The following is a 254,215-nucleotide window of genomic DNA, read 5'->3' on the forward strand; positions in this document are numbered from 1 at the left end:
GAAAGAACAACAACTTGAAGCTGAACAGCACCCTCCACAACTGAGATCGAAAGGACAATAACTTGACTTGGAAAAAAGGCCTGGAAGTACACACTGTTCCCCAATAAAGTCCTGTTCCCCTTCCCCAATAAAATCTAAAAGAAAAAAAAAAGTACTAAGAATTTTAACATAACTACAACAGCATTAAACCAATCTTGGGGCAGGTCTGAGCATGTGGGCCCCGTACAGCTGCCCAGATTGCAGGCGCATAAAGCCTGCCCTACTGCGTGCAGGACACTGCCCTACAAGCCTGGCCAGAAGCCCTCATGGAACCCTCACAAGAACCTGTGCAGTGAGTGGTGTTATCCCATTTTTTCTGTTGTGGTAAAATACATGTAACATAAAATTTACCGTCTTAACCATTTTTACGTGTGCAGTTCAGTAGTGTTAAGTACATTCACTTTGTTGTGTGACGCCCACCATCCATCTCCAGAGTTCTTTTCATCTTGCAAAACTGAAACTCGACCCATTAAACCCTGACTCCCCACTCCCCCTCCCCCAACCCCCAGCAACCACCATTCTACTTTCTGTCTCTATGAATTTGACTACTCCAGGGACCTCGCATAAGTGGAATCATACAACATCTGTCTTTTGGGGATTGGCTTATTTCACTTAGCATGATGTCCTCAAGGTTCATCCATGTTGTAGAATGTGAAAGGATTGCATTCCTTTTTATGACTGAAAAATAGGCCATTGTATGTATAGACCACCTTTTGCTTATCCATTCATCATTCAGTGGAGGTTAGAGTTGTTTCTACCTGTTAAAGAACAAAAGGATTATTTTAGACCAGGACATCTTTGGGGGAAGGGACCAGCAAGTGTGTTTGTCATGCAGATTGCCTCTTCTTTCTAGGGTGGGGGTGGGAGGAAATGGAGAAGGCCCGCGTAAGTGACAGGTTACCTCTTTGGTGCTGACCAGACAGTTCCAGACTGGTTGATTAAGATTATGTTTCTGGGAGAGGTTAAAACAGCTTATAGGTCAGGATTTAAATCTAAGTTTGGTACCATGGGCTCTTAGCACAAGTGACAGACACTATTTTGGGTCTATCGTTCTCTCTTTAACACATCTTCTGGCTATTGCAAATAACGCTGCTGTGAACATGAGTGTTTAAATGTCTATTCAAAACGCTGCTTTCAATTCTTTGGGATCTATACCCAAAAGTGGGATTGCTGGGTCACATGCTAATTCTGTTTAATATTTTCAGGACCTGCCATCCTGTTTCCCACAGTGGCTACACTATTCTCCGTTCCCACCTATGGGGCCCAAGGGCTCCAATTTCTCCACATCCTTGCCCATACTTATTATTTTCTGTTTTGTCTTGTTTTGGATAGCAGCCCTGCTAATGGGTATGGTATCTCCACTTTTCAAATATGGAATCTGAGGCTTAAAGATGGTGCAGCCCATTAATACGGTCAATTCATCTGTGACCTACTGAATGTCCCGCCCGACCCATGCTGCCACCAAGGAGGCCTGGTAGCCATTGTCAAGGTGCCAGCCAAAAGTACACTCAAGGACTTTGATGGAGCCCCAGCCCATTGCTCCCTGAGGCTGTCATGACCCCCCAGTGGTGCCCCATGCTACTATGGGACCCTGCGCCCAGCCCACCCTGGCCCATGCTCTGCCCTCTGGTGGCCAGCAGGCCCTGCCCTGCAGTGTACACTGACCCTGTGCTCCACCCAGGAGCTGCCCCACGGTCAAACCCTCCAGCAGCCTCAGGGCTACCCTCGGGCCATGGCTCACCAGGGTCTCTAGCAGCCCCCGCCTGCCCCCTGCTGTGTGGAGGCCTGAAGGTCGGTTCCAGTGAGAGAGCCAGGATTCAGACTGGGAGCATACTGTGAGGACCAGGGAGGGGCTGGACACTGGGACCCAGCTCTGGCTGTGTCAGGCCCTTTTCTGGCTGGGGAGGTGCAGAGTGGGGGGATGGGGCCTGAGGCCCAGAGTGCAGGTTGCCTGGCTTGGGGCCAAAGGAGTAGAGTCCTTGTCGGCTCAGAAATGGCTGAACATGGAGGGTGGGGAAGAAATTGAAAGCCGGACCCCCGCAGGAAAGAGCCCTCTCAGGAATAGCATCTTTCTCCATAGCCTGGTTGCCCAAGAGTAGGAGACAGGCCCCCTGCTGGGTTGTGAGCTCTGTTTAGAGGGTAGTGACCAGTATTATAAACAAACAATTCATTCAACAAATAATTACTGAGCGTCTGTCCCATGCTTGGCTCCAGTGGACAAACACACATTCCTAAGTACCTATGTACTAACTGTATCGTGTATAACAGAGCACACACCAGCCCCGTGGGGGCGGCCATTTCCGACCCCCCCAAGCCCGCTACTGGCTCCCTTCATTTCACTCCTTTTTTTCTACAAGTTTCTTCTATCATGTCCATCCTCCTCCCTTCCTCCCTTTTCTTCAAAATCGGTTGTGTGTCTTCCCAGGCCAGGCCCTTTGAGACCTGTCCTTTCCCCAGGGTCCTCCTCTGCCATGCTGCTCCCCCAGAGACACATCCTCCTCACCTTCAACATGGTCGAGCAGGAAAGAGCACTGAATTACGAGTCCCACGGGCCTTGGTTCGAATCTCAGTCCTGCTACTTGCTGGCTCTGCGACCCTGGGGAGAAAACGCAACCCCTGAGCACCTTGGTTTCTGTCATGTCCCGCGTCCCAGGCCTGGCATACAGGAGGAAACCTAGCCCAGGGGTAGCAGGAGGGGCCCTGGGTGCCATGTGGTCCTGGCCAGGAGCCTGGGCTGCTAGGCTTGGGGCACAGCCTCCTCCTCCGGTCCCCAAGTCAAGGCTGGCACACAGCTGAAAGAGGACTAAACACACAGGCTCTGGGGACACCCAGGTCACATTTCCCTTTCAGTGTCTACCCTCTGCTACCTGTTCCAGCAGGTTGTGAGGCTGAGAGGGCAGTTCAGACATGAAAATGCCTGTCACCACCCAGAGCTAGGCACGCGTAGCACTCGTGTGTGACTGTGTGGAAAGAATCCTCAACGCCCACAGCTGGTGGGAAGCAGGGGGCCTCCTCACCTGTTGTTGCTCAAAGAGCAACCAGCTGGCTGGCTGAACCGCTTCAACCCCCTCCCCCTTCTCCCCATTTCTGTGCCCACAGTGCCCTGCCCCCACACCCCACCCCCATGCTGGGCTGCCCCACACCACCCCCTGATGTCCCCCAGCCCGGGGGCGAGGGCGGGGTTGGGGGAGGGGTCCCAGGGGTTCAGGTAAAGCTGAGTAGGTGTTCAGTCAGCGGTGGAGGAAGGACGATGACAAAAGGATGGATTTCTATCCCAGAGAGCTGCCCACCTGCTGTGGCTTTGAATCCTTAACCTCTCTGTGCCGGGTTCCTGCTCTTTAAAATGGAGTTCATAATAGAACCGGCTTCCAGGAGGGGTGAGAATCAATGAGGTGATGCTGGGAACAGTTTAGCAGGGAGCCAGGCACTGGGCAGCTTCTCAGAGGAGCAGTAGTATTGTTGTTGTTACACATTATTAATGAGAATCCTCAGATGAGGCCACATGCCCTGTGTGTGTATATGTGCATGTGTGAGGGTGTGTAGTGTGTGTGAGAGTGAGTGAGACTGTGAGAATGCATTAGTGTATGTGAGAGGGTGTGAATGTGTGTGTGTGCGTGTGTATGTGTGTGTGAGTGTGAGTGTGTGTGTTTACCAGGACCGAGGTCGGATGGGTTGGGCTGATGGGTTGGAAAGGGAGGGACTAGAGTCCAGGTAGATCTCAGATTCATGGGAAATCTGCCCTCCCTGCCTCTTTCCCTCCTCCTGCTAAAGACTCCCAGCACAGACACACATGTCAGCAGGGGACACTTGTCTGAACTTCCCAAGAGCCAGCATCCTGCACTCCCCCCCAACCTCTGCAATGCCCAGTGGGGTTCAGGAATGGAGCCCTTGAACCAACTGCCTACACTTTTGTCCCAGCCTCCTCAGTATCGCCTGAACTAGGACCACTGCAGGACGGAGCGAGCCGCAGGTGCCTGAGGGGATTTGAGCCCAGGTGTGGGGGGCTCTGCGTGTGATGCTTTCTTCTGTACAGGCTGGAGGCAAGCTGGCTGTGAACTGTCAGTGGGTGAAGGGGGGGGCGGCGGGGTGGTGAAGGGAGGCTCAGGGAGCCCATCTTATGTGACTAGTCATTCACCTGTCTACCTCCTTTACCTGCTTGGGTCTGCTCATCTCTGGGTCCCAGAGGCCAGCATGGACCTGGCCATGGACAGGGAGGGACCAAACAGAGACCAGCTCCCTGTGTAAGTTCCGATGCCAAGACACCTCCCAGCCCCGGGGCGTGTCTCTCTCTCTCTCTCTCTCTCTCTCTCTCTCTCTCTCTCAGAAGAAAAGGTCTGAATCCCTGATCCTCTCTTCCTGTTTCCCAGACCTGGGCTGGGCCCCCCAGGTTCTCCATCACAAAGGGTCCATGCACCTCACGCTGCAGCACTGCTGAAGGAAGAGATGGAATTTAACAAAACTGACTGCAAGGCGAAGGACCCTAATTTAACAAGTCCACATCCCTCCCTCCAGCCCGTACACACTTTACACCTCACTCCCCGAAACTCTACCTGATGCAGCAGTTTATAGACTGAGGGATGGGGGAGAAAAACATAGGGGGTGGCTAGCAGGGCATGTGATGTTGCTAAAGAGACGGCAGGAAATGTCCTGCCACCAAACTAAGCTACCGGGCCGAGGGAGGAAAATGAGAACCGCGGCCTGGTTCACAGCACCGTCTCTGCATTGTCCCACAGTGGCCGCCCGAGGTGGACACCCTTATCCCCCCTGTTCAGCACAAAAGGAAACTGAGGCTCAGAGGGGGAAGGAGGCTGGCCTAGGTCCCACAGTTTGTCTGGGGTCAACACAGACCTGGCCCAGGCCCCGTAGAAATTTGCCTGGGCAGACTCCCCTGAGTGGGCTGCACTGGATTTCATTTCTTCCCTCAGAACCTCCAATATCACCCCCGATCGAAGAGGCATGTATGAAAGGACTCAGGCCTCTATACAGTGTGCTGGATACTTTTTCCCAATTCAAACTGCCCCCTAGATGGTGATTCCCCTGAGGATTTTAGACACCCTGTGTTATTCCGAGTCACACTGCTCAGGGGAGACGCCATGGGGCGATTTGGGAATGAACAAATGAATGACCCTGAAGTCGGTCGGACACACCTGAGTTCAAACGGTGTTTTATGGCGTGACTTTGGGCCTCAGCCTCTTTGGTCAGCTTCCTCATCTGCGAAATGGGCACTTAAATGTGCTTCACCTGAGTATAGAGAAGGAGAAAACAGAACCAGTGCATTTCAGAGCAGATTTCAAAGCAGGTGCTGAGCCCCACCAGCTTCCAGGGCCTACCAGTGTCCAGGCGTGTAAGGTTCTAAGTCCCACCAGGTTCCAAGTCCCACCAGGTTCCAGGGCCCCGCCAGGTTCCAGGCCCCTCCAGCTTCCAGGCGTGTCAGGTTCCAAGTCCCACCAGGTTCCAGGGCCCCGCCAGGTTCCAGGCCCCTCCAGCTTCCAGGCGTGTCAGGTTCCAAGTCCCACCAGGTTCCAGGGCCCCGCCAGGTTCCAGGCCCCTCCAGCTTCCAGGCGTGTCAGGTTCCAAGTCCCGCCAGGTTCCAGGGCCCCTCCAGGTTCCAAGTCCCGTCAGGTTCTAAGCCCAAGACTCCATTCCCAAATTCTCCTCCTGCAGCTCATTTGGCTCACTGAGCCCTCAGCCCAATCCTTGTGGGGACAGTCATGTCCTGCTACCTGACTTGGCCAGCAGCTCCCTTCCTTCCGAGGCAAAGAGCCAGACTAGCTTTTTTTGTCAAATGCCCACAACTTGGCTTTCCGACCTCCATACCGTTGTTCACACTATTCCCTCTCCCCAGAATGTCCCGAAGTGAAGTACCTGGGTCAGAGAAGACGTATGTTTGGCGTGTTTGAGATACTCACCAGGCTGCACTCCTCACAGGCTGCATCTATGCGCAGTCCCAGCGCAGGAACCCAAGAAGATGGGGTTCCCTCCACTTTGCACAGCTGTGTATTATCAAGGGCTCAAATGTTGGGCAGTGTCATTGTTGCTTTAATTTGTATTTCTTTCATTATTAGTGGAAACATATTAATATATACACATTCTCGGGGAAAAGGACACAACTGCAAAGCTTTAAATAAAAAAGTTTCCTAAGAGAGAAAAAAGTCCAAAAATGGTGATGTCTCCCGGGTCCTCATTCTTTAAGGCTGGAGAAGGGGAGTTGGGGCAGCTGTCATGAGACAGGGAAGCCCATGCCTTGGAATGAGAAGCCGGGTCCTGCCTCCGTGAACCACTTTGCCTGCCTGGCCTCAGTTTACTCCTCTATAAAGTGGGCACTGCAGTGCTTACCCCATAGGCTATTGGGAGGACGAAAGTGATGGTGAAAGGGAAACTCATTCATCTGGGAAAATATCTACTGAGGGTCTACCAGGCAGGGTACAGGGGAGTGAAATCTAACAGGGGCCCTGTCCTCATGGGCCTTCTGGCCCAGGTTTTCCTGGGGTGCCTCCTTCCCCGGAGCAGAGGTGTGGACAGCAGTGGCCGCTGACACCACAGCCTGCCCTCCTTGTTGGGTCGGTAGGACTGCTGTTATTGTTTTTGAAAAAAATCTGCTATCACACTGATAAACTCAGTTGTCAGAAGGGATGTTATTTCTGGGTGAAAGGAGATTCTGCAGGACTGGGGCTCCTTCCTGCCCGCACCCACGTGGCTCTGGTCCCTCCCGCTAGACTTGACTTGAACGATAACCTGGGGCCTTGAGCCTGCTCCTGGCGGGGGACTGTGGTGGCCATCATGGCAGGATATTCACGGCCTGTTGCCCTGGGCCTCCACAATGCTTCAGGAGCAGATATCACGTCCTCTCTGACCCGGATTCCTGGAATTGTCTGATGGAGTGGAGGCCTGTTCTCCATCCCTCTGACAGGTTGCTCGAGATTAGGTTATTTCGGTCACACGGGCCATTTGGTTTTTTGGCCCAAACGCGTGTCTATTAAATTGTTGTGGCACTGAGCTGAGTGGCCTGGCTGGTTAAGCCTCCGTAATCTGCTCTGAAATGCACTGGTTCTGTTTTCAATTGTGATACTATCCTTGTCACCAGCAAAGCTGGCCTCTCGGGTTCCACCACGGATTCAGCCTGCCAACTACCCCTGGCAGCTGTAAATCCTGCTCTGAAATGTGCTGGTTCTGTTTTCAATTGTGATACTATCCTTGTCACCAGCAAAGCTGGCCTCTTGGGTTCCACCATGGACTCAGCCTGCCAACTACCCCTGGCAGCTGTAAATCTGGGTCTTAATTAAAATCCTCGCTCCTGGCTGTTTCTAGTCTGATCCATTCTGCTTTGTTTTGCTTACTTTTATTTTGTAGTATTGAGTTTAGTTTTAATTTACGTGCCCCAAAATGCACAGATCTTAAGCATTCTGCTCAATGCATATTTTCATATGTACGAACCCCCTATGATTACCATCCATATCACCCTAGAAAGTCCCCCCATGCTCTTTCTCAGCCAATAACTACCCCCACCTCAAGAGGTAGCCACTAGTCTCACCACTGTCACCATAGATTAGTTTTGCCTGTTCTTGAAATTCATATAAATGGAATCATACAGTATGTTCTCTTCTGGTGTCTGGCTTCTTTCACTCAACATAATGTCTATAAAAAAAGGTTACTGTTTTATGACCAGAAACATAATACATGTTCATTGCAAATATTGCAAATAATGTAAAGAGAAAGGAAAGACCACTTAATAATATCCATACCTGTTAACCACTCTTGACCGTCTAGTGTGTTCCTTACAGACCTTTCAAGGCAAATTAAAATATTTTTCAACTTAAGTCAACTGATACAGTACTTGCTATTCTACAGCTGTTTTTCTCATTTAACACGGCGTGGGTACAGATGTGTTTTTGTGTCACGTGTACATCTTCCTTAGACTTTTACTGACTGCGTAGTATGGCATTGTTTATCCCCTGCTGATGACAGTTAGGTTGTTTCTCACATTTGATTTTCTCTTGTTTATCCATCCCTCTTGGTCCTTAGACAATACGCTTCAGAACAGAAAACTTGACCATCCACTGCTGTCTCCCCAGCACTCGGGGCACGTGAGTGGGTGAATGGACAAATTGCAATGGACACTCTTGTATATACATCTGTGCAAATTTAATTATATTTGCAAAAAAATTCCTAACACCTGGATTGTTGGCCAAAAAGGAAAGCACATTCTTAAGTGTTTTGTTTGAAATTGCCAAACTGCCTACCAGACTCATTTGTTCAGATGTTCATTCTATAATACCAATTTTTATTGAACACCTACTCCGTGCCAGGCACTGTCCCAGGTGCTGGGGATACAGTGGTGAAAAGATTGTCTGTGTTCTTCCGGAGCCCATGTGCACGCATACATATCAGGAAGGTCCCAGGCAACTTCCCTACTGCCCGCCCTTACTCTGTTACCAGGAGCTTTTGAACTGTTCCCATTGGGGAAAAAGGAACAGCTCATCAATGTTTTCAGTTACATTTCTGTAATTACTCCTGAAGGTGAATATCATTTTATTCATTTTCTTCAGCACATCTTTTTATTACTTTCTTCAGTACATCTTTTGAATGCCTACTACGGTATAGATCAGATATTGTTCTAGGCTTTAAGCGGTACAGCAGCGAAAAATGGGGAAAAAGAGAGACAAAGATCCCTGCCCTTGTGGAGCTTATATGCCAGGTGGGGAGACAGACAATCACCAAAATTAAGAAATAAACTATAGGGTATATAAGAGGTAATAAATGCAGGAGAGGGTAATAAAGAACTCCTGGGGGCATGTGTTACAGTGTTAAATGGGGTTGTCAGGGAAGGCCTTCCGGGAAAGGTGACATTTGAGCCAAGACTTAAGGAGATGAGAAAATAAACTTGCAGCTATCTGCGGGAAGAGCAATCAGGCAGAGAGAACAGGAGGTGCAAAGGCCCTGAGGCAGCCCTGAACCTGGATTCGAGGAATAGCAAGGAGGCCAGTGTGGCTGGAATGGAATGAGCAATGCGGAGAGTTACAGAAAATGAGGCCAAAAGGTAAAGTTAGGCTGGATTAGGTAGGGCCTTCAGGACTTTGGCTTTTACTCTGTGTAAGACAGAGCGCCCTGGGAGGAAATGAGCAATGGAGGAACACAGTCAGTTTTATTTTAACCTGATTGACTCGGGCTGCAGTGTTGAGTCTGGACTGCAGAGGGGTAGGAATGGAAGCTGGTAGACGGGTGAGAAGACTTGTAATAACCCAAGTGAGAGATGACCGGGAAGTGGTCAGATTCTGGATCTGTTTTACAGAAAATGCCGACAGGATCTGCTGGAGAATCAACATGGGGTTTATTAGTTTTCTGTCACTGCATAACAAATGACAGCAAAATCTAATGAGTTAAAACAACCATAAACACTTACTACCTCTCACAGTTGAGGTGAGTCAGGCATGGAGGAATAGCTTAGCGGGGTAGTTTTGGCGCAGGACCTCCATGTGTCTGCAGTCCAGGCACGGGTAGGGCTGGAATCCTCTGAAGGCTTTATCGGGGCTGGGGGACCCATTTCCTGGAGCACACTCACGTGGAGCCGGCTGTTCTCCCCATGTGGGGTTCCCCAGAAGCCTGCTCGAGTGTCCTCAGGACATGGCACTAGTTTCCCTCAGAGTGAGTGATCCCAGAGGGTAAGAGCCAGGCCAGAGCCCTCCGTTTCAGCATCCGGCTTTGGAAAGGCCATGTGTCCCTTCTGCCACGTTATATTCATGAGAAACAAGTCCCCAAACCTGGGCCCCCCTCGGCTGCATGGGTCACACCACCCTGCTCCGACCTGTGTAGTCAGTCGGTCTACACCGGACCCGCAGCAATTCCAGGCAGGGCTGGCCTGATCAGGTCTCTGAACCGACCTCCCCCACCCCGGTCCAAGGGGGAACAACCCCCGTAGGTGTCTTGTTAATGTCTCCACCTCCCCCCACAGCTCCACAGACAAGAGCAGTGCCACCTCCCCACCTGCTGCTCCATAAAGAAATGGAAGCTGTGAGCCGCCAGGGAGCTATTTTAAAATGTCATTCAAGGGGGAGAACTGTCTGGGTGTTGGAGAAAAGAAGGAGGCAATCGCCCTCACATATTTGTTTGCTCTCAGGTATTGAGGGAACACCTACTGAGGGAGCAGTAAACAAGCCAAGTCTGGCTTAGTCTCAGCGGGGAGCGGGCAGTCAGACAATAGACAAGTAAACAGGTCAGTAGGTGCTGTGGAGAAAGATACAGAAGTGAGGGAAGAAGGGACACAGTGGCCCCCAACTCCTGCATGACCTCGGACAGGAATGATGATTGTCAGGCACTGCCTGCCATCCTCACAACAACCGTTTGGGTTGGGTGTTGCCCTCCCCATTTCCCAGAAAGTGAGGGAAACTGCGGCTCCGATGTGTTAGGCCGTGCTGCAGCTCACACAGCTGGGAAGGGAAGCCCTTACCCCGCATCCCCCAGCATGCATGCCCCTCTACCCTGCAGCTCAGCTGGCCTCTCCAGTCTCAGTCTCCTTGCCTGTACAATGCGAATGTAATAAGGCTTCCCAACAGTTCTGCCCACAGAGGGCCCCGCTAACTGTGGAGTCATATGGGCCGGATGTGCAGACCACAAAGTGAAGGAGGTGCTGCTAGCCAGCTGCAGGGGGAGAGGGCAGCCTGGGCACTTCTGCTAGGTGCACGGAGGTTGGGATGCTCCGTTCAGGAGCCCTGGGCACTCTCAGAGACTCTGGGCATCATTTACCCACCAGTCCGCAGCACAGGGCTTCCAGATTCCAATTCCTGAAGATCTAGTCCCTTTCCTGCTCAAAGCCCTTCCATGGCTCCCAGTACCCACAGGACAGTAGGGCCAAACCCACCTTTCTATACCTGTTCTCCAAGGTGCCCTCAAGTACCTCCTCTTCCAGGAAGCCTTTCCGGATATGTTTGCGGCCTCTATAGGAGCTGGCTCTTAGTTTTCCCTCTCCTGAGGCACTTTCTGTCTGAGACCCACTATGTCCTCATGTCCCAATTTTGTCTCACTGGGGGCTCGGCATTTTCCGTTGTCTTTGGCTCAGCTCTAGCCTGGGACAATACCAAACATAGTTTTCCTCCTCTTCTTTAAAAATAGGAAGCGATGTTTTCCTGATTACCAAGTTAATACACGTCTATACGGAAAATCCGGAAAATACAGAAAAACGCAAGGCGGAAACCTCACCCACCTATCATCCTGATGCTCAGAGATGACACTATTCCCAATTTGCAGTGCTACGTGCCCTTCCAGACTTTCAGATGTGGATGTGTTAAAAAATGGGGGATGGTACTGGACACACTGATTTGCAAGGTGTGTTATTTCATTTAATAGAGGATGCATCTCTAAGATACAGTTTCTTTTGTAAAAATGTTAAACTCTTCACCAGTTCCTACAGGCTCCTTCAATAACAGCCTCTGGTTTTATTGACCACCTACTGTCTGCCAGGCACCATGCTGAGGACTTCATAGACTTTCATCCTGACAGCAGGCCTGGGATGTGGGGAATTTCACAGGGGATGGGACTGAGGCAGACAGGATTCAAAACTCAGGGCTGAGTGACTCGTGGCGTCCTGGCTCTCACCCACCAGGCTGCAGGTTCCCTTCCCGGAAAAGGCTTATACCCCAACCACAATTTCGCTTCACTTTAGGGGGTTCACAGACTTCCTGAAGCCCAGCTACAGACCCCCAAGTGAGATGGGCCAGAGAGACCTAGGTTGGAGCCCCAGGCCTTCAATCTCTTGTTTGTGTGGCCTTGGACCCGCTAGGATCGCTCTCCGAGGCTCAGTTTCCTCATCTGTGCAATGGGGAGACCTACCCTGCAGGGGGCCAGCAGGGGCATGGAATCACCCAGGCAACACCAGGCTCTTGATGGCCTTCCTCCTGCAAAGGTATCCCTGTGAGGCGTCCATGGGGGGGGGGGGGGTTTGCAGGTGAAATGGCCGTTAGGCTGCTCTAGCTCCCAGTAGGGAGCTCAGGCCCAACTGTGGAGAGAACTGCAAAGCCTTTGATGGGTCCCTCCTGATATTACAAAGCCTCACTCAAAGCTGGAGGATTTTCCAGATAAGGTGTCCCAAAGCTGGGGACAAAAGTCTGGGATGGCAAGTGGAAAAACAGGGTCATTGAAAACCTGCGCTGGCGCCTGGCTTCCCCAGGTGGGCCCTGGATGCTGAGGCCAGCACTTGGCAAACACGCTTGGCCAGCCACTGCTGCTCCCCCACCCCCCAACCCCTCCCTGGACTTGGGTAGGGACTGTTCTCCACTCTGGAAGTCCCGCATCCTCACCTCTCTCAAGTCTTTGTACTAATGTCACATCCTCAAGAGGCTCCCCTTGACCACCCTGGCTGAAAGCTTCCCTGCCCCCACTCTCCATTCATCATCTGGCTTTGCTCTCCCTCGAGTGTGGGCTGTGTGCCAAGCTGCCCAGAGTCCCATCTCCACTGTCTCCCCCACTAGGATGTGGGCTTCTTACTAGAATGCGTCATCTCTAGATCCCCGTCATCTATCACGCTACCTGACATTTTGTAGGTGCCAATCAATATCTGTTATATGAATGATAAAAAAAAAAAAAGTCGTACTAAGGACAAAACTGAACCCTAAATTGGTGTCAGAGGGCCTGCTGGGCAGCACGTCCCTAAACCACAGAAAACTGGTCATGGCCTCAACAGGAGAGGTTTGGCTGGCAGGATGGAGGCCTCCAGGGGAGAAAGGGGCTGCCCCACTGGGTCATGGTCTTCTCTTAGAGAGCAGGGTCCACACCTAGCCTGATAGCCCTGGGACACACCAGCAAATCCCAATGGAGAATGGGAAACTGAAGACCAGGAGGAAGGGTGGAAAGGGCACTGCAGGAGGTGTAGGGAGACCCGGGCTTGAATTATCCTCTGCTTCCCACAGGCTAGGTGCCAAGTGGCCTCCTTTTACAGAGCCTCAGTTTCCTCATCTGTAAAATGGGGCCACAAGTTCTCTCTTACATGTGCACAGACCCTTTGTGGGTGTTCTGTAGTCTGTGACACGAGATGGCCAGCCCCATGGGGCAATTTTAAAGATTAGAAGAGACAGAAAGTGCTTAGCTCTGAGATTAGGGGAACTGAACAAGTGGTAGGGCTGCCATCATTATTGTTACTGCTATTATCATGCACAATCTAACCCAGGGCCCGTTTTGGATGATAAGAAGCCAGGGTCTTTACAGGCCCAATTCTTATTCAAAAGGTGTTTTCCTCCTCCTGTCCATTTGATCAGCATATTATCTTGGGACCTTGCAAAGCAAACATTCTTACCCACCCCTGCCTTGAGCCTTTCCATCCCCCACCTATCCCCAAACTATTCCCCTTCCTCCATCAGTTTTGCTGTTTACTGACCACCTGCTGTGTGCTTGGCACTGTGACTTCAGCCTGAGACCCCTCTGGAGGCATTTTCACACACATCAGGTCTTTTTGTCTCAGGAGACCCTGTGTCATTGCTTTCCCTCCAAGTCTGTTTTTTCATTTGCAGAACGCATTTGGAGAGCAGCCTCTATTTTGCAAAGGTCTCCCTTCTGCCTGCAAGGCACCCTGCGGCTACTAGCCAGGGTCAAGACATCCATGCTTTGTGGGGCTCAAGATGATGTGATTTGGGAGGCCTCAAAGAAAGGATTATAATATCAGAAGATGCCAGAGGCACCCCGACTGGAGGGAGGGGCCTTAAAATTTAAATTATTCTGCAGAGTTTACTAAACATTTTAGGATTATTTCCTCCAGAGCCCCCCTACAGCCCAGCTGGGTAATGGTGGTTGGGGGTGTTGTGTGTGTGTGTGTGTGTGTGTGTGTGTGTGTGTGTGTGTGTGTGAGGTCAGTGCTGTCAACCCATTTCACAGATGAGAACACTAAGGGAAAAGTAGGTAACACTGCCTTCACTCCAGAGGTGGGAAGAAGGGGTGTGGGGGGCTCCACCAGGTAGAAAATGGCAGAACTAGGAGAAGGGGAGCCCCTCTTGACCCTGCTGCTCCCCTGCCCTCAGAGGCTGCAGGACTGAGGTAAACAAGCCTTGTTGTTGTGTTCCTGGGACAATGGTCACTTTGTAATTCCAGACTGCCTCCCTCCACCTCCAACACAGACGCTATCCCACCCCTCCCTAACCAGCCCCAGGGCTAGGTCCCACCCCACCTGGAAACTTTCTGATTTCACCTCCTTCTCTGGGAGCTTTGGGGGCCTCACTGCCCACCCAACTCCTGCGTTTCCCTTGAGCCCAGGAGCCCCCAAGCAGGGCATCTGGCCCCTCTACTGGAGGCAGGGAAATGGGGGTGCGATGAGTTGGTGCAGCTGGAAGGATGCAGTGGGGGAGGAGTGGGGCGGGAAGACCCCAGGTTTGGGTAGGATGCTGCTGATGCTGTTTGTAACAAAGCTTGAGTCTCAGTTTTCACATTTGTGAAATAGACTTAAAACAGACTTAAAAATACCTAAGTCCCAGGAAAGGGGAACAGGGAAGGGTGAATGGGAGTTATTATTTAATGGGTATAGGGTTTATTTTACAAGACGGAAAGCTCTGGAGATGATGGTGATGGTTGTAAACATTATGAATGTGTTTAATGCCACTGAACAGTGCACTTAAAAATGGTTAACATGGTAAATTTTATGTGTATTTTTATCACAATAAAAAAAATGGAAAAAACGAAACCAAACCTAACTCCTGAGGCTGCCAGCACAAAGAGTACGAATCCTGGAGCGTTTGAATTCACGCTGTTATTTATTAAGTAATTTTCTCCTCTTTGAGCCTCCGTTTCCCCATCGGTAAAACGGGCGTGAAAAAAGCACCAAGCCCTAGGACTGCTTTGAAGAAGTAAGGAGGTAGGTAACCCACGTAAAGATCCTGGGTTACATACCCAAATTCGGCCAGTGGATTCAACCACCTGTATACCTCGGAGCCTACTGTGTGCAGCCCGGGCTGGGAAAGCAGTGCACAGGGCAAAACAAACTTTGCAAGTAGTAGGAGGCAGAGAGAAGTAAACAAGTAAACAGATCACACTTGTAGCAGTTCTGTTGCTACTCGTACCTACCTGGGTCTCGGATTCAGCGTGCTGGGACTGGAAAGGCGGCCCCGGGGGCGGGCAGGGGCGGGGCCGGCGGTTTATACGGTTGCGCGCGGACTGCCAGCTGCACACAAGACGCCTCCTTGCTGGAGTTCTCCGGGCACCGCGGCCAACAGCATTGCTACCCCGACGCGAGGTGAGTACAAGGCCTGCCTCCCCTGCAGGGACCTTAACCCTGCTGCCGCCCGCCCCCTCCGCCCAGCCCGAGTCCGGCAGGTAAGCGCCCAGGGTGCTATCCTGGGAGCAGAGCAGCTGAAAGGTTGGGGACCCGTGACCAGGTTTTTCTGTCCAGGGCAGCTGTCGGGTGTGTCACTTGCGGACGATGTCTCAAAACCCTGGCTCCGAAACGTCCCCTCTCTGGCGGGGGCTCCAGCCGCGGCCGCGCGGGCCTCAGTCTCAGCATCAGTGCGATGGGCGGCCTTCCCGCGCCCCGCCCGGAGGGCCGGATGCCCGGTTGCCCTGCTCGTTTCTCCTGCGCGGCTTCTTGGGGCCGGGCTCCCATGTCCTCCCGGGCGGTGCACCGGGCCAGAGCGCGGGACTGTCAGCCTCGGGCTGCGACGACCCAGCTCGGTGTCCACTAAAAAAGAGAAGATGGCGTCGGACACTGTCCCCGCCGGGACCCGAGTCGCCGCGTACCTGTGAAGGGCTGGAGACTGCGGGGCGCGGGGGGAAGTCCGGAGCAGGAACTTGCGCTACCCGGGCGCGGCCGCCACCCCACCTGCCCGCGACCTGCACAGGTGCGCCTTTCACAGGTGCGCCTGCGGGCGGCCGCGCACGGACCAGCCGGGGCTCCGCGGCCTGGTCTCGTGAACCGGGAGCCGGCCGGCCGGCGCTCGGCTCTTGGGGGGAGCCGCAGAGCGCGTTCCATCCGGTGACCGGCAGGGCCTGCCCCACTCGGCCCAAGTAAGCTCCTGGGGAGCTCGGGGCTCGGACTTGTGTGACGCGCTTAGGCCTCCTGGCTGCAAATCACTTTGTAAACCGTTAATTGTTACTGTAATTTTTGCTACAATGTCCCACCCCGGGCGGTGGGACGTTGTTGTTTTTGCTGCTGCTGCTGCTGTAACATTTTTCTTTGGAGCACCTGCTGCGGCTGGGCCCATGAAAGGGTTTTCCTGGTCAGCTTCGCTCCACCTTCCCAGGAAGGGAGGTGCTCAGTCTTATCCTTCCCCCATTAGGAAGGGGATAGACGATTGAGCTCTATGCTGGCCGGACTCCCAGGACGGAACCTCATTTTACGGATGGAGAAACTGTGACTTAAGTTCCAGGAGGCAATTTAAATGCTGTCTAGCTTGTAAAGTCTAGAGCTGTGTTCTGGAAGCCATGCCAAAACCCTCCTCCATTCAGCCACTTTTCACCTGTGTTGTCTTACACGGGTTACCCACTTCTGAGCCTCAGTTTGCTCATTCTGTAAAATGGGTCCATGAGGTTTCCTAGCAGGTGTAGAGAACACCCACCCAAGTATTGGCTGTTTTTGCCTGGAATTAACACTTTAAACTTATTTCTACTTATTTTGGGCATGCCTTAGGAACAAGTCCTTAGGAGTGGCACATTTTTGTACTTATTGGTGCTGTTTTTGCACATATTCCCTAACTGGTCTGTGTGAGGCAGTGGTTGGGCCTGGGTCCCAGTGTTGGCATCTGATTGTTGTGTGGTGCTCTTCACCACTGTCTTATCTCTTCTCCACTCTTCTCCTCCCTTTTCACTCCGGGATTTGGGGATTTCCCCATTTTTTGAACCTCAAGGTCACAGGGTTGTCACTGATTGATTTAGCTGTGGCTTTTCCAGCCTTGCCAACATTAGGTTGTACAAGTTTATTTTTGCTTGTTTTGGGTTTTAAACGTCTGAAATGTTTGGGGAGACTGGCTTCCAAGCTCTGGACTTGCAGCCAGTGCCTCAGAATGTCCTCCTGGGCAGGGAGAACACATTTAATCAACCTTGTAAGTTGGCCGCCAGTTGATTTTTTTTTTGTTTGTTTTTTTTTTGGTGGGAACTATCTTAGCAGGGATATTTATTTCTCCAAGCACCAGGGATCCTGTGACACTTTCCATGGGATGGTGTGAGGCCTAAAACAAATGGAGTGATACGCTCAGCATGGTCCCTGTGGGTGTCACACTAATCATCCTTCTTTGTTAGCTCAATTGCTGCCTCCTCCGAGAAGTCTTCCCTGACTGTCTCATCTGCAGGTGCAGCCCTCCCTCTCCTCCCACCAGTTCCTTTGTCCTAGGACCTTATTTTATTATCTGGAGGACACCAAAGACAGTGTGAAATGGCCCGTTTGGGCTCACTTGGTGTGAGTTACGTCCAAGAGAACAGGAGCCCCAAATGTCATAGCCAAGAGTTGGGGCACACTGGGAAGAGAAGCGGGACAGAAGCTTGTAAGCATGTTAATTATTGTCAGTTTCAGGTGGTTAGTAGGTGTAAAAGCTGGGTTTGCTGAGCTGCAAAGAAAGCAGAGAGCACTGTTAGCACATTTTTTTCACTTCTGATTGTCTCTCTCTAATAAACGGAAGGGTTTTGGGGAAAGGTTCCATTCAGCAGTGTCTTGAAGCTGACCTCAAAGGCATTTTCAATCCTCTCCCTGGAAAGCATCCTGTTTGTAGTGAAGCTATTAAGTTTGTAGACAATTAATGGCTTCTTGCTTCCCCTGCCTCGGACATAGTGGCTCCCACAAGAGTCGGCTGTTTTTCTCTCTGCCCAGAACAATTCCAAGAGGTTTCAAGGAAGTTCCCGGCACGCTCGGGTTTTGTTGTTGGCGGCCACCAGGAAGCCTGCAGCAGTCCAAAGTGGACATGTGCAGCCACCCCCGCGTCCCTTTGTCCTACTGTGGTTGGTTGGGGCTGGGCCCTGGGAGAAATACTGAACCTAAGCAGATAAGGCAGGAGTGAGGCCAGGCCTGGTGTCCGTGGCACTGGGCGGGCTCAGGGAGGGCAGCTGCTTTTCCTAGTGTCAATATTAGGATGTGACAACACAAAACATCCACCGTGCCTCGCTGGGCACTGCATGGTAAACCTGTTTTTCTGGAGGTGGGAGAAGATACCCGTCACTGAGACTGAGAGGAAGTGCAAGCTCTAGAGTGAAGAGAAGCCTGCCTGGCTCCTTGGGGAGGGTCACTGTGACTTGGAGATGTAAGATTGAGTGTTCTTGACTGAAAATTTTCCCCAAGAAATGACCTGTGTGTGCCTGTGACTTGGAGCGCAGCCTCTCTATAGAAAAGGCTCTATCAAGGCAAGGCCAAAAGAGATCGGACTTCCCACGTACAGATGTACAGACTGTGATGTGGCAGGGACATCCCAGGTCTGAACCAGGGTGCTCAGCACCAGGTGCCCCTCTTTGGAGCTCCCGGCTCAGTGAATAATAGCTTCCCGTTAGGGAGCTGTGTGCCATGCATGCAGCGGCTGCCCCCTTCCCACAGCTACCTTGCCCGCTGGGCTCTCAAGCCTGCCCTTTTACAAAAGGGGAGGCTGTGTCCAGTCCAGGGGAGGCTGTGTCCAGTCCAGGGGAGGCTGTGTCCGGTCCAGGGTCCCCCAGCCAGGACTTGGCTGTCACCGTGAGCCCTGCTCCCTCATTCTGGTTTACAGTGTACTGTCTGGCTCCCCTCGAGCTGTCCCTGTTCACTGGGTCCCTGCACTGAGCTGGGGCAGACAGACAGGTAAACATTTAATGAGACCATAATGGGCTAAGTGCCCAATCCAGGTCTGTTTACCTAAGGTGCTGGGACAACTGCAGATGAGCAATTAATTCTGTCCTGGGGAGATGGGGAGGAGCTGCATTCTGGGCCCTGCGCCTGGAGGAGGGAGCAGGTCCCCAGGCCAGCCTGCGGAGGCAGAGGGCGTGTGTAAAGGTGGGGGTGAGGGTTCAAAAGTACTGGTGGGGGCGGTTTGGCCCCATGGGACAGACAGCCTTGTCCCAGGGAGGAAATGAGAGCCGCCCCCCCATCCCCAGGCTGCTGAGTGTGCATGTGTGTGTGTGTGTGTGTGTGTGTGTATCCGGTGAGTGATGGAAAGCCCTCAGAAGGCACTGAGGGGAGCCCCCAAACTGGAAGGAAGGGGAACCCTGAGGGTTGTGTCTGCCTCACTGAGCCCGTCAGCATCTGGGCCCCTCCAGGCATAGTCCTTCACTTACTTAAATACTTCTTGAGGAGTTATTTTAAGTACATGCTTTTTAAACTTAAACTGCAGACCTGGTGGTGTCTTGGCACCCTGACTTTCTAATGATGACAGAAAAGCACAGGGGTCCCCTTTCTGGTGTCCAGGAAGACGTGGTTGCCTGGACCACTTTATGACTTGCAGGACGGGGCCCCCAGGTTTTTCTTGCCTTGTTCCCCCCCGTTTTCTGTTCATCTCATTGAACTGTGTGTTATAATAATACCACAGATTAGGTGGCCCATAAGCATTGAAAATTATTTCTCACAGTTCTGGGTGCCGGAAGTCCAAGGTCAGGGTGCCGCAGACTTCCTGTATGCTGGTGCTGGCACGGAGACTCACATGGAGGACCGGTCAGGAGCTCTCCTGGACTCTGTCAGAAAAGCACTAATCCTATTGGGGGAGCCTCCCAAAGGCCCCGCCTCCTACGGCCATCCCCCGTGGCCATCAGGTTTGCAACATGGGAATTTGGAGGGGACACAGACATTCGGAGCACAGCAGACCGATTTAAAATTACCTTCCAAATCAGTCTTTCAGAGAATTATTAACCTGTTACACTTCCTCTACAGTTCAGAGTATTTCTATATTCAAGAAGGAAAAGACATAAACTCCCCAACATGTGTTTTACAAATGAGGAATTAGGGGCTCAGAGGGGCTAAGGAACTTGTGTGAAGTCACACAGCCATGCTGGACTAGAACCCAGGCGTCCCCCAAGCCGAGTGCCCCTTGGCACCGCCAGTTTCCTCCAGGCAGGGCTGTTGACACGGCCCCTCTCCACCAGACCAGGGGCCACGCTGGCCTGTGATGAGGCAGAAGCTGACATGGGCTCTTTGGGCCACCCACCCCTCTGTGATATACCTGACACAAACTAAAGGGAAACAGCTTTCTCACGCTGGGCTGGCGTAAAGGCAGGACAAGCTCAGGCACACCTGTTTCTTTCCGCCTTCCTGAGGGCTTACGACGAAATCTGAAACGCGCAGAGGTACAATTGGAAATAGGAAAGGATTCACTTCAGTCCTGTCTCTGTACCGCTCTGAGGGTTTCAGGGTTGGAACTCGAATCCTCTCCCCAGCCCCGAGGGTTAGCTCCTTGTTATTATTCCTGTGCAGTTGAGGCGATGGCGAAGAGAGAGGGGTCACGTGCCCAGCGTCATACAGTACAAGGTCCACAAATGTGTTGCTGGGGTTTGGGATGCGGGAGGGTCCATTTAATTATAGAAGTAATTACGTACTCATTGGAGATAAAACTCCTCAAGTGTGTTCCTCCACCCCCATGAATTCCATTGGCCCGTTCAGAGGTAAGAACCACTATGTATGTACACATTTCTTTCCGGACCTTCCATGCGTTTCCACTCACGCATTATGTACGTAACCAGTGAAACATACACATTTGCATAAATGGCGTCACAACTGGTTCCTCGTCTTGTTTGTGTCACTCTGCAGTTAACCTTGACTTCTTTCCATCTTCCTACACACAGACCCACCTCCTTCCATTTTTGCGGTGGCCACCCTGCCCACCAGGTGTGGATTCGGGGAGGAAAAGGGCATAGGTTTTGCGCCGGGGGGCTAGCGTTCCCTGGTGCTGAGGGCGACCCTCGCACCTGGAACCAAATCGGACCTGAGCAGCTCCCGCCAAACTTGGACCTAAACTGTGGTTATGAAGAAAGTGTGTCTTGGCGTCGGAGGCCTCATTTAACGAAGCTCATCCCTCGGGTGTGTGACAAGCCCTTCACTGCAAAAGCTCAGTTTCCTCATCTGTACATAAGGAATAACGTTCCTTCCTCCCATAGGGTTAACACTGGAACATGCCCGATGCTGTATGTGCACATGTACATTTTGCCTTCGTTTTCATGCAGCCTCACCCGTCATGTGCTCAGAGGACAGGATGCCGAGAGGAATAATGCCTAGTGTTTTCCGGAGAGCATTGACCCACACTGCTGGGTCAGTGAGTATTTTTGGAGCCCGGATGTGGGTAGTATGATTGTATGGCCGAGAGGCTCTGAAATCCCATTCTCAATTCTCTCAGGCCTCCCTCTGTGAAATGGGGCAGAGTCCCCTCCTTCTGAGGGAGGTTGGACGCAGTAGATGCAACCAAAAACAATGTGGGGTCACCAGAAGCATAGCATGCGGCCCAGGCCCACAGAGGGCAGCCCTTGCGTGAGGGCACAGAAGCCGAGACTGGACTTCTCGCCCCGGCCTCTCACCCCAGTGGATGGCCGTGCCTGCACCTGGGTTCAAGGAGGATCAGGCCTGCACCTGCGCTGCCATTCAAGGAGGAGGGCTGCACTGCAGGAGGGGTAGCAGGACTGAGTGGCCAGGCTCCAGGGGTCCTTTCCAAGCCATCAAGTTCCAAATTAGTGAGCAGTGCCCACCGCCCAGGTGAATTTCCAACTTTCCTTTTTGCTTCAAATACCTCTCTCTCCCTCTCCCTCCCTGTCTTTTTTCTCTTGGTATTTCTCTGTCACTTGAGGGAAGTGAACCTTGCCCACCTCAATCAAACACGCTGTCTTGGGCATCTGCAGATTCATAGTGGAGGCCGGAGTCTGGACTTCCCCTGCCAGGTGGGGAGGGAGTGGGAGGAGGTGGGTGGGAGGACGTGGGTGCTTGGTTCCTGAAATAGACCTTTGGGACAAACATTTCCATTTCAGACCAACTCAAGGTATTAACTCAAAACAGTGACGTTTGCTTTAGTTTTCAGTAGGTGTCCAGCGTGGTCGTACAATTCAAGAGCACAAAAGCATATATAGTAAAAATGAAGCCTCCCGCCCGCCTCTGTCCCAGAGCCACTCCCTCCCCTCTCTCCTTCAGGAGATCCGTGCAGATAGAAGTGTTTGTTTATGTCTTTGTTTTTACACACTGGCAGCAGCACCGTTTACAGTTACAAGCCTGGCTCCCTGCTGTGTTCATGTAGTGGTGCCTTCAGGATCTTGGCACAGTACCTACTGATTCACTGCCCATCTTTTTCAGGGCTGCTGGGTATGGGCTGGGTTTACGTAGGATCCTTTTCTAGAAATCAAAGTGTATGTGCATTTGTGACTTTCATAGACGGTGATTGTCAAGCTGGCCTCCAACGAGCGGGAACTAGCTGGTCCACGTGGGGGTGAGGGGACCCTGGCTGCTGCCCTCCCTAGGGGGTTGTTTATTCCTAACCAGCTTCCGAGCCCCTGCAAGGCAGCAGCAAAGGGGCAACTGTGGTAGTTTTTTTAATCCTCTTAGCAGCCTAGAGGTTGTGCTGTTTCCATGCAGGAATCCCTCTAGCCTCAGGCTCATGTGGCTGGTCCTGGCCTCACAGCCGTGGCAGAGCTGGGACTGCAACCTAGGTCTGTCCTGATGAGGTCAGGCCTGGTCTGCCCGAGTGTGCACCTGACGCTTTGAGCACTGGGTGCTCTGTCACACAGCATCACCCCGCTCATGGATGGGGGCAGGGTGGGGACTGAGATGAGTGTGGGTGGGGAGCCCCGTGGAAAAGATTAGGGATTGGCGTGTGCCAGCTGGGTCTACCCACTTGCCTGGCATCTAGGACTCCAATGACCAGGTGGCATTGATGGGTCCCCAAATGTATCATCACCTGTTCCTGCTTTGCTGACACATGGCAGGGCTGGGCTTGGGGAGACTGAGGGTCCACCCTCCAAGGAGGGGCCAACTGTGTGTGGGGGAGGGGCACAGGCTATGAACCCTCCACTGCCCCTGCCTGTGACCCACCTAGTCCCTTCCACCGTCTACACCTTGGTTTGCCCGTTTATGAAGTAGAAAGTGTCAAGAGTCTTGCCTGGGTGTGAGGGTCCCGTACCAGGAGGTTGATCCCCCTCCCCCGTTCCTGCAGTCTTGGCCTTGCTGTCTTTTGTGGAACACCTACTATGTGCTACGCGGGACAGATCTCTACTCACTCAGCTTTGCTGCAATCCTGGGAGAGAGATGGCATTTCCCAGATTTGGAAACTGAGGCTTGGCCAGGAGCTGGTAGTCTAAGGGCAGAGATGTCTTTCACCAAAAGCAGACTGGCCAGCCCAGAGCCTGTCACCCTCTGTCTTCTAAGTCCTGCAGGTGTCCTCTTGGCCGTGGGGGTAGGTGTCGTCTACACAGAGGTTAGATTTGCATCTCTTCTGTGGGCAAAATAGGGTTCCTGGCTGGTTTTTCCACTGAGTATATAGAAGGGTTAAGTGTGGGGGCTGTGGCCTGGGTGGGGACCCATGGGTAGGTGCCTTCCTTTCACCAAAGAAGCGCTTTAATCCGCTCGTTTGCAAATCTGCTGGGAAAAAATAGATGCTTACAAGCAGGCCGGGCTCCTGGAGCTGCAGCTGCCGCGGCCTCAGTGCTCGGCTTTGTTTAGTCATTTGACCAATAACGTTGCTCTGCTCTGTGCTGTGTGCAGGGAACCAGAGAGGAAGCATAAAGGCAGCTCCTGTCTTGTTCCCCACTTCCTCTGCGGCAGGCGTGCATTCTGTCCGTTTGTCCTGTGAAGTAGGTGCTGGTAGTATCAGGGAAGACACTGGAGGAGCAGAATACCCAGCAGCCTGGCTCCAGAGCCGCACTTTAAACCACCACAGCTGAAGAAACTGCGACGGCTGGTGTGCTTGTGTGCTTGGCGGTGGAGATAGAAGGGAGCAGAGACCCGTCTGCAGGAGCCTCTGAGGTCCCCAACCTGACTCCAGGCTCCGGGAAGGGGCTGCTAGAGCCGTTCTTTAGGGACTGTTAGGAATGAGCCAGCCACAGCAGACTGAGGACGGCTGCCAGCAGGCATTGCACGTGCAAAGGCTTGGAGGCTTGACCTGTTGGGGCCCAAGATGACGGTGGCAGGGCTGAGGCTGGCGAGGCATCCCGGGGGAGAAGAGGGCAGAAGAGGGCACTGAGAGCAGTGTGGCATAACTCCAAAGAGGACTGGGAGCCGAGTGGAGCGGTGACGGGGTCCGAGCTGAGGCTGCCGCGATTGGAGAGAGCCCAGCTGCAGACTAGAGACAAGCAAGGTAGCTGGAGCAGGGCCAGGCAGGAGGTGACCAGCACTGGGCCACCGCCAGGGGACTGGGGCAGCTGGAGGAACCGGAACTGAGAGGCTGCTGCGGGGACCCTGCCCCCAATTTCCAGCCACACTTGAGTTCTCCCTCACTGACCTAGAGCCACAGGGCCGGCCCAGGCCGGCCTGGCCGGTGAGCATTGATGAGAATCCACTCACACGGCTTAAATCAGGGCGACAATATAGATGCTTAAACAGAACGTGCTGGTGTGTGCCTGGAAAAGGAACCCCATTGGTGTGGGGCCATTATCCCCATGTAACAGATGAGGAAACAGTGCCCTGACCGAGATCTCATCGCCAACGAGTGGTTGCATGAGGATGTAACTCAAGGTTCTCCTGCCCCCTCAGAGTGTAGGTGCTTGAAACCCAGCTCAGTGTGACTCGAGCCGGGAGGGGAGTCTGGTGTCTGTTCCAGGCCAGCGCAGTTCGAGAGGTCCAGCAGGCTCTGGGGACCCGCAGAAAGGTGTGGACGGGGGGCCCTGCCCCAAAACAGTTCAGTGTGTTGGGAGGTACCACCCCACCATTCACCCACCCCCTGGAGCCGGACAGACACGCTCAGGCCGCAACCCCAGCCTGACCAAGCTGCCAGTGGTCACTGTCCCTGGTCAGGCACCTGCCCCTGTAGGACTTGTGTCCCTTGTCCCATTTGATGCTGAAGGACTCTGGGAATGTCTGCTGGGGGGCCGATGGATGATAGGACACTGGGTCAAGGTGAGGCTCAGAGGCCACATGCCCAGTGAAGCCCCTTTGCCTGCGGGGCAGCAGGGGTTGTCCCAGGAGCCTCCTGCGGAGTGGGTGGGGGGTAGAGGGAAAGAAAGGGGGGATCTGGGAGGCAGATGCAAACGAGTCTGGGGCTGCTTTCCCTGGGAAATGATCATTTGCATAGCCACTGAGTCTCGGGGGCCTGCAGGGCCTGCTTCTGTGTGAGGTCACTCTTCCTTAGCCTGCCGACCACCCTAACAAGCTCAAGAGCACGTCACGCACACCGCCTACAGTCCGCAGTGTTGAAACACGTCTGACACGAAAGTTGTCTCCATTTATCTGGGTCTTTTATATCCTTTAATGGGGGGTTTTAAATTTTCTCCATACAGATTGTAAGCATCCTTTATTAGATTTCTAACCCAAACCCTTACATTTCTGTAAATATGTATTTCTTTTCTACTGTATTTTCTGGTTGTCTTGTAGGAGTGCAATTGATTTCTTTTTATGTTGATCTTAGATCTGGTAACCTTGAAACTCTTGGTAGTTCCAGTAAGTAGTTCTCTACATAAATCTTCATAATTGCTCAAAAGCTTCCCTTTTCTATCTTTTATTAAAATGATCAGATTTTCTTCTGCCGGTTTGAATGTTAAAATCTTTGATTCTTGTAGAGGTCTCCTGTAACTTGCTAAGACTCATTTACAATTTTTTCAATTTAAGTCGTAAGTCAATTTAAGTCATCTTGCCTTTTGTATTAGTGCCCCCTTCCCCCATCACACGTTTCCCTTTTTCTGTTTAAATAGACAAAATTGCCAGAATGGGTCAAAATGGGTTGCATGGATGCCCCAAGGATGCCTGGGGACCAGGTTTGCCACTTTCAGCAGCCCCCATTAAAAGTTATCTTTGGCTACAGAGGCAGCTTCAAACCGTACTAGTTTTGTTATTTACTTTTTTCTAAAGCGTTATCAAACAGCTCTCCCTTGAAGATGGATGTAGATGCATCTCGTAGTTTCTCACTGCCACCAAGCATTCTCTGGAACTAATGTGTGAAGAATATATACCCAGAATGATTCCTGTGCTGGGTGTCTAAATTGCTGATGGCATTTTAGGGCTCTTGGAAATGTCACTGTGACCTTCTGTGTACCTGTGTGTTGGCTTGATGGTTTGGGGGAGTCCCTGGGTCTCAGGCCTACATACTTTTAACACTTTGTCTGCAGGTGCCCTCAGCAGGTGGCAGCACCCCTCCCCTCTTTGGGTGCTGGGGGCCACCCTTCCCCCACCCTCCAGGTCTGACCTGACAGCTCCTTTCAGCGGGAGGGGAAAGGTGCTGTCCTGACAGGTGTGGGTGGCATATGTCATGCTGCGGGCTCTTTGTGGCCTTCGTGGCTGTGTTTACCCGTCTGATTTCTCCAGCCCCAGCTCCGGCTTCTGTTGAGCTGCCTTTCCTGTTCGGCTTTCATCTGGAACAGATGTAAAACTCTGTTTCCCTCTTAGGAAACTCAAACAGCGTCTCTTTGAGACAGACTCTGGGCATTTGTTCTGTCCAGAACAATGCTGTCCTTATGTTTCCTTCTCAAAGGCCAGACTGCCCAGACCCCAGACTTGTCTGCACCCTTGATGACGTCACGACACGTCCATCTCTTTGCATGCGTGTTGGGTGCTTTGTTGAGACTAACCTGTCTAGACTCGCCCGAGACACCTGTGGGATCCCCAGCTTCCCTGTGTGTTCCCGTGAGCCCCAGCCCTGCCTTCGCAGTCCCAGCTGTCACCCGTGAATGCATCCACTTGTGTAGCCTCGGTGTACCCGCATGTCCTGCCTGCACGACAGGGGTGGACATTGGCCCACCCTAGCCTGGGCAGCGGGGAGACTTGGGGCTCTGTCCCTTCTTGGTTCAGTGCAAGCAAATGTGAGGAGCTCAACATTTTTAAAAACCTAGGACATGAATGTAAGAAAATCGTGGGTTGAAGTACAAGGTCATAACGGTTAGCACCAACTCCAGCGCTGTAAGAAAATTGCTTTATTTCATCCTCCAGCAGCCAAGGGAGGGGCTCCTCATACCTCACAGATGAGAAAACAGTGGCTCACACAGCTAAGGGGCAGAGCTGGGATTTGAACTGAGGCCCTTTGGGTCCAGAACCATGTTCTTTATCAGTCTATTCTGGACGTTGGGCGGTCTGGCACAGTGTGGGGTCAGTGATGGTGGCCAGGTCACAGAATCCTGCCCAGCCAGCATAAGTGACAATGGAGACATTTGTCGGTGTGGGAATTCACAGTTGTCATAGTTAGGCAGACCGCTGGCTGCCAGGAACAGGAAAGTCAATGAATTATGATTTGAACAAACTGGGTTTTATTTTTTTTACATGTTAGGCAGTCAGTGAGTAGCTTGTATGTTTTCTGTGGTCCCAACGACGCTATCAGAGAGCCAACTCTCTACCCCTCTGCCCTGTTCTTAGCATGTTGTTGTACTTACACCTCAGTGTTCTAGAATGGCTGTGCGGCTCCAGCCTTCACTCCTGTGTGGAAGGCAGCAAGTGGGGAGAAGCGTTGACCAGGCTGTGTCTGTTCCCTTTCAACCCCCACATCAGACTTCTGAGACGTCGTGCCCACCCCAGCTAGCTGCAAGGCATGCTGGGAGAGTGAGGAACAGGAGAGACATGATTGGCTTAGATGAACAAGGATCCAGGGCCATCCTTCTGAGTCAGCTTCAGATCGCTGACGTTTAGAGATGTATGGTGGAGAACAGAGAGGCTCCCTGGCTTGCCCCGAGGCACACAGCCAGCGCGGGGCAGGATTCATGCCTGGGGAAGCTGGGTAGGGGGAGGCTGATGACGGTTTTCCCACAGAAAGAGGGGGCCGGGGAAGAGGTAAGGTGACTAAGGGAAAGCCCAGGCTGCATAGCTTTGTGCATTGGTCAGTCTGTGTATGTCTTTCTCCCCCAGAGAAGAAATGTCTCAAGCAGGATCCCTCTCCAGGACCCTCATTTTGTGCACCTTCCTGCAGGAGCATGACCTGCCAGCTGTGGACCAGACTCCCCCCGGCGTGACCAATCTCCTCCAGTACTACGATCCCAATCCCTACCCTTACCCCCAGGGGTAGGTCCCAGTAGCCCTCTGGGCCCCACCCACCCCTATTCCTGGTCAGGTACCTTTGGGGGCGTGGTTAGAAGAGCAGGCCTTCTGGGCTCCTGGGCAGGGCTGCAGAGTGGAATTTCCCCAGGTGTGGTCGTGGAGGCAGGTACCCTGGGCAGGGAAGCTTTGCTCTGAGACCAGCTCACCAGGGCCCCTCAGAGCAACCAGCATGTCCACAGTCCCGGGATGGACCTTGGGCAGCAGCCATCAAAATGGCTCAAGCTTGTGGCCTTAGGACAGGTGCCTCCTGGCCCCAGGGACCAAGATCCCCTGATCGAGCCTTCTAAGTAGCCTGACGCCACTTCAGACGTAGCTCCTGGCCCTGACTGTCAGGGCAGCGAAGAGAATCAGCTCCAGGGCTCTAGGTTTTCCCCTTTTGCTTTTGGCCTCAGGACTCTCTTAGTCATTAGGTCCTAGACTTGGGGATCAGCGCTGGTCGGGATTTTAGGGCTGGAGGGACCCAAAAATCTGCCTCTTCCCTCTACACTGCTCCATTTGTAGATGACAACAGGGGATGTTCAGCCCGGGGCAGCTTTCCTGAGGTCCCACAGGGTATCAGCATACAGGTGGGACCTCAACCTGCCTCCTTGATTGCCAGCCAGCCCTCCCTAGCCCTGGCTGGCCCCCCATTGCCCCTGGAGTAGTGAGAGCACGACCCCGGGAGACTGGGCAGGTGACCGGGGCTGTGTGGGAATTCCCAGGCAGCTGCCTAGTCACCGGGATGGAATGTGTGGGCAAACCCCCCAGAGCAGGACCGAAACCTCCCAGAAACCCAAAGGGGAGGGGAGAGTGTCACACTCTGAGGTGGGGTGGGAGTGTGCCCCTCATTTCCATCTAGGACCTGGTTCAGTGAGAGTGGGCGGGGCTCAGATGGGCCAGTGTGCCCCTCCTTTCTGAAAAGGGTGATGCCACAGAGGTGGTTTCAGGATTGGGGACCAGGAAGCAGGTCCCAGAGCCCCACTCACGAGGAGGAGGAGAAGTTCAGACCCTGTGGGAAGCCAACCTCCGTGATCCGAGGGGTCTCAGCGCCCCCAGCTACCAGCCCCACTGCCCCAATTACCTTCCTGCTCTCTCACCCGGCTGAGTGCTCAGATCAGACCAGAAGCCCCCTGTACTCCCACAGAGGGGCAGGCACAGGCTCTACCTGGGACCCGCACTTCTGGGGGTCCACTTGCGGATGGGACCTCGAGGGCTGTTTGCAGCAAAGTGGGAGCCAGAGGAGGGCGTGTAAAGTTCCCTGCCCCTCGCTCTGCCATGAACCCGTGGCCCAGTTGGCTGGGTGGGTCTGGGTGTGAGGGTCACCAGCATAACCCACCCCTAATTTCCTGCACCCTCCCCACAGTGACATCCCCCATGAGATGGCCATGCGGCTGGCCTTCATCGGGGACGAGATGGAAGTGAGATGGACGCTGCCCCGCATTGCCGAGCTGCCCTGGATGGCCATGCACAGGTGACCAGCTCCTGCCCAGCCCAGGGCTGGCCTCCCGGAGGCCCCCAGGAGTCACCAGCTCCTGGAGCTGGCATGCTGCCACCTCCTCCTTCCTGCCTTGGCAGCAGACAGAGCTGAACCTAAGCCCCTGGTCAAGCCAAAGGGTCTTGACTTAAAATGACAGGCCGTGCTCAGTGTGCTCAGACGGAGCTGAGGACAGAGCTGTCCACGTCCTCGTCCTCAGTCCTCGGCAGAGCCTTCGGCACCAGGCGTCTGGCCTGATGATATTCAGTGTCCAGGATTTGCTGGGTCCAATCCAGACCTCACAGAATTGCTTAAGATGGGGACATAGAAACCTTACTCTTCAAGAGCAGGACTAAAGTTGACGTGGTCTCTTGGTCCCCAGGGAGGCAGCCTTCTTTTGGGGCGCCTGGGATTCTATCAAAGCTCCACTGGAGGGACGACCTGTGCCCCTGGACCCACTTTTTGGACCTGTGGACAGTGAGCGTTTTCTGTGTGGCCAGCTCTAGAACACAAGGCCAAACCCCAGTGAGCTGGCAGGCAGGCAGGTGGGGAAAAACAGGAAATCAGATGAATTTAGGACCAGAAACGGCCCATGGAGAGAGGCCCCTACTGGTAGAGCAACCCAGGGAAGGGGGAGAGGAGAAGAGGAGACGGAGATAGATAGGCTGTCATCTCCCCATGGCTGTCACCTAAAATAAAGGCCATCTCTACCCCCGTTCCCTACAGTAACGGCCTGCTCCCTCCCATTTATGTTACAGCTTGGCAACCATCTACAACCAGGCGGGCCTGAGGGGCGTTCTGAGAAGTTTTATGGATGGTCTCACTAACCTCAGGGGGAACAGAAGGTTCTGGAGTGTCCGGACCCTCAGGGACAGGGTAAGCCTTGACGACAGCCCGGGGCTCTGGAGCAGCTGCTCTGGAGGACATTCCCTCTCTGGCTGCCCCAGGCCCCACCACTCCCTATTGTTTTGCCCACGGGTCCCAGAGGTCTTGGGATTTGGGACGCCTGGTTTCTTGACTGGGTGCGCGAGTTCTCCAGGGCCTTGTCTGCTTCACGCCTGTGCTCAGGCTTTGCCCGGCAGACATGTCTGCTCGCTCACACATCTGCCCAGGGCAGCTGCCTCTTCTCCTGAGCAGCTTTCCTGACCACTCCTAGTCGTCCCACCAGCACAGCGGATTGCCATTGCACGCCTTCCTCCCGTCATCCCGGTTCCCAGCAGACGGGCAGCCCCTGGTGGGCTGGCCTCCCCTCCTCTGCTGTGTCCTCAGGGCCACCACGTTCCTCTCCTACGCCTCCTGCCCCCGTCTTTGTGGTCCTCTTGTCCTGTGTCCCTATGGGACCTGACTCCCTCTTCACCTCAGTCTCACACACAGAGCGGGCTCGGTGGCGAGTTGTAGAATGAGCAAGCCCCGTCCAGGCCGGCGGGCCTCACTTCTCCCCACCTTCATCCTACAGGGGTCCCCGAATGGGGGGCGCAAGCTGTCTGTGCTGCTGCTGGCGCTGCTCCTGGACTGGGGCCTCCACTTCCTCCAGTGACGCTGCTGGCAGTGTGGGACGGGGCTGGCCCCCTCCCTCTGGACCACCACCCTGGAGGTGGCCTTGTTGGTTTTGTTGTCTTTTTAACTGTTTTCTTATGATCCCTTTTTTATATTTAAACTTGTGAGTGCTGGGACACTCATGAGGTTTCATACTTTTTTCTTGTTTTTGTAAGACAAATGAATTCGTTATACCTCTGGGGTCTCTGGTTAACTGCTCTCCGGGCCCCAGCCCACTCTGCGTGGCCTTCCTCCAATGGGTTGGTCCAGTAGCGGGCAGCGGGGGGAGTGCTGGTCACACCCCCGGGTTTGTGATGCCCACGGCAAAGAGAAAATCTGCTGGAATAGATTTCTGAGGGGTGAGGAGAGCTCAATAAAATGTTGGTTTCCAGCGGTCTCTGGTCCTTTCTGGAGGTTTGCAGTGTGGGCTCCATCTTGCCCCTTGGAGGGGGTCAAAGTGAAAGGGAGGGAGGCGCGGGCGCGCTCTAGCCACCTGTACACGTCATGGCCTCCCATCTCGTCCCTGCACTGAAGTGCTGCCGTGCAGTTTGGCCCACAGGGTAGGTCTGCCCCTCCCTTCCTGTCATCCTTGGTGCCTGAAATCCACCCTTAGGGGTTATTTCCTCTGGGCTGCCAGGGTTTCTTCTAATGCCTGCTGTCCCCATGTTGGCGCGTCCAGCACTCTGATGGCGTAGTGCAGCCTATGGGGCTACTCACATGAGTGTGGGGGAGAAGGAGGTGGGCCTGGGCCCCAGGGGCAGTTTCCAAGGCGCTCAGCCCTTAGTTCACACCAGCTTCAATCTGAGTCAGCAGCGATACAAGAAATCACTCTTCAACCCCCAAAGGATCGATCAGAGGCCTGTCCCTCCCAGAAAGGGGCAGGGGTGACGTGGTGACCCAGTGGCCTCAGGATTCCTAAGGAAGTTCCACGTAATACCCCCCCATCCCCCACTGTCTCCCACAGTGGCGGGCACTGCTGCAGGATAGACACACGGACCCGTACGCCCTGGGTATCTGAGGTCTAGGCTGCTGGGGGGCAGTGAGGCACCTCCCAGAGGAGCTGACAGGGCTGGGTGGGCAGGCCCCATCCTGTCTGTCCATTTCAGGGCTTTTTGAACAAGACTCCTGGTCTGGTCAGGATTTCTGGAGATAAGGCAAGACCTGAGTCTTAAAAGGTGCCCGGGCAGACCAGGGAGTCAAGCTGCTGGAAATAGACCAAGATTCTCCACTGACATGGGACCAAAGATGGCATCTTACGTTCCCTAAGGGAGCAGGAACCAGTCAAGACCCTGTCAAGGGACAGGATGTAGCATCCACCAGGGCCCTGTACCCCTCGTCCAGTCAGTCTGCAGGGGCTCGGGATGTGGAATGCATCTGCCCACACCTTTGAGTTTCTGCCTAGCAATGCACCTGCCCTTCACTTGCTATTCCTTCAGCCTGGAGCATGGATGGACCCAGTGCACCATCCCAGGCAGAAAAGGGCAGGCCCAGGGTCGGGCCCGCCCAGCCCCGCCCACTGCCACTCCAGCCCCTCAGCTGAATATGCCTCTGCGACACCATCGCCCCCCCCTCACCCCCACTGGAGGAGAGCTGGGTCTCCCGAAGCTGCCCACGCTGCCCACTCGGGGAAGGGGGTTGAAACAACCAGGAATTACTTTAAAATAAATTTCTTTGTGAATGTTTGAAAATTTCTACAGCAAGTTTTTAAACCTTCATTGTGCTGAATTCAAGGAGTGCTCCAAGTTAGGCCTGGAGAAAGTCGGGTCCTACGGTGGTATCTGCAGTGGTTCTCGGCTAGGGCTGTGGACACGCTGGGCATGTTTGGGGCCACAATGCCTGGAAGTGCCCCTGGCATGTGGTGGCCAGGAGCCAGGACAGCCGCCCACGAGCATGGGAGCCCCACACTGAAGACCAGCTCAGCCCAGAGGCCAAAGCCCCTTGAGAAACACTGGTGTTAAAAATGAGACATTGTCCAGGATTTGATGAGTCTGTATCATCAGTGAAATGCAGGCTTCATTCCCAGTAAGATCTGCCCACACTCTGAATGGAAAAATCACCAAAGCGCGGAATTACTCATTTAATATCAACGCAAGGAGCTGCGTTTGCCGAGCGCCTGCACTTGGCTCTGGTGTGGTGCAGACAGGATAAGCGCTGAGGGACAGGTCTCTGCCAGGCTAGGTTGGGGGCACACAGTAATCTCTGTCCCAAGGGATAATTTGGGGGTGGGGAGGAAACGCCCTTAGTGGTGTGGCCCTGCCCATGCCCCACCTACCTTGCTAAAGGACACTCATCTCCATCAGGGCAGAGGCCACCCACGCCCTGGCACACAGCAGACACTCAGTACTACCTGTTGGGTAAGGAAAGGGGACTGGGTCTCCGAACAGTTGATAGGGTGGGCAGGAGGGCTGCCAAGGCCGGCTGGGTCCTAAAGTCCTTTGGATTCAGTGACAAAGATCCTGGGGGTGGGTGTCTGCAGGCTTCAGGGCAGCAGAGCCCCTGGCACTGGCCTGCCTTATGGCCATGCTAGGGTGCCACATGGCAACAGACCAAGCCTTCCCCCTGCTCAGAAGGCACTTGTTTACCAGGCTGTTAACAGTCCCTGTTAGAGGCAGCCTGAGCCCGAGGGGAATGTGGGCTGCCCACATGGTAGGACTGGGAGACGCAGAGCAAGAACTCAGTCTCCACAGAACCATCACTCTGCATCTCTTCCCAGCACGCAGATGAGTTTCAAGGAGGAGAAATGGACTGTCGTGTAAAGAAATACTCTTTTATGTGGCATTAAAAGCCCTCTACAAACAGTCCCTCCCAATTCCTCGGAGAAGGAGGAGGCCCCATCGGAAGGCAGGGCAGGCTCAGGGCCGCTCCTGGGAGACAGGCCAGCCGGCCCCCTGGAGCACCCTCCTCCCTACGGGTCCGGGTCCTCACCCGCCTCCAGCACGTCCACGTGGCTGTAGGACTTCCAGGCCTGCAGGTTACAGCTCTTCAGGATGCTTCCCAGCTGCTTCCCAGGTCCCACCTCAAAAGTTCTGGGGAACTCGGTGCCCTTCTTCCTCTCGTACATGGCGTGCATCGTCTGCTCCCACTTCACCGGGGACACCACCTGCTGCACCAGCCGCTTCTGGATGTACTTTGGATGCGTGTACCGATTCCCGTCGACATTGGAGTGGACGGACACCAGAGGCTTCTTGACGTCTATTGCCTTTAAAACCTGTGCCAGGGGCTCCACAGCTGGCTCCATGAGGCGGGTGTGGAACCCGCCGCTAACCGGCAGCATCTTGGTGCGTCTGAAGTGATACTTAGAGGAGTTCCGCTGGAGAAACTGCAGAGCCTGGAAGAAGAAGGGAGGGTTAAGCCAAGCAAATCCGAGGGGAAGACAGGCAGGTCACTGCTGGCACCACTGCTCCTGTGCACAGCATTTCATCCTGTAAACAATGTCAGCGTCCCATAGGGGATCTGATCATTCACATGTTCCCTGGGGCAGGTGACCAGTGTGGCTGGAAGACATGAGGCTGGAAACAGAGGTGTGTGGTGGTGGGTTCTGGGTCCCACCTGTCATTCACTAGCTTGGTGGCCCCAGGCAAATCACTCAACCTCTGAACTATTAAAAGAGCACAATGTCATCTACTTCACAAGGTTGCTGGGAGGTGATCAGATAGGAGGTGTAAGGAGGTGTGAAAGCGTCTGTGTCTAATGAGTGTTAGTTTTCAATCAGTCCTGTTACCCTCAATTTTTTTTTTTTTTTAATTGGGGAAGGGGAACAGGACCTTATTGGGGAACAGTGTGTACTTCCAGGACTTTTCCAAGTCAAGTTGTTGTCCTTTCAATCTTAGTTGTGGAGGGCGCAGCTCAGCTCCAGGTCCAGTTGCTGCTGTTAGTTGCAGGGGGCACAGCCCACCATCCCTTGTGGGAGTTGAGGAGTCCAACCTGCAACCTTGTGGTTGAGAGCCCGCGCTGCAACCAACTGAGCCATCTGGCCACCCGGAGCTGAGCGGCAGCTCATTAACTTCATTCTAGTTGCTGAGGGCGCAGCTCGCTGGCCCATATGGGAATCGAACGGGCAGCGCCGTTGCCCAGAGCTCGCACTCTAACCAACTGAGCCACCGGCCCACCCCTCAATTTTTAGTAAGCCTGTTTTCATGTTACTATTTACATAACCTTCAACATGAAAATTCAGGGGACTCCAAGCCTCGTTTCACAGTACAGGGTCTTCCCCATCAGAACCCCCTCATCTGGGGTTTCTCCAGGGAACAGCTCTCTCCCCGAAGCCAAAGCCTTCCCCTGAAGGGCCTCTGGGGCTAACAGGCCCAAACGGGGAACTGCAAACGACATCATTTGTAAGTATCTTTAAAATAGTAGATATTCTTAGGGGACCCTGTGCCCTCAGGACACAACCCGGGGCCTGCCACCACTGGGACCTGCTGAAGGGCTACCTGTGCCCTAAACTGCCTGCCCTGTCCTGTAACCTGACACCATCCACAGCCTCCTCAGAGGCTGGCCCAGCTGCTCCCTGGAAGACTTAAGCCTTAGAGGTCACAGCAGCTGCACAACCTCAGGCAGTGTTACTTCACCTCTCATGCCCCAGCTTCCTCATCTATAAAATGGGCTAACAATAGTCACAAAGCTATGGTACAGAGAACTATGCTTGGCATACAAGTGCTATATGAGGGTTAGCAATTATCTGACATGCTAAGCCCATCCGTGTCCACTGGAAAAAATATCACAAGGTAGCCATCTGCCCCCACAGTGCAGGAGGGATGTTTCTGGTGGCATGGTGCTGCTTCGTCCATCTCAGGGAGCCCCACCCTGCAGGTGGTGACCCTGCTGCCCAGGCAGGCCGTGGTTCCTCCTGTCTGTCCTCGGCCCTGGGTCCCAGTGTTCCACACGGAGGCTGCTCCAGCAGCCTGAACCTTGGGACAAAAGCCAAGTGGAACAGAGCCCAGCACAGCGAACCCTACCAGGAATGGGGACCTCACTCATGAACCACGCCTGTGGGAGCCCCTGAGGGGTCCTGATGGGCCTGGCGCCTCATTCACATCCATGCCCATCTCACGGAGCGACATGCCCCAGCAGCCTCTCTGAAGAGGCCTGTTGGGCCGCACAGCCCAAGCCCTCCCCACTGTGCCGGGACACTTGTGATTGCCGGCCTCTACGTGAATGGCTTCTCGGTGGCACTTCTGCATCATTTCAGCGGTCTCCAAGTGCTCCCGTGTCGTCTCCAGACTCAGCCCACTCAACCCCAGCTTGGCCACTGCCTGAGGCAGGGTCCAGCCACCTCCTCTGGCCCTCAGCTCACGCACTGGTCTAGCAGAGCCCAAGGAGTCTCTCACATCAGTTGTTGGAATGGGGCTCCCCTGCTCACGGGGACCCCTGCCCTCATTGAGCTCTTTGCTGTGGCACTTCCAACAGCACCAAACGGCCAAACCTGGGTGCCGGGGACTCATCATCCGGACCGGATGCCCACCTGTTTGGGAGCCTGAGGGAGATTCCTGCCGTGGATGGGGGCCCTCCTGGCCCACTTCTGGGCTTTGTTCCAAGGCTGTTAGTGGGAATGAGCAGCCAGCTGCACGGTGAACTTGGGGGACACCGTAACTGAGCCTCTCATCATCTCAGGACTGTCCCTGGCGGGACCCGTCGGCTGTCACTCACTCCAAGGAGACTGACAAGGTCACCTGGCACACCAGCACGGCCTTAAAGGGAGGATAAACTGAGTGCAGTGGAGCGGAGGACACGGACAGACATTCCAAAGGGGGACAGACTTGAGTTCCAATTCTGCCTCCACCGTCTTAAGTATCTGCCTCTCGGCCCATGTGTGAGATATGAAGACTCCTTTCAGAGCACAGGACTGGCTGTGCAGACTAGATGAGACGAGGCGTGTGGCAGTGCCGGCAGCCAGCCCCTCGCTCAGGTTCCTGTCTGCCCTCAGCACGCCCTGAGCCAGGCACAGCACAGAGCTGCCCTTTCCATTGGGCACTCCCTGCCTCTCTGCTGGGGACGCCCCGCCCTTGGTGCCACTTCCTCACGTCCACTGGTAGTCAGCCCAACCCTGACTGTGCCCCGAAACCGGGGCTCATCGGTTCACAGCTGGCCTTCCTTTGATGGCAGGAACCCTGGCTTGTCAGTCACATGTGCCCTCGGACCCTCGTAGGCGCTGCTCAAGAAATGATGTCTGGGGAAGCGTGAATGGAAGGAAGGCCAGAAGGAAAGGAGATTAACTCAGTGCAGAAACAGACATCTCAGAACAAGCAGGGTGGAATAACCCCGTAGGAAATGGCTCTCCTCACTCTAAGGAAGCAACCAGATCAGAGGCTGCCCAGAATGTTCTACAGGAAGGCCCTGGAGATCACCTGATCCAGCCCTTTGCGTTCCAGGTGGGTGGGGCGATTTGCCCCAGGTCCCTGCCTGTACGTGGTAAAGTGGGGACAGTACCCTAGCCTCCTGCCTCCCTCTGCAGTACTCGCTCCACCACACACTCCCCAAAGACCGCGGCTCGGCAGAGCACCCATGACACTCCTGGGGCTCACAGGTGTGGAACAATCCCAACTTCCGTACAGGCCTGGGGCCCGGGAAGGCTGTTCCGGCAACACCAACCTCCAGGTGGCCTGAGATCACCCTGCAATCTGGGAAGAGGTAGTTGGCCACTTCACACACGGGCTGCTCTATGCCCAAGGTCTTGCAGTGCTCCCGGGCTTCCAAACAGGCAAGGGTGAACCTGGACTGAGGCCGGCCGAGGACAGACAACATCCCACTGGGCACAGCTTCCGAGGCTTCCTGCATGGCCTCTGCTCGGATCTTCACCGCATACAAACCTATCCAGAGAGAAGTGCATTTGGAACAATCAGGACACAGAATGGAGGGATGCCCAGACCTGAAAGACAAAGCATAAATTCCATGCTGCGTGCTGGAGACACTGGTACTGGCACGCATCACCAGGCCACACGCCAGGGTTCTGTGTCTGACCCACCACCACCACGCAGGGTGCTGTCCTTGGCACAACACGAATGAACCCACGGAGCTTCCTGCCTTAAGCTGGCTTGGTGTAGCGCTGGGCCAGGGGTGATTTTTGCCCCCAGGGCACTGGGACATTTTCTGATTGTCACACCTGGGGTGGGGGGGTGCCATACTAGCATCTGGTGGGTAGAGGCCAGGGATGCTATTAACATGCAAAACACCCTATAAACAAAGAATTAGCTGGTCCAAAATGTTCACAGCGCCGCTGTTGAGAAACCTTGGTGTAGGGTAAAAAAAACAGACTTTTGGGCTACATTGCTCTGGGCAAGTCTTGACTTCCTTCCAGGTCAAATTTTTAATTAGTAAAATGAGGATAACAGTATCTAATCTGCTTGGATTGTTTCGGAAAGTGGGAGTTATAGTAATTCATTATTTAAGAGAAATCATGCTGAAGAGGGAAAACAAGAGCCTTCAGTATTTGGAATGACATACAAACTACAAACAATTACATGAATTTCAATAACATAATTATAAATCAAGCATTACCGCCCTCCCTTAGAGCTGGAGAACCTGACACTACCAAGGCAGGTGAACTAAAATGCAGGGATCCTGTGTTCAGTGTGGCTCAAGTGCAAGGTGAGAGGACAGGGCTGCACCCAGGTAAGCAGCGCCAATGATGATGGTGTAAGAATGGCCTGAAACCACTGGACACCCACCATCCTGGGCTTCATCTTGTCCCTGGGAGGGTGGGGGACGACCAGACCAAGGAGAGGTGAGGGGGCCAGTCCTGGGTTTGATGGGATAACAAAGAAGGTCTGAGGAACAAATACTGCACCTTTCTCTCAAACGCACCTTCACTCACTTGGCACGTTTCTATACGTGTTTGTAGTGGACTCTTAGCTCCCTCACACAAGCAGGAAATACATTAAGAGCCCGTGGAAGGAAGTAGAACACACAGGAATGTGGAGAGAGCATGTGGAGATCCTTCCATGCAGGCATTTGGTAAATAACTATGCAACATGTCAAGTGAAAAAACCAAACAGAATATATACATGCTATAATTCTGTGAATTATTTACACATAAAACTATGCATATAAAATAGTTTTATTAGGACGTGGAAATAACGAAACTTTTTTCACTTCCTTAATAGTGCTATAATGTTTTCTTTAAAACACTGAGGTGAAATTCACATGAAATATAACTAGTTTCTAGTACATATTTCGGTGGCATTTGTTGTATTCACGATGTTGTGTGACCACCAGCTCTCTCTAGTTTTAAACTTTCTGCCATAAAGCACCCCATACCCGCTAAGTGCAGTCAATCCCCATTTCTCCCTCCCTCCACCCCCAGTAACCACTGAGCTGTCGTTGCTATGGATTTGCATATTCTGGACATTTTATATAAAAGAGATCACACAAAATGTGACCTCTGTGTCTGGCTTCTTTCACTGAGAGTGTTTCTGGGGTTCATCCATGTTACAGAATGTGCCAGGACTTCATTCCTGAATGATATTCCATTACCTAGAGCCACATTTATTTATTCAGTCATCTCGTGATGGACATCTGGACTGTTTCCATCTTTTGGTTATTATGAATAACGCTGTTATAAACATTTGTGTACGAGTTTTTCGGTTTGGGCATATTTTTCATCTTCGGTAACCTCCAAGTACAACTTTTGGCTCATGTGGTAATTCTGTATTTCACTTTTTAAGGAACCACCAGTTTTCCACAGTGGCTGCACCATTTTACATTCTTACCAGCAATGTGTGAGGTTCGTTTTTCCACATCCTCACCAACACTTTATTTTTCTTTTTGTTGTTGTTTTAAACTAAAGTCACCCTGGTGGATGTGAAGTGCTATCTCATTGTGGTTTTGAGTAGCATTTCCCTAATCTTTAGTGATGTTGAACATCTTTTCATGTGCTTATTGGCCATTTGTGTATCTTTGGAGAAATAGCTATTCAAGTCCTTTGCCTTTATTTAACTATAAGCAAAAATGTTTAACTTTTAACTATGAATCAAACTTTTGAGAAGTGAAACTGATATGGCTCAATCAAACATTCATTTACTCTTTTTCATTCAATGAATATCTATCGGGCATCTACCAGGTGATGAAGGATGCACAGGATAGTGGGAAAGATGGTGAAGCAAACAGATTCCATGCGATTACACAAAGAAACCCCTGAGGAACCCTTCAGGCTTAAAAGGGAATCAAGGTGAAGTCTAGTCCTTGGGTTCCAATGTCATCCCCATCCATATGCTCTTCTCTAGCTCCCCTGAGTGGGTCCAGAACTTTTTTACCCCCCTCTTCTCCCCCCCCCCCCCGCCCAACTCCGGTTCAAGCCGTTGTTTCTCAGTCTAGTTGCGTAGGACACAGCTCCCTGGCCCATGCTGGTGTTATGAGCCTTGCACTCCCCCCACTGAGACAGTTAGTCGCTGGTCATCGGTCGGCCGCTCACAACAGCTCACGGCAGCTCTCACCAGCTGCCAGACGCTGGCCGCTGGCCACCAGCCACTCATGGTAGCCCATGACAGCACACAGCAGCCGGTGGCAGCTCACACTGACCTCTAGCTGCTCACGGCAGCCCAGCTCCAGGGAGAGCCGTTGTTCACAATCTTAGCTGTAGAGGGTGCAGCTCACTGGTCCATATGGGAATCGAACCAGCGACCTCGGCTTCGGAGCACTGCACTCCAACCACCTGAGCCATCGGGGCCGGCCCCAGAATTATTTTTGGCAGTGTCCCTTATCCCCAGTGAGCCCAGCAAGTCAACACCCCTGTACAAAACAAAACAAAGCCCCTTTCTGTGTACCTTCAGAAAACTCCATGGCTCCGGCAAACACTAGGGCTGCAAATTCTCCCACACTGAATCCAGCAGCAGCAACACAGTTCTCAATAACCTGTGGTGACAGATGTAGAACGTGAGGCCATGTTCGCAGGAGAGCTCAGTCTGGGACTCAGCACTTGAGCGCGGGCAGCGGCTCAGTGTTCAATGGCTCAGGGAGCCAGTTTCGGCTGGCCTGGTGCTCCAGCTACAGGAGGACACAGAGAAGTGGCCTTGACAATCACTGATCCAGCCCCTCTACTGGCAAGGCAAGTGAAAGCCTGCTGACTGACGAGAGCAAAAGCTGTGACTCCATCTCAGGCCCCTGGATTCTCCTGCCTCTGCCCTGGAGCCGCCTCTCAGGCCCATGAGGAGCCAGAGGGAGGAGCTAAGCATAGAAGCTAAAAGTATGACTTTCAGAGTCACAGAGTTGGACTTGACCCTAACCTCTTTGAGCCTCAGTTATCTCATCTGTGAAATGGGGAAAGAGCAGGACCTACCTCACAGGGCTGCTGAGAGAATTACATGAAAAGTGTCTCTAAAGTGCTCAGCACAAACCTGGCCCAGGGCAAGCACTCAATGAATGTTGTTATCACAACTCCACCGGACCACTTTCTCTGAGTCTCCTTTCCTCGTCCACAAAATGAGAGTATTTACCTCACAAGGCTGTTGTGAGGATGAAATGGAGTAAAGGGTTTAAAGTACTAGCTTAACACTGTCTTGATATTATTAAATAATAACAGCAATAGATTCACACCTTCAAGTGAAGTGACATTCTCAGATGTCATCTTCTCGATGATCATTTAAGGATATTTAATCCTTCTAAAGTCATTTAGTAATTAATTATATTATTAAGGATCATTAAAATCGCAACCCGGCCCTTGACTCCTCGGCCTCTTCCCCTGCTCTCTTCCTTCCTCCAACACGTCTCATCTTTAACAGACTACGGAAATTACCTAGTGCATTTATTCTTTCTTATCTGTCTCCCTCCCCGAGGGCAGGGGTCCTCGGTTTGTTCATGGCTGTAAGCCCCGCGCCTAGAACAGTGCCTGACAGTGGGGCCTCGGCAAGACTCAGAGCAATGGGTCACGTGGGCGCACCGCGTCCTGGCAGGTAGGAGCCTCGGGCAGGGCCCGTCTTCCCGGCCTGTAAGGGTCCTCGGGCCTCACCGCGGGTTGCAGGTGATGCAGTTTCTCGACGGCGGCCAGCGAAGCCACGAAGACGGCCGGCTGGCAGTGCGCGGTGCGGTCCAGGGCCTCCTGCGGCCCGTGCAGGCTCAGCTCCAGCAGGTCATAGCCCAGCACGCGCCGGGCGGCGGCGTAGAGCTCGCGGACGCGCGGGTAGCGGAGCAGACCGCGGCCCATGCCCACCACCTGGCTGCCCTGGCCCGGGAAGAGCAGCACCGAGGACTGACTAGGCAGCCGCCGGGCCGCCGCTTCCCGAGGCCCTTCCTCCGTCGCCGCTGCATCTCGCAGCAGCTCCGCCACGTCCACTGCGCCTGGCGGAGGTACCCGGAAGTTCGAGGCGCCGCGGCAGCCGCTCGCACCCCATCCCCAGGCCCTTACCGCCCGCGCGACCCGGACGCTCATGGTGAGGAACCTGCCCCGCGCGCGATACCGGGGCGACCGAGGCCCGACTGCGGCGGCGCGGTCCTTGACGCATTTCCTCCCGGGCGGGCCCGGGCACCCGGGGGTGGGAAGAAAGGTTCCGCCGTTAGGATCCGTCCGGCCTCCAGGATCTTTCACTGCTGCATGCTGAGGGTCCACGGTGACACAGGGGGTTACTTAAACCTCCACAGGGAAGAATAAAACACGACACCGCACCACAATGAGCCCTCAAACACATATATTGAATAAACAGTGCAACGCAATGTAATAGTCACTCTATATCTAGCACGTGAAAAGTCCTTGAAACGCTTCCACATTCTCGTAGGACACTTGATTATACCGACCACACTGGGTGGTAAGCAAGATAACAGCTCTCTTCAATAATGTTTCCTACAAACCAGGCCCGATGCACGGCACATAATAAACACCCACTAATAAATATTTGTTCCGTTGAACGAAGCCCTGGATCTCTTTCAGACATTAGCTTATTTAATTCCTCGCAGCAACACTATGATGGATAGGTGCTATTATTATCCTTCTGGGTAAGCAGACAAAGGCTCTAAGATTGAGTTGACAGGCGGTTAACGACAGAAGGGGGGTTAGAAATTGGGGTTCTCCGTCTTTTGAGCAGAGGTGTGAGGCTGGGTTAGAGTCTAACTCTGACCTTACCCCTAACCAACACCCCCTTCCCTTCTGCTCCTCTCTCATTTCCTACCAGCCTCTTCTAAGGAGCCCAGGACAGACAGACAGACAGACAGACAGACACACACACACACTTTTTCTCTTACTACACATCTCATAATGAGAAAGATCAAGGTAGAATCACATCAGCAAATCTACTTCAGTGAGCTTTTCATAAGAAAAGAATTAAACGAGCAAACACCTTATTCTCAGGACATCATAGCAGCCTTGCTTTTGACAAGGAAAAAGTGGAAATAAACTGCCTGTGCAACTAGAGGAGATTAGTTAAATGAATTATGACAAATCTCCACAGTGCTGTGGTCATAAAAGATATGGAGGCGAGTTTCCGGTTAAGACATGAATGGAGCACGCTGCCTCCAGAAGCCCATTAATCCACAGTAAAGGGGTATTTTAAAGACATAAATCCACCAGGACAGGGAGAACAGGAAAGGGGGACCCAGCAATAGAACCTCTGGAAGCTGGAAAGCAGGTAGACTGGTATTACCTGACTAGCAGACCCCAGACAGCCAGATCCCTCCCAGCATTGGGGAAAGCTGAGAACCAACCCTTATTCATACAACAGAATCCTCAAAAGCTTAGGAAGTGGCAGCATTAGCTGCTTCTAGATCTAAGGGTGCAAGAGAGCTGAAATAAAGAGAACTAGTTCAAGGTGCCTTTGAGGACCAGTTAGATCTTTAGATCTCCTCCCTGTCTCTAGCTTGTGGGTGATGCCCCTTTGCCATTCTGGCCAACATCTGTGGTTTAGCTTTGGGAAGGGCTGAACAGACTAGGGACAGCGGTGCATGTGGGTGTGCTGCCAAACATGTGGATACTGAATGCTGAATGCAGAGACTTCCTCCAGGGCTCTCCTCTACTGAGCTCCCAGACAACTCGTGCCTGACCCCTACCCTTCAGGTAAGTGACTAGAGGACCTTCCGGAATCTGACTAGTCCAAGAGGAAAATCCTAAAGATGTTGACAGTCCAGGAAGTTCCCATATGGCCCATCAAGTTCAACTTACAGTGAAGCTAAACCAACAATACCATCCACAGACTTATTTTCTTCTTTTCTTCTAACCATGAGCAGCCAGCCAAAGATTCCCCAAGGCACCCGAGGAAAGCCTCCTACAAGCAGAAACAAACAAACAAACAAACAAAACCGCATAGGATTCAGAGACTATAGAAAACTAACACTGATAGTTGAAAAGAGAAGACACTGCATTCATGAAAAAGGAACAGGAAGTTATATACGTTGAAGAAACCTCACAGAAGGTAAAGCAAAAAGGCAAAACATGAGGAGGAGAGAAAAGGAACATGAGAAGGAGAAAAAAGAAAATTAGAAAACCAGCCCAGGAGGTCCAGGATTCTGAGTAATAGGGTTTCCAGAAAGAGAAGTGAGAAAATGGAGGGAAGGAAATCATTAAAAAAAAATTTAATTTTTGGAAAATGAAGCATATGAGTTTGCTGTATGGAAGGGCCCCTACATGCTGGCACGATGGATGAAATTAAACCCCCTTAAAGGAATATCAGTGTGACATTTCAGGACTCTGGGGACAAACATCTTAAAATCTTCCAGGAAGAACAAAATAGGTTGCATACAACAGCTCAAAACACAGAATAGCTTCAACCTGCTCATGTCTTCATGACACCGAGGGACAAATGTCTCCAACTTTGAATTCCCACTCAGCCAAGCATCAATCAACCATGGGGGAGAATGTAAGATTTCAAAGTGATAGCTCCTGTGCAATCTTTCTAAAAAACTCCTGGAGTATGGGCTCACCACAAACATGGGGGGACCAAGAAAGGCATAGAGGTGTCATCCTGAAAATAAGTTAGCCAGCAGAGGGGTAAAGGGCATCCCCTGGCCAGTGTTGAAGAGGGATCCAGGATGACGTGTGCACAGGCGTGCAAGTAGTCAGCCCAGCTGGGAGCAGTGTGACTCCAGGGATGTCCTGAGGGCTGTCATCCCCGAGATGCCGGCTGTCACTGTGCTGCCTGTTTAAGAACCGAATCCCTGGTGAGCCCAGTCCAGATTCTTGCCCACACTTGGCCGGTCTTGATTGCGGGCTGATGAGATCCTGTTCTCCCCTCCATTGCTTGCTGCCTGGCTCAGCTGAGGACACTGGTTCCACCTCACAGAACTGTCCCCCCACTCCTGAGGTCTGAACACAGATGCAAGATGGTCTGAGCTCAGAAGCAAGAAGACAGAACAACTCACGCCTCTCACCATTTCCTGTCCAATGCCCCTGAAACAGCCCTGCCAGACATGCCTCCCCCTCAACCCTGCCCTCCTCCGACTGCCCCAGCAAGAGCTCTCCTTGTCAATGCTCAGGGAGGCTGAGGTCAGTGTGTACCCCCGAGGCTCAGTTCAGTTTTACCTGGTCTGGCCTTCATGCCCACTCTCTCCAGCCAGTGTGCTGCCCTTTCACCTCTCTGAGCACGTGAAGTGGTGTCAATCTGGGGAGTGGGAGGGTGTTTTCCCTGCCTCCCTGCTAATGAACTGAGGCTAGGGGCGGGGTTTGCTTGTGTTGTATTCTCCAGGATTCAGACCCGAGCTGGGCCCCCACGTACTCAATATACATATGTTCCTCGAGGTTGGTACATGCCAAATGCCCGAGAGGCTCCCATGCTTAGTGCTGTGGAGTTCAGAGGTCACTTCCACTTACAGTGGGGGAGACACAGAGTTAGGGTTATGGAAGAGCTTCCTGGGGTGACACTGGAGAGCTGTCAGACTTTGACACGGGGAGATGCCCAGGATGGGAATGAAGGGTGCTCTAGGAAGGGGGAACAGTGTGTGAAAAGGCACAGAGGTGAGAAAGGGTGGGGTAGTCGGCTTGACCCCAGCTTGGCAGGGCCTCAAGTGCCAGGTACAAGGCGTGGACTGGATCCTAAGGCAGTGGAAGCGATGGACGGTCCTGAGCACAGCAAAGGCATGGAAGGGACAGTGGGGAGCTGGGGGCCAGCTAGGGCCTGTGGCTGCTGCCCAGCAGAGGGTCAATCACTGCTGCCCAGGCTCAGGTGGGGGTGATGGTTTGAGAGGAGGGAGGCGGAAGTCATGGGAGGTGTGTAGGTAGAGAGGGATGGGCACCCACATCTGCACCCGGACCTGTGGGCTGAGTCCCTAGGGCACCAACTCCCCCACCAACTCCCCCTCTGAGCAGCAGGGTTGCCTGCAGGGACTCACCTGTGAATGGGTGTGAACTTCAGGAGGGCAGAGCCTTGTATGTTTGTATTCAGCCCCTCCCTTTGGCCCTGGCATATAGCAAGTATTTGGGGACAGCAATTTCTTCCTCCCAGGGTGCCCCGGGGTCCTGGAGTCGTGTGCAGTAGGGATGAGGCCGGGTGGAAGCTGAGTTGCTTCTTTCCCACATGTCTTCCGGGGGAGTCAAGTGTACCACTCAGCCAAAGCCACTGGGCACCTCCGTACAGGAAGAAGATGAGGGCTGGCAGCGCTAGGGAGGCGTGGCCAGACTGCTTTCATTAGGAACAGAGGCACAGTGCCTGGGGCCACCATATTTTGAGGGACCTGGGAAAATGTTTTAATTTCTTTTAAAATCAGAAGAAAAAGATGGTTAGAAACCAGGCTGGATTATACTTCTCCTTATACCAATGCGGTTAAAGGTGGAAGGGGCCCATGGGGGCAAAAATGCCAGGGCCTAGGGACAGGAGACAGTCCTGGAGGCTCCAGACCACTGTGCCTGGGGAAAAGTAGTTGCAGTTCACGTTGCCCCCAGAGGACAGTCTGGGCAATTATGGCTCCTGTAGGTTAAGCGCCCTGCCAGATCAAGTCCTCCGAAGATGGCAGGGACAGGCCCTGGGCTGCAGTAATAAAGCAGCAAATAGATGAGGAGGGGAGGAGCTTAAGGCCTGCGGCTGGGCACGCCGGTCCCATGAGGCACCTCTTGGCTGTGATCGTTGCAGCCTCCACTCACTGAGCGCCACGTTCTGCCTGTATTACCGTGGGGCATCCTAATTAGTCCCACGATGATGTGCCCATTTTATAGATGAGATGGAGACGGAAAAACCAGCCACGGAGTGGCAGAAGCAGGGCAAAGAGTGCAGTGCTGCCTCGGTGCCCTGGGGCAACAGCTAAAGGAACTAGGGTGCTCTTCTGGAGATGGGGGGGGGGCAGGCTGTTGTGTCTGATGATGTTCAGGGCTTTGCCATCACGTAATTTCTCTCTCTGAGCTCGCTCTCTGTTGACCCATTTTACAGATGGGAAAAGTGAAGCTCAAGAAGAGAAGCAACCTGCCTGCGGACACAACTGGAACGCGGCGTGGGGTCTGCTCTGAGCGCGAAGGTCACGGTGGGGAGAAGTGGCGGAGGGGGACACGGGCTTGCGCGGGGAAGGCAGAGCGTGTCTCGCTGGAGGCGTGAAGGAGCGAAGTGAACTCCCAGTCCCGCGGGCAAGCGCGGCCCGGGCTTCCAGCCAAGCCGGGCGGGGCCGTGGCCTGGGCGGCGGCCGGGCGGGGCTTTGCTGTCGGGGCGGGGCGGGGTGGGCCTGGGACTTCGGCTGCCACCTCCCGCCGCGTAGAGCCCTTCCCGGAGTGAGTCCTCTTTGCTGGTGAGTGGGGACGGGGCGCCGAGGGGGCAGCGAACAAGGGCCTCCGCGCGGGTAGAACCGCCAACAGTGCCTGCCCGCTGGCGCAGGGCCCGAGGGGAAACTGAGGCCGGAGGTGGCAGGCTGGAGCCGCGGGGCGGGGACCCGAAGGGCGGCCGCGAGGCTGTACTAGGCTGCCGGGTCAGCCAAAGGGGGTGGCGGGCGGCCCGGGTCCAGAGCTCCCAGGTCCGCGTTCCTGCGCGGCCGGATTCCCGCCGCAGAGAGAAAGACCGCAGGCGGAGGCGGAGGCGGAGGCGGGGGTGGGGGTGGGAGTGGGGGGGTGGGAGTGGGAAGGAGGGGACTTGGGCAGCCCTGCCCCGCCCCGCCCCGCCCCACCTCCGCCCTGTCCCTCCTCGCTCCTCTGCTGGGCGCCGCGGGAAGCGGAGCCGCCTGGGCGGGGCTGGGGCCGACCCCCCCCTCTCCTGCCCATTCCTGCTTAGAAGCAAGCCGAGGCAGGGGAGGGCGGGAGTGGCCGAGCCGGGTACTTTGAGGATCCTAAAATGCCCGGGAGACCTCGGTCTCCTGATCCACTTGAAACACCTCATTTCTAGGGGAGGAAACTCAGGCCAGATTGGGGAGGTTATTTGCCCAAAGTCAGGTACGGCCCCCACGGGCTTTAGGGCCGCGTCCCTGCTTCCCAGGCCAGTCAGTGCTCAGGTGAGCTGTGGCCTGGACAGGAGCCTGGTGTGGGACCTGTCTGTCCCCTGCCTCTCCTGCAAAGGATCCGAGATCCCAGGAGGGAAGGGTCGTGGGGCTTCCAGTGTACACACTGCTGAGTGCTGGGGTCAGCCTGGCAGATGCCCGGGGGCCTGTTATTGGCCGGGAGCCTCTCTGGCTGGCCTGCTAAGGTATGGTGATACCTGGTACCAGCTGCTCTAGGATGACAGCAGGAGGAGCAGAACTTGAGCTCAGAGATAAGGGCCTGAGACTGTTCCTTGGGTCATGGGTAAGGAGAGGATGTCAGAGAAGGCAGTGTACAAGAGCACCTGCCCAGAGCTGCTGGCACACTGGGCGGAGGGCCGGGTGTCTCTGTGGGGTGGAGTGTGGCCCCCGCAGGGGCAGGAGGCAGGCGCAGCTCCTTGGGGGCAACAGCGCTTGTCCACTGGCCGTGAAAGGCACTGAGGAGGGTGGAGGGTAGCAGGCCTCTTCCTCAGTCCCCCGAAGGCTCCCAGAGGAAACCTCATAGGTAGTCCTGGGCCCCCAAGGGAGCCCTTTGAACTGGGGGAAACAGCCTCATCCAGGAACCATTGTCCAGGGTTTGAATGAGTGGGGTCTGATCCCAAAGCCTCACAGTGGGCCGCTGCGGGGGCAGGGCCTGGGCTGATAGGGAGGGAGCCACTTTTTACTATGTACATTTTTGCTTTTTCATTATTTTATTTTTGAATCTAAATTTCTTTTGTTTGCATTTTATTTTACTTACTTTTGATTGTGCAAGCAATGCCTGGATGTGCTCTCCCTTTAAAAAGGTCATGCTTGATAAAGCAGATTCCCCCTTGTCACCCCAGCCCGACCTCCTGGGTGACCCATTGGATGTGGATCCTTCCAGACCGGTTGTCTGTTATATTGGACACTTGCATAGTAAAGAAGTTTCACAAAGTTTATGACGAAGAATTGCTGTGAGTCAGTAAACAGGCTTCCAGGGATAAGGCCCAAAGGACTGGGTACAGCTGGGACAGGAGTGAGCAGAGAAAGGGCAAAACCCTTTGTGCTGTTTCTGGGCAGCAATTTGTCACCTTCTATATGGAGGGTCACCCGTAGGGAGGCCTCAGAGAACTGAAGGATCCCCCAGAGACCCATGGCTCAGCCCCACTTGAACAGATGGGGACACAGAGGCAGGGAGGTGAGGTCCTAAGGCCAGGAGTGAAGCAGCATCACTAGCTTGGGAGGTCCTACCCCCTTCTCCCCTCTTTTTTCCCCTCCCCCCACAGGGAGGGCTCAGATCCTATAACTGCACTGCTGCCCTGTAGAGGCTGGAATATTGGCCCTGGGGCTTGAAAGAGTGAGGCTGTTGGCCCTGAGAGAACCTTCTGGCACTGGGCAGAGGGTGGAAAGGCCAAGGCGGGGTGGGAGCAGCCTGTGGCCCAAGCCCACCCTCCGCCCTGCAAACTTCTGGGGCAGGCTCTAAGTGCCATGTTGGGATGCGAAGTTGGCTGAGAGAGGGGAGGTGACACAGCCCTGGTGAGTGGCTGTGTGGCCCAGATCTGAGGCCGGCAGACCCCCTCCTCAGGGGGCAGGGGTGGTGGTGTGGGCTGCAGAGCTACACAGACCTGGGAGTTCTGTGACTCCCAGTGTTCAGTTTCCTCGTCTGGACAGTGGGAATAGTACCGCGTCTACTGGGGAGGCCAAGGCCACGTGGCTCAGGGCCCGGAGAGAAGCAGCTGATCCCCTCCCCTGCAGCCGCTGTGAAGAGTAAGTGAAGTAAGGACCATTAGGACGCCCAACCTGGCCTGCAGCATGCCCTGCACTCAGCACCCCCTGCCGCTCATTCCCTGGATCCCTAGAACCTTCTCCTGACCCCAGGCCCTCAGCCCTGTACGTTGCTCTGTGAGTGGCCCCCGGCCTTGAGGGCAGGGCCTTCTCTGAATATCTTCACCCACTCAGTGCCCAGTTGACCTTTGACATTTCCTCAGCCTGGGATCTGTGCCACTGGGCCACTTCTTTCCCTGGAGGAAATGGGGTGAGTGGCCCTCACAACTCACACCCACAGCCCCTCACTCATCTGGTCCTCACTGGAGCCTCCTCACGGCCCCATGAAGCAGGCAGGGCAGGTTATAACCACCTGATAGGGAAACTGAGGCCCCGAGAAGAGCGTTGGCCTGGGGTCACCAAGCAAATTGGAGGCAAGCCAAAGTTTGGGTTCTTAGTCACTTTCTGACAGAGATAGAAATAAAGGGCAGGTGGGTGGCTTTGTCCCTCTGCCTGAGTCCTGAGACCCTTCTTGACCATGGGTACCACCTGGCCCTCCCGGACCCTCCCGGTGCTCCCTTCCAGAGTGGGTCTGTGTCAGGCTTGCCTGGGCCAGCCGCCCTGCCCAGCCCGGCCCAGCATGACTCAGCTTGGTGGGTTCCCCCCTAGAGTGAGTCAGGAGCTGGGCAGTCCCCAAGAGGCCACAGGAAGTTCCTTGCCTGGCTCTCTCCACATGGGGCATCTGGCCTCCCTGTTTTCTGACCCTCTGATCCTCCAGGCCCAGTGGCACATAAACACAGCCAGGCCCTCAAAGGGGCAGCCTGGGTGGGGACAGGAGCGTGGGGCTCAGATCCCGCTCTGTCACTGAGGCCCACCACCCCCTGGAGGGCCTCTGTTCTGCACCGCCGAGGACCTGGACTGTGGGCTCTAGAGCCTGGTCAGCTGGCGCGTCAGGTTAGTACTATGTGAGGGTTGCCTGAGCGCTGGCCGGGTGCTGTGGCAGGGTGACATGAACACCCCTGCTCAAAAAGCCTTGGGGAGAAGTATAGACACATAGTGTGACGTGGTGAACCTCAAACACATGGTCAGTGAAAGAAGCCAGGATGCCATTCACATGAAACATCCAGAAAAGGTAAATCTGTACAGGCCGATAGCAGAGGGGGGTCCCTGGGGCTGGGGGAGGAGGAGGGAGAAGGGGCTGCTCTTGGGTACAGAGGCTCTCTTGGGGGGATGAAATGTTTTAGAACTTGATATCGGTGATTGTCCAACATGGGGACAGCACTAAATGCCACTGAATTGTGCACTTTAAAATGGTTAATTTCACATTCTGTGAATTTCACCTCAATTAAAAAAAATAGAACAAAACTGGACAGGAGCCACTGAGGGTCTTTAGCAGGAGTGAGGTGGAGGAAGTGGAGGCCCCGGGGGAAGGGAGAGCAGGGTCTGGGCCTGGGGGTTCCCGTGTGGACGCTGTAACAAATACTGAGCGTAAGCAGGCGACTGTGCAAGCTCTTGTGCAAACTGGGATACTTCTTTTTTAATGTTGAAGTTTGAACTAGTTTTAGACTTACAGAAAAGTTCCAGAAGTATACAGCGAGCTCCCACATACCCTTCATGGTCAAAACCAGGAAATGGACACAGTTCCTGTAACCACAGACCTCGCTGGAGTTCTCTGTTTCCGCCCTAGTGTGTCTCGTCTGCTCCAGGACCGGACCCGGGATGTCATAGTGTGTTTAGTTATTTCTCTTTCGTCTTCTGCAGTTGGTGATATTTCCCTTGGTCCTTCCTTGTCTTTCATGACCTTGACACGTTTGAAGTGGGCTAGAGTACCGGTCAGTTATTTTGAAAAATGTTCCTCCACCTGGGATTGTCTGAGGATTTTCTCATGGTGAGGCTGGGATTTGCATTTCGGGCAAGAATACCATAGCAGGTGTGTCCACTTCCGTGAATTGTATCGGGTTCACGATGCCCACGTGTCTTAAGCTGGTGGCATTAACCTTGACCACTTGAAAAAGGGACACTTCTGAGAGTGAGAAGGGCCATAAGTTTGAGACTAAATGGGCGTGAACTGGGGCTGTCCTAGGAAAGGGCTCGTAGGGTCACCTGAGAAGACCTGAGGTCTGGCCCAGCTCAGTGCCTAACTCCGTAGCCCCTGACCTCAGTTTTCAGGCCTCGGTTTTCCTATTTATGTGGGGTCAGCAGGGTGTGAAGGCCTTCCACCTGCCTAGCCCATGTCATGTTCCAGGGGAGGCCTAGCAAGCTGAACACAGCTCGTTATGGTTGCCTGAATACTGTTACTTTGCTGTGGGTTCGCCACATTTATTAAACAGGCCCAGCAGGGGTTATGTCCCCCATTGCATAGATTGAAAATCAGGATGAGGTGGCATAGGCTCACCCGAGGTGACACGGTAGTGGCCAGGTCCCTGGTCTCTGGGTCCAGAGCTCATATCCACCTGACAGCAGCCCAAGGCCAGTGCTGTCCTGGCCCTGGGGCAGGTGGTACTCTGGCCCCTGGAAGCCAGAAGGAGGGAGGGAGGGAGGAGAAAAGGGAGGGGAGAGAGAGGCACAGGGACATTTACTGCTCGGGCCCTGTTTCATATGCCCAGCCCCCAGCAATGTTCATTGTCACAGTTCATCTGTGCAGGGTCGTGGGGGATGGGGTAACTATCCCCACTCAACAGGTGGGAAAACTGAGGCCCAGGGATGGAGGAATGAGGCACTAGATGGCAGAGCCAGAATCTGCTGGATGCCCAACACTCTGATTTTTTTCTTTTAAAATGTTCATCAGAGACATTCTGGAAAATGATAGAGGCGTAATGAATGTAGCCATTATACACCGTGCCCTGAGTAGAATCCCCAGCTACCAGTTTGCAGAGGGGCCCTAGGCAAATGCCTCCAGTGCTGTGCTCCGGCAGGTGGGAGAAAATGTGCAGCTCCCTTGCAGGGGAGGATGTTCAGGCTGGGGCCCTGCCTGGGCGGGGTTTACAGCGTTCTCCGCAAATGTTGGCTTTATGATTGTGACGACTGCTAACATCTTCCTGCATTTGTTACAGTATTTACAGTGCATGTTATGTTACCTATTTTTTTTGTTAACATTAGGATTATTCTCTATTATTCAATTTGATATTCCACTTTCTTCACTTCACGTTAGTTGAGAACAATTGTCACATTATTTAAGAGCCCTCACCAGCTGGATTTGGGGCTTGTTCAGCCTCAAACAGTCCGGTGTGGACACTGTTTGTTTCTGCATTTCAGGGGGCTCCATGGAGCCCCGGGGCAGGCTTTGCCCTGTGCTCTGAAGCCCCAATGGCTCCCCAGGGCCTCCAGATGGAGCAGGACCTCTCCCCTGCACCTGCTCCCCCCACCGCACTTGCCTGCCTTGTCATTCTCTCCACCCCACTGTGTCCCCCTCCTGTGTCCCTGTGGAGAAAGTGTTCCCTGTTCTGCCAGCACCATCTTCTCCCATGTCCCAGGGCACGGTGCCCTTTCTGAGGTCTGTGCCCTTCTATGGGCCTCTCCCGCTCCGTCCACCCTGCATCCCCAGCCCCTGCTCTAGCAGGTTGTGCTGCAAATTTGCTGAACGGAATCCTATGTGTGGCTTCTTAACTCAGGCAAACAGATACCCCCAGATTTTCCAACTAAGATCAGTGTGTCAGTGGGAGCTCAGCCGCTCATTTTGTGTCGGGGAAGCTGAAGCCCAGTCAAGGATGCTGACAGGCTTCGGGTCTCACAGCAGGTCCAGGCCGAGCTGGCTACAGATGCCCAGCCTGGGGCCCCCTCGCTGTCTCTCTGGACTCTTAGCTCCAATGAGCAACTCAGCTTGCCAGGAGCCTGCCATGCTGCTGGGCACCTAGTAGGTCCTCAGCGCAGACCTTGAGGCTGCTGGGCCAGGGGACATAGCTGACGAGCATAATGGAGAAGCCTGAGCCTGGGTCCCCAGCTCTGGAGGTGGCAGGTACCAGACCTGAGATGGGTTTTCCTTGCCCTGAGCCCTGCCACCCTCTCAGTGCTGCTAAGGGGACCTCACCTGCCTTGAACAGTTGCTAACTCCTGTCCCTTTCCACCCACCACCTCAGTGGTCCTGGGTGTCAGTGTGGGGGCAGCTTTTTGACCCAGACAAAGCCTGGCCCCAGAGAGTTGTGTGACCCCAGGCAGGCTGCTTTCCCTTTCTGGAACACAGAGGAAGGGAAGGTGATTTTAGGGTGGGCCTGTGTGTGGGTGGGCGGTGTAACACCTGTATGCAGAGACATTCCCCACACTGGGCTGGGCCGAGGTCTGCAACACTGATAACCCATTTTATAGAAGTGGGAACAGGCCGGCCCAGAGATTTGAAGTATTTGCCTGAGGCCACAGTGGGGAGCTCTGTCTACCACCAGCTGTCTACGGAATGAATGAATGAGAAGTTCTAGAACATAAAGCGCAGGGTGTGGACTAATACAGGCCTCGCAGAGCCCCCAGCCAGCACTTGGCCTGGGGAGGAAGGGCTGGGAAGCCTGCTTGGTGGAGGGGACCCAAACTGGCCTGGAGTGAGGTGGCAGAGAGGAGTCACTTGCCAGGAAACCCAAGGTCATCTGTGAGGGTGAGAGCACAGGACCCTGGTAGCTGCGGCAGGAGCTGAAGTGGAACCAACAGTGGGGCAAGGGCACCTGAGAGGCTCCTGCAGTCAGGGCCTTCTGGGTGGGAGCGGGAGTTTGAATGGAAGTGTGTTCACTGGAGCCCTGGGGCCGGGATGGCAGGGGCTGCCGGTGTGGACCCAGCCCCCTGCCTGCCTCACTCATCTTTTCCGCCCCTCCTGGTCCTTCGGTCAATTGACTGACCAGTGAGTGATGAGGGACTGGTAACAGATCCGCCCCAGGACTTGTGTGACAGGACACAGTAGGCCTAACCGCAGGTCTGCCCACAGTGGGTCCTTGGAAAATGCTCTGTGAGGCCTGGCCCTGCCCTGGAGTGCCCGCCTCCCACCCCAGCACTGTCTTCTCTTTCAGAAGCTTCCTGGAACAGCAGCAGCAGTGATGGCCCCGCCCTGGGTGCCCGCCGTGGGCTTCACACTGGCTCCCAGCCTGGGGGCCTACCTGGCCTCCTACCATGTCCGCGGAGAGGGCCTCCGCTGGTATGCCAGCCTTCAGAAGCCCTCGTGGCATCCACCCCGCTGGACGCTGGGCCCCATCTGGGGCACCCTCTACTCGGCCATGGGGTAGGTGGGCCTGGGCACTGGCCTCAACGCTGTGCCTGTCCTCGAGTTGGAGCAGGCGGGGTGGGGCCAGGCAGAGCTTCTCCTCCAGGGTTTTAACAGTTCAGTGCCCCCTGGGTAGCCACCTTTTCTGGGCTTGTTTGTCAAGTAAGGGTGGAGAAAGCTGTAGGACCTGTTGATTGCACCACCAAACTTTCTCCTCCAGGGCCTCCTGGGAGGGGCGGGCCGGATGGCTCAACCCCATCCTGGCATCCTGGCTGTTTTCACAACTCCAGGGTGAGACTGGCTCAGTGTGCAAAGTTCAGACGTGGGCCTCATGGATGCTTCCAAGATCAACAGCAGTGACAACAGCAGCAATACTAGTAGCTGCCATTTGTTGAGCACCTGCTCAGTGCCAGGCTGTATCGGGGTAATCTTCATGGCCCCACTTTTAGCAAGAGACCTCCCAAGGACACAGGGCTAGAGAGTAGGAACCCTGCAGGAGCCCCTGGACTAGACCCGGGCATTGCTATGGTGAAAGAAGTACTGCATGGGGGCGCGCCCCCTGGTGGCGCCAGTGGGAAGCGCACTCAGGAGGTGAGGTCAGCTTCCTGCCCTCCTTCTGGAATGTTCTCTGCATCCTGGTTCTGTGCCAGCCCCGTGCAGGGTGGGGCCAGAGGTGCCAGACACCTGAGGGGCAGGTGGCAGAGGCCAGGCCGGTGCCCTGGGGTTCGGATGGGAGGTGGTCTGTGAGACCTGGGTGTCACCTGGGCCCCACCCCCGGCCAGGCCCAGCCCCTGCCCAGTTAGGCTCCCAGCACTTCTTGCATCCTGCTTTCTCCTCCCCCATTCTGGCCCAGACACCTGTTTCTGTTACAATTTGCATCAGACCCCAGGCTTCCCCACTAACGCTTGGCGTTGTACCATCAAGGTCCTGATAAGGCACAAATGTGGCCCCAGCTTCTTTCCTGGAGGCTCCTTTTGGCCCTGATAAAGTCAAACCTCTCACAGAGTAAGGAGTCCGGGGCTCTGGCCCTGGTCACTTGGGTTGAAATCCTGACTTGACCTGACAATTGCCTGTCAGGGATCTTAGACAGTCACTTTACGTCTCTGTGCCTCAGTTTCCTCATCTGTAAAATGGGGGTGATAATTCTGCCCATCTCAGCATTATCATGAGGATGAAATGAGTTAATGCTTGCCAGGCTAGAGCACTGCCTGGGTGTGTATGTGTTAAAGGGCATTAGCTGTTAGGATTGCTGGTATTATTGTATCACTTGTAGATCTAAGAGTCCCCATGACCAGGTCCCCATCTGCCTCTTCAGCTTCACCTCTCCGGTGCCCCGGAGACCTCAACTTGCAGTCACATAGGCTGACTCGGGGTCTCACACCTGCCTTTAAGCCTTGGCATATCCTTGTTCCCCTGCCCCCAGCAAACTCCCACTCATCCTGTAAGGCCCAGCCCTTGGCTAGGTTAGCGCCTCATGTGTTTCCCTCTTCACAGCACTGATGATGATGATGATAATGGTAAATATTTATTGAGTGTCCCATGTGCCAGGCACCATCCTAAGCACTGCCAGTGTGTTAACTTGAATCCCCATAGCAACCCTGTGAGAAATGAAGGCCCAGAGAGGTCCAGCAAATTCCCTGAGGTCACACAGCAGTCAGTGGCAGGGCATGCCTGAGCCATCACTATGTCATCCCAGAGGTGAGCATGGAGGCTCCTGGTATCCTCCCTGCTGGTGCCCTGACAGGTGGCCTCTGTTTCAGGTACGGGTCCTACATGGTTTGGAAAGAACTGGGGGGCTTCTCGGAGGAGGCTGTGGTTCCCTTGGGCCTCTACGCTGGGCAGCTGACCCTGAACTGGGCATGGCCTCCTATCTTCTTTGGCACCCGACAAATGGGTTTGGTAAGTGTGGACTTGGCCTGTCTCCGTGGTTCATGGACATGGTTTGTGGAAGGGTGGGCCTCCCTTGGGGGACATGGAACATCACATACAGGATGGGGTCAGGATGTAAAGGTGGGGGCAGGGCTAACAAACAGCTCGTGGTCAGCGTCTCTTCAGAAGCACTTAGGGGACCAGTGCCCTCCTATGGAGCCTCCCACAGCTGCTTTTCCTGCAGGGCAGGGCTCTGATTGAAGCAGATGAAATTGTTGGCTTGGGTTTAGGTGCACTTTGTAGGAAATCCCATATTACACCTGGTACCATGGCATGGGCCAGGCAGGGGTGATTGTTCCCATTTTGTATAGTGGGAAACTGAGGCAGAGAACTGGGGAGGGGCTTGGGTGGGTCACTTAGGGGTGGAGTGAAGCCCTCCCTCGAGTGCAGTGGCTGGATGCATAGCTGGGACACACCTGAGTGGGTACCTCCAGCCTCAGGCCTCCCGTCCTCCCTCCCCCATGTCTCTACAGGCCTTGGTGGACCTCCTGCTGACGGGTGGGGTAGCAGCAGCCACGGCCGTGGCCTGGCACCGGGTGAGCCCTTCGGCTGCCCGCTTGCTCTACCCATACCTGGCCTGGCTGGCCTTTGCGGCCACGCTCAACTACTGTGTCTGGCGGGACAACGATGGCCGGCGTGGTGGCCGAAGGCTTGTGGAGTGAGGTGCCCCGCCCTCCGAGGACCGTGGCTGCTGCCAGGCAGGCGTTGCTGGTGGTGGGGGCCCTCATGAGTTCCTGGGCACCAGACCTGTGCGTCTGTCTGGGTCACATTCCAGGGGGTCGCCATCAGCTTTAGAAGTGCTTCAGGCTGCGCCCCCACCCAGAAACAGCGTCCTGTGCTTTCTGCGCCGCTCGGGGCACGCTCTCGGAACGTGGGATTTTATAAGCCTAATAAAGTTTTTAAACCTTCTGGCGGTGGCCTTTTTCTTGGGTGGGACTCCAGTCTTGGGGGGGAGGGGCTCATCCTCCGGCTGGATCTGTCTGGGCTGCGTCATCCAGAAGAGGCTGGACCTGGTCATGGCTGCTGCACATTTCTGGGGACCCTTCCCAAGGCCCCATAAGAGGTGAGGTGGGCTGCGCAGGGTGGAGCGGCCCAGCTTTGCCCCGGAGCCCACAGTAGCTCGTGGTGCTGCCTGGCCGGCATAGGTCAGAGGGCCTTGGGTTTCAGCAGATGGAGGAGGGCCTGCCTGTCTCCCACATCTCCAAGAGGCTCAGCCCAGGCTCTCGAAGGGTGTGGGCCCACAGTCTGCCTGGGCCCGAGGCGGGGCGCTCAGCTGGCCTCCACCAGAATGGGGTTGGGCACAGAGCTGGGGACACTGACTAGCCTGCTTTTTGGGTGCTGGGACTTGTGCCAAACTCGCCTCACCCCACCTGGGGCAGCGCCATAATCACCCAGTCAGCAAGAGATGTCAGAGGCAGTAAGGGCCATGTCCTAGCTCAGTAGACAGCAGCCCCTTGCTGCCCCAGGCCAGCCCAGGTTTGCAGGTGTCACCCCTGGCTTCGAATAGGGTGACCCACGACCTTTCCAGGCGGCTGTTTGGAGTACGTGAGGCTGGGCAGAGGCCTCGCCCACAGGCAGGCTCCTGCTGGAATGACGCCCTCCTTTCCTGCTCTCAGTCCCCATCCTGTGCTGTGTTCTGTGCCACAGCCTCCTAGGACCACCGCGGGTCCGACCTGCGGGGCTTTTTGTTGCTTGTTTTACTTTCGGCTGTTGAATAAGTTCATTTGAATTGACGTGATTTTCATATTTAGAGCTGTCAGTCATTTCCGTGGCTGAGTTTTGCTGCCTCTCTACTCTCACCCTGCTTTTTCCTCTTCCAGCCTCACATTCAATTATGACCCCAAATTACAAAACGCACAGGGTGACGATGAGCAGAGACAGCTGACTGCATTCTTCTGAGAATGTTCAGGGGCTGTCATTGCACCTGCCCGCCCTGGAATTTGATGCCCAGATCGTGCTCTGTAGGAAACTAGCAGCTTTGCAGCCCTGAGCATCTAGCTGAGCCCTCGGCCAGCTCCCCACTTTTTCCGGGGATCATCAGAACAGAGGAGCCAGACGGGGGCCTCTGCACTATTTCTAAAGTTCTCCAAGATGGCCGGGGTGTCACGGGTGTATCTGCCAGACAGATGCCTTATGTAGCACTTCAGTGCGTGTGCGACTTCTGGGATCTGAATGACGTTCAGGCAGCAGGCTGGTTTTTGTCCACCCCACACCTGTGGGTTTGTCCATCTCTAGCAACATGCCACAGACTTCGTACTGGCCCCAAAACACTCATGGCCACAGAAACGCCTGGAAAAATGGGTGAGAGGAGGAGGTATTTTGCCATTTTGTTTGCTGGCTTTCTCGCGATGCTTTCCCCGTTCTGCAGTCAGCATTCTCGCCTTTTCTGAGCTGTCACCATGCACTAGGGACTCCAGGGAGCTGACAATTTCCACGTTGGTGTAATAGGCACATCTGTACCTCAGGTTTACCCAGTCCTTCTGGGCCACACTTTCTCCTGGAGCTGCGTCATGCAGTGGAGGTCTTAAATGTGAGCGTTTGCCTCCCTCTCCAGCCCACTGGCCACAGTGGATGCAAGAGCAGGCCACTCACACAGCCAGAGGACTCGGCTGGTGGGTCGTCGTCACGGAAGCCATGTTGACTCTCAGGGGTTTGCTGAGCACTTTCAGGTTGTGGTTGGCCACTTGGGACGTGGCAGGTGGAAGGAAGCCCTGTGTAATGCAGGGTCTCAGCTCCCGCTCCTGGCCGGTGAACGCAGGGCTCCTGGCCGGTGAACGCAGGGGACGTGGAGGCTGAAAAAGAACAACGGAGCCGCGGATAGGGGGTTCACACCACTGTATTCTTGCTGGCAGCCAGGCAAGACACAGGAAGTGGGATTCACACCTCATGCGCCATCGGCAACCCGCTAACCGGCTTGCTGACTGCAATCTGCCCTTGCTAACGCTACAGGCAGTTACTATATACAAAACAATAGTGGCTAATGGCCAACTAGTTACAGCTGATGGTCATCAAATAACCAAGCCAGCACCTTTCCACGTGAGGCCCAGAGCCTGGAAACTACTCTCCTGGCCCTGTCTCTACACCTCCAGGCTCTTGCCTCACATTCTACGCGAAAGTGTCTTCTGCAAGAGGCCCTGTGCGAGGAACCTGGAGGTGGATGAAATATCCTGGGCACAGCCAGGCTTTCTGGGCACAGCCAGTGTTCTCAGGGTACTGCCAGTCTTTCTGGGCATAACCAGACTTCCTGGGCACAGCCAGTGTTCTCAGGGTACTGCCAGTCTTTCTGGGCATAACCAGACTTCCTGGGCACAGCCAGTGTTCTCAGGGTACCGCCAGTCTTTCTGGGCTCAGCCAGACTTCCTGGGCACAGCCAGGGTTCTCAGGGCACCGCCAGTCTTTCTGGGCACAACCAGACTTCCTGGGCACAGCCAGGGTTTCTCAGGGTACCCCCAGTCTTTCTGGGCACAACCAGACTTCCTGGGCACAGCCAGGGTTCTCAGGGCACTGCCAGTCTTTCTGGGCACAACCAGACTTCCTGGGCACAGCCAGGGTTCTCAGGGCACCGCCAGTCTTTCTGGGCACAACCAGACTTCCTGGGCACAGCCAGGGTTCTCAGGGCACCGCCAGTCTTTCTGGGCACAACCAGACTTCCTGGGCACAGCCAGGGTTTCTCAGGGTACCGCCAGTCTTTCTGGGCTCAGCCAGACTTCCTGGGCACAGCCAGGGTTTCTCAGGGTACCGCCAGTCTTTCTGGGCACAACCAGACTTCCTGGGCACAGCCAGGGTTCTCAGGGCACCGCCAGTCTTTCTGGGCACAACCAGACTTCCTGGGCACAGCCAGGGTTTCTCAGGGTACCCCCAGTCTTTCTGGGCACAACCAGACTTCCTGGGCACAGCCAGTGTTCTCAGGGTACCGCCAGTCTTTCTGGGCTCAGCCAGACTTCCTGGGCACAGCCAGGGTTCTCAGGGCACCGTGCTAGAACAATAGTGGCTCACAGTCAAGGTGCTTACATATCCTCGATGGCAGCTGGTCGAGATACAAAAAGCAAACATCCACCAGTATCCCCACAATGGGTCTTTCTGCATCGTAGTCTCGATGGCGGCCAGTCAAGACACGGGAAGCAAATAGCCGCCAGTTCCACTACATGGTGGTACGTTCCCAAGCAAACAGTCAAGCGGTCCATCAAAGCAGGGATGGAAGGCACCGCAGCGTGCACAGGTGGCATCGCCTTATTCAATTCCCCATAGTCCACAGTCATTCCCCAGGGCTGTGCGTTGGCCTCACAGTGTGTGCCCTCTCCGCAGGGCAAGGGCTCCAAGTCCTCCCCAACCAGGGGGTGAGGGACGACCTTAACCTCACTGGCGTCCTCCACCGAGGACTCCGCAAGCGTTTCCTCTTGGGACAAGTCCCACATCTGGGCTGCCTCAGCAAGCAATTCCCAGCCCACAGGCCACAATGACCTTCGCTTTCCCTGGCCTGTGCTGGTTGGAGAACCATCTACGTCTTCTCACCCCTCCACGGGGCTCCAGCTCTCTGGCAGCTGCACGGTTTTTCCTATGCTGGTCTGAGAACCGTCCACGTCTTCCCATCCCTCCAAGGGCGTCTAGCTCAAGAGAACATCAGCCACCGGGCAACGACAGACACACTGTGCGGGAGACACATGTCCTCCTGCCCAGGGGAGACGACTCCGTTACCTGACCGGGAGAACCCTGCTTGCTGCGCCAAGTGTAATCCAGGGTCTCAGCTCCCGCTCCTGGCAGGTGAACGCAGGATACGGTGAGGCCGAAAAGGAACAACGGAGCCATGGATGGGGGTTCATACCACTATATTCTTGCTGGCGGCTGGGCAAGACACAGAAGTAGGATCCACACGAGCTGCACCGTCTGCAATCTGCAATCCAGGCTTGCTGACCTCGCTAGCTATGGCAGTTATATGCGAAACAATAGTGGCTAATGGCCAATTAGTTACAGCTGACGGCCAACTGGTTACAGCTGACGGTCATCAAATAACCAAGCCAGCACCTTTCCACGTGAAGCTGAGCCTGGAAACTGCTCCCCTGGCCTGTCCCTACACCCTGCCTCCCCTGTACCGAGATTCTACTACGACTACACCTCGCCGTGAAAGAGCCGCCATGTTTGGGCGTGTTGGTGTGGCCACAGATCCTCACTGAAGACGTTTTCTCATTTCACCGTCAGCATCTCAAGCTTTATCTTTTGGATTTCTTCTGTCACCCTGTAGAACTTTGGTACAGTTAATACTGCTGCTGGGACGCTCCAGTCGACTCTCAATGTCTGACACAAATTCTGGCTTCTGATGAATTCTTAACACGGAGACAGCGACTCGGGTGAAATGAGTATGACAAAGACGGATCTCGAGGGTAAGAACCGTCTCTACTGCAACGGGCCACCCGGTCTGCTGGGACGGTGGAGGCCGACTGCAATGGCCTTCCTTGGGGTTTGTCTGATTTTCACTGACCAGATGCAAGAGCATCTAGAATTGGGGAAAGCACGTTTACCTATAATCCAGGGATCGTGGGTTTCTCTGACCCGTGACTGCACTGTGCCCACTTGGACTATCCTGGGCAGTCAGGTGTCAAGTGAGCTGGGAGCAGGCTGAATGACCTGGGGTGTGCATCGTCCTCAGGGGCCCAGGAAAACCCCTTGCTGGGCAGCTCCTGCGAGAAGCTGCGTGTGGTCCAGGGCCGCTGTGGTGTCGGGGGGCCTCAACCTTCCTGTTGTAACGTCTAAACCCACCAGGGGGCATCACTGTGCTGGCCGGTAGAGCCCCCGCACCTCGCCTGCACCAGCCTGCTGGGCCTGCCAGGAGCCCCCCAGAGCGGTTAGGGTCTGATTGTCCCTATGAAGGATGAAGAAATAGGCATGGTGGTAAGTCCAGTCCCTGAGGCCCCATCAAAGTATTGCAGCCGATTCAGGGCTTGCCTGACGGCTGAGGCTCCCAGGCGTTGGTTTTAACATTAGGATGGGCCTCGGCTCCCCATCTTCACCACGTCCTGCTCTGAAATGGAACCAACGCTGGGAAATCAAACTTTGGGTTAGGAATTGCTATGGCCTGATCTGAGTGTTTGTCCCCGCAAATCGGTAAATTGAAATCCTATCCCCAACGTGATGGTATAAGGTGGGGCCTTTGTGGGGTGATTGGGTCATGATGGAAACCTCATAAATGGGATCAGTGCCCTTATGAGACCCCACAGAACTCCGTCACCCCTTCTGCCACGTGAGGACACAGGGAGAAGACGGCTGTGAACCAGGAAGAGGGCCCTCATGACACCAAAGCTGCCGGCCCTATGACCTTGGGACACTCCAGCCTCTAGGGCCGTGAAAAAGAAATGTCTGCTGTTTAAGCCAGTTTATTGCCTTTTGTTACAGCAGACTGAACAAAGATGGGGGCTTAGAGGACTAAACGCTATCTTATTTCCTCTCCCGTTTCTCTAAGTGCACATTTTGACGTTTTGGTTTTCTTCAACAACCAGCAAAGCAAGCAGCTGACACCCCATGCCAGGCCTGTGGTCCCAGGGCCCCCACAGAATAAGGGAGGCCAACGTACAGAAGACATACTTTATTGCGGTACAAACCCCATTAGGTAGGGAATAAGATGCCAGCAGCATTCCCAGGGAGAAAACCAGAGACGAGGTTTCCCACCTGCTATCGGGCTGGAGGAAGGGCTGAGGTTCTGGGTAACAGCGGGATGGACAGACACAGCCACAGAGATGGGAGGGACCACCAAGTCGTTTCACGACAGGGATTGTTCTTGGCTTCAGCGTGAAACAAGCACCCCCACCACACACACACACACACACACACACACACACACACACACACACACACATACTCACACTCACACCCACCCACCCACCGACAGCTGTTCCGCAGGCAGCCGCCCCACACCCCTGGGGTCACCTGCCCACCTGGGACTGGACACACTGTGGTGACACATATGCTGGCATCTGCCCCCACAATTCAGAAACATTAAGAACGAGAATTTTATGTTTTCTTCCCATAAATGAAAGTAACAAAATTCCAACATTCTGACTCGAGACTGGTGGGAAGATGGCATCTAACGTGAAGTTGTTGGTGGAGTCGTCTTTCGACGCCGTCCACTGTCTGGCGCTCCGCTGCCCATGCTCGTCCCTTGCCCCAAATCCCTGTCTCCAAACCCAAACCCAAGGGCGGAACCAGTGCAGTGCCAGGCAGGCCACTGGGTCCACAGGGACCAGGAGGACGGGCCGGCCCCTGACAAACGGAAAGGCAACGGCAACACAAGGTGGAGGAGAGCTGGTGCAGGTTCCGGGAGACTGGGGTGGGGGGCGGGGGCGAGACGGCGGGGGCTGGCTGGCAGGTTCCCCACGGTGTTCTGGGGGTGCCTGTCACGCAGGGAACCCGGGGGAGGAGGGTGGGACCCTGGCCCTGCTCTGGGAGCCACAGGGCACAAGCAGACTCAGGAGAAGAGTCAGAATGGCCATGTTAACTTTTGGGCCCCCACAGGCACTCCTGGGGAACCCTGTTTCTGAGGACACCTCGTCATGCTCCCCAGAACCTCCCTGTCGCCAACACCCCAGGAACCAGACTTTCAGCAATAAATGCCTGGGCTGAGCTGAGGCTAATCACAGCACAGATGGTGCCGAGGACAGAGTAGACAGCAGCCTGGCACTCAGCCCTGGGGACCCTGGCTGACCCTGAGCCCCCGGACTGTGATACTGGGACATGGCCTGCCTGTGCCCAGAGGGGCAGAGGAGGGGGGACTTTGCAGAAGCACCTCAGAGACCGAGGCTGGAATCCGCCCACGGCAAGCACAAGCAGAGGGGCCAGCGGCCACCTAGACGACGCGGGTGACGTGGCAGTTGCTGGGCTCGTCCAGGTACAGGGTGCAGAAGACATCGTTGAAGAAGGTGGGGTGGTACCTGCAGGCTCGCTCACAGTCCGGGTTGAAGTTCACCTCCAGGATCTGTGGCTGCATCACTCGCTTCCCTGAGGGCACAGGGCACAGAGCGGCTCACTCTTTGGAGCATGGGCTGGGGGCCAGGGAGGCCTGAACTTGGGGTCTCCTGGCTTCTTGGGGCGGGGGGTCTGGCCCAAAGCCTGCTCCCCCCGGGGAAAGGCTGGAGCTGCCTCGGGCCCTAGGAGTCACGTGAGCCACCACGTCCAGCTCAGACGTTAAGTCCAAAAGAGGGGTGGAGCCGCAGGCCCGGCGTGGGGTGGGCTCGGCCCCTGGGGACTCTGGAGCCGAGGGCGGCCGCCTGGGGCTGCCCGCTCCCTCTGCCCCTCTGCCTTGTGCACAGGATTCCTTTTCCTTGTGGGTTCTCTCCGACGCCACTGCAGCCCACCTGCCCTTCCCGTTCCCACTCTGCCCTGCAGGCCATCGCCCTTCAACAGGGGGCCTCCCCAGACTCACATCTCCTGGCTAACGAGGGGCAGAGGACAACCTGGGCAGCACTGACCAGTGATGCCCTCCCTGCCCCTGGGGGGTGGGAGGGGGTACTGGTGTGGGGAGGGCTGGACAATGGGCTTCGGGTGCGTGTGGGTGGGTTATGGGGAGCCCCCCTCACCATCTGGATGGTCGTCCCACTTCAGCATGAGGTCGATGGCATACACGGCCCGGGACGAGGGGTAGTCGCAGAGGCCCAGAGGGGGTGGCTTGGCACATGCCACTTGGAACAGCTCAGTGAAGGCCTGGAAGATTTCAGCCTGGGGACCAAGTGAGGCAGGATCAGGGAGCCTATGCGGCTATGATGCTGGGATCAGCCCCCCAGGTCAGCCTCTCAATATGAGGTTCACTGCCTCTTCCCGAGCCCCAAGCCCCAAATGGCTACAGTCACCTCCCCCTACATCCTTCATGTCTCCCTACCTGGCCACAGCCACCTCTGCCTGACACATGTCCCTTCTCACTCCTGGCGTCCACATACTGCAAACCTGCCTGTCTGCTGCCCTGGAGCCCCCATGCTCCCCTCTGCACTGGCAACTCCCACTCCAGACTGTGGAGGCTGGCCCGTGGATGTGTGTGTCCCAAGCATACCCTGACTGCCCCTCCAGGTCACCCCACACCGTCTCGTCACCAGTCTGGGTGGGAGGAGCAGGACCATCCAGAGATGGCAGACCGACACCACCTGAGGCCAGCCCAGGCCCCTCCAGCTTTGCTCAGGACTCACCTGGACGCTCTTCCACGGAAATTCTGGGTATTGCTTCTCAAACTCAGGGATGAACTCGTCACAATGCACCTGCGACATAGGGCCCGTCATACTTTGCCCCACCTTGACGTGGAGCCTCTGACATTCGCTGGGGCCACAGGTCAGCGCCAGCAGCTTGTCCAGCCCCCCTCAGGGCACAGATGGGAGGCAGAAGATTGGGTCTGAGCTCTGGATCTCACTGTGACGCTGGACAAGCAGATTTATTTCTCGGAGCCTCAGTGTCTCCATCTGTAAGATGGGACAACACTCCCTGCCCCACAAGCTTACTTTGCAGGACTGTTGTGAGCCTCAGGGACACACCACTGTTTGACATAAAGCAGGTGCCAGCAGGCAGCTCCTCTGTCTACACAGCCTGCCCGGAAGACAAGCTGCGGGGGGTGGGGTCTGGGTCTGCAGGTCCCACCAGGCCCCTACCTGCTTCAGCACCACTTCCGGGTCATAGTTCATGACAGTGAAATGCTTCTCATAGTCGTCCAGGTCATTGAGTGCAAAGGGCCTGCAGGATGGGCAGACAAACCCCCAAGTGGGTCCCGAGCACGGCCACATCTGAGAAGAGGGGGTGCTCAGAGCCCCCCAACTGGGCACCAGCTCCCCCACGGCCCCCTCACGACTAACTGTGGGGACTCCCTGGAGGCCCATACACATCATCGCAACCCACAGGTGTTGGTGCCCGTTTTACGAGGCTCGCTCCCACCCCTATGGTGGTTGGCGTGGGCAGGGCAAGCATTCCGGCCATTTAACAGAACCGGGCTTGGCGGGGTGCCCTGCTGGGTGCATGGCGAAGGAGCTCCAGTGCAGGCTTTCTGATCCTGTTCAAGAGGGGCCCTGCCCCCCTGGCCCCGCCCCGGGCCAGTCTCCCCAGTTACCGGTTGGAGAATCGCAGCCAGAACACGTCATATACGAACAACCTCAGGGGCTTCACCGACCGCAGAAGCACAATGTAGCGGATGTCGAACTTCACCCTCCCCACGTCTTCTCGAAGGAACAAGACAGGACTTTCAATGTACTTGGACACAACCTGGAGGACAGATGCAGGCTCAAGGCAGCTCTCACTTCACCTGGGCCAGGACAGAGCACCCCAGAGGCACCCCGACCTGCTGGCTGTGCACTCACGCTCGTGGTACGTTCACATGCCGTCCCCACATCCCGGAGGAACAGGCCCGCTCTCGCAGCCCCTTTCGCCCCAGTCCCAGGGCATCCGTGGAGGGACCCACACCTGAGCTTCTCTGCTTCCTCTGCCCTTCCACACCCGTCTAAGCTGGGACACGTTCTTTATCTCCTTTACTTTAACTGAAGGAAAAGATCCCACCAGTTTTTAGGGTTTGGAAGCTGAATACACACTCTCAGCCCAAATCCACTGGCTCCCCACCCCACCCTGCCAGTGTCCAGTGACCATCCTGTGGCACATTTCCCCGGGACTCTGCCACATGCATGATCCTGTGTCCCTGACACTGCCTCTAACGTGCCCCATGTCACTATGGCACCTTTGCCCAGGGCCCCGAGGGGCTCCCTGTCCTGGCGGGGCCATCTCCTTGCTGCTGTGCGGTCACTTGTGCAACGTGTGGGGACTCAAGTCAGACACACGTAGGGTCACCCTGATTGAGGCTCTCTCCTCTCCCCTGGATGTCACACAGCCCCCCTGCAGGCAGGGCAGTGAAGGAGTGGGGTGGGGGCTTCAGAGACTCCCATGAGCCGATGACCATCACTGCGGACACCAGGCCCCCCCGCACAGGCCCTTGACACCAGTCCCCAGGCTCCCCCCATGGCTGGCCTGTGTACCCAGCACCCCTCAAACACGGGGCCAGGGCCCACCTTGGGGGTGCTCTCGCGGTGCCGGATGACGCTGTGGAGACTCTTAGTGACGTGTGTGTCCAGGCTGCGGGCCAGGTTCCAGGGCTTACAGATCCAGTGGTTGTCCTCGCCCCTGGGAGCAGAGGGGCCAGCTAGGCTGCGTGCTGGGCCCACTCTCCCAGGCAACACTCCCCAGGATGTGACAGGAGAGGGACACGCGGCCTCCCCAGGGGATGGAGGGAGGTGTCACATCAGAGAGGTCAGAGGCTGGGCCTTGGGTACTAAGAAGGCATTCGCTGGAGCCAAGGGGGCTGCGCTCTGGTGGACGACCGGCTCTAGCAGAGGCCTGGACCCCATGGCAGCTGTGGGTGGCTGCAGCGCTCAGCGGCTATGGCTCCCAGCATCGGGGCCTGCACATAGTAGGTGCTCAGCTAAGGAGCAGGCTGGGCAGTGTAAGGACGGGTACAGGGCTGGTGGGGGCTGCACGGGTCCATGGAGGGGCGGGGGCAAGGTGGGGGTGCCTACCGCCTCTCCCGCTGTTGGAAGTAGCTGACAAACTGGGGCAGCTCTGTGCGCAGGTTGAAGGTGCGGGGCAGCCAGGCCGGGCCCTCGGGGCCCCCTGCCCGGCGCGCGATGGAGGCCAGGCAGTCCTTCACAGTCAGCAGGTTCTCGCAGGGGAACTGGTTCAGCAGCACGTGGGGCCTCTCTTGGCTGAGCCTCCTGTGGGGCCGAGCAGGTGCGACTGGCTCAGGGGGCCGCGAGGGGCTCTGGGGCCAGTGGCCGGAGCCTGGCGGGGGGGTGCCTCACCTGTAGTCCTTGAAGTGAGAGAAGCTATAGAGGATGTCGGCATCCGCCTCACTCTGGGTAAAGGTGAAGCGTGGGTGGGTGAGGTGGCTGAGCACCTGCTGCACGTCCGTGTAGACCCTGCAGGGAGAGGTGGGCTGGGGCCACACAGCCAGGCCTAGACCCGCCTGTCTGCCTGTCTGCTGAACAGTGGGGCAACTCGGACCCTCCCGACCCCAGGTTCCCCCCTGTAAGACGGGCTCACACTTATTGTTATGATGAGACGGGATAACCTGAGTGTGTAACAAATGTGGGTTCTTTCCTCCCAAGTGGAAAGAGGTCAACACTAGCAATTTCCCATGGAAACACTAAGAACTTGATATGTGAGAAGGGAGCTGGTGCCCCAGGTGCCTATAGGTGAGTGTGTGGCCAAGGTAAGTGCCCCGGACGAGGCCTCCATCCACACTGGTGCTCGTTGGTGCCGACCCCGTGCAGAGTTGAGGACAGGGCCTGAGAGCCTGTCTGCTGGCAGTGGGGAGACAGCTACCCTTTTAAAGCAATGGGGCCGAGTGTGGAGGCAGGAGGGAGCCGAGCTCGGACCGTGTTGTTTCAGGGGAGGAACAGAAGGAAGGAGCTAGGCTGCTCGGGCAGGGCTGGAGCTTGGAGCAGGAACTGAGCAGGCCTTAGGGAGGCCTCTGGCCCTGAGGAGGTGCCGTGACGCTGGGCAGTGGGCCTTGGGAAGAGCCCGTGGGCTGCGTGGGCTGGGGCAATGGCCTCAGGGAAGGAGAGGAAAACTCCCAGGACCCACTGGAAGGGGTAGAGTGCAGCGTGCTGCGGTTTGTGGCTGGACCAGGTTTGGGCAGCCAGAGAGAGGGGTCCCACTGGAGGCAGAGGCTAGTCTGCCTGCCGAGCTGGACCGGCCCCAGCCTGCTCTCCACTGCTGGGGGTGGGGGGCTCTGCACCTCCACTTCCTCCCATGCAGAATGGAGCGTCTGCTTCAACGGGGGGCAGCCTGGGCTTGCCTGCCTGGCCACGGCCCCTCCTGGCAGCCCAGGTGCCTTTCCCAGGCGCCCCGCGTGCACAGGCCCGGCGGCGTTTAGGACCAGATGAACACACTCTCGGTCACCCTCACTTTTCACAGCACCGTCTCTGTGATCCTAAGAACTCCACCCCTGGCATCTGTCACTATCGTGCTGCAGCACAGAGCAGACCTGAGTGCCTCCCTCAGCCATGGGCACTGTGGGAGTGTGTGAGCGAAGTGAGTGAGGCAAAGTCCCAACGCAAGCTGAGGGGCTACGCACCTGAAGATGTGGGCGTGGGGAAATGTCACCGGATCAATGGCGAGTGGCAGCTTCTCTTTGTTTTCCTCCAAAATGGCCTGCAAGGAAAGACAGTGGAGGTAGAAACAGACCTTTGAGAAAGGGAGCAAGGGAACACACACTTCCCCCACCCTGGCACAGCAGGGCTTTAGGACTCGGAGGTGCCCCCAGACCGCAGGTGCAGCCTTTCCCAGGTGCCCCGGCACCACCCTCACCCTGCGATTCTGGGGCTCAAGGCCCCTCAGGTGCTGAACAGCCTGTTCTGTGTCAAAAGAACCTTCTCTCCGGCTACCTCCAAACCCCAGGAGGGGGCTGCCTGGCCCCCGGGAGCCCCCAAGGCTATTCTGAGCTTAAGCAGTGTGGTGGCTTCCAACATGCCCAGCAGCTCTTTGGCATTCCCTTCGGAGGACCTTAATTCATCGCCCCTTGCATGTGGACTGAATGAGTTGCTTCTAACAAACAGAAAGACAGTGGAACTACCATGGCATTTCACCAAAGGCACTGTGGCTTCCTCCTCGGATCGCTGCTCTGAGACAAGTTAGCTGCCACGTCGTGAGACGCGCAAGCAGCCCCGTGGAGAGGCCCACGTGGGGAGGAACCGAGGCCACCCGCCAAGAGCCAGCACCACCTTGCCAGGCATGTGAGGAACCACGTGGAAGCAGGTCCTCGGCCCCATCACGGCTCAGATGTCATGGCCAGGCTGACAGCGCCTCAGAGAGACCCCCAGACAGAAGCGCCCGCTGAGCCACTCCCCGACTCCTGGCCACAGAAAGTGTGTGAGAAAGTAAGTGTTTGCTGTTTGAAGCTGGAGTTACTTGTTACCTGGCGACAGGTACCTAATACAGGCAACCCCAGGGCCCTGAGCACAGGTCCAACCCAGATGGTCAAATGGGGACAAAGCCAGGACACTTTAGACAACCGGTGTTTGGCCTCTTATCTCCCAAGGAAAAAAAGACTAATTTTAACTCATGTTCCTTTAACAACCTCAAGATCAGGAAGTCTTGGTCTCTAAGCCATTCTTAAGCTGCACCCCTTGGTATTCACTCACTTTTCCTAAAGTTTCCTAAGAAACTAGTAGGCACACGTCTTCTACGAGCCTCTGAAACACAGCTCGGAGCCAAGATGGTGATCACGGGTCTTCAGCACGGTTAGTTCACCCCCACTGGCTTAGAGGAATTCGAGGTGAAAGGTGCCCTAGGACCCCCGTAAGCCAGCCTCTCCCCGTCAGCAGCACGCACAGAACAGCCAGCACCACACGCTTCCCACCCAGTTACTCTGTTTCCTCCTTCCCATGATCCTTTGAGGCATTCAGTCCGTGGCTGACGTGCCAGTGGGGGCAGGGCAGCCTCAACATAGTGGGGAGTGGGGGGCCTGGCGGGGAGGCGTGTGGCTTCAGCTTACAAGCTATCAGGTCTCTCTCAGTTTGGACTCGTTCTCCCACCAGCTGTGTGACCTTTGGCAAGTTATTTAACCTCCTTGTGCCTCAGTTTCCTCACCCTCAGTAAAATGAAGATAAAAACGGGCCTGTAAGTCGTATTCTGTAAGGATTACAGTAGAGTGCCCGTAGAGTGCTCGGCACAGGCTCTCTCGTTGCCTGGTTTCCATCGGGGACCAGCCGATAAGCAGCAGCGGCGGGACACTGCAGGGCCGGGGACGGAGAGGGGCCCGGGTCTGAACCCCTGTGCAGCCCTGCCGCTCCTGGCAGTGGCTGTGTACCTTAGGCTCCACGTCCTCTCTGCCCTCAGCCTCCCTAACCCTGGCCGGCTAACATGGCCCACCCCACCCCAGGTACCAGGCCCTGCATTAACTCTCACCCTCATACTTGTGAGGGGGCCGCCTGGATCCTGGCTGGGCCCTGACTGAGAAGCTGCCCAGGGACTGAAACCTTTCTTACCCATAACAATGACAACTTGCTGAGGGCCTACTGTGTGCTGGAAACTGTACCACATAGTGTTTGAGTACAGTGTCTTCCCATCCCTGGGGAGGGAAGTGTCAGGAGAGGAGGAAACAAAAATGAGAAGAACAGCACTGACCACCAAAAGCCAGCTTCACCCGACCTTCTGGAAATACGGTTCCCAGCATCAGGGCCCCTGGTGTTCACTCCTGAGCTCCCAAGCTCTTCCCCACCTCCCACAGTAGCCAGGTGGTGTTCACTAATATTTGGTGACTGGAGAAGGTTCCAGAAACCACCAGGCAAACAGGCGCGGGGGTTGGAGGGGAAGGGGTGCAGGGTCCTACCTGGTAGTGCTCGGCGGGCGGCTCGGGCGTGCAGGAGCTGAGGTCCAGCATGTCAGCGGGGGCCCAGGGCAACAGCATGCACCTCCGGATCAGAGGGTCTGCCTCTCCATAAGCAAAGTCCCGGGTCACCTCCTCTGCACGGAGACACACGCGCCCGTCAGAGGCCGGCAGGAGGCCGGGCCGGGCCGTTCTCCCACGTGGGGTGGGCCCTGACTCACCGCCCGTGTCCAGGTCCCTCAGGGGCCACAGCAGCGTGTACGCCACCTGCTGTGGCATGTAGAAGAAGGGCGCAGTGGCAAAGCTGGGTGCGTCCGAGTGCTGGATGCGCGAGCCGAACTCGTCCATGATGTACCACACAGGCACCTTCTCCTCGGCCGTCTGGGGGCAGAGCACACACCCGGGCCCTGTCCATCGGCCTGCCCGCCCACACCCAACACCAGCTGCCCACTCGTCTGCGCCCAACTCTGGGCCTGCAGCTTTAACACAAACCCCTGAGCCCTTTAACCCGAGGCCTCTGTGACAATGGCCCTGCCCTGACAAACCAGGCACAGGCCAGGGACTGCAGGGTGACCACCAGCATGCTAACGGCACATGGAAATAAGCCACTTAACCCAGTAGCCACATGGATGTGTTTGGTCAGGGAAGAATGAGGGGAGACTTGCAGTTTGGGGAAGGCTCCCTGGAGGAGGCAACATCTAAGCTGAGATCATGAGAAACAACTTTTGTCTCCCAACCTAAAAGTTGTGGGGTGCTGGAGCCTAAGGTGAGTCCGGGGATTCTGGGAGTGGGGTGACAAAAGCCCGAGGACATGTGCTAATAGGACTCAACTCTTCTACTGAAGGCAGTGAGGACCACTGAGGCCTTTTTAGAGGGTGACAAAACCAGAAGACCCCAGGAAAGAGGCAGCCGAGTCACTGGGTCCAAATCCAGGAGTCTGAGGGCTGTGTCCTGTGACCTTAGAGGCTGCACAGACCCCTGGGGACCTGGCATTGGCTGGTCCAAGGACGAGAGTAACACGCCCACAACGAAGTCATGGGACGACGGTGTTTCAAGGGGCCACAGGGGAAGGTGGCTTTGCTCACTCGTGGGGTAACGGCCCCCGGGCTGGGTCGGGGCTCCCCGGCCGCGCCTGCCAGCCCTGGCCTCTGCCCGCCCTGGGGCCCGGCTGCCGCTCACCCCGTGGGACAGCTGGTAGGTCTGGTTGAACTTCCACATCTGCTCCAGCACCTGGTCCACGGCCTCGGAGGTGGGCAGCTCCCCGTGGAACTCGATGCCCATCAGGTTGGCCATGCGGTGCAGCAGCCCGGGGACCTGCTGCAGCTGCCGGCGGGCATGCTCCACACGGCACGTCCAGGCGTGGTCAATGAGGAAGATGCTGCAGGCACAGGCGACAGGAGGTGAGGCTGCCGCGCGGGCACAGCGAGGGCGGAAGAGGCGGCAGACGAGGATGAAGAGGCCTGGGGGCTGCGGCCCGGACCCTGCCCCTGAGACTCGGTCTCTCCGGCACGTGTGGGCCTGGGTGGGAGTCGGGGCTCTGCTGACCGCTTACTGTGGGGCCCTCTCTCCCTGTCCTAGTTTCTAAAGCAGGACAACAGGGTCTCTACGTCCTATCACCAGGCTGCTACCAGGATCAAACGAGACAGAACACACTACGTGCTGACTACACCAAGTACTGCGTATGTCATGATTATTCCAGCACTCACTGGAACAGCGAGTGTCCCCCACTGGGCTCAGAACTGCCAGAGGACAGGCCCAGGCCCACGCTCCCCCCCCACACCGCTACCTGCAGCCTGGCCCACGGCCGGTGCTCAGCAAAGGCTGCACCACTGGGAGGCCAGCAGCAGGCAGATGCCCAAAGGAGCTGCCAGGCGGAGCTCACGCATGCCCGTCCAAGACTTCTGGGCACTTCCCGGGGAGCAGCAGGCCTTTTTTTGGGAGAGGCTTCAAGTTCCATGTATGGACACCTGCAGCCCACACACTCCGGTTTCCGTGGAGGAACCCGGGTGGGCCAGCTGTACAGCTTGCGCACAACCGCCGGGGGCTGTGGCAGAGGACGAGGCCATGCCCACGCCCTGCCTCACAGGACACGGCTGCCTGGACACGACCAGGAGGCTCCACACAAACAGGTGGGCAAAGGGGCCCTCACCCGCCCCTCGCGGAAAGGAAAGGAGCAGCAGCTGTTCCAGGTCCCAGGCTGGGCAGCACGTCCGGCCGTAATTATTGTGCTTACGCAGTCGGCCCTCCTGTAGATCCACAGGTCCCACATTCGCGGACCCAACCAACCTCACAGAACAAATATTTGCAAATAAAAACCTTCCATTGTTGCTGACGTGGGTACTACATCGTTAGGCCTACGATGGGTGTCTGTACTGAACAGGTACAGACTGTTTTCTGGTCACTGTTCTTTAAACAATACAGCATAACCCCCATTTACGTGACAATAACACTGTATTAGGTATTATAAGTAACCTAGAGATGATTTAAAGTACACGGGAGGGTGTGCCTAGGTGATACGCAAATACTACTGCGTTCTACACGAGGGACTTGAGCACCTGTGGATTTGCACACTGAGGGACAATTGTATCACTTTGCATATCCTCAAACAAATGAATATTTCTGCCTGCTTTCCTGCTTAGTTTATGGCCGCGCGAGGAAGCAGAGCCAGGCCTTCAAAGTGGACACCTGGGCGTGACCCTGGGCAAATACACACGAGAGGTGCTGTACACGGCAGGTGTGGGAGAGACCGTGGAGGTTGGGGCCTGGCAATTGGGGAGACTCAGAGGCCTGGGGGGAGAAAGGCCCAGGGACAGGGAGAGCTCCAGCCCAGGAGTCCATCCCACCTCCTCCCAAACCTGCCTGGTGGTGGCATGTGAAGGGCGTTGAGTGGCAGTGAGCCACTCGAGGTGGCTGCTGTGTCTGATTTGCCTGGGCCTGGGCCCTGGAGCCAGCACAGGTGGCAACGGAGCAGGCGCACGTGGAGGTTGGCTGCACTGAACCTAATGACAAAGGCCAGCCTGCCAGCTTCTGAGTCAGAGAGCATGTGGGTGGAGGTGCCTGGCTGCTATAATTACCTGTGTGGCCACTCCCCCCCATCATGGGCTGGTGAAGGCAGACAGACTCTTCCCTGAAGAGCAATGGACGCAGGGCCCCAGGATCCTGAGCCCAGAAAGTTAGTTCTTCTGCAAGGTTCTAACAGTTTGGCAGAGGCTTGGAGGCCTGTCCTGGCCGTGGGAGGCAGGAAGCCCAGGGCCCGGCTTTAGCTCTGCCCTGTCTATGACATGGCCCTGGGTGAGGCCCAGGCCTGCACTGGGCCTTAGCACCCTCACCAGGGGGCTGAGACCATACCCCTCACGTTCCTGCAAAGCCCTGGTGAACACGGTAAGTGCGGCTTCCCAGACTCCACTCAGGGACAGACTCAGCAGGACTGGGAGAAGCCCAGGGGGCTTGGAAAAGCTGGCTCATGAGTAAGACTGTCCTGGGTCCGATACCCACACTCAGTCAGCTGTGTGACCTTGGGCGAGTCCTTCTGTTTCATCAACAAAATCAGCACTTATCACACCTCCGTTGCAAAACCACTGTGACAGGTGTGACGTGAAGAGGCTGCTCCCAGGACGGTCTGAAACACGGCTAACATGGGGGCACCACCGGCACTGGAGCCAACGATGACCCTAACGTCTAGCTGGAAGCCCGGGGACCACGCGTGCCCGGCACACGGCTGGTGAAGAGGCTGGTGCTTGGCGCACAGGAAGCACGAGTGCCTACAGTTACGGTTCTTCCCCAGTGGCGACGGCCTTGGGGAAACCTCCCTAAAAGGGAGCCTGGCTGAGAGCCACGGTGCGGGTGCCGGGGTCCCGCTAGGCTCCTACCTGTTGGGGTCGGCCGCCTGGAGCCCGTTCTCGTTGGTCACGATGACCTTGTAGAAGAGCTCGATGCCCGGGTTGGGCTTCTTCGCGCGCACTTCCCGGGCGGCCTCATCCTCACTCTCCTCCTCCACTTCTTCCACTTGCATTATCCCAAACATCTCCCCTGCGTCGAAAACCTGGGGGCCATAGCAGGGCGTGTCGGCAGGGTACCCCACCCCGAACCCTCGCCTCAGGGACAAACTGAAGCCCTTAGGAGAAGGCCCTATTTACTGCCCAACTACCCATTTCACAGGTGGGGAAACAAGCTCCTGGAGAAATCGGACAGAACTGGGACCTAACCTACCCCACTATCACTGGCGCTATCGTCCAAGGCCCCTCACTCCACGGGACCCATCCTTGGAAGTGGGCCTGCACGCATGTGTCCAAATTATATCGAGTCTGGCCCCATTTTCCAGAGAAAATGAGGCCCCAAAGGCATAGGGGTGGCTCTAGTCACACTAGAAGTACAGGATCTTGGTGGCCAGGGATCACACCCCAATTTCGCTTGTACCAGAGGAACCCATCCAACACCAGGGCGGCTGAGGCAAGCCAGAGGAAAGCAAGTCTCTGTGGCCTCAGTGCCAGCCCAGCCAAGTAGTCCAGGCCTGCACAAAGCATGGCCGGGGACTAATCTCCTGAGGACCTGGGCCAGGAAGATAAGGGCCTTGGTCCTTGAGCTTCCCTGGCAAAGGACAACTGTCAGCCACGTGCAGTGGATAAAGAGGATGAGTCAGCCACTTGTGTGCTCTGGAGCCAGGCTGTGTGACCTTGAACAAGTCACTGAACCACGCTGTGCCTCTGTTCGCCCATCCATACAATGGGCACAGTAGGATCTACCTCAGAGAACTGCTGGGAAGATTAATGATTAACACACATAAAGAGCTAGAACCTAAGCTGGCTCTGTAAGCACTTGCTGCCACCCTTCCACTTTTGAGGCTGGTCTCTCCCCTGGGAAGGGGGTATCCCCCACCCTCCAGGAGAGCGCAGGGACTCAACAAAGGCCAGTCCCCCCACCCCAAAAACCTATTTCTCACAACTCTATTAAAACTAAAGAGAAGGAAAAATCACCCCCGCAGCTGAAGGCAGCTAGCTAGCCTGGCACGAGCAGCTTTGTGTGCTAGGCGGCATAGGCACCCTGGGGGTGTGAGGGTGAAACATGCATAATCTCGCCCAGGGAGCTCACGGCTGAGTGGCAGAGCGAAGTAGAGAGGACCAGGTAAATGGTGTGAGAACTGGACAGCCGGGAAGATTTTATGGAGGAGACATAATCAGAGGTGAGCGCTGGAAGGGGGAGATTTAAACCCATGGCTGCGGGTGGTGGTGAAAGGGCTCCAGGCAGGGAGCTGTGAGAGCCAAGGCCCAGAGGCAGACAGAGGGCTGTGGAGACCAGGTTCATCCAAAGACAAGGGAGCTCAGGCACTTTCTGGGTTCTCCGCTAACCTCACAGAGCCCGGGGAGGCCACCACCGTACCTCCAGCTTACAGATTAGGAAAGCAGCTCACAGGGCTGGAGTTTACACTCTGAGCTTCAACCCAGAACCCCAAATCCCCAGCCCTCAAGCCCAGACCTGACGGGAAGGGAGGCAGCCTGGGGACAGAGGGCCTGTCTCACGTCTGGCTTCTTCCCAGTTCTGAGTGGGAGTGACCACAATCCCTTCATGGTGGGACCGGGAGGGTCATGCAGACAGGAAAAGAGTTGGAATTTACTTTATAACACGTTCCCCATCCTTTCCAAGGGAACCGGAATTTTTTAGGCAAGGTTCCAAGGTCATTGGCCAGCCTTGCTGGGGGTTGGGCCTTGCCCACTCCTTTGTGGGCAGGTACCTGTTCTGCTAGTGTGTGCCCTCCCCCACACCTGTTTCACTCAGAACAATGACTGCAGGTTTGGGTCTAGCAAAGTGGTGACTCACAGCTCTGCCCGTAACCCATAATGGCAGGGAGGGTCATGGAAAAACACCCGCTGACCCTCAGCAGAGCAACAGCGAACAGGGCAGAGGGGACTGCCCACTATGTGCTGGGCACTGGCGGAAACGTAGCTCAAGCCTCCCCACTGAGACAGTGGGAGCCGGGGCCGTGTTTCACTGTCCCCACTTTCTAGATGGAGGCTAAGGTGGGCGACTGAGGGTTTGCTGCCCCTGGAGGCTGGCTGGGCTGGAGCCAGGTGTTCCCACATCAAACTCCTTTCTCCCAGGTACACGAGGACTTCTTATCCTCACTGACAAACTGCTAGAGCCTTCTCCCAACCCCAGCACAGGCCGGGGACCAGGGCAAGTGCTCAGGAAATGCTGGCGGAAGACAAGTCATTAAGGGAAGGAAACCACTGTTAGAAAATATAAGTATGTACAGTTTGTCTGCCACTGACACTGTCTCTTTTTTACAGCAACTACCTGTGTTTTGAGCAGGAAGGTACCTGATCCAACCCAGATTTTACAGACAGAGTAACTGGGTGAGAGGGAGGGGTTTGTCCAGTAGCCAGGCTCAGGGGACACCCTTTTCCTGGCGCTGGAATTCCACCTCGTCACCTGCTGCTTCGTCTGTGTTGGCCCCAGGAGGCAGCCCCCTGGAGGGGAGCCTCATTCCCGCTAAGGAGAAGGCCCAACCAGCTGGCCTGTGAATGTGTTCTGGTTTAAGCACCTGGACAAACTACCAAAAACCAGGGTCCACACCCCCTTAGCCAGGACCTGCCGGGAGACCCTTTGGAGGCCTACAGCAGATGGTCAGCAGAACGGAGCCACTGCCACAAAGAAGGAGAGAAACTAGAAGCACCTAAGACCTTTTCATTTTTCTTTAGATTCCTTCTCCGTCTCCCACAGTCAGTTTTCTTTAACCTGCAAAATGAGGGTGAGCCGGGCTCACAACAAATGAGGAAACATGGAAGGCTTCTATAACTGCAACAGTCAAAGCCACACAAATTCATGGGGCTCCTGCTCTCCCAGAGGCAGTGGCTGAAAGAGAGCTTCCAGTTCTGACGTTTGACAGATCTTGGGGGAGTCACTTCCTCTCCCCCAGCCTCTGTTTTCTGAGCTGTACAATGGGGATGGCTGACTTGCCCTTCTCACAGCTGTGGGGAACCTGCAGAGGCCTGGCACACAACAGGAACCCCAGTTCATTTTAGCTCCAGGTTCCAAGGCAGCCCTGGCCCAGCCCCATAGGTACAGGCCTCTGGCGGCCACTGTTAGGTCCCAAACTTTAGATGGCTCCTCAACTGCCAAGGAGGCAAAGTCTAAGCCGGTCATCGCAGCACTCCTGGCTCTTCATCATCAAGCCTCTACGGCTTCTGCCGCCTGGCCCACCCAGGCTGCCCCCAACTCTCCGGGGGACATACGCCCGTGGGGCTCACCGAGGCCTGCCCCGCTGGGCACAAGCGCCGTGAAAACGCGCTTTCACACGGCGAGTCCCGGGACGGCCTCCCAACCTCGTCGGCACGTGGTCCCCAGGCGGCCTCCCTGCCTCCCCCAGGTGGGCCCAGGCCGGCCTCCCCGCAGTTGTTGGCACGGGCCCGCCCGCAGACCACACCCTTCCCGGTGCGAGGGTCCAGAGCGGCCCACCCCCGAGGTGCCCAGGGGCCGCTCTGCACCCGGTCCTCCCGGCCCGGCGCCTTGCTCTCCCCGCGTCGCCCCGGCCCGCACCTCGTGTTCCAGCTTGTGCAGGAGGCGTCCCCAGTACCGCTCCGGGACCCCCGACGCGCGCAGCGCCGGGCCGTGCAGCGCCGCGAACTCGGCCAGGGCCAGCGCGTCCTCCTCCGGGTCCGGGCCCTGCTCCGAGCTTGGTGCCGACTCCGGCGTCAAGACCAGCCCGCCGTTCGCGTCCATGGCGCCTCCACCAGCACCAAGTCCAGTGCGGCCGCAGCCTGCAGGCCCAACCTCCACACTCGGCCCGCCCGCCAGCGCCGCCGCTCCGCCCTCCTCCGGGCTCCCCGCGCCCCCGCCCACCGCCCGCACGCAGGCGCGCACGCCCAGCCGGCGGGCCGCGGGGCGGCGGGGGCGCGAGGCTGGGGGCGGGGCCCTGGGAGCCCGGAGGCCGTCCGTGCGAGGGGCGCGTGCGCGAGTGCGCGTGCGTGGGCGCGCGAGCCTGCGCGGGAGGGGGCGCGTTTGTGGCTTGCGCTGCTGGCGTGTGCGCACGCGCGCTTGGTGGGGGCTTTCTCTTTCCTCCTCGGCTGCCCTGCTGGATGCCGGGAGGAAGCTTTATAGCGTCTCCTATGGTCAGACTCGGAACAGACGCCAGTGACTGTCCAGAAGGGGAAACTGAGGCCCAGAGATAGTGGTATGGCTGAGCTGCAGCCCTGGCATCGAGCGGACTTGTAGGCGCCTGGAGATGGGAGGGGGCTGTCTGATTCTTTTGAATGCTTCACCAGATGTAGGTGCTGCAAAGTAAGAGGCCTTTTCAAATTCCTTAAATTTGGATTGGGGAGTTAAATTTATGCAATTAAAACTGGGAGGTTTTTCTTACAAGTTCACCTGTAGCTCAGAATGTCATACATACCCATGTTCCTTTTCTGTCCCTGACTCTCATGCGTGCGGGGTTCCCATGTGTAGGAGCACGTGTATTAAATGTGGTTGTCCTGTCTCATGTCTGTTTGATTATTAGACCAGCAGAAAGAACCTTGAGGATAGAGGAACGTTCCTTCCTCTTCCACGCTTCCACAAGGGATGTGTTTCATTGGCTTCTCGTTTGCAACGTTGCAATACTTTTATTTTGCTAAAAGGCTCAAAGGCTGAAGGTTTCTGTGGGGTTTTTGGTGCTTCAGTTGCTGAATATTTTGATTAAAAGTTTAAAATTGAATTTGAACAAAATGTGCCAGTTTAGAGGACTTGTTCAGGTTAGCTAGCACACCACGTTGGTATGCAAAGGCTCAAACCTCCAAACTCTAGTTGGTGAGGGGCGCAGAGAAACGTTACTGCCGTGATGAAGTATATTTTGTATCTAACAAGAGCTTTGTCACAAAAAATTTGTAGTTCAATTACTATGACTACTTGTAAAACTTTGACAACTGTGGCTTTTAATTTGATTCGTATAATTTTACAGCTTGTTTGGATGAAATTATTAGCCTCATCCAGTTCCAAGTGCATTTCTACTCTGTGGGGTTATTAATTTACTAAGAATTTTAGTCCCTCAACACTATGACCCATCCAATTTCATATGAGTATTATAATCGCAAAAAAAGGACTTCAGTGTTCAACTTCTTAACTGAATTTAACTGAGCAGCAGTCACGATAATGCTAGTTCTTCATTTTGGACAGAACGAACTTCCAAAAGCTTAATTCTGATTCCGTGAACTGGATGAAAAAAAGGGAACTACCTGATGACTGATACACATTGGCACCAACTGGGGAGTAATTCCTCAGCCAATGGAGCCAACACATTTACAGTGATGGTTTTGCCTTTCATACGAGCACAAGAACTATTTCTTCTGGACTCTGCTTTCAATTCTTTTGGGTATATTCCCAGAAGTTTCCTTAGACTTTTAAATCACTGTGTTAAACAAACCCAGAAAAACCTGGTGTTTACCATACCTTATTTGGAATATCAATATTTATAAAATTGTTTTTTCTCCTGTTGAGAGCAGTAAGGTTCTCCACCTTATTGAGGAGAATAGTGGCTATTAGCCTTTTTGGAGTTCTAGATTTCTTTGAGAATCTGATGAAAGCTATGGGCTGTATTCCCAGAGAAATGTACACACACACACACACACACACACACACACACACACTGAATTTGAGGGATCCTGGATCCCCTGAAACTCACTGTGGCTGTGACTCCCAGATTAAAATCCTGGCGTAGAGGAAAATCTCTCATTTCATGATGCCCGTCATGAGGAGAAATGGGATTTGAAACACAGAAGTTTTACCTTCTGGCAGCTCATTTAGGAACACGTCTGTTCCCTAACTTTGGGTGCCCTCCCCTGCAGATCTCAAACTCACTGCTTTGCCTTCCAGAAGTTACTGTAGCTCCTTTACTTTCAGCCCTCAATACATCCAGGACATTTCTGAAAGAATTCTTTTCTAATTTCAGTTGCCTTTTCCCCCCCATCATGACCTCTGATGAATGAGAGAAAGGAGCCATATTTACGTTCTTTTTCTGTTTATTATTAAAGTGATTTTCACAAATGTTTAATTACATGCATATGTGTGAACATAAAGGAGAAAACAAAACTTTGAATATTTGAGGCAACTAAAAGAAAAAGGTGGTTACACTGATACGTGTCACTCTGTGGGCAGTGATTGCCAAAGCGCCAGGATAGGACAGTGCCTACAGAGAAGCCCAAGGTGAAGGCGGCAGGCACGAGCGTTCAGCTCTCCGGTCCCCACCCCTCCAGGGGTGTGCAGATATCCTATGTAAGAGCAAATGGACTGGGTCTGCTCAGACGGTCTGACGGTTCTAAACTCAACGGCGTAAGTTTCCACAAAGATCTACGTGGCCTCTGGACCGAACGACAAAATACTTGACATTACCTAGCTTTCTCTTCCCGCCCTACTTTTCACCACTGTCAGGTGAGGGACACCCACATTCTCTAATGAGCTTGTGCTGGGGCCTGCAGGGCAAAAATGGGGGAGGGGACACTTGGCATGTATCCAGGGCTGTGCTCCGGGCCTGGGCTGGAAGCAGTGGGGACTGCCAAACTGCAGCCTAGCTCACAGAGCGGGCTCAAGTTGGAACGGAAGTGACATGTCCGCCAGGGGAGAAGGCAGAGGCCCATTTCTCTTGGAATGAGTTTTCTTTGCTTGTTCCAGAGGGAGGGACCCTCACTAAGTCCCCAGCCCCCCACCCCTCCTTGCCCTCTCCTCTCCCTGTCCTTCATCTCCCCGCCCCTGGACACTCCACCGCCAGGGCTGAGCCATCTGTTAAATTCAGTGTCAACATTACAGAGATGTTTCCTACTTTGGGACCAGATGGGCTTGGTTTTCTCATTTCCGTGGATTACTAACTATTCGCCTTGGGAAGATCACTGGGCCTCCCAGAATCTCAAGCCCTGCATCTGAAGATCAAGGTTAGCCCCTCCCACCTCACAGGGACGGTGGATTTTGTGTGCAGGTGGTAAAGGGTTGAGCCCAGAGCCTGGCCCTTCCTTTTGAGACTTGGGGTGTACGGAGAATTTCAGAGGGTCCGTTCAGGAGGCCTCAGGGAAACAAAGCATCCTGTTCTTTGGGGGCCATCTGTGCAGGATGCTGGGAGGGAGTGTGTGGCCCTGCACCCCTGCTGGTACCTGCTCCAAGAAGCAAAGCCGGCTGGGTAAGGCTGACTCCAGCTTGTACTGGGCCTATGTCTGGCTTAGGTCTTACTCTTGGCGGGGCTGGTGATCCGCACGTGCTGCAGGGGCAGAGGCAGCCGTGGGAGAATAGGAGCTATTTGCAGTGTCTCACAAATTTCAAGTCCTTCTGTCTTTGGCCTGAACAACGTTGGCTGGGCACTGTCCCTTGGTCAGAAGGGCCGGGCTGCCGCCACCATGTGTATCTTTGGTGAAGAAGACGAACCTCGATATAAGATGCAGTTGACCAGGTTGACTAACTTGCAAGCATGCAGGAGGCAGGTGAAAACAGCCGGTGTCCCTGGGAGCCAAGAAAGATACTTCCCTTCTGGAGCACTGGCTGTACAGGCCCAGGCAGCAGGCACAGTGTGTGGGCCGAGCCCACTGTCCTGGGCGTGGTGGCCGGGCTCCCAAGGTCAGCAGTTTTGGCCAGTGTGGAGGAGGGCGGCCGCATCGGGAGGCTGGACTGGCTGCATCTTCTCCTTCGGACACTCTTGAAATGTACATCTTTGTCCCCAGCTCTGCTCTGCCCCTTCTGCGGACACCCTCCATCCTTACCGGGGGTCCTGGGTGGCACCGCGGGTAGGGTCTCCTTGTTCTGAGAAGAGTGCTGGACTCTGCCACGCCCAGCTCAGCCTCAATCACTTTTATCTGTGAGCAGAGGGGCTTCCCACAGGATCCCATCAACCCTCTGCCTTTCCAGGAGCCTAACACACAGTAGGTGCTCAGCAAATGTTTACTAAATGATCCAACTTAGTTCAGTGTCTTATTTTTCTGCTGGGGGTGGTGGAGGTGCTGGTATAAGTATTAACCCCCCCACCCCTCCCCCTGTCCCCCCCCACCAAATGTGACTTAGGCACATGCTGTAGTTCCGGCAGCTCACGGGCCTCTTGTTGTGGAAAATGGGTAACCTTGGCTGTGTCTCTGGGAGAACGAGGGTTCAGATAGGAAACACGGTGTTTGTAAGAGGTGAGGGAGAAAGGTTCTCTCTTCAGGCTTTCCAAGTCGGCCTCCTTTGGCCATTGCGATTTAGAGACTTTATAGCCCGGGTTTCAGTTTTACTTTATCTGTGCATCTAAAACAAAAGGAAGACGGTAGCTTGGGCCTCATGGCCTCCTCAAACCTGTCAGCACAGAGGTGGGAAGGAGCTGGGAAGGGCTGCCCCGGGGAGCCAGATCTGGGAAGAATGGTGGCCCTCACTGGCAGATGCGACCTGGGGCCGAGGCTGATTCTGCCTTTTGAGAGACTAGATGGAGAGCTGCAGGGGGAGGAAGAAGCCAGCATAAAGCTGCAGCTGCAAGGTTCTGGTTCAGGTAAGAGAGTAATTGGGGAAAAACAAGCTGAATTGGGGGAAGCAGGTGAGACGACCTTAACACTCTCTCACTGAGGGCTTGGTCAGCCACCAAACCTTGAGGCAGATTCTCTTTCCTTAGCATGTTTCTATGAAAGCAGAGAGTTCCAGGAGAGGCAGGGATGTGGGGCAATGGGACTTCTTCCAGGCCTGCTGTCCCCAGTGATGGGGTGCAGAGTCACCTGGGTCTTCCACTGCCATCTCCGCAGTTTCTGCAGAACCAAACTCATTGGCGCATCCAGGTCTTGGCACGTGCTTTTGGTCCTTGGCCAACTGGGCAAGTTTTGCTCCCAGAAGTGTGTTCCTTAGCTCCTTTCCTTGGAGTTCATCAATTGGCCAGCTACTGAGTGTCCTCACCAGGCAAGGGGTAGGCCCAAGACGGGATGAGTCTGTGGCTGCTCAAGGCCAACGTCCATCCAGAAGTGGGGTGTCCTGCCCTGGCTTATCCCTTCACGTCTTGCTTCCCCCTCGGGCAGCATGGGACTCCTGTGCCCTGGTCCTCCGCTTCCATCCTTCTGGACTCATCGTGGGGACCCACCCTACCTGGGCCCAGGCCTTGCCCACCTTCTCTTTTCTCTCCCCTTCACCTGGAACCAGGTGGAATGGCCGCCTTGCATCAGCCAAGCTACCACTGGCGCTCACAACATGGAAACGTGGAGAAGCATTCTTTGTTGCCCAGGGAGATCCCCCAGGCCACCCTGGCCCTGAGGACTGGGAACAGCTCTGGGTTTAACAGGTGGGACCCCCAAGTTCCCCAGCACGGGGCTGAGAGCTGACGTGGAGATTCGAGACAGACTTCATCCTCGGCCGTGGAAGCCCCTTGGTAGAGCGGGAGGCGGTTTCACTGGGAAGGGAGGCCTGGATGGTGACTGAGTGGGTTGCTGGCTGCCTGGTGTTCATGAAGGGTGACGGCTCCGTGTCCGAGTCAGGGGACACTGGGCAGGGTCAGAGCACAGTGCTGTGAGGCTATGGACCGTGGGCAGACTCCCACTAAAAGGGTGGGTGGATTAGTGGGGACAGGAAGAGGTCAGCGTGGTAAGATATCTGTCTGGTCCTCTCTGAGTTTTTTGCGAGGATTGTAACAAAACCCTCCTAAGTCCCTCCCTTGGAGCTGTTGTTGGGGGCTCATTCTGGAGAACACTTGTCTACTTTCTGGGGGTGAGCAATGGCTTGACAAGGGAAGACAGGTCTCTCTCTGGAAACCAAGGCTGGCTTTCACGGCTGTGACTGGGGGAAGGGCAGTGTGGCCCCCACAGGGCTTCCCAGCTGACACTGACCTACCCAGGTGCTGCGCCTTCCAACGTGAGTTGGACTTTGGCAGAGAAGGCACTGATGCCAGCCAGGCTGGGGACGCGCCACTGCCGAGACAGGTAACGGCCGTGAAGATTCCTGAGCTCCAAGCTCTTTTCTGTAAAAGACTGTGAAGTTCTTCATGAGCTGCCTGTCCCCCAGCCCTGAATCTCCAGCGACCTGGAGATTTAGTCTTCGCCATCCTTGGCGTGCCACAGACAGACGGTCGTCACACTGGGCTCATCTGTAGCCGGTCAGCCTGGCTCGAGCGGGAGGAAGAAACGACCTGGAGTGGGAATCGGGCTTCATTTGAAGATTCCTCCGTGTTCCTTGGAGTTTGGGATATTTGTTAGCCCTAAACATACAGACCGCTTGCTGTGCATGTCCCACAGCCGGTGGCCAACTGTCCCCAGCAGGCAGGCCGCAGCATGTCCCGTCCTCACGGGCCCCATCCCAGGCGCTGGCTTCCTGGCAGTGTGGGACACCAGGCAGCCTGGTAGAGCTCCAGACTTGTCCTTTTTAGAGAAAGACTCCAAGAGAGAGGCAGCATGGCACCGCAGAAAGATGCCCGCCCTGGGAGTGAGGCCTTCTGACAGCTGGACCGCCTCTGCCTGGGGGCGGCCCTCCTCATGAGTAAATGAAAGGGGTGGGCCACTGCACTCTGAGGCCCCTCGCAGTGGCACAGCCTGTGCTCACGTGGGAAAGGCCTTGCCTCTGGTGGCATTCGGGCACAGCATGGACCTCAAGGTCATGGCCTCAGGGTCAGACACCGGGCTCCTCCGAAGTTGACCCCAGGAAGGAAACTGCCTTCCGCCATGTTCCATGTGAGGGTAACACTCCAGCAAAGCTTCAGAGCTCAGTTCCCAAACAACTTGTACTCCACAGTGTATCCAGGGCCAGCCTGCCTTCTCCCGGTCCGACAGGCTCTGGGCCTCACGTAACCGGAGGCAACAGGTACCTGGAGAAGCAGTTTCGTCAGCCAGGGACGCCGGCAACAGCTGGGGCTTGCACTGGCTGCTGGGAGGTGAGGTGGGGTCGCAATATTTACAGTCACGTAAGAGGATTTTCCTAAAGTACCCACAAATAGAAGTATATTTATATATATATTTATATTTATATATATATAATACTTAATTAGATGCTCTATCAAGGGAAAGCACAAATCTACAGTTTCCTCCCCTAGCAGCTCTTTCCTGTCCTCTCACAGAATCCTTAGAACCTAACCACAGGGCAACTGGGTTCTGGGCCTGTGGCCGGAGGCGTCTGTGGGTGTGGGTGCCCCAGCAGGCATCCATACGGGCTTATCAAAGCCCTCCAGATGTGCCTTCACACACCCTTCCTTCCAAGGCCTGGCTTCTTGTCTCCCTGGAGACAGCGGCAGCCACGTTCCTCTCTCTCCTGAAATGTCATGCGGGGGGCACATTCAATCTCCAAATGTGTACTCTGCCAGGACCCGCCCGGGGGGTGGCACTGTGTCAGTGGCCCAGAACAGGGCACTCTTGGTGTCCTGGAAATGAGTGAGCAGAGGGAGAGGGGAGAAAGCTGCCTTAAGCAATGTTTTCCCACTGGGGCAGCGACCCGAGGAGTGGAGCTGGGCTGGGGGTTCTGCCTGGGTGTAGTCTCGCCCTCCACAGGCTGGTCAGTGTTTCCAGAAGGGCAGCCACCACAGTGATTTCCCCAGGTAACGTGGCAACATGGAGGCCGTGGAGCCGCGTCTCGGCTTCTGCAGTGGAGGGCAGGGAGGCTCCCCTTCCCCTCCCCCGGGACACCGGCCGTCCCCAAGCAGGGCGGCTACCCCAGCGCTATTTGTAAGGCCGCAGGAACCGGGACACTTTGGAGCGCAGCAGTTTGATGAAGGACCGTGGGAACATCTCCTTGGACTCCTGGGCTGTGTACTTGAAGTAGTTCTGGGGATGGGCCAACACGTCGAAGAGAGCCTTGATCAGCTTCTTGTCCTGCAAGGCAAGGCTGGTGTGGTGAGGCCGAGGCCTGAGGCCAGGCTGGCCTGGAGGGCCCCTGCGCCCTATCAGTGCTTGTGGGGGGGTCTGTAAGGACGGGAGAGGGGGAGGAGTTTGGGCCGGCTGGTGGGTTTCAAGACCCCACAGACTCTCTTCGCCATAAACAGTTTTTTGGTTTTAATTATCTAATAGGGTTTTAAATAGTCTATTGGTTTTAACTCTCGGGGTTCCAATAAAACTTTATCTAATAATGTTCTGCTGCAAAAACAAAACAAAACAAAACAAAACAGCAGGTTGGATGCTGGAACACGGAGCAGAGCACAGGCTTTGGAGCCAACGGCCCTGGGTTTGGAGTTGTAGCCCCAGAACCTACTCCGTAGCTCCTCAGCCTGGGAAATGGCTCTGCCTCTCTGAAGTTCAAGTTCATCTGGGTGATGGGGTGTGATCCCTCTGTTCAGGGCTGCGAGCAAGATGAATGCAGCAATGACAGTGGCAAAGGCAGCCCAGTGCTGTGCTTGCCAAGCGGCCTCTGGATGCACAGACGCGGCCCACACTCTGACACCGTGACTTACCAGCTGGGCCCTCTCTCTGAGCCCAGGGTTGTCATTTCTAAAGTGGGGTGATACAATGCTTGAGGAGACCCTCAGGAATAGTGTGAGACCCGGCTGTGTTCTCCCCGAGGGCTCTGGCAGAGCTCTCAAGCTGGGCCCGGGGAAGGTGCTCAGTGGAGGGCCACCACCATGCCATGGACTCATTGTCTCACTGTGACTTTGGCAACACTGGCCATCTCCGGGTTGGACCTGTCCCATGGGGGCAGCGCCTCCCCTACAAGGAGGGCGGGGTGGCGACCAAGTAGTCACAGGACAAACCTAAACTGCAGTGCTCACAGATACCAAGAAGGAGGGCCTCGTGGGACTCTAAGTGTCTGTCATCTGGCCAGAGAGGTCTGGGTGACGGTCCAGGGGATGGGATGCCTGAGCTCAGAGCAGGACGGGTGGAGGGTCCCTGAGGACAGAGGTGGGGGAAGAATGTTCCCAAGAGGCCTTGGCAATCGAGTGTGGAGGTCCAAGAGCCCCTGCAGAGGCCGGCGGTGGCCATGCCCGGCTGGGCCTGCTGGCCAAGGTTTTCATCCTAAGAGATGGAACTCTTTTACATAGTTCTGAAGAGCTGTTCCAGCTATAGGGTGGAGCTGGGGGCAGAGGGCAGGGCCGGGGTGGCAGAGGAGGAGTGAGGCAGAGATAGTTGGGTACTGTCTGCAGGACCACCCTCTGGTTCCTGGGAGGGGCAGGTGAAGCAGGCGAGCCTGTCACAAACTGTGTAGGAGCGCCAGGCCTGGGGCTGGAGGAGCCCAGCTCTGTGAGCCACCTGCCCGTTTCTCAGCCAGGAGGCCAGGGCGCAGAGGGCTTGCCCGGGGCTACCCAGCTGGAAGTGACAGCTGGAGCAGGAGCCGGCCAGCAGACCAGCCCAGCCCAGCTCTTGCTCCTATGCCACCCTCGGCTCCCAGGCTGGGGACACTGTCTGCCCAGAGGCTGAGCCCAAGCGCATCCCTGGGTCGGCCTCTCATGGTGAGAAAGCAAGGTCCTGACCCATCCAGTGTCTGCTGCGTGATGGCCACAGCCTCCCTCAGTGACAAGGTGGCTTTGCTTCTCAGGCCATGGACGGGATGAGGAGGGAGTCAGTCCAAGGACGGCGCTGGATTCCACTGATTTTAAGATGCCACCCTGTCAAAGTACTCCCGCTTCATAGATGAGGAAAATGAGGCTGACAACTACTGACCAAGGAACACGTCACCAGGTCCTGGGCTGACCCCACCAGAGAGCTTGTCTCAGACCTCCTGTTCTGGAAGGACAGATGTGCTGTCCCCTGTCCCCCGGGCCCCCCAACCCCCTTTCACCTTCTCCTCTCCTGCCACCACCCTCCTCCCCTCACCCTTTGGGGGTGGGGGTGGGGGCAGGGGTGGCCTGGATTGTCACAGGCCCCTATTTCAGGCTTACACGGGGATTCCCTTCCATAAAGAAGCTCACTCACTTTCAAAATTTCCTGGTGATTCTCCGAGGCGTAGAGCCGTCCATCGCGAACGATATCTTCTATTAACTGCTGGTAGTCCTCTGCCAACCCCGCCAGGAAGGAAGGAAGGTAGAGGCTCCAGACCTACCTGCTGCCCCCTCCGTCAGCCTCTGCCCTCCCCTGCTCCAGCCACGGGCCGCTCTGCCTCTGTGCCCTCCACCCAAATGGCTCTCCTCGGGGTTTGGCCAGCAAGAAAATCCTAACCGAACCCTCAGAACCCTGCAGGCAGGACCTCATGCTGAAGCCTGCAGACCCCACCCCACTGCTCCCTCATCTGTACCTCGTAGCTCTGTGGGTCTGTCTGCCCCTGCCCCCCAGGCTGGAACTTTTATCTCTGTGTACCCAGGGCCAGCCTGGGCTGGGCACACAGTGTGGCTGCACTCACCATCATAGGTGACATAGGGCACTTGGAAGCCTTTGTCGCTGTTGCCTTCATTGGATTTGAACTGGATCCAGAGCTTCCGGGAGCGGGAGGTGAAGGCAATGGGCCTCTCGTAGGTCTGGCAGGTCTCGTAGGTGGTGATAGACGTGGGCGAGGCTGGGGGCAGAGGTGCCATTGCTCCTCAGCCGGCCTGTCTTCGGGCTGCTCGCCTCCCCACCCACCCAGCCACCCAGCACCCACAGCGCCCAGTGCCCCAAACACTCCAGCTCTCTAGTCTCTGCACTGTTCCCTCTGCCTCAGACGCCCTTCCCCTCCCTCAACCCCAGGTCCTACTGGGCCTCATTTCCTGCCCCCTCTTCCAGGAAACCCCCTGACTGCTCCATCGCCACCCTGCCACATTCCCACTCTGCTCTAGTGAACCCTCTATGACAGGCCCTCTCTACAGGGCTGTCACTGTCTCCTCAAGGACAGGGCTCATGCTTTCACCCAGCACAGAATCTGGGTCACACTTGGAAAGTGCCTTCTCCCTGTGAGCAGTGAAAAAGGTGAGCCCCCGACCCCTGGGGCTCCTGGGGCTGGCCAAAGGTTGCCCCACCGCCTCACTCTCCCTGGGGAGCCTTCTGAGCTACCCTCGAGGTGGCAGAAGGTGGTGTCCCTACAGCTCAGCCCTGTGGGTGGACAGTGGAGGGGAGGGTGCTGGAGGCTGTGGGGCTGGTGTTGGGCGTGGGCGGGAGGTGTTTCCAGGCTGGACTCTGACTGGCCGAGGGACCCTGGCAGCTCCTGGCCCTCTCTGGCCTCAGCCCTCCCATTCGCACACAGGTGCTTTGCTGCTCATCAGCCACACTGACTGGGAGACCGAGCAGAACAAAGGGCCACAGCCTCCCACTCCTTGGGCCGGTCTCTCTGTATCAAGGACAGTCTAGGCCCAGGTGGGCAGGTGCGCTTTGGTGTCTACCTGTGTCCTCCTCGTGCCTTCACCTCTGACGGGGAGCTTGCACCCTGTGGGCACCACTGCCCTACAGCAGCATGCAGTCCCTGGCCTAGGCACACACTGTAAGGGATTTAAAGGCACTTCTGCCTTTCTTGCTGCTGTGGCCTTCTGGGCATACATTTGTCCTCACCCACGGCTGAGGGGCCGACCCTGCTCATTGCCTGAAGTCTCACCATGAGCCCTGACGAGGGTGACCAGCCAGGAGGCCAGGGCTCACAGAGGGGTAGGGACAGGCTGTCTGAGCCTGGGGCGTCGTGTGCGAGCACAGATTGGCTCTTCGCCCGCCCAAGCTTCAGAGGGGGAGGAGGCCCTGTGGAGTAGGGGTCGCTCCCCGGTCTCACTCTGGGTGGCGTGGCAGGACGTGGTGGGACCACTGGGCTGAGAGACTGGCTTGTGATCAGCGCTGAGGCCAGACTGACCGGGTTCTGATTCTCATGCTTAAAGCACACCCGAAGCTTTCCAGACCTTTCCACGGAGCTCTGTAAAGCCCAGCTCTTAGAGTCAAACAGAGGTGGATTTAAACCCTGGGCAACCTCCTCCCGGCCCAGAGGAGCTATGCCCGGGGGTGAGGGGCGTGGGCACACACGGCTGAGGCCCTGCCCCCACTGGCACGTACCACTCTTCCGCATGACCAGGACGTCGCCACACTCGTCCTCAATGGGCAGGAAAATCTCCGGGACCACGATGAGGATCCTGCGCTTGGGGGGTGGCGAGATGTGCCAGACGCACTCTGCGTTGGCTGGGTAGTCGCCAGGGTAGTTGGGGGACTCGATGTAGCCCGTGTAATCGCCAAGCTCGCCACCGCAGTGCTGGTCTGGGGGCACCGTGGCCAGTGGGCCTGGTCAGGCCTGGCTGGATGGGTGCCCCGGCCAGCTGGGCCCTCAACAGCCGGGCTGGTAGGAGCTCTGTGCCCCCCGTTGGCCCACCTCCGCGCAGCCCACCCCGCCAGCCAGCCAGGCCCTGAGCCATTCTTCCCTTGGGGACCCCACGCCCCACAGGCTGCCCTCAGCTGGAAGGCAGGTCCCCGTTTTGTGTTGGTTCTCTGAGGCCCAGCCCAATTCTCCTTTTTATTGGGCACCCTTGGCTGCCTCGCCTCAAACTCTGGGGCTGGGCCTTGTCTGGCCGCCTGCCTGGAGCCGCTCACCCCTCTGGCATGCCCCCTCAGGGCCCCTGTAGGTTGTAGGAGCCCAAGCGAACTCCAACTGCCCCTTTCTCTCCATTCCCTCATTTGTCCATTCCTTTACTCAACACTTTGAGTGCTCGCCAGGTACCAAGGTGTCCCTCCCGCCCCCCACACCCCTCCGGCCCCTGAATGCTCAGGGACAAGCAGGCAACACAGCAAGGAAAAGGAGACACGTTTCCTTTCTTTCCTTTTTTGGCTCAGCTGTGTATCTTTGAAGAGGCCAAACGTGACATTTTTTATGAGCTAAATGGTCCCTAGCCTTAACCTTACACAGGAAGTCACCTTTGTTATGCAAAGAGAATGGAATGTAAGTATTGGATATATATAACTTTCTCATATATTTTCATCTAAAAAATCTTCTCACATCAGAATTTCTGGGAGATATTTCATTTGCGAATTATTTTTCCAGAAGATTCCCTCCCACTAGATTTTCCTGTTTACTCATCAGAACCCTGTCTGTGTGAGCTCCATCACGGAGCCCCAGGAGGCCATGAGGCCAGCCTGGGAAAGCCCTGGGCAGAGAGGACGGCTGGCACCTCCAGGATTAAATCCCCTTCATGGGCCTTCAGGCTGTTCCAAACATGACCAGCAGCCCAGGAAAGAGACAGCTGGCTGTAAATTGAGCGGGGAAAGGGTAAAATACCCAAAAACATGCCCAAAAGACTCTGAAAAGTGCATTAAAAAGACCTACAAGGAAGATAGAATATTCGTTAGGCCCAAAAGACTTGCTCAGTGAGGGCCTGGGATCTGGGCTAACCGACTCCCAGGCTGCCCGACGCTGCCCACATGTTCTTGGCTAAACTGCGTCCTGCAGACACAAGAAGGCCGCTGGGCCCTCCTCTTCTCCCACCCACCCACTGCACCCTCAGCATCCTGCTTCCCGCCGCTCAGGTGGTCTGGTTCCAGTCCACTTGGCGGTCTCACGTGTGTGCCTTCTGCGCTGTAGGGCCTGGCCCTTGGCAGCCGTCCCATAGGCCGCCCTGACCCGGGCCTGGCTATTCTCTCCACAGACCCAGAGCCCCGAGAACAGGGCCTGGCCTGGTGAACAACGGGAGCTGATGAAGGGCGGGCACGCTGTCCACACCTTGGGGCCCCCAGAGGAGGTGATGAAGCAGAGAGGAATCTCTGGGTCCCCCCTACCCCCCGCCCCAGTCCCTCCCGGTGCACCCAATCCCCAGCCCTGGGAAGGTCAGCACCCACTTTTGCAATGTGTGACGTTAGTGGACCCGTCGAAGTCGGTGCTGGTGTCGCCTGGACAGGTGATGCAGTGGTTCTGGCCAAACTCGGGCTGGTAGGTGCCAACGGGGCAGCGGATGCACCGGTGCGTGGTGGTGTTGTAGTGGTGGCCAGGGGAGCAGTGCACTGTGGGGGAGGGGTGCACTGTGGGAAAGGGCCGGAGCGGGGCCTTCTCCCCAGGGCCTCCCTGCCCGCGGGGTCTCAGCACAGAGTTCACTTAGGGCCCTTCCCCACTGCCCAGTACCTCCCACCACCCGCCCCCAGTCCCTGAACAGGCCGACGCCCCTGTTCCCAGATCCTGTCCACACCGTGCAGGGTGCACTGTGGACCTCTGGGGTCTGAGCAGTGGCCAACGAGTCCCCCCGCCACCCCCGAGGCTAACGTCCTGCTCACACTATGACGGGTGCAGGGTACATCTGGGGGCACTAAACAGGGAGGACATGTCAGGAGTTGTCACAAAGGAGGCCAGGGAAGGCAGCACGGAGGGCATTCTGCCTGCACACCTGGTGGGAGTGGTGTGGAGCTGGCTGTGAGACTGGGGGAGTGGAGCTGGCTGTGAGACTATGGGGGGGAAGCTGGCTGTGAGACTGTGGGGGGGGAGCTAGCTGTGAGACTATGGGGGAGCTGGCTGTGAGACTATGGGGGAGCTGGCTGTGAGACTGGGGGAGCTGGCTGTGAGACTATGGGGGAGCTGGCTGTGAGACTGTGGGGGAGCTGGCTGTGAGACTATGGGGGAGCTGGCTGTGAGACTATGGGGGAGCTGGCTGTGAGACTGGGGGGAGCTGGCTGTGAGACTATGGGGGGGGGAGCTGGCTGAGACTGGGGGGGTGGAGCTGGCTGTGAGACTATGGGGGTGGAGCTGGCTGTGAGACTATGGGGGGGAGCTGGCTGTGAGACTATGGGGGTGGAGCTGGCTGTGAGACTATGGGGGGGAGCTGGCTGTGAGACTGTGGGGGGGAAGCGGGGAAGCACAGGCCAAGGTCAGGTGTGGCTGGAGTGGAGGGAGGAGGAGGGGCTGGCCCGTGGGGAGGTCAGAGCCCCCGGGGGAGAGCTCCTGGGGTCTCAGGGGCCATGGGGAGGATGAGGCTTCCTCTGAGCGAGGAAGGCCACCTGGAGCCACTGCACGTTCTCGGCTGCTGTCCTGGGAGTGAGCAGCGCATGTCAGGGTGACGGGGAGAGGTGGCAGCGGCCTGGATCAGGGTGGCAGCAGTGGGCTTGGGAGAAGCCACTGAAGCCTGGGTGTTTAGAAGGTGGAGCTGGTAGGGGCTGGGACAGCCTGGATGTGAGGTGAGAGGGAAGGAGGACTTGGGGTGGCTCCAAGTTCCCTGAGCACCTGGCAGGACGGAACTGTCCTGCACTGGAGAGACAAGCCTGAGGGGGTCCTGGATGGGTAGCACTTGAGGGGCTTATTAGATGGTGGAGCGCTCCCCGGGCAGGAGGGTGTGGAGTCGGGTTCAGGGAGAGGCTGGACTGGTCAGAAGCTGAGGTCACCACGCAGAGATGCTGTTTAGAATGAGCAGATGAGTTTTTCCGGACTCACGAATGAGTGTGCTGGGCCTGGGACGGGCCTGGGACGTCCAGCTCTGCCAGGGGGAGGCTGAGCTGGCACCTGGGCCACAGTCACGGTCACGGAGATGGGGACTAAGAACAGACTCGGGCTCCAGCAAGGCAGGGACCCTGTAGGCTTGCCTTGATGGGAGCAATTCTCGGGGAGCAGTGGGGATGACAGGGGTTCAGGAGAGAATGGGGGAAGGAAGTGGTCCAGACACTCGTTGTGCAAGGCTAACAGTTAAGGGGGGGTAACCTGGCAGGAGCTGGAGGGGAGGTGGGCTAGAGCTGGGGTTCACTTCTTAAAAATGGGAGGGCTCTGAGCGGTCTGTATGTCCACTGGCATATTGGGGGTCAGCAGTGGGGAGAGCGGCCCCAAAGCCATGTCTGAGAGGGAGCAGGGTCATCAGTGGACAGTGAGGCCAGGGATGGGAGGAGGCCTGGTGAACATGGGGGGGGGAGGAGTGGCTGGACGGCAGGGCCCCGCAGCCCTGGAGGGAGGGTCTCCAGTTAAGGTGAGACCTCTGACCTCACCCCCACGCCGCTGCTGCTGCCTGCTGCACTTCACCTCCCTCCCACATCCAGCCTTCCTCTAGATGCATCTCAAAGTCCTCTCCAGCGTCCGGGGGAGCTGGTGCCTCCCATTTGTTGCTCCCGGGGGCTCAAAGCTCCAGGTTGTAACTACTGTGCCTGCCTGGCTTTCTCATCTGGTACCCGCGGGCAGGCCTGAGGTGGACCCTCTGTTGTCGCCTCCTAGTGTATGGCACGGTGCTGGGCACCAATGTCACTGCCTGAGAGCTCCGGTCTCCTCCTCTGACCTCGGAGGTTTGCCAGCAGGACATGAGACACATGGAGGGAAAAGGTTCTGAGGAGCCCAGTCTGGCCCCGCAGGGTGGGTGGGACGCCCTCACCTTTGGCCTCACAGTCTTGGAAGGAGGCAGTGCCCTCGTGCTTGGTGAGCAGTCCCCCTCCGCAGGGGAAGCAGCCGGTGCGTCCGGGCTCGGGCTGGTACGTGCCCACCGGGCATGCCTGGCAGGGTCTGAAGCCGTCGGCGGAGAAGGAGCCTGGAGAACACTGGCCTAGAAATCAGAGGTTATGGCTCAGGCGGTGGGAGGGGCTCCTCGGTCCAGGCCCTGGTCTCAGCCCTCACCTGCCTCTGGGAAGGGCACCAAGGCTCCAGGCTGGCCTGGGTGGGGGGAGGAGCCTGGGGAGGAAGCGTGGGCTGCGCCAGGCCTGGTCCCCAGCTGGCGTGCCACCGGCGGCTCCGCACTGCGTGGCCTTGGCCAGATCTAGCTTTACTCCCACCAGCAAGAAGGGCTGTGGGCTGAAGAGCGAGTGGCCTTGTTGCTGAACTGAGAAGGGCGGACCTCAGGTCGTGGGAGGTCATTTATTTCAGGCTGAGGCTGCCTTGTCTACCTGCAGGGCTGGGCCAGAGCAGAGGGAGGAGGGTACAGCTGGGACAAAGGGAAGGAACAACACCTTCTAGCAGGAAGTCAGGATGTAGTGTGCATGCAGGCGTTGAGTGAGGGGGTGGGTCTCATGCCCTCTCAGCCCAGAACCTGGAATTCTCTGCCCCCACCAGTGGCCACTCTGTGCTGTCTAACAGTCACCGTCTCCCTGGGGGCAGAGACCACACTCCTGGAGGGTGCAGTGGGCCAGCCTGTAGACCTCAGGGCTGGGCTCTGATCTCTCTGTTCCCCAGAGGAGGCTGGAGGGCTCTACCACCCTAAGGATCCCACTCACCCACCCTTGCAGGCAGACCTTTCCCCACCCATTCCCTTGAGTGATCCCCACAACGGCCCTGGGAAGAAGGCTAACGGGGAGGAACCATGAGCCCATTTCGCAAGAGCTTAAGTGGGGGTAGTAAATGGAAAAGCTCTTTGCAAACCAAGCTGTGCAAGCACAACTGACAAAGGGCTTTCCAAGCCATCTGTCTATAGTGCAAACTGTAAAGTTCTCTGTGTCAAGCAGTTCTGGCCCAAGTACATGGCACCCTCCATAACGAGTGTACACAAAACGTGACATGTTTGGTCAACTATAAAATGCCACGTGCCTCCATCACAGACGCAGGTTGACCTGTAAATGATCACGTGTTTGCAAACTGTAAAGTCCTTTGCAAAGTGCACGCCGCATGAGAGCAGCCCTGTGCTTGCTAACTGGTGCTCTCCGACACGTGGACACTGGGGGTCTGCAGTGTGCTCTGTAAGAGCAGCTGCAGGGAAGTGAGGACAGGCTCTGGAGACTGCATGGAACTTTGCAATACATCACCTGGCTCCTGGCCTTTGCTTTGGGGTCTCCGTGGAGACAGGAGGCGCCCCGTCCCCACCCCGTCCCCACCCCACCCCTGTCCCTGCTGGGCCTCTCCCCAGCTGAGCCCACACTCGCCTCCACATTCAGACACGTTGCGGGCACCAGCCAGGCCGAGCCCATCGCTGCTGGGGCACGGTGTACAGCTGAGCTGGCCTTCTCCATCCTGGTAGGACCCAGGCGTGCACGGCACACACTGGCTGGACTCTCCGCTGAAGTAGGTGCCAGGCTCACAGGCCACTGCAGAGGCAAAGAGGGGAGATGCTCATGGCGCAGGTTGGGGGCAGTGGTCGGGCTCCTGGTGCCTCAAGCCCAGGCTCTGTCCTATCAGTGTCCCTGTGGCTCAAAGGGCACAGAGAGGCCCTGACCCATCCCTGAAGGGCTGGGGGTAGGAGCCAGGGGGAGACACCTGTGAGGACCTTCCTGGAGGCCTGACCCTGGTCTCGTGCGTCCTCCTGGCTGCTCCTGTTCCGGGTCGTCTGCAGACTCTTCTCTGTCCACACTCTCGTAAACGCTGTGCTCTCAGGCTCCATTGAGACCGCTGTGCTTTCTGCTCCACAACCTGTCCTCTAGCTCTGAGCCCTTGGCCTGTGTACCAACTGCCTCCTGGATGGGCCACAGTCATTTAATTCAAACCAAGTGCCCTGTCCCCCCTTCCCTTCCCCGTGTGGAGGAGTTGACACCTGAGGACAGGGGCAGGCAGAGGCTATGGGGAGTGACAGAGGCATGAGCAGGAAGGCTGTGGGTGGTGTAGAGAAGACAGGCTGAAGGTAGAGCCAGTGCCCTTGGCTGCACTGAGCAAATGGGCAGACTGCTGAGCAAAGAAGCAATCCGAGACGGCAACTAAACATGACATGCATTCCTGGAGAGGAAGGGACGGCGTTGGAAGAGCTGGTGAGAGGTATGGGGGTTGGGTTGGATGCTGATGTAAAGGCTACACAAGCCCGCACACAGGCAGGCACACATGAGAGTACGAGGGAGCAAATGCTGGAAGTGTTCACAACGGGGGAATCTGGGTGAATATGGAGGCACTTTGTTTGTCTGGCAATGTTTCTGAAAGTTTGAAATGACTCCAACGTGTTATTAAACATAAAAGAGGGACAGCGGAAAGGCCTCTCTACCTGTTTCACTGCCTGACTCAGAGGCCTGCCCTCCCCTTTGTCCCCCACTCCTAGACCCTCCTCTCTCCAGGCTCTCCAGGCTATTTCTCTGGGCCAGCCTGTGGTCCGTCCTCCAGCTCTGTGGCTCCCACCACCTATTTATTCAACATCTTCACGTGGGTGACATACTGGTGGCTTAACTAACAAGCGCGGCTGGAACTCTCCATCTCTGTCACCCCCTTGCCCCCAAGTTTCCCCCAGGGCAGAAAGTGATGTCCCCTCTGCCCGAGTGGCCCAAAGCCTTGGCGTCGGCCTCGAAGCCACTTTCCCTCCAGTCTTCCTCTGCAAGTGGGCTCTGAGTGTGTCTCATGCTTTCCACTTCTGCTGCCGCCAGATCCTAGGTTCTCCCCTCTCCCCCCGGCCTCCCTTCCACCGTCCACCCTCCCCTCAGCCCTCCCACAGCAGAGAGGGGAGGAGGTGGCTCCCCGGCTCAGTTTGTCCACTGGTTCCCACCGCATTGACAGCAGCATTGCGGCCTGCCTCCTGTCGCCTGTGGCCATGCTCACTTGCTCACTGACCACCGGCTTTCCCCACGTAAACTAAACCCCATTGGAACAAGACTCTTATTGGTTCCCCACCACTTCGCCACCAGGGGCTGCCTCCAGACCCATGCCCTCTCAACAGGCCAGCCCTGGGGTTCTGGTCGAGTCACCAGCCTTGTTCATCTGTGCCCTGGCTGGCCTCATTGCCCACACTGTGCTGTGGGCCTGGCCTCACCTGCTTCCTGCAGTGCCACGCTGCACCCGAGTGGCTCTCGGCCTCACATGCACCTTCGCTCTGCTCCTTCTCTGCCCTAAGCTCCCACACCTCCTCTCTGGGAAGCCTCTAAGCACACGGACAGGTCCCCATGGCCCTCATACCCCTCCACTGTGGCCTTGCTGGCCTGTGCTCCCTCTGTCCCACCATTTTCTCTCCAGGACTGTGGAGCAGGTTACAGGTACAAACTTCCACCAAGTGAGGGCCTTGCCCAGAGCCCGGCAGAGGGCACGTGCGCTGTACATAACAGCCATTATGGTGAGTGCTACGGTGCTTCTCTCTGGCTGACCTCGTGTTTCTCGGTCCCCTCCCTTGTGTGCTGTTTGCCCGGGCTGCATGTGGGAGGAAGGACAGAGTCGACATCTGAGTGACCGGGGGTAGGGACTCACCGCATTTGCCGTCCTGTAGCACCTGGCCTGTACCGCACGCCCCCTGGCCCTCTGGGGCCTTGGCCGGCCGCTGGGCCACCTCGTACTCAGTGCCCGCGACCTGGACGGAGAACTGCTGCCGGCTGATGGACTTGCGCAGGGTCTTGATGGCAGCCTGCAAGCTCTGCTCTGCTCGCTTCCGCATGCAGTCCGCTTCGCAGGTGTCTGCAGGGGCGAGAGAGACCCTCACTCGCAGCTCCCTAGGGGCTTCCCGTCCACCAGGCCGCTGCTGGGTGCGCACTCTCCCAACAGCCGGGGCTGGGGCACTGTTGCTGCGTCCATCCCACAGATGAGCAGACTGAGGCTCTGAGAGGTGCCACCTGCTGAAGGCCATGCAGCAGATCTGAGTAGAAACCAGGCTTCTGCCACTGCAATACATCACTCCCCAGGGCACAGCTCACTGATGGGTGCTTCTCCATGCCACTCAAACACCCTGAGGCTGCACTGTTCCCAGGAAAACATCAGACACTTGGGCCTTAAATCCAAGGTCCCTTGTGGTATGGTCCCTGCCTGCCTTGCCAGTCCTAACTCCCAGCACCCCAACGCTCACTGTGAACTCCGCTTTCCATGCACCCTGCCTTACTCACTGCTTCCTGAACACATCTTGCTCTTTCTGATCTGACCTCTGTGCCTTTGCTTATTCTATTCCCTCTGCCTGAATGCCATTCCCTGCCATCTCTTCCATTTGGTGAACTTTGATTTCAAGTCCCGATTCAAATGGCATCTCTCTTGGAAAGACTTCCTCGGCCTCTCCCTGGGGGACAGACCTCAGCTCTGCGCCCTGTTTGTTCTCATGCCTGCTATCATCTAGTGTCTCTCTGGCATTGGGTGGTCTTTCTGCGCGTCTGCCTCCCTGTGACTGGGCACACACAGCACACGTTTGCTGTCAGATCTCAACTCCTCCGTCACAACTCAACACTCACTCACAGCCAAGAGGAAAGTGTAGGTAGGAAACACAGCCAGGATTACAAGCCCCCCTTGGAACCTGGGGAGACAGGTCTTTGGCTCAGCTGCTCTGAGGAGGCTGCAGGCATTAGCCCTTCCAAGCCCTAGTGAGGATGTGGTGGGGTGGGGAGAGGCCGTGTGGCTGTCAATGTGGGCCCTGAGCCCTGCTCCTGTCATTGTCCTGAGCCTTCTCCTCCATCCTGGGCTGGAGGCAGCCAGCAGTGACTCTGCCAGTCCCCCACTTGCCAGGCGGCCTCTACCGCCAGCCGCCGTGGCTCGGGTGGGAGCCCAGCTTCATGCTGGCAGAGCTCTGCCAGCCCTCCTGGTCCACTGCCATCTCTGAGGCCCTCAGCAGCCCATGAGGGAACCCCTCACCCACCTGAGGCCTCTTCCATCTTTGTCTCAACCTCGAACTCTGCTGTGATGTGGGTCACCTCCTTGGATGGGGACTTTCGGCCACGGCGCCTCTTCTTGGAGGAGTCACACTTGAGGGTTGCAAAGGTCAGGTGGCAGTTTTCTGGACAAGGAAGGGACTGCTGTGGCAAAGGTGGCATGGGGCAGGGATCAGGGTCCTATCTAGCCCTGCACACAGATTGCCGTGGGCGAGGGTCCCACCTTGCCTAACAGTCCAAGGTACAGATGGGGAAACTGAGGCTGGAGAAGGCCAGGGCTGACTTGAGGTCTCATAAGGGGCTGGTGGCTGAACCAGGCCCTGCCCCCAGCCCTTCTGAGTCCATCACACGGAGGCAGCTCAGCATATTCCTGGAGTAGCTCCAGCTCCGGCGCTCGGCCCACGCTGGGCCTGCTGAGTGCTGGGGTCTGTCAGGTTTGAGGAAGAATTCTACAGTGTTCAGGGATCTCCACTGAAACACAGCTGGGCCCTTCTCACCAAGCACCCCCCTGCCCCGTGATCCTTCTTTGCCACCGTCACTAAGAATCACCTCTGAGTGAGCTCTGTGATTCCTGCCGTGCGGACACAGCCAGGCTGCGCAGAAAAACCTTGCCCTGGTTGCTCACGTCAGCCCGGATGAGGCAGGGACGATGCACCGCAGGGATGCTGGGGACCCAAACTTTCCACTTAACACTGACCACCTTGCCAAGGGACACCACCGCTGTCTACAGTGCACTAGGCATGGCGCCTGGGCTAAGGGACCATGGTGGAAGGACGAAGAGGTCCCCACCCTTGGCAACCCAGCCCTGCTGGACCCTGGCTCCCAGCTCCCAGGCACAGGGACCCCCACTGCTCCCTGTGTGGCTGGCACCCAGGCGGCCACTCACCCAGCAGCAGCTGCCTCAGGGCCTCCTTCGTGGGCTCCCGGCTGCGGGGCCGGAGTTGGCACTTGGCATCACGGATCTTGAAGCGAGCCTTCTGCCTGATGGGGGTGGTGGGGGCACCTGGGGAAAGCCAAAGTCCCCCCAGGTGGTGGCCTCTTCTGTGGGTGGGGTGGTGGTGGGGGCCTAGGGCTGTAGAGGGCATGCCTGAGTGTGAGGGGGCTGCCAGGGGGACAAGTCCACCAGGAGCTGGGGGAGGGGGTACCTCCGCTGCCTCATTTTTCTCCCTGCAAGGCCTGAAAAAGGTGAAAGTGTGGATGGTGGGGTCAAGCTCAAGCCAGGTGGCTTGTGCTTTCAGGAGAGGGGGCAGAAGAGAGAGGGAAGCAAGGAAGGGAAGGGGGATCTAGATAGTATAGATGCCCAGACCACTGATTCCTTTGAAGAACCAATCACAGCCCTTGGACTAAAGAATCCTACAATCACAGGTGCTTAGAATCACACCATGGATGCATTAAACACACAGAGATGCATCCATGTCATTGAATCCAGCATCCTGAATAGGAACAGGTGCTGAAGACATGACCCCTGCCCCTGCCGGTGGGGGAGCTGGCTGAGCTGTGCTGACAGGGACTGACCGGCCTGTCCATCCCATAGGGAATGGGAGCACCATGCCTCCAGCACTCCTGGGGCAGCTCTACTCGGGACCTTTTAGAACCTAATGGCCACAGCAGATGGGACTCACCCCACTGAAACCCACAGACTTAGTACCTCAGGGTCACTGAACCACTCTGGTGCTGTAGCCTGGAGCCTAGAGTCAGAGGGGCCCATTCACACTGCACTGTCCCTGGGCTGGGACTCAGCCCGTAGCCCGTCAGCTTCTAGGTCCCAACCCTCCTCTTAGCTTCCTAGCACCCTGGGCCCTGCTGGTCAGGACCTGGACCAGGAAGCCCTTCCCTGGGACGTGTGCCTCCCTCTCCCCCCAGCATGGTGTCAGATGCAAAGTCAAGGGGGGACTCAGGTGTGTGCGGCACAGACAGGCCAGGGGCTACCTGAGCAGCTGGGCCCGGTGCTGGAGCTGGTGCTGTTGCGTTTCTGTAGCGTCCTGCCCTGGAGACCTGGGACACCGCAGCTCAGGCTGTAGCTGTTTTCCGAGTCTGCAGAGAGGCCAGTGGTGAGGTGGGCCTGGGGGCCCCTCCCTTCTAGCACCCCAGGTCCCAGGGGCCTCGGGGTGGGGGGGGGTAACTGAATGAGATGAAGGTTAGGACTGACCCTTTGTCAGTTCATTTCTGCTACACGGCTATAGGGTAAGTGGCTGGGCAGGAATGAGCCCAATGCGCCTGCTGCGAGGGGCACTGTGGCTCGCAGAGAACCAGACCGCTGCTCAGAATCACTCTGTGATCAGGGCTGAGGGCCCCTCATGCCTAGGTCAGGCTCCTTGCTGGAGAATAGCAAGGGGCAGGGGCTGGACCCCAGGGAAGGAAGCCCCTCACCCACCATCCCAGCCCGGGGCCAACTTTGGGTCACCTGTCATGAAGTGTGTGTGAGCCGGGCAGGACAGGAAGCAGCTCTCCACGCCTCCCACTTTGCTGCAGGACAGCTGGGCCCGGGGTGAGGCCTTGGCCCGAGAAAGGCACTTGCCTGTCTCTGAGGAGGAGAAAGACACAGAGAGGGCTTGAGGGCACCACGGTGGAGGCTTTCTGGGGCTGGCAGGGCCCCTGAGCATGGACCAACAGGGACTCCCACCACACCTCTGTCTTGGTGGGAAGGGGCTGGGGATGGCAGAATCCAACATCCACTTGGATGTGTGGGGACGCTGGGCTCAGAGAGCTGGCTCGGTCCCTTTTCCCAACATCAGTCCAGGCTGCCTGTCAGGAGGTTCACAGCCATGCCCAGACCAGGAGCTCCCAGAGGGCAGCGTTCTCCAGAGCACGTGTCCACATCCAGGGCGGAAAGGAATGGCTGAAAATGGACATGGGCTTCTTGGAGGTGACCGACCTCAAGAATGGGGTACCCCTCTCTGGGGTCCCCCCTGGACACATCCATTGAAGATATCCAAAACTGAGCTCCTCAGAGTTTCTCAAGGGTTTATCTATCTTTTGAAGATTCAAACATTTCCCAGACTCCTGGGATTAGACTGAAAGTTCTACAGTTATGGAAAACATCAGACGGATTTTATAGATGGCTAATCGGGCAAAGCAAATGAACACGCCTCCAGAAGCATCACCCGCTGAGTCCATCGTTCATGGTGGCGTCGTTAGTGAACAGGCTGAAATAGGCGACTTAACTGGAAAAATAAATTGGACTCGGCAACTGCCAGTTTGGGTAATATTCAACTTGAGGCTGAACATTTTTAAGGAGTCTCAGAAAGTAAAGAATTAGAAATAAAAATAAACTCATGGTTCTCTCAATAAAACACCTGCTCCCCCAAATAAATACAAGAACATAAAAACAAAAGTCCTCCGTTTGCAAAGAATCAAGAAACCAGCAATAAAAACACCTGCAGGGAACATAGGCCGGAAGGGCCGCTGGGAGAGCCGATGTTCATACTGGTTACGAAACAGAAGGACAACCACCCACAGGCTTCCAGGGGGACACGTGCCCCCAACAGTTCCCTGCACATCCTCTAAATTCCCAAACGGAATTGTCAGTAACTGTAGATGGAGCACAACACGGCTTTCTTGTTCGCATGGGGGCTACCTTTTGGGAAAGGCAAACCACCCTGGCCCTGAGCGCCCCCCACTGGTTATTGCTGGGGACTCAGGAATGCAAAGCACGGATGGCTCTCTCCCCAGCAACTTGTAGGGATGAGGTAACATCTCCCCCTAGACAAGGGCAGGCTGGCTTCTGTTCACTACGTGGGCGGTGAGTGTCCCACGCTGGGTGTCCCTCAGTGTGGTACAAACCCCCTGCCTGCACCGCTGTGGCCCCGGATGGGACTAGTGGGGAGGGTGAGGCCAACCGACGCAAACATGCTGCTCGCGCTGCAGGCCATGCAGTCCTTTGTCTCTGACCCTGGAGTGTCATGACGTCTGCCTGTGCCCATGAAACCAGAGCAGGCTAGCTGACTTAGCTTGTACATAGGGTGAAACCTCTGACTCCACCATAGATTTCATAAATCCCAGCACTACAGAACATCACAGCCCTCAGGGAAAAGTTTAAGTTGCTGAAAAGCAAGAGGGAAGGCACACTGACTAGCAGTAGTGAAAACAAGGAAAAAAGGTACTTTTGCTTTTAAGTAAGACTGCCTAGTTGTGGGAGAATCTGAAAGAAGATAGGGAGAGGCGGATGTGAGAATGGACAGGAAGTGGTAGAAGCCTGGAGGGGACATGAAGTGGATTTGCTTGGGTTTCCTGCAACCACTCAAGGGGTGGGACTTTCTAACAGTCCTCAGCTCTTACCCAAGTTCCAACCTATAACGGCTCCCTTGGGACCATTGTCACAAGACAGCCTCCCTTCTCTGGTCAAAGCCCCTACACGTGTGGTGGGGAGGGATCTACTCTGCATGCGGAACTTCCAGCTAAAATATAGGTGTCTCAGAAAATTCTACACGTGATTCAAATTATCGCTGATAGGAGCCTTAATATACCGTGTTTCCCCAACAATAAGACTGGGTCTTATATTAATTTTTGCTCCAAAAGATGCATTACAGCTTATTTTCAGGGGGTGTCTTATTTTTTCATATACAACAATCTACATTTATTCAAATACAGTCACGTCATCATCTGGAACATCATCATAACGTACTAAATGTGTCCACCTGGCTGATGATCTCATCTGGGCTTATTTTTGGGGTATGTCTTATTTTCGGGGAAACATGGTACCTACATTATGTGTTATTCAAACACCGAATCCCTGGGGCGAAGTTTCCACAATACCCGCAGAACACCTGGAACAGAGTCCAGATTGACATAAACTATTTTTGTTTTGTTTGGTATGAACATACAAAGGTTAGGCCATGCTCTCAGGGTATACACTCAACAACATGACAAACACCTGTGCCAAGGCTCGTCCTCCCTGCCTCAGTGTAATCGCAACCTTGACTAACGTGGCTGAGGCATCTTCGGGTTTCGTACTAGTACCACCTTTAAATCTGAGAGGACCATATGCAGTGTGGTCCCTACTGTGAACTGAAAACACCCAATACTTTGCTTGCTCGTCAATGATCTAGTTATGGTGTCTGGTTCCTTTCTCCTCTCTTACCCCTTCCTGAAGAAGAAACTTATCGTTACGTGTCCATACTTTGGAAGTGTTCATATCCAGAATAGGTCTTTTGGGCACTTCATACCAAAAACCCCAACTTAATACTGTTTATTGATGGGACTCACCTTAAAAATGAAGAAATCTTAAAACGTATATGGAAATTCAAGGGAAGTTCAAGAATAGCCAGACCAAACTTGAACTTGAAAAACAAAATTGGAGGACTCACACTTCATGATTTAAAAACTCACTCTAAAGCTACAGTAATTAAGACAGTCGGGTAAGGGAATAAGAACAGACAAATAGATAAACGAAATAGAATTGAGTGTTCAGACAGAAATAAACCCACACATTTATGGCCAACTGATTTCAAGAGGATGCCAAGATAATTCAATGGGGAGTAAGAATTGTCTTTTCAACAAATGATTCTGTGACAACATGAAAAGGAATGAAGTTGGACCCCTATCTTTACCACATATAAAAATTAACTTAAGATGGATCAAAGACTTAAATGTAAGAGCTAAAACTATAAAACTTTTAGAAAAAAAAACAGGTGCAAATTACAGGGAACTTGGATGAGGGACTGGTTTCTGGGAAATGACACCAAAGTTATCACCAAAGAAAAAAATAAATTGGACTTTGTGAAAATTAACCACTTTTCTGCTTCAAATGACACCATCAAGAAAATGAAAAGAATTCACAGAAGGGAAGAAAAATCTGTGCAAATCCTCTAGATTTTCAAGGGACTGTATCTAGCATGTATTACAATGTCTTACAACTGCAGAATAAAGACAAATAACCCAATTAATGATGGGCAAAGGATCCGCATAGACATTTCTCCAAAGAAGATATACAATGGACAATAAGCACGTGGAAAGACGCTCAGCATCATTAACCATCAGGGAAATGCAAATTAGAACCACAATGAGATGCCACTTCACACCAAGATGGTTATAATCAAAAAGTCAGATAACAACAGGTGTGGCGAGGACATGGAGAAATTGGAACCCTCAGCCATTGCTGGTAGGAATGTAAAATGGTGCAGCCATTTTGGAACACAGTCTGGCAGCTCCTCAAAAGTTAAACACAGTTACCATATGACCCAGCAATTCCTCCCCTAGATACATACCCAAGAAAATGGAAAACATATGTTCACAAAGATACTTGTAAAGAATGTTCACAGCAGCATTACTCACAATAGCCAAAAAAGTGGAAACAACCCACATGTGTATCAACTGACGATGGATAAACATGTGAAACAATCATACAACAGAGTATTATTCGGCAGTGACAAAGAACAAAGCACTGACATGTGCTCCGACATAGGTGGACCTTGAAATCATTACGCTAAATGAGACAAGCCAGTCACCAAAGGCCACATGTTGTGTGAGTCCACTTACATGAAATGTCCAGAATTGGCAAATCCATAGAGACAGGAAGTAGATTCTGATTGCCTGGGGCTGGGAGGCTTGAGGGAAAGTGAGGAATGACTGCTATGGGCTGGGGTTTCTTTTTGGAGTGATGGAAACGCTCTAGAATTGGTTGTGGTTACACAACTCTGTGATTACACTGAAAAAGATCGAGTCAGACACTTTAAATGGGTGAATGCATGGCATGTGAATTGCATCTCAATAAAGCGGAGAAGAAAAAACAACAACAAAAAAAATGAAGAGAGACAATACCAGACTGGAGATGCAAGAACTACCCAAGCTGGAATCAAGCCCTAAGGGACTCAAATTGGCTCTAGGAGCCGAACTTGTGGCCCTTTCTAGGGCATGTGGAATCGCTAAAGAACAGGGTGAATTTGTACCCTGAGAGCTGCGGCATTTAACTTTGGAATGCTGGAAAACACAGGCTGACTGCCCACCACAGAGACACAGAAACCCGTGGTCGGAGAGACGGCAGTCAGAGGAAATGTTTCCTGGATCGTCGTGCTGAACAGGCTGCTGGGAGTAAAGTTCTCAGCAGAGAGAGACAGATCCATGGAGAGGCCCAAGGATTCCATCACAGACCCGCCATGTTTGGCTTCCCAGTCTGGAAAGGAGCAAGGAAGCAATCCAGTTGTAAGATCCATGAGAATGAGGTTTGGCAAAGCCGGACCAGACCACCCCACGTTGCTAATATCTCCCCTAAGACAACTCATCCCAGTAGGGACGCATTGATTGTGATATCACACAACGCTGGTAAGAAACTTTTCCAGGGTAGCAGAGGAAAAGACCAGTTCATGACTCGTCTGTAACTATTAAAATCCTGGGGAAAGTGTAAAGATGGGACACAGACTAGAAACCTAGGGACACTTTGAGTATCTCCAAATGGATTTCATGGGTTATACGTATGTATGAGTAATTGTATGTTTATTTTCTGGATGAACTGAAGCAGTCTCTTGTACTTCAACGCTTGAAAAAAATAGTGTTAAAAAAGTAATAGGACTCATAGGGGCTAAAATATTATTAGATTTTGTGTTCCTGACTTGGGACATTCCAACCTACTTATTTAGTAACATGCAGACACATTTTACTGGGGGAGTTATTCATAGATTACTCAGACATTTTACTGTCTGTATTACCTGTAATCTTTTGGAATAATGGAAATGAATTTTTCAGAACTGAAAAGTCATCAGTTTGAGGTCATAAACAGGTTTTCCCGAGAACCTCCAGAAGCAGACAGATCACAGAAAGTGTTATCCACAAGCCTCGAAACAGGAAGATGACCACATGAAAAGATAGCTTTTGCCCAAGACCCCTGGAATAAATTCTCCTACATGTTTGCAACCAGTGCTTTCCACAATCCCCTCTACTCTTTCTTCTTTTGGTCATGTTTTCCCACCTTATGCATTTAAGGTGACACAGTTCTGATTTATCCTATCACGTCCCCCCCACAAATAATAACTCCCCTAGACCTAGGCTTGACTGGGGAGAACCACCGTCCTGGTTCTTTATGTCGGTTCTCCCAAGCTATTGCTAGGGAAGAATGGTATAAAGGGTGTTACATTAACCTTATTGATTATGATACTCTCTGTAGATAAGACATAAAAAGTAAGGGAAATACCCTGGCACTGGGAGAGGCGGGTTCAGCCATCCTGCAAAGGATCTGACTGTTTATACAACGACACCCACAGACAACATAGCTACAGCTCCACTGAGGTCAACGCCACCTCTTACACGCAAATCAGCCTCACCAATGGCAGCCCAGAACCACAGCTAACTGTTCCATGGGGCTATTAGACGGTTCCTAGTGAATGACTCCCCATTATCGTCAGCGAATGATGCCTTCTTGTGAAGCATCTGAAGGAATAACAGCCTCTGAGGACATAAATACTGCCCTGGAAAGCAGCTGCAGGGGCTATTGGTCCCATCCACAGGAACTGGACAGCTCCAGGTGGTCATCAGAAACGTGGCCGTCACTCTGGGTGCCAGAGTAAGTAACACAGCCTGTGGCACGGTGTGGGGGGCACGACAAACTAGCCTGACCTCCTGGCGCAAGTCGTCACGGGCAATATGACCTTGGGCTTTCTTTTGGCCAAACAGGGGAGAGTCTGTGCCACTGCCAGGACTTCATTTTGAACCTGGATTCACAGCAGGAACGATCTACATGGGGGCCAAGAGAGGAAGCAACGTGAATGCTGAAGGGAGATGTAGGGAGTTGGTTGTCTGGGTCAGCCCTGGGAACCCTTCGATCCTGGTTCTAGAGGCCGTTCCAGTGCCTTCTAACAAAACCTTCAGTTATTCTTGTTTGGTTCATCATTCCGTGTCTACTGTCCAGAACATTAACTGCTTTTATGCAGTCATGGTCCCAGCAGAGGACTTAGAGACCGAAACGGGATTAAATTGCACAGCCAGTGACATGACAATCAGACCTCTTCCGATCAATGACTCTTCGTGGGCGGTTGGTGGCAGTGGTGAGGATCAGTACAAGTGCTGGTGGCCTCTCCTGCAGCTCTGACTGAGGGAGGGATGGCCAAAGGGGGGACCTAACAAAAGCCACAGCTCCCCACATCCTACAGAAAGCCTGCTGGTCCGACAGCTCTGCTAACAGGTAAATACTAGACCTACGTGACTCTAACGAATCAGTGGACGCTTCTCTGAAAGCCCATCTATTGTGACAGTCCCAGGCCTGGCAAGTCAGCCAACCGGTGGCAGATCGGCTCAGCGATCAGGCCTCTAAGGCTGGTGTCACCCACTTGTCCTTAGTGCCCAGCACGGGCCATGCTCCAAAGACTGACATCACCGAATCCCTCCTGTAACCAGCACAACCCAAACAGGCTCTTCCACAAGCTCTGCACAGGACAGGGGTTTGCTTTGCTCAACAAGACTTGGCCTGCACAGCAGAGAGGTTCTCATTTAAGTAAGCAAGGCACTCAGTGTTTTATTTCAGGCATTAAATGACGGCGTCCATTCCACGATGCTTTCAACCATTCATTCAACAAATGTCTACGACTGCCAGGCTCTGTTGTAGGTGCTGGGGATACAGCAGTGAACAAGACAGGTCCAAAACCCTGCTCAACTACGGAGAACGTACAGTCTAGTGACAAACCCAACGGAGTACGTAAAATAGCTATCATGTCTGGTGGTTCGAAGTGCAATGGGAGGAAGGAAAAGCGGGAAAGAAAAGGGAGCAGGAGGGAACGCAGAGGTAGGTGGGCTGTGGCTCTGGGTTTGTGTTCAGGGGAGGCCTCACAAAGCAGACCCCCACGGTGAATGAGCAGCCCCCGGGGCCACACGCACTGCTGTGTTGAGTTGGGGGGACCACACCCACGAGGTCAGTGAGTCTGGCATGGGCGAGTGGGGGTGAGGGTGGAAGGTGACCAGACCAGGGTATAGCAGCCTTTTGGTCATTCAGAGAACTCTGGCTCTGCTTCTGTGCGGGCTCTGAGCAGAGAAGACACGTTCAGACGTTAGAGCATGGCGGGGCAAGCACCAGGGAGCCATGTCAGGGACGTAGCCCCAGCACCCGGAACAGGCCCGGCACACACTGCGTAGTCAGTATGTGCTTGTGGAACCAGTGAGTGTGGGAGACTGTCCAGAACTCAGCCTACAGGTGCCCAAGTCCCCAGCGCACATCCGCAGAGGGTACAGGACCCCAGTGTGCTCTGGGAGGCCCCCCCACCCCCGCCTGACACTGTGGGGCCGACAGCCTGGGCAGGTGGTGGGTTTGTAAAGGCCCAGGTGTCCCTCCCCCCAGGCTCTGCTGCTGCTGCGCCCAGTGTAACTCCCGCCACCCCAGCTTCCTTGGCAGGATAAGGGAGGATGGGGGGGGGGGAGCGCAGGCCTCCACATTCCATGCCCTCTAAGCTTCCAGCTCCTCTGGGGCCTACAGCCCGGCGCACACACTGACCCCCAGATCTCCACCTCTGCGTCCCCCTCCCCCACAGGTCTACCTCTGCTCCTCCAGCTGACACCCAGCATGCTGTCCCATCTGTGCTCCCTCTTCTGTTAGCCATATGCCAGCAGCAGACAGACCTGCCCAGTAGCCCCGAGGCCCAGAGGCAGCCATGGGTCCTGCCTCCCTCACCCCACCTGGAGAAGTCACTGCCCCTCCCAGCGATGGCCACCCCTGGACACTCACCCACGCAGTCCTTCCGGTTCCAGTGGAGCCGCCTCCCTGGGGGACAGATGCACTCGTAGCTGCCCTTGGTGTTGATGCAGCCCTGGTCGCAGCTCCCGTTGTTCATGCTGCACTCGTCCACATCTGGAAGCACAGGCGGGAGTGAGGGCAGGAGGGGGCTGGACCCCCAGCCCAGGCCACACGCTCGGGGCTGGCAGGGCAGCGCCCACCCGGGACAGGAGGGCTGAGAATCCCCTGACGCTCGCCTGATGCTGTCATTGCATACAGGTGCACAGCTGCACACATCACACACCGGCATGCACACACGTGTGTGCACACACAAGGCCCCCACAGACACCAGCACACATCCCTCCTGCCCAGGCTGGGGGGCAGGGCAGAGAAATGGCACAAAATTAAAGTTCCCATCAGGTCATGTGGGGCAGGGGTGATGTACTTCATCTCACTGGGGGACTCTGGGCAAGCCCCTTCCCAGCCGGTTTCCCTTCCTGTACAATAGGCACCAGGCTGAAAGAAGTCACTTCTAAGGCCCTCCCCCCTTTCACCACCAAAGACTAAAAGCTGGAGATGGGGAGAAAGGGCTGCATCTCATTCACGCTGGGGGCTCCTGGGCCGCCTGCATCCAGGGAGCAGCAGGCCCAGGGAAGCCGGTGCTCAGGTTTTGGGGAGTCCTTCCAGGAGAACCTGCAGCCCACCTCAGGGGTGCCCAGCACCAGCTGTGTCTCATCACTTCACTGCCTGACCCTGTTGGACCATCACAGCCACACAGCAGGCAGAGGGTGGCTACCCCACGTCACAGGAAAGGAAGAGACACCCAGGACCACGCAGCCATTCTTGGCAACCCCACCTTCCCCGCCAATACATCTTCACGTCCCATTGCCTGTGGCGTCTACATACATCTAGAACCTCGCCTTTCTCTGCATCGCTCCCCACCCTGCCCGAGCTCCCGCAGCTCCCATGCCTGGGGCCATCTCCCCACTGGTGCCTGGGTTCCGCTCTCTGAAACATGTAACAGGCAGAGCAATCTCATTACATGAACTTGGCCGTGTCACACCCCTGATTAAAGCCTCCAGTGGCTCCTCATCTCACTGGGAATAAAACCCCAAGTCGCCTCAGGGGCTCCCGGAGCCCTGTGCCCTCACTGTCTGCACCTCCCACCATGTTCACGGGGCTCCAGCCTCACAGGCTGCCTCGTGTGCCCTCTGCACTCCCTCTGCCTCAGGCCTTTGCACTCGGAAATGCTCGCCCTCCTCGTGACCCTAACACTCCTCCTTTAGGACCCCCCATTGTCTCCTACCCTGCCCTTCTTTGTCCTCACCCTCTTCCAATGGAATGAACTGTCCTTGGGATTCTCTACGTAGGGGCTACCCCCCTTTCTGACTGTGGCCCCCTGTAACTGCTGTTTCCAGGCCTATGCCCGCAACCTGGCAGAGGCCTGGCACCTGGTGGATATTTGCTGCCCCGCCCCGCTTCCCCCCCTCCTCGCTCCCTCCTCCCCCCTGTCCTCCTGCCTTGCCCTTGGCGAAGCCCCTCGGGCATCAGGCCCCAGCCTTGCTTAGGTCTCTCCCAGGCCGGTCAGGGTCGGGGTCGGGGTCGGGGTGTGGGGTGCAGTGTAGGTGGCCATGCGGCCAGGCGCGTGCCTCAGGGGGAAGGTGGCCCTGGCGGGCGGGCTGCAGACCTCCGCAGTGGGTTGTCCCATAGAGTGTGTAGCCGCGGTGACACAGGCACTGGAAGCTGCCCGGGGAGTTGATGCAGATGTGATCACAGGTCCGCTCGAAGGAGCACTCGTCGATGTCTGTGGCCACAGGGAGACAAAGTTTGGGGAGGAGCTTCAGGGTGTGGTGCAAGGGCTCGCCTGTCACTCAGTCACACGACATACATCTGTGCACAGGCAGCCCCTGGGCCCCACTGCCTGTCGCGGCCCCCTTTTCCATTTTGTTGCCATTAACCCCACCTTTCTGGGTTAGAAGCCATCTCACGTGATTTTCTGGAGGCGGGCAGGGTAGGAATATTTTGAATAGACAGGGTTATTATCAATCTCCATCATTTTAGTATCTCACATTCCACTGTAATTAGGGTTGGTTTTTAACCCACACCTGCAGGAAATTGCCTGGGGCTTGCCTGGGGAAGCAGCTGAATTGTGACATGAAACCAGGCTTCTTGGATACTGATCAAAGTATATTTTCTCATCACCCCAAGATGTCTCTTGAGAAAATGAGGGAAATGGCACAAATAGAAAGGGGGGAGGGGGAGAGATATGCTACCCATAATGGATAACAAGGGAGCCTTGACAGTGTGTGACATTTTATTCTGAGCTTCCTGGCAGCTAGGGAAACAAGGGAAACGGGGGCATAGAGTGCTTGTTACCAGAAAGGGGGAAATAAACCATGTGCTCACAGGAGCTAAGTCTGTCCTGGCCGTACATCAGGAACACGGCTTCCACGGGACAGTTGCTGGGAGGCTCCTGCCTCTCCACGGGCACCGTAGCTGTAGCTGGAGTTCATTCTCTGACTATATTAGCTCATGTGACCACACACATATTCATAATACATGCGTGTTTGTAATCACACTAGCACAAGGAAGGAATTACACTGTGGGTTCTCGGGGGTTGTGATCCCTCCTGGAAGGTGTGGCACCTGGGCTGGACCTTGAGGGATGGGGCCTGCTTGGGATGAAGGAATGAGAGGGAAGTGCACTACAGGCAAAGGCTGGAAGGTGCAACATGGGGCGCCCAGGGGATTGTGTGGAGCTCAGGGGGCTAGGGCAGTCTGGGGTCCCCATGCCAAGGACTATGAGTGCCAAGCAAAGGAGCTTAGACCCCTCTCTACTGGAGCTGGGGATCCCAGAGCGGTGCTGGAGCAGGGTCGGGGCATGGCCAGAGCCCGAGGGCCTCAGAGGTAAGCCTGGAAAACGAGGGAGAAGACGTGGCCAGAGCCCAGAGACACATCACTGCCTCCTCCTGGGCAGCCGCCGCCTTTCTCACAGGGCAGCTGGGGACACAAAGTCAAGGGCCCTCCACAGAATGCAGCAAGGCAGACGGGAAACTAAAGTCACAGTGTAGAGGGGTGTTGACTGGGGCCTGGACAGATGCCGTGCTCCCAGCGGACCCTCTGCCCCGAGAGGAAGACAGTAGCCCAGGTCACATAATGAGCCCCAGGACGGGCTGACCCTGGACCCTCCCTTACCAGCCTCCTGCTCTCTCCTTCCTCTGAGGAGCACGTCCCTCGCCCCTCAGGGCCTCCAGCTGCCCCAGGGCCAGCCTCCAAGCCGTCTTAACAGGCAGAAGCTGCAAGTCCCATGGACAGACTTGGCCACGTACAGCCTGCAACTGCTGGGATCCCGTGGAAATGAACCGACGAGACCACGACAGAGTAATCAGTGATGGGACTGGCCCTTCCCCACACACTCGCCCCCAAAGCTGGCCCCACAGGGCACCCCTGTCTCCTGCATGGCTCATCCAGACCCACACGGCTTACCGTGGTCCCCAAACTCCCTCAGCCCAGCGGTGCCCCTTCCTTGGTGCACTGACCTCCCTGACCCCTCCTGGGAAATGGCTATTCATCATTCAAGGGTTTCACCAATATCCCCTCCCCAGGAAGCCTTCCCTAACTTCTCTCTCCACTGCCCATCCTCTGGGCTCTCACTGCATCTTGGATGTCTGCTGGACTTGTCCTAGGCTCTGGTTTTTGGCTTCTGCGCAGACCTCTCTACCCATCACTCCAGCTCAGCAGGCGCCCTGGAACCCTAAGGAGGGACTGTTGGAGAGTGCCTGCAATGTGTTATGTCTTCCACCAGGTGGCAGTATCCCACCTCGGAAACCACTGGAGGAGGCTTGGGGGCACCAACAAGGGGAGAGGAGGGAAAGGGAGGGGAGGGGAGGGCAGAGGAGGGGAGGGGAGAGACAGAGCTGATGAGCTCTGCCACTGACTGACTCGCTATGCCACCTGGGACACGTGCTGAGTCCTCCCTGGGCCTCGGTTTCCCATCCATAAAAGGGACAGATTGGACAAGATGGCTTCTGAGGGCACCTAGAGTCATATAGGGCAGCGAAGCCAGGAGTACGTGCTAAGACCCAAAAACTACCTGTTTTGTCAGGCCCAGCCTGTCAGGCCCAACCCCACGCTCACCTCCTCTCCCAGGAGCCTGGGAGGGGAAGGGATCCAATGAGGATGGGGACGTCCCCAGGCCCGATGGCTGCCTGGGGCACAGAGCAGGCTCACCTTGGCACGTCCGCTCGTCGGTCAGCAGCTTGTAGCCCTTCCGGCAGCCGCACTCGAAGCTGCCCACAGTGTTGCGGCAGAAGTGGTCGCAGCCTCCGTTGTTGACCAGGCACTCGTTGATGTCTGTGGAGCCAAGAGGGAGGGGCCAGGAAAATGGGCTCGGGCCACAAGGTGGGGGACAACGGCCCAGACCTCCCTTCCCTGCTTGGCCTGCTGCCCACTGCCCAGGGCTGACCTCAGGTCCCTGAAACTGACCACGCAGGTGGGGGGCTCACAGCGGTGGGGGTCAGGAGGATGGGTTCCATCACTTCCCCCTGGGACTTGGCAAGCCTGGCATTCATGGCACAGAAGGCAGAGGAAGTGATATCTGCTGCGTCTTGAAAGGCCACAGGGACAAGGATGTCTACTCCGTCCTTTCATCCGCATATTCAGGGCAGCAGCCTGGAGGGCAGCGAGGCCGGGGCTAGCAGGCTGCCTCCTGATGGCTGTGACCTTGGACAAGCTGCTGGACTCCCAGAGCCTTGGCTCCAGGTCTGTCAGACAAGGATCAGAAGTGCATCTACTTGGAAGAACACCACGAGGCATAAACGAAACAACATCCATAAGGTACTGGTGCTTAGTCAGGGCTCAATGAACTCTTCCTCAAAAGTAGGTTTATGGCCCATTTTACTGATGGAGAGACTGAGGCTTAGAAAGGTGGAGTAAAGTTCTACCTGGTTGAAGACGCTACAGCTGGGAGAGGGAGGAGGGGTGTTCAGTCTAGTTTTTCCTGCTACCCTATTCCAACTCGCGCCTGTTGGTTTGAGCCAATTCTTTACTCAGTATTTAAAGAATTATGGCTGTACTGTGAAGGTCACCTGGCCTGACCCATGCCATAAATGTCCTCCTCCCGAGCGTCCCATACCTGCAGTGACGGCAGCTTTCTCCCGCACAGCGCGGCCTGTCGGCTGATGCCTCCTGAACTTCTCCCTGACCCGTGTGAGTCCCCCCACCCCCCTTTGCCATGCTCATCTGGGCTTTGCTCTTGGCTCAGGCCAGCCCGGCAGACTGTCCTTAGAGACTCTGTCCCTGAGGTGCCTCTTCCTACTCCCAAGTTCCCCTTGGGCCCACAGCCCCCGGCCTCCCACCCCGGTCACCTCCTCCAGACGTGACCTAGCACTAGTGACAGAAGCGAGAGATGACTTCCAGGATGGGGTTCGCACCCTGCCTTGGAGGCGGTGAAAAGGAAGTGATGGAAGAGGCCCTCCCAGCAGGGAGAACAGCAGTCCTTTCCGTTCTAAGAAAGGACCACTGCACGTTGGCCTCTGGCCACATCACAGCACATCTGCCCGCTCAGATTCCAGCGCCCGCTGAGCCTGCCCTGAGCGTGACGGTCTGGATGCCCCTGTCCTGTGCAAGTGGCCACCTCCCTTGGATCAAGGTCAGGCTGCCCCCATTTTACTGAGCTCCCCCAGAGAAGACGGGGTCCTATCCCAGCGACTCCAGTCTCTGGCAGAGCCTCTCAGATGCTACCCTCGCTTCTTTTTCCTCAAACCAAACAGGCTGGACATGACACCTGTTCAAAGTCCTAAAGCAGAGTTCCCCAACAACAAAACAATAGCCCGCTCGGTGGTCAAGTTCATTGGGAGAAGGGGTGGTTTAAAGAGAGCGAGGCTGAGACCCAACGCAGGCAATTCCTGAGCCCCTGGGAGTGGACAGCTCAGCGAGCCTCGCAGGGGCCGACCCTGGAAGCCTCGCGGGACTGCGCTCTGGGAAACACAGGGCATGCGGTGGGCGAGCCCTGCATCTCTTGCTCTTGGCTGGCCTCCCCCCACCCCAGGCACTTCCACCCCAAAGACCCATTCTGTCTGCATATTCAGGAGATTTTGGTACCAGGAGGGTGGGAAGGGAGGGCAACCTGAGGTGCTCCCCACTAAGGGAGGCAGTGGGGTGCGTGCGCTTCAGCAGCCCTGGCTCCGAGCCCTGGCTCTGCCACCATGGGCCGGGGGACTTCCCCGCTCTGAACACATGCGGGGCTCTATGTGTGCACACTGAAATGATCACGGAGAGCAATGACTTCACAGCACTGGGAGGTCCGCATACATCCCCAAGCCCACGTTTTGGGGACAGAGCTGTCTAAGGGTGAGCCCAGGCTGGAATAAGCAGTGGGGCCCTGGTAGTCACTTCACTTACTGGGTACCATCTCGTGCTGATGCAGGGCAAGCATTTCTGGCAAGGTCTTGTGTGATCCGCACAACAACTGGGGGCCCGATATCCCCCTTTACAGAGGGGATCATAGCGACACACAAGCCAGATGTGAGCCCAGCTCCTGCTGTCTCCCAGGGGCCTTCTCCAATGAGCCACACTGGCCCTGCAGCCTCCAGGGGAAGCAGACGTGAAGTCCAGTGAGGACCTGTCCAGGGAGAGTCCGGGCACCTCCATCGTCCCCTCCCCTGGGGCTTATAGGAAGACGGGAATTTCAGGCTAGAAGCCTCTGGCAGGAGAATGGAGCCTGGGCTCAGCTCTGCCTCCGCCAGCTGTGTAATCCTGGGCAGGGAAAGGCACCTCTCTGAGCCCAGGCTCCCCATCTGTGAACCCGGCTTTAACAGGCACCTCTCATAGCATCATTGGTGAGCCTGAATGCACCTGGGGTTTGCCTCCTCAGGAATGCCACAGGCCTTCTGGAACCCCCAATCCCATCCCTTCCCCATATGGGCCTGTCAGCTAAGGGGCTGTCATAGCAACCAGACAGGAAGCAGGAGGCATGTGTGCTGGAGGCCTAGCCTGGTGTAGAGGGCTGTCTGCGGGTCAGACAGGGGGAAGTATCCCCCAGCTTGAGCCCAGGATATAGTGAGGGGGCGCTGGGCTCACACAGCCCCTCGACCTTCATTCGGATGGGGTGCATCCCGGGGGTGCAGCTCCTCTTTCCACTTCCTGCCCCTCTAAGACTCCCTTCCTTCTCCACTGTGCTCGCACCTACCCCTCACTAGGTGGCCAGAAGTCCCCTATCTGGTCACAAGACTTCTGTGGCCTCCCATTGGCCCTGGGTAAATGTCCAGCCCCTTCTGCAGAGGCTCGCGGCCCTTCCCTCTGTGGCCTGGGCCTGGGAGCCGTGCTTCCTCTTTCTGCATGCTGGGCTCCTGCCTTGGCAGCCCAGACTCTGGCAGCCCCACTGGGTGCAGCCTCCACTCCAGCCTGCCCCCTGGAACAACTGCCCCTCTGGAAGCCTTCCGTGACATTCTCTCCAGAGTTAGCTGCTCTCCTTGTCACTGGACCTGCCCTCAGGGTGACGAGAGGGGCCTCGAGGACAGAGATGAGGATATCCAGCTCCGGTGTGGAGCCCCAGGGCCCAGCATGAGGCCTGCCCAGGAGTGTCACTGAATGAACAGATGCATGCGTTTGGGTGGCTGAGAGAAGGGTGGGGTCTTGGGCCATCATGTGGATCATTCAAATGTATCTGTCAATATTTCAGCATCAATGTGTGTGGGTGGGGAGGGGGACACAGCCTGGCAACCCGGGGCATGTGCGTGAGGGCTTTGGTGGGAGTGGAGTAGAGGGACGTCCTGGGGGAGTGGGCTGGCCACACCCTAGTGGGGAGCGCAGGCTGCTTGCTGGGCTAGGCTGGCCTGGCAGAAGGCAGGTGAGGGAGAAGAGGAAACAGGAGGTGGGTGGGGTTCTCCCAGACTGTTCTGGAAGGTGTTGGGAGGAGTGGCTGGTGTGCCTGAGGAAATCCAGGCTCCAGCTCCGGGAGTCGAGGCCCCAGCCCTCCCTCCTCTCGGAAGGGCCAATTAGCAAGGTGCCTGCCAGTGTCAAGTAGGTACAGCACCAAACAGGGAGCCTTGAGACTGGACCCTTGCAACATCCACACTCTTGAAACAAAGCGAGGGCTTGGGGCAAATCCTCCAGACCACACCCCCCGGCCCCCATGTTTTAGGCAGAACACCCCCACTTTCCCACGCCTGCCTCCACCTGCCATGTGATCACTGCCAGCCCAGGGTTTCCGGCTCCGGGTTTTCTGAGACCTCTGCTACCTCTACCCTCCAGCCATCGGTCTTGCTTGACAGTGAGTTTTTGGCTTTCAGAAACACTGACCCTTTGAAATCACTCCTTTGATCTCCTCCTCTGGGCCCTTGCTCAGACCAGAGCGGGCACGCTGACTGAGGAGCTGGAACCCCAGGGCCAGGGCCTCCAGTTTGCTGGGAACCACCAGCGGGGCTTGCCCCTGCCAACCCCCACCCCCTGACCTGCACCTCTCCAACCAGACCGCGGGGGATTCAGGCAGTGAGCCTGAAGCTCTCAGACAGCAAACCCCGGGGTCTGGAGGTTGAGGTTTGGTTTCCAGAGTTCCCTGATCGGAAGATGCTATGAGGTTCATATAATGCCATGCTAGACTGGTCCGCGATCCTCAAATTCTAATATTTATTACACTATCCAGAACACTCCTGTCCACCTCCACTGCCACCGCTTGGCCCAAGCCACTGTTTGTCTCAAGCCTGGGTGACGGCAGCAGCTGCCTCATGGCTCTTCCTGACCCTGCACAGAGAGCCCCCATCTAAGCAGTGGCCAGGGATCGTCTCAAAATAAAAACCTGGGCCTGCGCTGCCCCCACCCGGTCGCTTCTGGGGCCTCACCAAGGCTCAAAGAATGAAAGGTCAGCCCCTGCCCTGGCTCATAGGCCCTGTGCTACCTGGCCCAGCTTCCCTGGACCCGGGCACACTGGCTGCCTCTGGGCCCTTGAACCCTGGGCCTCTGCACAGCAGTCACTTGCTGCGGGAAGTGCTGCCCTGATTGACGCCTCTCCCTCCGCCCTCTCTGTCTCCTCAAGCCCAGGCCAGGCCTGGGCCCCTCTCTCCTGCCATGTGGTTCTTCTCCATCCGACACCAACACGTTTATCTTGGTGATTTTAAAAAATGAAAATCTGTCTTCTGCACTTGGTGGGGAATGTTTCATTCACTTGTCTCCCCAGCACCTGCACACAGGAGCCCAGAAACACCCGTCTGGAACATGAGTGAAGGAGAGGAGTCCCTGACTCCAGGGGAGAGGGGGTGAAGCTTGGCCAAAGGTAAAGGGCTGACTGTTTCAAGAGGAACCACAGGAAAGATGGGGAGCTTGGGGCTGTGTGGACAGCGCCCTTAGCACCTCCCCCAGACATTGAAGGGGTGATGTGGAGATGGATGCCCCCTAGGTGACCAAGGGATTGGCTGGGGCAGCCACCTCTCAGGTGCTCTGGGGCCACATGACAGCTGAGACCACTTTCCGGCCCAGACAGGTAAGCCTGGCCTCACCTCAGGAATTAAGCCATGCCCACTCCTCTGGTCCTGGGTCATTGCTGAGCCTTGGAGGGGGACAGAGTGGTCTGATTCTACCCTCTTCTGTCCCAGCTCCAAGGGCAAGGGGCCAGGCCTGCTGTGACACTGTTGGGCTGTGAGGACGGCCGGTGGGGGGGGGAACCGCTGGCTGTCCTCTTGGCATCAAATCCACATGGCGCGGCCTCAGATACCACCTGCCTGCCCACCAGCCCGCCAGGAATGTACCTTGGCGCTGAATGGGCTGAGCGGCAGCTACAGAAAGGCTTTATTTTCAAATAAACCGGCGGAAGAACTGTTATTTCTGTCAACAGTCACTAGGTCCTTCCCAGCACAGTGGCAGGAAGGAGGTCACACACTGTGACCTCCTTATTTTTACAGGCTTAAAAAAAGCCCACCGCAGACTATTTAAATCGCCCGAAGCCTCCACTGTGAATATTTTCACTCACAGGACTTTGGAAGCTCCAGTGCTTCTCCGTTTCCATGCTGCCTCCAGCCCTGCCTCGTTTTCTGGCAAGGTGGGAGGAAGAAGGTGGCCAAGTTAGCCAGGCCTCGAAGGGCCAGGCTCTGGGGCGGCGCTGAGCGGCCACACCTCACTCCTTGAGGGGGCTTTGGTGTGTGGGCCTGCCTCCCTGCCTGGGCTGGCCCCCCCACGCTGCAGGGCTGGCCCCTTCAGTCTCCAAAGCTCAGCCCGCTCTCGCTTCCCAGCCCCTTCCCAGGGCAAGGATTCTCAGACCCTCCAGGTCCTCGTCTTCCAACTGTACACAGACGTCCTTCTGCTTCCTCCGTCTTTCAGCTGAGGTCCCCCCACAACGTCACTCCTCCAGTGACAAGGACACACAGTGTCCTTAGTTTGCTAACAGTGACCACTAGACAATCCCACCGCTGTGTGAACAGACCTGCACTTCCCAAGCCACCCTGTACCATGCTGTCACAACTAAGATGGGGGTGAGGAAACACGCCACGCCGCACCCCTTTGGGAAGCCACGTGGATCGCCGAGGCACCTGTCACCCCACATGCAGCCAAATTCTTTGATACGAGAACCCTGTGTTCTTGCCCAGGAACCTACAGGTAGCTCCCTGGTACCCTGTGCGGCAGCGCGCTGTGAACCCTCCCTCTTCTCGGCCTCTCCCACAGAAATGGAGGTGACTGTTGAGTTTCCTGGCCCTGCAGTCACACGTGGTCCCACGCCCCCCACCATGCAGCCCCTGCTCTGCAGTGGGCCCGGCAAGTGGAGGAAGGCACATGACCGAGTGGCTCCGTGCTGACCTTTGCACGTCTTCCCGTCAGCCTGCAGCGTGAATCCAACCGGGCAGCTGCATCGCACGCCGGTGGCCGTGTCTTTGCACGTACGGTCACAGCCTCCATTATTTACTGCACACGTCTCTGGGGAGAGAAAGAAACAGATCTGCTCAGTCTCCTCAAACAGAAGACACCTCCTCACCCCATCCATGGGGGGGATCTCCTGAGAGGAGACCTGAGTTCAAATTCTGGCTGATACCCTCTAGCTGCGGGGTTTCTTTGAGCCCCACGCTACCATCTGTAAAATGGGAGCATGACACCATTCCTGCGGGGTTGCTGCTGAGCCTCATGATGCTGATGGGCGGGAGAAGTGCTTGCAAACTGCAGAGGGCTGTGCTTGTGTAACGGTCACTGCCAACAGGGGGCCAGTGCTGAGATCGGCCTGGCTGCTATCTCACTGCCCAGGCCAGAATCCTAAACCCTCGCCCTACCCGGACCAGATTGGTGTGCCCTGGGCTCCCAAACTGTCAGCATGGAATGGCCGTGGCCCTGGCCATGGAGTCACAGGGGGAGGTTCTCAGAGCCCACACACCATCCATCACTCCATGCGGCTCTCGGCCCAACATCTGTTCTCACTGAGTGATACGCCAAAGTCGTCTGGTTTTTGTCCACTTGAAGCTTGTCTGGGGCTTTTTTTTTTTCTCTTTTGCAAATTCAAAGGGGCTGGAGTGGCTGGGGCATAACTAAGGTCACTGAACCTGTCGTGTGGTGAGAGTGATCCTCCCCAGGCCCACAGAAGGGGCTGGCAGAGCCGGGTCACCAGGGCTCAGGTGGCCCGCACACGGCGGGGCCCAGCTCCTGGACCTCTGAGCCTTTCAATCTGGGTTTCTTGGAGCATCTGGTGTGCTTTGATCTTGTGGGAACTGTGCCTGCATGGGCTTCCGTCTTCTCCTGGCTGTTAGGAAGCGTGGAGCCAATGGGCCCCTCAGATCTCCTGCCTGCCTCCCTTAGCCTACCCTGGGAGCCTGGCCCTGTGGGCCTTTTCCCCAAGTTCCCGTTTATTCTGTCGTCCATCTGTGCTGATTCCAGTGAGCTGCCTTCAGGTCTCTGGGAGGAGTTTGTAGGAGTAATGACTATATGAATACATACCCCCAGTTACCAACAGTCTCTGCTGCTATGTAGACCAAATTCAGAGTCTTGTGAAGGGTGGGTAGAGCAGGGAGAGGAGGAAATCGCTCTTTCCCTTCTATGTGTGCGTGAGTGTGCGTCTATGACTCATGGGGTGGCTGTGGTGGGTGTTGTAATGATCTCAGGGCTGCCTGTCACAGAGGGCCGCCCAGCCCTCTTTTCGAGGCTAATGTCTTCACCATGACAGGAGTGGCTGTAACTGCTACTGAAAGGGAGTCTCCTTGCTCCTGGCCATTTCTGGCCTGTCTTCCAGTGTGTCTCCACAAACCCTAGCCCTCCAGCGGGGTGTGGGCAGCTTCTGTGAGCCTCCCTGCCCTGTGTGTGCTGGCCCAGGGGCTGGAGGCCTCCTGCCTGCTCATGTTTCAAGGTCTAGCTCAAGGACCATCTCCCCAGATGCAGAAAGAAAGCAACTGTCTTTCCCTGCACTCGTGCAGGTTGGCCTCTGCGTTAGCGCGGGCCGAGCTCTGACTGGCACATGGCCTGTTCATGCCTTCCCATCTCCCCACGGGACCATCTATAGGGGCAGTGGCGCTGGGCAAGCCAAGGTGTGAATCCTGGCTCAGTCATTCACTGAGTGACTCAGGTAGGTTGCCCCTTGGGGCTGAACCTCAGCATCACACCTGGCAGATGAGGATGACAAGCCTTCTCATCCAGGGCAGAGGTGATCAAACAAACTCCCCACTTACTGGCGCCTGGCCTGGGTTCTGACCTCTAGTAGTTGCTTAACAAATGCTAGTTTCCTCTCCCGGGGTTACAACCAAAGAGGGAAATTCCACCTCCCAGTCCCAAATCAAAGAGCCAACGGACACCACCCGTGAGTGCCTTTTCAGCCTTTCATGTGGCAGAGCCCTTCTGGGAAGGGGGCAGAGCACCTGCCTGCTCTAAGGTGCAGGTCCTTAGGCTCAGGTCCTGGGAGAGGTAGGGGAACTTTCTGGGGGCAGAGGCGCAGCAGGGTCTGAGCGCTTGGGCTGGGGCACGGCTGGGTGGCCTTCCCCAGGGACAGCAGGATGACCACAAGGCCTCTCCCTGGTGGTGCAGGTGGGGCGCAGCATGGACCCTGGGGCTGTGGTCCTGAGACACGGACCTGACCAGACAGGCTCCAAGGGTCTCGTAGGCCCTTCCCATTTCTGGAGTCCCACAGGCGACTCCAGAGCAGGGCCTCAGGGACCTGCTGGCAACCTGCCCACTAGACAGATGGAGGCCGAGAGGGGGCTGAGGTCAAGTCTCAATGGCTACCCACCCTCTTTCCTGCATTGTGCTCACTTTAGTCTCCTGCGTTGCCCTAGACAATAGCTATTGCCTAAACTTCAGGTTTTGAGAAAGGGGGAGCTCCCCTTGGGGGGAGCCTGTGGGCTGCTCTTGGGTACTGACTGCCCCCCCCGCCAACTCCTTGTCTGGCAGGTTATCTGCACCAGGCCCACCTCAGCCTTCCAGGCCTCGTCCCCCACACTCACAGCAGCTCTGTGGAATGGCTTCTGTGCCCTCTACCTCTCTGGTGAGGAATGGGTGCAGTGCTTGGAATCTGCCCAGGGCTGTGTGGCCAGTAAGTGGCAGAGCTGGGGGCCCCGGCTGGGCTAACTGCAGCCCACCTGCCAGCCTCAGAGCCCCTTCTCCAGCCAGCCCCAGCCCCAGGGCCCTGTGCAGCCAAGCACGCACCATCTCCCCTGCCCCCCAAGGCTCCTCTTCCAGGCTCCCTGCCCTCATCCACCTGCCCTCTGCCCCCAGGCCACATCCTCAGATGTGCCCTCCCCCACCTCACCTGGGGCCCAGGGCTGGTCTTGCTACCTTTTTGACATCTGATTCCGGCCCCTGCTTTTACTGCTGCCCTCCTAGGCCCGGTCACCAGTGTCCTCCTATGGGACGTTCATGGCCTCCCCGTGGTCCTTCCTCCTGCAGACCATGGCCTCACTCTCGCGAGCCAGTGGGTTCAGGCTGGTGCAGTAGTGCTAAGAGCCAACATTCAGAGAGGGCCTTCTCTGCCAGGCCCTGTGCTGGGGGAGGGGAGCGGAGTAAGCAGCCAGCAATCAGCGGGTTCCCAATGTCGCTCCCTGGTGGGGGGCCTCCAGCAGGCTACTGCATCTGCCTGGGCCCCCAGTCCCCCTACAGCACAGGGTTGGTAGTTTCTGCCATGCCCACCTTAGCTGTATTGCTCTGAGGCTAACAAATGGACACTGTACTGACACAGGGAAAGGGTGACGGTGAAGTTTCCCCGGGCTTTTGGGCTAAAGAGGGAGGTCGACTGAGGTCCACAGTTACAGGACAGGCTGATGTGGGTGGGACCAAGGCCTGTCCATGGCAGTTTCCAGGTAGAGGCTACTGGGTGCTGCTAAGGCGCTCCTTGCCTTGCATGGCGGTGAGCCTGGGTCACCGCCCGGCCCCCATCTCTGAGTGCCGTGAAGAGCCAGCCTCACCTCTGTTCCCCAGGACTAGAGGCCACCCAGGCCTGGTATTAGTGCCCTGCTGTCTGATTCAGAAAGCAGGCGCTCTGTCCTCTCCCATGACAACAGGGTCACACCAAATACAAGCAGCAAATGTGAGCTGGGGCTGCAGCGGTGGCATTTCTGGCCCCGAGAGAGGCTAGAGGAGAGGGCTCATCCCAGCTCCCACCCCGTCCCAGGGCCAGAAAGGGCTAAGGGTACATGTGGTTCTGGAAGCCTATCCGTGAAGCCACAGCCAGCCAGAAGCACAGTGGGAATGGAGGCTCGAGTCCAACGGCCAGCCCTTTGGGGCTGTGAAGGGGGCGAGGGCAAAACCACAGCCCAGCCCAGAGCGCTGTCCAGCGATTGAAGGACTTCGTCCTGGGGCTTCCCTGTGGGTCCTCCAGGCTCTCCCTGAAGCCGCCGCGCCTTGAGAGCTACCGGTTCTTTCTAAAGGCTCCCCTGTCCACCTGGAGCCACCAGGGGAACAAACCTCCCAGGGCACAGTCCCTTACAGTTGACAAAGCACCTTCTCATCCATTAAACTCCAGGAGCCTCACAGCAGCCCCAGTAGGGGGGCTCCTCTCATAGGCAGAGAAACTGAGGTTCAGAGATGTTGAGTAACTTGTCCAGGCAGGATCTACTACGTAATTTGTGGGACCCGGTGTGAAATAAAAATGAAAGGCACTTGCCCAAAACTTAAGAATTTCAAGATAGGCAGCAGACGGTGGGCCCTTCTAAGGGCAGAGCCTGGGCGAGTGCCTGGGTCACATACCTGTGAAGCCAGCCCTGTGTCCCGGGTCACACAGGCGTTGGGAGGAGCTGGTATTTGAAACCAAGACTCTGAGGCTTCAGGGTGATGGGTGAGCCAGAGTAGGCCAGCAAGCTGGGCCCTCGACAGGGATCCTCGAGGGTGGCTCAGGGTGGGGGCCCGAGGAGGTGAGATGTGCGCCCATGGGGCCCGGTCCCCTTACCCACAGGGCTGGGCTAGAGGGTGGGAGGCCAGGCATGGGCTAGGGGGTCTAAGATGGGAAGGGGCCCAGGAGCAAACCCTGTTGCAGCAGGCGGGAAAACCCCAGACACGTTAAAAGGCTGGCCTTTGGTCTTTTCCTGAGGGACCCCTGCTTTGGGCCAGATCCTGGACAGCTGCTAGGCAGGGGAGGCAGGCCATTCAACTGGACCTGCCGTGCAGCCCGGACAGAGGGGCCAGGAGGACAGCAGGATGCCCTGCATTGACACTGCCTGCTTGTCCCGCCCTAGATCTGGGGGAGGTCCAGCAAGGCCCGTGAAGGACAGTGGAGTGGACAGACCATCAGCTGTGGGCCCTATGAACCTGGGCCGGTCCCTTCACTTCTCAGAGTCTGAGGTTCCTGATGTGCGATGCGGAGAAGATGGTATTTACCACATTTTTCTCGCAAGGCCCAGACAAAATGTGGACACGGCAGCACTCTGTAAAGTGTCATAACTGACATGCTCACCCGCGGTGCCGTTTCTTAGAAGCCATGCACGTGGAGTCTTAGCACTCGCAGCCAGTTCTGACCCCGTCAACACCTAGCCCCTGAGCTCCTGCTCTGTGTTGGGCTTGTGCCCCACACACACCCCCTGGTCTCACCGAGGCCACAGCCTATCGGGCAGCAGGGGGTTTACTCTTCTGTCTAAGCAACAGTTTGGGAAGGACTCATTGGTGTTGGGGGGGCCGCAAGAGAGGCGCTAGAGAAGAAACGGACCTGAGCCAGGCCTCTGGGTGAAGGGTTGCTCGGGGAGACAGAACAGGGCCCGGGCCACGCCTTTCTCTCAGGAGTTTGGACCCAGCTCTTGCCCCTCGGCCCATCACACCCAAGCAGGGGCTCCATGGTTCCACAGGATGGCTCCCTCGGCTCCGCCTCACGAGTCCCTCATGACTCGGGAGCACCCTTCCAGAGCTCTCTCAGGCCTTGGGCTTCCGTTTGTGTGGTGGTCTCCCCTACCGACCACTCGTTGTCTAGGCAGAGCCATGTCAGGAGGACCCCAGCACCCTGGCACAACAAAGGGACCCGATTTCTGCTGAATGGCAGGTAAAAGAACAAGACTCTGGCAGCCCCGTGAGGAACAGATGGAGCGAGTGGCCAAGCCCCTGCACTGTGTCAGGCCTGGTGGGGAGGGTGCCTGAGACGACCCCCACTGCACAGGGACCCGTGAATGTGCAGCCACAGCCAGACTCACGGGCACTGGAAGGCGAGGGGAAGCCGAGGTGAGCTGGACTGAAGGGTGAGTGGGCTTCACCCGGCTAGGAGGCTGAGGAGAATGCCAGCAAACAGCACTGTACCTGAGTGGGGCCAAGGTGGGGCGCACACCTCAGGACCTGGTCGTGGGTCCAGGGGCCCCAGTGCCACACTTAGCTCCCAGCGTGCTGTGGGGCTCTGGGCAAAGGACCCTCCCTACTCTGGGCCACGGCTTTCCTGCCTGTGGAGTGTTTGGGAATCACTGGGGCTTATCCACAGTGCAGGTGTCTGGCCCCACCCCAGGGGCTCTGATCCAGTGGGCCAGGTGTGGGCCCAGTGACCCAGAGACCCGGCCAGCCCAGACACCTGTCCTGCAGGTTTCATCTTGGTGGCGGGTGCAGCCCAATCAATCAGGGCAGGCCCACCTACCCTTCTGCCACCAGGATCAACTGAAGCCAGCTGTGAAGTGGGACGAACCACTAGCTCTCCGGGCCCAGCTCTGACTATCTGACTTCCAATCCTGTCTCTCAGATGATTCCTGAGTCTTCCACGGCTCCCGTCACTTTGGGACAAAAGCCACGTTCCCTGGCGAGAGGCCCTTACACAGTGGCCCTGCTCTTCCCCACCGACCTCTGTTGGGGTCGCCCTGTCAGCAGGCCTGTGTCCCTCACTGTGCCCCACAATCACGTTGGGCTTCGTCATGAGGTCCCTTTGGCAAGTGAGGAGAGTTTGGCTGAGACAGGAGAAGCGGCTTCCCCAGCCACTGAGCAGGGAATGGAGCGGGGCTCATCCCGTTCGTCCACGGCGTGCCGGCATCCTGCTCCTAACCACACTGCCTCTCCACCTCTGCCTGGACCCCCTGCTCCACCTCGGCCCTGAGAGCTGTCTGGAGGGAGCTGGGTCCTGGGGGACGTGCTGGCGGCTGATAGGATGGTGACAGTGGGTGTGAGGGAGGGGGTCACTGAAGCTGGTGGCAGGGCAGTTGTAAAGGACAGGACTGCAGCCCTGACAAGGGAGGGGGCACCCAAGCTGGGGTCTGAGGGGGAAGTGGGAAAGGAGGCCCGGGAAAGCCCCACTTGGCGCCCAGCACTGCTCTCTGAGGCAACAGACCCATGGGCCCATGATCCCCAGGGACCCACGCCAGCCTGGAGGCAGCAAGCTGTGTCGTGGACTCTTCCTTTTCAGCACACAGCTGGCGACCGAGGCCCCTTGGGCCTTGACTGACCTTGGCCCAGTGGTGTGGAGAACAAGACTGTAGACCACACCACCCTGTGACCTTCCTCTGCCCGGGAACTCGTCCCTGCTCAGGGCAGTGTGATGCGAGGTAAGTTTCTGCCATGGAATTATCTTTCAGAGGCACCAGGTAGGTTCACAGCGTCAGGGGTAATGCCCTCTCCTGGGCCTGCCTGGTGGCTGGGGGTCTTCACACTGGTGCTTGAGAGCAGAACCCTCCTGGACCTGGGTCTGCACTAAAGGGGGTGTGGGCCGAGGGCAAAGAGGCAACCAAGCAGGAGAGAGAAGAACAGACCTCAGGGAGGTTTCTTCCTTGGTTTGAGGGATCTCAAATGGCTCATTCATCCAAAAGGGCAACTGAGATTTTATATTAAAGCAGGTGGCAGGAGCAGGACACAGAAGTGAGCCCTTACCCTGGCCTCTGACTCTTGCCTTTAGTCTCCAAGTGGAGGAGAGCTGGGCATGCAAAGGGGCTCGCACACAGCCTCTCGTCTGTCCGAGGCAAGCCTCAGGAGGAAGAGGGTGGACCATTATGCCGTGTTTACAAAAGACGGCTCGGGAGGCTCGTAAGGAGAAGCAGCGCGAGGAAGGTCAGCTTCCTGAGCCTCGGTTTTCTCATCTGGAACAGCGAATGGCACCCTCACAGTGCTGGGGCATCGGAATGTGACCGTGCACCTGCCATGTGCTGTACACACGGCTAGGCCACACATCAAGCATCCCACCCACACTGCTTCAGAGTAGAGACTACAGCCCCCTTTTTGCAAGAGAAAACCGAGGCTCAGAGATGTGAGGTGACTCTGGTGTGGTGATGGACTAACGGAACCCAGGTCTGCTCCGAAGCCTGGGTCGGGACAACAAACCGGAAGGGCAGTCACTGTTCACAAAACATCATGAGTCCCTGCTGTAGGAACAAACCCACAGTTCCTAAAACACAGATACGCCTGGCTAAGCAACCTGACACCACCCCGACTTCCTCCTTTCCTTGGACCAGGAAATCTCGCCGCAAGCAACCCTGAGCTCTGGCCACTTCTCGGTCAACAGCCAGCTGCTGGCACCTGGTCTGCAGCCACCGCCTGGCCTGCCCTGCTTGGAGCCAGCTGGAGAAAAGCGCTGAGGAGTCAGGGTGGGCTTGCAAGGAGTGGGCCCTCACTTCCAAGGAGGGAGGGGCAAAGGGAACCAGTAGGCAGATGACCAGGTGTTTGATCGGTTTCATCCGTTTCTACACACTGGGGCTCCTCCAAAGATCGCAGCTGGACATAGGATTGTACTGGTTAAAAAAAAATAAAGATGCCCGGGCTCTTTGGGGTGCCTTCTATTTGTGGCTACAGTGGACAATCAGTATTACCACCCGGGGGCCCTCCTGAGTAAGGCAGGGCAGGGGGGCTAGCAAAAGCATCAGGAAGTGGACATGGGACAGGGATGATTAGGAGGCAGGGGCTTTCAGATCACATCCCAAAGGGCTTTGGGGTCACCTTGGACCAAATCCTGAGGGACCAAGGAACCTAGGAAAGGGTTAAGGCAGGACAGGGAGGGGGCTGGAGGCAGGGAAGGCTGGGGCAGGGAAGGCTGGGGAATAGTCTCTTAGATGAGGGTTGAGGCCCAGAAGGAGCTTGTCAGGGTCACATGTGCCCAGCCCCCAGTGGGATGGGGTGATTGTGAGGAGCAGAGGGGCAGGGCCACCTTCTGTTTGTGGGGCTCACCTCCCCACTCCGTTACTGAGTGGGGGAGCTGCTGTGGCACAGGGGAGCTTTCTGCTTCAGTGCAGAGCAGGGGCTGGCTGGTGCAGGCTAGGGGACCTGCGTCCCAGTAAGGCTGGGGAGGGCCCTGCCACAAACCAGGTGGCATTTTATACAAAGCCTGAGAACTGGGCAAAGCACAGAATCACCTCTCGATGCTTCTACAGGTGTCACTGTCCCAGTGGGGCCTTGTCACAGACCCCAGAGCCTGGAGGACCAGGGTTTGCTTTGCTACTTTACAGCTCTGAGAGGTGAATGGAGGCCATCCAGGGGCAGGTGGCAGGGCAGGTCAGGTGTCCCAATGCCTAGTTCACTGCCCCTTGCCCCCGCCCTCCCCGCCCCCCCCCCCCCCAGAAGCCACAAACACCTGCCTCTGAAGAGCCATGTGAGTCTGGCTAAACCATCACCTCCCTGGGCTGGCCCACCTCTGCCAGGAGATGGAGACGATTCTCTCCCTCAGGGTCCTCAGGGGTCATCCCCACAGGCCCATCTAGTCACACCACCCTCTCTGTAACTCCATTTCATGCTCCCCCCACTGCAAGCCCCTGCCTCTGGCCTCCAGCTGCGTTCTGTCACCCTCCTGCCTGTACCCCAGCCACACCCCCCTCTTCTCCCCTCTGGGTTCTCTGCTGGGTGTGGCGCCTCCCATAGCCCGTCCACTGCAAGTTCTCCAAACCCAGCAACCGGGCTCAGCCTGCGTTTCCTGGTAGATTTTCTCTGACCCGACCTCACTGTCCATACAGCACCAGGGGACCTCCCCACCTGGCCTGTAGTCTTACCTCATAGAACCTGCCCCAGGGCCTGGGAGGACATGTCCACAGCGGCCTGCCTGTGAGGAGGCAGCGCACACATGACCTGCAGGTGGGGAGGAAACACGTACCCAGCTCCCGGTACCCTGCCCTCACCTCCACCCTCGCTTCTGGGGGGCTGAGAAAGTGGCATTCAAAAGTATGCTGTGTCAGCTGTGTCCAGGGAGGCGAAGTCCCCAAGGTTTTTATACTTTATGAGATGGGCCCACAGACTGGCTAGAATCAGATTCAAATTTCCTCTGAGGCCCAGAGCAAGGGGGAGAGCCACAGGCCTCCGACTCTGAAGGAAGCCAGGGACTTGGGGTGCACGCTCTGGGCCCTCAGGGCAGCGCCCAGGCTGCTCCCTCCATCCAGGTCTGGTCCCTGAGCGTGCCAGGGCCCAGGTGCCAGGAGCCCTGGTTTTGCCCAACTCATAGGGGCTGTGGGTGAGTCACAGCCTCTCTAAGCTTCAGTGCCCCCATCTGGGGCCGCCAGTGCCCTGCCCCTCCTCCTCTTCCCTAATATGCTTTGCTCTGCCTGGCACCTTGCTTCCACCCCACTCTACCCCTCCACGTAGCTGAGTCACCATGACCCACCTTCTTTTAGCAGCCTGTTGTGTGTGTGTGTGTGTGTGTGTGTGTGTGTGTGTGTGTTTCTGTGTGTGACTAAGCTAAGGGCAGGAGCTCAGAGCCTCAGTAGGGGACCCTAGCCGACTAGCCATACTTGGGACAGTTCAGCAACGGGTCAAGTCTGACCACCCTGGTTCTTCCTGAATGAGAGAGCCCCGTGCCTGGAGTTTAGCCCTGTGGGCAGGGAGGCTGGGCCTCGAGGACAGGGTGCCTGCCCAGGCCCCAGGGTCCACCCACCTTCTCCCTCTGGCAGGGCCCCCGCTGAGCACCTGGCCTGGGGAATCACCCTGTGTCACCACCTCCCTTGCCTCAGATCTGCCTGACCCTTTCCCACTGCTAGGCTGGTCCAGGCTCTGGGTCCTGCCCTTTCTCCCCAGCCAGACACCTGCCAGTGTGAAGAGCGAGCAGTGAGGCCCTGCCCATCCCTGGGCACCTCCTCTAGGAAGCCTTCGTGCTTCTCCTCTGAGCCAGACCCTGTGCTGTGCCCTGAGGGGCCATCAGAGCTGGCATAGACTTGGCCTCTGCCCCATCAGGGGGTCTGAGGCTTGTGACATAACAGGATGCTGGTGAAGGAGGGAGAGAGGTGGGGCTGGGCCTGGCAGGAAAGATCCACTTAGGTCTGGAGGAGCTTTGCCCAGTAGAACTGTCCAAGATGGCACCTGGGTAAGGAGTGGTGGGTGGCATGAGCCACTGAGGCAGGAAGCCTGGGACAGTCTACACATATAGGGCTTGAGGGACAGATGGAGGAGGGCTTCCGAGAGGTGACGGAATATGTGGGTCTGGAACAAGAAGTGGGAAGAGGTGGCCTGGGACACAGGTTGGTGCAGTCAGGAGAGACCCAGGGACCCTGGAGATGGTGGCTACAGGAAAGGAGTGGCAGGACGGCAGCCCCTGGGTTGACAAAGGAGCCAGGAGCTGGGGGAGAAACAGGAGTGTGAGTGTCAAGAGACATGACATCGGCCGGACCTCTCAGGGTGGCTGTGCGGTTACATGAGGCTGGGGACAGCGTGGGGCTCAGTCTGCACTTGCCACGTGTCAGCCATTACTACCATAACCGCCTCGCTCCCCCTGGTCTTTCCGGGCCTTCCAGGTCTCCAGTCCCTTGTCCCCTTTCCCGGAACTGCTGTGAGCAGCTCCCCTTACTGAGTGTTGTCCTATGTGCCAGGCCCCAGGGACTCTTGTCATGGCACCGCCTCCGAGCCCAGCTAGGTGGCCATATTATGGTATCATGCCCATCCGATGGAAGGGAGGCTGGGCTCAGAGGTGGAGCAGTGCAGGAGATGGGCAGGTGCCAGCTGTGGGAGAGGAACTCCTAGCTACCACTCTGTGCCTCAGTTTCCTCATCTGTGAGATGGGAGTTACTTTACACCAACCCTCAGAGTGGCTGTGAGGTAAGGGAAGGCTGAGGGCAGTACAAGGCCCAGAGAAAGCTGGAGCTAAAGGTTAACTTTGCTGTGGCCACAGTTACTGTGGTCCCTGGGCCTGGACCACAGGCACCTCTGCTTCCGGGGCCCCTGGAACGGGCTGCTGGGAATCAGTGGTCTGGTCTGGTGCCTTCAGGGGGAGACTCTGCCTGGAGTGCCTGCTCTGCTCCTGACTCAGGGCCCCGGACCGGGGCGTCTGCAGCCTCGGCTCTGGGTTCAGCCTGGTGCTCGCTGCTTCTCGGCCCAGGGCGTGCCTCCCCCCTTGTCGTGGCCTCACTTCTTCATCTGTAAAGCGGGGACAGCTGCCTTGCAGGCTGTGGGGAGACTGGCTGGACAGAGCTGACGGGAGAGCACCCTGCAAACTGCAAAGTGGAGAGGGACAAGGGCCAGCTGGAGGGGCTGGGCTGAAGGGCACTAAGACTGAGGGAGCAGTGGGCACCCACCGCTGGGGGCCACTGTGGAGGCTGGAAACCCACCCAAGGGGGCAGGGGCAGGGTTTCCTGCACCGTCTAGCCCCTGCCCTGTGCTGGGAGATTGCTGGCTCCGGGACTAAGCCAGTGAAGAGGGCAGATGTGGGCTCTGCCTCAGTGGAGCTCACAGCAACCAACCTGGGAGGCTCCTCCCTGCCCAAGTTTGAACCATCGTGGTGGTGGCATAACAACCCCCTAAAACGTCCATGTCTTCATGCTCCGTGACCCTTGGCAGAGTGATTCAACTAAGGCCCCTGAGGTGGGAGACTATCCTGGGAAGGCCCTATGTGGTCCTTAAAAGTGGGAGGAGGCCTGAGAAAGAGCTGTGGTGATGGAAGCCGGGACAGAGAGATGCAGTGCTGTGGGCTTTGAAGATGGAGGAAGGGGCCGGGAGCCGAGGAATGTGGGGGCCTCTAGAAGCCGGAAGAGGCCAGGAAATGGATTCACCCCTAGAGCTTCCAGAAGGAAAGCAGCTCTTGCTGACACTTTGATTTTAGCCCTGTGAGCCCCAAGCCACATTTCTGACCTGCAGAAGAGACTACATTTGTATTGTTTTAAGGCGCTGATTGTGGTAACTTGTTAGCAGCAGCAACAGGAAACTAACAGGCATCTAACCCACAGATACCTGGGGGAAAGGAGGTGATTAAAGACCCAGGGTTGACAGGTATGACTCACCGGGTCTTATCAGGCTGGCTGTCAGTGGGCCCCAGGCAGCCTGGGGCAAACTTAGCCTGTCACTCACATGTTTCACGCCAGAAAGTCGGCCAGAACATTGAAATTTATCACTCCGACCCTCACATCCAAATATTTTAACTGATTTTAACGGGACTTTAAAATCGGATACATACTTTGAGGCCCCTTTAAAGTAAACATAACTGCCCATTCTAAGTCTGTGCTCAGGGACTGGGGGTAATTATAAACAGCAACTACTGGGGTGCAACTGAGACGCCAAGGGTGGGGCAGGGCCATTTGGCCCTAAATGGCCCCAGGCCGCTGTGCTGGACACCCTCCCCCTCCAGCTCTCTGGAGGTTTGTGTTCTGTCCACACTCTGGACTGACTACCGCCTGCAGCGCTCCCTACCTCTGCAGCCCCTTCTTCCACAGAGGCAGGATCCAGGCCTGCCCTGACCAGCTGCATGGCTTGAGCGAGCCACTTCACCCCTCAGAGCCCCGTGTCCTCACTGGTTTCTAACAGACACAGCCTGCTCTACTTCCGGTGCTGCCAGGCGTGGAGCCTGGGGGACCCCAGGAAAGCAGCCAGTGCCATAACCAGCAGGAGCAAGGCTGCAGGATTTCTGTCAGTGCTGGCTCCTTAGAGTTGCCAGACTTGGGAACCTTGTAACCAAAATGCTAGTGCTTGAGTAAACAAACAGCAGGCAGGTTCCTCGAAGGAACTGAGAGGCTCCAATGTGGGTAAAGGGCCCAGGTTTTAGCTCATACATTCTGTGTCCTCTGTGTTTTGCTTGGGTCCTGGCTCTCAGCCCTGTTTAGAGGTGAGGCTGCCTCATGAAATGACTTGCAGACACTGAAGGGACCTGTGACCTCCGCAGTCTGGGCACAAAATATTTCTGAAATAACTCCGAGTCAAACGGCCTAGAAGAGTGGATAAAGCCTAAATTCTCCAGCTCCATTTGGGGGAAGGTAAATTGGAGCATGAAGCCTGCGGTAGGAGGCCATTTACCCGCCTTCAGACATGGAAAAGGGGCTTCACCCTGGACCAGTCTGCTGATGACATGTGGTCAGTCGCCACAGAGAGTAGCAAGGATGGCGTGGGCTCACGGAACCTCCTGTGGCTGGCAAGAGCTGCCCTGTCCCCACTCACTTCTGGAGGGCAAAGGGAGACTTCTTAATCCTTTCCTACCCACCCTAAAAATAAGCCCCATCGGTACAGGAGATACTTGGTATCTAGGGTTGGAAGACACCTGCCAGGTCATCTCAGGCACCAGGTGACTGCAGTGCATGTGCCCTGCTCTGGCGGAACCCCGTACTGTGACTACAATTGGTACTGCTCACATTAGATAATTCCTGGGCATTCCAGCCCCCAGTCTTTTCTCACAACAGTTGCTCATCTCTGTCCTCCCGTGGGGAGCTGACCAGTGCAGAGGTCAAGTGCACAGAGTCTGGAGCCAGGCGGCCCAGGGTCTGACCTTGACGTGGAATTTCTGTGTCTCACCTTCCTCATCTGCTCCTGGGCCACAGAACCAGCTCCTTCCCTCTCTGTCTATTCTACCCTGTCCCCTCCCAGGACCCCAAACAGGACTGAAGTGGCCCACCAGCCCCAGCACCCACTGGGATAAACTGCCTGCACTCCCTCCCACAGGCCAGTGACACTGACCCAACTCTGATTCCCCTCGCCATCTAGGCTGCCGTCTCCACACAGGGATGGGGCTCTGAGCATGTGGCCCCAGGTATGCTCTGGTCAGCACTGGTCACCTCCCTCATTCTCCATTCCTTGCCTCTATTAATATGGCCGGGAAGCAGCCACATCTCACTGGGGGCTACTACTTAGGGCCCACACAGGATGCTCTCAGAAGAGACAGGTGCTAAGGATTAGGAGCTCTTGGGGGTGGCTCAGCTGTGCTCCGGATAGCACAGTGCCTTTCAGGGAAGCCTCTGAGGATGGTTACCCAGTTCTGGGCGTGGGGCCTTGGCTGCCGGTCCTTGTCCCCCGGGTGCAGCGTTGTCGGAGGACCACAGGAGGGCGAGGGCTCTTGTCTGTGGGGCAGCATAGGCTCTAAGGGGGTTGGTTTCTATAATCAGGGAGGTGGGAACGCAGGGGAGGCCATCGTCATCCCTTTCCTTGGCCTGGCACAGAGTCCCCCGATCTGCTTGCCCACTCTGCCTCCCACACAGGGGTGAGGCCTCCTTCCTCACCTCCCTGACCGGCTCTGAATCTCGCTCTGGGCCACTATCCACTGACTCGAATCTGAAAAAGCAAGTGCAGAGGCCCTTCTCTCCCCCAACCCTCCTACCCCGCCAGCCACCTGCTTGCTGCTAACTCACTCAGCCTTCTTCTGCCACCAAGCTCTTGCTGGGACGGGTACAGGGCACCTGGGAGCCCGGTTCTCGGTCCTGTCCTGCTTTGGAGCTCTGGCCCCAGCAGAGTGCCTACTTCTCCTATAGTAAGTGAGACGGCGGGGCCTGGGCCCCCTTGGCCCTCAGCATGGCCTCAGAGCACTGGCAATGCTTAGGTTCCCACCATCCTCTTCTAGCCACCTTTCTAGAACGTCCATAATGCTGACTCACATATTCCTGGAGGGTAGTGGACATGACTGCTTGGTGGGAACTCCAAGCCCACCTATTGGCCATTTCCAGACCTTCCCAGGCCAACCCAGACAGCCCAAGTCAACGAGACAGCCCTGTCCAGAGAACCGGCAGACAGCGGGCTTCCAGCCTGAGCTTGTCCCATCTGCCCGTCTGGGCTCGCTAGCCCTTAGTGCTCTTGCCCAAGAAGCAGGGCGATGCCTGTCCTGTCCAGTGTGAACCGTCAGCCAGCCCATGATCTCCCCTGCTCCTCCAAGCACCAGGAGGGAGGGCGGGCCTCAAGCCTACTCCCCAGCACGCAGGGCCACATCCCTCAGGCTGCCCCATCTACAGCTCCCTCCTTCCCAAATGCCAGGGCTCCTGCCAGGTCCATATGAGGACCCCTGGAGGGACGGACCTCTCCAGAACCGTCAGGATCTGACCTCCATGGTCCTGTGACCCCGACAATTAAGATGGTCCACACTGCCATGAGCTCTGGGCTAAGCTCAGCTATGCAGGGTATTGTGGGACCCTGGGCAAGCCAGGGCACCCCAATGAGCCTCAGTTTCCTCAACTGAGACATGGGAAATGCACCACCTGGCTTCACAGCTCCCAAGGCTGGTGTGACCTATCAGAGTACCACAAACAAGGATGTGACAATCCCAGGCGATCCTGCAGCTGTGCTCCAGAGGCCTAGGCAGCTGGTGCCATCCAGGGGCCAGCAACTCCAGAAATGTGGAACCAACTGAGAACCAGGAATGAATGAATGAGGAGGCAGACTTGCTTTTCCGTCGTGCAGACTAAGCCTGGTGGAAGAGCAGTCACTTCCTCTTCCTCACTGCACAGAATCAGCGGTACCAGCAGCCCCCTGAGCCACCCTGAGTGGTACCAGGTGCTTCTGGGTGAGCCTCCCTAGAGTCTGGATCCAGCCCAGGGGCAGTGCTCAGAGTGCAGCTGACATTGTGCAGACCGCCAAGGCAAGTGGCTGCCTGAGGGGGGACGGTGGAAACGTGGGCCAAGGCCACCAGCCCAGTAGGCTCTGGCTGGGGTCATTCAGGGAGACGGGCGCCTTGGGGCCAGGAGGGGCTGAGTCCTGCTTTTACCCGGCCTGCCAGATGACCTTAATCGGTCCCCCCTCTACAGGCAGCAGATTTCCCAACCATAAAGCAAGCGGATTGGACTGGGTGCCCCTAAGACTCCCTGGTCCCAAATCTAGACATAACTTTTTTCCCCTGGATGAGGCTTCTCTCCTGAGCGAGGAGATGGGTAAGGACCTTGCTGTCAGAATGCCTGCTCTACAATAACGCCTCCTTCGTGTCTGCATCTCACTGTTGCTCTGCTGATGCTGAGGTCCTAACTGCAAATGTGGGCCTTCCCTGCAAGTAGAGAGGCGTTCACAGCACATGCCCCTTACACGCAGAGGCCGCTAGACAGTGGGCCTGGGTTCTTTGCTACAAACACACAAACAAAGAAATACACGTGTTTGATGAAGGGTAAAACCTTTCAAAAGGAAAAAGTGAGTTCACATCTGGGGTGCAGGCCCCCACACTCACGCGCGGCACGCATGACGGCACACACGGGGCCGCGCACACAGACGGACAGCCCCCTCACACGCCCCCCACACGCCTGCACAAACTCACAGCCCCACGCGCCAGCACGCACAGATGCCCCGCACGCCAGCACACACCACACGCACACACACGCACACAGAAACACACACATGAACAAAAGTGCAAGGACAACAAAGGAAGTGGAAGAAAAGTGTTACCCATGAGGAGCCGCCGTTTCACCCGCTTGTCCACATCAGCTACTGACGTGGCATTGAACTGAGAGCGCTCAATTGCAGCCTCATCCTTCTCTAAAACACAAGTAAGGGACAAACATGGAGCCACTGGTTAATGACAGCCCACTTCCCGCGGCCCAAGACAGTCAGCCTTTCGGCGTGGCGCACACAAAGCCAGCACAGCACGTGGGCTGGCGCGGCGTCCTCGCCAAGGGGCTAAACCCAGGCACCTCCAAGGTGGCATGTTCAGGGCAGAGCGAAGAGGCAGCAGGGCAGGGGTGGGGTGAAGAGAAGGGGAGGACCACAGAAGGACACAGATGGGACACAGGGCCCCTCTGTACACGGAGGAGGCAGCTGAGGTCAGAGCAGACAGGACACATGTGCAGACAGCACCACGCGGGGCTCACGAAGACACAGGCCATTACAGACACCCTGGCTCGGACTGGAGAGGCAGGCACAGGACAAGGCAAGGACAAGGGGACAGGGCCGCGAGGTCCGGTGATGGATGCGCCTGGACAGCAGACGCCCTGTCTCAAGGGCGTGAAAGTATGTCAAACACTCATGCAAAATTAAGAACAAGACATATGGAGAAAGAAACACGCACATGACAATGGATCCGATCGAATAGACAGAAAAACCAGGGGATTGATTTGGGCAGCGCTGGTTGCCTGCTTGTCTATAGAGGACTAGAGCAATACATTCAAGTGCTCAATGAGGGGTTGCAAAGAGGGGTCAGTCATTTTAGGAGCGTGCAGAGAGAGACGGCCTGGCCAGGCAGGGCGCATTCTGGCCTCTGGACAGGAAGCTCCGTCCGGGTGCTTCCCATGGAGGAGCGCGTGAGGTTAGCTGGTTCACGGTTTTTTGTTTTTTGTTTTGGTCAGTCAGTGGGAGGTGTGCAGAGACATTTGCTCCTGTGGGCGGGGGGAGAACCTGAGGAGCAGGGAGCAGGCAGATGGAAGGGCCTCCTGGCCAGCAGGGAGCAACAGCCCAGGAGCTGGGTCTGGGAAAGGATTTCTAAGGGGAGGAGAGGAAAAGAGGGGGCAAGGGGAGTTGTGTTAGAAAACAGATCCAAGCAGGGGCCTTCACATGCAGCAGACACTAAAAGATAAAAAAAATAAGAAAGGATGAGTCAGGTGGACAAATACAAGATGTGTTAGACGAGGCTGGGTGTGTCTGGCCAGCAGCTGTTTGCACCGGTCCAGGGGCCGGCAGAGGCGGCTCCACTGCAGACGCAAACACCGAGGGAGACCCCAGCAGACGAGACAGGAAGGGGGCCCACGGGCCTGAGGGGGCCCGGGCAGGACAGCAGAGACGGAGAGAGGCGGGAGAGGAGGTTCTAGATGGGATCAGGCTGCAATAGAGACACTGGTCTGAGACCGGGTTTTGCTTTGAATTTTTTTTTTTGGTTGTTTGGTTTGGTTTGGCTTTTGGCTCTGAAAATAATTAATGAACGTCAGTTATCAGACAAGACAGGCAATCAGGGACCATCACCAGAAAAGCAGGAGGAATGAGATAAAATGAACCAAAACGGCTGTTGGAGAGGAGAGACCACACAGAGGAGGGGAGAACCACGCAGGTGGCAGCACCCGGGACGACAGCCAGGGACGAGCGTGGGACCGCAGGCCCCGCCCCCTGCCTGACCCCCTAGGCACCCGGGAGCAGAGTCACAGGGGACAGAATGTGACAGCAAACTCTGGGCTTCATGGCTTTGCTTGCTTGCCAACCCTTTTCTTGTTACTTGAAAGTCCTTCAAGAAATATCTTCCAAGTTGGTAATAAGAAATAGGTACTTAAAAAAAAAATAACCACGATAAGCGATTATTACGGGTTTCTAAAGTTTGTCAACATTGAAGAGAAAGAGGAGGATGAACAAAGTTGGATGGACACCAACCTTGAAATTCCTTTTTCTCAGTTAAAAATTTGCTGTTATTTTTGAGCGGGGAAAGAACACGCTAGTGATTATGGCACGAGATAATCACAAATATTCAAGCTTTCCCTTGAAAATAAGGAGGGAGGAAATGATTCCATGTCACTCAAACGGAGACTCGAATATGTAACAGGTGAGGTGAGGAGACGGCGTTGCTGAGAAAAAGGGATTCTAGGTGGGAGACAAAGTCTGGCGAGAGCCCCCGTTAGTTTGGAAGGGAAAGCAGTTAGAAACACCCAGACCCCCACCCAGAGCCACACAGTCTATCTCCCCTGGTATTCTAGACATGAAGACTTATAGTAGTTTTCTGAGAAAACCTCTTGGTTTTCCAGACTGTGTGGGCCGCTCACACCACTAATGGGGCCGTTATGAGGTGAAATGAGTCTGCTGTGTGTCTCCATGTTAGGGGAGCAAGCACCTGTGCTTCAGGAACAGAAGCTGCCCACCTGAGGCACGCACACCTTCCTCCTCCTCACAGACCCCCTGCCTGGGACCACCTCCCCTGTCGAGGACGAGGACCCACAGCAAACCTGCAGTGACACAAAGCAGAGGCGCTTGGTCCAGAGTGGCCGAACGACCCTGGGTAAGTCTCCATAAGCTTCCCATCAGTACCTGGGGACACTCTTTCTTATGTCCCTTAAGCTTCCTTCTTGGAAACCGGGACACACTGGGGTGCTGGCTGACTTCAGGGACCCACGGCGCAACCCGGGGGGCCAGGGTGGTGAAGGGTGTAGTGCTCGGCGAAGGTGCTACTTACCGATGCACGTCCGACCGTCCGAGTGGAGGGCATACTTCTGGTGGCAGCCACACATGGGGCCTGTGTCTGTGTCCTCACAGCTGTGCTGGCAGCCTCCGTTTCCATAGTTACAGGTTACTAGTTAGGCCCAAAGTGTACATACGTGTGTATAAACAGAACGACAAGAACGATTAGTTTCTCAGTGTTGGTGGTTCTTTGAAGGGACGGGGGAGGAAACGAGGGCATAAGACAATCCGTGAATAGGCAACCTTTCCCAGACCTCAGCCCCTCGAGGGTCCTGGATGGAAGCGCTCACTCCCTAGAGAGACCTTGTCCTCCCTAGAGGTCACTGGGGACAGAGAATGGACTTGGGTCGTCTGGGCTTTGAACAGAACTAGCACACAGCTGATGTACTCAGACGGTGTTAGTTGAAGGAAGGGATAAGCTAGACAATTTTATCCTTCCTAGGCTGCAAAAGACACTAAAATAACGTGTCTCCATGGGACAGACATCTATGAAAACCAGGCCTACTCTACAAGGTGGGGGAGGTGGGCCCATGGGGAGAGGGGACAGTCATTTCTTCAGTTCTTGCAGAGCTGTCTTTCCTCTGCCTAGGTCTTGGGGTGTGTGCAAGGATGTCCCCACAGATGTCTACTCTCCCCAAGTCCCAGCAGCCATCTCAGACTCTGTCCCCTCAAAGTTCTAATCCTTCCAAGGCAACATCCAGACAGACAGAATGCAGGCAAATTAGTGTCACCTCAGGTGCCATTTTGAAAATGACCTTTTATTTAAACATGTTACGTAGTTTGCAGTGCCTCGGGCCTGGAGGCGCTGGTGCCCTTCAGCCCAGAATCTTGAAGTGTCCTACAGCATTCACGACCTGGGTGGACTGAAAAGGTGGCTGGACAGAGAGGAGCCAGTTGGAAATAGGGCAAATGATACAGTCAAGTTTACTGAAAAGGAAACGTGCTGTCATCACTTTGCCGGGTGAGGGCTTTTGCTAGGAGATCCAGGATCTCCATGGGAAGGGTTCCTCTAGCTCCTGCTTCACTCTGCTGGCAGTATGACAGGGTGGCCGTCACCTGTACACCAGGGCCTCACGGACAGGGCATCTTCTTGGATCCCTTACTCATCTGTCCGCAATTCTATCTACACTCTTCATTGACTTGGCAAAACCCTGATGCTGATCAAATACGCAAAGATTAATCTCAGACCAACTATACGGTCAGAGGTGACAAAAATTCTGAATTGGCAGAGTCTGAATTAATGACACTCTGTCAGGGTGACCCATGAGCAGGGCTGGTCCCGGAGGGAGGTCACTTGGTGGCAACTCCTTGGCGAGGGCTTTCAAGCGTTTCAGGACCGCGTTCTGCAGCTACCTTTCCCAGGTGGTCTCCCTTTCACCAACAGAGCGTCTGTCCTGAGTGACGGTGTCTGGTGAGGAGGACGTCAAGAGAATGGGTCCTGTTCTGTGTCCCAGATGCTGTCCTTAGTGACCACAGGCTCTAGCAGGCTGCCTCTGCCACAAGAAGCTAATGACCATCCGAAGGAGGGACCCAACTGCCAGGGTGACATTTCAAGGACCTGCAGGACCACTTCAGGCAACTCAATGGGGCCTTTGAGCACAAAATCCTCTGGCCCCCGCTGCACAGAAGTGTCTCTTCTCTTAGTGTTCCCGGGGAGCCTGACAGCCTGGAGTCACACTATCATCTCCAAAATAGCTAATTTCTCCGCCCAGGAAGAGCGCCAGAGAAGCCCAGTGTTCTAGGGGGCAGCTGCTTAGCATAAATCCCAGGTGAGGGAGGGATCCAGGCAGAGGCCACATTGGGCGGGAATCACGTGCCTTCCCAGCCTGAGAAAAGCCGCATGTCAGCGCGGGCAGGTGGAGCCGGAGAGCAGGCAGTGAGAATAGTGCGGCCAGTCGTTTCCAAGTTCTGGGCTCCAGGAGATGGGCTGTGCCCTACCGGTGATTCTAAGGAAGATGCAGGCCTGTCTGAAGTGTTTGTGCATCTTATGGACGCCACGGGCTGAGCTTGTACATGGAAATAAATACCAGAGCCCGGAGCTCTCGGAAGACAGAGAGAAGAATGGGGAAAATGTCCTCTGGCCCTGGAGTGGGTCCTGGGCTCTGCAGGGATGAAAGAGTTTGGGGCAGAGCCCCGTGGCCCTGCTGGCCCATCGAGGCTGGCTGGGCCAGGCCTCAGCTCCCATCCCAACTCTACATCTAGAATTTCCTGGACCTCAAGTGACCTCAAGGGCTGGGGGGAGTCTCAGAGCTAACTGTACACTAACACCTTAGCCACACAGAAGGAGCCAAGACTGGACGGACAGCTCTCTGTGCAGTCCTTTCACAGGAAGGCTGCAAGGCCGTCACCAATTCCTCAGCTCTAGGATTGTGACTGACTCTCCACACACTTTGGCAATAGCCAGACCCTGAGCAGGGAGGGTGGGACGTTTTTTTCACCAGCAAACGTTCTGGGCAAGGTCTTGGCTCTTCTGTGTCGGGGTGCGGTAGGGGGCATCTTAGCTGCTCACAGGGCCCTCCCTGCCTTGCCCCTGACCACTCAGACCAGGTCAGCCCCTCAGGAGATGCTCTCTGAGTAAACTGTCCCCTTGTAGCACTGGCCCCAGATGGAGTGACGGAGTGACGGAGTGAGTCAGCCCCGGCCACTTCCCTTCCGTGGCGGTTCACAGCTCTCTCCCCCACACCTAGCTCAGGGCGGGGCCAGAGCTGGGCGTCAGCCAGTCTTGTTGACTGAAGGAATGTGTTTTGCTTCCCACAGAGCCTGTCAACAAGCCTGCCCACTCCACATGTGTCTGTCCGTGGCCTTTGTCCCGAGGAAGCTCGGATGACCCGACAGGGGGACTAGGAGAGCTGGAGTCATTCATTTCCTGTTCGGAAGGTTGTCAGGAGGCAGGAATTCTCTTTGCAGCTAATGAAATCCATCTGGTGGAGAGATCAGGAGGGCCTGGCTGGAGTCCTGGGGCCGAGCTGGGCATTTCCCTGATGGTCTCACTCCTGGTGACAGCGTACATGTTTCTCTTTACGACCCCACAGGAAAAGACCAGGAAAGAAAAGGGAGGCTGGTCCGCATCTCGGATCACACCTGGGCACTGAAAATGTCTTCACTTTGGGGAATGGATGCATCATGAGTAGGGACTGCAGCATGAGCTCCTTGGAGACAGGGACTGTGTCTGATGCATGTGGGTCCCCAAGACCTTGGTGACTGTTTGAGGAGGGCATGAGTTGGGAAAGGTGTGGCAGGCACTTAAGGGAGAGTGGATGACCAGTGAGAGTCACAGCGACTAAGGATGGTGGACCAACAAGGGCCGCTGTCTTCTCCACAGAATGAAGGATGGAAAGAGCAAGGTCGTTTTCTTAATGAGAGGTGGTCAGCCTCAGGCTCCCACTGCAGTAGCCAGGCTGGGACCACCTTCCCTGCTGGGAGTTGGATCTGGGCTCCTTCATACTATTTCCTGTGTCAGGAAGAGGGCCTGGTATGGAGCACTTGTCTGGCCAGGGATGGGCCTGCTGACAGCCGCCTCCCTCAGCTCTTGGCACACATGGGGCAAACATTACATCAGCCTGGGTGTCAGCTGCCCAGTGAGCGGAGGCCTTACCCCACCACTCTCCACCCAGCTGATGGAGGCCACGCTTGGGGCCGCGGCTTTTGAAGGACTAGCTGAGTGTGTCAGCCATTGTCCTACTTCGTTTGCTGGCTGCCACTCCTACTGGGCAGCTGGGTGACCACATCAAGAGGCTGTAGTACACTTGAGCCCTGCAGGCTGACCTCCGAGCTGGTCCTGAAATGACCCCTGAGTTGGTCCGGAAATGGCCCCCATTGGCCAGAGGCCTCATTCCACCCAGATCTCCCAAGGTAGCCCCATTTCCAGTGCGCCTTGCGGGGGGGACTGCGAGTTCTAATCTTCGATCCTGGAAATAAGGTCAGCACAGCCTAGGTGGGGACCCTATAGCACCAAGCTCCCTTCCTTCTTTATACCATCCTGTTCCCAAGGGCTGGCCCACCAGAGTCCTGAGCTTGTAGATCCCTGTGCCATAGCCACTGGACACCATTCCCACTGGACACCATGAGCTCAGGGCCCCTGGGGCTCTGGGGTTGCGGGGAGGAGATGGGGGTACAAGCAGCACTGGCAGGGCCATCATACAGGGCCCTACATAGGACCCAGCTCCAGAGCTGTGCCGGTGGTACTATGCCTGGTGGGAAAACCCCAGGCCTGGTTCATGGCCCCATCCACCATGCCTACCCAGGCCCCTTTGGGGGCCCTGCCTTTCTCTCCACCCCGAGGGGCTGAGATCCCTCCCTGGGCTACGTCCAGCAGACTGGACAGACCTCCCACAAAGCAATGGCAGGAGACGCGTGGGGATGTCTGACCCATTTGCCTCCATCTACCTACGTGTGCAGTCCTTCTGGTTTTGGGCAAGGTCAAAGCCGGGCCTGCAGTCACAGGCCACCCCACCTTTGGGCGTCTCCCGACAGATGTGGGCACAGCCGTGGTCTTTGTTCATGCAGTTCATACCCTCTGGGAAGAGACAGATAAGAGAGGGTTGGGGACCGGTAAGAGAGAGGGAGAGAGAAGATTTCAGGCTGAAAAGAGATAGCCAATGAAACGTCACAACTAAATGGAGTGTTCCTGGGTTGCTGTTAGCACACGTACCGCATGTACCCACAGAGGGGTGTGCACCGAGCCACCCAGATGGAGGTCCCTTAGGGAGAAGCCAACGACACAGTGGGCAGGCCTCGCTCTGAGGGCCACACAGTGAGTGGCAGTGAGGGACCCACGGAGTGACGCCCCTGACCTAGGTCAGATTACGGGGTATGGCCTGTGGAACTGCTTTTGGTCATGGCTTTAGTCAGCGTCCCCTTGAAGCGGGTGTGGGGGGCCTGAAAACGACGGAGGAGCACAGCACTTTTCAGTTTGCACCGGATGCCACGCGCTCCTGTGAGGCAGGTGGAGCTTTCGTTTCAGGCTCGGCCCCAAGAGGAGTGTTGATGGGTCGGGGCTGAGTGGGTGGGCTGCAGCGCTGAGCTCACATGCCCGCAAGCCTCCAGCTGTCACACCCACAGGCACCGTCAGTCCTGCCTAGCCACCTCTCATTGCACTTCTGCACAAGTCACATCCATGGGACCTCAGAGGCTCATCCTCGCCAGCCCCACGGCCATGCCCTGAACTACACACCAAAGGGGGTCTATCTGGCATCGTACTGCTCCCCGGGTCCGCAGAACCCTTACCCCCGGTGCAAAGCCCTGCGCCCCGGGACGCTGGCCTCCAGCTCCACCCACACACCCCTGAGCTGCTCCCTCAGCCCTCACGGAGCTCGTTCTGGGTCCAGGGGCACACAGGTCACTGTGCTCCTGTTCTTCACCTGAGATTTCTTCTGGTTGGCAGCAGCTACTTTCTGAAGCAAAAAATGTACGCAAACCTTAGGTACCTTTTTCTCCGAGGCTTTATCTTAAAAGGGCAGTCAGCAATTGACTTCCCGTCAGAAGGGGGAGAGTGCCACACGTGCCAGGGCTGGGCCCCCCCACTGCCTGCTACAGTCCCTCCACTCTCTAGCTGCAGCAGGCTTTGCATCTGGAATTTGCTCACGGTGGCTCTGCCTGGCAGGCCCTTCCAGCATGTTGTTCAGCCAGACTTGGAAGCCCCGTCCCTCAAAGGGCCAGCTGATTCAGTCTAGCCTCTCCTCCTAGGCTCCCAGAGGCTCCACTGTGGCTCCAAACCCCAGGCAGTGACAACAATCTGGGGTTTCTCATCTCCTATAAAGGCAAGCACCCCCTTCAGAGACGAGGGGACCGTGACTGAGACGCCTGCCCCAAAGGCCCACAGTGCACTGACAGGGCCTCGGACTAGAAAGCCCCATCCCCCTCCCGCCCCAGAGGCCTAGCTGAGTGTGGAGCTGGGCTGCCCATGGGTTTCGAAGACACTGACTATAGGCCATTCACCTCAAGTCTCCAGAGGCCTGGCCTCTGCACCCCACCCAGGCAGTGCTCCCTGAGAATTATGCAGAAACACATTCTGAGGGCACTGGTGTGATGGGGAGAACAAGGGTCCCTCTCTTGTCACCCACAGATCCTGGACACCCCCCGTACCCCAGAAGACTTGATCTCCCCTCGCTGACTGCCTGGAGTGGCTTGGACCCCTTCAGTTGACCCCAGTTGTTGTTTATCTTCCTGGTGATTTGTGAGGAGATTCTAGAATTTATGAGGTCAGGGGTCAAGTGAGAGGTTGTAGGTCACAAGTCCATCAAGAGGCTAAAGGCAGCTGAGAGGAAGAGCTGCTGTCCGCCCCCACACGCCTGAACCTGACTTTCCTGTCCCACTGCGAGGTGCTGGCCTTAGGCAGCGGGAAGGAATCCCACACACGGACACACAGGCGCCCTCCTCTCCCAGGTAGCTCACAGGTCTCCTGTTCAAGTGGGGACAGCTCAATCTTGACGCCTTGCGCTTTAAGCATGGGCGTGGGGCAGCTGAGAATCAACATCTATTTAAAAACAGAAACACCCTGGCAGCTAATTAAGATTTTTAAAAGTCTGAAATTAAATAAAACAAAAGAATTGAAATGAAGGAGCCCTGCATTTCACTCAGCACGCTGACCTCTGCTGTCACCTGATTTGAGTCCTCTTATTATGCCTTTACCGTGATTTTCCTACTTATTCAAATCAAATCGTTGGGCTGCCAGAGTATGACCAACTAATCAACAGCTGAAGCAGCAAAGCGGTTCCGTGCCAGGCCCCTCACAGGAAGCTGCAAGTTCATAGGCCACTCACTAAAGTCCCAAACAGCATGTATGCTGGACTTGCAGAGTCGTGTGCTGATAAATGGTTAGCAACTGGCGGGGATGGGGTGAGGCTTGGGTGGGGGCTGATTTGTAGCATGTGCCCATTTCTGTGGCGTAAATGCTCCAGTCAAGCCACCAGGGAGATACCACTGAAGTCGGAGCTGGGTCTCAGGAGCCAGGACGAGCCAGCCCGGCACATGTGTTTCTTAGAAGTCTTGTAACGCCAGGCTGATGTGGGTATGAGTCTGGCCTCCTTACTAGTGGTGTATCTCGCAGAAAACTGCTTCCCTTCTCGAGCCTCATCTTTAAAATGGGCAGGACAGTCTGTGCCTGACAGGCAGGGAAGTGCCAGCTGTGGCAGGTACTCAATTACTATGGGGGCACTGAGTTCTGAAGGCCAGCGCCTTCTCTGGCAGATCTGAAGAAAGAACAGCTCCTCACGGGGCTGTGCCTAGGCCAGGCAGCCCCACCGCAGAGGAAGCTGTGGGTACAGGCATTATCTCGGGCCACGGAGACATACTCCGTCCCTCGTCAGGTCTTCTGAGAGACTCCTGCCCTCACAAGGGTTTGGCCAGTGGGTCGTACCCACTGAGTAGCCTCCCTGGCTGTCATCAGTGGCTGTCACCAATGATGGGCGGAGCCCAGGGACACCCCTCACTCCCTGCCCCCGTGGTTTCTGTGGCTCTTTGGTGCCCAGAAACGCACAAGAAGCTGGTGCTCCAGCTGCTTCCCAGCTTCGTCTCCCACGGCCTCCTATGCACAGTCCATGGCCTGCAACCCCATGCTGCCGGCTGACCATCCCCTGGGTGACCCATCCACCCCTTTGCTTCTCCTGTTATCCATGAATGAGATCCGGGGCCTCTCGCAAACTCCACCAGTTCCTCTGAGCTTCTCGATTCCTGGGTTATACTCCCCGTGTCTCCCCGGCCACCACCCCACGCTCTTCTTCCAGGCTGTCCCACAGCTGGCACAGGAAATCGATGCCACTCAGGCAGGTCTGTGCTTTCTTCCTGAGATGGGAGAGCCCCAGGGCCCCTGCTGAAGCTCAAGCTGAAATGTGATGGAGAGAAGGAGGCTGACTTTCCATTCTCAGCCAAAGAAGCACAACTTACAAGAAGCCCTGCTAATCACTACCAACCCTAAATTGGTCCCTGGGGAGAAGATGTGGCCCTGAACTGGGGCCGTTAGACAGAGTATTAAGCTTTAGAAATCACAGAGCTTTCTCCCACATCATGAGTTGCCACCAGGGGGTCTTCCTTTGTGAGAATCTAGATTTATTAGTAACGAGCCATGATGAGTTTGAAGCATGAAGCTCCTTGGCCCCCAGACCAGTCCAGGGTCTCTGCACCCCTGTGCTCCCCTCACTGACAGCACTGCTGTGGTGGCTGTGTTGTCCCCCTCTGCTCTGTGGGACTCTGATCGGCCCCTAAGGGCAGGCTGAGCTCTGAGCCTTCTCAGGGGCCTCACTGCCTGATACAGGTCCCGCCGAGGAGTGGACACTCTGTCTCCGTAGGGAAGGGAGGGGAGATGGAATAACCTTGGCCCTCCTCCATGAGGCTCTGGGGCAGAGGTCTGGCTCTCATACCTAAGCAGCCACTGTCCTGGGAAACAGTCTGATGTGGAGCGAGCAGCTGGGAACATCAGCCACCCACAGCCAGGCTCCCGTGAGGCTGGAATCAGCTCAACCTGAGTGCTTCCGGAGTCACCTTGTCCCTGGGATGGTGGTCACCAGAGTATTGCCATCACACTTAAAAATGACCCGAGCAACCATCCTAAAGATGGCTACAACAGTGCAGCCCGGGGGGCGGGGAGATACGGTTTCCTCTCTGCTGGTAACTCATGCAGCTCCGCGCCAGCTGCAGGCACAGGAACTGCCACCACCTTCTCCACTCTGGGGCAACACTGGTTTCTGCAGCCAGGAGAAGACTGGCTTCGTGGCTGGCAGAACCACAGAGGGTCAGGGCTGGATGGATCCATTTTGCCCGTCCATCTTACATATGGGGGAAATGAGGTCCCGAGATAGGGGGAGCCTGTCCCAGATGGTACAGCAGGACTGGAACCCGGGTCACTGGGCTCCCAGCCTTGGCTCCCCTGCCCTGGGGTCAGTGCTACACTGTGGGACCCAGATGGCTCCCTGGCATCAAGCATTTCTTGGGGTGAACAGAACTAGGAACCCAACACACAGTTAGTGTAATAAATGGTACCTGTTACTACTAATTGTCCTTAGAACTTAAAAGCCTATTAAATTCCAAGGCCAATTCAGGTGCCGCCTCCTCTGTGAAGCTCTCTGGGCAGTGCCCCAACGAAGCACCTAACCCTTCTCTCCTCTCTGACCTTCCACCAACCTCACTGAGTACAAGGGCAGCGCCTCCATTCACCTGCAGAACCATCAAGTTCGCAGGAAGCCTTGCTTCTGACCACATGTGTCACACCTGTAGCCTCTCCAAACTCTGGCTGCCTCTCAAGCAAGGGTTTCTGTAGGTCTGTGGAACTGATGGGCCCTGCCTCAAAGTCCATCTTCCCGTGACCCTCTGCTTTGTACCTCGTCTGCTCTTGGAAGCCGGGTACAAGAGAGCTGCCCTGGGGCAGGTGCAGCCTCTCCCATGGCCCAGGGCCCAGTCCTGATACGAGGGAGTAACCGCACTGACGCCAGAGTTTAGCAGAAACCACCCCCCCTCCCATTTATCTCCCCTCCTTGAGGGGAAATGAGATATGATTTCAGAGTCGTTCCGAGAAATCCTGGTCTTCAGGGGCCCAGTGCCAGTCAGGCCAGGCCATGCTGCCCGCCTGGTCGAATCTAATTTGATCCAACTCATTCAAATCAGATTACATCCTGCAAACTCGGACTGAGTGTCTCCTTGGTGCCCAGGATGGGGCGGGGAGCAATGAGGACACAGATGCTTCACTGCACTGCTGCCAGGTCCCAGTTCAGACTCTGCCACTTGCTGCATGACTGGGGGCAACCATGTCACCTCTCTGAGCCTTAGTTTCTACCTGTGTAAAAAGTGGAGTCACAGGACCTGCCTCCAGGTGCTCATTTAGCATGCATGCCCCTTCCCTGGGCCAGCGAGGCTGGCTAAGGGTGCAGGGAGGGACCGGAGGGACTTCATCGTGGCCGGGGACAGCCATGGAAAGTTGTAAATTGGGCCGTGACACACTTATGTGTTAGAAAGCTCTCTGGATGCTTTGTGGAAGGTGAGCTGCAGGGATAAGACTGCAGGACAGAAGCAAGTGGGAGGCTGCCGCTACCACCCTGAATGGGACGAAGGAGCCTGGAGGGGTGCAGCCGCTGTGGGGACAGAGGCAGGCTGGACTTGCGATACATTTAAGAGCCCCTTTCTCTGAGTTTTCCAGAAGATGTGTGTGATGCAGGGTCTTGGGCTCTGACTACACTTTTCATCTAATTTAACACTACCATAAGCCTGAGAAGTGGGAATTGCCATGCCCATTTCACAAGCAAACGCATGGAGGCTGGATTAGGGTGGGAGAGAGATGTGCCAGGGCCACACCCGGGTGAGAGGCAGGTGCCCAGTGCTTTCTCCTCATGGGCCCTTCCTGGATGCCTGCCTTCTTTGGGCCCTGTGAAGGCCTCGCAGCCCTTTCCGCTCCAAGGCCTACTTTTCCCAAAGACCTCGTATCACTTTTGGATACTTCACCAGAGTGCGCCCAGAGTTCGATGATGGTAGAATCTGCCTGCCTCAGCCAGCGAGTGCATTGCACTTTCTACAAAGCGAAGTTCGCAGATGCATCTAAAGCAGGGCAGAGGGCGGGAGCCCAATCTGTACTGGGGAGCTGAGGAGCCAGTCTTTCTCACTGCCCAGCCCAGGACAACAAAGCTGGGATGTGTGCCTCCCAAGGGTCGTTGCTATGACGACTTCATCAATAACATCACTTTCTGCATCCATGTCCCTTAAACACGAGGGAAGGGAAGGCATCAGAACAGCAGAGTGGGGAGAAGGGAACAATTACCTTGCTCTGCCCTCCCCCCCAACCCGGGAGGAAGGGATTTCCCTCCCCTTCCACCTCATCAATGGTAAATTATGCGCCCAGAAAGAGGCTGGAGCCTTGGGGGGTGGGGTGGCAGGAAGAGGCTGGGACTCAGCAAGCTGTCCAGGCTAGCAGGGAAAAACAAACTCGGGCTCCCACATGCTTCAAAGAGGGGCTGAAGAAAGCGTCAGAAAGGTCCTGCCCCGGGGATGGGGGGCGGGGGAGGCACAGGAACAGCGCAGGGACAGGATTGGTGGGAGAGATGACCACGACACCTTCGCCCCCAGCTGCCTCTGTGCCGCTGTTCCACATGCTTTAGGTATGTTATCTCACTAATTCCCCCGACCACCCAGCAGGGCTGTTATATCATGGTGTTACCCCCTGACTCCATTCTGAGGCACAGAGAGGTGAGGCGAGGTGAGGTGAGGGGCTGGATCTACAGGGCAGACCTGAAGCAAGACCCAGTGGGAGCAACTCTGGGCTGCAGAATGGGCTGCCGGCTGATGAGAACCATAGCTGCCACCATTGAGAACCTACCTACTGTACACTAAGCACTTTACAGGAATAATCTCCTTTAAGCCTCGTGACCACTTTTCAAAGCAGATGCAATTATCCCCACTTTGCAAGTGAGGAGAGTAGGATGAACAAAGGCTTGGTAACTTGCCCAAGGGACACGGAGTGGGGCAGGCGAATGTGCGTGGTGGTTCACTTTAGAACCTGTGCTCTCAGGGGACTTCCAGAGGGTCTGGGAAGGGGCAGGGCAGCCGCGGCTGTCCCCGAGGTAACAGGACACTGTGGTCGGCCTGCACTGCCTGCCCTTGCTTCTCTCCTTGAGGCCTTTGGGAGCATGTAGTTCCTTCTGCCTGGGACACACTTCCTCCCTCCTTTGAGTGGCAGCTTCTGACTAGTTATTTGAGATTCTGTTTGGGTGTCACCTCTTCTAGGAAGCCCTCCTTGTTTCTACCCTTCTTGTAAGTCCCTGGGCTGGATTAGGGGCCTGGCCTGGGCCTCCACGGCCCCCCGCATCCTCTCTCTCATAGCACCCACCACACTAAATGCAACTTCTGGATCGGCTGGGTCACCCCCACCAGACCGATGGCTCCTTGAGGAGCCAGGGCCCAAGCCCAAGTCATGTCTTTGCCTGCCCCCCATACTCTGCACAGTACCTAGTCTTGAGTGAAGGCCTGAGACGTATTCACTGAACCCAACTGTACTGGTGAGGGGCCTGGGCTTGGTCACTCTGGGCTTTGACCTCTGCATCAGAACAGGGCCGACACCGTCCGTCTGCAGGCCCAGGCCTGGCTGCCGCTTGCAGTGCAGTGCCAGCCCTGAGCCTACTCTCCCACCTGCCTGCCCACCAGTCTGGATTTGCCTCGATCCCCTAATAACACGCCAACAGCATCTGCGCCTGGGTGGTGTTCAGGTAGCCTTTAGCAGAAACAGGACTCTGCTCCCCACCCTTTGCCCCCCCAAATTACATCCTCCTGGGGAATTCCAGGCCTGGCCAAGGTGCCAGCAGCTGGCTGCCCCAGACGAGACCCCCAGCTGACTGTGAGCCCAGCCCACCCCAGGCTGCGTCCCTAGGGGCAGCCCCACCTGGGAAATGGGAGTGGTTAGGACGGTGGGCTCCCCTTACCCAGAGCTCCTCAATGGCAGGCCCAATGCCAGGCTCTTTGCAAATGTCCCTGTTTCCACGACTCTGAGTGCCAGGTACCGTCAGCAGGCTCACCTGATCGGTGACAATGCTGAGTCCCAGACAGAGGTGGAGCAGGGACCTGCCCCCGGCCCCTGTGGCCATTTCTACAGCAGTCCCAAAGGGGTCCCAGCCCTTCAGCCAAATGATCAGCTCACAGCCCACCAGCCCCGGTGTCCACTCAGCTGCCTCAGTGGCCCTCAGGGGACTCTGCTCTGCTCCCCTCTTGTTAGACTCTCACTGCCCCGTCAGCCACTCTTCTCCTCATTGCTCTCCTCCCCCACTCCCTCTGCAGGCTCAGTGGCCCCGGCCAGGGCCCCAGGAGGACTGGCCCTTCCAAGAGGCACCTTGCCTTCTCTCAACACTCGCCGCCCAGCTGGTCCAGCCACAGACGTCCAGCCCTCGTGGGATTAGACTCCCAACACCTTCCATGGCCATTCACTCACTTGCCCATTGCTGATTCCACAAATAATTAGGTAGGATCTGCTTTACACCAGGCCCTTCCCCAGGACGAGACCCCTTTACCTGCCCTGCTCTCGCAGAGGCCAGACCACAGTTGAGCCTGTCGTGGGAGTTCAACACACACCTGTAGGGTGGCTGGTCCCTAAGTGCGCTGGTTATGGACAAAGGGCATGGCTCCAAAATGAAGCCATTGTACTTTGAGTTTACAGGCCAACAGCCAGAATGACCAGTTTTCTGGAAAGCTGGAATTGGAGGGGACTTAGAGAGCATCCAGATGAAGCCTCTCCTCTTCCATTGAGGAAGCTGCAGCCCAGGACAGTGACTTGCCCGGGGCTATGAATCAGTCAGCACCATGTCTGCACGTAACCATCTGACTGCCGATCCCCTGGCTCCCCGGGACCTGACTCTCACGTTCTTTCTGTCACGTTAGGAGGTGGCTCAGAGGTACTGCTGGTTCAGGGGCTGTCAACTGCCCTGGCGCGTAAGCTTACCCATTTGTTCACTCACTCCTTCTATGAACCTTTGCTAAGTACCAACTGTGCAGGCCCTGTGCAGACGCTGTGGACAGAGCCTGCCGGGATGCCCACCCCAGGTGCATTTTCAGCTGAGACCAACTCCTTTGCCCCGGCTGCTTACTGGGTGGACAGGCACTGTGCACGTGGACAGATGGACAGCTGAGTCTGTGGCTGGCTCCGGCATTCCCGATGACCGCAGAGGGGGTGGGCTGGGCCTGCCGTCTCAGAAAGCAGGGATGGACACCAGCATCCCTTTGGTCCCTCCACCCCTGGTGCCTTGACCAGTCCCATCCCTGGGAGTCCCTGAAAGCTGCCTCTGTGAGATGGGAGGAAGCCTGTCTGACAGCTCGAGGCCCACATGGCAGCACGTGCCACAGGGAGGTCGGCATCACCGAGGGGGCGGCCCGGCCCCAGCAGCTCTGCTTCACACCCACTCTCCAGCCTGCTCTACGGTGTGTGGCCTTGGCAATTGCTCTGTTTCCTCCTCTGAAGTGGAGAAGGATCATTAAAGGGTAATAAAGAGATGATGTCCCCAGTTCAAGAGTCCCCGATAGCCCCCTCAAGACACAGATGGTGCCCAGTAAAGGCTGCCCCCCACCCTGGTTGGCTGACTCTACAGCTCTTGTCCCGTCAGAGCACACCTCACCCTGGACCCCAGGCCCCTCCGTCCCTTCCCAGGACTCACCTTCCCTCCTCTTCCCGCCCCCTGAGGTTCCCTGGCTGACCACTAGGCGTCACCATGAGCACACCCACGCCTGTCTGAGGCCCAGGTGGCTGGGACCACAGAGACCTGCGAGATTGTCTTGCCTCCTGAGTTTTCACTCCTCTCAGGCTTGGGAGGCTGAAGATGCTCTTCCCTCCACGGGGCTGCCAGATTTAGCACAGGATAAAAACATAGGGTGCCCAGGGAAATCTGGGCTTCAGGTAAACCGCAGCTACTTCCTATGTCCCACACGTTACACGGGTCATGCTTGTACTAAAAGGATATCGTTATCTGAAATCCAAATTTAAATGGGTGGTCTGTATTTTGTCTGGCAACCTTATCCCTCCCACCAAGGGGACCCTAAAGGAAGCCATGAGGGAACCATCAGTTCACACAGGTCCCCGGCCCCGGCCTGCCCGTGACCAAGGACACGTCTGTTTCTCCTTCCTAACAGGTGATCAGATGGAGGGAGCCCAGGTGTGGGAGGGCCAGCATGGCGGCCCCAAGAGTGTTCCCACAGCAGCTCTTGGGGACCTGGGAGGAGAAGCCAACAAGAATACCGGGATGGGCTAGCAGGAACGTCTCCAAGGACAAGAGCAGCTCCCTGGCACACGGCGGCCCACCCTGTGCTGTGGAAAAGAGCACAGGCTCCGTCCTGGCTCTGTGCCCAGCCAGCTGTGCCTGCTGCCCTGTCGGCACCTCCGCTCCCTTCTACGCACGGAGGGTGGCAGCTGTTACTTCCCAGGGGCCTTTGAGGATGAAAGCGTACCAGAGGCTTGGTACACAGCAGGAACTCCATAAATGTCAAGACGCTTCCCCTCTCCCCAGAGCTTGTATCAAGGGCAGGTAGAACCACCTCTGGGAACTTCCGCGAGTGCCACCATTTATTCTAACTGGAACAGACTACTGAGTTGTCACCTCACCGGGTAAACAAACCTGTGTGTGTGCACATTGGGTCAGCCACTGTGATGGGGACCCTGGGAGCAAGAGGCCCACGGGAGGACATGTGTTGCACAAGACGAAGGAGCTCACGAGCTCACGTACAGGCAGGGGGATGTGAGGGGGGAGAGTCCCTGAACTTCTGATAAACTTGGGCCCTCCTGCTGGAAAGGCCTGAGCTGACCTGCAGGCTGCACGGTAGTGAGCCCAGGCGAGCCCAGCAGGAGCGAGCCCAGGCGAGCCCAGCAGCAGGGCACCCGGCCAGACCACAGCCAGACCACAGCACTGGGCACGTTCTCCCCAGGGGCTGTGCATGCTGCCCGGCCCGAGGGATGTGAAAGCACGTTGTGAAATTGATGCCACACACAATTCAGACATTATCTCCCTCATGAGATGGATCCGATCCCCTTTTCACTTCCCTTTGGCATGTCTCCTCTGCTCCCTGCCCTGTATTAGACGTAAGAAACATCAGTGCCCTACTCAGGAGCTCGCACACCTGTCCCCTAAGAGAGAGGGCCGAGCCACTCAGAACCACGTGGTGCATGTCAAGAGGAAACAGGCCCGCCTAAGAGTCAGAGATGGCTTCCCAGAGGAGATAAGAGCATGCTGGGTTTTGAAGGATGATGAAGAGTTCTCCAGGAATTGAGGGGATGAGGAACGGCACTTGCGGCAGAGGAAGAAGCACCCATCACAGCCCATCACTGGTAAAGGGCACGTGTAAAGGGCTCCCTGGTCACAGGGAGAACAGGGCACGTGTGGGGCCCTGGGGAGGAGACGCGCTGTGGAAGGCCTGGGAAGGTGGTGGTCTGGTGTGGCAGAGACAAGGGTTAGCTGTGGCTGCTCCACGGTGCGCACAGTGTGGACATGAGCTGTGAGAAGGCCCTGAGTGGGGAATGACACGGCCAGCATGTCTAGAACCGTGGCTTGGCTGTCGTCAGAAACCTGGATGAGACAGGGAGACCCGGAGGCAGCTGCTGTACTAAGTCAGTGAAAGGGTGAAGCTTGGCCCCAGGCAGAGGGTGGAGAGGCCGGCCCTGTTCCCAGCCCTCCATCCACTTGGTCATTCGGTATCTTTGGTTTTAGGAGTCGGTCTGACTGGGGTTCGAAGCTTGGCTGTGCTATTTACTCACTATGGACAAATCTCTTTGCTTTCTTATGGACAAATCTCTTTGCCTCCATTTTCTCACCTGCGAAATGGGGATAATAGCGGCTATACTACACAAGGTTGTTTTCAGGACCCGATTACTTGTGTCAAAGTCTGGACACATGCTTGGTACAGAGGGATGCCCAGTGACAGCTGACAGTTTTGCTGATCTCAGGTCCAGGCACGTCACCAGGGGATGCAGTGTGTACATATTATCTCATTTTAGTTCATAAACAATTCTATAGTGAATACTAATGTTTGTCCCATTAGAGAGATAAGAAACGGAGACCCCAGGACTTGTGGCCGAGAAGGGAGCCAGGGCCTGGAACAGCTACCTCTTGCCTGGTGCTTGCCCTCCTGCACTGTCCACTCCGGGAGGCCCGAGCGTCTGCAGCGTGGGGGAAACCCCTAGTGCTAACACCGTGAAATAAGGACCGGGGTTCCCACAGGGCTGCCTGGCTGGTTGGCTGGAGGCCAGGCCAGGAGAAGGGCATGAGGCTGGCTTACCAACAGCCAAAGGAGTTGTTTATGGGGTGGGAGGCTCGTAAAAAAATAATAGGCTGGATTTATTGTCCCCACGTCAAGGGCCATTCCGGACTGCACAGGGCCAGGACAGGCCTTCGCCAGCAGCACCATAAATCTTCCCGATAAATGCGAGAGCTGTTTATTCTCCCGCCCACCTGGTCTGGGGCAGGCGGGGGGGCGAGGACAGCCTGCACACCACGAGTCCACCCCAAGGAGCAGCCGGGGGGCCGCCCTGAGGCTGGGGCATGGCCACACCAGTCTCCTTCATTTAAAACAGAAAGTTCCTAGCCACCCACAAGCACAGGGGCCCTACACCCACAGCTGATGATGGAAAGATCTAGAGCAGGGAAGGGGATGTCCCTGGGCCTGCAGGAGCCACGCTGGGGCCCCAGGTCAAGGCCTGGTCTGGATCCGCCATGTGGGAACCATGCCCTGGGAGCCACTGGGATCCTATCGGCCAAATATACTGATAGGCTCCCAAGCTGACACGCGGCGGGTGTGGCTCGCGAGGCTCGTTCATTCGATTCTGGAAGGGGGCTGGAGCCGAAGAAGAATGAGAGCTCACTGAAATACTTCATGGGCAGGTGTGAGCATCCAGGTAACCAGGAGTGTAAAAGCCCTGTGAGCTGCAGAGGGGTGGGGTGGGGGGCTCGTAGGGGCACCTATTGGCTGAGATGGGGGATGGAGAAAGGGCGGTGTCCAGTCTGCCTACAGGTCAAGGGCAAGTGAGAGCAGGAGTGGCAGGAACAAAGTCCAGAGATGGGTCAAGGACCAGCCTAGAGAAGCCGGGGTGGGGGTGGGGTGGGCAGAACAAGGGCTAGGACAGGGCAGAGAGGGTAGCTGCCCCCAGAGGCTGCTCCTACGGTGAGAACCACAGGCTCTCTGCCCTGACCCGGGGATCTGCACCCAAAATCTCCCCAGTGACCTTTGCCAAGGAGCCCCCTGTAGTCCGCCCCGAAGTGGTGTGGGCTTTGAGCAGTGGGTCAGGTCCCAAGGGCAAGGGTGCTTGGCCTCCTTCAAGGCTTCCTGCTGTAGCTGACGAGTGGGTGTGCTGTGCAGGCCTCTACTCCACCTACGCAGGCGTCTGGGTGCTGGCTGGAAAGAATGCTTTAGCCCGAAGTCTGCCACTCAGCAGGCACAGTGTCTGCTGACTGAGCATGAGCACGCTCTCCTGGGCTCCTGCGGCCGCAGGACCCCTCTGCCAGACACCTCCACACACTGCGGTCAGCGCCTGTCTTCGTGTCTGCCACCCCTGCAGCCTGTGGCTTCTGGGAGGATGTGCTCTGGCACAAACGTGGGGCTTCTGAGCGCTGCCCACTGGGTGGGAGGGAGGAGCCCAGCCCCTGTCTCCAGCCTGGTCACATGGTCACAAGCGCAGCACAGGTAGCAGAATGCTGTTGTCCCTAAGCCCCCAGAACACATGCAGGGAGATCAGACTCCACTCAAGTACCCACGCCCCTGACCCCTGATGGAACCCCAGATTCCTGAGCTTCTGCTCACCAGTCAACTCCCGGCGATTTACTCAGGCCCCAGGCTGGGGCCAGGCCTGAGTCACCCGGCCAGGCAAGGAGGCCGGGCACTTGCACTTCATATAAGCCGTCCCTGGACATCTGTGATCCGGAACACTGAACAAGAGTGTTGTCATGCAGGGTGTCATGTGGGGTCTCTGGTCCCTCTCCCCACATAAGAACGCAGGGACATGGTGAGGCCAAAAAGGAACACCCACGGAGCCATGGGTAGGGGAGTCACACCGCTATAGTCTCGCTGGCGGCTGGGTTGGAGACACAGGAAGCAGGAGCCACACGATCCGCAACCTGCTGTCCGCTTTTCTGCCAACCCACCTCACTTGCCAACTGCAATCCACCGTGCTAACTGCAATCCGCTTGCCAGCCCCCATTATCTGCTAGCATAGCCACGGCAGTTATATTAGTGGCCAATGGCTCACTGCTTACAGCTGACGGCCAGCTAGCCACAGCTGATGGCCATCTAATCATAGCTGATGGTCATCTACTACCCGAGCCAGCACCTTTGCACGTGAGGCCGAGAGCCTGAAACTGCACTCCTGGCTCTGTCCCCACAAGTGTGGAGCAGGACCCACATTTTCAGCCTCACGAACAGCAGAGACTGGCTAGTCCAGTTTCCAGGCTCCAGGCTCCCCTTCAGGGTCCCTCATTCTAAAAAGAACGAGGCCCTACCTTGTCCAGAGCCAATCACTGAAATGTTCCACACCTATGTGACGCGGGTAACAGGCCTCTCCAAAGTGTAAACCTGAGGCAGAAGGTCCTGCCTGCCCTGCCTGTCACCTTCCCCCTCTGCCATCTTCCTGCTGCCTTCCCCACAGCTACCCTCTCTCCATCCACACGGTCCCCGCATGAGTTCCAGACCCCAGTGGCTGCCAGTGCTGCCTCTCAGCAAATTGCTTCCAGCCCAAGGTAGGTAGTGATCTTCCCAAAATGTGGATCGTATCCCCACCCCAGGACTGAGGGCGCCCCGTCACTTTCACAGCAAAGTACAAACTCCTGCTAAACAGCTTCCTGACCCCCTCACCTCCACCAGCTCTGGGTCTAGTTTCAGGCTCCAGGACCCAAGGAAGCCTGCTGGGACACTGACTCTTCTGGGCAACCAGAACAAAGTGGAAATCTCAGATGTCAGAGAACCCCTGGCCAGAGGTGCGAGGCCAGCCTGGCTTGAATGAAGGGCCTGGGCAGAACAGAGCAGTGGGACAACCCACAGGGTGAAAAGAGAAGGGCACCGGTGGTGCAGAGGCAGAGCGTGTGGAGTCTGGGCTAGGCTGGAAACAAAACCAAAAGCCACCATATAAGAAAAGCATTAGGCACAGGAGAGGGGCTCAAACCTGAGTCTCTCTTGCCCTCCAGCGAGGCCGCACCGTGTGTAGAAATGACCTGATATCAGGGCAAATACTGGCCCCCAACCTGCCAGTCTTCATGGCCCTGGGGCAGCCATGGAATCACCCCCTCAGTCAGATGGCCCTGGAGGGTGGTGGTGTCTGAGGGCCCTCCCTGCTCCAAACAGCATCCCAGAACTCAGGCCCGAACATGGGCTCTGCATTTGTGTCACTGCACCTCTGTCTGCGGTCTCTGCCTCTCTGTCTTCCTGGCCCTACTCCAAGTTTGTTTTCAAGGTCAGCTGCCTCCAATCCATTACTTTAACCAAGGTCTGGTTCCAGATGGACTGGCTAGCCTCTCCCCCTCTCCTGCCCACCACAATCCCCACTGCCACCCACTCCCCCCAAAGCCCCAGGATATGTTACCCCTCTGCCCACTGACTGCCTGCCCACTCTCCACCAGTCGGGCACTTCAGAGGCCACCTGCTCTTAGGGGCTTCTTGGATGCCTCTCCACCTCCCCCAGGCTCCCAGCCCCCAGGCGGAACCAAGTTCCTTCTGACCTGGACAGGCCGCTGGCTGAGCCCCTCAGCACTGCTGCTCAGGGTCCACGCTGACCACCCAACAGTCCACACCATGCCACACCATGCCACGCCAGAGTACATGGATAGGACGTAAGTTTAAGAAAAAAGAGTAGGCATGGAGAGGGAAAAAACTTGAAGGTGCTGGCTTGTTGGTGGCCCATCTACTCTGGGACTGGAGAGGCCCCCCGGGCATATGACCACCATGGGGGGGTGGGGGGGGGGAGCAGCGAGACTAGGACTGGCCTGGCCTGGCCTGGCCGCCTCAGGCCGTGGGGCAGAGGTGGGACTGTTTTCACCTGCTGTGTCAGAGGCTGAGAGGGAGGGAAGTGTGGGCTGCGCTGGGGCCAGAACCGGGCCTGAAGTGCTGAACAGAGGGAGATAAGCCACAGATCCCAACAGCTCTAGGGCCCCTCCCGCCCAGCGCCTGGGACAACAAAACAGCCTGTGTCCCCAAATCAAGCCTGAGTTCTGAAGAAGCAGCTTATGGGAACCACCACCCCAGGGCATCCACTGCACTTGACCTCTTCAAAGCATTTCCCCTAAAGGAACCCTCACTTGCCTGGAAGGGATTACTGGTCTGAGTGACTGCAGAGGCTGCCTGGCAGTGGAGATGGAGAGGGGGGAACCTAAAGCTCCCAATCCCAGCCTGGCCAGATCCACATGCTGGGGACCAGGGTTTGTGCTGGCGCCTGGGAAGGGGGGCCACTCAGAGGGCTGAGCTCCTTGGTCTTATTTCTCGGCCAGGAGCCTGGACTGACCCTGGCTGACCTTGCTTATGCATCCGGCCACCTCTAATCAAAACCAGCCTGCGTGCTTTTCCTCTTGCTCAGGGAAGGCTCCAAAGAGCTGACGGGCTTTAGGAAGAATCCGGTGACATGAGGAATCTGATTTGCCAAATAGCGCTGGACTCATTGGCCCTCCCAGGAGTCATGAACATCGGAGGCCACTGAGGTGCAAAACCAGTGGAGACTTAGCACCCTCGACCTGGCCTGACGTTGAGTTCTAACACTCATTACTCTGGTTGACACACAATCACAGCAATTGTGGGCAATTGTCACGACGGAGGGAGGCTCAGGAGGGAGGCAGCCTGCCCAGTCATCCAGGCCCCATCTCTACTCACAGGCATTAACGAGTGGTCGGCCCACATCCTGTGCACTCGGCCTGTCCGCTTCAGACCGTCCACGTGGCCTTTGGGAACCCTGGAAATGTTGCCACGTGTCCTTCTGGAGTATCCAAGAAGTCTGCTGTTTTTTAGATTGATTCACTACCCGGATTTAAAAATGAGGAGATTCACACAAAAATCCAAAGGGGAGAAGGGCCTTCTTTAACCGACATGCTGGTTAACACAGATTGGGGTTGAGGCCCCCAAATCCATATTCTGGTTAAATCTCGATCCCTGGTTTCACATAAAAATCCGGACCGGGCTACCCAGGGCCGTTGAGTGGGGTGAGGCACTTGGGCTCAAGACTCTACTGCACAGTTACTTTGAGGCCCAGCTGCTGAAGAATCTCAGTTCTGCTATGAGTCCTATATTCTCCCCACCAGTGTCATGTCCCCACCTCTGCTCAACCAGCCTCTCAAGGCTGCCCTCTGCACAAAATCCAAACTCCTGCCTCAATCTGGAGGCCTCACTGGGTCTGGCCCCTGCCAAGCTCCCCTCACCCTGGGCTTCTCTCCCCGTGGCTCCCTGTGCTCCAGCATCCTCCCCTTCATCTTGCTTTGCACACGAGCCTGGTCCATTCCCACCTCGGGGCCTTTGCACATACCCTGCCTGGCACCCCTCCCCCTAGCTCCTCCCATTGCCGCTCTTGCTTGTCATTCGTTTACAGCTCACGTGTGGCTTCCTCACAGAGGCCTTTGGCGCCGGCCTGTTTCTCTCTATTCCTCCACCAGCCTGTTCTTTCCTTACCAGCCTCATCACATCCCAGCTAGTGACCTGGGCTGGAATCCTGACTCTGCCACTTTCCTCTGGGTGTGACCTGGGGCAGGCCCCCTAATGTGACTGGGCTTTGGCTTCCTCATCTGTCACCAGGTCATAATATCCCCACCTCACTAGGCTGTTCTGAGGGCCCGGATCAGAGCAAGCACGTGACCCCACAGCAGCCACTGTCACTGCTCCCCACACGATCACGTCCCCCCGACCCCACTTCTTTGGCTGACGCTGACTCCTGCTATGTGACAGCCTTCGTCCAGTGATGCTTACAGGCCAAACCAGGACCCGCTATGAACAGGATGTGGCCATCGTCAAATCGTGCTGGCTTTCCCTTCCTGGGCGCCAGCCTGCACTTCCCCGGGGTCCTACTCATGGGAAAGTCATTCTTCAAAGGAACAGAGCACACACAAGCTGGCTGCAAAGGGGCTTAGGTGGCCCTGGCCGCGGGGACTTTACAGCCTGCTCGGAGCAGTCGCCCTGTAAACCCCCCTCCTTGATGAAAGCAGGACTCCCCTCCCACCACCAACACTCGCTCTCTTCCTCATAAATCTGTTTCTTATAAAACTCGATTTGAGCTCAGGGTCCTCATCTGGGGCAGCCCGACCCCACAGCCCCACAGCTGGAAGGTCTCATAGGTGCAAACTGAGCCGCCTGCGTGGGCTGCCGGGGAAGTCTGGACAAAGCGACAGGAGCAAGGCCAAGAAACCGCGGGGCTTGGCCTTTATGTCCTCCTGGGGACAGGGGGACAGGGCAGTGCTGGGGATTATTGAGTTCCTCTTGTCTTTGAGGAAACTGCCTAAACAAACACTAAGAATCCTGAGGAGTCTAGTAAAGCAGTTCTGATTAATGACCCTGGGCTTTGTGCTTTTTAAATGCTTTCTCTTGTCTTCCTCAGGGACTGTTTTCAAATAAAAATGATGCCCAGGCCTCACGTCACCCCACAGCCTCTGTCAGCTTCAGCGTACGCTGGGCACTTTGCACCCAGGATTTCGTTCCCCGCATCCAAAGACCCTGCCGGTTCAACACCATGGGTGAGGAAGCTGGGTTTCAGAGTCCCTAGAAGAGGCCCCACCAGGCCACTCCAGCACCTCCTCCTGGTCAGGGGTCAGCAACGGGGGAGGGGCTCAGGCCATGGTCACCCGTGAGGCTGTCCTGTCCTCCTTCCACATCTACTCCCTTGAGCACACAGAGCAGCCAGGCCCGAGGACACTGGCCCTTGTCTCTGCCCTCAGCCTGCTCTGCTACAGCACACAGACTGCTCTGCTACAGCACACAGCCTGCCTCCGGTAGTCTGGATGTCGCCAATATCTTAAGCGAGATATGCCTCTGCCTTTGCAATTGCTGCTCCCTGCGCCTGGAAGCCCCTCGCTGCTAAGCATGAGGTCCTGGCTTTTAGCCACTCCGTCCCACCTCACAGCCCTGCTGCTTTGGGCCCAAGCTCTGACCACCACTGCCTGACTCCAACAACCTTCACCTGATGGGCTTGGCTGGAGGCCAAGCTCTGTCCCAGCCTGGGCTGTCCCAGGCTACAAGCAGTCCAGCTGGCTGGGAGTCTTCCCAGGTCCCTCGCCCCGCCCCAGGCTCGCCTGCCATCCCACCTGGCCTCCAGGGGGCAGCTCCCGACCATGAGGGCCCTCCCTTGGCTGGTGACTCGGTGAACACACAGCAGATAGTCGTGGATGCTGCCAGACTCACAGAGACTGAGAAATTGGCACTCAGCCTGGTCAGGCCTCGAGACCCCCCTTGGGGAAGGGGACCACGGAGAATGGGGCCCCACTCTTCCTGGCCACAGCCAGCCCCCGGCCCAGAAAGGAAAACAGCTTCTCTGGTCACATCTGCCCACGTGCGGCCCCACCTTGTCTCCAAATAAAAACACCAGAAACACCAATGGCCCTGGTGAGCGGGTGGAGGGAAGGAGCCGGGAGGCGTTCCCCGCAGAACCAGCACCGGAGCACAAAACAGCCATTCAGGCCAACCCCAAGGTTCCCTGCCTTGACCCTGAGGCCCCAGAATCAAGCTGGGGAGAAGAGGGTTTCCAGGGGCCGCCTGTTTCCGTGGGGGTAGGGCGTGCCTGGTCAGCACAGGCAGACTCACCGTTGGAGCGGTGGATACAGGTGTGCTGGTTGTCGCTGAGGAAAAAGCCACTGTGGCACTGACACTCGTAGCTGCCCATGGCATTGACGCAGATCTGCTGGCAGCCACCATTGTTGTCCTGACACTCATCCACATCTGCAAGAAGAGGAAGCGAAGGGGACAGAAGTCACACCTGGAGCTGGAGGGGAGAATGACAGCACTTCCCCAGACGTCCTCCCCGGAGCCATCCCACAGCGCTGCTCTGCCCTCTGGTGCCCAGTGGTGCCCCAAGGCGGTACTGCACAGACACTCCACCACAGTGCTCGCGAGGCACTCCGCACACTAGACAGTTACAATGGCTGTCACGCTGGCTGACCCTGACTCGCCTGTGTGCCCGGCACTGTTTAAGCATCCTATCCGTATTAACTCTTCTAACCCTCACAGCAACCCTGTCAGTCAGATCCAGGTAGTAACCCATTTAATAGATGAGGAGACTGAGGTATAGAGAGGCAAAGCCACCTGTCCAAGGTCCCACAGAGGCAGGATTCAAACCTGGTGGTCTGACTCCCAAACCTGGGCTCTCACTGCTGTCGCTGGATGCCCCTCCTCCCCCAGGGCAGCCTACACTGTCTACCCCCAACAAACAGAGCCTTGCCAACCAAATTCCATCATCCCCCGCCTTTTTTCAGTCACACCTCAGATTTACAACCAGCAGCACAAGACTTTGCAGCTAGGGAGAGTCTGGAATACAGGGCCGCCTGCTACCCACCCCCCAGGCTTTCTGCCTTGCAAATTGATTTCAAAAGGCCAGAGAGTGGGGAGGTTTTTTAAAAGGCCCTGACCTCTCTGGCTGTGAGACTGTGGAGGAAGGCTGCCAAACGGTCTTTCCCACTCTCCGGGAGAGACAGACCTCAGGGCCGACACTCATTTTTGACCAGAGGCTGCTGGCACAAAGGGTGCTATTGGCTGAAAAGAGTCTTTATGGAGTTCTGGTCTTGAACAGAACAGCATGTTTCAATTACCAAAGTCATAACCCCCTACACTGTCAGTTTGTTTAATGAAAGAAGGGCTTCTTAAACCTTAATGTGCCATGTCTGTATTGTCATTTTAATAGGCAAATATATGAAACCACCAAGGCACGTAAGCTACTGGCTGCTTCTAGCCAATACCCTGACCCCCAACACACACACACACACACACACACACACACACACACACCCTCTGGCACTGAGCTTTATATATAGTTCTTTTTAACATAACTCCTGGAATCAAAAGGCTGTGAAAAGGTAAAGAGTCAGGCAGAGGGGCCTGCCCTGAACCGGGAGAGGTCTCAGCTCTAGCACTGCGTGTGTCAGCTGGACCCTCCTCAGCCTTCGAGAAAACAGACCCCTTCACCCCCCAAGAGACCACGCGGCTACCTTTGAGGCCGACTGCGAGGCAGGTTATTATTCTCCGGCAAGCTCAGATGTCAGCCGTGCGGCCGCCAAGAGGGAGGCAGAGCTCTGAACTCTAAAAGCCACCAACAGTTACAGCTGAAATGGTACATGTGGCTCTCGCTGCGAGGAGCCTGACAGTGGGGTCCCAGAGGAAGTGGGGACGGATGATTCCGAAGGCCTTTCTCTACTCAGCCAAGTCTGACTGATGGCTCCCTGCCCGGTGCCAGTGCTGTCTTTGCTGGGCGCACCTCCCCTCCCCATCCTAGGGTGTCTGCCTCTAGGGGTCCATCCCCCGCCATGAACAGTTCTAAGCCAAGCATTGTGTCCTATCCATCCTCTTACTAACAACACAAAGCTAACATTCCTCGAGTGTTTGTGATGTGTCAGGAATGGGCTTCACGACCACACCAACTCACTCGACCCTTGCAGCAACCCCGGTGATAGCTTGTGTTACCGACTCCATCTTACAGAAGAGGACACTGAGGCACAGAGAGCTGAAGCAACTTGAGTAAAGTCACACAGCTGCTCAGAGGGAAGGCAAGACTCAAGCCTGCTGTCCAACTCCTGAGTACAGGCCTCCGGCTCCTGCCATGCTGAACCCCAGGTGCGAACGCAAAGCCAGGACTAACCTGCCGTAACATAAAAAAGGTGCCAGTGTACCCGGTCAGTCCTGTCTCTGGCTCAACAAGACCCCCTAGAGGCCCCAGTGCCCACATGTGGGCACACACATAGGCGTTTGAACATGGGTAGCTCAGTGCAGACCCCGCTTCACGTCACATCCTTTGCCGTTCTTCCCATGGTTCTCAGGTCCTTTGCTCTGGACCTCAGTTTCCCCAGCCCTAGTAAAAGTTCAGTTGGTAAAACAAGCACCACAGCTATAGGCCCTCAAAGGCTGAATTCATGGTGTGGAGACGCTATTTTGACCCCACCATAAATGGCTCCCTGGGTGCCCCGTCTGGCCCGACCCACTCCCTCCCCTCGCTGGAAGCCAGACACCAAAGGGCAGTTGGCGTAACACATCTACAAGCCCAATGAACTGGCAGCGCGGCTGGGGCTTGGGACAGGGCTGTTTACACGAGTCGGGAACAATGACTTGCCAGCACTGATGAATAATGAAACAAACGCAAGGCCACGTAAACATTTCTCTTGCCCACTCCCAAACGATAAAGCCCCAAGATTAAGCAGGAGGGAAGAGGGGGCTGCTCCCTCTGTACTCTTTTCTAGTATGTTCCAAGCAGGCTTCCCCCACAAGTTGAGCAGGAAATCACAGTTAAAGAATCCCTTTGGGTAGCCTGCGGTCAAAACCAACTTCTCCAGAGGCTGGATAGAGGACTTGAGGCCCACCTCACACCTGTGTCCCAGACCTCCAAACTGGACCCACGGTAAAGTATGAAGAGTGACCAACTGGGGCACTTGGTTCGGTGAGATGGCTGCCCACGGGCCTAGGACAGACTGGGTTCACCTGGACGCCCTCACCGGGCCCAGCACAGCACTCTGGGAAATACTTAGCCTCTTGGACCTCCTGAGGGGGCCAATCCAGCACTCTGTTCCTTGACCCCCCAGCACTTGGCACATTCTGTTACAAGAGGTGCCCCAGGGCAAGGAGGGAGCCTTCATCTGGCAGTCAGACAATCTGAATTCTGCCGTTGGCTTGTGGCCTTGGGAGGTGCCCAGGCCTTGTACAGGAGGAACTGCAGACTATGTCCTCAGGGAAGCCCCACACTGTCCTTTCTCTTCTCTCCCGTGAAACTGACTGTTCCATGCACTGATGGGCCCCACGGGAATCCCTCCCCACCGCCAAGCACCCCAGAGATGAGCATCGAAGTTGGCTGGGTGGGGCTAGCAGTCTCCCTGTCGTCAACAACAGCCGGCCAGGCCTAGCTCTGGCACTCTCGTAACAAATCTGCACCACAGCTCCACACCAGAGGCACTATTCGTAGTGATCCAATTCTCAGGTGAGAAAACTGAGGCCTAGAGAAAGGCAGAGACTTGCCCAAGGCTAGAAAACAGGCAGAAGGAGGATCTGAAGCCCAGTGAGTCTGGGTCCAAATCCCTTACTCTGCTCTTCCGCGATTCGGCTTCTTTGAAGGAGCGCACGTCTCCAAAACCCAGTGCGAAAGCCCTCTCCTCTTCAGTCTTCCCGATGCCCAGCAGAATTCGCTTGCCCCGGCCTCCCAGACCAGGTGTACCTTTGTTCACGACTTCCTTCCTCTGCACTGGACCTAGAGCTTGGTCACCCTGTCTCTGCTCTAGGCTGAAGACAGACCTGAGTCTCCTTTATATCCTCGCACCCAGCAGAGGGTCAGGTGGAGTGGGTGCTCAGATGTCAGCAGGAGAAACCGAATGGCACACGTGTGCTTACACACACCAGGGACAGGGAGCTCACTACCATACAAGGCCAATCCACTGGCGCACAGCACTGTTCTGATTCCTTTGGGGGACGTAAAGGGGGCTCATTCAAGGCTCTCCACAGCCTTCCCACTGTGTGCAGGGAGGGCCCTGAGCAGGCTTGTTTCCAACCCGTGATCCGTGATCCCGGAGCGGGGCTCTGGGCGGGGTAGGGAAAGTGCAATGCTTCTGAATCCAGCTCAAGGTCCTTCATCTTTATTTATGGCCACAGCTGAATACTCCCAGAAGCCAGAGAGCTCCTCGGCAAAGGGACTTAGCTACAAAGCAGAGAGGAGGCCCCGTGGGTTCTGGGGCAGACTAGAGCAGGCTCTTCTCAGGAAATCCTTTCAATTGGCAGCAAAGGCACTAAAGGATGTAACATGGAGAAAGCGCCCTGAAGGCCGCAGCTCTGTAAGGGTTCCGCACGGGCTTCTCACGGGCTGCCTAGACCAGCCAGCTCACCCTCGAGAAGGCATCGCGCCCTGGGGCTGACGGAGCTCCTAAGTCTTCTGGGCCAGGGGTGGGGTGGCAGACAAGGGTGCTGGAAGGGAAGGAGGTTGAACTGCGGCCGCTTCCTGACGCGGGGACCCTGGCTGCTGGGGCTGTCACACACCCTCAGAAACAGATCATTCCAGTGTGGTCTGCGATAAAACACAGCTCCTTGCAGGCTGCTGCCCAGCGCCCGGCGCACAGCGAGTACGCACTCATTCAGCCACAGCTGAGGGAGGATGGAAGATGGGAAGGAAGGAAGGACTAGGGTGCCAAGGAGGACAAAAGCTCCAGCTCTGCTCGGCCCCCACCCAGCGATCCAGGCCTGAGAAGCTTCTTATCTGCAAAGCCCCCTTCTGCGGCCCCTCCCATACGCAAGCGGTCACCAAGGCTGTTGACTTTCCCTCACCACCTTGCCCATCTTTTTCACCTCCACGCCCATGGCACGGCCCTGGCTTGGGCCAAGACCTCTCCCTACAGGCACAGTGGACATACTTCTCCTGGATCCTGGCCTCCAGCCTCTCTCTCCCAATCCCAATGGCCACCATGAGGACTCTAGACAGAACAGGGGACAGTGCGCTGGCACCAAAGATCAAGTCCAAATGGGGTCTCTGCGGTCAGGTGCCCCCGCCTCCCTCGGCGGCACCCTCCATGAGCACAGGTCTGGAAGCTGCGATGGGGACACACAGACATCAGCTGTGACCCCTAGTCATCTCTGCTCAGTGTAACCACCACTCACGGACAGACAGTGGCCACCCCCACCCCTGCCAGACACTGAAGGGTCAAGTCTGGGATGGGCCCACGGGCTATAAAGGAAATGGCTGTTTTCCAGCAAGGTGGGTTTCCAGAGCAGACACCAATGGGTTGGAGGTCAATGTGCTTCCGAAAGGCCTCTGCAGGCAGGACTGTGGTTTGCCAACGAGGCCTGCTTTTGGCCCAAGGTGCTGCTGTTTGTTTTTATTAATAGCTGGCTGTTAGTCCTACCTTGGACCAAGAATCCAGGTTTGCAGTTATTTATAATAACTAAAAATTACTTCTGGATCCAGCTTTGGTTGCTTTGTGTTTCCCATGGATGTTTTACGATTTGAAACAGAGACTCTGTGTTCTGCCCGGACCCCACCCATGTTTTCCTGGCTGCCAAGAGCCTACTGTGTGTCAGGCTCTGTGCCCGGCTCTGGCAGCCCAGCTCCCACCAAGGGTCCTGGAGCAGAGGCAGAGGCGCCAGCCATCTTAGGAACCAAACTCAACCTCCAACCCTGAGAACTCTCTCCCGGCCCCTGAGGGCTGAGGCCCCAGCCCTCCCCGGCTCCTTTCAGAAGGGAGGCTTAGGCCGAAAAGCCTCTTGGCTATTGAGCGGCTCTTGCAAAATTGCATTTGATGAGTTAAGTGTAAATAAATGAGAACCAGATGGATTAGATTTCGGGTAAAATACACATGGGTCTTAGAGCTTTGGGGCCTGGGTTCTGCCAGATCCAGGACACTCCCTAAGCTGTCAGAGATGCTGGCACAGGCAGGCAGGAGGTATGACTGGGGTCTCCCGGGACCTGTCTACTTCCTGGTCTGGGCATTAGCTGGGCCTTTTCTGAGGCTCCTAACTCCCCAGCAGGTCGGCTATGTGTGGAAGACACAGGGTCCCTGCTGCAGCCCTGATCTGTCACTGAGCTTCTCAGGCTGGGCCTGACTCCAAGATCAGGGCTGGGAGAAGAAGCACACGAGTGGTGGTGGGCAGACTTTCCTGACCTGCAAATCCACTGCTCACATCTAGACCTGAGCAGCCAGCCCAACGGAGGCCAGCGCTCTGCTGAAGTCTGCTGGCCCTCAGGGTCTGGTCACCACATCCCTCATCCCGGCCTCCCTTGGTCATGGCTGCCTGTGGTCCCCCAGCGACGGCTGAGCAGCAAGGAACATCTCTAAGGACTGGAGTTTGCTGCCCAGCTGCGACTGCTGACCGCTCCTCTTTACAATGACCCGCATGTGGTCTCCCTGTGACCGCTATGTATCCATCCTGTTTCTTGTCCTTTAAGTCACACCAGGTGGGGTACAAGATTCAGTGAATAACTTGCTGTGTGGCCTTGGGCAGGTCACTTAACCATTCTGGGCCTTGGTTTCTTTCTCTATAAAACAGGGATCCGAGTACCTGAAGTTGAATTAAAGGAAGTAACAGGAGGCAAAGCACTTAGCACAGGCCTAGCATACACATTCCACACAGAAATGTCAGCAATGATGAACAGGCCCCTGCCGGCATCCAGGGAATCCCAGGCATGAGCGCCTCTGGGGTTTGGTGAAGTCCCTTCCCAACTGGAAAAGGGACAACAAGCCGCCTCAGAAGGCAGTGCTCAGTCTCGCCCTGGCCTTCCGGTTTCCACGTGCAGCAGCTCCAGCTCCTGGAACGGCTCCCTGCTCGTTGTTCTGGCCTGCTCACCACGGGGGGTGGGGGGACCCCCTCTCAGGTGCTTAATGTTGGCCCAGCACTGGACACAGGGCCGTGCGTGTGGCCTGCTCGGGGCTGTGGGACAAGCCCCACCCGTTCATGCTCTGCACATTCCACCTCTTTTATTTCTCCGGTCACTTACTCTTGTTGAGACATAATTCACATTACATAAAAGTCACCATCTTAAAGGGTCTACTTCAGTGGTTTTTAGTATATTCACACGGTTGTATGAACATCACCATGACCTAGTTCTAGAACATTTCTATCACCCCCCAAAAGATGCCCAGTATCAGTTAGTCCCAATTCTCCCCTCCCCCAGCCCCCGGCAACCACCCGTCTACTTTCCATCTTTACGGATTTGTCTATTTTGGACATTTCACATAAAATACGGAATCATACAATGGGTGGCCTTTTGGGTCTGGCTTCTTTCACGTAGCACAGTGTTTTCAAGGTTCATCCGTGTTGGAGCCTGCGTCAGTGTTCCCTTCCTTTTATGCCCGAACTCTACCCTATCACACGGCTGGACCAGCTTATCCACTGACCAGTTCATGGCCATTTGGATTATTTCTAGTTTTTAGCTATTATGGCACATGCTGCTATGAACGACCACGCTCAAGTCTGTGTGTGGACGTGTTTCAATTCCCTTGGGTCCACACCTGGGAGTGGCACCGTGTGGGCACATGGCACTTCTGCTTTGGCGCTCTGAGGAACGGTCAGATGGGTTTCCACAGTGGCTAGTCACCAGGTTACTTTCCCACTAGCAAAACAGGAGGTCTCCAATTTCTCCACAGCCTCGCCAACACTTATTTTCCATTGCTTGTGTGTTTAAAAAATCATAACCACCCTAGTGGGTGTGAAGTGGTGCCTCATTACGCTTCAGACTTGCATGTCCCTAACTAGGGACGCGGAGCATCTTTTCATGGGCTTGTGGTCCAGTCATGTACCTTCTTTGGGGAAACGTCCATTTAAATCCTTTGCCCATTTTAAAATTGGGTTATTAGTCTTTTTTACTGTTGAGTGGTAAGAGTCCTTTCGACCTCACCAGATATGTGGTTGGCAGGGACACAGTCTCTCATTCTGTGGACCCGAAGGCCTTCAAGACAGCACTCTCCCCTGGGAGCTCAGTGCACCTGTGGGGCCGTGCTGGTGAGGCCTGGGCTCCTCTAGGGAGCCCGGGAGATGTCACCCTGTCCCATAGCTTTACCAGTCACCTATTTACCTCCAGGCCTGTCTGCCCCACCTGCTCCAGACTTAGGCACCCACGGCTGAGCCGGCACCCGCACGTGGATGGCCAGCAAACTTAACCCAGTCCACGCAGAACAAAGCAAAGCCTGGCCCCACCCTCAGCTTTCCCACCTCAGCCAAGGGCAGCACAACCCGCAGGGGCTTCAGCCAAAACACCTGGACGCGATCTTGATCCCTCCCTTCCCCACTCCCCACATCGAATCCCTTAGCAGGAGCAGTCCTACCAGTGCCATCTGCAAATAAACCCCTGAGTATGATGACATCTCACTTCCTGACATGGGATCGCTGGGACCAGCCCCCCTGCTCTCTAGTCTGGATGACTGGGGTGGCCTCCCCACTGGCCTCTCTGCTCCACCTTTGTCCCACCGCCCTACACAGTGACTGCTCAGTGTCAACCAGTTGTGCTAGTCCCCTGCTTGAAAGCCCCAAAGGCTTCCTCGCTCGCTTCAAATACAACACAAACTCCCTTCCCTGCCAACAAGGCCCAAGTGAACTGCCTGCCACTCCTCCCCCAGCCTCCTCCCTGCTCACTGGCGGCCCTGCTGTGCTTGGACCACAGCTATCTCTGTCCCCATCTCGGGGCCTGTACTTGCTGTTCCTCTGACCAGAATGTTCTTCCCTGATCTTGGCACAGAGGGCTCCTCCTCAATCCGACCTCAGCTCTCAGTCACCTCCTCAGGGAGGCTCTTCCTCACCACCAGACCTAACGCGGCAGACAAATCACCCCATCACATCATCCTACCATCTCCCCGGCACTTCCATTTACCTGGTGCCTCCCCAGAGAACACAGAGTCCTTGAGAACAGGGGCCACGCCTGGCTTGAGCATCGCCCTATCCCAGGGTTTTAAACGTTCAAGGGGCACATAACCCACGTTTGTGGACCGGGTGACTGACTGAGAACTACGGAACGTGGTTGGGGAGGTGCCTGTGGGCCAGAGGCTCTGGCTCTTGGCCTGTCCCATCAGGCATGAGCTGTGTGGCCCCAGAGGGGCTGCTCAGTGAGGCCCTGGAGCTCCAGGAGCCAGTCAAGGAAGGCAGCTCTGGACGAGTGATGGCGTGGGCACTGGCTGGTGGTTCCCCAGGTGGCAGAGGCCATTAGCTCATCAGGGGGGCAAGTGAGGGCTGGTCAGAGAAGAGCTGTGCGCATATATTTGCTGCCTCAGCCTTGCCTGAGGTGAGCCCCATCGTGGGGTGAGTACAGCCCTGCCTGTGGGGAGCTTATGGAGAGATCAGGAGGGAGAGGAGCAGATGTCCTCAAACACTGGCACCCTGGGCGCTTGTGGTCCTCAGTAGAGGAACGGAACCGCACGGGGCTCTAGGCACGTCAGTGAGGCCGAACGTGTCAAGCTTTGTCAGCGCCTTCACTGGTACAAGGACCCAGATCATCAGTGAACGGAAGCCTCTATAACTGGGCAGTGCTCCAGGAAGCAGACGGAGGGGTCAGGGTTTGGAGACTGTGGGGTGACCTCTAAATGACACTTCGATGACCTCTGTCTAGGCCACTTACGGCAAGACCAGCTCTTCCTTTAGTCTCTCAAGTGTGGGAAGGAGAGGCGGCTGTAGGAAGGGCACCCACATGCCCGAGCCCCTGCTGTGTGCCAGGCATGCTCATCCCATGGTCTCATGAGCCTCAGCCCGGGCGGGAGCCGTGTCATAACCAGGAGCCCTGAGCACCAAGTGGCCTGCCCTCGGTCACCAATGCGGGAGTGACAGAGCCAGCATGGGACCTGGACGATTTTGCATCCTCACCCTTGGGCCTCTGACAGTACAGCTGTGAATGAGATCCTGGCTGGACATCTGTGGGAGGCACTGGCGTTTTAAAAAATTTCTTTTGATGGGGATAAGAATGGAGGACTGGAAAGTGGGAAGGGAGGCAAACCAAACAAACAAATCATGGAACCAAAGCGAGAAGCTCTAAGAAAAGAAAGGGGAAATGCTCTGACAGGCGTCTTGATGAACATCCTCAGAAATAAAACAGGCCCAGCTGGATGTGATTACCTCCACGGGCTGCGGGTGGGGTGGGCAGGGCGACCCGCTGCCTTGGGAAAAACTCCACTGAGCCCAGGAGCCCCCGAGGCTGCCCTGGTTGGCCCGGGTCCTCTGGCCATTCCATCACGCCTGACTCCAGCCAGATCGAATGACTCACTCCCAGCATTAACTTCCCAGCCTTGGGGAGTATTGCCCGGGATTCTGAACCTTTGGGCATCAATTCTTCTCGACTAAATTCAGCATTTTCTTCCACCTTCCAAACTGGTGAGTGTAAAAGCCAGGACTTTCCACTTGCCGGCTACTGTGGGAGCTTCCCGGAGACCCACTCTCTACCTCCTCCCTGCCAGCACCCACGCGGGAGTTCTTCGTGAGTGTGGGGGGCCCCCAGCACACCCCAGAGGCATGGCCTCCTGCCCCCATCCTGCGATGGCTCCTTAGCAGGGCTGCCTGTGAGCTGGCTTGTTCCTTCCCCCACTCAGCAGCCCCTCGTTAACAGGCCCGGATGGGTCATGTGGCCGCAACACCACTGAGAAACGATTTTGTGCCAAGAGAGTCAACACAGTTAAGAGAGGGGCTGCAAGAGGGCAGAGGTGGAGGGCTGAGTGTGGGCACCAGGGAGCTTTGTGGCACAGGGGGCCCTGAGCTTGGCTGAGCACTGGAAAGCCCACCAGGCCTCCCCATGGCCAAGCCCACCCTTCCCAGCTCAAGTTCCTTTCCATGGCTTCCCTCCCCTCAAGAACCCAGCATGGCTACCATCACTTTCCCAATAAAACTGTTTGCTTATTTAAAAATTAGAATTTATGAGGAATTTTGAAAAACAGTTAAAAAAAGGATCAATAATCATACACTCTAGTTACAAGCACAGTCATGAACGTCTGTTTTGTTCCTCTCTTCGTGTGCCGATTTTCTCCTGGTGTAATGCGTCACTCTGTACGTGGCCTTTCCACCCTTCCTCACTTAAAGTTGTCAGTGCACTTTCTGCGCTGGGCCCCAGTCCTGACCGCCCTTCTTACCTGCTGTCCGTCTGGTCGGCAGGTGACCCCCGCCCACCTTATCCCTCATGCACTTGTCTCTACTCCACCCTGTTACTAATCTCCCCGGGAAGGGACCCAGGGCAGCCACAGCCCTTCACACTTTAGGCATTATTTCCTCCACATGGTGGGTCAAAGCCGTGAGCGTTACACTTCACTCACAGCTGGACCCCATTAATCTGATTCCCCCCTGAAACTGAGCTTGCATGAGCAATTGCCTCAACTGAAGTCATCTTTCTAACGCCTACATCTTCCCCCAGAAAACATCCATGAGTAGCCACACGCATTCGTTCACTCACTCACTCACTCACCGAGGACGCAGGGCCTCGCACTAGTTCAGTGAATAAGCCATGAACATGAGGTCAAGGCCTGCCCTGAGAGAGCTGCCCATCCGGCGGGAGAGAGAGGTAGTGAGGCAGATACAGGGCAACTGCTGACTGGGGTGAGCAGCCGGGATTGGGAGCCTCTAAGCGGCGTGGGGATCCGCGCAGGGAGAGGTGTGTTTGGTGGTGAGATGCAGTGTGTGCGTGCATGTGTGCGGTGAGGTTGGAGCAGCTTGTGGGGACCTAGTGGGTGATGAAGGAGGGGCTGGGAGCCAGGCTTGAGTCTGTGACGTGCCTAATATGCAGCCAAAGGTGACCCCTGTGTCATGCAGTGTCTCTGGTCCCGCTCCCCGCACAAGAATGCAGGACATGGTGAGGCCAAAAAGGAACAACAACGGAGCCATAGGTAGGGGAGTCATACCACTATATTCTCGCTGGCAGCTGGGTTGGAGGCACAAAAGCAAACATCTGTCAGTACACCAATGAGAGGTCTTCCTGCACCCCAGTCTCGCCGGTGGCCGGGCGAGACACAGGAAGTAGGATCCACACACTCCACAATCCGCCATCCACGCTTGCTAACCCCACTTGCTAGGCGCAATCTGCTGTCCGCTTCTCTGCCAACCAACCCGCCAACCAACCCCCCAGCATAACCACGGCAGTTATATTAGTGGCTAATGGCTAACCGGCAACAGCTGCTGGCCACCCAGCCACAGCGGATGGCCATCTGATCACAGCTGATGGCCATCCAATAACCAAGCCAGTACCTTTCCACGTGAGGCCAAGAGCCCAGAAACTGCTCTCTGGGACTCTGTCCCCACTCCCTGACACTGCTACATTTGCAGGTTTAAATCTCCAGGTCTCAGACCCGGAGAGCATTTAGAGCTCTTGGCTCTGCTGACAGAGACCACTGTCTACTCCTGAGCCTTTCCCACCTCTAGGCTTTGCACATGGCGCCCCTCCTCACCTCACCCCATCTCTACCCCCACCTGATGACCTTTCACTCATTGCTGGCAGGACAAGTCAGTCCCCACCCCTGCTCCAAATACTTGGTTTCCTATTAATTACACCAAGGACGCCATGTTGGGAGTATTTCTGCACACAGCCCAGAGCTCCCTAAGGGTGGGAGTCATGTTGAAATCATCTCAGGACCCGTTGACCTGGCAGACATGGGCACTCAGGGGGCATTTGCTGACCCAGAGGTTACAAATCATTTCTCCGAGGCATTTCTGCTACTCTAACCAGACAGCCGCAGCAGCAGCTCTCACTCAGCACCCACGGGCTGCCAGGCTCCCACATCCTGGGCTTTGATTCCAGTCCCACATCTCGGCTACACGATTACACATCCACAGTGAGAAAAGCTCTGATAGAACACCGGCGGGACAGCAGCACACAAACACCAATGCATGATCGTAACCATATAAAGTCAGGTCTGCACACAGATGATACAGGACAAGAACATTAGGACACAAAAAACTGTTGACCTGTTGGGGTGGCAAGCTAATGACGGAATTATTTTCTGTCTTTTCTATTGATTTCTCTGAGTGTTTCTGTATAATTATTCCATGTGTGGAAGATGGATCAGTAAACAGACCTCTTCAGCTCTGCGTGATGAGTATGGTGATTCTGGTCGGTCCAAGTGCAGGGAGGGGAGGAAGTTACCCTGCCCACGAGGGCCAAGGGGGAGGTGACTAAGGACAAACTGGGGCACTGGGAACAGGTAGGGGGAGACAGAAGGTTCTCCAGGCAGGGGGAAGCACAGAGGGCATGAGGTGCCTGGGGGCAGGCTGAACATTCGTACTGAGAGGAGGCGAGGCTGGAGTGGCAGGCAGTGTCCTGATCACGAGCGGCCAGTTGCCAGCTGAGGAGGCGAGACTCCCGACTGGCAACAGGGGACCCAGGAGGATCCTACCCAGAGGGGCCTCCACCAAGGCTTGTCCCAAATGACTTCACTAGCATCTGACCCCTTGGCAGCCAGCGGATAAGCCAAGGTGGCCTGTGGGATCCTGTCCCACCGTTAAGGTAGCACCTGGGGTCTTGCTAAAGACCCCAGACCAAGCCGCTGGGGTCTGCCATGATTACCCACCTCCCAAAAAACAAGGCATGCCAGCCGGGCACAGGGCATCTCTGCCAGTCGGTTATTTCCAGCTGCATGTGGTTGGGATAAGGTGGGTGACAGGGAGGGGTGCTGGGGCAGGCCATACACAGGGCTGGCTAATGGCCACTGCAAACAGCCGGGACCAGGCCTGCTGGTGCTGCGGAGGGGGGTCACTGCAGCATCCGTCCAGACGCAGCCAGGCCCAGCCAATGTCCAGGGTGACCCCAAACGCCATCCAGGGCCCAGGCCAGTCCAAAATAAGCAAGACTGTTGGCAGAGGGAGTGTTATGCCAGAGACTCTGGGACACCCTTATTTGTAGATAATGCCCCTTTTTAGGCACATGGCTCAGTTCTGGTTTGGGGCATATGTTCTGGTGGTAGAATATTTTTAAAGAGCCTTCACAAGACACTTATTTTTTGTTTATTTCTCAGAGTTCTGACCAAGCCTTTGGCACACAGACTGCAAACAAGAAAGATGAAGGAAAGTGTCTGCTGGCCTGGCCTGCCCTTTGCAACTGGGTGTTTCTCTTTGCTGTTTATGGATTTGGCATTCTCTGCCCAAAGCCACCAAATCGAGACCTATTCAGAGGTGGGCCTATTCAGCCCAGTCCGACCAATGGGAAGGGAGGCCTCATATGGTGATACAGCCCCTGACGTGAACATACAACCAGAGGGAGAGCGGGAAGGAGGATGGCCGAGCACGGCCCTGATGCCAACGGGTGCCCCCACGCTTCCACACAGGCCACTTTGGGTAGCCCCCTTCCGGGAACACCACTGCATCTCCTTCCGGGGTGAGAAAAGTGAGACTTGCCCCAAACCACTGCTGGGAAGGCAGCTGGGAGCCAAGGCTCGACGTGTCTGATTTCCAAGTCCCCGCTCTGCTGCCGTGAACAAAACCCCATGAGATCTGAAAACCACTGTTGAATCCCATCCCTTTATTTCACATATAAAGGGGAAACTGAGGCACAGAACGGCAGGGAGTTTCCCAAGGTTCCCAGCAAGTCCCGACTCTTGGCCCACGGCCCCTTCCCCCCAGCACCCACCTGGCCCCTGCTGTAAGAAGCTCCCTGCTGCTCTGCCCACACCCCAGCCCTGTCCCCAGCGCTGAGCTGGCCACGGGCATGAGGCTGTAGGATGCCACTGCTCCCCGGCCTGAGTCTCCATCGGTCCACCTCCCTACACCGACTCCAGCAGCTCCCTGGTTCTGGAGCGATGTGGGGAGAGAAGGAAGCCGGTTTATAAAGACGAACACAGCATCCAATGTGTTTCTTTTTCTCAGGCCAAAGAATTTCCATCAGATTAAAGTTGTTAAAAGCCGAGAGGAGAGGCGGGCCTGAATCTGACCTGTCCTTCGACAGCAAATCCCTCCAACCAAGCGTGTTTAGATCACCTGAATGTGGGCCAAGAGTGGGGCAGGGGGGGCAGGGGGCGTAAATAAAGAGAACAGGAAGGAATCTCTCGAGTTTACCTTAAAGAATATTGGTGTTTATGGAGTAACTATATGACTGTCCAAAGCTGTTTAGTTTTACATTAAAATGGTCAGCATTTTTTTTCCCCAGCAAGAAATGCTTTTGAGCTGTTGAAGTATAAAGACAAATAAACAGAGGCAACTCGAGCCTTCATTAAGGGTTCAAGGGAGCAACACATTGTGTCCAGCTGTCCTCCAGGATGCAAGGGGGTGCCTTCAAAAGGGGGGAGGCAGCGCGGCCCTTTCATCCAGGCAGGGACCGGCCCAGCACAGGGAGAGCCGTGACTGCTGTGCCAGGAAACATCTGAACGTCTGTGGTGACTTCCTCCCACGTGTGCAGCTGGGCTCCTGCGCTCTGTCGGAGTCCCCAAGTCCCTCTCTTCTCCTCTCCTCCCTTTGCGTGGTGGCCTCTGGTGTCACCTGCTCGTCCACCTCCTCATCTGACGCTAACAGATAGGGATCTGCCCATGTTGTAGAGAACAAAACAGACTCGGGAAGAGGTGATGTGCGTCCAAGGTCACAAAATGAGTAAGTGGCAGAGCTGGGAGTGGAAGCCCGGATGCCGGGTGACCCCATGTCAATGAATGAGCACAAGAACCAATGCAAGCGGCTGGGAGAGCTTTGTGCCTGGGCGGGTGGCGCACAGGGGCCCCGGGCGGGAGCCCCAGGTGGGACGTGAGGGCTTCATAAGCAGCCCAGAGCCCAGGCTCGTCCCCTGCATCTTTGCCAGCTCAGAAAATGCGTCCATCTCCTCTAAAAAGTGTCCTGACTCTGCACACGAGGAATACGTGATAATTAGCTAATTCACATCCGTGGAGCAGGGCACTGCGGTGTGTGCTTTACAAAGCTTAGCTTATTCGGTCTTTCATGTCCCTGTCAAAGAAGCACTGCTATTAACCCCACCCGACAGGTGAGGGTACTGAAGCCCAGAGAAGAGAAGTGACTTGCTCCAGGCCACCCAGTAAGTAAGTGATGGAGCCAGGATTCCAAGCTGGGCAGGCTGGTAATACGTCATCCATCCCCTAATCTCGGGCTCCCAGCCCAGGACATGGCACAGGACAGGAGCTCATGAAATCCTTATGAAACGAGTGAATGTTAGGCTCTCTGGCTTTCAATGCCATCCAGAAGCTTGAGCTCTCACATTCCACCCCACCCCACCCTGACCTGACTACTCTAGCCTTCTGAACTTGTACATTATTTCCATTTGGATGGCTGTCGATCATCTCAGATTGAACTTGGCCAAACTGACTCTTGGGTCTACCCCTCTCCCCCCTCTAAAATTTGTCACCCGACACAGCTGGGCAGAAATTCCAGGCGAGAAGCTAGCAGTCAGCCTCCATTCCTCTTCCCCGTACCTCTTACATCTAATCCATCAGCAACGCCTGTAGGCTCTGTTTGCAAATTATATTCTGAATTCAACCATTTCTCATCACCTCCGCCATTGTCACTCTGGCCTCGGCCACCCACATCTCTGACCCAGGCCACCACAGTGATCTCTCTTATTCCCTGTAATACATCCTCTACTTAGCAGCCAAAAAGCAAATCCCTTTTAATTAAAATGTCAATCAGACTATGTCAATCCCTGTGAAAATGTCCACGGCTTCCCAGCTAATTTAGAATAAAATCCCAACGCCCTTCCAGGGCCCCTGTGACCCAGCCCTGCCACTTCCCAACCTCATCTCCACTCTCCCCCCCTCCCTCCTGACCCCTCCAGGCACATTGACCTGTTGCCAGACTCAAGGAGCTTGTCCCCATCTTGGGACTCTGCACTTGTCCTTCCCTTTTGCCAGGAGGAAAGATCTTCCCTAGATTTTGAAACAGTGGCTTCCTCCTCCTCACTGAGGCCCCCTCATCGTGTCCCCTCCCCTTAAACGTGGGCAGACCTTGTAAGCACCTTGACCGGTCGAGAGTGGGGGAAGTGACTTCTGAGGTTAGTCTGTAGAAGTTCTGTGCACTCGTGTCTTGTTCTCCTGGGACCCAGCCTCCATGCTGTGAGGGAGCCCACACCAGCCCATGTGCAAAGACCGTAGGGCAGGCTGCCCGCTAGTGTTCTGGCCGGCAGCCAACATCGACCACTAGACATCAGCCAAGAAGCATCCAGACCATTCCAGCCCCTGCCTTCACGTCCTCCCAGCTGAGGCCCCAGACACGTGGAACAGACACAAGTCGTCCCTACTGAGCTCTGCCTGAGTTCCTGACGCATAGAATCCACAAGCAGAATAAAAGCACGTTTTATACAACCAAGTGCAGGGTGGCTTTTCATGCAGCAATAGTATTAGAATACCATCCGATCCAACGCCAGCACCCTTTCCCCCATGACTGTCTATCACTTTATTTTGTTGTATTATTTCTCACCGCAGTTGACCTGACTGAACTTACTTTACTGAGCTGCATGTTTACCGGCTTCTCCCTTACTATGTAAGCTCCTAAGTGTGGGGACGTTTTTGCTTTTGTTCACCACTCACTGTATCTTCAGCACGTCAAACTGGATCTGGCACATGGCAGGTGCTCAGAACAATTTGCTGCAATAAACAAATGCATGAAGACGAGGTGGAAGGCTTTAGTGTCACTGCGAATTAGAGGATCTGTCATTCGAGTCGTGAATATATCTTTCTCACGCACCTGGGAGTCCTGTGACAGATGCCCCATATAATTCACCTTCATCTCTGCATGTGCCAGGATGGGGGTTCGCTGGGATGGAGGACCCAGGCTACAGGCACTTTTACAGATTCGTTTATTCATTCATTCTACAAATATTTATCATATGCCTACCACATGCCAGACACGCACTAGGGCCCGAAGAGGTAGACGAAGAGATAAATGAGACAACTTCTGCTTTCAGGGGAGGAAGAGGGGACCCCGGCACAGATCCACAGTGGAGGTGTATATAACGCGTCACAGAAGACTTTGGAGCAAAGGGAGATGCGGGTTGGGTCTCAAATGACAAGTGAGCGGGACCTCACCAGGCCCAGGCTCAGTGAGGGGTCACAGCTGTAATGAGCAGGGACGTGGAGAGGGACTCGATGGGTTTAAGGGAGGCTGGGCCAGAGGGCACCTCTGTGAGAGAGAAGGGGCGAAGAGGCTGGTAGGGCCCCAGCCTGAGGGGCCTTGTGAGCTAACCGGCTATGAATTGGGAGCTGCTGTGAGTGAAGGGAGCCGCGAGACAGGGCGCTGTGTGGTCACTGGGGCTAAGACAAGGTCTGGAAGGAAGCTCGGGGGTGACACAAACACCCGTGGGCGGGGAGCTCCTGCCTGCCTGGCCTGGGGAGGCCGTCTCAGCTGTGGGGAGGAGGTGCCCGCCGTTGGGTGAACTCTCGGGAGTGCCTGCCCTTTGCCCTTTGGCATGCCTCGCGCCAGCCTGGCTTGGCAGATACTGGGATTTCTGGATGCCCTCAGTGACTTCCAAACTTGCAGGGGATGCATATGTAACATCCCGCCGAAGGAAGTCCCTTCCTGAACCCAGCCAGCTTCCCAGAGTTGGCACTGTTCCCGGAGCCATGGGGCAGGGGTGGGCAGTGGCTTACGGGCTTGAACTGGCAAAGAAATGCACAGTCTTGGGCTCTGTTCCCAGCTCTACCACTGCTGGCTGTGTAACCTAATGTGGGCCACTCTCCCTCTCTGAGCCTCGGTTCCCTCATTTGTAAGACAGGGATACCAATGGCTTCTGCCCATGGATGCTGTGAGGACTAAATGAGACAACATGAGCACAACATTCTGGGCATCTCGGCACACAGCAGAGATTCAACCAAAGTCCCCTCATCTCACCTAAGTGGAGCTATCTACCTAGCACAAAGCCAGTCATATAGTAGGTGCTCAATAAACGTTAATGGGAAAGTAGTGATCTGGTGAATAAAACAACTTTCCTGCTCAACCTGGCTACAGATGACTTCTCTTCATCAGGGAACAAAAAGTGCCGAGCAGCCAAGTCCAAAATTCAAACTGTGAGCAACGTGAGAGACATATTTTTCAGTAAGTCAAGGTAGAGACTGGGGTGGAAGAAAACATCTGGCTAAGTGAACTAATGGCTTTAGAGAAAAAGGAGTCCTGCTTTGTGGAGACGGGAAAAAATTATCCACTGCTGGTTTTCATTTAGGATGAAAAAAAAATCGGATTCTATTAGCCTAAATATTGCTCTTATGTCCAATTGCATGGCGTTTGGAATAATATTTTTCAAACAGAACTACTGCTATTTCAAGTAATTACAATGCTAAAAGCAGTCATTTGGGGTTGAGCAAGGATCTCATCATGGTTTCAATTCCCTCTGGTGTCATTTTCTGTTATATTTGAGAAATTCCTCAATAAAGATGTCAAATAGAGAGAGGGTTTTGCTCCCCGGAGGACAGATTTGGCCACCCTCCAGGACACAGTCCCAGGCCAGCCATCTCCACAAGAAAATAATCTCGTTTGCTCAAAAGAAAAGAAAAGGTTCAACTGTGAAAACTTCAGCAAGAAAATAATCCTTAAGCCATCAGCCTCGCTTCTCTTAATTAACTCCGAATGCTTTTCAAACTCTACTAATCAGGATTTCGTCCAGCCATCATCCCTTTGGAATTCAACGGTGGTTGAGAGTGGAATGTTACAACCGGACAAGACTCTTGCCCAGACTTCTGGAGACAGAACAACAGGAGATGCAAATGGGCCCAACTGTCCCCGGTGGGTGATGGGTTGTGGGGTGGGGCTCAGAGTGACTGACCAGAACTGGTCAGGACTGCACAAGACAACGAAAACCTTCCAACCATCAGTCAGCTGCCAACACCCATCAGGGCAGGCTTCCGCTGGAAGCTTCATCAGGCAACACGATTCCTACTGAGACACAGCAGGTAGTTAAATGACCAAAGCTGATGGGTTGTGAGCAGCAGGGGGTGGTGGGGCTCGTAGCAAACGGGAGAGTCCACCCCAACCCACAGGGGACAGCTGCAGCACAGCTCCCGCCAGTTGCCACCAGTAACCACACCGAGACAGAGAGGCGCCCCTACCCCTGGGCCCTGCTTCGGGAGTCCCTCCTCTGCCCCCCGTGATGGCTGCAGCCCTCCCTCTGGAGTAAGGACTCCACAGGGGGTCATGTGCACCTGGAACCCACACCCAACCTTCTAGACCACTTTCTGGGTACTTGAGACCCTAAAATTCCCTGTCCAAACGGCTCCACACCTGTGCTCTGAGGGACAGACGACACTTAGGACCACGCAGTAGCAAAAGCGAAGGCAGTTTGAGGGCAGACAGCCAGTGCCTGCACATTCCGGTGTGTGTCCCAGGATGGAGCCGGGGCGAGGAAGGGGGTGGCAGTGGGCACTGCCCACAGTACCACTTTCGGGTACAAACTCCAAGGGTCCTGGAATTCTAAATCCCGGTCTAGCCTCCCAGGTTATTAGGAAGGAATACCTCTCAAGGTAGACTTCGTTGAATTATATTCTAGTTTTGAAGCTTCGTATTGACTTTTACATATGTAGCCATGGGGCTTCCGTTGTACTCCTGACAAAACCTCACAAATATCAGGGGCCAGGTGACGGTGACCAAGCAGGAACAATGTTGGAAACATAGATATTTATATGATATCCCTTGGTGTTTAAACACTGACAAATCATTCAATGACGAGGACGATGACACCGTGGGGATGAGCCCCGGGTGCAGGCTGGGTGAGGGCCACGGGCTGCCAGCTCGACACCTCTGCAACCGGAGGATGACAATATCTGGCACCTGCAGAATTTTCCACCAGCACGTGTAGCTTTCCACATCCACTCTCATATTTAACTGTCACAGGTATTACCCACCCCTTTCAGAGTTAGGAGAACTCAAGTTTGAAGAGTTTGAGTAACTGGTGCTGAAGCCAGGATCTGAGGCTACACTGTCACAGTCCAAGCCCAGCTTCCTCCTACAGCAGTATTTGTTTCCTCCAACATTCATCAAGCCTCTGGGGTCGCGCCACTGTACCTGGCATTTTCATGCCTACAGCATTTTATGGCTAAGGCTCTGAGAGGTCACGTGGTCAGTGTAGTTCCCGCCCGGATGGAACCACGGTCTGACTTCTCTAGAGTTGGAGTTTTGTCTTGAGAAGGAAAAAGCCCAGACAAAAAGAGTCTGTTGGGAAGGGTCTGCCCTCAGCCAAAAGCAGAGGGGGCAACAGAGAGAGCCTTTTCTCGGCTGCCATATGTGTGACGTAGAGCCGTCCGCAGCGGCAATCGGTGCTGGGGGGTGGGGGGGGTAGGGGAAGTCTTACCCAGTTCTTTAAATTAATCAGTCTAAAAGAATCCGTTGTGAAAATCATGTTGTTGAAACAAAGACCCACACAGGCTCTACTATTAGTATGGAGGCACTGGGGTACCTGTCCCAGCCAAGGACCCAAGGGGTTACAGACACCGGCGGGGTGCTGTGGCTAGGAGGGCAGCCTGGGTTCCGACACAGCCCAGGGAGTGCAGACTGAAGGCTCTGGACCCCACGAGGTCTCAGAGGCGTCAAACCAGCCCATTTCAATACATGTCTTCTGAAAGTCGGGGGCCAGATGGATGCCTGTTACGTTTTGAGTGCTCAGTGCACTCCGCTACACATGCTGCACCCACGATCTCATTCAATCTTGTAAGAACCCTAAAAAACAGGGACTGCGAATTCCATTTCACAAGTGAGGAAACTGAGGCACGAAGGTGAACTGACCGGCCAAGGTCACACAGCTGGTAACTTACAGAGCCAGGACTGGAGCCCAGAACTGGCCATCCCCAAGGTCTGTCCTCTTGACCACTGGGTGATACTGCCTATTGTCTCAAAGGGACTGTCAGCTCTGCCTTCACGGACAAATGGATTACTCCCTATCATCTGAAAAAGGGGCAAACAACTGGCAAAGCTAAGGGCTTATGCTTTGGGAGGATTCAATAGATAACACTTAGATGACAATTAACTTGGTTTCTGGCACAATAGATGTAGTACAACCCTAGTTCATTACAATCTAATTAAAGGCTCTGCCTATTTCCACAGCCCCACCTCCCACCATTCCTGCCACCCACCCTGAGGCCAACTCCAGGGACCCACACACCGCTGTCTCCACAGGCTATGCCCTCACCTCATCAAGCTGCTCCCCAACATCTGGAGATCCTGCTCAGGGCAACCCCCTCTCTTTAGCACTCCCCCCACCAAGGAGTTAGTCCCAAGTCCACCCAACCATCACTCCATGCAAGGGTAGCTCTTTGCAGGTCCCTCTGGGCTTCAAAAGCCTGTTGCCCAGACGTCCGTGTCAGCACTTATTGTGGTGTCATTACATGTTCACAGATCTGTTTCCCATAACAAGCTCATCTGAGATCCAACAGGCATTAAACAAAAACAGGCAGGGAATCGAAGGTAATACCCCACAAAGAGGAACAAGTACGGGCACACCCAGCTCCCTATGCGATGCACCAGCACCCAAGCGGGCACAGTGGCAGGGGAGCCCACTCCTTGCAGGAAGCACTGCACCAAAAGCCATAAAAAAGCCAAAGGATCCTTTGACCCAGGAGTCCCACTTCTGGGAAGAACTGCTGAGGGAAAAATAAGGAAAAAAAAGTTTCATTTCCAGAATCATCTCTAGATTCTGATGGTAAAAACAAACAAACAAATCAACAAAATAAGCAAACAATCTAAATGTCCAACCCCAAAGCGTGGCCAGGTCACCTAGAGTAATACTAATGCCTGTTGGTTGATTATTTGTACCTACTAAGTGCCAGTCACTTAATTCTCCCACAAACCTGGTGACGGAGGCAGCATCACGGTCCCTGTGTTACAGTGGGGAAGTCCGAGGCTCAGCGGTCCCCAAGACAGTCACAGCTACTGGGAACCCTTTGCTGGGCTCACTTGTCAGCCGTCCATGCATAATCTCGGTTACTGCTCACAACAGCCATGAGACAGCGGCTGTTCACATCCCCCCTTCGCCAATGACAAGTGACCAAGGCCCAGAGCTTGGTCCACAGCCACAGCCACTGCCCCATTCCTGCCAAGTCCATGGTCTCCTGCCCTGGGCTCCAGCGGTCGTGTCCCGGGTTCCTGAGCAGCCAGTGGCCGATGAGTGCTTAGGGGACCGGCACTTGTTTAGAGACCACGTGCTTTCAGCCATGAGATGTTCCTCTTGCTCTAGGCTGCAAACCACCTCGGTTATGGCTCGAATTATCCCCCCCAAAGATGTTGAGGTCCTCACCACCAGTATCTGTGAATGCAACCTTTTTGGGGAGGTAAGGTATTCACAGATGACCGAGTTAAGATGAGGTCATTAACACAATATGACTGCGTCCTTATAAAAAGGGGAAATGTGGACACAGAGATAGAAATGCACAGAGCAAAGACTATGTGAAAACACAGGGAGAACGACCCTACCAGTGAAGGAACACGCCAGGCTACCGGAAGCTGGGAGAGGCCTGGACAGGTTCTCCCTGAGAGCCCTCAGAAAGAAGAAATCCTGCTGACACCCTGACTTCAAATGTCTAGCCTCCAGGCAGTGAGAGATAAATTCTTTCTGTTTAAGAGACGCCTGTGGTTGAAGCCACTCAGTTTGTTCCTTTGTTATAGCAGCCCCAGGTTATTAGTCACTTATCAGACTATGCAGCAACTAGGAAAATGGGGCCATGATGTCAAAGGGAAAATCAAGGAACAAAACCATGCTGACCACCTGATCGCCACCACAGTGAAATCTCACCTGGGTGCAGAGAGAAGCCTGAAGGAAATATACCAGCATAAGGAAGAGGTGTGCTCAGTTTTTTGTCCCTGTTCTACATTTTTCCAATTTTATCCAGCAAGCAACTGGCTTAAAAAATATATATTTGAACCATGAGAATCTGGAGGTATCTAAGAATCCTTGTTATGAGATGAATTGTGCTGCCCCAAAATTGATACATTGAAGCCCTAACCCCCCAGGACCTTGGCATGTGACTGTATTTAAGGCAGGGCCTTTACAGAGGTAATTAAGTTAAAAAAGGTTAGGATGGGCCCTATTCCAATACAACTGGTTTCCTTATAAGAGGAGATTAAGACACACACAGAGACACCAATATGTGTGTGCACAGAGAGAGGACCATGTGAACACCTGGTGAGAAGGTGGCCATCTGCAAGCCAAGTCGAGACGCCTCAGGAAAAAACCCAAACAGCCAACACCTTGACCTCAGACGTCTACCTTCAGAACAGTGAGGAAATAAATTCCTGTTGTTTAAGCACCCCCAGTCTGTGCTTTTTTGTTATGGCAGCCCCTGCACAGTAACACAAGGAGGTAAAGGAGAGCAAACCTTCCCACAGCCCCCAACCCTGCAAGCTGGAGCTGAGAAGCAGGCAGGCGTGCCTCGCGGGCAGGGCACGGCGGCAGCACTCACCCAGACAGTTGTGTCCGTCGTGTGCCAGCATGAAGCCGTCAAAGCAGGTGCACCTGTAGTTCCCCGGGATGTTGATGCACTCGTGCACACAGCCCCCATTGTAGTAGTCATTCTCACACTCGTCGATGTCTGCAAAACGAGGGGCAGGAGAGGTGTCAGAGGAAGAGCCTGGGGTCCCCTCTGCCCCGACTGCTAAAGCCACCTGGACATGAGTGGCTAGCGGATCACCCAACAGGCAGTCACTAGAGTCCTTGCTGGGGCCCGAGGACCCAAAGGTACCAGGATGAAGAGCCTGGCTCTGCAGCACGGCTGGCCAGCACCTTGACGGCAGGGCCACGTGGCAGGCCATGCAGGGCGCCTGCCAGCTCCCACCACAGTGCAGCAGGTAAGAGTCAGACCCAGTAGCGTCCCTCGAAAGCCTCTTAACAATAACAGCATGTGGGGACCCTGTGTAAAATCCCCCCAAACTGACTCTCTTTAGCCTATTCGAAAGCCTCCCAGAGATGGAGAGCTCATTACTTGGGAAGCAGAGGGTATTAAATAAAATGAACTTCGCATACCACCAAAAAGTGTCAGTTCTGGAATGAGAGAGAGTCCATACACTCCCCACAATTAGTTTCCTTCCACATCAGCCTCTGAAGCCTGAATTTCTACGGCTCCAGTTTTCCTATTCTAACAAAGCCTTTTGTCTCGTAAACAATGGCCAATAGCCTTTGTAAAGGTCACCTTTTTGGCTGTTTTAAGTCTTTTTCAACATTTCCCATCAGAGGTCAAGGGGCTATCAGTTCTGGAGTTCCAGACCAGAGAGATGTGGGCCACGTGGAGAAGAACAGGAACATAACAGGAACACGCCTAGTTAATGCTCAACGACCTGTGTCTATACCCCAGGGCCGCCGACAACACCGTGCCTTTAGCTCTTCAAATCCCACACTAACTCAGTGACAGAGGCACTGTCATCGTTATTCCAATGTCACAAGGACACTGAAGAAACTGAGACACAGGGAGGCCAAAAACCTTGCCAAAGGACACACACCTAGGAAATGGTACAAGTGGGATTCGAACCAGTGCAGCCTGGCTCTAGAGCCGAAGGGGGCCTAAGCTCAGCCACGTCTCTGGGAGTGTCGAGCAGGACAGAGCCAGGGCATGGACAACCGGTAGCATTGCCTTGGGGGTGCCTGCCCTTCTCTGGCTCTGCTGGGCCGATGCTTCCTGGGCTTGTGGTCTCAACCTACACCCACCCACCCCTCCCTCCACAGGCAATGTGAAGAAGCAGGAAAGGGGGCAGCTAGAAGTGCCCCCCAACAGTGGAACCAGAAGTGCCCCAGCAAAGCAGAATCAGAAGTGGCTCGCAAGACGTTACTACGGAAGAAGCTGTCTGTCTGTCCCCTACCCTGTCGACGAGGGATTTTACGAAAGCTGGGACAGGGCCAGCCTGAAGCAGAAAGGAGACTAAAGGCGAGTCTGGCCGCTCCCTCAAGTGCCTGTGGAGCTGGCACAGGGAGACACCCAGCTCCAGGCTGATTTGGAGGGCAGAGCTACACATAGTGGGGAAGAGCCATGGGCGCCAGTAAATGTTCACGGGTAGGACTGTCCATCAGGATGGCAGAGGCTGTCTCAGGACGTAGTGAGCTCCCTGACTCTGCAGGTGGCCAAACGCAGTCTAGACACCTGCCAGCCAGGGACACTGCCAGCAGAGGGGATAACTTCAGTGAAAACAGCAGCACAAAATCGAGGTTGGGCCTATGCAGCTGACTTCTTGTGCCCGCCCACCCAGGCACAACAGGGGAAAAATAAACTAGCCTGGACCTCCAAAGGGCCTGCCGTGGCCAGCAGCGTCGGCTGGGAAACTGACTCAATCCTGCAAGTCATTTGAATTGTTTTTAATCATATATTTAATGCACGCAGAAGTCTGAAATAACATTAAAGGAGGATGTAAGATTTAATGTTTGAAAGGGCACATGGGTTTGTAAAGGCTGAGATATGGATTACTTCCCCATTTCTGCAGCCCTGACATTTCACCAGAGCCCCAAGTACACCGATCCAACCACTTCTCCCTGTGGATCTTCTAGAGATGCTCCAGAGCAACGCGGCCCAACTTTAATTCATCAGCCTGCACTTTCCTGGGGTCCCCCTCCCGGTGAATAGTGTCATCCTTCCACCTCTCCACCGATATCTAATCAATTACCAAAGCATGGTTTTCCTACACCCTTATCATGGTTACAGTCTGGCCACTGGTCATTCATTTCCACTACCTGTCAGCATCATCTCTCACCTGATCTGAACCAGAAGCCCCCAAACTGTTCCCTCCATTCTTTCCTTCATTTAAGCAGGTGACTCTCAGGAGAAGGCAGCTTGGTCCCGACTCTGAGGGTGGAGTCTAACCCAAACAGTGCCTGTCGTGAGCAACTGCTATTGGTCCCAGGGCGGGCACGTGACTCAGGTTGATCAGTAAGAATGAGGGACAGGGCTTTTATTTTATGCTTGGGTGAAAGAATTCTCTCTCTCTTTCTCTCATTGTACCTCAGAAGAAAGTTTATAGTCATCTCCTCCTGAAACACGCACAGGCCCATTAAACGTTCATAGCAAGTTTCTGGAGGAGGTATCTTAACTCCATTTTATGGTTGAGCAAACTAAAGTGCAGAGAGGTTAGGTAATTGCTTAAGGTCATGTAGTAAGTGGTAGGGCAAGGATCAGAACAAAGGTCTTTCAGCCTACAAAGCCCATGTCCTTTCCAATAAGTTAGAATGCCCTCGTCTTGCTAGGCATTGGCAAAGTCCTGTATACATGTTAATTCACCCTCGGCACATTTACACTGTGTGCCAAGAAAGTATTATCCAATCATCTGAAGACCTGTTCATCCATTCATCCTTGTACTTGCTACACACACATGCACACACACACACACACACACACACTCCACACACCTACCCACTCATTCATCTATCTAGACAAACACCAACCTATCCATCCATCCAAACATACATTCATCCCATCAATTCTTTCAGACGTCATCCATGCAAACTGCTTACAAAACACATACAATGAGATTTTCAAAAAGAATAAGATGTTAGGATGAAAAAAAAAAAAGAAAAGAAATGAGGGTTGCAGACTACGAGAAAGCTGGCGGAAATGTGCAGAAATACATTTGGGAATTCCAGCACAATTTCAAAAGCTGGGCCACAAACATGGTTCTGAGCTTCCCAGAGGCCAAAGCAAATAAGGAAACATAGTCGGTTACAGTCACCACATCCAGGAAATGCACGCGGACCAGCTATTTTAATGGTGGTAAATTCTGAGAACAATGTATCTTCCCCTGATGAGGGTAATCGGACGCCCCACTTTGCCTGGCACAGTTCCAGTTTTTGCCGGCTGTCTGGGTGTAATTATTCACAGCATTCTTTTCGCCATCCGAATGATAAGCTATTTGATTACCATACTCTTACGGCATTATAAAGAGATCACTGAAAGGTCAGTAACACAACTCTGGGCTTTTCCTTCCTTTGAGTCCCCGTAGTAGATACCAACGTGCCGAAGGGTGCAGGAATGGTTAATGCTCACATCTCTTCCCATAATCTATCCCCCAGGAGTTCCCCCCACATCTGGTATCTCTTGGATGATCAGTGCTTCTCCGATCCCTGGCCTGAGCGCGCCCCCAGGCTTCTGAGGCCAGCCTGCTCTATCCCAGCATCCTGGGCTCACAGACTGACCCCCACCCCTTATTTTCCGTGCCAGTGCTTTGAATTTTTGTTTTTTAAGATCATGTGTGCCTCCTCCTTTAATACATAAGAGATAAACACACAAACAAATGAACTGAAAAAAAAATCGGTGCCAAAGCAAGTGGATTTATTACTGTAATAAACATATCCAAGAGCCACCAGCGATGGAGGGGCCTCAGCAGGCCTCCAAGATGCCCTCCAGGCTCCTACCACTTTTTAAGGACCATTCAAGCCAGATAGCAGGGGAGAGGCAGATGGGGTGGGGAGAGGATGAAGGACGGGAGCAGGGCAGAGCCAAGCTTGCTGGATGTTTATTCTTTTTTTTTTTTTTTTGGTCTCATTAAACTTTGTTTTAATTGGTTGTATGTTTATTTTTAAAGGACTGTTGTGGGTTGAATTGAGCCCTCCCCAAGATGTGTTGATGTCCTAACCCCCAGTATCTGTGAATGTGACCCGATTTGGAAATAGAATCTTTGCAGATGTAATCAAGTTAAGAATAGGTCAGACTGGAGGAGGGTGGGCCCCAATCCAATGACTGGTGTCCTTATAAGAGGAGGGAAATTTAGATACAGACCCACAGAGGATGTTAGCATCGAGAGAGCACTATGGGAAATCACACAGACACACAGAGGGAGAGGGCCATGGAATGAGAGGAGTGGGGGTGGCGTGCGTGGGGTGGGGTAGGGGGCAGGGGGCTGGAGACTGGAGGAGGGAGCTGCCTGAGAAGCAGGTGTGAGCTCCTTCCACTTTACTGATGTGGGGGCTGAGGCACAGCCTGGCTGAGGACCTTGTCTCCAGGCTCCCCCCCAACCCCCCACCCCCGGCAGTGGCTGTGTTCAAATGGCCTTGATACCTGTTAGAGCCACTTCCTTGGGGTACACGAGCTTCATGCTCCAAAAAGTTGTAAAGGAGACGATGTGGAGGAGATGTTACACATCGTTGCTTTTATTTCCAAGGTCTGTAGCTACCCTTGAGGTGGAGGGGTGGTGACAGGGACACGTCATACGTCATACAAGTGGAGGAAGCGGGAGGACAAAAGATCTGACGAGTGCTGAGGATGAGAAGTCCAGCAGCTCCGTGTCCCTGCTTCTGTGGATTTTTCTTTTGTTTTTTTAATGAAAATTCAATTCCCAACCGAAAACAGCTCCCAACATCCAACAGAGCAGAGAAAAACAGCACGGGGAGCCGCTCATTATGGGGTTTTTAAAAGGTCACAAAGTTCCACTTTTCCTAGATTAAAATGGCAGCGCGCACGATCCCACAGCCGTGGCTATGAGCCAACAACACTGGTTTGGAACCCGAGTGGGATGAGTTTGGTTTCTTTCATTTAATTCAAAATTGATTCTTGTAGCTCCATAAAATGTATATTTATTCTCTGGTGCCTAGGTTCTAAAAGATTCTATTGCAATGAGTCAGAGCTCTGTTTTATTTTATTTTAATACTATTTCAGGGCATTTTCCTAAAAATCAGGGCTGATTAGAAAGGTTCTCAAAATAAGGATTTTTTAAAAAAGAATTGACATCTCAGTTGGTATACAATACTGTATTAGTTTCAGGGGCACAATATAGTTGACATTTATATCCCTCACAACGTGAAAAATAAGGGTTTTTAACCCTCCCTCCCCCGACCGTCAGAGATCATTACTGAAAATGCCTTCTCATTTCCCCTTGAAATTGGCATTTTTCTCGGCATTCGTTGCAGACAGTGGAGACCATATGCTCCAACAAAGACTCCCTCGCTGGCTGGGCGCGCTAGCACGTCTTCGCCTTTGTCTGGGGGCTTTAGGAAAACCGTGCACTCCTTAGATCAGCCAACCATTCTGGGAGAGATGTATGGCTTAGGAAGTTGAGTCCTTACTGGTGAATAAATCTTAATCCGGTTTGTTGGCTAATTACGCTCACGGGAAGGTAGTTTGGCAGGGCAGCCTAGCAGGAAGGATTAAGCCCCCTAGCTCCGGTGGCACAGGGTTAAGCTCTGGGTTTGTAATGACGGAGTAATGAGACCCGCTCTCTGTGGACCCCTGGCATCCATCGATCAGGTTCCCCTTCTGCTGAGACAATGCTAGAAGTGGGCCCAGCAGTTAATTATGGGAAAGGTCAAAGGTCATGCAAAACCAACACAAATCTATATACTTTTTCATTCCTAACTGCACACAATAACCATGGCTCAGCCAGGGGGTGGGAAGGTTCTCGGCCTGCCCAACCTGTGATCCAAGATAACCACGGGGTTCGAGCTGCTTGCTGACCTCTCCCAGTGGCCCTTGCAGCTTCATGCCACCACACTTATGTTCATGCTGTTCCCTCTGCCTGGAGGGGTCTCCTTCACGGACACTGACGTACTTCTGCAGACTGAGCCCCAGAATCACCTTCTCCCTGAATGTTTTGCTGGCCCCCTGGCAGACATGACTTTTCCCCACCCTCTGGGCCTCACGGCCCCCTGAAAAGACACTGTCATTATTCACGCTTGCTAGGCATGCGTCCTTGGAGGCTGAATTCCATGGGCAAGAACTGCATCCATTCAGTGTAAGCCTCAGAAGTGGCAGAGTATACGCAACAAAAGTCTGCTCAACACTGAAACGATGAATCATCTTGACCCTGGCCTCTGCTGACTGACCCCAGGGTGTATAGGTGGGATGCAGGCCATCACATATGAGCACCCAGAGAAGACGGTCCCAACATCTTTATATTATAGCAGGGGAAACCAAGCCTCAGATATGTTAGCCGCTCTGCCCAAGGTCACACAGCTAATCCAAGTGGAACCAGCCCACCTGACTTCAAAGCTAATGCCATCTCAGTCAGAAAGGGCCAGATATCATAGGGTTCCATTTCCAGGAAGTCTCCAGAAAAGTCAAATCTATTGAGACAGAAAGTAGATCAGTACTTTCCTTGGGCTGGGGGTTGGGGTGGCTGGAGAGTGATGGCTAAGGGGTACAGGGTTTCTTTTGGGGTGATGAAAAGGTCCTAAAATTGACTCTGCTGATGGATGCACAACTGTACAGATACGCTAAAGGGCATTGAACTGTACGCTTTGAATGGATGAGTTGTTAGTATGTGAATTACATCTCAATAAAGCTGTTTAAAAAATATTTTTTGAGTTAACGCTGTGGGTGCCCTTCTCCACTGTGCTGGCTGGGTCTCTGGGCACTCTGCCTGGATGCAGAGAAAGTACAAGGACGCCCACTGTGAACTGACCTCAAATGCCACCTGCCCAGTGTGGGCTCCTGGTGGGCTCCCACACGCCAGGCAGGACTTGCCTACCAATCCCAAAGGACCAGTTGCTTACTCCCTCCCTCCCTCCAAAGCACCCTGAACCCTTCCCTGGGGGCTAGTCCCAGGCTCTGGCATCAGATCTCCTGGACACTGAAGCAACCCAGTCAAGGGAAAGCTGACCCAGAAGTGAGGAGGGGCCTGCCAGCCCAGAGTCGAGGCCCCCTCTGTCCCCACCAATTATAGGCATGGTCATTCTCCGGTCCCCTTAGTGAAAGGCATGGGAGAAGCCGTAGACCCCCCCAAACTGCAGGTTCTAAGGGGCTACTCTACAGAACCAATCTCTTGGGAACTCAGCAGAATAATCAGAAGCGTGTAGTTGCCTGAAAGCCTAAGCCAGCACTTGGAATGCGTTAGCTGGGATCCTAGAACTCCTCCCATGCACCCCCTGGATTTTATAAGGGGTAACTGAGCCCCAAACAGGGACTGAGGAGCTACTCTTATCAGCAAGTCAGGGCTGACAGCACCTTGAACCCAAGACTCCCTGCTCAGGCTTCCTCCCGTCACCTGACAGGCCGCCGTGGGCTCTGGCAGCGGTGGGGCCTGAGCTGGCCTGGTGGTTTGATTTCCTTCCCTCCAAATCCACAGTGCAGTTTCTCCCCATCAGTAGCAGCAGTGGCAACTCCCCACCAGGAACTGTCTGATGGCAGGTGGCTTAGCCTTCACTATAGCTCAGGCAGGAGGGCCTTCACCTCCCTCATCACAGAAAAAGAAACAAGCTCAGGGAGCTTAGGGAACTTGCCCAAGATCACCCAGCGAGTAAGTGGCAAAGCCAATATTGGAACCCAGGCAGGCTGGTTCCAGACTGTACCCTGCTAACACCGACACAGCTCAGTGACCGAGGGATCCAGGGTCCACGGTTCTTGCTGAGTATCCAGCCGCCTCCACACCTTCTTCCCTCCTTTCCCCAGGCTGGCCCCTCGCCTTAAGCCCAGACCCTGGCCACAAGGTGCTACCAGCATGGAGGTGGAGATTGACCCAGACACAGGGAGACACACCTCATACAAGGTCATCCTCACCTACCAACGCATCAGCCAGGCCCAGGTCTGCCTGCGGTGCTGCCCATGGGAAGGGCTAGGCAGTCAACAGTCCAGCTGGGGCCCAGTTGCCACCCCAAGAACTGAGCCAGCACTGGTGGCACTGTGGGAAGGAGCCCCAAAGAAGGGGCTGCCCACCATGGGGGTCCAAAGGGGCCTGGGGTCTCCTGGCCCCAGCCCTGAACTTTGCAGTCAGCACACAAGGGCCCAAGAGGTTCACAGACCTGCCCAAGGTCACACAGGGCTGGCACCCAGGTCTCCATGGACCTATGCCCAGCTTTCCACCCCTCGACCTAAGGGCCAGGAGGACCAGACAGCAGGCTTGGCGGCCCCCGGAGAGGGGAGCACATCTTGGTGACTTTGAAGGGAGTAGGGTGTGGTCAGCATCAGCAGCCATTATTACCCAGGCCCAAGGCCCAAGCTGGCTGGCTGGGGTTTTAAACTCTCTCCTCCCAGGGGCTGCAGTCCTGGCCCATCTGGAGGACCCCCTCAGAGCCCCCTCCGAGACCCCCTGACCTTGCCCGCACACACAAGCCCTCGGCCCTCTTTGTCTCAAGGCCTTTGGGGAAGGCCGTCATCCATTTCAGTAGCATTCAAAGGCCAACAGCTCGCAGTTTATTTTCTTAGAAATAATGGTTTTTTTCTGGTTAGCATTCCTCAGATGGAAAAACAAATACAGCCACTGTAATAAGAAGCGGCCAAGAGGAGGCAAGAGAGCCTGGAGGAAGGGACAGAGAGGGGCCTACTGTCTGGGGAGCTTGGAAATACGGGGGATGGGAGGTGGGGGCAGAGACCCTATAACCCTAGGAGAAGTGGGGATTTAGAGAAAAAAAGAGTTGAACGGAAAGGCACGGGAGCTGCCTTCAAGCACTCTGTCGTGTACTGCAAGGCGCTCCCTCCTCCAACCTCTGCTCCAACGTGCGTTCCGGGAGGCAGGTGCCACTGCTGCCACTGGATGAGGAAGGAACCAGGCCTTGGGAAGGTGAAGCCACTTGTTGGATATACTGAGTCTGCAAAGGCGAAAACAGGCCTCTGCATCCTTGCAACAGACGCCTCCATGGACCACCAGAGCTGGAAGCAACATCAGACACCCGCTGCCACTCTGCGTTCCTAACTCAGCTGGATGATGCTTCTCCAGGGAGCCCTCCTGAATTTCTTCTCGGCAGTGATACTCACTCTCTTCCTCACCTGCACTGCACCTGATCTGTGCATCCATTGCAGCACTTTCCACACCCTGTAACATCTCATCTCTCCCACTAAAGAGTAAGGTCAGGAAAGCATGTCTTGGCCCCGGCACCACACGTGGCGCAGAGTAGGTGCTCAGCCAATACTCTTGACACTAAAGTGAATCAGGTCCAGCAGACACATTTTACAGATGAGCAAACAGGCTCAGGGAGGCAAACTTGCCTCCAAAGCTTAAATACCAACAGTACGAGCTTTCCATTTTTCCTTCTAAAAACAGTCATGGGCTCCAAGAAGCCTAAACTCTGTGGCAGAGCTGGAACCCGTTGCAATCAAACACTGCCTAATGGCCAGCTGACAGCAGCTTGGAATTTCAAGTCACTTCCAATTTCTTCCTGCCCGCTGGTCTGCTGGACTTGCGCTCTTTCATCTCCAGCAGGGCACACGTTAGCGTGCATAATTGCACGTTTTAAGACTTGAAGAATACCCCCCACCTGCCTACCTCCTACTGCCTTTCCTGACCTCCCAAAAAGCAGAATTTTATCTGGAGTTTCAATAAAGTGTGCAATAATCATGATGAAAATGATTTAATAAGGTCGTAGACATTATTCCCTAGGAAGGCCAATTGGTTTTAACTTTTTTTTTGTTTGTTCTGATGTTAGACTAAATGGATCGCTGAGTGTGTTATTAGGAGTTTTGTTAAAACACTTAATAGCATGCCCTGTAATCTACCTAACTTCAGTGACGGACAAGTAGGCCCCGGGGATATAAAATTCAGGAAGTGACTATTTACATTCATTACACACATGCTAATTTTGTGATCTCCCACGCCCATAAGGTTGTCATTTTTCCCCTTTTCACAAAAAGGGGAAAATAATAATATATTTGATATGCTGTGGCCAAAACAAAAATTTATTTCCCCCAAGAGTTTTAATTATAGCATTTTGGAACAGGACCGAGTTGGGACTTGCAAGTGGAATAAACCACTTGACTAAATGGTCTAAAAAATTAAGTACACATAGAAGGGGTGCTGTGCGGAAGGGGTGCTGTGCGCTGCTGGTTCAGACTAAACAGTGATTATCCAGAGGGTCTTAGTTATTTAAACAAGCCATTTGAGGGCATTTGCTCCTCGTTTGGGGCCTGGTCCTGATTATAAACTAGAGCTTTTAATTAAGATTAGTAAGACCCAATTCAAGCTATAATTTGGTCCTTTTCCTTAGCCAATGTCTATGAAAACAAAGCAATTAAGGTTAAATGAGTTGAGCATTTAAAGGGAATGAAATGCCCCCTCCTCACCCCCAGGCTGCCCCCGGCAGAATTAGCACAAACAGACCCAACTAATTCAGACCAGGAGGCCAGTGCAGGGCTGGCCCTGGCAACTCCCTAAAGACTCAAGCACAAGGGGTCTGGTGAGCTGGACATGCATAGGCTTGGCTAAATGAAGAAGGACAGGAGAAACAGACCATGCAAAGGCCCTGGGGTAGGAAGGAGCTGGTGAGTTTGAAGAACTGGAAGACAGACAGTGATGGTGGTATGTGATTAGGGAGAGTCGGATAGAGGATGACAGCAGCTCAAAGTGGTTAGCTGAGTGCTGGGCTAAGCCCGAGGGATGTCGTCTCTAAGTTAAGCGATGGCTGATGTACTTCGAGCCCCTCACAGTCACAAGGCCTGGTTCAGAGGAGCTGGTGGCAGCAAGAAGTGTGAACACAGGAGAGGGTTTCTGCTGCCCCCTCTAAGACTCCAGAGCTAAGGAACTCCTCCCGCTTTGTTCAGAAAGGCTGATGGGGGCCTGGCCTCCTGCTGGGACCCCGTGGCTGACTGGGGTTGGAATCCAGGTCCTGTCACTTCTCAGCTGGGTGATCTGGCTAGAGGCTGACTTCCCTGGGCCCAGATTCCCCAACCTAACTCTGCCGCTGGTCCACACCAGATATCCTTGGGCTAGTCCCTTCCCTTCTCAGGCCTCAGTTTCCTCATCTGTAAAACTTTCAGGGTTTGAGAAGCTCTGGGAGGCCTTTCCTGATATCCCCAGAATTGATAATAGTCACTCACTGTCCACCGACAATAGGTCTGGGCCCAGCCCTGAGTAAAGTCACATAGCTCATTGCAACCCAGTTGGGACAGGCGCTCTGAAAGAGGAATGCTCACAGGTGACAGACAGCTCACTGGTCTGGAGCAGCAGGGATGGCTTCCTGGAGGAGGTTACCATTGGGACCCAACCATCCACGCTTGCACTCAACAGATGCCTTCCAGGCCCTGTGCCAGTCCTGGGACCCAGGGATCGGAGCTGAATAGATCACAGACCCTACCCATGAGGGGTCCACATTCCAGGAGGAGACACAGGAAAACATACATGCAGGGTGACATGGACCAAAACAGAGATGTGCATGGGTCTGGGGAAGGCAACAAGCAGGGGTGGTCATCTGTAAAACATGGGGCCTGCCCGGGACACCGTTTAAAGTTCCTTCCACATGTGTACATCAATGAGTTCACTTCCTCCAAGTGACCTCAGATTCTGTCAAGGTGTGAATCCTCAAGAAGACACTGATTCAGCCTCAGCCTTGCTCAGAGCTTTCCCAAGTCTAAGGCACCTCAGTCTGGCTCCAGCAAGACCCCTGCCAGCGTTAAGCTGACCACATGGGCCCCAGGCTGCCCCCGGAGATGAAATGGCTGCACAGGTGGAGGCCCAATCACCACGTGCACGGGCCACACAGCACGTGGCCTTGACAATGTGGTCAGAAACTGTGCCTGGAATGGGGAGTGGGCTGTCTCCAGTGCTGGCTTTGCTGAAGGGGTTTTCACAACCAGCAGGGGTTCCAAGGTGACACAGTTAAGGGCATAAGAGGCTCAGTCAGCCCACACAGGGTTTCCCACTTCCCACACGCTGGGTCCATTTCCTGTGAACAACAACTAGGGAGACCGTGGGAGCCACGTTCTCCAGGCATCTGTGCGGAGAACTCATCCTCTGTGCCCATCACAGTAACCAGCAAAGTCTACGAGGTCTTAGGACAGGGTGTTCGTGTCCCCCAAAACTCCAACCCCATGCCAGCCCGGACCTGCAGACAAAGGGGTCCATGGAGGGAAAAACGGGTTTCATCCAAAGTGGAAGTGGCTGTCTGGAGGGTGTGGTGATGGATTATTGATGTCTGCAGTAGGGGAGGTGGCAGTGGATTTGCTATCCCTGGAGTAGGTTTCGTGGAACCAAGGAAAGTTTTCTGTCACTTGCAATTTTCATTGCACATTCTTGGTAGATGGTCATCTGTGAATGGCGTACATGTCTGTAAGTCTCCATGGGGATATGTTTACATGCCTAGGATTTATCTGAATCGTCAATGAACCAGATAACCACATTTCCCAGCCATTTCAGATCCAGGGAATTGATGGAAAAAGACAAAGCCACACCCACTTTCATACAATGAATATTATGGTCATCAATATTATCGTGATATCGTCAATAGCAACATGATGATCATTGCCAGTGATGTCATCAATGCCACCGTCATTACCATCATCGAGACCTTCACCCTCATCGTCAGCATCACGACCACTATCAACATCACCATCACCATCCATGCCATCATCGTCACCATGGTAACAGCAGCTAATGCTTACCTAGTGTGTCCTATGTGCCAGGCTGTGCTCAAACGCTGTATATACACTGACTCATTTATTCCTCACAATGTCTCTATGAAGTAGGTACTTCTATTATCTCTATTTCACAGACAAACACAAGTTAAGTAGCTTGTCCAAGCTACCCAGGCAGGATGTGAACCCTAGCAGTCTGCTCCCTGCTTTAACCATTGTGCTCAACTAGATAGATTCATTCCCTGTCCTCAGAACACAGGGCTGAGATGGCAATAGCCACCTGCAGAAAAGCAGTGTGGAGGAACTGGCCCACCAAAGCTGGGCTCTAGTCCCAACCCAGGAAGACCGCTGCCCTCCCAGGCCTCCCTTTCCCCATCTGTAAACCAAGAAGTGAGCCTCTGGGTGATCTCCACGCTCCCTCAGGCCACCACTACATGTGGCCTGCCAGCCCCTCCAGCTTTCAAAGCCTCCAGAAGTCTCTGCATGGTCGTCCTAGGGAAGCCCGTGGGGGGATCTGATGGCCCTTCGGTGAACACCCCAGCAGGCTCCATCGATTTTGACTGGTGACTGTCGGTGGGTCCCCAGGGATGAGAAAATCTCAGTGCAAGAAAATGGTTCTCATATTCCAACTCCCAAAGTCAAGTTCATTGTAGGTTTGGAGGGTCCTGGCACTCCCCACCTCCCACTCAGATCCCCAGAACCCAGACCAGTACTCACGGAGGTCGGGGGATGGTGTGGTGGGGGGAATTGGAGCTCAGCCTCTGCTGGCGTTACATGGGGGGCAGGCAGTGGCCACCTACAGCGGCCACGGCACTCACTCTGGAGCGAGTGGCCAAACGGCATCCTCCTCTTGGTTCCTGACGGTTATTTTCCATACTGTTAATATGGCAACTCACCAGGTGCTGACTTACACAACCCTCACCTGGTCATTAAGAATTTCCATTGAGAACATAATTTCAGCTCCTGCAGCTCGACCCAGATGCTAAGCTCCTTGAGAGGGGGACCAGGTGACCCCAGAATCATCACCTCTGAGGTGTGCCGCACAGAGTGCTTTTTTCCAAATGTCTTCACCATTCATGTCATTTGAGCTTTAAGCCACTGTGAGGACAGGTGATGGTGACAATGACAATGACGGTCATGGTCCCATCATCTGTATTGTGAGTGCATACTGCATGCTGAGCGCCTTCTGTGTGCCAGGCAGTGTGGTTGGCAGGTCCCAGTCCCCAGAACTGCATTTCATTTGATCCTCAGAATGAACTGCAGTGGGGGGTATTTTGGGTCCATATAACCAAAGGGGAAACAGGCTCAAGAGGGAAAGACTACCCAAAGTTTCCCACCGGGGTGGCAACCCAGGGCCAGGCCTGTCCCCGCTGCCTTCTCTCATGAGATAGGGTCAACACGACACCATGGCAAGAATAAGCCCTCACGGAGCCAGCACTCAACACTCCACGCTACCCTCACATCCCCTCTGCGGGCATCTTACAGGCACCTCATCTCATGTGAACTCTAGTCAGGGCAAAAGAAAGCCAACTGAGACTAAACATTTCCTGCACACCTCTGCTCATGCCAGGCCTGCCCCAGGAGCTGGGGACACGGGGACAAACATGACAGGAGCTCACTGGGAGCCCGGGTTTGACAGCTTCAGTATGGTGGCCCCAACACTGAGCCCGTGGCAGACCCTCAATAAATGAGCTCACAGTTTACTAGGGGAGCAAGACCTGTTCTTACAACGCAGACAGAAGTGCTATGATGGAGGGTGGCGCAGGGGCTTCTGGGAGCAGAGTAGGTACTTCCCGCAGCTGTGCGTGTGTTTGTGGGAACGGGTGGAGGTATCCATGAAGGCCTCCCAGAGGAGGCAAATCTAAAGCATGATTAGGAATTAGCCAGAACACAGATGGTAGAAAAGGAGCTCCAGGCAGGAGGAAAACCTGAGCTGGGCTCAGAAATATGGAATGGCCTAGCGTATATACGTGTGGCCAGGGCACAAGTGCTATTCAGTGTTTCAGGAGGTGAGGGGCAGAGGATGGAGCCAGGCTGGAGGGCCAGGGAGGCCCCTGGAAGTTCCAGAAGCACAGTCACAAGTCTCTTCCTCTCACATTCTCACACCAAGGACATCAGGCCTCGTGAGCCAGCGGTGGGACTCCCAACCTGGGCTCAACAGAGTGGAGAGCTAATGCTGGACTCTGAAGGACATCAGGGAGCCAGGTAGGAGACAAAGCGTGGGCCCCCTGGACAGGGGCGGGCAGGAGGGGAGCTAGGAGCTGGGCTAGGTCAGTGGCTTAAACTGCTGGAGACAGGTCGCCCTCAGCCCTCCCTTGCCATAGCACTGGGCCTGGAGTGGGGAGCAGAGGGTCAGAAAACGGCCATACAGGGCCACACATGTGCCACTTGGAACCACCGAGCTAACTTCCCGGCCTTGCCAGCAGCCGGGCCAGCCCGTGCCACCAGGCTTCTTGCTGACAGCCTGCTCTATCTGCCTCCAGCCTGGCCTCCTTCCAGAGGTCTGTGGGTAGGCGCCAGCTCCCCCTCAGGCTTCTGGGCCCCAAGCAAAGCCAGCATGTGGCCAAACCAGGCCCGCTCCAGGTCGATGTCCTCTGCCCAGCACTCAGCCTTAAGTAGATGCCCAACAAATGAGATGGATAAACAATGTCAGCGTCCCAAGGAGGTGTCACAGCTTCTCCTACACAACTCCAGCTTCCATGAAGCATTACACAGAAGGAACAGGCACCCATCTAGTTCTCTTGTGTTGCTTTCCTAACACAAATCTCACACTTTGAAAAAGTAAGGGGCAGGGTTCAGGGAGAAGAAAATGAGATGTTAGAGAGCCTTGGAGTGGAAATTAGGAGAACCTGGTGTGAGTACCGGCCATGCCATTGGGATACCTGGGACCTTGCAGAAGATGCTTCTTCTCTTTGAGCCTCAGTTTTCATTTATAAAGTGGGGACAGATGGGGAAGATTTGGATTGATGCTTCTCACCCAGGGTGCGTATCAGTCATGTGCTAGGTAGTTCAAGGCCCTGCCCCAGACCTGCAGTGTCAGAAAGACCACACAGACGCTCCTGGAAAAATACTCTCCTAGGTTCTGTCTGGTTTGGAGAGACCTGGCTCCAGAGACAGCCAAGGCTGCTCTTCTTTCTCTGACTTTCAGCCTGCCATGGGGCAGTTTCCCGTGCCAGATGGTCAAACCAACACCCCAGGTGCAGGGAAGCAAGCCCGGAGAGACAGACCCCAGGTAGAGAGAAGGAAGGCTGGAGAGAAAGCACAAATCCAGGGGTCTCTGCCCAAGCTCTTGTACCTGAGCCAGCCCCACAAACGCCATGGCTGGCTACTGGGCATGTCCTTTAGAAGCTGCAGGCCACACAGGGTGGTTTCAGATTTGAAGTTAGGGACCTTGAGAAAGTCACACCAAGCCTTTACCCCACACAATCCAGTCAGGGACAGATGGACAAATATATCATTGAAAGCTTCATCTCAATTTCTTAAAAAAAACAACAAAACTTTCAAACCCAGGGAGAGTTAGGCACCCCAGGACTCCAACCCCAGGAAAGCAACCCAGGCTCCCAGGAAGCCCACAGCCTCCCTCCCAAGGCTGAGAGAGGCCTGTGCTGTGGCACTCATGGCGGTCGGGGAGAAGGGGCAGCACAGGAGGCTTAGCCTCTGCCGGCTTTCCATGGGGTGGGCAGCCGCAGGGTCTGGCCAGGAGGCTGGGCTGGGCTCACCTTCACACTGCCTGCCTTCCCCCTTGTAGCCTGGCTTGCAGAGGCATTTGTAGGACTTGGGCGTGTTCTGGCAGATGGCATCAATGTGACAGTCATCGGTGCCCTCGGAGCACTCATCCACGTCGACTGCCCCTGTGGGGGTGGGGGTGGGGAAACACTGGTGAGGCGTGGCCTGGGAAGGAGGCAGCAAGGGTCAGGCAGGGAGCTCCTTCCGGCTTCCGCCCTCTCATTGATCACTGGTAAGTAACAGTAATAGCTGTCACATGACAACCAAAATGCTGGGTCTCACTGTTCTCACAACAACCCATTAAGTCCATCTATTATGCCCACTAAAAAGATGAGGAGACTGAGGCTTTGGAGCACAGTGAGAAAAAGTCTCTCTCTGCGTGTCTTGCTCTCCCCACAAGCATCAATCGCTCCAACCCTCCTCCACTCCCCTTATTCTAGAATTTAGAGCCAGAAGGATCCTTGAAGAAATTCAGACCCATCCCCTTTGGGTTACAGATGGGGAAACTGAGGCTAGCAGGGAGCAATGAGCAGAGGCCAAGCCAGGAGGCTCATGCATGCGATCTGAACATGGGGCCCCACCCAGTCCCTAGGCTATAGAAATACAGGATCCTTCATGTGTCTTCCATGTCCCCAGCCTGGTGTGTCCCAGCAGTAGAGCCATACCCTCAATTGGGTTAACTGGCTCATGCATAGCTCTGCTCTCTCCATCTTCTCTCCTACGTAAGAAAATGGTTCTCATATTCCAACTCCCAAAGTCAAGTTCATTGTAGGTTTTGAGGGTCCTGGCACTCCCCACCTCCCACTTCCAACACATATACACCTTCAGTCTGGAACAGCTGTGGGCAAACAATGCAAAATAGACTTGTGTATCTGTGCATACACCCCAATGCACGTGCACACACACACACGCACACACACACACACACACACAGCTCAGACAGGGAGAGGACCCTCGGAGCACAGGATAGCAGAGCCCGAAGAATCTTAGCTATAAAATAGGTTGCAGATGGGGAAACTGAGGCCCAGGGAATCCTGTTGTAGATCGGTAGCTCATCAGTGGCAGAGACTGGAGCTCAGATCCAGAGCTTGTCTACATGCCAGGTTACTCTAGCTACTGGTAGCTATGAATGACAGACATACAGATGGATGACAGACATACAGATGGATGACAGACAGACAGAAGGACCCAGAAGAGCAGCACAAAGAACTGTCTGCAGCCACCGTCACCCAGGGGCAAGCCTGGGGACGTTCTGGAAAGCCCTCCTCTCTTCATGCCTTCCAGCCTCTCTCTAGCCTGGTCCTCAAGAACGTCCACTCTGAATTTCTCCCCTGGCTGGCATCAGGGCGCTCAGTGTGCACAGGGGAGCCGCTCTAAGAGAAGCACTGCTCCTTCTGGGACTCCTCGTCTCTCGCCCTAGTCCCCCAAAGGAAGGAGGCATCAAGAAAGAAACACAGAAGCACCTCCCTGAGGCACACACACGCACGCACGCATGCACATGTACCCACGCACACACAGACAGCAGGTGGCATCATTGTCAGGGTGGTTGTATCTGCTCAGGTCAGCAGACCACCCTCTACAGCTGTCCAAAGGAAGGTGGAGTGGGGGCCATCAGGTGACCAGGGGCCAGCAGAACATCCCCTTCTGGGGAAATGATGACAGAGGGACCCCTGTCAGGGGTGGCACAGCCTCAAAGGCAGGAAGACAGAGGCCAGAGAGGGCCAGTCTGCAGCCTTCCAGGGGGAAGGACTGGGGCCACTTTGGAGAAAAGACCAGCAGGGGAAATGGGCCACGGATCCGGCTCTTCCCACTTCCCAAGGGTCAGTGCACAGGAATGAGGGGAGGGAAACTGTCTAGGGCTTTGCGCCCCTTGCGTCCCCTACCCCCAATCTCCCACCTAGGTAAGTGTCCTCATCAGGATGGAAATGAATGAGTGTTAGCCCAAGGGCAGTGGAGGCACCTTTTAAAACACCTTTTAAATATGTCTTTAGGTGGGGGCTGGGGAGAGGGCAGGTAAATTGGAGGACAGGGAGAGAAGCCACAGGCCATTTGTTCCGATGAGGCCCTCTGGCCATGCTCCCTGGCCTGGGTTGGGTGCTTCCTCTGCAGGGCAGCCTAACCCTCCCACCACAGGCTTGGACTTTTGTTTGTTTCACAGCGCAAGTGCTCCCATAGGGTGGGGATTGTGGGTGGACACAGACACAGACATACAGGAGAGACAGAGAGGTGAAGAGAGGCACATACAGGAACTGCCAAGCAGGGCTGAAGGGCCCCAAAGCCTGGGAGAGGGAGACAGCCAGAGCCAAGTGGTGCTATGGACAGCAGGGCCCAGCTTGGGTGGGGGGCGTGAAAACCCCGCTCAGCTCCGACCGTGGAATAGTTGAAATGGCCTGGCATCCTCACTCAGGGTGTGACTCCCAGGAATAGACTCCCATGGCCAAATACAGACCTCAGGGAGCCCAGTGCGGCAGCCAGGGGATGCCCAGAGAAAGCCACAGAGAACAGCAGGGGCAGGCAGGACCTTCCCCTGACTTCCCCCCACCAGGGACAGAAAGGCGGGAGGAGAGACTGGACTTCAGCTTTGTGGGAGAGCCCCTTCCAGACAACCAGGCGGGCAGGAGGGGAAGGGGCAGGGGTTCAAGGCTCTCTGTGAAATCCCCGGGAGCCCCCATCTCACCTCTCCTGCCGGTCTCCAGCCAGGCCAGATGCCGGGCACCCCCTTGATTGTCTCAGGCTTCCTTTCCTCTCCTGGGCCTCCCCTCGGATCATGTCCCATGTCTGGTCTCCTCTCCCTTTGGTTGCCATCCATCTCCTTCCCTCTGGGACTGTTCGTCTCCCCCCCCCCCCCCCACCTGACTGTCCATCTGTCCATCGCTTTCCAGCCATTACCATCCTTCTCTTTCCCTCTGTTTTGCTCCCTCCCCACTGGCTGCACCCCCAGTCCTGCTCTCTGCCTCTCACCTCTGCCTTCCTGTCCTTTAGTCCGTCCCCCACTCTCCCTCTTTTGATCTGTCTTTCTCTCCTGCTGTCTGCTTGCCTCCTCCCTCCCTTGGTCTCTTCTTCTCCCCGCTGGGTCTTCGGGTATCTTCTCTGCTCTTCATGCCTGTCTCTCTGGGTTTCTTCCTGTGTCCTTTTGTGTTCCCTCAGTGCCTTCTTTTCTGTCCATCTGTCCCTCCATCTACCACCCCTTTCTCTCTGTGTCCTTTCCCCTCGGTCACACCCTCCCTGTCTCTCCTCTCTGAGCCTTCTTCCACCAGCGCCCCTCTCTCCCCTGGGGGAGCGCCCGACCGATTCTGGGGTCTCCACTCCCTCTCACCCTTGGTGCAAACCGGCACCCGCCTCGGCCAGCAGTCGCGCTTTCTTTCTTCCTCTCGCCCTCGAACTCCTCCTTCCCCGGGGCCTCAGCCCACCCCGCCCCTGCTGCGGGCCTGTCCGGCTCCGAGAGTCCGGAGCCACCCGGGCTTCGGGGAGGGGGCGCCCCACGCGGATCCCAAAAGTTACTTTGCAAAGAGGCGGGACAGGGCACAGAACAAGGGCTACGGCCCTCCAGACGGCGAGGGGTTGGGGGGGTAGCCCAGGACCCCTCGGCCACCACCCGGTACCCACTGCCCACAGCACACAGGGTCCGGGCTTACCTGGGAGCCCGCTGCCCCCCGCCAGCCGCCCGTGCGCGCCCAGGGCCAGCAGCACACACAAGTGCCAGCGCACGGCCGCTGCGCCCATGCTCGCTGCGCCCTGGTCGGGCCGGGAGTGGGGAGGAGCGGGGCACGGGGGTTCCCCCGACCGGCCGCTCGGTGAGCGCTCCTCACTGCTGGTTTCTCCACCACCGCTGGGGCTCCCAGCCACCGAGCCGGCACGGCTGACGAGCTGACAGCCGCGCGTTCATTGGCTCATGGCCGTCGGGGCGGGGTGCAGCCAACCACCGCCAATGGACTCCCGCTGTCGGGCGTGGTGGGGGGGGCGTTGGGGGGAGGGGCGGGGCATGAGTGTCCGGGCCACCCCGCCTCGGGGCGGATGGCAGGTGGGGGGTGGGGGCCCGGGGTGGCGAGCTCGGCTGTGGGGTGCACTGTCTCCACTAGGCTGGGGATTTTTCGGAAGCTGATGCTGCCCCCTGAGCCCTTCTCCCCCCTAGGCCGCCCCTCCGGGGGGGGCATCCCCCACGCCCAGCATGCATACACACTCAGGGGTGAGGAGAGGGCCTGCCTGCTGGCTCTCATAGGTCGAGAAAGACCCGGCGGCATCCATTTGTAGTAAAAGAAACGCAAACGCGCAAAGCAGGATTGTACATTTATCCATTTGGTAAATGTTTAATGTTTATTGAGCACCTACTGTGTGCCACGTGCTGGCAATGCAGTGGCAAAGTAGCCAGACAGGAAAACATCGTGAAGATCAGTTTAAAAATTTACATTCAAAACAAATGAAATTTTTACCACTCTCCGAAGGACAGCGGTCCATAAGTGTGCTTGTTATAGGACAGCCGCAAAATCCACGTCTGGAAGGGACATGGGGAAAGCTCGGTGTCGGACAATACCACTTTGCGGTCAGTCTGGACGGCGGCCGGCGCAGCCCATCTGCGGGGACAAGGGGGGGGGCGGTGCGCGGGGGCAGGCGGTGACCTGTCAGCAGTTTGATGCCCTGAGAATGCGACGCCCCCGGGGCGCCCCAGTGACACACCAGGGCTGGGTAGTGGGTTGGGGGCAGGAGGAGCATCACCGCTGAGGTCGTTGGACCCAAGAACTGCTCTGGCCTGGCCTGGGATCTACACCTGATGCCTGATGGCCTTTGGGGCCTGGATCAGAGACCCCCACCCGTGAGGCGTGCCTGGAAATAAATGGCCCCTCTCAGCCGGAGTCTGGACGCTTTAAGGGAAGAAAGTTCAGCAAACCCCAAGGCCCATCTCCTTGACAACCACCAATAAGAGCTCCTTTTTTCTTACCCTGCTCTTGGGGCCTGACTCAAAGAGAAGACTTTCCTCTTTTTGTCCACTATGCTTGCACCAGTCTGTGCCCAATTTCCCTCTCCACACCAGCTCCCTTCCCTGCCCCCAACATGTACACACACACACACACACACACACACACACACACACACCCAGACATGCAGGCTCAGGTTCTCACACACTCACAGTCACACACTTCATATAGGCTCAAACATGCACCCTCTCACTGACACGTTTGACACACACACTCACACGCTCCTGCACAGACCCTCACACAACCTTCTGCAGCCCATCTCTACAGCCCTGGAAAGTTAAATCTGTGTCCCAATGTGACTTTGCATCATAAACAGCTGTGGCACTGGCTTGATGGCCGAGGGAAAGTGTCCCCCATATGGGGGGACCATAAAGGGCCAGCCTCGGCTGTCTAGAAATTAGAAGGGAAGGAAGTGCTGCTTTTTGCCTCCAGTAAGCCTTACCCTCCCCCATCACTCCAGACATTTCCTTCTGCACAGTTGTTCCTGGCTGGTGGCTTAATTTCGGAGACTCCATTATCAGGCTTTATTTTGTCCTCCTCCGGATTTTGTGGCTTTGGGTTTTGGGGGAAGAAAGCTCCCCCAGAACCACATGTTGTCTTGTGCATTAGGTAACAGGGCAAGAAGTGTGAGTTTGGAGGGGGAGAAGGTCCTTTCAGGGGACTTTAACCAACTAGAAACAATGTCCTTTAACATGCCTGTTCTCCAGGGACCCCCACCCCTTCCCTGGAGCTTGATGGCAGCAGGGACTTTCTTCCAGGCTCTGTTCCCACAAATCAAGGAAGCAGTGGAGGCAGGGTGATGGCCTGTTAGAATGTGGACCCCTGCAGCGGGGTGGGGGTGGGGGGCAGCTCTCACTCATACCAAGTTCTAGTCCACAGCCTGCCTGCTTTAAAGATGTGCAGATGGAAAAGGTGGTTTCTTCCAAAAGGAGATCGTGATCTGTGTAGAGGAGTTTCGGAATCGGGGGTGGAGGGAGGTGGAGAGGAGACACACTTGTAAGCCCCCTACGAATGCACAAAAGGACGTGGCAGAGAAAGAGGTGGTCACTTCTGCTCTGGTGGCAGCCAGGGAGGCTTCCCAGGGCACATGCCCTTAGAATTGGGCACGAGGTGTAAGGAGGCAATTTTCCTGATGGACAAGAGAATGTGCCAAGGTCCACGGGAGAAGGTGAGGACCAAGGGGTGAATGTTCTGGAAGTACCTCATAAACTGTAAAGCACTGCACACGTGTGACGATGACACCATGGAGGGCTGCTCAGAGAGACTGTGGTGTCTGTGCTGGTGGGATGGGCTAGTGGGGTACCTGGGGGCATGCTGGGACTCTACCAAGGGGCGTCTTGCAACGTCTTGAGACTGAGCTGGGAGAGTGCAGGCACAGGGATGAATTGGACAGTTACTTTGGGAGGGAACACTACATGGCTCCCCGTCACAAGGCACTCTGTGTCCTCCCCAGTGGTCAGCCCCATCCTCGCTAAACCACTGGTAAAGGGGGTCCCAGAGACACCCCACTTTCACACTGCTGAGGCTTTGCCAGAATGCTTCCCTCTGCCAGGGATACCCCTCGTGTCTTTCTTCATAAGACTCACTGCTCCTCTTCTGCCCACGCCCCAAGCCCTGTCCCCAAACAGGGTGTAGGGCCCCCTGGGGCTCCCACAGAGCCCAGCACTTCCTAGTCAGCATCCAGCTTACCCTGGGTTTTATGTCTGTCTCCTCCCAGACTAGGGGTTTCCGAAGGTGGGGCTCATAGCTGATCCACATCTGGGGCCACAGCTCCCAGATGAGGCCTAAGAAATGATGGTTGAAAGAATGAGTGAATGAACGGACAAGAAACAAGACAGACATCACTTCGTTGAGAATTCATGTTGCTCCAGGGAGTGGATAGATTCTTTGGTGTTTGATGGGGCCTTGGGAAGTGAATCGCTGCCCACCTTCTCTGGCTACCTCCATCCTCTGTGCCCTGTGGGGAAGCTGGGCCGCCCAGCACGGCCAGTGTGCTATCCTCCTGGGCCCTTTGGCTCCCCCTGGTGACACTTCACAGAGGTCTGAGGAAGAGGGCAGGGGAGAGGAAGAGGTGAGCGCCTGCCTCTCCCTTCCTTCCAGGTGCGCGCGCCTGGTGTGTGTACAGAGCCTTTGCCGCCCTCCACTCAGCCTGCTGACCCCAGGCCTCAATGTAAGCACACCTGACTTAAAAAAAAAATTATTTCCTCAGGAATAATTCTCTTGATTAATAAGAGTTGTGAAAGTTCTCTGAGAAAATACTGTTCTCTGCAAGCATAAAATGTCATTATAGAGATGTTAAGCCTCAATCTCGATGACTTTACAGGCTTTTGTCATCCTTATTAAAAATGAACTTTTGTAATGCTATCTCTTTGTGTTGCACACGTCTTTAGACCCTCGAGGGTAGTCTTTTTTGCAATCCCTTGGTGAACCTGGGCCCCACAAAACCGGGTTCTTGGCTCAGGCTCCCACCTGTCAAATGAGGATCTCGGTCCCCAGGAGCCTGGATATTTCCCACTCACGGTCCAGAGTCCTCTGAAATGACCCACCTGAGTTTCAGCACTCAGTGTATTCTGACCTTCCCCTGCCTCCTCTCCGAAGTATAGCATAGTTACCTGTGTCGAGTGTCCCTGTGTGTCCAGGACTGTGCTCCGATGTCCTGTGCATTGCATCATTTAATTCTGACAGGTAGAAACCACCCCCCTACCCTGAAAAAAACAACAGAGACTTAGGCCACTTGCCTGGGACAAGGACAGAGCTAGCAAATGGCAGAGGTGGCTATTTGAACCCAGGTCTGCGTGACTACTGAAGACGCACTCTTAATCATCACTTGTTAATACCCCCCCCCCCCCCCCCCCCCCGGTAAGGCTCAAAGTGCATTTGGGAGCGCCTCGTGTAATGCCTTACTTTTATGGTTTTGATATTGAGAAAAGCGGTTTTTGCACAGTGGCCAGAAAAGTTGTAACAGTTCACAATTCATGTGGTTGATTTTGGGTGCTACCCAGTTTTATGTTTTCTCATCTTGCTAATGGGTCCAAAATTCTTTTTCCATCTGGAATGACGAAATTTCACTTTAGGGTACTGGTCAGGATTGTGTAGAAGTGGAAAGTCGGGAGTGATGAGACACTTAGGCACACCCCCATATCCCCCGGACCGAGGAGGCAGAAGAGACATGGGGACACTGAGAAGGCCCTCCTTTATACCAAGTTTGTGTGGAGCTTAGCTTTTCACCAGGCAAGTGTCCACCCATCACCTCAGGGTGTGCTTGTAAAATTGACTTCTGCTGCAAGTTCACAGACACATTGACAGGAATTCCCTCCTCTTGCAATGCCCTTCCCATCCCATGTGCCTGGCAGGCACCGATTCAAGGCTCAGCTCAGGTGCCCTATCCTCAGAGCCCTCCCCCTGCTCAGGATCTTGGGGCATGAATTCAGCTGCCCACATTCTCGCAGCCACCTCTATCCTGTGGGCCAGCCAGCAGGACTGCCATTCTCAGGTACCCAGAGTGGGTCACCTGGGGCCCTTTGGCCCTGCATGATCCCCTATCATGGGCACTGGTTCAGCTTTGAAACCTGGAACTTACTGGTTAGTAGATCTGTCTTCCACTTAGGTCAAGATGTTGAGATGTACAGGTTAATTAGACTTCCTGGTCACTTATGGTAGTCTCCCTTCCAGACCTCAACCCAAGGCCTCCGTGGTAATGGGTGACTCTAGCTGGGCCACTCCTTCTATCCTATGTCCCTGGCCATATAATTGGTCCAGACAAGAACATGTGACTCAGCCAAACCAATTAGATGCCTTCCCTGGGATTCTCTAAGTGGGGTTATGGGGTGCGTCTTCTTCCCTTTGTGGGCATGAAGCAGTAAGGATGGGGGTATCCAGAGCTGCCTGGAATTGTGGGTCTACCACAGTGTGCACAGCTGATCCAAGAGAATAGGTCCATGAGTCAGAAGTAGAGGAAAGAGATGGGGAGGGAAAAAGCAGAGAGAGAGAGTAGAGGAGAGCAGAGGGAAAGGGAGGGACCTGACAGTGTTTGAGGCTCTCGTTGAATCATCTTTCCGCTCTTAAGATAGTTATGCTGGTTTCTGTCACTTGCAGCCAAAATAGTCCTGTTTGATCAATGGGCAGAGTTGGGGGGTGTTTCCATGAAATGACACCACCGACAAACAAGATGTGCCAGACCTTGTTCTAAACACTGTACATGTATTAACTCATGTAGTCCCACAACCACCAGATGAAGTAAGCACTACCGTGTTGCCCTGAAAATAAGACCTAGCCGGACAATCAGCTCTAATGGGTCTTTTGGAGCAAAAATTAATATGAGACCCGGTATTATATTATATTATATTAGACCGGGTCTTACACGTATTATAGTAAAATAAGACCCGGTCTTATATTAATTTTTGCTCCAAAAGACACATTAGAGCTGAAGGTCCGGCTGGGTCTTATTTTCGGGGAAACACGGTATTATCCTCATTTACAGGTATGGAATGTGGTACACAGAGGTTAAATGACTTTCTCAACGTCACATAGCAGAACCAGAAATGAATGAATGATGAATGAATGAATGAATGAATGAATGAATGAAAAGTGTTGCCCTTGGTCACCCAGCCAACAAGAATCAGGATGTGAAAGATCTGTGGGCTCCTGATTTCCTGTCCAGGGTTCCTTGATTCTCCCTCTGTGCTACAGTCTTAGATGTTCAATGGAGGGGTGGAAGGAAAGAGTAGGGGTTTGGCAGATCAGGACTTGAATCGATGCTCTGCTACTTACTTGCTGTGTGACCTTGGGCAATCCACTCTACCTCTCTGTGACTCAGTATCTTCACTGATAAAACCGAGCTAAGAATGCCTTCCTCACAGAGTGGGCGTGAGAGCCTCATCAGATCACACTTATAATGTGCTGGGTGAAGGTGGGCCATTCCTTCAAAGGATATTTATTGAGCATCTGCCTTGTGCCAGGCACTGCTCTAGGTGTGGAAGACACAGCAGTGGGCGGGCAAGACTGGATCGCTGCCCTCATGGAGCTCACGGTCCATTGGGGGGAGGCAGACAGCAAGAAACAAGAAAAGCCTAAGGGGATGACAAGGGCTGTGCAGAGAACTGACACAGGGAGGTGGGATGCAGCTAACAGTGGGGTGGGGGCACTGTAGGTGGGGGGTCATCTGCCAAGGTGTCTCCTAGGAGCTGATGCTTGTATTAGGACCTGAATATCTAAAGGAGCCACTGTGCCAGGATGGGGTGGGGTGGGGCGGGAGAATGGTGGGAAGTTTGTCTCAGAGTCATAGAGTGGATTTGGAACTTTTCTCTTTTTAATGGAGCCTGTTGCAAGTCCCCTGAACCAGGACGACCTGTGTTGCCTGCAAACTTAAACGGCATTGTGGGGTCCTAGGGGGTGGGAGGGTGGGGCTGTGGGGTGTGCTTAGAGTGCAGGGACAAGTGTGCACTCACCATGTCCTGCAAATGCTGATGTGTGCAAGGACACCTGCACACAAAAATGAACCTCCCCCCTCAAAAAAACAGTTATATCTGCGCAGCATAGAAAAGACGTATTTCGGCTATATTTCCTTCCCATCTTTTTTCTATGAATACCACATTTCCCCGAAAATAAGACCTAGCCGAACCATGAGCTCTAATGCATCTTTTGGAGCAAAAATTAATATAAGACCTGGTATTATATTATATTATATTAGACCCGGTCTTATCTCGGTCTTATAGTAAAATAAGACCGGGTCTTATCTTAATTTTTGCTCCAAAAGATGCATTAGAGCTGATGGTTCGGCTAGGTCTTATTTTCGGGGAAACACGGTATATACATTTACAAAATTAAAATTAAGATCGTGTTACACATGACATCATATTTTTCTGACCTCTGTGTTTTTGTTTTTTAATTTTATTTAAATTATCTTTTTAGAGGCATAATTCACATACCATAAAATATATCATTTTAAGTGGATAGTTGATGAGGTTTTTAACAAGTTTAAAAAATTGTGGTAAAATATGCATAACGTAAAATTACCATTTTAACCATTTTTTAAATGTACAATTCAGTGGCATTAAGTACATTCACGTTGTTGTACAACCATGAACACCATCCATTTCTAGAAGTTTTTCATCATCTCAAACTGAAACTCTGTGCCCATTAAATAATAACTTGTCATTCTCCCCTCCTCTCTCTCCAGTCTCTGGCAACCATCATTCTACTTTCTGTCTCTAAAAATTTGGTACCTCATGTAAGTGGAATCATACAATATTGGCCCTTTTGTGTCTGGCTTATTTCACTTCACATAATCTTTTCAAGGTTCATCGAAGTTGTAATATGTATCAGAATTGTATTCCTTTTTAGGGTTGGCTGATATTTTATTCCATGTATATACCACATTTCATTTATCTATTCATCTGTGGATGGACATTTAGGTTGTTTCCCCCTTTTGACTATTGTGAATAATGCAGTTATGAACATGGATGGACAAATATTGGTTCGAGTTCCTGATTTCAATTCTTTTGGCTGTATACCTAGAAGTGGAATTGTTGAATCATGTGGTAAATCTGCTGTACTGTTTTCCACAGTTGCTGCACCATCCCGTGAGTTTTGACAAAACGCACACACCTGTGTAATTTCTACCACAATCAAGGAAGAGAACATTTACGGTACTCCCCAAATTTCCACCTGCCCCAACCCCCTGACTCAGGCAATCACTGGTCTGATGTCTTTGACCATGAATGCGTTTTGCTTGTTCTAGAACTTTATAGGAATGCAGTTGTGCATAATGATGTATTCTCTCGTCTGACTTCTTTTGCTCAGCATGCTTTTCAAGCTCCATTCAACACATATGAGTACAGCGTTGCAACCTGTTTGCTCTCACTTCATTCCAATTAATAAGCATTAAGTCTTCTTTTTAAAATGTGATTTCTAAAAATTAGCTAAGTAGTATTCCATTGCAGGGATTCACAATAAATGTGTTTGGCCAGTCTAAGCTGATTCTAACCTTTTGCTGTTATAAACAACACTGAGTGGGACATCCTTGCACCGAAATCTTTATGCACGTCTTTGATCGTTGCTATGAAATACATCTGTGGAGGTGGAACAACGGGGTGGAAGGGGATCAACAGTTTTCGTCTCTTTACATCTATTGCCAGATTGCTTCTCAGAAAGGTGTTACCATGTTTTGTCAATTTCACCTCCTAAGTATCTCTTGAACCTGTCGCGCCCTCTCCGTCTCCTCTATCTCTTGTGCCCTTTGGGGTCACTACCTGGCACTCTTCCCAGGGCTACCTGCTCAAGAGTGCTACCTGCCTGAGCTGCAAGCAACCCTCAAAACCCAAGACCCACACAGGACCATCAGGAAGCCAGGCAAGTGCTTCATGGCTGCAGACAGGGCAGGAGTCTTGATATGAGGTGTAGAGCAGGGACCCCGTGAATGAATCAGAGGGTCACTAGTCCCCTTTCCTTCCTTCTGCCGCCAGTGCCCAGCAGCTGGCCTGGCAGAGTACGCACTGAGGATAGGTGTGGCAGTGCAGACATCAGCCTGGAATCTCCTCAAACATTTTCTCCCAGGCTAATTGGTGACAGCACGGGTACACAATCAGGAGGCTATAATGCTGGTCAGCGACATCCCTGGGTGGGTCTCAGGATGGAGCAAGAAGTCAGGGGCTCTTGGCCTAGAGACCACAGCTTTCCCATCCTCTGGGGCCTTGCCCCGGTCTGCCATTTGCATGGAAGATGCCTGCTGTTTTCTCCCTGTCCGGTCTCAGGCCTAGTCTCATTCAACTCCAAGAATGTCCCCAACACAAAGGAGGAGGAGCTGTGTGACTGTGATAAAGGTCTGCCCCCAGCCGCCCACGCCAGGCTACAGGCTACCAAGCAGGCAGCTCTCCATGCACAATGAGCCATTATGCCATTCTTGCCTGACACCCTGTCTCCCAGGAATGTTAGGGGAGTAAAGCAGACTGGCCCCGAGACAGCTTGACCAAGGGTCTTGGGCTCTCCGGCCCTGCCCCCAAGGTCAGCCGCGTTCTTTGATAACGAGTCTCACGGGTCAGGTCACGGTGACGGTGACAATGGGCGTTTGTGCAGTACCTTCCAGTTTACAGACTTCTTCACATCCATCGTCTTGTTTGAGCCTCATGGTCAAAGGTTGAGCTCAGGAGTCTCACATCCTCTGTTTTGCAGACGGAGAAACAGAGTCCAAGGAAGGTTAAGTAAGCCCCGCCCGAGGCTGTGATGGACCCCCCCCCAAAGTTGTTAGAGAAAAAAAAAAGAACTGTTCAGTTGTACTGGTGCCCAACAGACATGCAGGAGGATTCACTTCATTTAGAAAGAGACTTACTAAGCGATGCCTGCAGGCCAGGCTTTGCGCTTGTGTGTGTATTTGTATAAAGAAAGTCTCAAAAGGTGACACATCTTAATGTCAACAGTGGTTTCCTCCAGGGCGAGTGATTGGTGGTCCCCTGTGGGAACTTTGACTTTTTTCCTATGTACCGGTAGTGTGCCATGGAACTGTTCTTGCAACTGGCATTCACTGTTTTTGTAATTTAAAAAAATCCATGAAAATACAGTTAAGCAGTTGAGGCACCTGGCACATAGTAGGTGCTCACTAAATATTGTTGAAGGCAGGGATTCAACTGTCCTTGGGCTACAGTACCTCCTCTCTCACACTGCAGACTCCCACCCGGTGGGCCGTTGCGCTGTGACCCTGTCTGGTTCCCTCATGCCTCTGCCGCCTCTGGGGGCTCTCAGGGCCTGGGGAAGTTGCTGGAACGGATGTCAGTGGAAACTTGGAGCTGAAGGCCACGTTTCCCTGGAGGCATTGCTCTAAGGCCAGAGCTCTGTTTGGTTGGCTCAAATTTTTATTTGTGGGGAGATTAAGAAAAAATAAAATAAAATAAAACATTTAAAGCGGCCCCGCCCTCCTTTCCATCCACTGCGGGTGAATGGCGGGGCTTCAGGCTGGCTGGCCCCGGCGCCTGCAGAATCGCTAGCCACAAAACAAACAAACGATGGCAGGGACAGAAACAGACTTTGTGCGCGGCCCCCTCCTCCAGCGCGGCGCTGTCACTCGGAGCGGGCGCAGCCTCCGCATGCGCTCCACTCCCCCGCGGTACCCCCACCCCGCGGCCCGGAGACCCTCCCCCCTCCCCGCACCCCCACTCCCACCCCCACCCCCATCCCGCTGAAGCCTTTTTGAAGTTGATCAATGAAACACGTTTTATTTACGGGCCCATTCCTGAGCAGGGACTCTGCAAGGCCTTCATTAGTTCACAGAATGAAAGAATGGGCCGATTCAAGGGGGCTCGGAGAGAAAAGGGGGAAATTAGAGTTCCGTCGGCTCACTTAAAAAAAAGAAGCAGAGGAGGAGGGGGTAGGGAGAAATCGTGGATTTGCTAAATAAAGCTCGGGCTGCATTCAGAGCCTGCGGAGAGGACCCGCTCAATCCGCTTAGTCCAGACAATGTAGGGCCCGAGACAAGCCTGCGGCGGCTCGCATTCCACCCGCGAGGGAAGGGCAATGCGCTGTTTAAATTGCTACTTAGGTTTCCAGCTGTTTTACCAGTGATTTGCCCAACTTAATAGCTCTTTAAGGCTTTAAACAAGAAAATAGCTCTTCTCACGACTCAAAGAAGCGGCCCTGGTTAGTTCAGACGGCGCCCATTGTTCGAGGCTTAAACCCTTCTCTGCGCCGAGTCCCCTCCCCCGCAGGCCCAGACTGCCCAGCTCTTGGAGACTCTATTTATCCTTTTAACATTCTGGTTTTCTGGGCCTCTGTCCAGAGGACTCCTAAATAAGTACTTATTTGAGGGGACTGCCTGTCTGTCCCCTTTGAACATCGTCCAACAAATAGTAATAATTGCTATGACCATAGCATCTGTTTATTGAGCACCTACTACGTGCCAGACCTCGGGTTCAGCCCTCTTCTTCACTCGTTTCAGTCTCACACTTGTTTACAAAGGAGGTGGGTACTACTGTGAAGGCCATTTTACAGATGGGGAAACTGAGGCACAGAGGAAGGAGTCACTTGGCCAAATTCACACAGGACCATACAGCAAGGTCAGGGCTGGTTTGATTTCCGGGGTAGGGGTGGAAGCTTTGACAGGCAAAGGGAGGGGCCTCTTGGGATGTGGGGGTCTAGCTGAGTTCCTCTGACCATGGGCATACAGGCAGCGGTTGAGCCCAGTTTCCAGGGAGGCTGTAGTGGTGGGAGAGAGGGCAGGAGAGCAATGGAATGTGTGGGGGGAGGGTAGGGAACCTGACCTCAACCACTTGTGTCCAGAGCCTGCCTTTAACTGCATGAAAATAGTTCTCCATCTCTCGTGATTTAAGTAATGTGCCAAAACCAGCAGTTGTTTTTCTGATTATGAAAGTCATACATGTAAGTTGTAAATTAAGCTATTATCATCACCCATGACATCATTATAAAGGTTCTTGAAGATAAGGACATTTTGATATACTGTATTTCCTTCCAGACTTCCCCAGCCCGAGATATATTATATATATATATATATATATATATATATATATATATATATGTATAGCTCCAAACTTGACTGTAATTTTACTATGCCCTATTTTGAATATGCATGCTTTTATATTTTCTCTAAGATTCACTAAGCCAGAACGCTTTGATGAAGGCTCGTCAGCTTTCCCTGTTGACCCTACCAGATGACATACTGTAGATTATGTACAAGGACACAGACAGTTGTGCAAAGGAGTCGTTAGAGATGGGTGGGAGATTTGCCGGTGAACAAAGCACAGGAGGAGGGAAAGCGCTCAGATAAAGTGTATGTTCAAAGCTCAGTTTGTGCGAAGTGGAGACTGTGTGTCTGGCCATTCCATAGAGGAGTTGGGGCTGGAACCTAGAGCCTCAAGGCCAGAATCAATCAAAGGTTTTAGCATGGCTCCTGCAGGCCATGAGGAGCCACCGATGGCCTTTGAACAAGGGCTGTGACCAGATGGCCTATATTGAAGACACCGGGAGCGGCAGCCCTGGGGCGTACCCTACCTCCTGGGCAGACAAACAAGCACTTCTCCTGACAGAGTAGAAACTGGCTTGCCGACCTGCCTCAGCCACAGCTGGGGGATGAGACACAGCCCTGTCTGTGTGGGCTGGGCCGTGCTGGAGTCCCTGATGTGACTGTCTCTGGTGTGTGGGAGGGAATTGTGGGCAGGGATTGCCTCTCACCTGCCCCTGCCATCCCCAGGCACTCACATGTAAGACCCACTCACTCTTTGTTATTTGTTCCTCTTATTTTATAGATGGGGAAACTGAGGCCGAGCATGGCGAGGGGATATGCCAAGGATCTCATGGCAAGTAAATGGCAAAGGCAGAACTAAGAAAAATTTCTTACATTTGTACCACATTTTGTAATTCCTGTCCATTCCTGTCCTTGTCTTTCTTTTATTTTTCTTTTATTTTTTAACGTACTTAACAAAACTATATTAATGTTATAATTCTTGGTGCTGGAGAAGGTACAGGGACACAAGTGTTCTCACACACAGTTGGTCAGAGTATAAATTGCTGTAACCTTGTGGAAAGACAGTTTGGCAATATCTATCAAAACTTTTAATGCCAAAGTCCATTCACCAAGCAATTCCATTGCCAAGAATTGTTTGTACAAATATATTCACACATGTGTACAAAGATGTATATACATGAATGTTCTTCACATACTGCATTTTATACCTAATACTGGGGGAAGAAAAGAACCAGTGACTCTAAATGTCTATCAATGGAGACTGGTGAAATCAATTTTGCTACATTCACCCATGGAGTATTTATTGTACAGCCATTAAAAGGAGCGGAGTAGACCGATTTCTATTCCCCTAATTGCGTTTGAGACTGCAATCTCTCCATAAACTTGGGGGTTTTCAAACTTTAAAATCTTGGCCAATTTCATAGGTAACTAAAGAACAACTAATCGTTTTTAGTTGTATTTCTTTATGAGTAAGGTTGAACTTTTTCAACAGTTATTGTTCATTTTAAATTCTTTGTCTGGTAATTTCCTTTTCATATATAGCTTTTGCCCATTTTTCTTTGAGATTCACCAAGCCACAAAGCTTTGATGAAGGCTTGTCAGTTTTCCCTGTTAACCCTATGCCCTCTGATTCTTATACCAGATGACACACTGTAGATTATGTACAAGGGCACAGGCAGTTGTGCAAAGGAGTCGTTAGAGATGGGTGGGAGATTTGCAGGTGAACAAAGAACAGGAGGAGGGAAAGCGCTCAGATAAGGAGCCTTTTTCTTACTTGTACGAGCATTTTCTAAATTAAAGCAATCAATCCTATGAAACGTCCATCTCTGTTTAGCTTTTGTTATGATTTTGTTTATATTTTTTACCTAGAAATTTAAATTTTAAAATTTTAACTTTGAAACTTTGATACAGAAGATATTTTTTTAAATAGTTGAATCAGTTTTCCTTCCCCTTTTTGATTTCCTCAATCATTTGAAAGCCTGGAAAGTCCTCGCCCTTCCAGAGAGCTAGTCAATATTCATTCACTTACATTTTTTGGCCTGTCTTTCTAGGATTTAATTTACTTTATAAATAATTTCTTCTTCAGTATATGTGAAAATGGGTTTAAACATATTTTTTCTAACATAGTCTCCCAGTTTCCTTTATTCACTGTTCATTAGCTGGAGAAGACCCTGTTGTCATTTGAGTTATTTTTATGTGGGAAAGACTGTTTCTCTGCTCTTCATCAATCACGTATTTTAATACCAGCGAAGGCTTATCCCTCATCTTTTTAAAGATAATCTTTGGACTTCTCACTCATGTATTTCCTCAAATGAATTTTATTATGGCTTCTGGGTCTCCTGCTGAGAAAGATCTTTTCCTTTCCAGGATTATAAAGAACTTCACCTATGTTTTCTTTATGAATTCTTATGATTCAAAAATTTTCTTTGTTGTTCTTTAAATCTTGGACCCATCTGGAATTTATTTTGCTATAAGGGGTGAGGTAGGGATTCAAGTTTATTTTTTCCGGATGGCCGCCTACCCATTATCTCAATGCCATGTTTTGACTAACACTTCTCTTCCCTCTGGTATGAAATGCCTCCTTTTTAATTTTTTTCCTGGTTGAAGTCCCATGTATGTCTCCATAGGTTTCTGTACTTTGGACTAGGTTGAACATTGAGCTCTTTTCCAGTACTAAACTTTAAACATTATTGTATTTCGATAATATATTTTAATGTATGGTAAAGCCAGTCCTCCCTCCTTACTTTTGTTTTTCTTTAGAATTTCCCTGGCTAGCCTCACATGTTTATTTTTTCCAGATGAAATTTGGTGTCATTTCATGAAGTTGCAAAAAAAAAAAGAAAGAAAAACTTGTCGGTTTAAAGCTTTTCTTACAAACGAATACAGTTTTTTTCATAGATTATTGATATTAACCCTTCACCGTTCACTTAGTTGTCAGTCTATTTCCCCCGGCTGCTAATTTTTTCGGAGGCACAGAAGAATTTTGTTGTTGTTTTTATATATTCAAATCCATGCTCCTTTTCCTTAGGGGAAAATAAAAATCTCCTCAGTGATGTTAAAGCTTGGAAATTTCTCATTCCTCCAGAGATCTGGTCAACATTCATTTGTATTTTTGGCCAGTCTTCTCAACATTCGATTTGCTTCATAAACCATTTCTATTTTCAGTCTATGTGGAAGATGTGAAGAATGCATCTAAACTGATTTTCTCTGTGTTACTCCTTCCATTGTTCTTTGTCTACAGAAGACAACTTTACCGTGTATTAAAGTCTTTCATGTGAGAATGCTTCCTGTTCTCCTTTCTGTCCTGTCCATGTTTAATCAGGGGCTTAATCACCTGTTTTAACATCCCAGAGGGCTGATTGCTTGTGTTTCTCAAAATATTCTTTGGATTTCTCACCCTTCTCGTTCCCAAAATACCCAGGCTGCATGATTCATTCGGCTCTCACAAGAACCTTGTGAAATGGGCAAGAAGCATCCATTCCACCCACCGGGTGTCCCCTTGGGTTGAGAGGGGACAGCCTAGATGACGCAGGCTTGTCATAGCCATGAGGGAAGAAGCGTCTTTAGGATCTAAAATTCCCTTTTGGAATGGAATTGAATTGTCTGGTCAGCAGCAACTTCAGTTGTTGAGATTGACACGAAGAGGAAGAGGTGTGTGTGTGTGTGTGTGTGTGTGTGTGTGTGTGTGTGTGTAGCATGTGTCCAGTACTCAGTCTCAAATAATCAGGGGACCATCACCTAGGAATCTTCAGTAAAAGCTGTCACCATAACTGTGAGTCAGTGTGGGGACATCAGGAGAAAGGGGCAGGGAGTCCCATCTGGGCAGGGTGGGGCGTGAGATGGGACAGGGTCCCACATGTCTGGGGTGGCACCTCCCGGTTGGGTTCTACTTTATCTCTGTGACCTCAGGTGCTGGGAGTGTCTCTTGAGGGCCTGACGCATCAGCCCGTGCCGTGTCATTAGTGTGTGTGGTGTCAGCCCTTGGCAGCCCTGCTCTTAGGGAGCGTGGTTCTGAGATGAGGGGCCGGGCCCAGCATTCCCAGGAGGACCCCTCATTTGCAACTGACATCAATAGGTCAATACCAGCAGCTTCTGAGTAAGTGGAAGTTTGATGCAGATGGGGTCTCGGAAGATTCCCTCGGGGTCTTCAACCAATCCGGGGCCATAACTCACACGGGGAGATGGCCCTGGTGAGGCTGGAAGGCTGACGGGGCATCTACCAGGTCAAAGGCTCACAGGGAATCAAGAAATAAAGGGACGACTCCCTGCCCCAGCCCTGCCCGGGCTCTATCTAGGAAGTGGGGGGAACATTGTTTATTCTTTTTCTTTATCTTTCGCTTTTATTTTGATCAAATGTGTGGCAAATCATTCTACAAGGTGTGTTAAGAAAAGCAGCAGCCTCCCTGCCGCCAGCCTCCCCGCCCTCTCCCATATGCCCTCCCCACAGGCAACTATTTCACCTCCTTTGATTAGTTGTTTTGGATTTCATCTCTGTGCTTCTAAGACTGAATCTTTGCTTTTGTAGTTGTCAGCCTTGTGGGTTGACTTCTCATTCTGGAAGGCAAGGATTTCACTGTTTCCTGCCTCACCTGCTCCACACACACCTTCCCACGTCCTCAGACCTCTCCGTAAAGTCTTAGAATGATGGTCATGTCCGTTTTTGGTAAATGAAGGGCATGGAATCCGGACCCGCCCGTGGGGATGCCAGCCCTCCTTGTGCCATCTCCTAGCTGTGTCACCCTGGACAAGTTACTCAACCCCATGATAACAGCCATCCACCCAGCCTTGCTGGGCTGTAGCTTTCAGTGAGTGAAGTCATACGAAAATACTTCAAACGGGGCCTCAGAAAGTGTTCCACAAGTGTTAAGATGGAGACAAGGCCTTTTCTATGACCACCTCCCCTGCCTCGTGCTGCCCCCACTCCAGCTAATAATTGCCTTGTTTCTCCTTTGCTTAGTTTTCTGTGCAATTATTGCTAATTCAGTTCTGAACATTCCTCACAGGACTTTTCGATGCACCAAGACTTCTTCTGTCCTGGAGGAGCCGGCACCTGGTGACCTGGCTCCCCCTCCCCGACCCCAAGGCCTGGGCTGGGCTGCTGTCCTGGGACCTCCCTCTCCCAGCAACCTGGTAGCTCTCCTTGCCTCTCCTGTTTCCTGTATCGCATCTTTTCCTCTTTCTTGATTTATCCCTCAGGCTGGTGAAGTGTCTTCTCTAGTAATCTCCCGAATACAAGTGTAAGGCTAATACAATTGATTCTCATGATTCGCGGTGGTTACATTCTGTCAAGTCACCACAAATCCTGAATCAGCCAATACGGAGCCACTGCTCCCAGGGGAAATATAGGGTTGAGTTTCTCTGCGCTCAACTTACTTTCATTAACTGATCAGCACCTCACCTTGTTTTATATGTACTTTCTGCTTAAAGACGCCTGATTTAATGTATATTATTGATTCATTAACATGCACTCACAGCCACCAGAACTGTAACTCATGCCTGAACAAAGCCCATCTAACAGGCATGTGCTCTGTCTCTCCGTCAGGGACGTCACCACCCTCTTGTCCTTGCAAACACTAGACAGCCCTTCAACACTATGCTTGGGACCATCCATTTTAAACAGCAAGGTCACCAACAATAAGCACAGAAATGAGAAAAATGTGGCGCTAAAGAGACTGCGAAAAGGACACTTGTTTGCAGTGTGAGAGCTGAAATAAGAAGGCAGAGTGTCGCCCGAGGTGGCTCCACATTTTTCCACTCTGTGCACGATGGCAAATGACCACAAAAGCTGTGCTAGTATTGATTTTGAGGTTACCAACAGATTTTATCGAGGAGATGAATTCAGAAATAAGTTATCTGTGGATAAAGAGGATCGATTGTAAATGTTTCAAGACTTGGCATGTCTAAAAATACCTCCCTTCTGTCCTCCCATTTGATTGACAGCTTGGCTGGGTAAAGAAATGGAGCTGGGAAATACTTTTCCTTCAGCATTTCCCAGGCATTGCTCCTGTGCCTGCTAGCTGCCAGTGTTGTCAAGAAGGCCAAAGCTACCTCTGCCTCATGTGTGACCTCTTCCCTCTCCTTGAAAGCTTGCGGGGTCGTCTGTTTGTCTCAGTGTCTCCAGTTTCATGATCATGTGCCCTGGTCTGGATCTCTTTTATTATGCATTTCCCAGAGGGGCACGTGGTGGTTCCTTGCAATCTATAAATTTAAGTTGATTTGTTTTGAAAACTTCCCCAAATTATTGATGAATCTTTTCCTTTTATTTTCTCTTATCGGTCTGTCTTTCTGGAACGTCTACTAATGGGATGTCTTACCTCTTGGACTGCTCCATTTTTCCCCCTCCTATGTTAGTTAGGGTTCTCCAGAGAAAGAGAACCAATAGAATCTACATCTATGTCCATATCTTATTTTTCTTAATCAATCAATCAATCAATCATCTATCCATCTTCTATCTAGCTATCTATCCTGTTGGTTCCCTGTCTGTCTATCTAGCCTCACACAATTATGGAGGCTAAGTCCCAAGCTCTGCCATCTGCAAGCCAGAGACCTACGAAAGCCGGTGATGTAGTTCCAGAACGCTGATGGTATAAGTTCCAGTTTGGGGGCAGGAGAAGACTGATGTCTCAGCTCACGCTGTAAGTCAGAGAGAGCAAATTCTTCCTTCCCCTGCCTTTTTGTTCTCCTCAGACCTTCAACTGACTGGATGAGGCCCACCCACACTGAGGAGGGTCATCTGCTTCACTCAATCTACTGATTTAAATGTTAATCTCATCTGGAAACACCCTCCCAGACACACTCCAAAATAAGGTTTAGCCAAATATCTGGGCACCCGTGATCCAGTCAAGTTGACACATAACCACCATACCCCCTATTTTCTACCTCTGGGCTTTTGCTGTACTTTCTAGAATATTTCTTTAACTTTATAATCCAACTCTTCTCCTGGGTGCTTAAATAGCTGCAATTTTTTAAATTTCCAAAGCTTTTTAAAAATTATCCAAACGTTCATGTTTTTGTAGTGTCCTGCTCTTGTTTCATGGGTACAATATCTTCTCTTTTTTCTCTAAGAATGTCACTGTTAGCCTTCTTGCCTTTTTTTTTTTTTTTTTTTTTTTTTTTTTAAGTTTTCTTTCCCGCTCCCTCCCAGCCAGATAGTTTCTATTTCTTCCAAGTTGCTTTTTTCTGATTGTTGTTTGTTTGGTCTCCACCTTTCCTGTGCCCTGCTCGCTTCCCATGTCTGATCATTTTTGGTTGCCTGCGCTCGCTTGGGGGGACTAAGAGCTGATGGGTCTTCCTGAAAGCGGGGTTAGGGCCTGGTGTGAGATTCTCTGAGCCATGCGGCTGGGCCGTTTAGTTTGGGAAATGTTAGAATCTGTAACTAGAGATCTTGGACCGGTTAAATTCCCTGGAAAAAGCTCTTCCAACCTCTTACCTGGAGGGTGAAGGCCAGGTCACCAGTGTCCTAGGACCTGGGTGGGGAATAGCCTAGGAGTCTCACTGTCCTGTATACACCTGTCCAGAGGTCCTCTATCTCACCCTTTCCAGAGTGTAAGCCCCCGGGCTTCTGCCAGGGAGGGTTGTGGAGATTTACCGCTTGGTTGCCTAGAACTGGGAAGAAGATTCTGGGTTTTGAACTATTCCTTGAACAGAGGACCAATCGTCCTCATTTTAGCCAAGCCATAGTCACTCCTGGTACAGCCCATCCCCCAAGACTTTTGGGGATTTGGGTCTTAACTTTCCTCAGTATCCGCTTAGGATTCTCACCTGCAGAGTCAGTCCCTCTGCTCTTCAGCTCCCTAAGTTTGGTTGCTGCTGTCTACTCTTGCATCCTTTCCATTTTTTCTGAGTTTCTGGCTTTCAAAGAAGTCCCTTTAGTGTCCTTTTCATAGAGTTTGGGGAGGGGAAGAACAGTAGAAGCAGGGGTTGAGTCTGTGACCTCTGCTGGAAGCTCCTTTCCATGTCTTTAAATGTCTGTCTGTCCCACTAGCCTGTGGGCTTCCCCAAGATAAGGAGTGGGTCCCATTCATTTCGGAGTCCCCTGAGTGAGCACAGGACCTGCCCTCAGTACATAGTAGCTTGATGTTTTGGAAGAGAAAAACAGGGTTGACCTTCCTACAAAGAAGGCAGATCTTAAGCCAGGAGATCTGAGTCTAAATCCTGGTTCTGCTGTTGATTTGCTGGAATTAGGGCATTTTGGGTCTCTGTACCTCAGTTTCCTCATCTGCGAAATGGGCACCCCTAAATTACCTTAGAAAGATGATATAAAACAGAAGCAAGGGAGTACTGAGTGAGCACTAAGCCATTTCAGAGATTCAGTTAACAGTAATAGTAAAAGAATGACTACAGTATTTGAAAGAGGCAATGGCGAAAGAACACAGGATTAGAAGTGAAGATGGGCTCTAATCCTGCTTCTGCTACTGCTTTGTAAATAGACTTTAACCATATCTCTTTCTCTGTTAAGTTTAATTTCTTCTCCTCCGTCACCATCATCTCATACGGTTGATACAACAATAAACATGCAGCATCTGTCATACCATGAGCATTTAGCATGTGCTAGGAACTTGCTAAACACTGTGATTATATACAATTACATACATAATTTTATTTGATTGTCATGACAACCTTATGAGGCAGGTTTATTAGCGTCACCTGTTTTATGTTCAGCAAAAATGGAGACTCGAGGTAAGTGACTTTCCCATGGTCACACAGCTAAGAGGTGGGGAAGGCGTCAGATCCAGTTTTGTCCAACTCACAAGCTTGCTTTTTACCTCTGAGCTTTACGGTCACCAGGGGTTTCTGGGGCCTGCCTCTCGCTAATGTTTGGTGATTCTTCACGAGCCCTGAGGCCACATGTTCGGACACTGAGTGGCCAGCGGGCATTATCACTGGTGAGAGTTTCCTTTCTGACCCTCATCTGCACTGGTGTTACGCCACGAAAGTTTTAAGGTGTTTTTTGTAAAGTTAAAATACACTTTCACAGGGTTGGCGGGTCTGATGTAGACGTTTAGACAGTGTTTGGCTTGGCACAGCTTTCCAATGTCTCCCAGCCACTGTTGCTCTATATTTCTTTCTGCCAAGACCAGGATCAGAAATAACTCAGCTGTGAAAAAAATACGTAAGCTTGCCTGCGGCAGCCCTTGAAGAAGATGAATTGCCTGGGGGTTATTTTTCCCCCTTGAGTCAGAAGTGTGAAGGTAGGTGGGAGAAGAAGCAAGGTTTGAAAGACCCGTGTATATTTTGGTACCAGGATTAGTTCCATTTTAAGAAAGATGAGGGTTGAGACATCCACGCTCCATGAGATAGTCCAGCGTATTCTCTGCCAGGCTCTTGACGCCCGTCCGTCGGGCCTTCTGGTGAGGGCTGCTAAAATCCACAGGCCCCAACTTTGCTTGGTATGCTTCCAACTGGCAAGAAGTATTTCACTTTGTGGCATTAAACTTGTTTTTTCACTGGTCAGTTTTGAAGCTTTCTGTGACCATATCCTGGTTGAAATGTAGTCCTCAGTTCCAAGGAGAAGCTATGATTAATAGTGAGTGATACGCAAATATCCTACACAAATGCCATCTTTCCTCCCCAGCTCGCTGGGAGCGGCCATACGGCAGGCCTAGGGCACTGATGGTCCTTGAAATTCACAGACTGTGTAGATGAAGCAGGTTAGATGCTGTACTAAGGATGATTCATTTGTTCATTCATTTATTCTACATTCCCCACTCATTTCTCAGGTGGCATTGTTCTCCGTCCACATCAGGGCTGAGGTCACTGGACTTCCCTTCCTCCTGGTCCTTCAGACCCCACAGTCTTGAGTGGAGCAACAACAAACCCATGGGTAAATACTGCATGCTGTGGTGTGGGTTAAAAGAGAACAGGCTAAAGACCCATGCAAGTTCTGGGAGGTTCTCAGAGACGCACTCTACCAGATCACACACCATTAACATGCTAGATAAAAGAAAATGTTTTTTACACATCACTGCATGGACATGAAAGCAGGGAAATGATGGCTCTCCAAAATGAAGTGAAGGTGAGAGGAAGCCTTTGACCTTCTGCTTTCTTAGCTGTGTGAGATACAAGGAACAGGAGATAAACGCTGGGCACCATTCAAACGCTGGGCACCTGGATACCCCTTCAAAGCTAGCGTTCAAAATGGCTATGTCCAGGGTGTGGGAAAGAATGGAAAGTCAACCTCACTCCACAGAAGAGAACAGAAAGCAAACCTGCCTGTTCTGACTTTGACACTGGGTTGAGTTGTGAGAAAAATGATCTCCCTTGAGAAACTGTAATCACAAGCTGGCCCTCACGTGATTCTGTCTGAATTCATGCTACTTGTGTGGTTCCAACACACTCAAGTGGAGGATATCACTGAAAGTGGCCCCTGCTTTGTCGTACTCCCAGTCAACTGGCAGAAGCAAGCCTGGAGGAATTCAACTATATGTCAGCCTTACAGAATCTCCACAAATAAGGGTCCAAAGAAAATGAACAACTCACAGTAAAAAATAATAAACTTCACAAGGAGAAAAAGAACCAGCGGAAACAAGAGGCAGTAGAAACAAATACTTAGTGACTTTAGATTTGAAATGATCATACGCAGACTATGAACAAATTTCAAAGAACTTTTTGTGTGTGTTCTTAAAGAAATAAAAGAGAAGTTTGAAAATATGGGCAGGGACTAAGAGATTGTAAAGAACAGCCAGATTTGCAAAAAGAACCCAATAAAACCTACAGAAATGAGAAATGTAATACTTCAAATTTGAAACTCCGTGGACAGATTGAACAGCAGGTTACATACAGCCAAAGAGAAGGTTTGTAAACTTGTCAAGCCAAGGGAATTATCCAGCAAAATAGAGAGGGCCCAATGTACATCTATTCCGAGTTCTAGAAGGAGATAAGAGAACAGGCAACAGGTCCTATAGGAAGAGGCAATGGCTGATAATCTTGTAGCTACCAAACCTCAGATCCGGGAAGTGCAGTGAATCTCAACCTTAATGAATAAAAGAAATTCATACACAGACACGTCAAATGTCATGGAACGTCAAAGACAAAGAGAAGACGTGAAAAGCACCAGAGAAGAAAAGATGATCTCCAAAGGATCAATAGACTTACTGCTGACTTCTCATTATCATCAATGGAAGCTGCAAAACTGTGGAATTATAGCTTCAATGTGTCGAGAAAAAAACCAAACTGCCAACTTAGAGCTTGATACTACCCTTCAAGAATGAGAGTGAAATAAAGACATATGCAGACAAGTAAAAACTGGGATATTTTACCACCAAAAGATCCTTACTAATGAAAATTCTAAATGTAATATACTTCAGGCAGAATTAAAATTATTCCAGAGAAAAGGCCAGACCCATAAGAAAAAAATTGGCCAAGATACTGGCAAACATTTGGAGGGAAACTACAAAAACCCGGACTGTAGGACTCCACAATAATAATGTCTAATTTATGGTAGGAAAAACCCAGGATAGCACTAAAATACTGGACAGCACCATATAATTTTGGAGGGGATGGCCAAAATTAAAGTTTTCAAATTCCTTCAATTACTTGGGAGCAGGGCAAATCTATTGATGAAGTTTAGACTTTGTCACTGAGGTGCTAAGTGTTTTAAAATAGCTAGGGTAAGCACGAAAAACTAGTCGCAGAATGTATAATTTCTAAACAATTAGAAAAATTAGGGTAAGAAAAAGAAGATAAAAATCTCAAGTGATTGAAAGCAAGGCAAGAAAAAGGGCTGGGATCTGGAAACATTAGAGTGAATAGAACATACATTATAAGACTATAGAAATTAATCTAGACATATAAACCATCAGTAAGACATGTAAAAGGACTAAACTCTTTGGTTAAAAGAAAATTGTTGGGCTGGATTTTAAAAATATCTAGATTATGTTCTGTTTATAAGAGACATACGTCAACCGTAAAGACCCAGAACTGTTGGAAATCCAAGTATAGGAAAAAAACATACTAGACAAATACTAACTGAAAGAAAACTGCTGTGGCAATATTCCTGAAAGACCAAAATAGTCTTTAAGGGAGAAGAGCAAAGTTAGAGATAAGATGGTCAGTATATAATGATGGAACATTCAATTCACCCAGAAAAGTTCGGCTTACTTTATCAGGTTAGCAAAAGCTTGACAATCAGCACAGCACACTAGAAAACATTTTCAAGTTAATCCCACTCATGAACATAGATCCAAAAATTCTTTTAAAATATCAGGGCAGTGAATTCAGCAATAATTGAAAAATAGAGCACATCGTGATTAAATCGTGCTTATCTTGGGGAGACAAGGTTGGCTTATTATTAGGAAATTAATTAACATAATTCATCACATTAACATACAAAACATGCTCATGTCATTAGATGAGAGTATCTTTTTGACCTTGAGTAGAAAGATGAAGGAAAAGTTGAGAAATTGGACTACATTAAAATTAAGATGTTTAGAAAATCGAAAGGCCATAAATAGATGGAAAAGACAAGCCATGGAGTAGAAGATGCTTGCAAATATGTAAGAACAAAGGGTTATGATCCAGAATATCTTGAGAATTCCTGAGAACCAATAAAAAAGTAAACAACCCAATAGAAAATGGGCTCATGATGAAGGGCGGGGCAAGTGTCACTGGACTAGGAGCCCATTTGCGTTCTGGCTCGGGCACCAACATTTTCTTTGCTGTGTGTCTCCTGCTTCATCACTTGGCTTCTCTGAGCCTCGGTGTTCTCATCCGTAGCCAGTGTCTCACTGCTTTGGGGCTGAATGGGTCTCCCCTCCTAGTCCTGGGCTGTGGGGCAGCACATGGTCTGACCATCCATTCATCCATCCATCTGCTTACTCGAGCCATGATTGGGGCCAGGTCTCAGACGTCCTGGCTGGAACTTGGCCATGATTGTCAGGCCACTGATCTCAAGTTTCCTCAGTCCTGTGCCAGCAAAGTGACCTTCCAGGACTCTTGGCCCTTTCCCTCCCTTTCACTAGGGTGTGTGGTGTCTGGTGGCCTGGAAGACCTGGCTGGACTCCTGAAGGCCAGCCTTAGGCACCAGGGTGTAGGATTTGAGGCTCGTTAGTTGCAGTTGCTACAGGATCTAGCCCCTCACCTCTGCAGAGTTGCCTTGGGTGCTGGGACCCAAGAGAATGGCCAGGGCCACAGGAGGCCAGCTGCTCCATCAGACTTCTAGTGTCCCTTATCGGGGGACAGGACCCAGCTTGGCCTGGAGCTCAGGGTACATGAGGGGTTTGGGGGAGGGCGTGGGTCCTGCAGTGAGCTGGAACCAGGGGAGGCACCTGCAGTGTTGATGGGGGTGGGGGACTGGCTGGAGAAGGTTCTAGGTCGGGGAGGCTGCCCCCAGGACAATCAGGGTGTGTTTGTGTGTGTGTGTGTGTGTGTGTGTGTAGGGAGAGGGAAAACCCAGGCCTTCTACCAAGTTTAAAGCCTTGCAGCAATGGCCCCAGGGGACATTTGTCAATATCTAGAGACATTTTGGTTGTCATAACTTGGGGATGCTGCTGACCCCTTGCAATGTGCAGGTCAATCCCCAGACAGCATAGAATTATCTGATGCTAAATGTCAACAGTGCTGAGGTTGGGAGACCCGGCCTTACAGGACATCATTGCTGGGGAGTCCCCAGTGGTCTCAAATGCAAATGCCTCCTGAAACCTAAGGGTCACATAAATAAGTGTGTGGGGGAGGGGACAATGGTGCAGAAGGGGATAAAACTGTCCAGCCCAGCAGGAACCAGTGGACACTCAGATTTTCTGATTTTTCAAGAAAGCCTAGAAACCTGAATTTGGGTAAGAAATCTCCTGATTTTTTATTTTAATTTTTATTTATTTATTTAATTAATTTATTTATTAAAGTTTATTGGGGTGACAATTGTTAGTAAAATTACATAGATTTCAGGTGTACAATTCTGTATTACACCATCTATAAATCCCATTGTGTGTTCACCACCCAGAGTCGGTTCTCCTTCCATCACCATATATTTGAACCCCCTTACCCTCATCTCCCACCACCCCCACCCTCTGGTAACAACTAAACTATTATCTGTGTCTATGAGTTTTTGTTTCTCATTTGTTTGTCTTCTTATTTCGTTGTTTTTTGTTTATATACCACATATCAGTGAAATCATATGGTTCTCTGCTTTTTCTGTCTGACTTACTTCACTTAGCATTATACTCTCAAGATCCATCCATGTTGTCACAAATGGTCCTAAGAAATCTCCTGATTTTTAAGTGCTGGCAACCAATTATAATTTTTGAAAAACTCTATGTAGATTAAACAAGACTGTATACTTCTCCCTCTGTGCCAGGTCTTGCCATAAGGCCTGGGGCTCCCTTCCTGCTGGCCCGAGGGTCCCAGGGAGAGAGGAAGTGGGAGAGCCACCACTCAGCGAGGCCCGGCCTTGGCTGGGGCTCTGCTGCCCCCGTGTGGTTCCAGTGGGGAGGTGCTGCCTGTGATGTGGCTCAGGGGCTCTGATTTTCCACCAGGACCCGGTCCGGGTTCAAGGATGCTCCCCTGATGAGTTAACGTTGACCTTCCCTGGGAGACCAGGGTTTGATTCCAGAGCTTCCCAGTTTGAATTCAGTGCTGCCCCAGCACCGTTTGGCGCTGGGAACGTCACTTGACTTCTCTGGGACTCAGTTTCCCCAACTGAAAAATGGGGATGGAAGCAGGAGTTCTGTGAGGCTTAGGTGAGACAATGGGTGTAAAAGGGCCAAGGATTGTGCAAGGTAATTGATGTGTGCACAATCAACGTTCTTCATTCCACGTTAGGGGAGGCCGACACAGGCTGGCCTGGGCAACACTCACCATCAGGGCTGACTCGTCAAGAATGCCTCAGCGCTCTGGCCTCCTGTAGGGGATCATCTCATCTGATCCTCCATTGTCTAGGAGGCAGGTGCTGCCATCACCCTCATCGGACCCACGATGAGACAGGACACCAATGGACGAAGTAGGTGACCTACACACCAAAGGACTCTGGCCATGAAAACAGCGAGAGACAGCGGCCCTGGAGGTTGGAAGCTGGGTTTTTATACACATATGCATATATACATCGACCTGCCCCTGCTTCCACCATGTTTGTAGAGAAGTGCATGGCTTACCCACAAGGGGCCTACGGAGACCGGCTCAAGGAGCGGCTGCAGGTATAGTAAAGGGCCGAAACTCAGAAGGGAGGCACCGGCCTCGGGTCTGGCTCCCCCAGCCCTCCCAGGGCCACCGGTTTGCATCACTGTCCCAAAGGGAGGCCGGGCTGTCCTGTGGCCAGAGTGTCCTGTTTGCCTTCACAGTCTCCAAACCATTTGGGCTTTGGTCTTCCAAAGACAGGTCACCTTGGGGAAACTGAGGACGTCCAGCACCCCTGAGGGTCTGTGCGTCTCTGCACGCACTGATGAAGGCAGGCAGGCAAAGAGGATTATAACACCTCCTAGGTCTTTGTTCAGTCTGACCTCTCATTAGGCAGGAGGGAAACTGAGGCTGGGGAGGAGAGAGTAAACTTCAAGTGGCCCAGGCACTTCCACCTCTAACAGGACCCTCTTCTCTCCTGAGGAATGGTGGGCTTATTCCATGAAAAGGGAGTGGGGGTGGGGTGGGGTGGGGACAGCGTTTGAAGACTCAGTGTCCTGTCTGCTCATCCCTTTAGTAGGGAGAAGAGCGCAGCTCTTGCAGGGGGCCTGGTCTGATTCCTAGCAATGGTGGAAACCCACTGAAACCAGCCTTGGGAAAAATGGCTGCTCCCTGCGGCCTTGTTGGGAGGGACTCAGGGGCTGTTTTGCAGCCCGGCAGTGGGTCAGCTGGGGCCCCTGCAGCCTCCCACCTCCTGGGGCCTGGCAGACCTGGGTTCCTATCTGAGCTCCATTCCCTCCTGCTGTTTGGCATTGTGGGAGCCACTCCACCTGTCTGAGCCTCACCTGTAAAAATAGCAATTGCATCCTTCCTACTTTGCCAAACAGGCAGGGAGGGCACTTGAAGCGATGTTGCACTCTGTCCTTCCTCGTTAAGCATGATTCTGCTTATAATCAACTGGTTTGCAGGTAACAAGTTGTTTAATCCCGGCCTCCTGCCCCCACAGCCCTCAGGGATCGTGTCTTCAGTGCCTAGCCCAGGAGCTGGCCCGCGGTACACGCTTGAGGAGTTTATGGAGATTTATAGAGTATCTGACACACCTCTGACATATGAAAACGTCCGGTGGCTGAAAGGCACGTGAAGCAGCTGTTCTGAGAAACTTGTTGGGAGGAAGGAGGATGCTGCGCCCCGCTGGTCCTTGGCTGCAGCCCTGAGCACAGACTCGGTTGCAAAGACCAAGGTGGAGTAGGCAGCAGACGCACTTTCACCTGTGCCCAGCAGGTGGCGCCCGCCCCTGCCTGTAGGCCCCGGGACGCCCTGCTGCTGGCGGTGGGTTGCCCCGGCGCCCCATGCACGTGTATTCGGGTTTTTTTTTTGGAGGGGAGGTGTCCGCTCACAGCTCCCTGGGGGGTGTTGGGGGGGAGTAATGGATTTTTGCTTCTCCTTCAAGGCCCAGCAAAGAGGCACTTCCAGGTAGAAGGGACCCGTCCTCAGTGCCCAGTCTGTCTGGGGAAGGTGCTGAAATGTTGTGACCTGAATGATGGAATGAGGCAGGGGAGGTCAGAAAGAGGGCTCCAGATCAGGGGAAGGAGGGAGGAGCCCTGGGTCACACGTGTCATTTGTTAGAAATGAATAGATGCATATATGTATAAAGTCACATTTTGAGTAGGTAATGGGTAGATATAAAAGGGAAGGAAGGAAGGCAGGAAGGAAGGAAGGAAGGAAGGAAGGAGACCCAAGAAATACAGAGGGGCATAAAGTAAAAACTAGGTCTCTCTGTCCTTCCCCGCCCCCTAGCTCCCCACCCTAGAGGCCCCCTGTGGTCCTGGGTTCCTGAACTTTCTTCCAGAGACAACTACCCAGATTGTGGGGTGTGTGTGTGTGTGTATGGGGGATACACAGAGCCTGTTTGCCACAACTGTGTGGGAAGAAAACAGTCATATCTTGAAAGGCCCCTTGGCCAGAAAGATTTGGGTCTCACTAGAGAAAGACTTTCTTGGCAGTTTGTGGGGGTGGGGAGATGGTGGAAACCAGACCCTGAGTACCGTGTTTCCCCGAAAATAAGACCTAGCCGGACCATCAGCTCCAATGCATCTTTTGGAGCAAAAATTAATATAAGACCCGGTATTAATTTTTGCTCCAAAAGACGCATTAGAGCTGATGGTCCGGCTGGGTCTTATTTTCCGGGAAACAGGGTAGGTGCTTTAGGGTCTGACTCCCACTGGTAGCACCCTTCATGGGGACAGTGTTTTGCAAAGCTCCCATTTTTATTTTACACTCAATATTAGGTGTGAGGCTCCCAGCTGCTTGCTTTGGGGAGTATTACTGTTTTTCCCTAATGTACGGCTGGGGACCAGGGCCAGAGAGGTAAAGTGACAGCTCCAAGCCACACAACTGGTGACAGAGGCTGGAGTGCAGAGCTAGGTGTCCTGACTATCTCGCTCCCTCCCCTCCTCTCAGTGATTTTCCAGCTTCTGGACGGTTAGGAAAAGGGCAGGAGACTTGGGGGCTCTGGCCTGTGTGACAGTCAGCTGCCCAGTGATGGGGAGGCAGGTGGGCACCGAACCAGCCAACCATGCCCAGGCCCTTCCAATTTAGTGCTTCCTAAAGCCACTGAGAGACCGGCTTTCAAAATATTTCCCTGTTCTCCCTCCTCCTCTTCCTGCCTCCTCCCTCTACCTCCCTTGTCAGGAATCTAAGAAGAGTGGAGAGTGGATGATAATTGCCCCCTGCGGAACTCACCTGCCATGAAAGGGTGTTAAATAACACGCAATTTACATGTCTTCCCTGTAGGAAATTACAGAATCAGAGCTTTCAAATTAGCAATAGATTTTTCTAATTGAATCTATTTCCCGTACGGCAGGTGAAGTGAGAAATGATCAGGTAGTTCAGTTTCCCCTGCAAATGGACCACAAGACAATTGAAGGAATTAAATGCTTATTAACAGTGCAGGTAAAATTGATGTTATGTTTCTGGGAAATATGCCTGCAGAACGATATTGCAGGTGCATTTGTGTCCGTACGATCACTTTTGTGACCAGATAAAGGGTGTCTGTACCTAAGGAGGAAAAGGGACGGGTCTGGGAAGAAAAAGGGAACTTGATGGTTGCCTCCAGGCTGCCTCCCCTTTCTCCAGCCAGTTGGCACACAGCCAGGCTCTGGGATTTGTGTCTTGCTCTGTCCTGTTAACCTTTCTGAGTCTGTTTTTTCGTCTGTAAACAGTAACCATAAGACGGCTACTGTGAGTGTGAGGAATAAATAAGACAATGCGTGTGAAGCATTTAAAGTGGTGCCTGGCACACAGTAGGTACTCAATAATGTCAATGTATCTTACTATAATTACTACTCCTGTCATCGTTATGTTTGCCTGGTGTATTGGTTGTCTCTTGCTGCATAATAAATGACCACGAAACCAACACACATTTACTATTTCGCGGTTTCTGTGGGTCAGGAGCCTGGGTGTGACTCAGCTGGGTCCCCCCAGCTTCAGGGGCTCTTGCAAAGCTACAGTCAAGGTGTCGGTTCAGTGTCTGCAGCCTCACCTGACTTCTCAGCGCATGCGGTTGTTGGCGGGATCATATTATTGGCTGTCGGCTGGAGGCCGCCCTCAGCTCCGAGCCACAGGGGCCTCTCCAAGATGGCAGTTCATAGCGGTGGCTTCATCAAAGCCAGCAGCAAGGGAGGGAGTGTGCCAGCAAGACAGAAGTCACCCTCTTGTGTAACCTCATCATAGAAGGGTCACCTTTACCACAGTCCGTGGGTTAGAATCAAGTCGCAGGTCCTGCCCGCATTCAAGGGCACCACTGGGGGTCCTTGTAGAAGCCACCCCCTGAAGTGATCAGGGGTCTGAGGTGAGGCTTGCAGCTCGGCTGGTGGCAGTTCCATGCCGGGCAGGTGACCAAACCCTCATCCCCACAGTCTGGGTCGTTAGTAGTCCCAGCACTGGGTCGTCGGTTGTCATGGACATTTATCCAATCCTGGTCCTGCTGTCAAGACCCGAGCCGCCTTCAGGCACAGGTGTTTCCACCTGCCATGTGCCCGCCCCTTTGCCTTCACAGCTGTCAGGCTCGTTGCTGCAAGGAGTTAACACAAACCCGGAGCATGAGAAGTCTCCCTGGGAGAATAATCAATCCCAAATTGAACCCAATACATAGGAAAACGGACTGATTTAGGGGCTGGTGGAAAAACAAAACCTTTCAACCAAATTCAGAACTTGCCACATTGGTCCTTGGCAGAGAAAAACCTGCCACCTAAGGAAACCCACAGTGGCAGAAGCTACGATGGCCAAAATGCGACATTGCTGACAAACTCTTCGGGAAGCGATGTCTTCAGTGGAAATGTCATTTGGGAAAATATTGATCCCAAAGCAGATGAGTTCAGTAAAGTGAAAATGAAAATAATAAACTAGAAACAGGTTAACCCCACTCAATAGAAACCCGGACAAGAAACGAAATCAACATAAGAACTTCAATCCAGAAAATAACTTTTCTCGAAAATGATACAATGCTGATAAACTCTGATGAGAATGTTTGTTATTCATAACCAAGGGGTGGGAAGGCTGGCCAGGGACCTTGTTGCCCTCACACCCCACCCTCTGCCCCCCCAGCCCCAGCACGTGGCGCTTGGAGCTGCATAAACTGTCCCCGCTCTCCCACAGCGTGCTGACCCAGGCACTGTCCCCCTTCCTAGAGAGGGGGACCTGATGGCAAAGAGAGGTGCTCCCCTCCTCGGAGACCCTCAGGCCGGGTGCTGGGGTGGGGGTATGGGTGCTCAGGGTTGGGGCAATGACCAGAGGCCCAAGGCAGACCTGTCCTGGGCTCACCCATGAGGACATAGGTCCTCCTAGGCCTACCTGGTCCTGAGCTCAGGGGACGCTGGGGGAGGGGGCCCTGTCAAGCTCTGGGCTCCGGGGGTCAGCACTGGGGTGGGCAGCTGAGTCTGGGAGATGGCAGGGTGAGGGACGAGGACAGTCTGGGGAAGAGGGGGCGGAGAAATGATTATTTATTGAGCACTTACTGTGTGCGTGGCACCTGACATCCGCTATCTAATATAGACACATAATCCCATGTGGAAGGCCCTGTAATTATCTGTCCATTTTACACTCGAGGAAGTCACTGGTCCCAGGCCACACAATGGGCAGCTCCCAGGCCCAGGTCCGTCCGTCCGTCTGTCTGTGTCCACAAAGTCCCCCTCGGCACAGGGCCTCTATCCCACTCTTCCCCAGGGACCCTTTCTTATGGATTAATCCACCCAACCCCCCAATTATTCCCTTTATGAAAAGAGCCCTTGTCTTTCTCCTGGAAACTCTCTCTCTCTCTCTCTCCCTCTCTTTCCCTCTCTTTCTCCCAGGGCTTCACTCCCCTTTGGCCCTTTGTCCCGGGCCACAGCCTCCAGGCTTTTCCCAACCTGTGCCTGGCCACCCCCACCCCTGTTCCCACCCCCTCTCCCTTCTCGGGCCCCATCTTAGGAGGCCCCGGTGAGGTCATCCCTGTGTTCACAGGAGCTGCACAATAGGGCCGGGGCTGTCTTTCTGCTGAAGAGGGAGACTGGGGTGGGGGAAAGAGGCAGGAGACCACAATTACAGGTTCCACAATGGGGCGCCCTCAAGGGGGTCTCTGCCAATTAGAGCTGCCGGAGGGAGCCGGGGCGGGGGAGGGGCAGTGGGCCAGGCTGGGCCTGGGAGGGTCAGGCCAGGTGGGATCTGACATGCATTGTCCGTTCTTTCGTCCCTTCTTTCGTTCATTCACGCTGTTAATATTATCTGTGCGCCAACTGTGTGCCAGGTGCATAACACCAGGGACACAGCAGTGACTGAGCAGAGGAGGCCTGGCTCTGATGGAGCAAACACTGCTGGGTGAGAGACTGTAGGTGAGACAGACGACAAACAGATCGATACACAGGACAAACGAGGATGCATAAGCAGCTGAACGAGCATCTTCGACTAACTGTTCGCAGGCTCAAGGAGTGAAGTGTTACTGAGACTGACATTAATTAAGCTCCTACTGTGTGCAGGCACCTCTTAGACCTCTTCATGCACCTTTTCCCATTTCATTCTTGCAAAGAGGCTCAGAAAGGTTAAATGACCTGATCAAGGTCACCCAGCTCTTACGTGCTGGAGTCAGCACTTGAACCTGTCTGTCTGACCCCTCCCCTGGGCTCTTCCCTCTTTGCCAGGCCTCTGTCCCCCCATGCCCGCCCTTCTTTGCAGCTTTATGTTCACTGCCGCATGACTAGAGCGCCCACAAAGCGTTTTTCACAGGAGGGCTCAGGGGAGTGATGACAACCAGCCCAGCTCATTTCTGCTGAGCACCTACCGCGTACCTGCCGCCTCACAGTCCCAATCTTGGGCCCACAGTCCTGTAACAGGGGCCTCGTTTTACAAATGAGGCCACCTGGGCTCAGGGAGGCTCCGTCAGGACCCTGGGCCTCCCGCAGGTGCTGTGGCTCTCACTGCCCAGACCAGAAACGAGGCTGGGTCCCGGCTGCTTGGCTGCAGGTGCCTGCGTTTCTTCTCCCAGCGTCTCCTCCTTTCTGATTGTTCAAGGATACATCATCTTGCCAGGTTCCGGGGCTCAAGATATTCGACGGGACACAAGCTGGGCCTAAAGGGAATTCTGGGCAGGAGACCCCTGGGAGGGGGCTCTCAGAGAGGACAGGAATTCCTCATGGCCGCTTCCACTCACCTGCTGTGTGTGAATGACAGAAGTGAGCTGGGTGCAGACTGCACTTCACCAGCCTGGAAGGAAGGTGCTGGAAGGCATGGGTCCACTGGGGCTGGAGCCTTGGGAAGCCCAGTGGCTTCTCCAAGGGGGTGGGGCCAGTTGGGCCAGTCCACGTGGGCCCGTGGGAGGGATGGCTGCCCTGGCCTCTCCTGAGATGTGGCCACAGGGCCACAGGCCTCCTAAGGCACATGGACACAGGGATTGGCTCCTGCGGAGTCCCCGGGGAGCCACCTCTCTGGCAAAGCGCTCTGCATGTCTCTCTGCCTCCTGCCCGGGTGTTTCACCAGGCCAGGTGGGTCAAATGCAGGTTCCACACGCGTGGCTGGCCTGGGGGCTTTGGTGTTTTCTGTTCTACGGCTCTGACAATGGTTACCTAGCAGGGCTTCTGTGAGGAGGGAGGCAATGGGTATAAAGCACCATTGCCCTCTTCTCTGGATCCGCAGCACCTAGCACCGATGATGACAGTGGTGGCACCAACAGTGACATCACTGAACTCGCACATTGTGTCAGGTGATTTCTAAACATTTCACCTGCCCTGATTTACTTCGTCCTTATGCTGGCCTACGCGGTGGAGGCTACGATTAGCATCATCCCATTTTACAGATGAAGCAACAGACTCAGAGCAGTGTAGTGACTTGCCCAAGGTCACCTGGCTGGTGAGAGGTGGGGCTGGGAGTCTGGCGCCTGGGCTGACGGGCTCCTGGCATCTTCTCACAGCCTCTGTTTTCTGTCCCTGGGCAGGAGCCCAGCTCCTCTACCCACCAGCTTGAGCATAGGGCAGCTTGTTAACTGGACGGCATGTAGTTTTCTGGGGCAGAACGTGGACAGTGGATTAGAGGAGTGAAGCTGCAGGCAGGAGGGGGGCTGATGAGGCTGGGCTGGGGCTGGTTGCAGGGAGCTGGCCTCTCTGCTTACCTGCTCACCAGGGCCAGGCCCTCAGCCAGGAGGACGCCAGCTCACTGAGGGACAGCACGCACAGGCTGGTCCCCCGATGATGGGGAAATAAAGAGCATCCCGCCATCCACAGGCAGCACGTGCTCTCCCGGGAAGATCAATGGAGCTAATCAGGCTCTGGGCCGCAGGAGACAGTGAGAATCCCTGGGGACCCGGGCAAACACGCTGCCTGGCACCTGGGCGTCTGCACCTCCCTGACACTGAATCCCAGGCACAATCTCCCCTCAGCTTCTGTTTGTGATGTAAACACCTGGCTTCCTGCACGTGGCTGCCCAGTCCTGTCCGCCCGCCACCGGTGCCAGGTGAGAGTGGTGGGGGGTCCACTGGGCTTCCTCAGGCCTGCCGGGCCCGTGGATGGCTGGTTGTTTTGAACACAAGCTTCAAAGGGGCCGTCTGTGTGGTACCAATGACCGCTGTCAGAGAGAGCTCAGCTGGGACAACATGACCAGCTCCATGTTAAGACATGTCAGCCCAGAGGGTGCAGATGGATGGGTACGATGCAGGCACACCAAGCGACGGCACAGCAAGGAGGTGGGAAATACTGGGTCGTATTTATAGGAAATCTGGGAGCCTGGAGGTCCCACAGCGCTGCCGGGCTTACTGTGGCATCCGAGTGTGGGAGCGCCCGCCTGCGCTCCCGCCAACTGTGTGAGAGAAGATCCTGCTCTGGATCCATCTTGATCTCTTTCACTGGTTCTAAAGTCAATCCCCAACATAAACAGGGCTACTCCCTCTTGTGCCAGGCAACTGTTCAAAGGGCAACCCACTTAATAGTTACAGTAGTCCAGGGAGGTAGATATATAAACCCCATTTTACAGATGAGGAAACTAAGGCTCTGACATGGGCTCCAGACTTGCCCAAGGTCATTCAGGCAGCAAGTGACAGTGCCTGGATTTGAACCTGGCCCCATCAAGCTCCAAAGCCTGTGCTGGCTCCAGGAAGCCACGGTGTCCCTGGAATTGTCCCCTGTCTGAGAGCCCATGTGCCCTCACACCTCCTTTCTGAAGTTGCTTGTGTGTGTGGCAGCTGTGCCCTGGAGTCCAGATGCTGGTGACAGACTGGAGTGGGCACCCTAGGACTCACAGGGGCTGGCTCTCAACTGAGACCTGTCCATGAGAGCTGGGGTACCTACCTGCAAAGTGGGGTTCTTCCTGGCCTCACCAGGTGAGCATAGAGAGGGTATCGTGATCAAGCAGAGGCTGAGCTCAGGCTCCTGGATGGAGGAGCTGAGGCGTGGGGAGAGGACGTCTAACCAGAGCTGCATTTCCTCCCCCCCTGCCCCAACCCCTACCCATGGCCATGACCTTCAGTCATAGCATCTCTTGGAGCATGGACAGGGTCAAGAGGAGAGAGTACTGGGCTGGAAACCAGGGTCCCTGGTCCTGGTCCCAGCTCTGCCTCTGATGTGCTGTGTGTCTCTGCTCCCACTTGTTTTCCCATCTGTAAAATGGGAATAACCTCAGCTTTGCTAGGGGGCCCTGGGAACACAATGCAGCTCTTTCCTGTTTCAGACAGTGGCTCTAGCCAAAGAAATCTCTGCCCCGATGGACACTGGCGTCATTGTTCTCGACATAATTGCTCCCAAGTATGGAGAATCAGGGGTACAAAGAGATGCCTCATTAGGAGGGGTGTCTCCCCCTCTCATTTCCATCACCCCAGCTCCCTTGGGAACCTCTCCTTAGGGTCTCCTATGACCTGCTGGTTGTTAAGCCCAAGTTCTCTTGGTGGGCACTCCCGATCGCCCCTCTGGAAAGGGTCTTATCTTTCCTTGTCCCCTCCTACTTTCCCAGCGCCCCCATTTTCTCTGCGAGCGCCTCTTCCTGCACTCCTTTCCTGAATGCTGGTTCGTTAGGACGCATTCCTGGCCTCTTTTCTTTCTAGGCATCTCCAGGTGATCTTGACCACTCTCCTGACCTCACAGCCACATCTGTGCTTGGCAGTCACGCCCAAGTGCCCAGTGGCAGCTCAGGCCCCTTTCTCTGTGGTCACCACCTTCCTCCTCCTCCTCCTCCTCCTCCTCCTCCTCCTCTCCCTCCTCTTCTTCCTTCTCCTCCCTCTTCTTCAATGATTTTTTATTTTTCAATTACAGTTGACATACAAAATTATATTAGTTTCAGGTGTACAGCATAGTGATTAGACATTTATATAACTTATGACGTGATCACCCCGATAAGTCTAGTACCCATCTGACACCATATATAGTTATTACAATATTGTTGACTACATTCCTTATGCTGTTCTTTACATCCCAACACTATTTTTTAACTACCAATTTGTGGGGACAGAGCCCCAGAGAGTAGTTTACAGGCTCTCGGCCTCACGTGGAAGGGTGCTGGCTCGGGTGGTGAATGGCCGTCGGCTGTGGCTGGTTGGCCGTCGGCTGTGGCTGGTTAGCCAATTGGCCGCTGGTATAACTGCTGCGACTACGGAGGACTGCCGAGGATTGTTGAGGAGCTGAGCAGAGCCGAGCAGAGCCGAAGACAGTGGAAGAGGAGAGCCGAAGAGAGCGGAAGAGGAGAGCGGAAGAGAGCGGAAGAGGAGAGCCGAGAGAGAGGAACAGAGGAGAGAGTGGAGAAGAGTTGTCGGTCGGTCGGTTGGCGGAAAAGCGGACGGCAGGTCGGTGTCCGGTGGCCCCAGCCTCCAGTGAGACCGTGGTGGTATGGCTCCCCTACCTAAGGCTCTGTGGGTGTTCCTTTTCGGCCTCACCATATCCTGCGTTCTTGTGTGGGGAGCGGAAGCAGAGACCCTGCAGGCCGCCCCGCCTGATAGATGGCGCGGCGAGCAGGGTCTCCCGCATGACACAATTTGTACTTCTTAATCCTGTCCCCCTTTTCAGCCGTCCCCCCAACTCCTCTCTCATCTGGCAACCATGAAAATATTCCCTGTATCTATGAGTTTGTTTCTGTTTTGTTTGCTTATCGATTTTATTCTTTAGATTCCACATGTAAGTGAGATCATATGGCATTTGTCTTCCTCTGTCTGACTTACTCCACTCAGCACAATACCCTCTAGGTCCATCCATGTTGTTGCAGATGGCAAGATTTCATTCTATTTTATAGCTGAGTAATGTTCTATTGTACATACTTGTATGATCCATTCATCCATTGATGGACACCCAGGCTGCCTCCACATCTTGGCTATTGCAAATAGTGGTGTAATGAACATACGGACACACATGTCCTTTTGATGTCGTGTTTTGGTATCTTTGGATAAATACCCAGAAGTGGGATTACTGGATCCTTCTTTGTCTCTTGTTATGGCCTTTGCTTTAAAGTCTGTTTTGTCTGGTATAAGTATTGCTACCCCAGCTTTGTTGTTGTTGATGTTTCCATTTGCATGAAATATCTTTTTCCATCCCTTACTTTCAGTCTGTGTGTCTTTTGATCTGAAGTGAGTCTCTTATAGGCAGAATATGTAAGAGTCTTGTTTTCTTATCCACTCAACCACCCTATGTATTTTGAGTGGAGCATTTAATCCATTTACATTTTAAGTAATTGTTGATAAATATGTAGTTATTGCCATTTTATTATTCACATTTTTTATTCTTCTTCTCCTTCTTCATCTTCTCCTTCTTCTTCTTAAAGAAGTCCCTTTAATGTTTATTGTAATACTCGTTTGGGGTGGTGATGAACTCCTTCAGCTTTTCCTTGTCTGGGAAGCTCCTTATCTGTCCTCGATTCTAAATGATAGCTTGGCTGGGTAGAGTAATCTTGGTTGCATATCATTGCTTTTCATCACTTCGAATATTTCATGCCAATCCCTTCTGGCCTGCAAAGTTTCTGTTGAGAAATCAGCTGACAGTCTTATGGGAGCTTCCTTAAAGGTAGCTAACTGCTTTTCTCTTGCTGCTTTTAACAATCTCTCTTTGTCTTTTTAACCTTTGGCATTTTAATTATGATGTGTCTTGGTGTGGGCCTCTTTGGGTTCATCTTGTTTGGGACTCTCTGTGCTTCCTGGGCTTGTATGTCTATTTGCTTTGCCAGGTTAGGGAAGTTTTCCATCATTATTTCTTCGGATAGGTTCTCGATCCCTTTCTTTCTTGTCCTTCTGGTATCCCTATGACTTAAATGTTGTTACTCTTGATGTTGTCCCAGAGGTCTCTTAAACTATCCTCAATTTTTTGGATTCTTTTTGCTGTTCTGATTGGGAGTTTTCTGCTACCTTGTCTTCCAAATCGCTGATTTGATCCTCTGTTTCATCCAATCTGCTGTTGATTCCCTCTAATGTATTCTTTATTTCAGTTATTGTACTCTTCATTTCTGACTGGTTCTTTTCTGTACTTTCTGTCTCCACTTTTATGATTCCTATCTCTCTGTTGAAGTTCTCACTAGATCGTTGAGCATCCTCAAAACCAGTGTTTTGAACTCTGGGTCTGGCCACCACCTTCTTACCTTCTGTCCCAAGTCACTTCACAGGACCTCCTGCTCAAGATGTTTCAAACTGAGCTCTTTGTCCTCTCTAGTTGGCTTCCCTCCCTCCATCGTCCAGCTCACCCAGAAAGCACCACCGTGCGTCCTGGAGGCCTGGCAAGCAGCCTCCTCTACCTCCACTTGACCTTAGTGGCTTGGGTCATGCTGTTAACCCTCCATCCCTGTCCTGTAGCCACTCTCTCCTTCCTCCTGGATCACCTTCTGGCCTCCCATGACCAGCACCAGTGCTCAAAACAGGGACCTCGTCGTGCCTGTCCTGCTCCACGCCCTGAAGTCTGCCCGCCTCCACGCAGGCTCCTGTCCATTAGGCCTTGCCCACCCACCTCTCCTCCTTCCTCTTGCCGCACATCTGGCGCCCTTCCACCACAGGGCCTGTGGGTTTGTCCAAGGGAGCTGACACACACTACTGAGGGACATTTTGTCCTGAGGGTCTGTCAACTTCCCACCTGCAAAATGAAAAGCCACCTGTCAGTGGCTGCCACACCCACTGATTCTCCCCTCTCTGGGATTGGCCAGATTCACTGTCTTATGTGACCCCGTCCCCACCAAGGCTGATTGGTCCAGATTGGACACCTGACCCAAGCGGCCCAATAGGATTCTCTCCTATGAGTCTGAATCCAGAACAGGGAGACCTAAGCCCAGGAGTGGGCTAGCCAGGTGGGTACTAATGGCGGCAGGTCCCCGGTCCTTTGAGCCCCGTGGGTTTCTCCTTTCCACGTGCTTGTTTCTCGACTTTTCCTTCCACTCACTGCCCTCCCAGAGAATAGCCTTTTTCCTTACACTCCTCAGACGTGGTTCCTGTTCCAGAATGCTGTTCTCCCTCACTGCCAGGCCAGTGGGTCCCTGTTGACTCCTGCTTGGAGCAGGTATCTTGCGGCCTGCTGGTTCTGACACCACCTGCCTTCCTCCATGGCGCCCCAAAGTAGCAGATGGAAACCCCAGACAGGGTGGGCCAGCTGCCTTTGCTTCTCTCCAGGGCACCCCGCAGGGTCACAGCTTTCTCACTTTGAAAGGGGGGCAGCAGGAGGGCAGGGAAGGGAAGGGGCCAGTGTCTGTCACGCCCTTTCACTTGTCACTAGCCTGACTGGGAAGAATCAGAATCGGTTTGGCAGAGGAGGAAGCAGAGGCTCCGAGAACCAGGAGGGAGCCGACAGAGGTGATGCCAGAACCAGTCTCGGCTCTTCTATCCTCACCTCACTGCCAAAGGTGTGGGGCAGTTTCCTGAGGCCCCTGTGGAGTCAGGTGTCCTCCTGCCTAGCCCTCAGTTGCCTCTGGGGGCTCAGAGTCAGGATGGGGACAGAGGTCCAGCCTCTAGGAGCCACGCACAGCTGTCCTGAAGGGCCAGGCAAGTGCCCAGGCATGGAGAGAAGCAGGACTGCTTAGTGGACCGAGTGGAACCCCACCAGGCCCCCTGCCACCCCTAAGCATCCTTAGTCATCAGGTCCCCTCTGGGCTACTGTCAGCCAGACATCCGGAGTGGGTGCTATGAGCACTGACAGGGGCCTTTGGCCTGGGTGAAAGGCAGGACCCCTCTCTGTAAAAGGGCCCACCCTCGCTGCGCTCTGAGTGGCTGGAGGGCAGTTGAATGGAGAGCCATCCAGCAGAGGGAACTAAACTACCTTCCACAGACATCTGATTGTCACCCTGATGGGTTGATTTGGTTAATTTAGACGATTTCACAGGCGGCAGCCCCCAGCCTCAGTTTCCTGATGTGTAATTAGAAGGTCAGGGTTCGCCCAGTGCTGACCCTGCCGTCACTTCCTAGCTGTGGGCTTGGGGCTGGGCGCCCGCCCTGTGGCCAGGTGTCTGTGCCCGACAATCCACTGGAGAGTGATCAGAGGTGGGCGTTTGCCAAAGAAGCTGCTGCTGCTCCGCTGGCCGCCTGCAGGCAATGAATGCAGCTGACGGCTTGGCAGTGGCTCCTGGGGGGGCAGCAGCCAGGCGGTTGACACGCGGTAGAGATCACGGGAGGGGACTCCCGAGGAGGACAAATTGGGGGGGCACTGGTGGGCAGGGTTCTGGGGCTGATTTGGAGTGGGTGGCCCACAGGGAGGCCACGGTGTGAGGGGATGAGTGGGTGTGGGACGCTGAGCCCACTTCAGGGCTGTGTGAATCCAGGTGGGTCACTTAGCCTGTCTGAGTCCCAGTTGCTGCACCTGTACAATTGGAACAATAATATCTACCTCACAACTCACTGCTGTACCCTGGTGCTCACAAATGGGTGTGGCACACAGTAGGTGCTCAGTAAGTATTTTTGAAGTCAATGGATAAATAGGGTTGATGGAGGCTGGGATTGGCTAATCCATCTTAGCTCAATGTCTGGCACAGAGTAGTTCTAAATAATAAGCGGTCGCTTTTGTAGTTATTCATTGTGGGGGCAGAGGACTGAGCCAGCATGGAGTCCCAGAAGCAGCGAGAAGGAAACTCGTAGGTGTGGCTGGAGAATGGGGGGGCGGGGCATGGGATGAGACCAGAGGTGTCCCCAGGACCAGCACTTGAAGATGCCAGGGCCATGCCAGGAGGCTGGACTCAGTCCTGATTGCCTGGGAGAGGCTCACATGGCTGGGGATGAGCAGGACCATTGTGGGCATCAGGTAGCTGTTGGTGGCCATGCCCTGGCCTGAGGAGAGGGCCAGAGAGGCAGGGAGGTGGAGCTCACATGTGCAGAGGCCTTTTTCAGGAAGCTTGGTGAAGAGGAGGAAGAGATGGGCAGTAGCTGGAAGGGGACGTGGGAGAGACAGAGGTCTTATTTCTTAGGTCAGGAAACTTGTGTATGTATAAATGCAGGTAGAGTAGAGCTGGTCTATTGGGGGTGCCTGAGGATGTGGAGAAGTGGGGTACTGGCTAGAGGGGTCTCTGAGGGAGGCAGAGGCTGGAGGGGCCGCTTCTGAGAGGGAGCTTCAGGATGGCCTGTAGCTTTGAGTTTAGGCCGGGGGTGGGGGGTGTGCGTTCCAGGGCTCAGCAGGGTACAAAGAGAGGTTATCTTCAAGGTGGGGAGGTTGAGGCCTCGGAAAGCTGTGAGAAGGTCTCTGTGGACAGGGGGCAGTGTGGAGGGTGGGCAGCTCTGGGGATCCATGGTGTGTCCTGGGTCAGCTCCAGACCTAACCCTGCAGGGAAGTGACTGCCTCTGTTACACATGGCAGGGCAGAGATGCCTGCTGCTGCCCCATGGGCACGTAGGAGCTCAGCGAGTCCAGAGGGTCCTTTGGGAGGGCAAGGAGACAATGTTTCTTGGGCCAGCCCTTGGCAGTGGCTGCGTGGAGCCCTGTGCAAGGATTCTGAGGCTGCATCCTGGGTGCAGGAAAGAACACTGCAGTTGGTTAGTGATGTCTGCTCTGGGCATTCCATAGGATGAAGCACTTGCACTGTTTTTGTGCCTCCCCTCTGGCCCAGGCAGCAGCACAGAGCTAGAAGCCAGGGATGGAATGGTGCCAGAACTGGGAGTCACTCCAGCCCTATGAGGGACTCAAGGTGTGACCTTGGCCAAGTCCATTATCTCAGCCCCATCTTGTCATCTGTACATTGGAACTCATAATGCCATCTTTCCTGGTGGTTATGAGGATTAAAGGCATAATTGATGTGCTCCAACACAGGAGCTTTTGTCACCTCTGTGCGTGGGCTGCAGCAGCTGGGCGGTGCAGGGGAGCACAAGATGGGAGCCAGGAGGGAGGCTGAGGGAGTGATGTTCACTGGGGCAGTGGCCTGGGGACAACACGTGCGTGCACATCTTTCTCTCCCCCTCGTGCCTGCAGAGCAGTGTCGGGGATGGAAGCATGGGGAGGTTGGGGTCATGAAGACCTGTGGCCAGTTGCAATGCACCTTTTGGCC

The 254,215-nt window shown here is 54.6% G+C and overlaps 5 protein-coding genes across 10 annotated transcripts; 2 read left to right on the forward strand and 3 right to left on the reverse strand.

The window, feature by feature from the left end:
* Positions 1 to 15,002: 15,002 nt before the first annotated feature.
* BIK (BCL2 interacting killer) lies at positions 15,003 to 31,467 on the forward strand. The gene is made up of 5 exons (XM_074326507.1): positions 15,003 to 15,244; positions 27,899 to 28,051; positions 29,430 to 29,537; positions 30,299 to 30,416; positions 30,997 to 31,467. Exons 2-5 carry the CDS (start codon positions 27,906 to 27,908, stop codon positions 31,075 to 31,077), a joined length of 453 nt encoding a protein of 150 aa, XP_074182608.1. The 5' UTR covers positions 15,003 to 15,244; positions 27,899 to 27,905; the 3' UTR covers positions 31,078 to 31,467.
* Positions 31,468 to 33,829: 2,362 nt separating this feature from the next.
* MCAT (malonyl-CoA-acyl carrier protein transacylase) lies at positions 33,830 to 43,216 on the reverse strand. 3 transcript variants are annotated; one of them, XR_012494169.1, is made up of 4 exons: positions 42,016 to 43,216; positions 40,835 to 40,922; positions 37,665 to 37,941; positions 33,830 to 34,404 (listed from the first exon to the last, which is right to left on the reverse strand). XR_012494169.1 is itself a non-coding variant. In XM_019715053.2 (4 exons), the coding sequence occupies exons 1-4, from the start codon at positions 42,433 to 42,435 to the stop codon at positions 33,982 to 33,984; spliced, it is 1,218 nt and encodes a 405-aa protein (XP_019570612.2). In that variant the 5' UTR covers positions 42,436 to 43,196; the 3' UTR covers positions 33,830 to 33,981. The 3 variants fall into 3 exon arrangements, 2 of the variants coding, with proteins under 2 accessions (XP_019570612.2, XP_019570613.2); XM_019715053.2 differs by having other exon boundaries at positions 37,665 to 37,882; positions 41,947 to 43,196; XM_019715054.2 differs by having other exon boundaries at positions 37,665 to 37,882; positions 42,016 to 43,129.
* A 4,325-nt stretch (positions 43,217 to 47,541) lies between these two features.
* On the forward strand, positions 47,542 to 58,152 carry TSPO (translocator protein). 2 transcript variants are annotated; one of them, XM_074326505.1, is made up of 4 exons: positions 47,542 to 47,696; positions 55,124 to 55,332; positions 57,075 to 57,213; positions 57,717 to 58,152. In XM_074326505.1, exons 2-4 carry the CDS (start codon positions 55,151 to 55,153, stop codon positions 57,903 to 57,905), a joined length of 510 nt encoding a protein of 169 aa, XP_074182606.1. In that variant the 5' UTR covers positions 47,542 to 47,696; positions 55,124 to 55,150; the 3' UTR covers positions 57,906 to 58,152. The 2 variants fall into 2 exon arrangements, with proteins under 2 accessions (XP_074182606.1, XP_074182607.1); XM_074326506.1 differs by having other exon boundaries at positions 47,560 to 47,696; positions 55,127 to 55,332.
* A 5,653-nt stretch (positions 58,153 to 63,805) lies between these two features.
* TTLL12 (tubulin tyrosine ligase like 12) lies at positions 63,806 to 80,479 on the reverse strand. The gene is made up of 14 exons (XM_019715038.2): positions 80,108 to 80,479; positions 76,444 to 76,616; positions 73,754 to 73,952; positions 72,796 to 72,955; positions 72,578 to 72,711; positions 70,322 to 70,398; positions 69,045 to 69,161; positions 68,763 to 68,957; positions 68,259 to 68,370; positions 67,313 to 67,464; positions 66,861 to 66,942; positions 66,408 to 66,476; positions 65,808 to 65,946; positions 63,806 to 65,229 (listed from the first exon to the last, which is right to left on the reverse strand). The coding sequence occupies exons 1-14, from the start codon at positions 80,288 to 80,290 to the stop codon at positions 65,078 to 65,080; spliced, it is 1,944 nt and encodes a 647-aa protein (XP_019570597.2). The 5' UTR covers positions 80,291 to 80,479; the 3' UTR covers positions 63,806 to 65,077.
* A 2,063-nt stretch (positions 80,480 to 82,542) lies between these two features.
* Positions 82,543 to 211,649, reverse strand: SCUBE1 (signal peptide, CUB domain and EGF like domain containing 1). Of its 3 annotated transcripts, XM_019715035.2 has the most exons (23): positions 211,433 to 211,649; positions 207,791 to 207,922; positions 191,289 to 191,417; positions 167,101 to 167,235; positions 147,296 to 147,421; positions 142,901 to 143,017; positions 140,203 to 140,292; positions 123,133 to 123,249; positions 116,578 to 116,700; positions 114,036 to 114,152; positions 112,361 to 112,483; positions 104,123 to 104,242; positions 103,648 to 103,752; positions 102,605 to 102,721; positions 101,706 to 101,843; positions 100,343 to 100,546; positions 98,116 to 98,277; positions 96,642 to 96,809; positions 94,147 to 94,308; positions 92,380 to 92,577; positions 90,776 to 90,928; positions 90,352 to 90,431; positions 82,543 to 88,320 (listed from the first exon to the last, which is right to left on the reverse strand). In XM_019715035.2, exons 1-23 carry the CDS (start codon positions 211,518 to 211,520, stop codon positions 88,168 to 88,170), a joined length of 3,057 nt encoding a protein of 1,018 aa, XP_019570594.2. In that variant the 5' UTR covers positions 211,521 to 211,649; the 3' UTR covers positions 82,543 to 88,167. The 3 variants fall into 3 exon arrangements, with proteins under 3 accessions (XP_019570594.2, XP_019570596.2, XP_074182609.1); XM_019715037.2 differs by lacking the exon at positions 140,203 to 140,292 and having other exon boundaries at positions 211,433 to 211,648; XM_074326508.1 differs by lacking the exons at positions 140,203 to 140,292; positions 142,901 to 143,017; positions 147,296 to 147,421.
* Positions 211,650 to 254,215: the final 42,566 nt, after the last annotated feature.

This window comes from Rhinolophus sinicus, linkage group LG02, assembly GCF_036562045.2.
Source record: "Rhinolophus sinicus isolate RSC01 linkage group LG02, ASM3656204v1, whole genome shotgun sequence".
Taxonomy (NCBI): domain Eukaryota; kingdom Metazoa; phylum Chordata; class Mammalia; order Chiroptera; family Rhinolophidae; genus Rhinolophus; species Rhinolophus sinicus.

Coding starts and splice junctions, on each gene's coding strand:
- BIK (XM_074326507.1), top strand. CDS start 27,906: ATGTCTCAAGCAGGATCCCTCTCCAGGACCCTCATTTTGTGCACCTTC. Junction 28,052..29,429: donor CCCTACCCTTACCCCCAGGG/GTAGGTCCCAGT, acceptor CCCTCCCCACAG/TGACATCCCCCATGAGATGG. Junction 29,538..30,298: donor CCCTGGATGGCCATGCACAG/GTGACCAGCTCC, acceptor TTTATGTTACAG/CTTGGCAACCATCTACAACC.
- MCAT (XM_019715053.2), bottom strand. CDS start 42,435: ATGAGCGTCCGGGTCGCGCGGGCGGTAAGGGCCTGGGGATGGGGTGCG. Junction 40,923..41,946: donor CTCCTACCTGCCAGGACGCG/GTGCGCCCACGT, acceptor CTGTCACCACAG/GTTATTGAGAACTGTGTTGC. Junction 37,883..40,834: donor AGCCATGGAGTTTTCTGAAG/GTACACAGAAAG, acceptor CTCTCTGGATAG/GTTTGTATGCGGTGAAGATC.
- TSPO (XM_074326505.1), top strand. CDS start 55,151: ATGGCCCCGCCCTGGGTGCCCGCCGTGGGCTTCACACTGGCTCCCAGC. Junction 55,333..57,074: donor ACCCTCTACTCGGCCATGGG/GTAGGTGGGCCT, acceptor CCTCTGTTTCAG/GTACGGGTCCTACATGGTTT. Junction 57,214..57,716: donor GCACCCGACAAATGGGTTTG/GTAAGTGTGGAC, acceptor ATGTCTCTACAG/GCCTTGGTGGACCTCCTGCT.
- TTLL12 (XM_019715038.2), bottom strand. CDS start 80,290: ATGGACGCGAACGGCGGGCTGGTCTTGACGCCGGAGTCGGCACCAAGC. Junction 67,465..68,258: donor ACCGCGAGAGCACCCCCAAG/GTGGGCCCTGGC, acceptor TCTGTCCTCCAG/GTTGTGTCCAAGTACATTGA. Junction 66,943..67,312: donor TGGCTGCGATTCTCCAACCG/GTAACTGGGGAG, acceptor CCCATCCTGCAG/GCCCTTTGCACTCAATGACC.
- SCUBE1 (XM_019715035.2), bottom strand. CDS start 211,520: ATGGGCGCAGCGGCCGTGCGCTGGCACTTGTGTGTGCTGCTGGCCCTG. Junction 143,018..147,295: donor AAACCAGAAGGACTGCACAC/GTAGGTAGATGG, acceptor GGGCCTAACTAG/TAACCTGTAACTATGGAAAC. Junction 102,722..103,647: donor CACCGGGCCCAGCTGCTCAG/GTAGCCCCTGGC, acceptor GGCTTTCCCCAG/GTGCCCCCACCACCCCCATC.